The sequence below is a fragment of the Lissotriton helveticus genome, chromosome 4_1 (assembly GCF_964261635.1).
Source record: "Lissotriton helveticus chromosome 4_1, aLisHel1.1, whole genome shotgun sequence".
In the NCBI taxonomy this organism is placed as follows: domain Eukaryota; kingdom Metazoa; phylum Chordata; class Amphibia; order Caudata; family Salamandridae; genus Lissotriton; species Lissotriton helveticus.
Window position 1 is genome coordinate 61,965,200 of NC_136063.1, and position 288,358 is coordinate 62,253,557.

At 45.0% G+C, this 288,358-nt stretch overlaps 1 protein-coding gene across 1 annotated transcript; it reads right to left on the bottom strand.

Annotated features, from left to right (window-relative positions):
• Positions 1–12,763: 12,763 nt before the first annotated feature.
• LOC144826944 (uncharacterized) lies at positions 12,764–216,433 on the bottom strand. Its single transcript, XM_078685406.1, has 8 exons — positions 215,236–216,433; positions 139,189–139,290; positions 119,909–120,126; positions 57,463–57,620; positions 51,586–51,828; positions 34,949–35,108; positions 25,977–26,045; positions 12,764–13,202 (listed from the first exon to the last, which is right to left on the bottom strand). The coding sequence occupies exons 1-7, from the start codon at positions 216,350–216,352 to the stop codon at positions 26,007–26,009; spliced, it is 2,037 nt and encodes a 678-aa protein (XP_078541532.1). The 5' UTR covers positions 216,353–216,433; the 3' UTR covers positions 12,764–13,202; positions 25,977–26,006.
• Positions 216,434–288,358: the final 71,925 nt, after the last annotated feature.

The window sequence follows — 288,358 nt, forward strand, 5'->3', positions numbered from 1 at the left end:
AAAGTAATTGAATTTCATTTCATCCATATAAATTCTGGCTTTCCAACTTAGGCATGCATAATATCCAAAAACAGAACTCTGTTATCTTTGCTGATGCCATTCCTATGGGCAATTTAGCTGCAGCATTCCCTACTTAAAATCAGTGATAGTGATTTAAAATGAAGTTGAACAGTAGTTTCTGCCTTGAATTCACAATTTATTACAATCCTATGTGGGTTGCCATTTCTTCTCGACTATTCATTCCCTTTGGGTATTTAGTTTTGGGGTCAATGGTGTATCTTGATTCAAGAATGCGAAGACTTTGCTCTCTGTCTCCACCCCTTGGATGTGGCATTATTCTATCAATTCCACAGAATTGTACCAATTTGTTGTTGCCATCATGTTTCTCTGCAAAGTGTCTGGCTGTGGGATAATTATAATCATTATTAGATATGGCACGTAGGTGCTGTAGGATACGAAGTTTCAATTGTAACTTCGTGCTACCTAGGTACTTGTAGCCACATGGGCATTCCTAGATGTAGATAGCAATATCACGTGTACAAGGGATAAACTTGGTGATTGTTTTGATAATTCCTAAATCTGTGTTGTAAGGCCTGTGACTCCTACTGTTTTTGCAGGCCTTGCAATTTTTAGGTGCCGCTATTTGTTGGTAGTTTGGTCTGCCCTGTTCCCATGATGCACTGGGCCAGGGACAGACTAATTTGCATATAGCCAGGTTCTGAGCTGGGATGGGGCAGTGAGCTAAATAACGGTGATGGATCAAGCCCTGATCTTTGGACTGGGTAAGAGTGGTCTGCTTAATTCAGACACTCTGTTCATCACCACCCCCTTTTCTGAATCGCTATTTGTTGGTAACTATGAACCAAACAGTCCTTTATGGATTTGGATTTTCTGTATGTCATTTTTGGTGCTGGACCCAACAATTTCCCAATTATAGGATCTGTTTCTAACAGGCTTCAGTGTGCTTTCATCACTCACCGTAATTTGTGTGCACCACTGCTAAAGGTGGTGACCATTTTTGGTACATCACCGGTTTTACCATCATTACTGGCGCTATTCTTAAAAAATAATTTGTTTTGAGTCTTGCCTCCAATCTTTTTCTTTGCTTCTGCTAGTACTTTATTGCTTTGGCCCCTTTGATGAAATCTATTCTCCATTCGTGTTTGTTCTTCAATATACCTATCCCTTGTACTACAATTATGGCGAGCTCGTAGGAACTCACTGTAAGGTATACTGCTAATGAGATGTGTGGGATGATTACTTGCAGCATGTAGAATTGTATTCACAGCCGTTTCCTTTCTGAATAGCTTAGTGCTGATTTTATTATCAATGACCTGTCACATACATCCAAGAATTTGCAATAATTATTTCTAATGTTATATGTGAAGCTTAAGTTGAGATCATTGATTTCCAGCCTCTGAATAAATTCTAAGGCCATCTCCGTTGGCTCATCCCAAATCAGGAACAGGTTGTATCTGATCCAGATTGGGATGTGCTCAGTATAGCTGTCATTATTAGGAACCCACACCACCTGTTCCTCCCACCAGCCCAGAAAAAGATTCGCTAGGCTGGGGGTGAAACAGGTGCCCGCTGTTCCGGATTTTTAACGGTATAATGTTTTTTCGAATAGGAAGATATTTTGCTCCAGGCAGTACATCATCATTGTTTTTAACATTTCATTATGATCACTCAATGAAATACGGTTACTTTGTAAGTAATACATACAGGTCTCTACACCTTTCTTTTGAATAATGCATGTGTACAGAGAACATACATTCAAAGCTATCATATGATAGCTTGGTTCCCATATGATGTTATGTATTCGTCTTAGAAAATCTCAACTGTCCTTACAGTATGACCTTAGATTAGCCGCAAAGAGTGCCAAAAATAAATCCCAAAAAATAGAAGTGTTTTCCAATAGTCCCCCATTCGAGGAAACTATTGGCCTCCCTGGTGGATACGTAGGATCTTTATGTATCTTTGATAAGATATATATACATGGTACTCGCGGACATTCTGTTTTTAGGAAACTGTATTCGTTATCATCCAATAATTCTACATTGTGCCAACCCTTTAGTAGGCCATGATACTCTTTGATACCTGCTCTGTAAGCCTCCCATCCAATTTCTTCATAATAGGTATTATCTCCTAACTGACATAGTACCTCAGTCCTATTTTGTACCTTATTCAGAATACAATATTGCTCCCCCCCCCCGTAAGAGTGCTTGATTATTATACTGGGATCAGTTTGTAAATTTCTGAGGGCCACTCGTTGTTCTTTAGATAAATTGTCCAATTTATTCCTGGGGTTCTCTTGTCTCATTCTCATTAGTTCCTGTGTCACAGCTGAGCCATAGGCCTCGATGTTGTCATAAGGTACATTAGGATTATAGCGGGACTTAGGTTTCAAACCACTATGACTTGCTTGATTAAATGCGATACCCATTTGTTCCAAGTTGAAATCACTGTTTGGTAATTGTTCATTGTTTGCTTCTAAGTCATGCATATTCATCAGGAGCTCAATATCCCCAACCTGCAAATCAGAGAATCTGGTTATGCCACTTTTAAATATTGGCATATTTTTGTTTCCAATTGTCATTTTATAGAGTTTCATTAATTTCAGCTTCCTGATATATAAGAAGAGATCGATCCTTACATCAGTGTAACACATACTGTTGGAAGGGCAGAAAGATAGACCAAGCTTGGGTACAGTTATTTCAGCTGGTGTTAGTACCCTAGAGACAAGTTTACAATTGATTTTTCCTCTTTAATTTAATCTGTTTGTTCTGAGATACTTTGTTCTTCCTCCTCCTTTTTTGGTCAATCTGAGTCTTTCTTTGTTTCTTTTCCTCATCCTCTTTTTCAACCTCTTCCTCAGCCCCTCACTGGTGGTTTGTCTTGTGGGCCCTGTTCCTTCTGTTTGAGCAACGGAAATTCGTGCAAGAATGTTAATAGGGGCATTCCTAAACGGACAGCTGAATTAAGGCCTTCAGCATCAGAGCTCAGATCGGAGCTAGATCCTGTTGACAGAGGCTCTGCTTGTTGCTGTCTAAGAGGGAACTGTAGACCAAAGAATGTATTTCTATAGGAATTTGCAGGAAATCATGACTCAAAAAAGGCTTACGCCGAAACGCGTCGTGGTGCACAATAAATTATTGTGTAAACTCTTGTGTTGTGCCGCTTTGTTATTTCTTCGGGAGTGCATGCCGTGGGCTCCCAGTATTACAAAAAGCTGTGATTTTTATTTTAGTTTGGCAACTACTTAGTTGCCAAACTAAAATAAAAATCACCACTTTTTGCAATACTGGGAGTCCACGACATGCTGTTGTTTTGCAAAAGAAAGCAGCATTTTATTTGATTGATTGGGACTCGCCATCCAGCCATGGAACGCCACCACTGGAGGCTCAAGTAAGATGTTTTTGCTGTGGGAATAGATATGTATATGTGGCAACAGTGTCTTCCGCATTTTTGGAAAGAAGACGAGCCGCTCACAGTACATCTTGCTGCTCACACATTTTTATTGAGTCGATATAGGGCAGTGGCCGACGCGTTTCGTTCAGCACTCTGAACTTCTTCAAAGGCACCCCAGGCGAGCAGTAGCAAAACTCGAGACACAGGTGAGACCGGTGATTTTATGTTGTTGCCGGCCCTCTAGTGGACACTCAGGTGGTGAACGCCAGGCATGTTGGTCTCCGTAGTCCCGAGTTCTGTAACTTTGATTTTTCAGCCCTTCCGGCGGGTGATGCCCCCTTAGTCTTTTCGTCCCACTGGTATAATATCCAGAGGTGTACTTCCTATGACAAACCCATATTTGTAGAGGCTGTTAGGAACCATTCCAGACTCTGGTGTCTGGAGGCAGCCGCTTTACCCTGCAATTCGTATTACCGAGTCAACAGTTGTTTGGTCCCAGGTCAGGTAAGCTTTGGCGCTCTGGCTGGTGGTGCATTCCTCTGCGACCGGACCAAGTCGTTTCAAATGGCAACAGTGTCTTCCGCATTTTTGGAAAGAAGGCGAGCCGCACACAGTACATCTTGCTGCTCACGCATTTTTATTGAGTCGATATGGGGCAGTGGCCGACGCGTTTCGTTCAGCACTCTGCATATATATATATATATATATATATATATATTACCTACTGGCGATAGCCAGTAGGTATATATAGTTAGGACCTAGCTACCATAGGAAATCCGCAACATTCTATTGGGAATAACTTTGGCGCCGATTGAGGAATTTGCGTGTAATTTTCTAACATTTTGGCCAGCTCCGCTGCCCTCCTTCCCTGAAAGTTTCAGGGAGATTCGTGAAGTGGGGGCTGAGAAAAAAGGGGGGTCTCAAAACGTGTTTTCCCCTTGGTAATTTCCATAGGACGTTCTGACAAGGCTACAGCCTGAACCGCGGAACGGAATTACACCAAACTTGGCAAAATTGTAGGGACTGGTACGCAGAAGTGCCTTTGCTATATTTGGTGAAAATTGCTCCAGTTGTTTTTTATGAAAAGTAACTTCAAAAACACATATATATCTGGCAGAGCCTAACCACACATCTCATCGTGAGATCTGATTGGCTGTCAGCACTTCATCCAAGAAGTGTTGGCAGCCATCTTGGGACCAATATACATGATAGCACCTCATTAAAAAGCATTGTAGTTAATAGAGGGTTTTAGGACTTTAGTTACATTATAAATCATTTGTTGATGGGACAATACTCATTTCAGGAATTGTGGTGTGTTCTAAGGTGATTTTACCATTTGAAAAAGCCTTCTGCTGGGATATCATGAATCATGTTTAAAAGAAAACTATTATCTCATGCTTTTCCCACAGTGGTTTGGAAGGGGATCTATAAGCTAAACTGAAAGCATATTTTCTGTAAAGTCACATTATCTTTCTCAGTCATGTGAAAATGAAGTCTGACATTCTCAGTAAAACATGTACATCCAACAAGGACAGAGACTGTCAGTTGATTCCTTTGTGTTCTACTGCAGCCTCCAAGAGTGTTCTAAAGAACAACTAGAGCGCTAACAGTCCAACTTATTACAAAGGTATGGCACACCTGAAGCCATCTTGATTGGAATAAAGTGGTAACTCTTAAAACATTTAATTTAAAAAAGGAACAAAATAAGGGAGTATATTTTGCCATAGAAAGTATGATTAGTATTGCAGAAAGAAAAATTAGGGTACATTTTGAGTGACTTCCCAAATCCTCGTCTATTTCTTTAAAAAATTCTGACATGCAGACTGAAACATGCACTTTCAATACCAGCAGCAGACTTCCCTGGTGAGCAGTAGCTTTACTACAGCGATCTAATATGCAACTAGCGTGCTAACATTCTGAATTTATGGCAAATGTGTGTCACATCTGAATGCCTTCTTGATGGAATCAAAGTAGAAGTATTTCCTACTGAGGAGACTGTAGTAAATGAGGAAATTAGGAAACTTCATAACAAATAAGTCTCCCAAGATGGCCACCAGAGACAAAAGAGCCCAAATGTAGCACAAATATCCTTCAGATGTAGCCCAAGTATAGCCCAATGACAGAATGTCCCAGAGTGTTCTAAAGAACAACTTGAGCGCTAACAGTCTTACTTATGACAAAAGTATGGCACACCTGAAGTCATCTTGATTGTAATGAAGTGGTAACACTTAAAACATTTAATTTGCAAAGGAACAAAATGAGGGGGTTCATTTTGGGCAGATCGCTAGCGGGTAGACTACAGACCAGAGCCGCTCAACTCCCGGTTGACCGGATTGTGGATGTTGCTGGGCAGACACACGATTCCCCTACTGACATAGTAGAGCAATTTCGACAGTTTTGTGCAGGGCTCTACACCTCCGGTGGGGGAACTGATGAGCAGGCTCTAAATTCCTACCTAGACGACATTGCCTGTGCGAGGTTATCAGACGTACACAGAAAATACCTTAGCCTCCCACTAGATATTAAGGATGTGGTAGAAGCTATAAAATCACTTCCAAACGGAAAAGCTCCCGGCCCAGACGGTCTGACCGCGGAATTCTATAAAGCACACGCTGTTCTCCTCGCTCCACATCTTCTGTCTATGTATGCAGAAGGGTACGAAACGGGCAGGCTACCCCCTTCTTTGCGGCAGGCTATGATTATAACTCTATTGCAGAAAGATAAGCCCCCCGAGTGCTGTGAATCTTACCGTCCCCTGTCTCCTATTAATCTAGATGCTAAGATACTATCAAAAATGTTGGCTATAAAGTTACAGCCGCTAATGCCACTGCTGGCACTTCCGGACCAGGCTGGGTTAATTCCCAAAAGATCCACATCCCTCCATTTACGCACCATTTTTCCCATGTTGCATGTTCTTAATCCAGATTTGCCAGCGGTTGCTGTCCTGTTGGACGCCGCAAAGGCATTTGATTCCATAGAATGACAATACATGTTGCACGTACTGGGCAAGATAGGATTCCCCCCATGTTTATGCATTGGATTCAGCTCTTATACACTGACCCATCAGCGGGAGTCAGAGTGGGAGGGGACACCTCCCAGCCGTTTGTAATCAAGCGGGGTACACGACAGGGTTGCCCCCTGTCCACACTCTTATTCGCCATTGTCATAGAACCTCTGGCATGCAAGATCCGTCAGATACACAGGACGGCAGCCCTCAATTCAACAATAGGCCGGTGGTAATCTCCATGTATGCGGATGACATGGTCCTATATGTCCGCGAGCCAAACCAGTATCTATCACCTGTTCTCCGCGAATAAGTCAAATTTAGCTTATATATTCTGGCCTCCACATAAATTGGGACAAGTCCGCAATCATTCCCCTGACTACTGTAACCACACCTCCGGTGGTTGAGTATCCGCTGATCTGGTCTGCTGACCCTGTAAAATACTTAGGGGTGTGGGTACACAGAGACGCGGGAATAGTTGTCTCCGAAAATTATGGCACGGCATACACAGCTATAGTTGTGCATAGAGACAGATGGATAAGTTTACCTTTGTCGCTGGCGGACCGGATCTCCATAATAAAGATGGTGATCTTGCCTAAACTGTTGTACCTATTCTGTAATGTCCCAGTTCCACTAACAAAACGCTTTTTCCAAACCGTCCAAACTCAGCTCTTGCGGCTTGTATGGGGCGCCAAGCAACCGAGAATAAGCTGGCGCACTCTGGTGTTGCCTTATGATAGAGGGGGGTTCAAAGCACCGGACATTTATCTATACTATCTCTGTTGTCAAGCCCAAAACGCTTACTATTCGTACAAGCTGCATGAATTTCTACCGCATGTTGCCGTGGAGGAAGGTGATGCACACCCTACACCGTTGAGTGGCCTCATAACACACACACGCAGACACACTCCGCGGGTAGAGATAAACACGATTGACATTACCATTTCGGCCTGGCAGGTGATTGGCAGGCGTGCGCAAAAACTCCCCCTGTACGCCCCTGCCCTTCCCATCGAAGGCCATGCTGCACTGTCGGTAGCTCAAGATAGGGGTTCTGTGCAGGCTCTTTGGGAGGCGAGTATCACGTATCTGAGTGACTTGTTCCCTGAGGGCACATACATTACAGGGGAGGATCTATCTTATATCTGCAATCCCACGCCTCTATTCCAGTTAATCTGCTATAGGCTGCAACGAGCAGTTAAGGTACATTACGCTAGCTTTCCGGCTGAACCGGAGGCCTTGTCGGCACTACAGTTGATTATTACGGCCCCAACGAAGAAGAAACTAGTCACCAAACTATATAAGGCAATCCAGAAAGACACACCGCACAGCACTGATATCAGCTTAGCTCAGTGGAACAGTGAGCTAGACACCCCCATCACGGAGGAGAAGTGGACGCAAATATGCTCTGTGACAGGGCGTTTAAACTCTAACAGTAACCTTAGAATAATACACCTCAAATTTGTGCATCAAACATACCACACTCCCCATAGGTTATGGCGGATAGGTCTCAGAGCAAAGGGTGGAGGTAAGCGCTGTGGGGCTGAGCCGGCGGGGTTCATACACTTGGCGTGGCACTGTAGACTGGTTTTCTGTTACTGGGCAAAGGTGTTATCTACTCTCAAGGACATAACTGGTCTGGAGTTGCAAAACGCCCCTGAGCTGTGCCTCCTAGGACACGCCCCTCAACTTAAAGGTGTGCTGGGGCACTTTGTACAGCTCGCCTTGCTTATGGCGAAGAGACACACGCTATTCACATGGGATAGCTGTAGGTGTCCAAAAGCGGACTGCTGGCTGAAAGACATGGTGTACTGCAGAGACCAATTTGAGACATATGCAGAAGAGCTCACGACTGCCTCCAAGCCCAGGGACATTTGGGCCCCTTTACGGGAGTATTTATTAACATGCAGTGAGGTTGACACTGAGGATGAATTGTAAACATGGAGTGTGTGGATGGGGATTAAGATAATGCCTGATCATTGCTATTATAACATGACCTGTTTGAGCTGGACGATATTTTATACTGACTGTGGTACTCTACTCCATACAGGAATCACTGTACTCTTTGGCTTTTTTTGTTAAAGTTCATTGAATGACACTATTTTGGTATATGCAGAATTGCTATGAACATGCTATGTATATGTTGTATGATCAATGAAAAGTTGATAAAAGTACAAAAAAAAATAATGTCTGGAGCCATGGCAGTGGTTGAAAGGGAGTGTTGTACACTCCTAAGGTTTCTTTTGAAATTGCCTCTACATCGAAGACATTGGAATATAAGTACATGGGCTCCGACCCCATAATTTTATACACTGCATGGACTTGTAACCTGATTCTGCTGGCTCTACATACTGCACCAGATGACAGTTGTGCTGCCAGGAAAAACCGCCTTTCAGATGAACTGCTTTGCTTCTTCTATACTTCTTTCAGTTTGCTGAGCGGAAGTAGGGACTGACACTTTGCCTGTCACCTTTACCTGCGCCCACTGACAGTACTCTCCATGGCATGGCTTTGTCCCACCCTTCCCTTCTCTAGTTTTACTAGAACCACTCTTTACTCCAAGAGGAGTGCACAGGGAGCAGGGCATCTTGTTTGGTGAGCCTCAGAGAGCTAAGCTTCTAGCACGAGTACTGCAGGAGGTTCTGTCCGATGCATCTTGATCAGGCGCGTTACCCAGACATTCAAGATTTCTTTGGGCCTACACCAGAACTCTGCATTGTTAAGCCCCACTCCCCAAGAACGCTGGGTTGTTAAACTATGCAGACCCTGCTCCCAAGGTCTGTTGTTGTGTGTGCAGTCCAACTTGAAGGGATCCAGTGTCCACCTCCAACCTTCAGATACTGGGGCCTAAAAACTGGATGTGGAATGAGGCTTCCCATCTCTTTCTTGAAATAACTGAGGAATTTTCACAGTCACAGAAGAGAGCCCACCCTCCTGTGCTCCCTCGCAGGCGGACTAGGCTTATCACAAAAGGAGTTATGCAGTCTGTGTTGAGCAGTTGCTCCACGCGGTTAAGGGCAGCAGCACTTGCCTCTCCCCTGTGGGCCCCTCCATTGGGCCATACCTTGAGGGGGCACTGAAACCACTGTGGTTCTCCAGGGTGAGTCCTTGACAGAGGCCCCCATTTTGTTGACCAAGGAAAATGACTGCATCACTTGTCGTAGGCTGGCAGGTGCTTCTGCGGCCTACTTTTATGCCAGTAAATCATCTTTCTCACTAGTGCTTATAAAGATTACCCTAACCCCGCTAATAGGGGCACAGGGTTTCACTTGCCTAATTGGGAATAATATTGCTGATGTGTTTATGGTGAGATTTTATGATTTCTGTACCACTGGTGATTCTAGCGTTTGCTCATTTTGATCAACCTGCTACATTTTATGCCTGGTGAACAATGCATACTATTTTGATCCTTGCACTGTTCAGGATAACTATTAATACTTCAGGATTTCTATACTGTACACAGATGTTATGAGTTATGTTGTTTTCATCTATGATTTATATATAATATATACTATGTTATTATATAATCCCATGTAGTGGCTCTTTTGTGGTGTGTCTATGTGAGTGTGTTGCACAAACGCTTTACACATTGCCTCTGATGATAAGCCTGCCTGCCCCGTGCCAAGCTACCAGAGGGTAAGCACAGGTACCTTTGGTGTGTGACTTACTTGCCCTGACTAGAGTGGTGGGTTCTGTCTGACTAAGGTGCAAACCCTACCCAACCAGAAACCCCATTTCTAACACAGACGTAGACATTCATCATGCACAAGTATTGTTTCTTTACTAACTCTGAAAACAGCCAATGAGTAAAGTGGACTTAGCTTAGCCCAATGTGCATGCTGTGATTGATAAAAGCAAAATGTGAATGACAGTTGAATCTCGTCTTTACACTCTTGAAATGTTTTTAAAGAAACTAATGCAACTGGTAACTGATGTAATTTTGTGGAAACCTTTGTAAAGCGCTCTGATACCTCCGGGTCTAGCCAGCGCTATATAAAACTCAAAAAATAAAATAATAAATAAGACCAATTTATTAACAGTACTGACTGAAAGGCCTGTATATTTGTATATAATTATGCATTTTTATTAAAGAAATCAAACGTTTTTTGGTTTACAACATATGTTTAAAAAATTACTTCCATTCTGGATTCCTCAATAACTCTAGTATAAACATGCTAAGCTGTAAACAGGTCTTAAGTATAATGCATCCTAAATAATGAAGACAGTTCATAACAGGATCTGATAAAGCCAATATGTGTGACCTTTACAAAGTGCATTCATACAAACACAGCTTACATGCGCACACAGACACAAGGGACACATACTGGGTAATATGCAGACGGAAAATATATCTACAACCACCAAGGCAGTTAGAGCAGCCAATAAAAACACAAAATCATACAGACACTTACAAAATACAGTTAAATGTCACCCTACCATACATTTGAATACCCTTCTACAAAACCAGCCAAAATATTAAGAAATGGATTCTCATGGGGGTAAACATGCATAACCTATACATACTCTAGATTAAGTTTTTAAAGGTACATACATCTGGAGTTACTATCTACAGAATTTGGTGATCCCAAGATGTAGTTTCAAACTCCAAATCCTTGAATGACCATAGACATAAGGAACAGTTTTCTGTTGCCCATGGCTGGAGAGAGACGTCAATGATGCCATTCCCTGTCTAGTCTGTTTTGATGTCACTATATTGATTTTCCTCTGCCTCATTCACAGACTTGTGTGCACTATCTTCATACATCTACTTCAATACCAACATCGGTTCTCACATTTCTCCTGTTGCAGGTGGTTGTAACTGATCTTCATACATTTAGTTCCATTCCTCAATGTGCAAACAGGTGTTGATTATCTTTATAAGTTTAGTTCAATAACAACATCATTGGTCTTTACTCCCTCGATTTGCAGATGTGTATAGACTACCTGATTATATCTTGTTCATTACCAACATCATTGGTCTCTCTGTGCTCGATTGTCAGGTGTAGACTATTGTCATACATTTACTTTATTGTGTCTCTCCTTCCTTCATTCACATATGTGTAGATTATCTGTTATCTGATTGTCTTCATATGTCTAGTTCAGTAGCCAAATCATTGGGTTTAACCTTTCTTTCTCAGACTCATGTAGGCTATCAAAAAACAAGTGGAGGTAAGAGGTAAACTCGAAGAAAAGGCCTGTCCTCCTACTGATTAAATTCTAACAAACAAAAGAAGGCCTGTCAGCTATGTCATAGATTATATCTCCACAAGATGATGGTAAAAACCCCTTCTGCTGAAGAACAGGGCGTGCTGTGACCTAGGAAGTTTGCGGGAGCACTGAATAGTATAATAAGATGATGGAAGTGAATAGGAGCAGGAGGGGTCAATTTGAGCACTACCTTAGTGGAGATAATTTCCTTCGTCCTGATGAAAAGCCTTGTGGATAGGCTTAAACCATCTAGACCTATAGGAAGGCAGGTGCATTATCACCTAGCTATCCCAATTTCTCCCAAGTTTTTTAACCATACGGTCTAGCTGATAGCTTAAAAGATTCACCAACCTATGAGGCAGGTATTTTGAACCTTCTACACAAGACCCCTCCCACTCCTAGTCACGTTCATCATCTTATTATACTATTCAGTGCTCCTGTGTGCTTCGTAGGTCGTGGGTCGGCAGTGGAAAGGCAAGAACCCGATGATGAAGCATGCTACCATGGGCAACCCTGGTGGGTGGGGGTTATCTAAAAAAAACAATAGGGTTTTCCCAATCATCCTGTGGAGTGTTCATCTACGCCAGAATGCACAGGCCCCTTTTTCTGTTTATTAGAACTTAATCATGTAGGATCTTCATAGATCTATTTCTGTATCTACATCATTGGTCTCATCTTCCTCGATGCACAGACATTGAGTTCATCATCGGTTCTCATGTTTCTTCCTGCGAAGTCAGGTGTAGACTTCAATAGAGTTCAATAACCATTTCACTGATTCTCAACGCCCTCCATTCCCAGGCAGGTGTAGATTATCTTTCAACCTACCTTGTGTGAGAAACACTGAGCCTTTGTGAAAGAGGAGTTTTGCCAAACGCCCTGTCCACCAGCTCAATTTCGAGTCGGGGCAGACTACCGTGTTCATGCTAACAGTTTTTTCCTATCCAAAGCTGCCTTGTAAAGGCTGGTGGTGAGGGACAGGGATAAAAAATAATGAACCACAGAAGAAATGTCCCATGGTGTGTAGTCCATTAGTTCCCCCCCCCCAAAAAAACAAACTCCTGCTTTGGGAGTCTATTTTTAAAAGTTTAAAAATTAAAAGTATTTCAAAAGTTTGTTTGCAGCCTGTCATGTTTGACTGGGCTGTCCGTCAAACCTTTGAAACATGGACAGGAACCACTCTGATGGTGGCCCTTGCCAATTTACAGTGAGGTCAGTGGGGCTGATGGACATCTCTGGTGAGGTAAAGTGAAATAGGTGGGCGTAAAGTGCTCCTCCACTATCTGCCTTTACTCTTTCCTTCCAAAAATAAATGTGTCCCTACGCGCGTTAATACTTATAATCTAATCCTAAACCTTGTAGAAAAGAAATGACCATAAAGGAGATTCCCATACACATCATCCTGGGAAGAAGACAAACATTGGAATCAAGCTGCAAAACAAAACCCATCAGTTTGCATAATGATAACTGTAGATGTCAGTAGCAGGTCCATGTCCGGCTTTGGGTGTGGTTAGTCCTCCTCACATCAACCAGAGACGCGGCATCACCAGCAGGAGGCTTCCTACCAAAGCGGAAAAGGAGATATCTGGAAGCAAAAAAGATAATGCTCGTGTGATGTGTAGTAACACAAGAAAACAGATGTTTGCCAGAACACGCCTGCCACATCGCTGTAACATTCCCTTTGATGTCTATAGCTCCAACCCTTTTTTCACTTCACCTGAGTATGGTTTTCCTTTAAATTAAACAGGGCCCAGCATCCCTTGTAGAGAAAGCTTCAGAGTACAGAATGAGCTGAGGAAACCATTGAGCTCAACCCACGCCTGGAAAATGCCCAGCAGTCTATACCAAGACTTGTTGAAAACCAGGCACTCCCCCTGGTGCATAAATTTGATTGATGGCGACTAGCGCCTCATGGATTAGCAAGAAGAAAGCCTTCACTCAAGGACCAAAAGCACACACAGACTAAAATATGCTTTTTATTTTTATAGTAAAGCAGGATCAAAAAACATATTCACTAAGCCTATATCATCAGAATCAGGTGAACGAGCGAGGAGATTAATCTTCCAAATTTCTGATTTTATATGGATTAACTGTAACCCCAGGAGAATGATAACAGAGAAAGGGAGCCAACCACAATGGTTACTTGTGTGTGATCCATAGTTTGTATCCATGAATACTGAAAAGGAACAAAAATAAGGACAACATTATTTTTCCTTTCTTTACCTCTGGTCAAAACTGTAAATCCTCACTGTAGTAGACCTTCCTGTAGTCACAGTAATCTAATAATACAATAAAAATACTGTGGCACTGGGCTATAATCATCCTGCACGACTAGCTCCTGGGAGAGATGTTGCCTGTAGTGCAGCATTTGTCTTGCTCCAGCAGTGCTAAAGTTATACTCAAGCAACAATGCAATAGTGATGCTGCACACACAGTGACACTGCCTGAACAGTGATGCTGCACCAGTAGTGCTATGGAAAGATTTTTAAACAGTGCTACAGTGCATCCGCACTGTCACAGCAATGGTAACTGGCATTGCCTCGCAGGCTCTTCATGGGAGAGGGATCTGTCATATTCAACTATAGAGTCTCATAGTAAATGTGACAAAAAGTTCTCTCATGACTCATCTTCAGAGTGCAAAAAGGGTCTTTCAGAAAAGAACCAACTGTATTTGAGCCTCCAACACCACTTCCAGAGCTCAAAATGACACTCAAAGACCCTTCTTCAGAAAGATACTTGATGAGCTCTCTGCTGATGAAAAATAGTTTTTCAGCACAGTTGACAAAGAAAGGCTAAACTTCTCAAACATAGACGTTGACTACCTTCTTGACTGCTCCCAGTATCGAGAACATCTCTCTCGTCATCGAGTCAGACCCCGATCTTGTCCACCATTCCATTGTCATTGTCAAGAAAGCCGGTAGACTCTTCGCCGTGGACAAATTACAGTCCATGTCATCTACAAAAAATTAGTCGAAGAATTGCCATTGACGGAGGAGCCATGATTGGCAAGCATATTATCATCAATGAATACGCCATTTTTGTTGGAAAAGCCATCGTCGATGAAGACACGATCGTCAACTAAGATAGCATCATCAACAAAGACACAACATCAACGAAGATGTCTGTATCACCAGAGGCAATGACGTTGTTGTGGAGTTCACTTCTATCACCAATGACACAACCATCAGCAGAAGCCCATCCGTAGACAAAGGCTCAGTTGCCACCAAAATCACTGTCAACGGCCAAATCACTGACAACGAAAAATAATGCACCTACTGAAAAACAAGACAAACAATACAAAACTATTGTGACTGCCCCAGAACATACTTCCCCCAGGAAAATCACGCCTCTTCTGCCCACTCATCTCCTAGAAGCAGAAGATCCCAAAAGGGAAGGTACTTTTGGAGATGCCTATAGTCCGTCTTACTTGCACATTAAGGGTCAACCTAATGATGATGATTAGGATGAGCAGGAATACTATGGCCGGACTTATTATGCCCAGCCTGTAATCAGCAATATCAACAAGAGGTGGTGATGATGCCATCTGCCTTACTCTCGGCTCTCCAATTCTTGTTAGAGGATTACTGCTGATGCTTACCACCTTCATTGCCTGCGGCCAAACTTCCATCTCCACCAGTTGGATCTCCAGTGCAGACAACTACTCCAACGATGCTTTCAGTGCTGAATACTCACAGTTAATTCCACTTCAGACGAAGAGAGAGGGGAAGGGGAGCTTCGTGACACTGCCACAGAATGGAACAAATATATGATGTCTCCTCCTGCATAATCAACACTGCCTCCGGTAGATTTCCCTCCAGAGCGTATAGGAGGATTCCATAATCTGTTGGGACGTGCAGCAAACAAAAAGATTCCCTTTACCAATGCCTTCTATACAGTCTGACTGTTTTCTTTATGATTTTAAGGAACCGTCCCATAAATCTGTCAGTGCCATACCCATAATAGACTACATCTGCGAAGAAGGCATTAAGATCATGAAGACCTCAATTTCTATACCAGCTGTACCTCCATGCCTTGAAAAGAAATTCAAAACTACAGATAATGCACCAGTGTGTCTCACAGGGCTCCCTAAGCCAGACTCAGTGGTCATGCAAGTAGCTCAACGCTGCTCAAAAAATCCTCGGCACCACTGCTCCTCCGAAAAAGGATGGCAGGCACCTAGATTCCATTGGCAAGCCATTTTGTGCCATGTTGGAGCTAACAGTGAGGGTATGACTGCCATATATAGTCAGACATTGCCTCTTACATCAACCAGCTTCCTGAGGATGCTAAAGAGAAGGATAAAAAGATCTTAATTGAAGGAGAAATAGCATCTAGTGAGATTATAGATTCAGACATAGATGTTGCCATCACAGGGTACAGACACTTGACAGGGGCGGCGGGTTCGTAGGCGACAAGTGTGGCTCAAAGCCAACTCATTCCGTCAGGTAGTTCAAAAAAAGATCTTGTACCTACCTTATGCTGAGAGGCCTTCTTTGGAAATCATGTAGAGGAGGCCTTCAAAACAATCAGGGCAGACTCCGATACTGCCAAGACATTGGGGACGTTGCAATTCTGGAAACTCCTTTTTGCAAATCCAGAGGAAAGGGACAACCTTTCTACAGAGGGGGTATCAACAGTACTGTTACACTTCCTATTCGTCGAATACGTAGTCTTGCCGTCCCTAGTTCCAGCAAAGTCAACTGCCTCAATCATCTTATGTCAGATCGAGCAAAACGCCGCATGCTAGCAAGGATACTGTAGAAAAGTAGGAACTGCTTTCATGCTTATCCCCACTTTTTTCTGGTGTTTTACTGCTTTTTGACGAGTCTGACTTGGAGCCTCCTAATCATGACCCCAGTCAGTGTGCTTTGTCCCTACATGTGACTATGGTAAGTACTTTGGTACCTTCCTAATTGGCTACTGGTGTACCCTTCTAAGTCCCTAGTATATGGTACTAAGGTACCCAGGAGATAGGTACACCAGAGGTCCCCCATGGGCTGCGGCATGTATTATGCCACCTAGGAGAGACCACTCAAATTGTGACGATATGCCTGCCATTGCAGCCTGTGTAACCTGGTACTAGCACCTCCTGAAACAGATATAAGTGTCCTAAAGTCTGAGGTCACTGCACCTAAAACCTATAGGTCACTCCTAAGGCATGCCATTCAATCCTGAAGGCAGGGTGCTTGGTTAGAAGTGTGAGGGTGTCCTGCATGAGCAGGACACCCCCTACACACCCCCGGAGTCGATTTTCCAAGGCAGCTATTTAATACATATATTGCCAGATGTACGAACACATTTTCCCATAGACACAGAAAGGGTGAAATTGCTTGATACATCTGGCCAATAGTGGGCATCAAGTAAATTACAATTCGGTGCAATTGGTTTCAGTGCAGCCAATATATTGGCTACACCGAAACCAGTCATGTTTTGTATCAAACATGTTAGAATCCTGCCCCAACACCACTTTTAGTATTGAATGCAGGATCCCATGTGCCGGGGGCCTCCCCTAGTGAGCCCCCTTGCATTGCTGGTACTAGCCTTTTAGGGTCTAACACCAAGCTAGAGCTGCTACTAACCACAGACACATTTCTGCCCTCCTGCTGCTAAGCTGAGTCGAGCAGGGGAAGGTAGAACAATAGATTTCCTGCCACCGGGAAGTGTGATCACCTCCCAGACATGACTTATTGTATTGGGCTGGGGTGGGGTCCCTTGCCAGCACCAACTGACTGCTTTGAAGGGCACATTTGGTGCCTTGCTTGCATATTCCAGTTGGAACTTGTTCAGGGAGCCGTTTGCCTGGCTCTGGTGTGAAACTGGACAAAGGGCATGGGAGTATCCTCCCTTCTGTCCAGACCATCCCCTGGGAGGGATCCCTGAATTGACCCAACCCTTTTCCTTGGGGACTTAAAGGCTTACCTGTGGGTGGCTCTTCAGATTTTTCATGGGACAAGATTCAGACCCAAAACCACTTTTACTTCTACCATCTGGGCACTTTGGAACTTTTTGAACTTCACCTGGGAACCAAGACTGCATCAAGAAAGACTCCTGCTGCTCCTGGTCTTGCTGCCCTGCCAGTCTTCTGCATCATCTGTGCATGTGCTTCATCCAGGTTCTTCTCCAGGCCTGTGGGTATGAAAGACACCCGAAGGAATGTCCCTTTCGAGAGACGGAGTCACTCCCCTGCATCTCCTGGCACTGCAACCCAGCTGACTGGTCTGCTGCTCCTGATGGCCCATGGAATTTGAAAGGCCCAGCAACACAAGTGGTGGTTCTGTAACCTCCTCCCGGCCTGCACTGTCTTCTCAGCAAAAATTAGGCCAGTGTCCCTCGTCAGAACTGCTGGAACAGCACCCCTTGTGCACCGTGTCAACTTGCCGTTGCCAAGGCTTGTTGACTTTGTCCTCCGGATATCTTCAGGCTCCAGCATCTCTTCCTGTCAAGATCTTTGTCCTCACCACATCATCTGAACCGTGGTCCTGCATCCTTGGTGAGCTGCTCGAGGTCCTCTTGAGACTCCTGTGCCTTTGGGTCCTCTGGAGGGTCTTCTTAGGCTTTAGTGAGCGTCCAGCTTGCTCAGGGTCTGCACTGACTCTCCAGCACTTGGTGAGTCCCTTGAACATGGCTAGTCCCAACGCTGCACCTTGTTTGTCTGCCATGTCTGTTGCTGCTGCCAAGACTTGTTGGTGCTCCTGCCAGACACCGACCCCTTGGTTCTTGACTTCCAACGTGGGACAGCTTGTGAACGTCTCCAGGTGTTCCACAGCATTGCCTGGCCATCACAGCTGCACTGTCAACTCTCCTGCATATTGCATCATCAGTGGTCATTGGTCTTCCATGCCTCCTGGTCACTCCTGAGTGGTATAGATTATGTCCCATCTGCTTGCAAGTAGTCCTCTTCAAGAATCTATCTTTGGATTCCACTGGCCAATCTCACTTTCTTCGCCAGCGACAACTTTTCTGAAGTCCTCCATTGTGGTATGTGGCAGTTTCCGACATCACTTTGCACCTATGCACCCTGATTCTGAGGTGTAGGTATCCTGGGCTATCCACAAGTGGGTTGAATCTCCAAACTTCTGTCTTCCACTGGGTTTCTTCAGGGTCCTTCTTCTTGAAACTTCAACCGCAACGTTCCCCTTGACTCGCATTGAGTACGCGGCTGTGTTTCCACTTTGCACACAAACTCTGTGAGGTTCCTGGTTACTTACCTCAAGTGGTTCTTTGTGTATCCAGCTCTTCTGTGTCTTCTGGTCTAGTCTCAACTTCGGTTGCCGTTCCCACTCTACTTCTTTAGTATATGGTTTGGTCTCCCCCTGTATAGTTGTGGCCATCATGGCTCATGGGTGGCGAGGCGGTTCGTGAGTGGGGGTAGCATGGTGGATGTGGGGGGGTCAAGCACATTTTTTTCTTTTAAATTGAAAAAATAAACATACTTTTGCGCCGGGTCCAGCGTATCTGCTCCTGTTCTCCTCGTGGAACTCGAGGAACAGGAAGCAGGCTCCACTGACCAATCACATTGTTGTGATTGGTAAGCACCCATGCTCCTCCGATTAATCACAACACTGCAGTGCAGAGTTGTGATTGATTTTGAGCCTCCTGGTTCGATGCTCAATCAGGGAATGGGGGCCTGGGCTTTTTCTACAAGCAGGCTTGAATGTAGCCTGCATGGAGAACAGGACAAGTGCGCATGACTCCTTTGGGTGGCCTGAGAGGGCTGACCAAACAGTCAATGCAAACCACTCTTCCACTGCTCTGCTCCAAGAGCAGAACAGCCTGTCCCCAGCCTCATCTACTACTACATCTACCTGAAAAAGCAATAGTTTTGGATGGTCTTATTTCAGTAAGTTCTAAAGCACCTCAACCAGCAAGACTTTATGACCACCCTAGACCTCCAAGATGCCTATTTCCACATACCTATTTATGCAAAGCACAGGAAATATCTAAGGTTTATGGTTGTTGGATGCCACTACCAGTTCAGGGTGCTCCCTTTTGGTGTCAAGTCCACACCCAGGATTTTTACAAAGTGCCTTGCACAGGTTGCAGCATTTCTCAGCTAACACCAGCATCAATTCTTTCCACAGCTGGACGAGTGGCTAATCAAGGCACGGTCCAAGGCAGCAGTGCTAGCATCCACAAATGCATGCACAGTTCAGTTTCGGTGACTGGGTCTTTCTCTTAACCTACAAAAATCCAAACAAAACCCATCGCTAACGATTGTCTTTCTAGGAGCCAAGTTAGACACTATATTTTCAAAGGTGTATTCCACAGAAGAACGACAATAACGGCTTGAAATGCTAACAAATCCCATCCAAAGAAAAAAGTCTCTTTCGGTCCGACTGTGCATGTCATTCTTGGGAATGATGTCATCATGCATACCCCTCATCCCATTCCGTCACCTCAAAATGTGACCGGTTCAGGAGGAACTGGGAAAGCTGTGGATACAGTCTGACGGTTCCTTCAATGCCATTATCAAAGTTACTCCACAAATAATCAAAGCCTTAGAGCGGTGGCAGACAAGAAGCATCTGTCAATTGAGCTATCCCTACAGCAGATAGCAGCCCCTTTGGTGATCACTACAGATAAATCCCTGGAAGGTGTAACCAAACTCAAAGTCAATCAGACATAAATGTACTGGAATTGAGGGCAGTACATCTGGCCCTGCAGGCTTTTCTTCCAAGAATACATCATTCAACAGTGCTTGTCCATACGGACAATACGACACCCATGCATTACAACAACAAGCAGGGCAGCACAAGTTCTCACCCACTTTCCAGAGAAGTGTAAAAGATCTGCCTCCTTGAAGAGCATGTTCTGGGACAAAATACTATGGCAGATACACTCAACAGATTAACATCTTCCTGCCATGAGTGGGAAGTGCACCAGCAGACTTTAGACAGGATCTTCTTTCTCTGGAGTAGATCAGACTTGGATCTGTTCCCAAATCTCCAGATCTGCAAATGCTGGTTCTATGTGAGTTGGCATCACTAGTGAGGTTCATGGGGAAGTGCCTTTTCAGTTGCATGGTCCAGCATCTTTGCCTCCGCTATTCCGCCAAATCCTCTCCTTCCAAGAGTCATCAGGAAGATGAAGGCAGAACCCTGCAAACAGATTTTCATTGCTCCAGCCTGGCCATGTCAACACTGGTACACACAATTACTTCTCCTGTGCCAGAATCAACACATCTTATAATTCTCCCCAATCATCTGACAATGAACCAAGGATAATTTCCACACCCGGATCCGAGGCACCTCCACTTTAAGGCATGGCTCCTGAGTTCCATGAGTTTCGACATTTGAACATGCCAAGGGAGTGTAGAAAAATCCTAGCCACAGTCCGGCTGACAGTACAAACAACACACTGCCTCAAGTAGAATATGTTTTGCCTCTGCTGCCAACAAGCTGTTATACCATATTTTTTACATTTGGCACAGGCAGTTTTAGCGTATATTCCAGAAAAGTTCATTGGGCAGCTATTTCCCATTTTAGCAGATATCTTTCATCTCCACCATTATGGTTTTCTAGAATAATCAAAGAGTTCCTGAAAGGAAACTTCTGTACTTCTCCTTCAGTAATGCCTCCACCTCCTTTGTGGCTGTTGAACATTGTTCTCTTACAGTTAATGAAATATCACTTTGAAACAATACACAAAGTGGACATCAAATTCCCGTCATGGAACCTGGCTCTGTTCCTCGCTTTAACTTCAGTTGGAAGAGTTAGTGAGATTCAGGCTTTCGTTATACAGGAACAGTTTGTGCAGTTCTGGACTGATGGTGTTCTTCTCCGCACAAATACAAAATTCATACCCAAAGTCTCTTCTGACTTTCATCTTAATGACCCTGTAGCACTTAAAACTTTCTTCCCAAATTCTGCGACAACAGTAAAAAAAGGTTTTTCACTCAATTGATTCACTCGCTGAATGTCAGGCGATGCCTAAAGTTTTATCTGCAAAAAATGCAAGCTGTTCGCTAGACTTCTCAACTTTTTGTAACTTACAGCACTCCAAGAAAATGTTTCCCGCTCTCCAAGCAGAGCATTTCTAAATGGATTTCAAATGCCATACAATTTGATAACAGAAAGCAGGCAGATCATTGTCTTCACAAGTCCAAACTCAATCCACAAGATCTATACCTTCTTCTGCAGCTATATTTGGGGGAGTGTTGCTTCCTGAAATTTGCCTTACAGCAATATGGAAGAACAGACACATATTTACTCATATTTACTCAACATTCCTGCTTGGATTCAGTAAATTTCAAGGATATACCGGAAGGCCAAGCAGTGCTCCATCATATTTTCAAATAAGATGAACCATGCCTGTCTACCCTCCTTCCATTATTTCAGTATGCACATATCCATAATTATCAATTGTTTACTATTTTAATGCACAGATGGATATATGTATCATTAATGTCCTTATGATTAATATTGTTTTTTAATTACAGATTGCTGGATGTTATGATTCAGTTATATCTATATCCGTGTATGAGCGCATTGATTCTTTTGAGAAGTCTATGCTAATGTATATGTACTTCTGCTTGCTATCCTGATTCGAACATGTGAATATGTGAAAGTTTCAATACTGGAGTAAGAAATGAGTTACTTACCTATAACTGTCTTTAAAGGGTGGCGAGTGTGTTTACAAAAAAATCTTCTTTTCATCAGGCTGAATCCTTACTCATGTAAATTGAGTCAAAAAGTCCATTTTTTTATAGAAAGGAGATCTTTATTGATTCAGGTAAAAGCATGAACAGCCGACACGTGTTTCGCCCCCTTTGGCGATTCGCGCCAGGGCTTTTTCAAGGCTATTTAAATCTGAGCCTGCTCATTGCAGTTCTTCCTCATTATTACGCTGGTTTAAAAAAACATCCGATTTTTCAACAGTATAGATTTGTGAAGGGAAATCCCTAAGTTCCGAAGTTAGGAGCCTGCAGGTCGTTCCTTCCGCTTTCGCGTGTGCCTTACCTGTAACTGTAGATGTTCAATTTTGGAAGCTTTGTTAGATTCACATTTGACTGTCCCTCCTCCCCTGGGGAAGGTCACCTTTCCTATCTCAGTATATTTATGTTAGCACTAGTTCTCGAAAGTCTGAGGTACTGGGCTTCTCACAGGAGTGTTGTAGAGGGTGAATAATGCTGATTGGTTGAGACATAACTTTGGTCTCTTTTTTAATAATGACTGTGATAGGTTTCTAAACTAAGAGGTATAGGTCTTTGCTAGTCTATACCTATTATGGTACTACCATGTTTAAGGTACCTGGGACTCCCATCATGACGACAGGGAAGGATTCGGACAAGTGAGAGCCTCCTACTACTGCAAACTGCCGGCTAAAACACCTCGGTACCCGAGCCACCCAGCCCAGGTTCATAGAATTCAACTGTGTCCCTGTGCTCCAGAGCCCTGCAAGAGCCGAACCCCCCTTTGGGTTTTGCTAGACTTGTCTCCAAGTTCCCACTTGCAGCCTTTCTTTTGCAGGTATCTTTGCCATTCACTCTACAGTATAGTGCTAAATGATACCAACACAACCAGACCTGTGCTCCCAGACTCTTCAGGGCGGGTAAACCTGAACTGCTGATGGTTTCTTGAACCTTGGTCCCTAAGCACCTAAAGTGCCTAAAGGTATCCCTCAAAACTTTTCATAAGTGTATTTATGCAGTGAATGATTATCCCATACCATAACATTACCGTGTTTGAGGCTCACACCTCAGAACTATCCCCGAAAGTACTTACCTGATATTGATGATCTTGGTGTCTAAATTTATATACAAATCTGTGTTATTTTCTAAATTGGTCTCTAATTTTCTTCTTGAGTATGTTTCTCATTTTTTGACTCTATACAACAAATGCTTAGCTCTACCCTCTGATAAGCCCGAGCTGCTCGACCACACTTCAAAAAATAGAGAACTTGGGGTTATTACCTTAAGCCCTGTAAACCAATAAGGGTGTTCTGGACTTTTTCCATAGTTTGTCCTTACAATGGCACTACCACATAAAAAATGGCTTCCTACTCCCTCTGTGTCGCAAAGTGCTGGGCAAGGGATCCTACATGTTCAAGGAGGCATCCCCTGCCTGTCTAGGTTCAGAAGCTCTGTCAAACCTTGAGTCAGAGCTCCAGCTGGCTAAAGGGTGTAAGCATCCAGACTTGAGCTCCATTCTTTAGACCACTATGTCCCAAAGTCCCCAGGATAAGATCTTGCAAGTCTGTGGATGTCTCCCCTATGTGTCCAGGTAAAGAAGCTCTGACCGGGCCCTGTTCAGAGCTCCTGCTGGCCCACTGGCTATGGGTTCCTTATCCCGGCCCTCTGTGTCACTTAGGGCCAGATGCAGGTAAATATCATTTACCGATTCTAAAATACAGAATTTTACCGATTCGGTATTTTAGAATCGGTAAATAATATGTAGCTAATGATTTGGTCAATTTTACCGAATCGGTAAAATTCGGTAAATACCGATTCGGTATTCACCAATTCGTATTCCCCATTCATTCCTATGGCCCTGGAGGCCCATAGGAATGAATGAGAATTACCGATTCGGTAACTACCAAACTGGTAAAAGGGGGTAGACTTACAAGGGTGGCAGGCTGTCACATTGACACACTGTTGTACCCCTGTATAGTGCATGGGTGCACATGTGGCACACATACATGCCCTATATGTCTGACACATGGCACAGTTGAAAAAAGCACAACATTGCTTTTTTAGGGTTTTCGATATTTACCACCAACTTGTAGTTGGTGGTAAATACCGAATCCTTACAAGTGAGTGCTTCCTACATTAAGGATTCGGTAATTTACTGAATCGGTATTTAAGAATTCGGTAATTTACCGATTCCTTAAATTACTGATTCGGTAAATTACAGAATCCTTAAATTAGGCCCCTACATCTGAAAAACCTAATACCGGTCGGTAACGGCCGCAATTCGGTAATTTCGGCCGTTACTAACCGGTATTAGGCTTCCTACATCTGGCCCTTAGTGCCCAAACAGGATCAAGTTGCCCAGGCAAAGCTTCCCTGCTTGGCTGGGAGACAAATCTATGACCAGGCCTTGATTCAGTGCTCTGTGAGATACCTATGCCTAAGACCAAGACTGGGTGCAGTGCACCCAGACAAGGAGTCCCTGGCACCCAATGGCAAGTGGAAACTGATCCTTAAGATATGGTGCGACCAGATGACCCTCCTCCAAGCTGTGTAATCTGAGGACTCCTAGCTTGGCTGTCTTGTCACACTTGCCATAGGAATGAATAGGTGCCCAAATGGCCAACCTGTCTTGAAAGTCAAGATGTGGGCTAATTTGACTCTTTGAGCACAGCCAGAGTTCGAGGAGGTTGGTTTTGAATGTTGCTCTCTTGTTATTCGGGATACAAGGATTACAAGTTAGGCAGTTAACTTTTCTCAGGATTATTACGGACAATGCTACTTTGTCATCTATTTGTTTGCCCTACTTTCCACAAGGGCCCTGAACTGCCTGCCCTAGTCCCAGGTCTGCTGCTGCTTTCTAGCCCTATTCAATGGGCCTTTCCTCAGAGCCTGCTTTAATTGAGAACAAGGAGGAATGTGAAGCTGACATCCACGTAGAGGACGGACTGGTCACAGTTGGTTTAGCAGCACTGTACTCTGTTGGAAATTAGCAAACATGGTCGACTTATGGATTGACTGCTTGCCCAGCATTGACTGTTGTTTCAAGCAAAGAGCTTCCACTCTGCCAGGGCTGTCAGACATAAGAGTCTGCCTTTTGTGGAACCCACCCAGAAGAGCAAAGGCCAAGCAGCCTTGAAGCCTGCGCCCCTCTCCCTATGATCTGACCAGATGGGTGGGGTTGGGTGGCACTAATCCCGGATGCCACCTGGCAGTCCAGAGCCCGTGCTCCTGCCTGTTACACATCTCCATTCAGCAAATTTCTACAGCAGTTCAGAACAACAGTTCCATGGGGTGTCCAGGCCGCCTGGACCAGCACCTCAGTGTCTTACTCAGGGTGAGACTTTGCCTGCGTCTTCTTTCTATTGTAAAAGAGCAGGCTGGTCCCGCCAGTGCCCTTGTCTCCCCAGATCATGCAGGTAAGCAAAGACTCTCACAGCAGACTCCAGAAGGGTTTGCTGATTGGTATGGGATAGTCATGTGGCTCCCCATCCTATCCAGCAGGTGCCTCCACCTGTTTCTTCCTGCCAGTAGCATAACACATAATTAAATAATGTATTTAATGGAGCATACAGAGGAAGTTTGGGTGCATATCTTGATAAGTAGGTATTACTACAGCGGTGAGTCAATTTCAGAGCAGGGTATTCTAGGATGGACTTCTTATATAGCTGTTACTGATTACCCAAAACAATGCTCCACAGCAGTGCAAGTGAGACAACATGTAAAACAAACCTGAAATCCTAATCGAAGCCGTTTCACGAGTTAGGGGCCCGTACTTGCAGAATCAGATGAAGATGAACACTAAAAGGGAATAAGAAAGGCAGAGAGTATTTACGTTTTTTCTCACAAACGGAGCCTCCATCACATCTGGAATTCTCATTCATCCAGAACACCAAACATCCCACTCACCCCAGGCACCCCTGTTAACTACCAACAGATCATAATATGCACTTCCATCACACTATACACCTCCCACATAGTGACTCAGCAAACCCCTAACATCTGGCATTCCATTCAACACCAACCTTAACATCTGGAACAAAAACTAGTCGAATGCTCCTACTGCGCCCAGCAAGAAAAGTACCGCTGGAACCCTTGTATCCACCAGGCTCACACACTCAGCACCTGCTCACAAACAAGCCCTCTTCACAAAGGGCATAAGATGATATCCAGATACTACTTCTCACTCAAAAGCTGCTCATCTGTCACACAGACATTCAACACCTTCTCATGCCACTCCCTACTTTCTATCTGGCAAATCGTCACCGTACAAAATGTCACAATCGCTCATATCCACTACTTGCAAGATCATATAACTGACATCGCCTTAACTCCATGCTGCCTAATACACAAGGTTATCTTTGTTGTTTTAATCTCGGTGTGCGCAGAACACATGGTTATTTTCATTACCTAAACATCAGGCTTCATAGTCTACAAGAGCATTCACATTGCCATAACCCCATTCTGTACAGTATATGATTACCTATATTAGCAACAAACCAAGCTAAGTGGGCTGTAGATACCTAGAGCAACAGTGGATGTTATAAAGGCCTAAATAAAGGCCCAAAGTGGAGGGAAAAGGAGTTGTAAATTCTCGGGCACAACTTTAAGACTGTTCTGTAAGTCTGTTCCCAGAATATTCATTGGAAGTTTTGTTTCAGAGCCAGATAGCCGGAAGCATCTGACTAGTGCCTCTGGAATTACAATTGACAGCAAAAGACAGCTACTTTTTACAGGGATCCAGGATACAGAAGCAAACTTGCACAGCCTATCTTTCCAACACCGATGAGTGGGTTGTCAATGCTAATGTGCTACATAGTATCTATCAAATAGACTTGTTCACAGAAGCAGGTAACACAAATGCTCAGACTGTGCTTCAGGATACTATTAACTTGGGTCGAATGAGAATGCCATTTTGATGGACAGGTCAGGGAGAATTCTGTATGTGTTTTCTTGCAATTTGGTGGATCCTGAATGTGCTGCTCAAGTGCACCGTTGCAAAGCCAGAATGTTTTGATTGCACCTGAGTAGCCACGTCATTGGAGGATCAGGGGCCTTCTTTATCTATTTGAGTGACCAAATAGGAGGTTGCCATGCAGACTGGATCTCCTGTACACATTTGGGGCAGATCCTTCCATTGCTGAACTTTTTGGCCTGCTTTCTGAATTCCTAAATTCTTACAGTATGGATATTTGAACCTGCCTCAAGACGGCATTGGAGCATTAAAAGAAGCAACATAAAAAACACAAAAAACCTAATATGTTTTTAAATGGAAGAGGTACTGAATCTGGAGTATCCAAAACAACTGTGAACTATCAAGAGTTCAGGAAGAAGTAGAGATTTCTTACCTGCTACACTTGGCAAGGCCTTGCTTCAATTTTCATCATTTGAGGTACATTCAGCAGTATCCCTGCCTACAGGAAATCTGGAAAAACTTCTTACTTTGGAATTTCTTTTGTGAAAGCTTTCCTATAAGGAATTAGGATTTCATCCTGCTAGTTCTCGTCCTCGCTATGTGTGCTAAATATAGTTAATGGTCTACCTTTTGATCCTATAACCAAGCCAAAATCTACTTGGAAAGCTGTCTCCTGGCATCAATTCACCTCTGCCTACAAAGTAAGCAAACTTTAGGCATTGGGCTCCCAGGAACTTTACACTGTGTCCTTTAAGAACACATGGTGATGGGAACTCTCCCAGGTTTTCAACAGAAAGTAATTTCAGACTTCAAATATCAATTGGGCAGTAGACTTACCAGCTTCCTTTCCTAACCCTTCAGCACCAGAAGAGGGAGTTCTCTAGATGTGGGATGCGAATTGAGTTTTAAAATGCTGTTTGGACAGAACAATAGAAATGAAGCAGCGGAGGTGATTGTTTTTGCGATGTTACCAGTTAACAAACACTTTTGTATCTGGTACACCCAAAGTTCACTTCACCATGGAAAAGTAGCTTTGTGGCTCTAATAAGGAATGTCTCTATTTCAGAGATTTATAAGGCTGCAACATGGACGTGCGTCCATACTTTCATGAGACATTATGGGCCTCATTAAGATGTTGGTCGGAAAGGCTCCAAATGGCATTCGAAATTTCATAACCCCTATTGGAACCCATGTTTCCGACAGACACAGAAACATTTCTGACCAACTATGTTGCAATAGATGGTAAATGTTCAGTCTTTCCAACTCAGTCCGACTGGCATTCGGACACTCCGAGTTGATCAGAGCCAGAAGGTACAGGTCTATGGACTGTATATCCGACCGACGTATTACAATGTCGGATTCTACAGCTTTTCTGAATCGGTCTGTACGACACAAAATGGCTGTTGGAAACTCACTTTAGGGGCCTGTAGCAGACCTCCTTCACTCAGACACCTCAGGTTGGGGCCTGTAGGAGTATCCATGGGACTGCTCTATACAACCATGTACAGTGTGACAGGCACTATTGGTTGCCCGCCACAGGGTGCAAGGTTTTATGGAAATACCCCTTTTCTCAATGTGAGCCTATGTTGTCGCTCAGAATGCGGCTCCCATTGAAATAAATGGAAGTCCAACCAAATGGTGTTCGGAAAGATCATAATCGGTCAGTTGGACTCACCGAACCAGAGTCGGTTGGAAACCATTCCGACAAGGAGTCGGTTGGAATGCTTTCCAACCGACATCGTAATTAGGCCCTATGTCTTTATCTGGACTCCTCAGCTGCTGCCCAACTAGGACAGGCTTCCATTCAAAATTGATTTGGGTGACAGTGGATGCTGTTTCTGCTCTCTAGTCAGTCTTTTTCTAGTGAGATGGACTTGCTGTACTATGCAGTGCTCTTTACTCTTCCACCTAGGATCCTCCTGGGTTCATAAAACTGAAAGACCTAACGATCACCGTGGGGGACGCTGGGACAGAGGTGGAAGGGTGAGGCCCTTCCAGGCATAGCACCAGTTTTACTTCCATTTCTATGTCAGTCTATCTGCTACCATTGCACACCATCTCCTTCCTTCTTCCTATTATAAAAGGTCTGTGACAGATGTTTCTGGTCACAAATAGGGAGTATTTTGTTTTTAATCACTGCCTTTTGATAGTGAAAAGCATTTTGGCCAATTGTAACCTTCTTACATGCTATGTAGACAGTTTTTCTTCTGTGTAAAGTGCACTTTTCGCATGAAGACCTTTGTTCATCTGTATACAGGTATATTTATTAAGGGCTTATGTGGTTTTTATGAAGCCCTTGGAGAACTAGAATTGCAGGTAAGTAACTTTCCTGTCTTTTTGACACTATTTAACCATACATTTCTCAATTTCTTACTTCTTCACCGTTCTTCAGAGGAAACTTTTAGGAATCTCTAAAGGTCACATAATTAAGTAAGCGATTAGGTGTGGCACCAATAAATGGCTCTGTGTTGTTACTTACGGAAGGGATGTAAAGGGAGCTCCTTGATTCTACCTGTTGGCACGCAAGAGCAATCACTAGAAAGAGTTCCTGGTCTAGTCTTAGGGAATTTGAAAGGTAAGGAATCTGCAGTTAAGACCCTCACCCCCGCAAAAGAGAGCTATTTAGAGTAGGGATAGAGGATGGAAGGATGCAAGAATAAGGATAGATAAGAGATCTATTATGGCATCAGCAAATAAAGTGTCTGGGTGATCAGTAGGAAAGTTAAACAGAAAAAATAAAACGGAAAAAGATTTTTGTTAAAGAGTGATGCATTAAAAAGTAATGAAACGTCCCAGCTGGTCATACAACATGACATTTCAGATCTCCGTCCGTCCGGCATGTCTTATTATGTACACCGTTGGCTGGCTACCTAGTTAGCCATGGCCAAACTTTGAAAAAAATAGCCCCGATGAAGTCGCAGGATATTTACCTGTGAGAGCCGAAACACGTGTTGGCTTATGGGGCTAAAAGATTTCAAATACTAAACAAGAGAATTCCAAAATAAAGATCAAATAAAGAATACAACTGTTACATTTTTGAGTTTTATTATTAATATTATTTATTAGTGTGTGCTCGAGGGTGTTTAGTTTATTACTATGCTATGTTTGACTACATTTCAAGGAATGAGGTGGTTCTCCCTGCCCCAATAGCACCGCATTTCCTCACATGTATGAACAAACACATTCATTGTGTTTTTCACTGAGGCACCACCTCCCTATGACTCACCACCCGACTTCTTGGGATTCCAGCTCATAATAAAACAATGAGAGTAAAACACAAGAAAATGCTGTTACAGGGGCAGATGAACAACCCATTGCAGTACCCTTAACTTGCAAAAAATCATTGCCGAGCAAGAAAAGGTTTTTTCAAGTAATTCTGGATAAAGACAGGACTGAATTGGGCTGGTACCTGATATGGTTGTGCCCTGTCTTTTAAATAAAGTTAATTCACTTCCAATTATTTTCCCTGTTATATACTGGTATAGAGGGAGACAATGTCAAGTGTTGCTAACCATTGTGTTTGTTTGTCAAAAGGTATTCCTCCAATTTCCTTGATGAAATCTGAGGTATCTTAAATATATGAATTTTCTTTTATATGGCCTCTCGAAGAGACTGCCGCCCAGTAATGAATGGTCCTGCAGGTTTGGTTTTCAATCTCAAATTGAATTATGTTCTAGAAATTAGAATTACTTTGAACTAATATAACCTTTGTCAAAACATTGCCAAAGTATTTTGAAAAGGTCTTACTTGATTTCCACAGTAGGGCCTTACAAATGTTTTGGTAGTAGAGTTGATAATAAACCTGAAGGTACCCCTCCTCCAGTTACTTTTCTTTGTCCCTAAAGCCATATTTGTCTGCCCGCTCTATAACCACATTCTTCAAAGGGTGACATCAATTTCACTTGAGAGTATGGCACAGTATGTTTGAAATATATTTTTTTCTTCCTGAGTTAGTTAATTGCAGAGATGACCATTTTATCAAAGGTGATAACTTCACTTGGTAATTAACTTGGAGGGGGCAGAATGTGGACTCATTGTGGAGACTAGATTCATGGAGAAAATTTTTCAATTTGGGCCATGATATGATACTATTCTTGAAATGGGTTTCTTTTTATTTACCCTTCTCTAGGCATCGAGATAGCAGTTCAAATGCATTCTTGAGCTAATGATATTGAAGTAAGGAATATTTGTGCGGGCAAATGGCGACACTCCTTTTATTCCTTGCACAAAAATGAATCTGGACGAATGTAGCCCTAAATCGTCATCATAAATTGATGAGACATTCATTTCGGTCCTATGGAGTATTCATGAGAGGTTATCTTAGTAGTTCAACCCTTGACATCTGGAATAAAGGTTTGCGTTTGCACTCTAGGATCCAAGACATTTTGAGTATAAATACCTCCTGCTTGAATTGATGAGTACTTTAGAAGCCTAGTTATTCTAAGGCATTTAGTGTTACCAAGAGGGACTTCAGGTTTTTCAACTAGTGATCAGGTATTTTTAAACTGGCTCATATCAGTGATGAAAAAAGGAAAAACCTTCTTACAATTTATGGTTTTATGGTATGTGTTTCAATATTCATGCAGGAGAGTTTTTTAACAAATGTTTCTGAAGGGGGCCTAGCTGGGTGTCCCGGGGTCAAGGCATGAATATAGGGGGTGTGAGATTCCCAGTGCTGGTATAAACCATATACAAGTATGTACCTGAAGGCTAAGAAGGAACAGAGCACAGAGGCTGAGGCCTAAAGTAGGCAGGGACAGGCTTTGACTAGGAAACTGAAAGTCTGAAAAGGGAAAATATAGTATAACAAGTTCTACCACAAAGGGAATCAAGGGAAACAATATTCAAACTAGCATGAATGATAGTTTGTATACTCCCTGGATAATGATCTATCTGTGAGGGGGGGATGATCTTATACAAAAGCAAGGAGCTGATTAATCTCACAGAGTTCATTTAGACTCCCAGCAGCTCCTATGGAGAAGGAGCGCTAGTGGTTCTCTGTGTCAAAGGCACAAGCCTTGGAGTCTAAGTGGCACCTGTGGAAGGTCGGACAATCAAAAGTACAATATAACCACTAGACAGATAAACAGGGAACATAACAAGGAAAACCAAAACAGAAACCGGGCTCAGGAAAAGCAGGACTGAAATTAGGGTCAAAACTTGGACTCAAATACACCAAGCTGAAATACTGAAAACAAGGCTAGGAAAGATGTGCAGTCAAAAAAGACACACCAGAAATATGCAGACAAACAGGAACATAAAACACAAGGCAGGGAGTCTGCATGTAACAGAGCAATTCAAGAAAAGTGCAGGCAGGAGACTACGATCAATGGCTAACACAGGAAAAAGATGAAAGAAAACAAGAGACAGAAAATAGATACTACAAATAGCTAAATAATGGAAATGGGTACAGCAGAAAGGGAACAGAATCAAAGAACAGACCTGTACTAACACCAGCAGGAACACAACAGAACACAAGGACATGCTAAAATCAATTGCAAGTCACACAAATCTGCGCTCACAGGGATGAAAAAGATGGAGGTTCCGGGGAGGAGCACAGGTGTAGGGAGAAAGGCATGTGCAGGTAGAAAGCCAGGTGCAAGGACTTAACCAGGTGTAGGGAATCAAGGAACCACCAATGAAGGGAAAGCTGAACAGGGGCCTGGAAAAGGAAAGACCACAGGAACCAGGAGACACAAGACAAGGAATATGAAAACCTGGAATAGAGTATGGATTGGAACAGATGCAGAGAAGTGTCCAGAATGCATATATAAAGGGGTTAGGAACCAAGCTAATGAATAGGGAACAACCACCAGGCCATGATCTATGATGGGTCTGACAGAGGGAACTACAAGAACAATAATGCATTAGGGAAGTGGAACAAAAACCTGGACTGGGAGGTGGAGGGAAATGAAGTATACTAAGTGGAGATGGGAATGCTTTCCTATATTGATGCAAGGCCCGAATCGCAAAGGGCCCTTGTGAGTTAATCAACCAGTATTTGTATACCACACCACTGTCATCCTTAGGGTATCTGGACATTGAGGGTGCTTCTCTCCATCGATAGGCCATGTCTTGAGTGACATCTAGTGGCAGGAGGGCAGAATCCTGACTTGTATCGTCAGTTGGTAAGATTAAGCAACCTTAAGCCTTTATTGGTCTGTAGACAGCTCTTGTTTTTTCTAAGGTTTTACCTACTTGAGGACAAAGGTTTACGTCTTTCCCCTTCCTTGAATGTACTATGGCCGTTTTCTCTTTTTAAAGTTACCTTCTTTACGAGACTCAGCAGAATTCCCATCTACAAGGAGTTTCTTCTTGGTAGCATACTCAACATCAAGGAGTATGGATAATGAAAACATCTCTAGCTCCCATCTATAGTTAAGATTGTATAAGGGTAGATTTGTTTTTGTTTGTGGATTATAAATATTATTATGGTGTTATTTGAACTGTTACTAGAAACTAAGGTACTTTCAAACCTTTCTGAATGGCAGTATCTCTTCAGAGTCAAGGTCTAAGATTCATACTCTTGAGGTTAAATGAATATTTTCTGTTGAGGAATGGAAGAGATCTAAATATTATGTTTTAATCAACTAAGAGATCAACTAAGAGAGGCGGTATCCCTTTTGTATCTACTTGGAAGTACTCACCTTTTTTGATTTCTTACTATTTGAACAAAGGACCTATATGTTCAATATAGATGTGTTATAGAGGTGATTTAGTCATGTCATGTTTGTGGACATCCTTAGGATTTCTCTTGGGCTGTTCTCTGGTTTATCACATGAAACTCAGTGAATTTAATTATGTTTTGCAATTATGGTTTCCTTGTAATGCAGGCATTTATTTTAAGGTTGATATTGAACTTTCCATACAGTGTCTTTGTTTTAATACAGTGTAGTAATGATAAAATAGTTTTTTCTGCACCCAAGGATGGTTTTGTCTTGGTAGAATGTCTTGTGGGTGACTGTGATTATGACATACTGCTTGGGCATATCCTCAATATGTAAAGAATGGGAAGAGGAAAGAGATGTCGAGGTAATATTTAGATTACTTAACTGTAAGTTTCCTTCCTCATCTCAGTAGTCAGAAGCCTCCCTGCATCCCTTACTATCTGCAAACCTCCCTCAACAATCTGATAGAGGGCTTTTGGAAACAGGTTGGGTGGGAGCGAGCAACAGGAATAAAGGTGGGAAGGAAAAGGGGTGGGAGGAATATAAGAGGAATCAACCTGAAAAAGACTCTCCAAAAATGAGATGTGGAAGGACACAAGTAATGCATCGATGCTCCAAGGAAGAGACATACACATGAAAAGGAATGAAGACTACTGCAAGATACCAATATAAAGTAAGCAAATGAGAGTGAAAATGAAGCCAAGTGGTAAGCCCACTGTTAGAAAGCTAAAGGTCTTGAAGAGACAGTAAATGATCTGTCTAGCTGAGACACAAAATTGTCACAAGAAAGAGGCATTGGGGGTTTATAGGAGGATAGCTGGCGTCATCCATGAAAATGAAAAAGAGCTTGGAAAGTGTGACCATTGGCGGCTGGAGGATAATTCTTCAATAAGTACTGGGATGAAGAAAGAGGAATCGTAGTCATGAAGTTTAGTGGTATATAATCTAGATGAGGATTCCATCTGCATGTTCAAGTGTCTCGTTGCACATGCGCCTGCCCTTCACTGTTCATGACAGTAACTGACTGTGACTGTGCTCAAACCTGCTTCTAGCAGGGCTCATACATCTCATGTTTAAAAAGTTCTTTACATTCTTTTTCTGCATCAATCCTCATGACTCACCTGGCAGGTAGTTGATGGATCCTTCAGGCAAAGGGACACATCACACCACATATAGACATCAGGCTGCCCATTAAAGATGAATGCCTCGATCTCAAACATGACTTGCAGTGACTGGCCATTTTCTACTACCTGTACATTCATGGTTTGTGTCATTGCACAGCTGCAAAGAGAAAAGCATTGTGAAGCTAGATTTCAATATCAGCATATAAAGGCACAGTGCCTCCTAAAGGCAACCGACTTGCAGGGCCTGATTCGCAAGGGCAAACTAAAACTTAAGTCTAAGTCTACTACTTTTTGGTATTCATAAAGGAAAGTTACTACTACTAACTTTTCTACTAGTAAATCTTGTAACATTATTAGTAGTTCTAAACCTACAAGTAGTGAAGTTACTGGTTGTAAATTACCTTTGTGAATACCAAAAAGTAGTAAACTTAGACTTACATTTACTTGTTTTTGGTATTCACAATGCTAAGCTTCTAATAGTAACTTTATTGCAAGTAAAGGTACTAGTAATAAAGTTGGCAGTAGTAAAGTTACTATTAGTCATTTACATTTGTGGATTCCAAAAAGTATTAAACTTAAATCCAAGTTTTTACCTCTGTGGATTGGGCCCGCAATGTGTCCATCAGTGCCTTACAATGGTATTGGGTAAGATTTCTTTATTTTACAAATGTGTGAATTCAGTACTTTTTATAAAGACAAAGCTGAGGTTTGACAAAGTAATCAGTTCCCAGGATGTGTTTGTTGTTCCATCTTTTTGAAAATACTTGAATAAGAGCTTATTTGCTTTGGGATCATTTATAAAACAAAATGAACTTCCGACTTCTCTTGTTCCACTTTAATAGCACAAAAGAACCAGAAGTCAACATGTGTTTAGAAACTTAATTTTTTACTTCTTCAGGACTTGAAAATAACATACATGGTATTGTGTAGTCAGTCATTGATAGAGGTACTGATGTACAGTTTCACATTATACCACACTTTACAGTGAGCATGATAGCTTTATTCTATCACTGCTGGTTGAGTCCTGTAGTTGTAAAGCACTCAACCTGTTGAAACCAATTGCCTTGAGTTAGCATGCTCACAGCTACATATTGTATATGCACTATCACAATCCATATGTAAATGTAAATGTAAATGTAAATGTAGTTGAGCTTATATAGCGCACAGCTACCCGCAGTGGGTTTCCCGGCGCTTGCTTAGGGAACCCTTCCTGGTATTCCCCTGTGAGATAGCAGGGTATCCACAAGGTGAAAGTCAGGCATCCCGCCGCGAGGGGCCATATCATGCCACAAACCCTCATCAATGCATCCCCACAATAGGAATAGCGAACAAGTTACTTGAAGTAAAACTTTATAAACATAATTGCAATTTAAATTGTATTTATATGGCGCTTACTACCCTTGATACAGTGTTGATGGACTTTTCAGCAAGCAGATTGCTACTCCGGAACCCAACATGGATTGGTGGTGGGTTGGTAAAGGGAAATGTACATTTTTTATTTTATCAGTGGACATGTGAGTTTGTTTGTTGTATTGACTGAGATAAAGGAGGGATAGAGGAAGGGAGAGTCTAGAAAGTGCGTTCTGGAAGATCATAGTAGTAAAATGAGGTTTGGGATGAGTCAATGGATGGATGGATAAGGGTCGAGTCTGCAAAGAGTTAGTTTCTAGGAGATCATAATAGTACAATGAGGTTTGGGATAAGACAGAGAGTGAAGCTATAGGATATATTGAAAGAGGTATTGGATGAGACATAGAGTAGTGAATTGGAAATAGTTAAAGTTTATTTTCCCTACAAACTTGTGACCCGCTCCGGTCCGCTCCTATCCTGAAAGTCTCAGGGTGATTCGTCAGGCGGGGGCTGAGAAAAAAGGGGGTCTCAAAACGTGTATTCACCATGCAATTTTCCATAGGAACCTTTAGTCGCAGCTACAGCCCGAACTGCTAAACAGAATTTCACCAAATTTGGCAAAGAGCTAGCTTAGGTTCAGACTTGTGCCTTTTGGTTAAATGGTGTAAATCTGTTCAGTAGTTCCTGAGAAAATCAAAGTAAAATCACATATATATCTATGGCCGCGGTGGATCCACGCACCCTATGCGCACCCTTCCGATCACGAGCTGCATGCTAATTGGCTGTCAACTGGCTGTCAACATTCCAAACCAGGTAGTGTTGGCAGCCATTTTGTGCCTCAGTAGAACAGAGGCTCAAGAAGTCAGTAGAACAAGTGTGCAACACGTATAAAGGGGGCAGGGTAGAAATACCTTGACCCTCTAGACCTGCTTAGGGGTTCACACAAGGACCCCCAGGGCCCAAAAAATGTTTTTTTTTTAAACTGCAAAATACACACAGGGTGCGCGGATCCTGCCATAAAAATAAAACTAAAATGAAGCGTGGGATAATAATTAATAATAAAAAAATAATTAGCCTCCGGGGGGGCCAAATTCTGGGGGCAAAAATATAAAATTTGATGGGGGCCCAGAGGGGCCCCCCAACTCAGGTGTCCCCCACCCACCGGGGCTACAAAGTAAATGAGTGGGGGGGCTCAAAGGACTCCCCCAGCAAAATACATGGGAGGGGGGCTCAAAGGCCTTGTGGCCACCCTCCTGGAGCCGTCAAGGGCCCTGAGGACCGCCACCCCCCAGGGCCAGCTCCTGCAGTGTCCGGGGGTGCCCATCCCCGGGACACTGCTGTTTGCAATGGCAGGGTGAAAGCCGAAGTCTCCGCCCTGTCATAGCAAAATTGGTTTTGATTTTGAAAGAGAGAGCAGGGAAACCTGCTCTCTCTTTCAAAATGCAAACCATATTGCTTTTCCACACGGGGAGTTGCATGTTAGCAGCTCCCCGTGTGGGAAAGCAATGCCGGCTCCCAAAGGATGCGAGGAGCTGGCTGGGACCTTGGGGGCATTGGGGCTCCCCCCATGGTCCCCAAAGTTGTATACTGGCCCCGGGGGATGGAGTAACCTGGGAAAATAGAAATTAGTGATATGTGCAAATTTATTTTTTACTGTCAAATTAGGAGTCTTGTACCCAGCGCGGCCCCCTGGTGTGCCCGAGCTGGGTGCACGACTCCTACGCGTTGGGTACATGACTCCTAACGCATTGGGTGCATGACTGCTAACTTGTTAGGTGCATGACTCCTAACGCATTGGGTGCACGACTCCAAGCAAAAAAAGTCATATTTTTCAGATATACATCAAGCTTATGTGTTTAGATCTTGGGTGGTTCTAAAAAGATCTGTTGTCTTTATTGAGAGATGTTGGTACCTATAAGTAAGTACCTATGCAGTGTCTAAAGTTGATGAGGAAGACTCTGTTACCCTCACCTGTAAAATATACACCATCTCTCCTGTAGATGCCATCCATATTGAAATGCAGATTGTTGTGGTAAATGGACCCCATCCTATAATCTCAGAGAAAAGCAGAAACAGCTTTATTGACATGTTTCCTAGCTTTCTTAATCTGTGGACACAATTGATTGGTCCAGTTCCTATTCTGTCTTTGGCATATGTTAGAATAGACTAAGGCAGTTTGGGGAAAAGTGACATCAATTCTCCAAGGGTATCCTTCATAAGCATTTCCAGACCTACCCAAGTCAAAGTGCCTAGGTCATTGCCACCAAAGTGCACAATTATGAGGTCAGGGTGTTGGAGATGCAAAAAGGATGTGTCCAATGGCATCAATTGGTACCACTTTAATCCTCTCTATCCAATCCATTTAATGTCTACATTTGGCAAAGCTAGGTTTTTGTCAATGTCTCTGTTTTCTGCATACATTTGGCTTCAGAAAATATAGCTGTGTCCCACAATCCACACTCTAAGCATATTGAAGGGAGGTCTGGATGCACTCAGAAGGTGTCTGTATGTGAAACGGCAGTTTGATAACTAAGATTTTTCTACAATGTTGGATAAGATGCAGTTTTGAAAAAAGAAAATAAATGATTGGTTGTTTGAGAACATTCTATACTGAAAAGTAGGGTGCATGTTTCTGTTTTTTAAAAGCATGATTCTTATCGGTTTACAAAAACTGTTTGAAACGAACATTACATAGGATAAGGTGATATTTTGAAAAGTCAAGCACACTTGCTGTTTGGATTAGCAACATTGTGTGCTGAATTTGTGACCTGTGTGCTCAGTTGAGTGTTTCATGAACTGTTACTATGGTAACAGGCAGTAAGCAGATTGGGGGTAGGGTTAAAACTTATGTCAATTGGAAAGAGTTGAAATGTGTAACCAATAGAAATGTGTGTTAGGTTTTGAATTAATGTGGGGAGCAATGTGATTTGATATTTACATGTATATGTGTGCAGATTGAGAAGAAAAGTCTGCCATTTGTTTGGTTTTGCTAAAAGCAGTGAAGTACAGAGATTCTGTATAATAAAATCTGGGGTGTGACTGACATACTTCTTAATCTATAAATCAATTTAAAAGGTGAGTTATTAATTCGTGAGGGGTTGTATGTGGTGACTTTGTTTTTAATAAGAGTAATGTGTTTCACCCGCTAAAATCCAGGGAGTAGTCTTGCTTGTCTAGAATCATATTGTGAGTCTGTCTGCATTTGGGAACCATTGTGAGAGCAGTATTTGGGTACTTCATTACTTTGCAGACAGATAACTGCTTTAAAACTGGTCACGTTGGCAAGTTTTAGTAGCATTAGAAGCCAGTCATTGCTTATGCATTCGCAAAATGAGTCAGGCGTTCACACTAGAGTGTAGTTCTGAAATATGTAGAATGTGCGCAGTCACCTTACTCCTTTCAGACTAGTGAATGTGTTTTGGTAAAGTCCAAGGGATACTATTGATTGTCTAGAATCATACTGTGAGTCTGTGTGCATTTGGAAACCATTGTGAGAGAAGCATTTGGGTACTTCTGTCTTTGCAGACACGTTACTGCTTACAAACCTATCCTGTTCTCATGTTTTGGTAGAATTAGAAGCCAGCCATCGCTTATGCATTCGCAAAATGAGTCAGGGTTCCACACTAAAGTGCATCAATGAAATATATGTAGAATGTGTGCAGTCACCTTACCCCTTCCAGACTAGTGAATGTGTTTTGGTAAAGTCCAAGGGATAGTTTTGCATGTCTAGAGTCACACTGTGAGTCTGTGTGCATTTGGGAACCATTGTGAGATAAGCATTTGGGTACTTCATATCTTTGCAAACAAATAACTGCCTAAAAAACTATCCTGTTCTCAAGCTTTGGTAGAATTAGAAGCCAGTCATTTCTTATGCATTCGCAGAATGAGCAAGGCATGCACAGTAGCAGTGCTGTAGGGAATTGTGTAGAATGTATGCAGCCACCTAACACCTTCCAGACTGGTGGGTCTCTTCTGCTAAAATCCAGGGAATAGTCTTGCTTTTCTAGAATCATACTGTGAGACTTTGTGCATTTAGGCAACCATTGTCAGAGAAGCATTCGGTAACTTCATGTCCCCTTGAACTACTCTAATCATTCAGTCAGTAACCAAGTACTCATGCAGTGATCAAGGGCCTTAGCACATGGACTGCTTCAAACTCCTATGCACTACGCATGTAGTCCTCTAACAATAATAAATAATAATCCACATTTGTAAAGCGCACAATCATCCATAAGGGTCTCTAGGCGCTAGGGGCCGTCGGGAAGATTAAGCAAGCTATTGCCCAGAGTCACATGGTGCTGGGCTAACCTGCCGCCGGTGCCAGGGATCAAACCGTGATCCCCAGATTCCGGAGTCAGTTGCCCTAGCCACGGCGCCACACCTCTTCCTAACCACCTACACACTTGTGTTTCAGGCCTATAATTCCCAGTCAGTATCCACACACTCCTGCAAACTCCCTGTTACTCCCCTTGCATTCCTCTAGTGACCCTTTCAGCACCATGTACTAATACATTCACTGCAGTAAAATACAACCAATTATAAATTCACCCACGGTCTCTACTTGTAGTACTCTAATCATTCAATCAGTACATAAGTACTCATGACGTGATCCAGGACTTTAGCACATCAACTGGTACAAACTCCTATGTACTATGCATGTAGTCCTCTAACCACCTACACACTTGTGTTTCAGGCCTACAATTCCCCAGTCAGTATGCATACACTCCTGCAAACACTCTGTTACTCTCCTTGCACTCCTCCATTGACCCTTTCAGCACCATGTACTGACCCATTCACTGAGGTAAAATACAACCAATCATACATTTACCCAGTGTCTCTCCTTATACTACTGTAATCATTCAGTCAGTATCCAAGTACTCATATAGCGAGCCAGGCCTTAGCATATGAACTGCTACAATCTCCTATGCACTTTGCATGTAGTCCTCTAACCACCTACACACTTGTGTGTCAGGCCTACAATTCCTCAGTCAGTAGCCATGCACTCCTGCAAACACCCTGTTACTCCCCTTGCGCTCCTCTAGTGACCCTATCAGCACTATGTACTAATCCATTCACTGCAGTAAAACACAACCAATTATAGATTTACCCAGTGTCTCTCCTTATATTACTCTAATCGTTCAATCAGTACATAAGTACTCATGCAGTGATCCCGGACTTTAACACATGAACTGGTACAAACTCCTAAGGACTATGGATGTATTCCTCTAACCACCTACACACTTGTGTTTCAGGCCTATTATTCCCCAGTCAGTATCCACTCATACTTAGTGTGTTATAAAATCATTATTACAAGTATTCTGTTTTCCATACAGTCACTCACACTATCACTGAGTCTTATGTGGAGAAGCGTGGCTCAGTGGTTAGAGGCGGCAGACCCGGAAGCTGAGATCGACCGTGGACCAGGGTTCGATTCCCCGCCTCGGCGGGTCTCGGGCTCAAAAATTCCACGGACTCGACAATTCTCGCTCCGGTGCCTACTCGAATCACAGGGTCACACTCTGCAACTCTGGGCAATAGCTTGCTTAATCTCCACTACGGCCCCTCATATACCTACTAAATCAACTATTTATACATCTTTGGACAGTCAAACACCTCCCACCCACCCACACACACATTCACTCTACCATACAAATACTCACGTAACTAATTAATAACTAATATAGACTTTCAAATAGCGAGTAACCAACTTATGCAGTAGTTTACACAACAAGAGACAGAGTGATAGATATTCACACAGTTTAATCACTATCCCATATATTTAGTGAGACACTTTAAATTAGTCACTTAGACAGTCAATCACAGTGCTACTAAATCCTTCATCCACACAATTATACATCCGCTAAGTCTTCAATGCAGATTGCTATATATATATAATATTTATTTATATAGCGGACCAAACCACATTCACTGGATGATGTCATCAGAGACGTCATCGGTGATGTCATTTGAGATGTCTTCAGTGATGTCACTGACCATGTCATGAATGACTGTAATATGTGACATCATCAGCAGTGGATTGTGGGCGCACCCATTATAGTTAGTACAACTAACTATATCTGAGGAATTTCAATGGCGGGTGGGACATGCGCGGCACCAGGTCCGGCGACCCTACATCACTCGGACTGGGATTTGGTGGTTGGGGGAAGGCAGCGGCGGACCCCCCATGCACCATCTGGCTGCAGGTGACTGCTGGCCCCCTGGAAGTTCGACACGGGAACTGAGGTGGGCAGAGACCAGCGAGAGGGCACGGTGAGCCATCACAATTGCTGCAGTCCTGGGCTCCTTGCGGAAGCAGAAGCTTAGACTCTGAAGGGTGGTGCACTGCATCGTTTTCAGCACCGGCACAGAGAAGGATGCCAGGACATAACGCAAACCCTACCCTGTAGCTGCACAGAGGTAACGAACAACCGATGGGAATACATCTTGCGGCCCTATAGAGGGGATGCTGAAAGTGAGGCCGAGCGATTCTTGCGTCACAACGAGACTGGTGCGAGGTGCCCCCCTTCACTACAACGAATGCACGAGGACCGCACTGGGAATATACAGCGGTGCGCGGACGGGCCCGACCAGGGTTGGACACTGGGAGCGAGTGCAGCGTGCTGGGACGGAACTACCGCAGCTAGATTAGGATTCAGCCCTGGTACTGCGCACTACGCTGCTCAACGGCGAAACCTGGCAGGTCTGAGTCTGTTGGTGCACCCAACTAGCTGGCTGGGAAGCGCAACTCTTTGACTGCTCAACGGCGAAACCTGGCAGGTCTGAGTCTGTTGGTGCACCCAACTAGCTGGCTGGGAAGCGCAACTCTTTGACTCTCCACGTGTCCTGCTGGGGATTGGACCCAAGAAAATGGTTCAAGGGGACAAAACCGAGAGCAAGCTTCTTTTCTCGCAGAGGCGCTCACAACTGCAGGGAGCCACGGGGGTGGACCAGGCGACTGCGCCATTGGAAGACGAGACTGCGGCTGGGTCGGACATTAAGTCTCTCCTGATGTCCATGGAGAAGGGGATACAGGGGAGTATATCTTCGTTGGGCTCTAAGATTGACGCCTTAACCTACAGGATGGATCGCATGGCAGAACGCATAGATAAGCATGCGGAAAGACTGGACATGTCGGAATGTAGGCTCACGGAAGTGGAGGAGGCCCAGATGGAACTTGATACGGGACACAAAAAACTGGATAAGCTCATGCAAACGCTCCAAGATAAAACGGAGGATTTGGAGGCCCGTTCCCGGCGCTGTAACCTCAGAATCACGGGTCTGCCGGAGACCACTTCAACAGGACCTATGGAAGCGTTTGTGGAGAAACTCCTCACGACTCTCTTGGGTGAGGGTGTTTTTTCGGCAATGTTTGAGGTGGAAAGGGCGCACCGCTCATTGGGACCGAGACCACGGCCGGGGACCCCCCCCCCCCGACCTATCATAGCGAAGTTGCTTAATTATCGGGACAGGGACACTGCTCTACGATTGGCCAGATCCAAACCTACCCTGCAATATGACGGTTCGTCCATTTCCTCGTACGCGGACTTCACCGCCAGGGTGCAGGAGGCACGCAAGCCATTCATTCCGTACAAGAAGCAGCTGAAAGACCTAGGCCTGGACTATGCGATGCTGTACCCGGCGAAACTCAGGGTCAATCGTCAGGGTCATTCACACATATTCACGGACACCGCCACACTCCAGCGCGCAATAAAAAGCTGGACCAAGGAACAATCTAATAATGTGGGTCGATCGAATGAGGAGGGAGAGGACAGCAGCCGGCTAGATGAACAGGAGTAGCTGAACTTCAGACTGGGCGGTAGCACTTGATTGAGATGCCCCCGTCTCACAAGTTGGTATTGCAATTGATGTTTGTTTTTGCATTGTGGGGGGGGGATAGACATTGCTGAGAACGGTGAGACACTTGGGGTTTTTTGCGCTTAGTAGTTATGCTGTGCATATTGCTCATCCAAAACTGGGACTCTGGGTGGGGGGGAGGAGGTGGGGGATTGATACATGCAGTGGTTGTTATATTGTTTTATTACTACGCTCATTTGGTGCTGGTTTACAGGGCACGACAGTAGCGGGGGTGCGGCTCTCGGAGCACATTGTGCATGTCTAAGATACTATGGGTTCTAGGTGAACTTGGCCCCAGCTTGCAACGCACCATAGGGTTGTTCTTTCTACGGTTGGGTCTAAAATGGGAGGGGGAGGGGGCGGGAAGGGGGTCGGCCAGGCCAGGTTGGGGGAGGTCTGCTGTGGGAGGGGGAAGGAGTTATTTTTTTAACTTTGGATGCATTCAATCTGGGGGGAAGAAACTTTAGATGCCTTTCACACATACTGTCATTGTCTAGAGCACGCCTGATCTTGCCTCAAACATATTGTTTCTTATATAAGAATGTCTGCAAATAGCGTACCGAGTGGTCATGATCCAGCACCCTCTCTGCGAGTCCTCACTTGGAACGTCGGAGGCTTAAACCACCATCGTAAACTTAGGAGAGTGTTGAGCTATCTTCAGCGTCATAGGGTGGATCTGGCTCTTCTGCAGGAGACCCACTTGCCGGCAGCTGGATTTACGACACACTCAAGGGGAGTCCTGACCTGGGTTAACCCGAGAACCACACTGACTCAGACCCTTTTGAAAGCTTATTCGGAGGGGAGATATGTCAATCCCAGGTGTAGCACAGGGGGGGTGGGACTTTGTGGTAGTCAATTTATATGGCCCCAACTTTGACTCTCCGGTTTTTTATAACACATTGGCATCTGCAGTTCGCTCTCATGCTTCATCCCGAATGCTATGGGGGTGGGGGGGAGACTTTAACTTGGTACTTGACCCGGCGTTGGATAGGTCTGCAGGCCCCCTGCGTAAGCCATCGGCAGCTGCACAGGCGCTAAGCAGGGAGCTCCTCACATTAGATCTAGAGGATGTGTGGCGCAATAGACATGCTGAGAGGGGAGGGTTCACACACTACTCCGCATTTCATGATATACACACTAGGATTGACTACTGGATGGCGACGCCAGCATTGCTGGGTAGTATCAAGTCTTGTATAGTGTTGCCGCGCACCCTCTCGGACCACTCCCCAGTGCTTTTGGAGCTATATTCGCCTACCAAAATCATACCACCGTACACATGGCGTATCCCTCCCTATTCACTGCTTGACGAGAAGTTTCGAGGGGAGCTCGCGGAGGACATTGATGTCTTCTTCGACACAAATGTGGGTTTGGTGGATAGCTACCAGACGCTATGGGAGGCTTTTAAAGTATATATTAGAGGCATGGCGATGTCCAAACACTCCAGTGTCCTCAAATCAATTAGGGGACGGTTGTCGCTCCTAGAGCAGCAGTTATCCGCCCTTGAGGAAAGGCAGCGCGTTAGCCCAAACACAGAGGTCCTCGAGGAAATTAAGAGCCTGCTTACTGAATACCACGAGGAAGCGGACAGGGAGGTCCATATGGGGAAATACGCAGTGGCCAGGACGTATGGAGAGGGGGAGCGTCCGAGTTCTCTGCTAGCGAAAATTCTGAAAGGCCCTAGAGGGAAGACACAGATTACGGAGTTGAGGACGGCGGATGGTGGAGTGGTTACCGAGACTGTTGAGATAGCTGATCGGTTCAGAGACTTTTACTCAAACCTGTATTCGGCTAAAGGCAGGAACGTGGATGATGACATCACTGAATACCTAGAACACATTGCACTACCCATGCTCTCAAATACACAGCGGGAATTCCTAATGATGCCTATTGGCAAGGACGAGATGGTGGAAGCTTTGGCGAGCATGCATTCTGGCGGCGCTCCGGGCGCCGATGGGCTCACTGTGGGCTTCTATAAAGCGTTCCAGGAAAACCTGATCCTGCATCTTTTCGCACTGTTTGATGACATTTGTGTGGAGGGCAGCATGCCACCATCGATGAGGGAGGGATTGCTGGTGACTATCCTTAAGCCTCCCGATGAATGCAGCTCGAACAGACCGCTCTCGCTCATGAATGTTGATGCCAAATTGTATGCCAAGGTATTGGCTACGCAACAGGCTCTTCTAGCACCCGAGTTAGTTGCCCTGGAACAAGCGGGTTTTATCCCCAATAGCAACCTCACGTATAACGTTAGGACGGTCCTAGGGGTGGTTCAACATGTAAAACAAGAGGCGAAAGCTATAGCAGTCTTCCTAGACATGGAAAAGGCCTTTGACTCTGTTGAGTGGACTTTTATGATTAAAGTGCTGCGGCGTATGGGACTGGGTGAGCCCTTTATCCAAATGATCGGAGCCTTATATCATGGCCCGTCTGCGAGGCTGCCAGTGGGGGACCTGGTAATGGACCGCTTTCCTATCGGCAGGGGGACCAGACAGGGGTGCCCTCTTTCGCCATTGCTCTGTGCGCTGGTGGCGGAGCCACTGGCTTGCGCACTGCGCGAATACCATTGGCATGAGGGTGTTAGTTTTCCAGCTCACAAAATCATAGTTTCTACATATGCAGACGACACCCTGCTCTATAGGGGTATTCTAAATGACTTCCGGTGGCGTTGCGACGACTGGCGGATATGGGCATGTTGATGGGCAGGCGAGTAGTGGCATTCGCTGGATATGGGGACCACCCCCGACCACCAAGAGATGGGCACACGACATGATTTATTGCTGCACACAAACAGAACATTATAGCGAACTGCTTCCTCCAACTTCCCGACCTAAGAAGTTCTGGGGGTTGTATTGGACACACCTGAACACAATGAGCGCAGAGGAAGAGTCGCGGGAGGTGGGTGATGGCACACTGGTAGCTGCAGAGACTACATCACGACAGGGAGCAGACTTGACGCATTTCCTGAGACTGAGGCTGTAGCGGGGCTTCCAGGTGCTTGGGGGTTGCTATCTACTTCCTCTTGCGGAGGTGACGGGCGACTTTGAACGGACTGAGGCAGTGCAAAACTATGACCGTAGCAGTTGAGGCGTCAGGGGTGTGTAATGGACACACAACTTGCAGGAATGCTAAAGGCAGTTTTGGCGGGTTTGAGGGCGGGAGGGGAGGGGGTTGAGTTCTTTAATTGTTTCTGAGCCAGTGTTTCTGTATGAACAAGGGCGATGATCATCTTGGCTATCGCTTATTTTAGTTCCGGGGTGGGACTGCTGATGGGGGAGGGAGACCTCTCTTCCATATTAGGGAGGATTGTCGCCCACTTAGGGGTACTATTTGGAGTCAGCCTTTATCAGAATGTTGCATTGCCGCCGGACCTCAGGGTTGTCGGCCACATGGCTGTTTTTCAGTAGTCTGTCATTATTATCTGACCCCGATTTTACCTGCGGCCGGCCTCCGGGTTGTAGGCCTGAAGCTGTGTATCACTGCCTTGGCGACAATAAAGTTTGTTAAAAAAAAAAAAAAAAAAAACTATAACACCTCTGAAACCTGTTTTTTTCAGTGATTTCTAAGGTTTTTTAAATGCTAATTCCTAACTATAACATGTCGGAAACCTATGTTTTTTTCAGTGAACATACATATACACATAAATATGTATATATACTTATGCACAAATACACACACAAATATATATATAAAAAATATCAAATAAAAAAAAGAAATGTAGGTAAACATTTAAAAAAAATCCCAAAAAATTAAGAAAAGAATGGTAAAGATACAGAAATGAATTATCTTTATGTATAGCACCATGTGAAAGTCGGTGTTTCAAACTATTGCTCTATACATATATATATATATATATGGACTTCATATAGTACAACGTTAAATCTTTCTTTTTCTCTCTAGTTGCCAGTAGTTATTTATAGTTAGGGCCATATTTACTTCCCTATATCGTTGATGTTGGTTGACGAATCTTCATAAAAGTATACCATGATTCTTGTTGTCCATGGAGAGTTTCAAGGCGATCCATCAAGCAGGGGCCAAGAAAAGGGGGGTCAAAAAGTATTTTTCCCAGGTTAATTCGCATAGAGATATTAGTCTCGACTACAGCCGAACAGCTGGACAGAATGACACCAAATTGGCAGAAAGGTAGCTTTTGGTCCAAAAACAATCTTTTTTGTTATTTGGTGTAAATCCATTCAGTAGAGTTTGAGATATTAAAAGAAATGAGAATTTGTAAATATAGGGACATGGATCCTCCAAGGACCCAACAGTGCCATTGCTAAAATGTGATTGGCTTCCAACACTTGAAGCAGAAAGTTTTGGGAGCCATCTTGGGACTCAAAATAAACAGTTAAAAAAAGAGAAGGGGGTAGGGTAGCAATACCCTGGCCACGCTAGGCATCTTGGTTACCCTGCATAGAGCAAAAAAAAAAATAATTTTATATTTATTTTTCTGTGGAAATCATGTGGCTCCACGGCTTCTGCTGAAAAACCATTTAAAAAAGAAGCGCAGCCTCCCCTGCTACTAAACGATTTAGCCCCCAAGTGGGCCAGGTCCCGGGGGCATGAGGAATTCTAAAAAAGAGGGTAGCACATGATGACCTCCTACTAAAGCTTATGTAAGCCATGGTGAGTGGAGAGGGGTTGGACAGGGACTGAGTAACCTTCAGCTTTTGGGATCTATTGTGTAGAAAAGAAGAAAACCAGTTAAGCACCATCCCTGATAACCCCATCATGTGATCCAGTAGACAGATGAGAGTATCATGTTTGTCTGTGTCAAACACTGACGAAAGGTCAAGTAGGATCAAAAGGCATGATTTCTTTGTGTCTAGCGTACATAGTGGATCACCCACAATATGAATAAGAGCAGATTCTGTGATATGACCTTGCCTGAAGCTTGGTTGGAATTTGTCAAGGAGTTTAAATTGTTCAATAAATCTACAAAGTTGGATGTGAACACATTTCTCCAGGAGTTTTGCCAGTGTAGGAATGGTTGAGATTGGATGGAAATTGTGAAGATTGGTCTGATCAGCCATTTTGGTTTTTTGTATGCGGGTGACCTGCTGACATAGCACCACCATGACATATACCATCTCATAAGTATTCCCCTGTACACTGTGGGGAGTCCTACCCCACACCACAATCATCTGCAAGGGGTTTAACTTAACCCGTATACCGCAGCAGCAATTCCGCCACGGTGCGGGCGAACGATTGTGAGGGCAGGGCCGCATCGGGCAACGGACGTGGGCAGCACTACCGAGGTAATGCTCGTGACTGCCGTTGGCGTACTGGCGCATTTAAAGGGTTAAGGAGAGGCCCTATGATGAAGCCTACACAAGAATAAATGAGAGTGTTTGTCCTTGATAATTCTCTTTTCAAGTACAGATACCATGTGTTCTTCATAATGTAAGGACATATATGGGACCTGAAATTATCCAGCTGTTTCCTATTATAAAAAGAAGCCCTTTACTATTTAAAATTATGTGTGAACAGAAATAATTGTAACACCTGTCAATAGTGCAATAGGGTGCAATAACATATACCCTGAGAGGTGTTGAGACAAGGGTTATCTTGATTAATGTGAACTACGAACTGTATATTTTCTGTTCTTCTAAGTTTGTTTCGCAGCAATACCAGTATTAGGGTCCCAAGGATTCTGTTTTGTCTTCAGATATATAAATGTATTGTTTGTATGTATATTTTTTTTATGTCTTTGTAAAAAAATCTGTATTGTACAAGTGATGAAAAAACATATAGATATATAAAAACTGATGTATAATGACTTACATCAGATCTACAACCCAGTTTGAGTGTGTTCTTGAATTAAGATAATCGGTTGGTTTGAGAATGACTTCTCATTGATGGACTAACTTAGGTTTCCATCATTTATTGAAATAATTATTGCTGTATCCATTCCGCTGCATTGTTTTTGATTTTGCTTGGTTTCCCATTACTGGGCATTAAATAAAGAGTCAGAGTTTCTGTCAAAATAAGTTTATTGAGATTTAAGGCAAAAAAAGTCACTCCACCTCAAGTAGCTCACAGGCGCATAATGAACTAAAAGTTATAGAACATTACTGAGGAGAGCACAACAGGTTTCTGACTTAGAGTATACAGGAGGGAATAAGACAATATTATTTGCAAATTTACTCCAGTCCTGCCCATGATCTAGTAATAAAACATGTTTTACACTTTTTTATTCGTTGCACTTCTTTAAGATTCTGTACCTTAGTTCACATTAAGCTCAGGCCATTGAACTTTAACGACATACCCTACTCTTCAATTGAGCATTCCTACACTTTACAATTTACCATGCTTACTTTTATCTTTCTGTTGCCTTTTTTTTATGTCGTCCTTATCTACGTGCACTTACCAATTATTATTAACCCGATGATGGTGCAGATTAGTACTAGATTCCCTTCCTCTAAGGCATACAAAAGGGTATATAACAGTCACAGGATGGGGGAAATGTGGAATCCTATACCATATTTAGCAAATCATCCCATTCACTGTAAGCATTGACTCAGACCATTTATAGATACTCTTTAATCATACAGTTAACAAGATCATCTAATTAATTGAACCTAGGACAATATGGTGCTATTTTATGATGCTTCATTTTCAAACTCTGTAAAATAAATTTCATTTCATCAGACATTGACTGGGACCCATGGTCCGTATGTGAGGAATTCCTTTTAGATGAAGGTCTCATAAAACTCAATTAGTTTCTTCATAGAAGAACAGTTCACAGCCTTGTTTACAATCCCCCATCACTAGTATAAATATACCATCCAATCCCTTAGCAGATACTTGACCAGGAGCATAGCTTCAGGTAGGGAGGAGGTGTTTGGGGTGATACACCCCCTAAAACATGTAGGCTGTACTAAACAGTTGGGTACAAGTGTTTTCAGTTAGGTATGGTGAAGTGTCTGTCAGATTTTACCATGGACCTCTATGTGCTGACATAGACAGAAGCACTCACATACACACACTCTACTGTGAAGTCATGTATTGTGTTTCCTAAATGAATTGAAATTAAATAAGATTGCAAACATATACTCCATTGTTTCCCATGAAGAATGGATTCACCACTATCATTTAAGAAGAGGGCGCTGTGTCATGCGAGTCGCCATCATGCACATAATACAATATTAACATACTCATGTCTATTCACATTCCAAGCAAAACACGCATAGGTTCTTGATGAATATTTGCATAAATGTATTTACCTTCATTTTACTGTCATTTGATTTCTATTTTTATTTAACATTTCCCTCTCTTTTTTATTTATCAATACCATTTGCTGCTGATATTCAGGGTCTTCTATTAATTGCATTGTAATCATGCTAAAGTGCTCACATTTCACTGGGCACAGGGACCGACTAGGTTATTGTAGGAGGAGACAGGTAGGTGAGTATTGAGAAATGGTCACTTACCCGCCTGATATGAGTTCAATGCTGGGATCACCCAGGTTGATGCTGGGGGCAGCAACACACCGCTCTGCCCTTAGGGTAAATGTGTCTCCATCAGGGAATGTAGTTGAAATACCAATGTAGACTGGTGTGCCCACCTTCAGGGTGTCGTTTTCTAAGACTGGATCATTGAAGGAATTGGACTTGAAGGCGGCCATGGTGGCAGTAATTGATCCAGAGCCATCCTCTGATGGTCCAGTAATGTTGCTGCATATACAAATAAGAAGTTTTAGGTTACATAGAAGAGAGGGGGTTAAAATGTATTGATTAATAAACTTAGAATGTTATTTGGTTTAGTGGACAGGAAAGAGGCTTGAGAACATCTTACGCGACTCCAGATGAAGTACCTGATGCAGAGGGTGTTACAGACCCTGATTAGGGTGATTTTGGTGCTGATCTAACAGAAGGGAATGTGAAGTCATACATCTGAGGAATGAAAGAACTGTGTCATGATCAAAGGCATTCATGACACATTGGCTGGATCACAGGACAGTTTTGACTGGCTCTCTCATATGTCCTTGGTGGCAAGAGATTGTTTGGTGCGAAAAGGACTTGCCATCATATTATACAAGTAGTTCTTCACCACGAGATGTCTTCTGATATTCATAAAAGTCAGGATATCTCTGAGCATGTGCAAAATCCAGGAAAACACATAATTTTTCATATTTCCTAGTCCATTCCATAAAAATAAACAGCAAGATTTGCTGATTTCATTTTAAACAAATTACATAAAATGAAAAAATAGCAGTCTATTTGGCTAGAAAAGTCAACTTTACATAAAAAACATGAAGTGGTGTTGCAGTATAAATAGTACAACAAGCTTAAAACACCTCTATACCTTTAAGAACCCTAGAACCCTGCATTATCCTATCATTAAAATATATTTTTCTGCGACTGATAAAGTCTCAATTTGAGCGCTTACACAGCAGAAATTTGCAGCTTATGATTCAGAAAACTGGATGGCTGTCACATTAACGTAGTGTGTCATTATGCTTCATTACGCCTGTTACTTGTAGTCACTGGGACAAGATGATCTTCAGCACTTAAAGTGGATACTGAATTTTGGGCAGTCTATCACACTTTTCACATTTTTCATTCACCTCATCCCACAAAAAGGAGGAAAGGATACACCAGCTGGTCTTTGTAGGGTGGTCAGTTTTTAAAATGGACAGGATGAAGCCCCAGAGCTACAAGATGATACACAGAGACCGCACCAACAAGCACGGATGAGGCATCTCCATCATCGACAAGGACAGTATCCAATACACAACCACCGAAGATGACATCACACCAATCATGGAACACCTTAACTTCCAAATCCGAACCAACCCACAAACAACCATCAGAGAAACTTTCTACTACAAACAATCGGGCCCCCGCCCTGGCTTCTGCAGAGCCATCTCTGAATTAATCTTCCCTGTAGCAATCAAATCCAAACACAACATATTCCTTGGGGACCTCAACTTCCATCTGGACAACCCAACAGACACCAATTCTATCAACCTCCTGGAGAGCATAAGAAATATCGCAGGATACACATTTGACCCCATCTTCACAGCCAGCTACAGAGTCAAGTTCAGCCATGTCTCCGAGCTAAAGTGGACCGACTACAGCATAGTGCCGGGGGCACCATTGCAGGTGCCCCCGGCTCCTCCACCATGCCTCCCGACCACCCCCACCACAGATGGAACAAAGTCACAGAGATCCTGTAGACTATTGCTCTCAGCATCACCAGGGCCATGATCATTAGCAACCTAGAGCTGGACATCCTAACCTTTCCCAGCTGGATCTCCAACTGCGCAAACACAGTTGCCTCCACAAAACCAGTCACCACCAGCAGTTCCAGCAGACATGTCAGCTGGTTCACCCCTGAACTCTGTGGGTCCAAACAGGTAATGCAAGCAATTAGAACAAGTATTAGTATAGCCAATAGGTCTCACCTTTGGGGATTTGTAACTGTTTAGGCAGAGCTATTGGCTTTGTCAGTGTCTTTAAGCTATGTTGTAGAGCAGCGTGGGTGCTGTGCGACATGTTGAAAAGTTATAAAAAAAGTATTTTAGGCACTCTGTATCTGTTGTGCTGGGTTATGGAAGTAGTGTTTCCTGTCCTGTGCATAGCAAGGTGTGGTGTTCTGATGTGTGGTTCCTTCTATATATTGGGGAGCGTTATGCATGTAGTGCTTCCCGTCCCATGCATGGCAAGGTATGGTGCTCTGCTATGCGGTGTGCAGACGCATCGAAGAAGCAGTCCTTGTGCCCACAGAGGTACGCTGCGTCCCCTGTGCAGGCTGTGTACCCTCTCTGCTCGGTGGTGACTGCTGGGCGCATACAGTGAATGAATGAAGCGCTCTGCACTCAGTGTGTACAATGCGCGTCACTGGGCAGGCTCAGAAATGGAGTGAGCTTAAAAGTAGCAGCACTGACCTGATATAGAGAGCCGTGAGGAGAAGAGCAGGAGGAACAGAGCGAGCAGCAAAGCCCAGCAGGCTTCCATCGATCAAAGCCCGGGCACAGACTGCAGGGGGCAGAGGAGGTGACCGGGGGTGAGGCAGAGAGGGGCATCACAGGACTTGTAGGGCAGTCCACAACAAGCAACAGGCACTTATGAGATGTGCCTTGTCCACTAGTCCTGGGAGGTGCTGTAAAGGCGCGATCTGAGAGTGGGAGGCAGACACGGAGAGGGAGGCGGCACGGGAGAAAGAGAGAATGAGAAGGACAACCAGGGAGTGAGATAAAACTGTGGGAGTCAGCACTAGTGATGGAGAAACAAAAACATCCCAATTTCGAGGGGAGAGAGAACAAGCACACGAGTGGTGCGCGCACCATAGCGAGACATCTGTTTTGACATATTGCGCACGCGTCAGGGTACGATAATTCAAAACAGATGGTGCCTGTGTGGGTAACCGCAAGCAACAGGCCATGGGCGGAGCAAAGGAGGGACATGACACACACAAAGGCCAATAGGCTGTTAGCCAAAAAGAAAACACACGCATGCATGTGTGAAAAGTTGTGTTGAGCTCCAAAAGGTCGTTTTCCTATTGCAGCACATGTGTGCTGCTATAGGCTTGACCTAAAAATGATGTTGATCCACCAGGAACCTCACTGACCTGTCACTTTCAGAGCAACCCTCAGGAAATACCATTATCACCTCAAAGAAACCAAGACAGATGCCCTATCAATTCGAATCAAAGAAAGCACCAACCACACCAAGGAACTCTTCAGCATCCTAAGAGAGTTCTAATTACCTTAAGCCACCGAGAGCAGGATCTTCTCATCCCAAGCTCTCTGTAGTACCCTGGCTGACCACTTCCGCAACAAAATAATCAACATCTACGGTAACTTAAAAGCCACAACTCACAGACATTGACCACTCCCTGACACCAACCGGCACCTCAGACCTCCACCTACTCAATGCATGGAAGTCACTTGTGCAAATCAACGCCTCAGCCATCATGACCTCCACTCACTCCAGAGATCCCGCAGACCCCTGCCCCCGCCAGCCATTTCAACCTGTGGCACAAAGAAATCAGCAGCACAGTCACAGACATCCTCAATGCATCCATCTCCAAATCCAAGTTCCCAATGCACTAAGATCAACCCCCTCCTGGAGAAGTCCTCTGCCGACTCCAGAAACCTAAAGAACTACCGCCCAATCTTGCTGCTACCTTATTCTGCCAAGGTTTTCAAGAAGCCTATCAACCGGTGGCTCACCCAATTCATGGAAAGAAACAACCTCCCAATTCAGTTTCCACACCAACCACAGCACTGAACCCGCCCTTATCACTGCAACCGATGACAGTAGAACCCTCTTCAGCCGAGGAGAAACAGCTTCCCTGATCCTCCTCGACCTATCAGTGACTTTTAACACTGTCTTCCAACACATCCTCATGAGAAGACTCCACCACATCAGAGTCGAGGGAAACACCCTCAAATGGATTGCATCCTTTCTCACCGGACACACTCAGAGAATCCGCCTATAGCCCTACACCTCCAAAACCAAGAGTATCATCTGTGGTGTCCTCCAGGGCTCCACCCTCAGCCTACTTCACAAAATATACTTGACCCCGCTGGCCAATGTAGTACACACCCTCAAACTCAACAGCATCTCCAACGTGGAGGACACCCGACTCATTCTCTCACTCATTAAGCACACGGCCACCACCAGAACTAACTTCAGCAAGGCCATGACAAATGTCGCAGACTAGATGAAGGCCAACTGACTAAAGCTGAACTCGGACAAGATGGGGGTGCTTATCTTGGGGAGAAACACCTCACAATGGGATAACACCAAACTCTGACCCACACCCACCTCATCCAACCTAGCCTGCAATCTCTGGATCATCCTGAATGGCAAGCTCTCAATGCAGCACCAGGTCAACTCAGTAACCTCCTCCTGCTTCCACACCCCACAAATGCTCCCTAATATCTTCAGATGGACCCCCATGAACACCAGGAAAACAGCCATGCAAGGCCTCATCACCAGCCAACTCGACTACGAAAATACAGCTACATTAGGACCTCCACACAGCTCCTCAAATTACTCCACACCATACAGAACACTGCAGCCAAACTCATCCTCAACCTTCCCAAATAGACCAGCATCACCCCAACCTCAGAAGCCTCCACTGGCTCCCTCTCCAGAAGAGATGCCTGTTCAAAAGGTTAACCCATTCCTTCAAAGCCCACTACAACCACGAACCTGAATATTTCAACCATATACTGACCTTCTACCAACCATCCAGACAACTGACTTCCTACCTTGACAATGAGTCCTGGAATGACCCTCCCTACACCTCTGAACTGCACCTTCACTATCAGACTTGAGTAACGCACTTTAGACCTGGCTCTCCGACTAAGACCGGCAACATCTCAATACCCGCCGGGTGATTAACAGCGCTTTACAAATACTGTTTGATTTTAATTGATTTGAAGATCAGCCCTTTGTTGGTTATGTGGGCAACAAGAAGAGCAAGGCTTTCTAAAAGAGGAGTCTATCTCTATGGATTGACCTCTGCATTGCTATAAAATAATCCACCAGAAGGAATTCAGGCTCATCAACAGAGCAAAGACTTCTACCCTTGCGCTGCCCACAGGAGTGCCCATAGCAGATATATGTTGCAAGGTGACCAGATCTCCCATTCATATGCACATTCACAAAGCATTATTGCTTGGATCGGATAGTGAGAAAGGATGGGCATTTTGCTTGTTCAATACATCAGGATTTCCTGGCCTTACTACTCTTTCAGACCTACCGCCTAGGAGGGGGTGCTACTAAAGTATCTATTGAGCAGGTGAGCAATCTGTGGGTAGTAGTATCCACATGAAAAAAAAGTAACTTCCCTACGGTACCGATCTTCCAGGTGGATACTCTACCTGTAGATTTTCTACCATTGCACCTACCTCCACAATCTAAAGCATTCTCATAGGCATCTGTTGAATAAAAATGTTCTTTTTGCATTGCATATTCACTTTTGAGTCATGCTGACCATGTCTTGTCGCTGTCTCCTTTAAGAGTGATCAATCACAGTAATTTTCCTTTGTATTTTATTATTGAGTAGTAGAAATATCGGCTACCAGTCTTGGAAAACTACTGTCAGTAGACTTCAGGAAAGACCCTCCTTTTCATTCCGCATACTGCAAAGTGCCCACATTGCCATAGAATATTGCCTCATATAAACATAATGTAAAGAAACAAAACAGAACAGAGCAGAAAGAGAAAGTAAGGGCATAAAGGATACCCAGAGTAAAAATATTTAACAAAAAACAAGAGATCAACAATATTCATTAATGCATTAGAGGAAGTTGTTCCTTTCTGCCTTCAGCATTTTCTATGAATACTTACTCCATAGTGGGATGTAGTGCCGTGAGCAGGCTGGTCTGCATTGTCCGGTTATATGTACATGAGAAGTTGAACCTCAGGCTACTACTTATTATAATGCCACTTGTATCGTCAGGGGGAATATAGAGGATATTTGAATAAGTCACTGTCTTGTCATAGATCTAAAACAGAAAAAATAGAAAAAATATAAGACAAACTTATACATATGTTCTTATTTTCTTTTCTTAGCAAAATAAAACACCCATCATTGCGTAAAAATAAAATTTTAATTATGAAAACAAATTATTAAAAACTTTTAATAAAATATGAAGCAGCTATCAAAAGAAGTTGGGACGAAAGGAAAAGAAATGGGTGGGCAGATTGAGCAAGCATCCTTTAGGATTATTAGAATAGATGACATATACAACCATGACAAATAAACTCACTGATCTAATTTTTGAAAAGACCAACTTCTGAAAAGGCATTTTACCCCCAAGTCTGAAAGATAGGATGTTTGTATATATATATTATATATATATATATATATATATATATATATATATATATATATATATATATATATATATATATATATATATATATATATATAAAACCAATCCTGTATTGCAACCGTTTCAGAAAGCAGGCACCGACTCCGTGGGATTCGTAATCAAGGGTCTTTAATGTCAAGAAAGACGACCAGACGTGTTTCGTCGGACAAGTCGCCTTGCTCACTACATCTGGTTTCACCAACAATGTGCGCCGTATTTATAGTGATACATGATAACCCATTGGTTGTGACAAAAACGACAAAACTGACATGTGATGCATTTACTAGACATAAAAGTTTAAACCATAATTTTTGCAAGTCATGCACAATAAATGTTCAAAAAAATAATGCGAATACTTTTTCATTTTGTATTTATAATCCCTTCTTAGTCTAGATGCTTCTTAGTGCCCCAAATTAGTGTTATTGCCTCTGGGATTCTATGCTGTGCGCTCTTTTGGCTCCGTTTGTTTTCTTTCACAATACCTGTTACTATAGACATGGAAGAACACATCTGTTCGGTATATATTCTTACTGCGCATGAGCATTCTGTAAGGTTCGGACATATGTGTGTGCTTTTCCACGTGTGTATTCGGCTCTAAGCAAGGTGAGTGTGTCCTGATTAAGACCAAGGCTATCACTAATCTCGCTATTGATTTACGTATTATGATGTTGTTATCCCTCCCATTTACTGTGAATACGAACTTCATTGGTGTATTTGGCAAGGTTCAGGCGGTGTGTTCGGGTGCGGGCCTTTAAGTTTGTCTCTGTGTGATGTTTAGATATATGATGTGGCTGTTTGTGCTTTTTCTACCTCTTGGGTGGGTCCCGGTTTGACTAATATATTTGTCTATGTGTTTTTAGCCATCAGTAGATAATGTTGTCGCCATATCTATCTGTGTGTATCCTACTTGGATTTTATGTAACCAGAACGGTATTGGGTGTTTGTATCAGACCTTGACACAAATTGTACTCCTGGTGCATGGTACGGAGAGTCATCTTTGCCAGACCGGCGCTAGATTCGTGTTTCAAAAAATGTGGCCCATGTGGGCAGGGTTTTCTACCGGGACATTGTTGTGCGAACACCCTGTAATTGTCGTGGGTCAGCCATGAGCCTTTGGTTTTACCCGCCCAGTGATTGGTCTGGGTCTGTTGTCCCACTTTACCTTTGCCATGAATTGCAAGATAGAGGGGCGGTGGGGGGGGGGAGGTTTGGGGACTCCCTATTTTGCTCTTGTTAGGTAATTTAGGCAACATTTCTGGTGCTTTCGTAGCCTTATGCTGTGAACTGTCCTAATGTCATGAGGTGAGGTGGTGGCAGATATTTACAGGTGCTTTTGTTTTGTTTGTGGGTTAAAATCAAATGGGATGGTGAAGCTAGATGTTTATACAGCTGCATGGGTATTTGTATGAGGCGCGAGGGGTTTAAATTCAGGTATTATGGCTTTTGTTGAGGGCAGAATTACAGATGGACACTAAGTGCTTCGTCTGCGTTATGGCCATACGGTATTTTACTGTTTAACTGGATAATGTATTTGGATTCTAGCATCCTCAACGTTTGTAATCTGTTGCCCCCTCTTGGGTTTGGAGCTACACTATCGATTACATACTATGTCAGGTGCTCCTTGTTTCCACTCTGGTGTGCATTTATGCGTCTGGCAAAAGGGTAGGTTGGATCATCATTGCTGATTGCTCGCAAATGTTGCAGTATTCTAACGTGTACCGGGTGGATGGTACTGCCCACATACAGTTTTTTGCAGGTACTACTGAGGACATAAACTGCGTAATCAGTCTTACATGAGTAGTGTTCCCTGATTGTGTAGGGTGTTTTCCTAAATGGGAAGTTTACCGTTTTAGTGTTGGCTCCGTGTTGACAGGCCTTACACTTCGAGCATTTATAGAAGCCATTTTTTGCCATTAAGCACAATGGGTTTTTGTTCTGGGTTGGTGCGTAATTGACTAATTCTTGCCGCATGGATGTCGCTCTGCGGAAAGTTAGCTGTGGCAGTTTTGCGCAACCAGGTCCAATTGTGGGGTCAGATCTGATAAGGGGCCTGTGTCTGTACATGATTTTGCGTAAGTCTTTGTGGTGTTTGTTAAATCCTGTGATCAGTCTGGGAACGAAAGGTTTAGTTTTACTCATATCACAGACAGCGTTTTGTTTGCCTTTAAGTAGATCTTGTCTATTGCGTTCTCTGCTCTTTTCTCTTGCTCTGTCTAGTGTTGTTTCTTGGTATCCTCTCTCCCTCAGTCTTGAAAAGAGGCTCTCTGTATTGACATGAAGATCACTACAGTTCCATTTATAAACAAACAAGCTCCTCTCAACTTCCAGCAAGCAATCATGCAACGCCGGCGACGAAGGAGACGGACCACCAGGTACAGGAACGATCTTATTTATTTTCCCACCACAAACAACAGCTTTGTGTTTCGGGCTTAGTCGCCCTTGTTCACACTGTAATGGTCAATAAAATTAGTTGCTTTTTTATGTATGCTAAAGTGAAACACACCCCTATCCATGACATCATCAATCACATGATCATGGAAAGTGAAGACATACATGTTCATTATGTTTGTTTTTTGGTTTGTTTTTGTTTTCTTTCAGAATAATTCATGATATGTAACATGTCATAATTACATAGCAAGTGAATCTTGAGTAGCTAAGAGTATTAAATAGATATAATTTGCCATTATTCATTATTTATTTATTATTATATATTTTTTTAGTATTTGCAGCCTGCAAACAATATATCAAAATATATATAATTATATAAGAGGGAAAGCAGTCCGTTTAAATTCTGTTTGTATAATACATGAACTGCGATACCATCCAAAATACATCTATTGTTTCTTTTTATTACTGTAGATGTAATATAAATATAATGGCAATACTCTTTACAAGATTCACTTGAATTATATCTAAATATAATAGTGCAAAATTGGCAAAGCAGCAATTAATTCAAAGTGAAAAGAAGAACTGTGCAAAATACGTGCAAAAAGAAGCAAAAGTGCATACTGCATGATTTAAGAAGTGTATCAATATTACTAACAATAATATCTCAGGTCCCTGAGATAAAATTTGTTAAAAGCATTAAAATCACTGTCTTCTAAAATTCATAACAGTATAAAATTTAAATAGGACAAAGAAATCATCAACAATTATTATAAATGGATATAAATATGTACAAAAATAGTCTAAAACTGGATATAAATTACAATATCAAAAGATGGTATCAAAAAGTAAGCACGATCAGATTGTCTTATGAAAAATATATAAACAGATATATTGGACTTAATAATAGGGAACCTAACTATTAAGTTGTTTATATTAGATATGTAGATTGTGGCAGCATAACTAATAAAAGACAGAAATGAATTTTTTCACAGAAAGTTGTGCATCTCTTCTGTTTTATTAAGACCGTTAGGCCACTTGCTGTCAAATTCCAGAATCATTTTAGTTTCTAGTTGCCTTAACAAACGTTCCCCATTGCCACCCCTTCTTAATTCTGGAATTACCGCCACTACAAAATATTTTAAGCAAGCCACATCATTGTTATGTGTGCTTTTGAAGTGGCGGGCCACCGGATAAGCAAGGTCACTATGTAAGATGGCCCTAAGATGTTGTAATATTCTGACATGCACCTGTAGCTTGGTACTTCCAACGTAATTCAAGCCACAGGTGCAAGTCAAAACATATACAGCAAATTCGGTTTTACAACTGAAATGTCCGGTAATAGGTATTTCTTGTGTACTGAATGGAGTGAAATAATGAGTTGCATTTAGTCCAAACTTGCAAGCTCTGCAACTAGAACATCTCCGAAAACCATTGATCGGTTGGAGCCAGGATGTATCATGTTTCATTTCTGAGGATGCCTTATCCAAGGCAGTACCCATGTTACTGGCTTGTCTAAATGTAATAGTAGGAATCTGAGGAAGTCTGGAATTAAGCACATTGTCGGTCAGTATAATAGGCCAATTTTTCTTTATAATAGCTTTTAATTTTCTATCTTCGCTGCTAAAGGTAGTTATCAACTGTGGACACTCTTTAGTGCAGATAGGACCGATTATTTCACCTGGTACTTCTGCCACAATATCTACTGGATTGCTAATTGTAAAAAGACTTTCTCTGGATCTCAGTTTAGCTTTGTCAATAGCCTGTTTTACGTTCTTTATCAGTATATCCTCGTGCTTTAAATCGAGAGACCATTTCTAAAGGCAAGAGTCAAAATCATCAGTAGAACTGCATATTCTTTTTAATCTTAAGATTTCACCATACGGAATGCTGGATATTAAATGCTTCGGATGCATGCTAGTCGCATGAAGCGTGGCATTACCGGCGGTGGATTTCCTATGTAATGTAGATTCAATAGTGGAGTTTTTGAGATAAACCTCTACATCTAAGAATTGCATACGTGTTTATGTATATGAGCAGTAAAATGCAAGTTCAAAGAATGTGTATTGATATCTTGTACAAACTTGAGTGCTTGATCCTCATTTCTCTGCCATAGGATAAAGATGTCATCTATATATCTCAGATAACAACTTATATTTTCATCCACCCACGTTTTGAGTTGGGTAGCGAGGACCTGTTCCTCCCACCAGCCGACGTGTAAACACGCATAGCTGGGGGAGAAACAGGCCCCATCGCTACTCCTCTCAGCTGTTTGAACAAGTCCTTGCCAAACAAGAAGAAATTGTTATTGAGGCACCATTCAATAAGGCAGACAATGATTTTGTTATGTTCGTAATATTCAATCGGTCTATTGGCCAAAAAATGTTTTACTGCTGCCAATCCTTGTGAATTATCAATGCTCGTGTAGAGCGACTCTACATCTAATGTCATTAAAAGCATGTTGGAATTCCATTTTAGATTTTTGATTTTATCTAAAAAATCGCTGGTGTCCCTTACAAAACTGGGTAAACTTTTCACTATATCTTGCAGAAAATAATCTACATATTCACCAGCTTTTTCACCCATACTGATATAATGGGCCTGCCTGGTATGGGGCTCACCCCCTTATGTATTTTGGGAATTAAATATAGGATAGGGAGAACAGGAAATTTGACATTCATAAATTTAAATTCTTAAAAAGAAATTAAACTTCCCTGCGCCATTGTCCCAACATCTTATACAGAGTCTCCTTAGCCTAAACATATTCTTTTTGGGTCGTTTTTTGATAGCAGCTGTTATCATTCAGTTGTCTGTTAGCCTATTGTATATAATCCTTTTTAGGCCAAATAACCAAGTTGCCCCCTTTGTCAGAGTTTTTAATTACAATTTTACATGATTATCTCCTAGTTTCTTCATTAGCTTTGCATATTCACGTTTTGTGTTTTGAATCTTCTTTCTTTTTTTGCCTCTGGTAAATTGATATAGCTTCTTGATATCACTAATTGCACAGTCATGAAATATGTCGATGGAGTCTTTAGGCACGAGCGGCATAAAGCTCGATTTACTTTTGAACGGACTTAGTCCCGCACCTTTTTGATGCATGTCAATTTTATTTAGTCTTGTTTGAGTAGCTAGATCATGATCATCTCCTAATAATTGTGCTCCGGTAGCATTGTTTAGATCATGTATAGTTAAAAGGGTGTGAGCATCTGAAGCAGATAAGACACTTGTATTTCCTGTTTTCTGTCTATCTGAATTTGTGTTCTTGCTTAGTTCAGATTCCATTGTGTCTTTAGCAGTTTTGAGAGCGCAGTGCTTTTTCAGTTTTAATTTTCGAATTAAACAGATCAAGTCTATCCATGTCATAGCATAGTTGAAACTTTGAATGGGGCAATAATTTAATCCCAAAGATAGTAATTGTTCCTCAGCTTTACTCAAAACAACTGTCGATAAATTGAAGATTGTTTTATCTATTGGCATGTGTTCACCGAAGTGCTTTTTTTCTTCTTTTTTGGTTGAGTTTTGTTTGCACTTGCGTCTCCTTTCTTTTCACCGTTGGTTTCTTGTCTGTCTATTTGTTGCCTCGGTCGTAGGGTTTGAAGTCTCTCCTCCATGATAAAATCCATCTCCTGTTCTAAATTTAATCTTGTTAGCCTTTGCTGATCGGAATTTATTGATTCAGTACTGGATTCACTGGTTAGAGAAACTGAATCTAGGCTGGACTGATCTTCATTTTCATTTCCATCAGATCTAGTATTGTTATTGGCATTGGCGCTTGTAGAAGCACATGATGTTAAAAAAAGTACTTATGCTTTTTTGCTGTATTCTTGTCTTTTTATAGCATTATACTATATATATATATATATATATATTACCTACTGGCGGTCGCCAGTAGGTATATATAGTTAGGATTTTTTCTCTATGGGATTTTTGAAAATTCTATGTCTAATAACTTTGGCGTTTGTGGACGGAATTGGCTGAAATTTTCAGGAAAATGGCACATTTTGTTTCTGAGCAGCCCCTGAAAATTGGGGGGGGGGTTGGTCCAGGGGGGGTCGAGAAAAAAGGGGGGTCCTAAAACGTGTTTTTAACATTGAGTTTTCCATAGGGCGGTTGGCCTCACTTTTAGCCCGAACGGCTGAATGGATTTGCACGAAACTTGGCAAAATTGTAGGGACTGGTAGCCTGATGTGCCTTTTGTAGGTCTCAATATATGTGCTACAGTGGATTTTGAGAAATTAACGTTTAAAAAAAGATATATATCTGTAACAGCGGACCGGGCAGCGCTCCAGTACGCGTACTTTTCGCGCAACGGAGCTTTGTGAAGCGAAGCTGATTGGTTCTCCGGCGTCTGTAAACATTCCAAACAGTCCGTAGCGGCCGCCATCTTGTCTCTCGGTAGGATCGAGAGACAAGAGGAGGCCAAAGCGAAGGGGCAAATGACCATAAGGGAGCATAGTAGATCCTCGCTGACCCCCTAGGTTTGATGTGGAGGTTTTAAAAGGGCCCCGCGGGGCAAAAAAAAATAATAATAATAATAATCGAACGGCTGAATGGATTTGCACGAAACTTGGTAAAATATTAGGGACTGGTAGCCCGATGTGCCTTTGCTAGGTCTCAATATATGTGCTCCAGTGGATTTTGAGAAATTAACGTTCAAAAAAAGATATATATCTGTAACAGCGCTCCGCTTCGCGTAACGGAGGTTTGCGAAGCTGATTGGTCATTCTGTCACTGGGCTATAGTTGGGCTACATCTGGCTGATATTTGGGCTACATTTGTTTCTTTTGTCTCTGGCGGCCATCTTTGGGCTACATTGGGCTACATTGGGCTTCATTGGGCTTCATTGGGCTACATTGGGCTACATTTGGGCTCCAACATATATATAGGCCAATGTAGCCCAATATATATTTTTCAAAGTAAATTTTCGTAAAAACCACTGGAGCATATATCTTGAGACATAGCAAAGGCACATCGGGCTACCAGTCCCTACAATTTTGCCAAGTTTCGTGGAAATCCATTCAGCCGTTCGAGCTAAAAGTGAGTCCAACCGCCCTATGGAAATGAAGGAAATGAATGGGTAATTTGTAATTAGCAAATAGCTCATCGCAAACTAGGAATGGTAAAGAATCGCTATTTATTCCTTAAAGTTCGCTATTTAGGAAATGCAAAAAACTTTGATGATACATATGGCGGTTCATCTCTAACAAGATAAGAAGCATAGGGATAGATTTATGATGACTGGCGCATCACCAGGGATGTGTTAGTCATTCTGTGCCGCTGTTCCGTCACCTATGGTGTGCTGCATTTACAATGCGGCGCATCATGGGGCAAAAACAGCACAGATGCGTGATGTATCTGTGCCGTAAAGGTGGCGCATTGCTGGAGTTGTATCGCAGGTGTGATGAAGCTCCAGCAAGGGTCGGGGGTGCCCCTGTCGCAGGGTTTCTGTTCTCACACAGAACTGTGGACAGAGGATTGGAACCTCGGCGAATTAGGGTGTCCCAAAACTCACCTTAGTAATCAAAAACCCCTTAGCAAGCTAGGTACAGTGTCACATTGGATATAACAAACTCTCAATGTTTAGACAATCCAGAATATGAACTTATAGTACCTCAGGATACGTGGAACTCATGAACAGTCGGTCGTTATATATTTCTTAGAAACCAGAACATGGAGTTAAGAGGAACACATGTGTATTTGAAATGTTTATTTACTAATGCCGTTTTCTCAGGCGTAGTATCTTAGATAATACAAGTACACATATTATCAGTAGCAAAATTACCAGCATAGTTACTAGTACATAAAAAGCGAATGGTGACAGTATGTTAACATGCTGTAAATGAATAAGAGTTAGCAACACTTATAAGCAGCCACGGGCCGTGGAGGGAGTTACGGTGGGGCAGGGAGGCGGGGAGGGGGAGGGGCAGGGTGGAGAGGGCTCCACCCTGCCCCTCCCCCTCCCCGCCTCCCTGCCCCACCGTAACTCCCTCCACGGCCCGCGGCTGCTTATATCTCACCCTCCCTAATACACATATTATATTATTTGCTAAGAAGGTCTGTTTGTGTTGGTTTAGGGCGTGCCCATACTTTAGTGTCTTAGATTTGAAGGAATCACATCAGCATACACCAGCTCTCTCTTCATGTGAACCGCATCAACTGTTGTGTATGTGTGTTCGGCAAAGCAATATAAAACCCGCCTCATGCCCAGAATTGGCAGAAGCTGCACTTATGTTATGAGTATGAAGTCGTGGAGATCAGACCTCATAACAATTCTGTATCGTGTTGTTCTTGAAACTTCAGCACTCACTGTACAGATATAGTTTAACAAGCAAAGCAGATAGTAGAGCAATAACATATTATTCTCATGTAAACCACGATGAACTACTAGGTTGAAAGCTAAAGCAACAACTAAGTGTCGTGTGCAGAAGTTGCAAAAAAGGAAAAATGGCGTTTAAACCGGTAATGAGCCCATGCTAACTTAACACGGTGTAAAGATATCCAGGACCTAGATGACACCTCTCCATGATCCGGAAACGAACTGAATAAGATAATAGAAGTGCCATCTCATGAGAGCAGATTGCAACTTTATATGTGGACGGTCCGCAAGGTAAAACATTAAAAACTAGGAAAATTTAATGCTAAAGAAAAATAAAACAGCCAAGTACTTTATCGAGTCTTAAGCCAATAGGCAAGCTAAATAATAAAAACTTGACAAATAAGTCAATGAATTGTCAATGAAATGCTAGTACTCAGCATATCAAACATGAAAAAGGTCTATGACATAACTGTGTATGCAAAATAAGCTGCAACAGCCTCCAATAGGAAGTCACCGTCTTCATCCGAAAAGAGTTCAGCCATCCAATTTAAAAGCGGAAAAGAACATACGTGCTCTCCCAGCACCGGATCCTCTATCACCATCAGAGGACAGCTCGGTGGGTTTTCAAGAAAGCTCTGTTCCAAGAAAGACTGTGTTGCCGCCAGTAAATTCCAGGGACCAATTAGTCCATGCATCAATGCCACAGCCATAATCCTTTCGCCAGGACAAACCAACTCGTGAGTAATGATAGGAGTCATCAGCTGATTAAAGTCGACGTCAGGAGAAACTGGTCCGCAGAGACACAAATCAATGGCCCAATCGAAATCACAGGTCAGGCAGTGAAATACAGGCTGGACACAGGTGAAGTAGGAGAATCGAAAAGATAATCCATATGCCGTGCTTAATATCGCCAACGGCATTGTGCCATAATATTCTAGCATGCGATTGCGGAACAGTGTCAGCAGCTGCAGGGCGGGAGCTTGCACAGGAGGGACATCCATATTTAAAAATGTAAAAAAGCACAAGAGCGTCCGCTGGTAATGCAAGTAAAAATGGGAATCCACGAAGCAGAGTGGAAAAAATAGAATGAAAGAAAGCAGGGATGACTCCAAAGATTTTCTCAAATGAAGTCACGAGACCACTGGTAACAACTTTAAAAAAGTGCGCCAGGGCCTTTGTGGAGGACGCGTCAAAGATAGTCCGAACCATGACGCTGAAATGCAAAGGCGAATCAGTATTTAAAAGGGTCTGCACCTCTGTACGGGTGTTCGCTATGTGAAGCACGAAAGTTTCACGGGCCGAACTCAAGGCCACCTCTCTCTGAGACAAAAGAGCTCTTATTCTTGCCATGCCGTTGAAATGTGCTCCCAAGGTTGGTATTTGTGGCCAGATTGAAAACTCCCTATGTTCATGTGTGGGAGGAAATAGAACATTTCTGCAGCAAATAACCCGTTCACTTACTGTTACGATAAAAGGAATACTTTTAATTAACCCAGAACAATCTTCATTATTGAGCATCAAATAACTACCATTTTCCAACAACTTGAACGTGGGGATGATAGCAGGAACTGGCGTGCCTTGCAACACGCAAGCCATATTTGGTCGGTGTTTGTTGCATGAACCGTGTAACTGTATGTGCCTACACATTAGTGAATGATCTGGCGTCTCAGTGCATTCCTCTCCATTCAGATAAACTTCTTGATCATCTTTGAAACATCTGTATGTGTATGGAAGCGACCAGACCTCATGAAGAAAAGCACTACCTAAAGGTTCATAACGACCTATTGGTATATATTTCATACAATTTGAAAACTTATATAAAGCAAAAGGCAGCGTTATTAAACCGTGGATAAGGCACGTTGCCAAAAAACCCGCAATCCTCTGCTGATGATGTCACTGAGCATGTCATGAATGATGTAATATGTGACATCATCAGCAGTGGATTACGGGTAATAGTATCTCTAGTTTACTCCCCTATAGCTGTCTTTCTTTTAACATAAGTGTCTGTTTCCTTCCCTTATACTTACTGTTTTTTTTTTTTTTTTTTAATTTTTGGTTCACTTCCGGTTCGCGTACCGGCGAGCGAACTGGGAAGCAAACTACGAGAAATAGAGGTTGGCACAGTTCCAAATATTGTACCAATTTTTTAATAACGGGGAGGTAGTTCTGAAAAGAACTTTTTTTTTTATTGTTTTTGTTGTTTTATATTTTTTTTATTATTTTTCTGAACATTTTTTTACTTTTTTTGAATTTTTCTGAACAGTTTTATATTTTTTTGGGTTTTTCTTGCAGGGGGCAATGAAAACGATTCATTGTAAAGGGCTCAACAGGAGCAACAAAACAAAAAAAAAGTATTTATTATTTGGGGCGTTTCGTACAAACTTGCATATGATAGTCAATAGCTCTGTTGATCAGAGTGATGCTTCTTTCTCCGTAGCAAATGAATCCATTGCAATGTACGCAGACGTGTTTTACTTCATGAAATCTCGTTTGAATATTTGGCACCATCTCCCTGCCCTCTGGTCCCGTTACTTCCGGTACAACAGATCTTCTGGCCATAATAGGGAGATTATCTAGGTCGTTACGAAACTGTGCAGCACTGTAGTTGTTAGGATGCCACCTAGTCATATGGCGATGCATTGTGTAGTTTCCGAAACTGTATTTTTTGTCGGTCCCTCTGGACAGTCTATCTTGACATATAAGGCAAGTTACGTATCTTGCATTTACTTTTTTCTGACCTTTGGGAATTTAAAAAAATTGCCAAATGAAGTTTTCTTTCCGGTGAGACGTCCTGGGCTCCTCAGGCAAAAAGTGCCTCTCTTCGTGCTCGTCGTCCTGTTCTTCTTCTTCCTCTTCTTGCTGAATTATAACTTGAGCAGGTGGTCCACTCTTCCTTGGATGTGGTGGAGGTGGTGGGGAAGCACCAGCTGAAGCTACTAAAGAAGCCATTGCTCACTGGTAACAAAGGGTCTTTCTCTCACAAAGATGAAAGTCAGAGTGAGGAAAGAAGGAGGGGTTTTCATCATTTGGGAAAAACAATAGTTCTCAACCAATGAAAAGTGTTCATTTTAGATTATATGACCTAGTCTTACATCATTAGGAAACCAAAAGCGAAATGAACCAATGAAAAGTGTTATTACCAAGTCACATGACCTGCTGTGTTTACGTTAAGCGCTTTGCAGGGCCTCCAGGTTTGCTTCCAGAAACCATGCTTTGCGACTCGGTAAGCGTACCAGTTCGCTAACGTAGCACGTCATATGACGTATCACGCGACAACGCGAAACGTCATGCGGACGGGATGCGTCACGATGTTGTTTTCTAACGCGGCAGTTGCGGTAAAGAAACGTTTACCGGCTCGCGGTCTATTTCGCGGCATCAAGGTCAGCTAACGGGAAGCTTCCCGATTCGCGAAGCGGGAACGAAGAAAAAAAAATATTTAAAAAAAAAATTATTAATAAACATATAAAATATATTTTTGGATTTAAAGAAGAATACATTTTACAGCTACAGATATTAGCTGTTAAAAAACCAATGAAATTCACTGAAAAAACCATAGGTTATAGACCATATATAGTTAGGAATTAGCATTTACAAAACCTTGAAAATTCACTGAAAAAACCATAGGTTATAGACCATATATAGTTAGGAATTAGCATTTAGAAAACCTTATTTTACTCACACAAAACCATTGAAATTCCATATATAGTTAGTTGCACTAACTATATATCGCGCACCCGCAATCCACTGCTGATGATGTCACATATTACATCATTCATGACATGGTCAGTATCCGTATTCAATTTTTTTATGGGAAGGGGGCCGCATAGCCCCCCTCCCCTGCTCAATTCCGGGCACCGAGGTCCCCACCCCCGGGACATGGCTAATTATATATTATTATTTTATGGAGGAGGATTGCATAGCCCCCCTACTGAAGCCACTTCAAGACCCCGGGTATCCCATTCTCCGGTGACGGCCTTTTAAAAACAATTTAATATTCCCCCACTGTCCCGCCGGCTCCCTGCCTCCTGCGGGAGCCGGTGTTCTATCGACATCTGAAGTCCATCTGTGTATGTACCACCTAGGAGTTGCCTTCACTTTGCGCATGCACGTTTGTGGTAGCACATGCGTATTAATATTACATTATACGCACAATACGTCCCACCATCTGGCTATGTACTCCTAACGTATTTCATTTTATTTGCGTATGCTCAATTACAACATGCCCAATCACAGCTCTCACACCCAGTGAAATCATGCTCAACCAATCATCCTTCTGCAAAGCATTTATAACCTGCCAACCTTCTCTAACTTTTCCTATTCCGCAGTCACAGCCATTGATAGTGTTCATATCCACTTTTTCGTAGGTAAACACTTTTCTTTAAGAATAATTAAATTCATTAGTGTGAATGATCTTTAAATACCGCGTAAATACAAATTTTAGTTTGATTTGACAATGTTTTTGAGCGCGCTTTCCTACTTTTTTATATTGTTAACGTTGACTTCATAACTTTTGTTTCTGAACAAATCACTTAATCCTGCCGCCTTCATTTTGTAAGTAGTGTGCCACATGCTGCTTCCTCCCCATACAGTGCACATGCAATCGATTGGCCAATGTTGTATTTTAGCACGCTCTCCATGTTTTTTAATAACGTTAAACTTGATTTCTTATCCTTTGTTCTGTGCAAATCACTTAATCCTGCCACGTTTCTTTAATTTGCCAAGCACCACGTGGCCCTTCCCGCATCAGTGTGCTACGTACTGTTCAAGTTAATGCAATGTAGTTGTTCTCACGTTAAGTAGTGCGTTACGCGCCTCATGCATTGCAAAAGTAATGTTTTCGGCAATGCTATATTTTAGCACGGTTTCCAACTCTTATACCTCCAATATCTTACCTTGGCAGGCGATGTTTCTAGGCAAATCACTTAATCCTGTGCCTTTAATTTTGTAAGTAGTGCGCCACATGCTGCTTCCTCCTCATGCAATGCACATGTAATAAATTGATCAATATTGAATTTTAGCACGCTCTCTATGCTTTTGAATAATGTTAAACTTGATTTGCTATCCTTTGTTCTGTGCAAATCACTTAATCCTGCCACGTTTCTTTAATTTGCCAAGCACCACGTGACCTTTCTCGCAACAGTGTGCTATGTGCTGTTCAACTTAATGTGATGTAGTTTTTCTCGTGTATGTAGTGCGTCATGTGCCCCATGCATTGCAAAAGTAATGTTTTCGGCAAGGCTGTATTTTAGCATGTTTTCCAGCTCTTATACCTCCAATATCTGACCTTGGTAGGCGATGTTTCTAGGCAAATCACTTAATCCTGCCGTCTTCAATTTTTGAAAGTAGTGCTCCACGTGCTACTTCCTCCCCATGCATTGCACATATAATCGATTAGCCAATGTTGTATTTTACCACCCTCTCCAATTTTTTTAATAACCTTAAACTTGATTTGGCCCCTGTTCTATCTCATTATACAGATATCTCAACCATGGAACGTAGTGGTCGTCACAAGCTGTTTATTCCTGCCCATGCACTATACCAGATGGTAGTCAACCACTCGACAAACCAGATTCACTGACTGCTCTCCATATGCTATCAGCCGAAAATTGCAATGGACCTAATGGAGTATCAGGTTTGACTTTAACATTTCATGAATGAAAAGCATTCTGACATAACCATTTGTGTATTTTATGTGTTTGCAGACATAACTGTGCTTTTCTCAGGTTTTGGTAGAATTAGTGGGCATTCTCGTAGTAAGAAGATGAATAAAAGCATGTCTTCGTGATTTTATTCGCCAAATATGTGATTTGATATTGAACAATGTGTGTCATAATTTTTCTTGCATCTATAAATATTTTTTATAAAATGTAAATCTCCATTGTGATAGTCTTATAGACGTTTGTTTCTGAAACCCATGTTTCTCATTTAAATGCTTGTTACAAGTTTTCAGCCTGCACTTGAGACACAAAGTGAAAATGTCGTTTTGAATGTTTTTATTTGAAGACGTGTCTTTCAATTTTTCTTGATGTTTATTTCTCAATTTCTAGGTCATGGAAGATAAGTATGGGCCAAATTAGCAAATTCGCGGTCTGCAAATTTGCGCGAAATCGAATTTGCGATCCGCATAATCCGCAAATTTGTGCGAATTTGCAGATTTTTTTGCGTGTTCGCGGGGTTTTTTGCGCGGTCGTACTTGTACGTGTTGCGTATTTCCGTTTCCGGGCGCTATTGGCAAGCTCGCTTTGTGTGCGACACACTATTACGAGTTCGCGTGTGTTTTTGCGTGCTCGCGGGGGAAATATCGCGCAAACTTACCCACGCGGTCCTCAATGGCCGCGGCCATCTTGTTTTTCATTCATTGCTATGGTTCTGGGCATGGTTTTCCTATCCTCTTTCAATCTTTGCAAGCCTTTGTTTCTTTGAACTTTGTTTTGCTCTTTTTTGCTCATTATCTATCTCTATTTGTCTAGATCTATATTTTGTGTTTTTTTCAACTTTTTGTTACTTTAATAACTACTTTTTTTGTTTAGCTCTCTTTTATTTTATTTACTTTTTCCCCCTATTCTTTTCTTCTTTTGCCCAGGACCATGGCAAAGGGAGCCGGGAAAAGCAAGGGGGAAGGGTCCCGCACCCCGTACCCGGCTCCCATGCGGGCAACTGAGGGGGGAGGATGTAGTGGCAAGGGAGGTTTTTACCGTGGTGGAGGTGGTCGCTCTTATATTTTTTGTTCTGCGCCACCTCCCTAAGACCGTGGCAGCCGGGGGCAGGCCCGGTCAAGGGTATGGCCTCCGGGAGCGTCGCCAGCGGTGGGATAAGGTGTGCCGGGCCATGCAGAGGGAGTCGGGGGTCCGGCGCACTGATGACCAAGCGACGCACCGGTGGGCCGACGTCCTCGACTGGGAGCAGGACCTGCTCCACCTGCTAGGCGTGGAGATCCCTGGCCTTGGTGAGTAGCTATTTAATAACTACTTTGTATTCTTCTGCTCTGTCTTATATTGCTAATATATGTTTTTCCCGAAGAGCAAGAATGCTGCCTATTCGATTACATTGCAGGTAAAATAGTGTTTAAATAGCTTCTGTGATTACAGGTGCTCGCCTCCTCAGTGGCATTGCTACTATGCTTACATGTTTGCAACTTTGTGCTCATTTGGCCTGAATATGTATGAGTGTAGTACTTTACAGAACTGCGTAATGCTAGAGAGACTAGAGGCTCAAGTCTAGACCTTCCTTTGTACTCCTGCTGCCACTAAGAAGAAGAGATAGTGATGGATTGATTGGGTGAGTATATTATGACTTGTTATTAGTAGTAGGACATTTTTTAGTGCTCTGCAATCATGATGATGGACTGTGTCTGTCACGTCGCGTACTGCTGAGTGCTGGCAGTCATAGTAGAACGTTTTGGTTGTTGGTTTAGTTAGTGATTTACATAACTTTCCAAGTAGACGGTCTGCGAATCCAGCAATACTGTACTAGTATCCTCCTAGTTGACCAGATCAGATAGGTCAATACATGAAGGGCAATTGTTGCTAATTTGTTTCCCCGAGATAATTTTAGATTGTGGTCAAAGAAATCAAATATTTCCAAAAAACAATCATCCATGTTTGTGTTTATTCCATGATCATCAGCACCTCCCTGGGGCAAGGCAGCAACATCCCAGACTCCGGCAGAACAGAGTGGGCAGGAACGGTCCTCTGCAGGCTCTTCTGCTGGCCCCAGTAAGTTGTTCTGTTGTTAATATAATTATACTTCCCTAACTTTTACAGCTCCTATTCATTCCAAACTGTTTCCTAATTCTATTTTTTACAAAATAGTCTTTGATCTTCTTGTAGACTGTTTCTAGTTTCTTATCCTGCCTTTCTACCATCACTCTCTGTGCTACTTCTATTTACCATTATTTATGAGTCGGTCTGTGTAGGTAGCTAAGCTTGCCCAGTCGGTAAACGGAGTTAAACAAAACTCTGATCCAGCAATAGCTCTAGAGGCACTCAGTGCAGTCCTCTGCGTTGCCCTTGCAATGTTAGTGCTTTGACAATTTCCAACAACAAAATGTCAATGTCCACCAAGAATAAGCTAGTAGTTGGCTTTTTGATTTCATAGTAGCACATACCATACCGCTAGTGTTTCAGGGACTATTCTGCACATACAGAAGTATGGACAAGAGAAATAGGACATTGTTGGTGATAGGTGCAGTTCGACTTTCCACATACCTCAGTAAGAAGTAACTGTGCGGGACTCGGGAGCCCTCACCTTGTTGGAACTTCAAGTCCTCCAGATGGTGATGAGGAGTAGTTGGTTCTGTCTGTAATTATAAAAATGTTGCACGTTAAAGAGCAAGCATTCATCAGTTGTGCCAAAAAGAGTTGTATGTTATGGCTAAGCATATAAGTTAACACCCTCCCCATAACCGTGACTTCTTTTCAGTCCCAATAACTAAAAATTGTTTAACACTTTCTCTTCCATTACGAGACGAAGTAGGGGGTGGTGTATGGTATCTAAAAATATGACATGTTTTTTCTAGGCGTCACAGCATCGGATGCAGCACTTGCCACCACCAGTGCTGGGGCCAGCAGCGTGGAGGGGTCCACTCAAGTGGCGGATGTGGCGGCGCCACCAGGAGGAGCTGAGGGGGATGGCTCAGCAGCGGTGGACGGTGGTAAGTTATTATTATACTCCTTACTTATTGACATTTTAGAGTAGGCTCGCAAAGGAGTGTATGATGTACTGTACAGTAGACAGTACACTACTACAAGTACACTGCGCTGTTAAGAACAGTTACTGATTTAGAACTACATTTTTTTTGCCAATCACGGAGAAGACAGTCACCCTTGACTTAGCAATAGCATTAGCGGCGGTAGTTATCGAGTAAGCAATGGCACACTCTATTTGACTTCAAATCAGCTGGGAAACTTTTATCGTGAAGCCAAGTCATATCAGATGAACTTGAGGGATGTGATGAACGAAAAGGGAAAAAACTTAGGGTCAATGGAAGGACGAGCGAGTCGTAATATTTACGACTAAAGAATGATACGTGTTTTTAAATGCAGGCAGAGTTGGCTGATAGGAAGGAATCAGATGCGTGGCTGCTTGAAGCAAGGATGGTTGGAGGAGAAAGAAAAAATGACTGCCTGTGTGGGTCAATCTGAAAATTCATGTGTGGTGTACATTGCAATATTTTATTTTGGTGAAACTCAAATGCAAGTCAAGACGGTGGTTTACCAAATAAAATGAAAAGGGTGTTATTTGGTTGTTGAGAAAAAGTAAAGTTGTTACAGTTGAGACATTAAGAAGAATGATGGACGTTTACTTTGGAAGCCTGAATGGTATCTTCTTCCTCATACATAGCAGAGGTGTATGTAGAGCAGACGCTCAGTGCATGAAGAGTGTTACTTTGTTCGAACAGCATGTCCGTGCCAGAGTAGCAAAGCAGAAGAAATCCAAATACTACAAGTTGTGATTGTTCAGAAACTCTACCTTGCCTAAAGTAACAGTACAGTAGTTTACTTTACAAGCAGAGCATATAGTGTGTATGTATTGTATAGTTGACAATTATATCAAGTCAAGTCCCTTCCTCCGGCAATTATGGTTACCACACTCACTCCCTACGTTCATAATTTTCTTTCTGCTGTGTTAATCATGGGTGGACTATCGCTGTTGTTCACTCAATCTATCACAACAAAGCACCTAAAGTCATCCATCATATAAGCAAAGAGATCATGTGATCAGCTGGATACATGATCAGAAATGAATAATCTTCATTTTCCTTTTGTAGTACTGAAGGCCCAGGGGGGTCAGTGCGAAATATAAATTACATTGAGCAGTAGCCCTTGTAACCGAGTATGGCCAGTGCCACCACTATACAAAAGTAAGAGCTTCCCTATCCCCACCAGCATGTACTGCTTAAAGTAATGCATGCAAGTCTGCATCATCATGGCTTGAGTCTCTTTTTCTTGGGTGCAAGCTGACTGAGCTGGCATTATGCCGGCTAACACAAGTTCACGTACAAGTACTTTCTTTCGCAAAACTAGAGAAAAAAAGAAGAATACTGGTGTACTCTCCGACAATGTATTGAGTCCATAGTGCTGCCTGGTAGTAGAATTCCTGAATCTCCCACTGTTACAGGCCTACTAAGACGGCGGAAAGATGCATGCCAAAATGTTATACTGTGCTTGTAAATTGCTAGTGTTACTGTGAGAACTTTCGGTTGAATTATTTTGTGTTATTTTTAAAGAGTATTGGTTACATTATTTTTCTTTCTTTCTTCATGTAAATGCTCCCAAAAAGCTCACCAGAAGGGAGATGGTTATACGGGCCAGGACCCGGAAGCTGGAGGCCATTCGGGTGGAATATTGCAGGCTGTGGGCTCGGGACCAGGAGGAGAGGGCGTCAACAACCTCCTCCAGCACTGACCCCGTGTCCACCAGCCAGCAGCCTCCAGCACGGCACCGTGCTCAGACAGCCCCCCGCCGCCGCTCAGCTGCAAAAGCACCAGCAGCTGCCCCTCCCCCCAAAGCCTGGAAGGCACGCATGCGCCGCCTAAGCCTAAGAGTGGACTACCTGGAGCAGAAGGTGGACGACCTTGAAAAACAGCTCCGGGACCTCTGCGGTGTCTGGACAGGCGGTCCCGCCGGAAGTGACTGTGTCCCTTGCCCCTTTTTTAAAGACTGTTGGGGGGGGTGGGAATCGGGAGTTGGGGATTATTTGAGACTAGTGGACTATTTGAAAAGGACAATTGTTTGGGTTAGGGAGAGGTGGGACTAGTTTATTTTTGTTAGGGGAAATATATCATTATTCATTTTACATACTTCAACATAGTGTACGCGTTGATCTTATTTTGTGAGGTGGTGAGTGGGGGTTACTGCACGTTTGATTTCCTCAAACTTACCAGCATGAATTATCTAAAACGTCAAAAAAATTTCAAAAGTGCCACTAACAGAGTTAGTGAATTCAATTGGCCTACTAGTACTTTACTAGTACTACTGTCAGTCTCTCCTCCGAGTCCTAGCCCATTATTCTACCTCCCCAAAATGCTTATCTTATCTGTGATTCGTGTTTGAGAATAGAGTTAGACACAGCGCTGGCTGCATGGCAAATGGCGATTACGCCATCCCGGACCGAAATTCCGTTGTTGTGGTGTTAGTAGGAGTGGTACCACACTAGCAGTAGCAGCATATGAAAAAAAAAAGTACAAAAATGAGACATTGAGTGGCCTGAGAGGAGTATTAGAAGGAACAGTAGCCTAAGCAATGCTGAAGATAAGTATGGGGAAAAAAGAATTGCATGGATGATTATGGCTACAACAAGAACAGCGACACAGCAGCGTAACAACAAGTCTTCCTGACATGTAGGAGGATGATGTTGACGATGGATCCAATCGATGGTGGGCCTGAAATTCAGAATTTATTTTAAAATAATCATTGTTGTTTTTTTAACCAGAATTACAATATCCTAGGATTCATCTAGCTGCCTTAAAATTGATTTGAGGAGGTTGCTTGCACCTTATCCTCCCCAGCAAGTGTGTGGAATTATTGTTGTAATTTACTCACACCTCGATGAAAACCACACAGCCCGGGGAAAGAGGGTTAGGGTTTGAAACTTGGATGGGAATGGGGTTTGTGGGGAATGTTTTGTGGAGAGAGGAAAAAACACAACAAATGAAGATAAACAAATCTTTGGATACAAAGATATCCATAAATCTTTTAAGGGACATAAAGGAAGTGCATGCACTACTGCATGCATGAAGTTGTTTGCTAAATTGATAGGTTACTGAAAAGTAAGTAGTACTTTCTACAATGTACTAACTATGAAGAAACATTGTGACAGTACAGGGCTGCAGTAATTACGCAATTTCACTTGCAAATAGCAAAGAAAAAAGTATACAATGGCTGGAGGGATGAATTGAAGCAGAGAGCAAACAAATGCACAGAGTCACACTCATAGAAGTTCACAGCAATAACATTACTTAAAAGATAAGTAGAAATAAAGATGGATACTGTAAATGTATGTTGTTGTAGTTGTCCTCTTGAATTTGGGAAGTTGCATGCATCCAGCCATTCCTCTTTTTCGCGGTACTCCTCCATTCCATCTGACACTCTGTCGATCAATGTTGGGGACCATAAGACACCTTGTCCACTGCCTGCCTGGCGAATGCTGAATTGCGGCTTACTAATGGTAAGCCTGAGTTAAAAAAAATTCCCATTGCACAGGGTAAGATCCGGCCTGTAATTGTTGATGGAAAAGCAGGAAGAGATATTAAAACACCACGGAGAAAAAAATATAAGGTACAAAAATAACACTTTCAGTTTCAGAGTCGATAGTATTACAATACATACAAGCAAATTTTGAAAGTGCGTACTCTGAGTTTCCTTTTCAAGGATAAATAAGTGTGGGTGAAATTTGCGGATCTTTCCACTCAAGCTAGGTGTAAAGTGTAAACTGCGATTTTAGAACAAAATTAGACCTTCCCAGTAGTGCCCCCAGACTCCTCAACCCACCCCTTAAAAAGTAGAACACCCCCAAACAGGCCAAAAGCAAAAACAAAAAATGCCTTACCAGCAGTCCTCCCAGACCCCCCAAACCCACCCCCAAAAACCTAGAACCCCCCAAAACACCCCCCCAAAAACACGCAAGTGAGCTATAAAGAAAAAACTTTTTCACCATGGATTTTCTCCAAACCACTTGCATCCAATATTAGACCTTCCCAGCATTGCCCCCAGACCCTTCAACCCACCCGCAAAAAAGTAGAACACCCCCAAACAGGGCAAAAGCAAAAATGGAAAATGCCACACTTAGAAAATTTGAGGCCTACCTCAAAATCACTCCAAACGCGCTCTGCAGCTAGGCCCTAACTCCCCTTTTCCACCATGGATTTTCTTCAAACCACTTGCAATCAAAATTAGACCTTCCAAGCAGTGCTCCCAGACCCCTCGACCCAGCCCCAAAAATGTAGAACCCCGCCAAACTGCCCCCCAAAAACATGCCAAACTGCTAGGCCTCAGTTTAAATTGTGCCAAAACGCTGTCTGCAACTAGGCCCAAACCCCCCTTTTCCACCATGGATTTTCTTCAACCCACTTGCAATCAAAATTGGACCTTCCCAGCAGTGCTACCAGACCCCCCAGCCCACCCCCAAAAACCTAGAACCCCTCCAAACAGCCCCCCAAATCACGCAAGTGAGCTAAAAAAGAAAATCTTTTTCACCATGGATTTTCTCCAAACCACTTGCATCCAATATTAGACCTTCCCAGCAGAGCCCCCAGACCCCTCAGCCCAACCCTCAAAAAGTAGAACACCCCCAAACAGGCCAAAAGCAAAAATGGAAAATGCCACACTTACAAAATCTACAGAGGCCTACCAGAAAATCGCTCCAAACGCGCTCTGCAGCCTGGCCCTAACCCCCCTTTTCCACCATGGATTTTCTTCAAACCACTTGCAATCAAAATTAGACCTTCCAAGCAGTGCTCCCAGACCCCTCGACCCAGCCCCAAAAATGTAGAACCCCGCCAAACTGCCCCCCAAAAACATGCAAAACTGCTAGGCCTCAGTTTAAATTGTGCCAAAACGCTGTCTGCAACTAGGCCCAAACCCCCCTTTTCCACCATGGATTTTCTTCAACCCACTTGCAATCAAAATTAGACCTTCCCAGCAGTGCTACCAGACCCCCCAGCCCACCCCCAAAAACCTAGAACCCCTCCAAACAGCCCCCCAAAACACGCAAGTGAGCTAAAAAATAAAATCTTTTTCACCATGGATTTTCTCCAAACCACTTGCATCCAATATTAGACCTTCCCAGCAGAGCCCCCAGACCCCTCAACCCAACCCTCAAAAAGTAGAACACCCCCAAACAGGCCAAAAGCAAAAATGGAAAATGCCACACTTACAAAATCTACAGAGGCCTACCTGAAAATCGCTCCAAACGCGCTCTGCAGCCTGGCCCTAACCCCCCTTTTCCACCATGGATTTTCTTCAAACCACTTGCAGTCAAAATTAGACCTTCCCAGCAGTGCTCCCAGAGCCCCCGACCTACCCCCACAAATCTAGAACACCCCCAAACAGCCCCCCAAAAACATGCAATACTGGTATATCCAAAACATGGCAAATCGCGCTGTTCACCAAAAATTGCTGTTTTCGGCACTGCCACTACTTCAATCCTCTTGAAACGTACCTGGACACTTGTTCCAGCAATTCCCTAGAATCTCAGCAAGGCAGGACAAAATCGAACCACTGCGCCCTTTGCAGAAGAAGAAGAAGAAGGTCTACGACTAGTTTTCATGTTTCCTCCAAACACACGCGCCCGTAAAACACCAAAAAAGGCCAAAATTCTACCAATTCTGGACCAAAGAACGCCAAACCCCCCTAAAACCTTGCCAACATCATTATGAACTAGCCTGCATCGGGCCCTGAGCCCTAGACTCAGCGGGAACCCTACCAACTTAAACCCAAAAACCCTAGTAAATCGCACTGAACCCTAAACCCTATATATGCTTTGTCTGTCTATGTCAAAGAGCCTAGGTATGCTACATCAGGATGCTTCACTCAGTGGTGCCTGCCTTGACCGTCTGCATGGCCCTGCCGCAAGCATGGGCCAAAAATCCATTCCGCTCAAGAATTTGCGAATTTTCAGTAATTTTGCGAGATTCGCGAAAAACTGAAAAACAGCATTGCAAACATAACGGATGTTTGGCACTAGCTTGAGGCAGGGCCATGCAGACTGTCAAGGCAGGCACCACTGAGTGAAGCAACCTGATGTAGCATACCTAGGCTCTTTGTCAGACAGACAAAGCATATCTAATTGTATGCAGCAAGCCACATAGCCCCAATATTACATCAACTGCTGTCTGGAGTGGAGTGGACTCTGCCTGGCATAACAACAACAGTACACTGCCTCGCCCTCGACCACTACATACCACGAATAGACAGACATGTAGTTCTGCTGTAGTAGTTGTTGTAGACAGGTTTACCTGTTTGCCACTCACAAATTGGCCATAGTTCTTCCGTAAACCGACGCCGATGATCCATCCATCCCAGTGAGTGACTGTAAAGAAAAAAGATATATTATTTAATCAATCATCATGGTATATTTGCAAGTGAGTCCACTCCAAGGACATTTTGCATATTAGAAAATGCAACATAGTGGCCCCTGAAGTTGAAGTACAATTTGAATTAAACAAGGTAACAAAAAAACAGAGTAGTAGACATGAGTTACAATTATTGTGTTAAAGAATAAATAATCACTAAGACAAGACATATGATTCATTTCATGCACAAAAAACAAACAGCAATTGGTTTCATCAGAGCCAGACAGCCATTGCTGTCCACTGCATGCCATCTTCTCATTGTTCATTACCTGTTCTACTTTTTGTCCGCATCTTCTTCGGAAAGTGAGGGCCCACAGGGCAGCCTCTCCTGTCAATTTCAGAAGTAACTCTGTCAGCAATCAGCAAGTATGTAGTCAGTCAGTAATTTCAGTCCCACTTGAGGGCATTCGTCTAGGAAGACAAAGATTCTTTATTCTTCGTAATCCATCCATCTGCCTTGAGGGAAATGGATAGGGGGAGTCTGGAGGAGGAGGATAGAGGAGCATGATTGAGTTGTGAACTTGTGAACCTCAGGAATGCAGGCTGTGGCACCTTCAAATCAATAAGGAAAATAAGATGAAGACAGTGCTGCTGATGGACTTGTTGTGATTAGGTGATTAGAGTTTTGTTGTGGGAAAAGTTGCAAAACAAAGAAAGACATACAGAAATAAAAGTGAATAAGGACGAAAAAAAAGGAAGTCATTTTCAGGCCTCGGTGTCATGGAAGTAGAGCTCATCCTCAAACTCTATGAATTGAGACGGGAGTAGGTCAGCTAACAGAAAAGAACTTCCGTCACCTAAGTCGGTGTCCTCTTCTTCCTGCGTGCATTCACGTATTTTGTAATCTGGTGGTATGAAGTGCTGATTCATCTTGATCAGTGTTAACCTCTCCACATTTTTGGGTGAGAGGCAGGTCCTTTTTGACGTTATAATGGCACCAGCAGCACTGAAAACACGTTCAGAAGACACACTTGCGAGTGGGCAAGACAAATAATTTAGAGCCAGGTTGGTGATCAGTGGCCATAGAGGCCTTTTCCTCTACCAGTACAGCAATGCGTTCTGATTAACAAAGACCTCTGTTGGGTCATCCAGATAGGCCTGCACCATCGAATCAAGGTTCTCCAGGGTTGCTCCACTTTGCGTACCATCTGTGGCCTTTGCAGCACTGGAACGAGCAAACCCTTGATGAGTTAGCCAATCCGCTTCCGACAATATTATGGCTGGGCCTGGTACAGGTGAGGATGATGATACGGTTTCTGATGTCGTTAACGGCTGTGAGGGAAAGTGACTCCCTTCGGCCACAGATTCAGAAGTGGATCTTGATGCCGGATGGTCTGCTGGTTCAGTTGTACTTCTGCCGGCTCCTTGAATCTACTGCCGCTCTTTTTCACACCGAGTGGCTGACCCAGCTAGCCAATATTTGTACTTTGAAACATCTGCTTCATCAAAAGGAATTAGTGCTTTGCTGGCCACTGCCTTTTTGTACCGTGGATCCAGAATAGTTGCACAAATGTAATGTTGTTCTGTATGTATGTTTTTAAGCCTTTCATTGTCAACTAGGCGGCTTAATAACCTCTCCGCCAACTGATATGCGTCTTGCTTTTCAGCATCATCTCGGAACTTTGAAGACACCGCCTTCAGTTGGTGCTCTAGCATGACCAACAATGGGATAGCTTTGCCCAAAGAACAGTCCTCCCTGCTGACTTCACGCGTGAAGACTTCAAAAGGACAAAGCATGTCTGTCAGGCTTGCAACTAGCTTCCATTCCTCCAACTCTAGCCTCATGTCTTTCATAGTAGAACCCAGTTTATAGACATAATCATCTTTTACCCCCCCCACTGCTCAGACAGACGCTCAAGCATGTAAAAGGTTGAGTTCCAACGTGGTACCACCACCTGGATGAGTCCTTTGACTGGCAGTCTACGTTCATGTTTAATGCTCCTCAGCTGCTTCCGGGCCTTAAAAGAATGGCTGAAATGTGTGCAGATTCTTCGGCAGGTGGTCAGTAACTTGCTGACTGTGTTTTCTTTTTTCAAGAAATCTTGCACCACGATGTTAATACTGTGCACCAAACACGGCACTCTGAAGTACTCACCATTCTGCATGGCCTTAACTATATTACTGCAATTATCCGTGGAAACATAACCAACTATGCGATTTCTCGGATACAGCCATTCATAGACTTTCCTATGAAACTCCTCCAAAAGGTTAGGTGCAGTATGAGTTTTCTCCATGGCAAACATGGCTATTGTTGCATGTTTCCGAGTAGCTTGAATAACTGTGTCCGTGTCAACACCTTCTTTTAACTGGTCTTTAACTACTGCAAAAAAGACCCAGTGTGCAGTGATGCACATGTAATCAAGGGATTGGCAACTGGTCCACATGTCTGTTGTCAGGTGGATAGTGTGAACAGCACTCTTCAGAATAGCTGAGCCAATCACCTCCAGCACATCTTGATGTAGTGCTGGAACAGCAACCCTGGCAAAATAGGACCGGCTAGGAACCTTCCATGTAGGGCAGACTGTTGCCACGAATTCTAGAAAACCCACCCCTTCCACAAAAGAAAAAGGGAGAAGGTCCAGCGCTAGCATTTTAGCCAGCTTTACGTTATACAGACGTGCTGTTGGGTGGTTGCGGTCAAATGGCGCATCTGACTAAAACATTCTGCTAATGGTGGTCTGGACCGTTTTACGTGATGATGATGATGCAGACTTCTTCAAACCAGTTAGGCTGATTGATGTACTTTTTCGCATTGGTGTCTCTCCCAGACTCTTAGTGTGCCTCATACATGTTGCAGGGGTAGAGGGTGTGGGCGCTACCACTGCAGTGCTGCTACCAGGGGTACTGGATGTACCAGAACAAAATGTTGGTCGGTTCTTGACTTCCCCCCTGCACAATCAGCCCCTCGTCAGCATCAGATGCAATGTGAATGGATACATTTGGATCAGTTCTACTTTTGGCTTCCCGGATGTTCCTTAGGTGCGCCTCCCACTGGATAGTGTGGTGTTTTTTGAGATGGCCTCTCTGGCCTCCGGTACCATAGTTGGTACGAAGCTTACCCGACTAACTAATATTTTACAAATCGAACAAACAACCATGTTTTCCGCCTTTTGGCTAACAGTAAAGAAGTCCCCAAACTGGGGACTGGAGATGTCTGCTGGTGGTGGAGGTGCTGCTTTGAGTTTCAATGCCGGATGAAGTGGAGGATGGGCGTGGCTGAATTCCTTTCTGTTGTTCACTTACAGCACCACTACTTGAGGTAATGGAGGTCGAGCTGGATGGAGGTCCCTGCCGGCCCTTCTGACAAAAAAATATGGAAGCTGTAGGCCGTGTTAGTGTTGTAGTTAACTGCGTTAGTGGTGATACCAGTGCCACGCCGCCCACATCCCGCTCAGCAGCCAATCGGGATAGGGTGAAAATGTCTGTCTGCTGCATGCCCTCTGGGGCTGGAGTGACGACTGTGATGACTGGGTCGTCAGCCGCAGAAGACACCACTTCTTGTTCGTCCTCATCACCCATAAGTGGAAGCCTTGTGGGAACCTTCCTTTTAGGCTTAGCAACCTTTGTCGGCTCATGGCGTGCCTCACTCTTAGACTGCATTGGTGGGTTCCAATCAAGATCAAGGTCATCAGAATGAAGGGGGATTGAAGAAGAACTTGTAGTAGTAGTAGCCCTACTTGACCTTTTTCTTGCTGGGGATCTGAAAGACAATGGATCATCATCAGGAGGAGTGGCTTCCTCGGATGATACCTCCGCTTGAATATCAATTTCCTGATGTGCCCCTACTTCAGGAGGAGCAAGCGTTGTAGGCAGTTGTGCCGCTCCATGAACCTCTAGTTGCACCTCTCCATGCGCCTCTCCATGCGCCTCTACTTGCGCCTCTACTTGCCCATGTACTTGCGCTTGTACTAGTTGCACCTGTGGTTGTCGGTGTGGCTGTGGTTGTTGAACACTCGTCTGCTGAGTTACACCCAGCGTTGATTGGATGGTACTTTCTTGTGATGAGCCAGCATCACTGGTCGATGGTGATTGAGAAACTAAAGTGGCAGCCTCAGTAGCACTCATGGTCTTGGACCTAACTTGGCGTGGTGGCACTGAGCCCAATGAAGTGGAGGTGCTGCTGCAAACGTAGTTTTTTTTCCCAAAAAAGGTGTCGGTGGGCGCACCAGTCTCCATGGTAGGTGTTGCCACTTGCTTCTTCTGCTCCTTCTTACTGGAAATGGCACGGGCAACTTTTTTCGCTGAGGCGCTACGGCCACCTTTCTTTGGGCCTATCTTCTTCAGATGTCAGAACAGCAGGCCGCAGTTAGACGAGTTGCAGAGATGTCTTGCCTGTGGCCACACGTGACATCACGTGACGTTGTGCTGCACACACCGCTGCAGGACGTCTTCCTGGCACTGGTGGTTCTCTTGTGCACCTAAAAGCAATGGAAGCCAGAGGAACATCAGTTAAACACCCCAAAAAGTAAAAAAACACAGAAATAACCACAATCCAATGCCATCCATGCCCTCAATGATGTTTAAATTCAAGACACCCAACAAAAAGACTTGGTCCATGCACCACTCACTACCCCTGGGCCTAATGAAATAAAGCAAGGCAAACTGGGTGCAGGCCTGAGCACACTGCCTGGCTTCAAAATGACCCCTGCCTTGACCCCCAGCTACATGGCCAAACCATGCCTGGACCAGGCCTCAAAATGGCCCCCACCCACATGGCCAGGCCCCATCACCACCCCAAAAAGTCGAACAACACACAAAAATCACCGCAATCCAATGCCATCCATGCCCTCAATGATGTTTAAATTCAAGACACCCCACAGAAAGACTTGGCCCATGCAGCACCACTTACTACCCCTGGGCATAATGGATGAAAGCAGGGCCAACTGGGTGCAGGCCTGAGCACACTGCCTGGCTTCTAAATGACCCCTGCCTTGACCCCCACCACATGGCCATGGCCTGCCTGGACCAGGCCTCAAAATGGCCCCCACCCACATGGCCAGGCCCCAACAACACCCCAAAAAGTCGAAAAACACACAAAAATCACCACAATCCAATGCCATCCATGCCCTCAATGATGTTTAAATTCAAAACACCCCACAGAGAGACTTGGTCCATGCACCACTGAGTACCCCTGGGCCTAATGGATGAAAGCAAGGCAAACTGGGTACAGGACTGAGCACACTGCCTGGCTTCAAAATGGCCCCTTGACCCCCAGCCACATGGCCAGGCCCAGCCTGGACCAGGCCTCAAAATGGCCCCCTCCCACATGGCCAGGCCCCAACAACACCCCACAAAGTCGAAAAACACAAAAAAATCACCACAATCCAATGCCATCCATGCCCTCAATGATGTTTAAATTCAAGACACCCCACAAAAATACTTGGTCCATGCACCACTCACTACCCCTGGGCCTAATGGAAGAAAGCAAGGCAAACTGGGTGCAGGCCTGAGCACACTGCCTGGCTTCAAAATGGGCCCTTGACCCCCAGCTACATGGCCAGGCCCTGCCTGGACCAGGCCTCAAAATGGCCCCCACCCACATGGCCAGGCCCCAACAACATCCCAAAAAGTCGAAAACACACAAAAATCACCACAATCCAATGCCATCCATGCCCTCAATGATGTTTAAATTCAAGACACCCCACAGAAAGACTTGGTCAATGCACCACTCACTACCCCTGACCCTAATGGAAGAAAGCAAAGCAAACTGGGTGCAGGCCTGAGCGCACTGCCTGGCTTCAAAATGGGCCCTTGACCCCCAGCTACATGGCCAGGGTCTGCCTGGACCAGGCCTCAAAATGGCCCCCACCCACATGGCCAGGTCCCATCACCACCCCAAAAAGTCGAACAACACACAAAAATCACCACAATCCAATGCCATCCATGCCCTCAATGATGTTTAAATTCAAGACACCCCACAGAAAGACGTGGCCCATGCAGCAACACTTACTACCCCTGGGCATAATGGATAAAAGCAAGGCAAACTGGGTGCAGGCCTGAGCACACTGCCTGGCTTCAAAATTACCCCTGCCTTGACCCCCACCACATGGCCATGGCCTGCCTGGACCAGGCCTCAAAATGGCCCCCACCCACATGGCCAGGCCCCAACAACACCCCAAAAAGTCGAAAAACACAGACAAATCACCAGAATCCAATGCCATCCATGCCCTCAATGATGTTTAAATTCAAGACACCCCACAGAAAGACTTGGTCATGCACCACTCACTACCCCTGGGCCTAATGGAAGAAAGCAAGGCAAACTGGGTGCAGGCCTGAGCACACTGCCTGGCTTTAAAATGGGCCCTTGACCCCCAGCTACATGGCCAGGCCCTGCCTGGACCAGACCTCAAAATGGCCCCCACCCACATGGCCAGACCCCAACAACATCCCAAAAAGTCGAAAAACACACAAAAATCACCACAATCCAATGCCATCCATGCCCTCAATGATGTTTAAATTCAAGACAGCCCACAGAAAGACTTGGTCCATGCACCACTCACTAACCCTGAGCCTAATGGAAGAAAGCAAGGCAAACTGGGTGCAGGCCTGAGCACACTGCCTGGCTACAAAATGGGCCCTTGACCCCCAGCTACATGGCCAGGCCCTGCCTGGACCAGGCCTCAAAATGGCCCCCACCCAATTGGACAGGCCCCAACAACACCCCAAAAAGTAAAAAAAAAACACACAAAAATCACGACAATCCAATGCCATCCATGCCCTAAATGATGTTTAAATTCAAGACACCCCACGGAAAGACTTGGTCCATGCACCACTGACTACCCCGGGCCTACTGGATAGTGTGGCTTTACACGCACCCCAAAATTAAAAAAAAATTCCACATATAACAGTGAGCTATTCAATTCCATGACATAAATGATATTTAAGTTCAACAAAACTCACAGAAACAGTTGTATCATGCACCCATGACTAACCCTGGGCCTACTGCATACTGTGGCTACCCACAATATATTAACAAGTGTAGTTGCAGCAACTGCAATGCCCCAAGCAAACAACACCAACTTACTTGTAAAATCTCAAATCCAAAAGTAATCCAAAAGTGATCCAAACAAAAAGTCCTCGAATACAAATATCCAGCAGCAGCCACAAAAAGTAATCCTTCCAGCTCCAGATCCAAATTAAAAGTGACCAGGACATGGACAAAGCACTGGGAGGAGCCTGCTGGACAGGAACAGGAAGTTGGAGACTCTGGGGCACTTCCTTCCTCCCACCCCCCCTAAAAATTGACTCCTTGCACAAAAAAGTGCAGCCAAATGTCAATCTGAGGAGTTATTCTGATCAAAATCATGATTTTCAGAAGGTTTATGCTGCCTGCGGTGGATTTCTTGTGCAGAATTGCAATTTTTGCAAGTTCGGGAAAGCGAGCTGTTCAAATCTCCCGCCAGAAGTCAGCTGCGCGCCGCATCTACGTGTTCGGCATTGTTTACTCCCACGATGCGTGATCGCGGGCCCTTATGTCGTACTTGCATTGTCAAACTCTCGCTGTGGCGGGCCGCGATGACGTAATTGCGGTCGAAAAACTCTTGCGCGATCACGCAGCAAGATCCAGAATGGCACAGCACACGCAAACTGGGAGAAAAACAACTCGGCGGACTCAGAATCACGGTAAGTCAGCGCCACGACCGCGATATTGTATTTTTCAAGAGTGACCAAGCAAAAAAATCCGCAAGCTTGCGAATTTACAGATTTTTGGGCACATTTGCGGGATTTGCAGATTGCGAAATTGCCAGAAATCCGCAAATGCCGCGAACTAAATGGATGTTACATCCACGCTTAATGGAAGACCAAAAAGGGTTCTTTCAGATCAAGGCCAGGACTTTGTAAATAAAGTGAGTGACCAATCTCGGCCTAACATTTGTATAATGCAATGCTATCTCCTATTTTGCTTGCCAAATATAACCTCTGATAATTGCTTTTCATCCCTAATCCTATTGAGAACATATGTTTTTATGTACATTTATATTAATATTGGACATATGTACAACATATACGTTTTTAACTCTTTTTTCAATTTGCAAAATGTTTGTTGCCGAGGTTGAAGAAAACGATATCCTCCTGTTCCAGCTGATTAAACCGATGTCTCAAATTTGGCATTTACTAGTTGTCCGAAGCCATGCAGATTCACACATTTTTAACAGACAACGTTAAGGTAAATACTCTCAATATGAGTAGTCGACGAAGTTAAAAAGTAACAGAGTATTTGAGGGGTTTTTGGTGTCAGATAATGTCCAAATCACACTTCTACGAATGTACAGGGTGGATCTCTGTGTAACTAATGGATGATTAGGTATTGTGATGACATAAAAAGCGAGTCTCTCTCAATATCTTTAATTCTTCCCTTCCAAAGTTGACCGGATTCTTAGTCTGCAAGTCCTTCCGCATACTTGCAGTTCCACACTAGTACTCTTTATTGAGGTCTCCTCTTGAAAGCAGTCTTGCATATCCGGCAAGAAATCAACCAAAGCGGAGTTCAAGTTGTGAACTCTGTTGGCCATAGTGTTTACACAAGGTAAGCAGAGCGGCCTAGATATACAGTACCTCCAATTAAATGCATTAGAAATGAAAGAGTTTATTTACAAACCCCTTGCGCCACTTTTGCGTCACTTTCAACATGAGAAAAGGGACACAAAAGTGGCACAAGAGTTTTGTGAATAAGCCCTAAAAAATATTGTCCTGCATAATGACTTCATCTCTCACCTAATTCTGTCTCATCTGTGAATCATTTTAAAGGTCTGTTCATCTGTAATATAAATATGACACAGTAGGCACTTCTATACTGACACCGTTTGAATTCAAGCTCATAAGATAAGTGAAATACATCAGGTACACTGCACACATTAAAAAAATTGAAAACATCGTCAAGTGTTACTTTGACTTGTAATATGTGACCTCATTTAGTCACATCGATCTAATTTTAACACTAATTTTCTTTTTTGTTTTGCTGATTAACTACAGTACTTCTATTGAACTCCATATTATATGTTGTTTGTTATATTGTTTTGTTAAAGTTATAGTTCTAGTTATTTATTGTATTGTTATTATTTAGTTTTATTTTCAGTTATTTATTGTTTTAATAAACGTTGATACAAAAATACTTACTTCTTTTTTTTGTGGAGGTAGCAGTCCACAATAGAAATTATATTTGAAGTATAATTCTGAGGATAGCTCTTCACCAGATCTTTACCAGAGTGTATAGCTACAACTTACGGTTCCAATTCAGAAGAATAAATAGTACAACGCCATTAGCAACATAGTGTGGTGAACTTATAACCTCTGTGCTCCGTAAGTGTTCCATGAACTGTTACTATAGTAACAGGCAGAAAGCCATTTTGGGGTAGGGTTAAAAGTTACTGGCTGTACAGAAACCATTATATTTACCCTGGATCCTCTACATGACAGAAAGGAAAGCAAAGTAAAACAAAACACTGTGTACCAGATTTACAACCTCCTTGCACCACTTTCGCATCCAACCCCCTCTACAAAATTACAAGTATGTGGGCCTCAACGACTCCCCTCAAGCTCCGGGAATCACCAACCCCGGCAATTTGTGTATTACGGGAGGCAGACTGCGTAGCCCTCTTCCTGGTGCCCTCGAGAGCCCTGAAAACTACTACGACCGGCTCCTGCAGTGTCCCGGGTTGCCTACCCTGGTATACTGCTGTTTGCTTTGATAGAGCGGGAATTTCACGACTCCGGCCCTCCCATTGCAAACATAGTTTGCATTTTGAAAGACAGAGCAGTGAAATCTATTCTCACTTTCAAACTCCAAAGCATATTGCATTTCCATATACAAATTAGCATCTACCCATGCAAAAAAGCAATACTGGCTCCCAAAGAACGCAAAAGTTCATCACACAATGTTGCTAAAAGAAACAGCAAGTGTGCTCCACTTCTCAATAAACTACTTTAATGTTATTTTCAATCACGTTCTGATAACCAATAAGAATCATGCTTTTAACCACTTGGATGCTAAGGCTATTTTGGATCTTCAATGTAATTTCCATTGAAATCAATGGAAACTCCATGACGAGCTGGGCTCGTCATGAGCGTCGAAGGAGTTAAAAAACCGAAACACCCTAGTTTTCTGTGTAGAATGTTGTCAAGCAACCAATCATTTTGACTTCACTTTTCCCCAAACTCCCTTTGTCTATTCTAACATATGCCAAAGGCAGAAAAGGAAATACTCCAATCAATTTTGTCCACAGATTGAGAAAACTAGGAAAAAATGTGAATAAACCTGTTTTTACTTTTCTCCAAGACTATAGAATGGTGTCCATATACCACATAAATCTGCGTTACAATATGCATGGCATCTATAGGACAGATGCTGTACATTTTACAGATGAAGGGAACATAGTCTTTCTCATGAACGTTAGACTCTACATCGGTACTTACTTGTAAGTACTAAAATCTCTCAATAAACACAAGTGCTCTTTTTAGAGCCACCCAAAATCTATACACATAAGCTTGATGTATATCTCAAAAATACATGATTCTTTTTTTTGGCCGCAAAATTCGCTGATTCTACGCGGATCCCACGACTTTTTAAAAAAAAGAAAAATACTATCTTACTTTTTTGTTCCTACTGGTCCTTATGTGATCCCCTAAGCAAGCCTAGGGAGTCAGAATGTGTCTGCCCTGCCCCCTTTTCACACGTTGCACACATATTTCAATGACTTCCTCAGCCTCGCTTCTACCGAGGCACAAACTGGCTGCCAACAGTTCCCTTATTTAGAATGTTTACAACCGCTTGACAGCCAATTAGGATTGAGCGCAGAAAGGGTTCATAGGTCGCACACTACTCCACCAATCCAGCGGGTATACCCCAAGAACATCACGGTAAATGCAGGTGCGCTTTTAAAAAGTTCCGAAGTGTAATGCAAGGTTGTAGGCCAAGTCTGGACACCGGTGTTTCAGGATTATTGTTCTTCATCAGCAGAGTGTAGGTGGATTTTCAGGGGTTTGCTGTGCAGGCTGCCAAAGTGTTATCAGGTCTGGTACCTCTCCGGGGGTGTAGGTGCGTAACCTGAGCTCGTCAGCTCGATGGCTCGAGGGAGCCATATTTACGTAAAGGGTTCATAGGTCGCACACTACTCCACCAATCCAGCGGTTATACCCCACAAGCATCACGGTAAATGCAGTTTTCTAAAAGCGGGTGCGCTTTTCAAAAGTTCCGAAGTGTAATGCAAGGTTGCAGGCCAACTCTGGACACCGGTGTTTCAGGATTATTGTCCTTCATCAGCAGAGTATAGGTAGATTTTCAGGGGTTTGCTGTGCAGGCTGCCAAAGTGTTATCAGGTCTGGTACCTCTCCGGGCGCGTAGGTGCGTAACCTGAGCTCGTCAGCTCGATGGCTCGAGGGAGCCATATTTACGTAAAGGGTTCATAGGTCGCACACTACTCCACCAATCCAGCGGGTATACCCTAAGAGCATCACGGTAAATGCAGTTTTCTAAAAGCAGTGTGCGACCTCATTTGGACTTACTATTTATACAGACTCCCTTGAGCCAGTGGAGGTGACGACCTCGAGACAACGCACCTGCGCGCCTTAAGAGGTATCTGGACCTACGGATATTTTCGGCAGCCCACGCAGCAAGCCCGTGCACAGCCTAATCCCTGCTGATGAGCGTTAATGAACGCGAAACACGTGTCCAGGGATGGCAAGCACACCAGTGAACACCCTCAAGACTTTAAACTCGGGTAAAAGCGCACCCGCTGATACTGACCACATCGACCATCATGCTCCGGGGTCACATGCTAATGGGACGAGCAGTGTGCGACCTCATTCGGACTTACTATTTATACAGGCTCCCTTGAGCCGGTGGAGGTGCCGACCTCGAGACAACTCACCTGCACGCCTTAAGAAGTATCTGGACCTACGAATATTTTTGGCAGCCCACGCAGCAACCCCGTGCACACGCCTAATCCCTGCTGATGAGCGTTAATGAACGCAAAACACGTGTCCAGGGATGGCAAGCACACCAGTGAACACCCTCAAGACTTTAAACTCGGGTAGAAGCGCACCCGCTGATACCGACCACATCGACCATCATGCTCCAGGGTCACACGCTAATGGGACGAGCAGTGTGCGACCTCATTCGGACTTACTATTTATACAGGCTCCCTTGAGCCGGTGGAGGTGACGACCTCGAGACAATGCACCTGCGTGCATTAAGAGGTATCTGGACCTATGAGTATTTTCGGCAGCCCACGCAGCAACCCCGTGCACACGCCTAATCCCTGCTGATGAGCATGAATGAACGCAAAACACGTGTCCAGGGATGGCAAGCACACCAGTGAACACCCTCAAGACTTTAAACTCGGGTAGAAGCGCACCCGCTGATACCGACCACATCGACCATCATGCTCCGGGGTCACATCCTGATGGGACGAGCAGTGTGTGACCTCATTCAGACTTAGGATTGAGTGCATGATTGGGACGGTGCGCTTATCCTACGAGGCCAATCCTCGCACGATCCGTGGATCCTCCGGACTCGTAGATATATAAATGACTTTAACCATAATTTTCAAAGGCACAATTCGGAACTGAGGACTACCTCTCTGCCAAATTTGCTGTAATTCCGTTCGGCTGTTCAAGCTGTAGCCGTGGCTAAAGGTCCTATGTGAAATTGCATAGGGAAAACATGTTTTAGGATGCCCTATTTTCTCAGCCCCTGCTTCACTAATCACCCCCAAACTTTCAGGGAAGGAGCGGAACTGCGCTGGCCAAAAGTTTGGAAAATTTCAAGAAGATTCATCAATTGACGCTAAAGTTGTTGCCAATAGAATGTTGCGGTTTTCCTATGGATAATAGGTCCTAACTATAACTAAGAACAGAACAGTCTTTCTCATGAACTTTAGACTCTGCATCAGTACTTACTTCTAAGTACTAAAATCTCTCAATAAACACAAGAGCACTTTTTAGAGCCACCCAACATCTATACACATAAGCTTGATGTATATCTCAAAATACATGATTCTTTTTTTTCGGCGGTGAAATGCGCGGATCCTACGCGCATCCCGTGACCTTTTTTAAAAAGAGAAATACTATCTTACTTTTTTGCCCCTACGGGTCCTTATGTGACCCCCTGAGCAGGCCTAGGGAGTCAGGGTGTGTCTACCCTGCCCCCTTTTCACACATTGCACGCATATTTCAATTACTTCCTCAGCCTCGCTTCTACCCAGGCACAAAATGGCTGCCAACAGTTCCTGATTTCGAATGTTTACAACCGCTTGGCAGCCAATTAGAATTGAGCGGACAAAAGTTTGGAAAATTTCAAGAAGATTCACCAATTGAAGCCAAAGTTATTGCCAGTAGAATGATGCAGTTTTCCTATGGATAATAGTTCCTAATGATAACTACCTACTGGAGACCTCCAGTAGGTAATATATCTCACTTTCTCTCCTTTCCCGTCATTCCCACTCCGGTAGACATAACGATACAGACACAATTGTTTCATGCGAAATTCTTTACTTTGTTCTTTCAGTCTGTCATGACACGTTTTGGCCCAGCCTGGCCTTGTTCACAGTATATATACACACGTACATATATAAACACAAACATTCATTCATACAAAAAGCAAAGGTTAAAGTGATGTAATATTTAGTTGCAGTGCTTCATTTTTAAAAAACAGTGTGTGCCGGGGTTCTCCTCAGGAGGCCACTGCACCTTACACCATACACTGTCCCAGCCATGCTATCAATGTTAGGAAGAACACAATAATAATCATCACACTCCTACACATGTAAAAATGGGGACAATGGCAGGCCCTCAAAGCTATACGAATGGCTTGGACAGCAGGTAATATTCGTTTTTAATATATACTGAATAAATAAATATCTGTTGTCGTCATTTCTAAATTAGCCAGACAGCACTACCTTGTGGTAGACTGTCACTAGCGCTGGTAGTGACAATTAGGCATCAGTGTCAAGCATCAGAAACCCCTGGCTCAAATTGAGCTCTGGTTAGATGAAAATGGCGGTGACAATGTAATGTTTTAAACTTTACCAGTTATAATTACTGCTTAACTATAACTTGCGCACTAATGTAACTATAACGTGCACCCTTGCCATGCACAGCTAAGGACCCCACATATTACATGACTCATGATGTACTATAACATCACTGATAACATGACCGCAAAATATGACACAGCATCATTGCTGACAAGACTGTGCATGGTGGGGGCCCAGGTTATGGTTACCTTAGGGTACAAGGTATAGTTACTTGAGATAACTATAATTTGTAAATGTCAGTGTTTTTGTGTTTAAAATGCTATGTTGTCACTGAATTTGTGACCTAACTACAATGTGAGTTTAAGCTTTGCTTTTTCCAGTGATTTCTAAAGTATTTTTTAATGTAAAGTTAGATATAACCACAATTCCTAACTATAAAGTCACTTTGAGCTTTAGTTTTTTCAGTGAATATCTATGGAATTTTTTCAACCTGAAATCCAAAGTAAAGCCAAGCTTATGCCTTCGGCTGTGCATGGTGTGGGTTTGGTCAAAGGGCCGGGCCCTGCACCGAACCCCCCACGGACAGCCAACACCATACCACATGCAACCTTTGACCACTCGCTCCCCATCTACTTATTTAAAAAATCAGACACAAGAGATGGGGTTCCAGGGCCTTTTGAGGCTCAGGGAGTTGAGCTCCACAAACCCCTTACCTAAATAATTTTGCATATTGACCCTGGGGGGGTCATAATAAAAAAAATACAATGGCGGATACCTTCGCTGGTAGGCAGAGTATCCCTACCCTGTCCCCTTATATATTTTTGTAACCTTTTCGGGACAGGGCTCTAAGTCCACCGCAAAAATGTGTTCAATTGGCCGTGAGGTATTGTGTGCTTGCTCATGTGGCGCCCTTACTCCTGGAGCGAAGGATAACAAAAGGGGAAAAAAATGATTATAGCATGCATTCAAGACCAAGATCTAGCTCGCTCCCAAACTTGATGTAATTTTGTTCAGCATTTTTAGCTGTATTGCATTCCAAATACATCCATGGAAAATGCATGGACATTTTGTGTTTTAAGACCCATCCTTTTCTTGGGTGTCTGCTGGACAGATCGCCCTGAAACATTTGAGAAAGGAGCTAACCAAAAAAGAACACACAGAGGCATATATGAAATTAGTGAGCAGTCTAGAACTCGCTCCCCTGCAATGTACTGCTTATGACCTCACATATTACATTACCCATGACATGGTCAGTGACATCACTGATGGCATCTCAAATGACATCACTGATAACATCAGCCAGTGACTGTGAGTGTTGGGTACATGAGATACTTTCTGGGTTAGTGATTGAGTACTTCTATGGGTTTCTGAGTGTCTCTCTGGATGGGTGAGAGTGTTTATGACTTGCTGTATGGATGAGTCACTGGCTGAATTAGTGACTGCATGGGTTAGTTAGTGCATGTATGAGGGGCTGTGTGGGTAAGTGAGTGTGTGTATGGTATGTGTCGGTGAGAGAATGCAAGCATCAGTGGCATATGGTTGAGTAACTGGGTTTGTGCAAGGCAGTATATGTGAGTGATGGGGTATGTGGGTGACTGTATGGGGGTGGGTGAGGGAATGTGGGAGTGTCTGTATTGGTGTGTGTGTGTGCTTCTGTCAGTGACTGTATAGGCGGGTGAGTATGTGTTGGTGTCTGTATGAGTATGTGAGTGAATGTATGTGATACTGTATTGGTGAGTAAGTGGCTGTGTGATTGACTGTATGGGTTAGTGAGTAGGTGTGTGAGTAGCTCTATGGGTGACTGGCTCTGTGTGTGAGTTGGTGTATGGGTGGATAGATCAGTGGATGTATTTGTGAGTGAGCGGGTGCATGAGTGGCTGTATGGGTAAATGAGTTGATGTGTGTGTTGATGTAGGAATCAGTGACAGGCTGTGTAAGTAGTGGTATGGGTGTGTGAATGGGTTTGAGAATGGAAGTCTGGAAGTTGGAATGGGCTTATGAAAGGCTATTTGGGGTGTGAGTGGGTGTGTCAGAGTTTTTGTGGATGATGCCATCAGTGATGTCATCTGTGATGTCATTTGAAATGTCAACAGGGATGTCACCGACCATGTCAAGAGTGTAGTAATTTGTGAGGTCATAAGCAGTGCATTGCAGAGGCACAAGTTATAGTTAGCTCACTAACTAACGCTTTATTTCTCTGGTTTTCTACGAGTAAACATCAGCCTAACTATGATGTCCCTGTAACCTTTGTTTTTTTCAGTGAATTTCCCATGTTATTTACCATAGGAGAATTTTCTCTCTGAAGAAATGGAGGATCAGAATTTGACAAAAAGTAACTTACTAAGTAATTGTTGTTTCAAATTTTGTGTACATTAATTCAGCCTTTTCAAGAAATGTGTGTTTATAAAGTGCTTGGGTGGGCTTGAAGGGGTTAAAAATTGTTAGGCATATCTGAACAGTTAGTCCTGTGAGAATACTACTGCCAAAGGTGTGCCAAACACAAGCCTGTCTGCGGCCAGACAGCGCAAAGCGCCACCAGGACCACTGATCTTATTAACAACCAAGTTTATACGACACAGCAACTGATGGGTAATGGGGGTAAGTGAATTAACTGTAAATGTTGTATTGTGAGGATATTCCCAACAACTACTGATGCAAACAATCTCATTGTGTATTTAACTTACAGCCTAAAGGTGACCACAGTAAAGTAGAGAATACATCCTCAGTAGGCAATGATATGATTTCAGGGCGTTCAGCCGAGTCACTCAGCTCCACTACTCAACATTAGATCACTAGTTAAACATAGATGTGAATTTTCTGATTTTATTGAGCTGTATGGCCCTGACCTAGTGTTCCTAACAGAAACTTGAACAGATGTTACATCGGAAACAGATTTGAGCATTGCTATTCCAGACAAATATGTGATATTCAGAGTTGACAGACTAGGAAAATGGGGGGGAGCAGTAGCCACAGTATATAGTATATTATAACCAACAATACTATGCTTTTTAATGGTGCATTGGTATATCATCCCAGTGGTGGTGAATTATATTTGAAAGTGATGAGGCATAAAACATTGTTGTGCAACACTGTAGCGTGCGAGCGTATCGAGTGCGCCCGAACCACCTACCTAGGGGTTTGGGGGGGTTCTACTCCCAAGAATTTTTTTTAAAACAGGTGGGCAAATAATGCATTTTCAAGCAAATTTAAGAAAGCAGGAAGGTTAATAAAGCAATTGTAAAGTTGTTCTAACAAAGACAGTGACTGGCAAAACTGTCAGTACAATTGGATGCATATCAGATACCGGCCTACCACATGCTCTGTCCATCTGTGCCACTTTGTGCTATTCTTACACAAGAGATGGTTTGCACTAAACTAAGCTGGTAGTACTTGAATTCCACAAATGGCCCTAGTATTCTAAACAAAATGTAAACTCATCCATCAAAATAGTGCGAGACAACTAAGATAGACACTAGAGCCATCCAGTCATGTACAAGGGGCTGACTTAGGCCCACTTTAAGTTCATGTCATGTATGGAGACGAGAAGTTTATCCCCTATCCATACAAGTACGTAAAGCTAAATGTATAAATATTCCTATGGGCAGTGTCCACCTTTTTGTCTGAAAGGTTGCATTTGGTAGCAGCGCTCCCACCGTTTCTTTTGCGACATATTTTTTGCTTTTACAGAAAAATAAAGGATCAGGGAGTGGGAAGGGTGAAACCTTTGACCTCTCACAAGACCCTGTTTCAAACCACCAGCTTAGTCCATATCTGTGTAACAAATTCCCTGTGACTCTTAAGGTCTCCAGGGAAGGGCCACTTGACAAACGAGCTGCCCATCTCGTCTTCCTATTTTTCTCCTCTCATCCATATCACTTGGAGATAATTAGCGCTCCACAACCTCTGAAGCAGCAGGCTGCCTGCTGCACAAACACATGTCATCACTCAAGCAGAACGCAGAGGGCACCATCTTTTATTCTTAAAGCCAAGTAGGGCAGAGTGAAGGAGAACCTTTTTGTGAGGTTGCCTTTGCACATGTTCAAAGAAAAGGCACTTTGATAAATACTATCATATACAGAGATATAAAGACGAACTCTCTGACAAGTGAGTAATGCGGTCTAACCTGCAGGCAGCACTTTAGTTTTGGCTGAGCATGATGTTCTGCCAAGGAAAGAAATGAATCTCAAGAGTATGTGGGTCTTGTCCCAAACCCATTGTAATTTTTCGTAAGCCAAGTCAACTTATAGTAAGTGCAAGAACAACCTTACAGCAAGCAAGCAATTTAAAAAAAAATATTTGTTGATATTTGTTGTGGCGCATGCTACATATCTTCCAAACAGTATCAGACGACAGAAGGTATCCCGTAACCCACAGTGTCTCAAACATGGGTATCATTTAGAGAACAAATGAACAAGTTACTTACCTTCGGTAACGCTTTTTCTGGTAGATACTATATCTGCCTGTGGATTCCTCACCTTGTGAATATCCCCCTTGCGCCAGCAACGTTCGGAAATTTTCTTCGTAGTACGCCGACGTGGGCGACGTCACAGGAGCACGGCATCGCGCGCGACTCCGTCTGACGTCACCGACCCCATATCAGGCCCACGCCGGCGTGATGACGTCAGTTCCGCCCTTTTTTCCGTGCCTTCGAGGCACACGGACGGACCAACGATAGCAAATATGCAAATATACAATGTACACAGTACATATAGAACAAAATCAATACAATAGTATAAACCATATATACAGAAAGACCAGGTATAGCAGAGTGGACAACGGGGAGGCGGGTGGGTCAGTGAGGAATCCACAGGCAGATATAGTATCTACCAGAAAAAGCGTTACCGAAGGTAAGTAACTTGTTCTTCTGATAGATACATCTGCCGTGTGGATTCCTCACCTTGTGAATAGATTCCCACAGCAGTCCCCACTCCCGGAGGAGGGTGTCCACTCTGCTACACCAGGAAATCTTGGAGGACAGAGCGCGCGAAGTGGCCATCCCTCCTCACCTCGGTATCCAAGCAGTAATGCTTCGCGAAAGTGTGGAGGGAGGCCCAAGTCGCGGCCCTGCAAATATCCTCAACAGGTACACCCCTAGACAAAGCAGATGTTGCAGACTTTGCCCTAGTTGAATGTGCTCTAATACCCTCAGGAGGGTCCTTACCCTCAAGGGAGTAGCATATCTTGATGCACAGGATTATCCACCTGGAAAGAGTGCGCTTGTGCACCGCTCTGCCCTTCTTGCAGCCAGCAAAACCAACAAACAGCTGGTCGTCCATCCGGAAGTCTTTAGTCCTGTCCAGATAGAAAGACACCGCCCTCTTAGGGTCCAGGCGATGCAGTCTCTCCTCCTCCTTGGAAGGATGTGGAGGAGGATAGAAGGTAGGAAGGGTAATGGACTGCCCAAGATGAAAAGGAGTCACCACCTTAGGCAGAAAAGCAGCCCTGGTCCTAAGAACCATCCTTTCAGCATGAATGGTCAGGAATGGGGGTTTAGAACTTAGAGCTTGAAGCTCACTTACCCTCGAAGGGAGAACCCATTAAAAAGGTCAGCACAAGATTCAAATCCCAGTGAGGAACAATAAAAGGGGTAGGAGGGAACATATTTATGAGACCCCTCAAGAATCTTAAAACCACCGGAGATTTAAAGAGAGAGGGCTGATCCGGCAAACAGAGAAACGCCGATAAGGCCGAAAGATACCCCTTGACTGTAGCCACAGTCAAACCTTGCTGCGCCAGACAAAGAGCAAATTGTAAAATATTAGATAAATGAGCCTTCAAAGGGTCAATATCTCTCTCCCTGCACCAAGAAACAAATTTCGACCACCTATAGGAGTAGATGGACTTAGTGGTGTCACGCCTGGCAGAGAGAATGACATCCACCACATCGTGAGGGAGAGAAAAAGAACTCAAGTTGCCCCGTTCAATCTCCAGGCATGAAGGTGTAATGTCTGGAGGTGGGGGTGTAGAACCTGCCCCGTGAGGGAGACGGAGCGGCGGGTGAGAGGAGAGGTGGAGTAGGTCCGAATACCACACCCTTCTTGGCCAATCCGGGGCGACCAATATGACTTGGGCCCGGTCTTGACGAATCTTCCTCAGAACCCGAGGAATCAAGGGTATGGGAGGAAACGCGTAAAGGAGTTGATTTCCCCAACTCAACTGAAACGCGTCCCCCAAGGCTCCTTGCATCGGATACTGGAGACTGCAGAATGACAGGCAGTGCGCATTCTCGCGAGTGGCGAATAGATCCACCCGAGGAGTCCCCCACATCTGAAAGATGTCGTGAACAACCTCCGGGTGAAGCCTCCACTCGTGGTCGGCAGAGAACTGCCGACTGAGACTGTCCGCACGAACGTTCAGAACTCCGGCCAGATGATTTGCCACCAGACAAATCTGATGGTCCTGAACCTCTCTGCAGAGACACTGCGACCCTACTCCTCCCTGCTTGTTAATGTACCACATCGCAGTCGTGTTATCCGTCAGGACTTGAACCGAACGACCGCGAAGGGAAGGGAGGAAGGCCTTGAGCGCCAAACGTATCGCCCTCAATTCCAGAAGGTTGATGTGAAACAACCTCTCTTCCGGAGACCAAAAACCCTTGACCTCCAGGTCTCCCGAATGAGCACCCCACCCGAGAGTGGATGCATCCGTTATCACTGTGGCCACTGATGGAGGCAGTTGAAAGGGCTTTCCTTGCGACAGATTGCCTTCCACGCCCCACCAAGACAGATCCGCTGCAGCTTCTCTGGAGATCTTCACTGACTCCCTGAGATCTCCGTTGTGCTGATACCACTGCCTGCGGAGGCACCACTGGAGTGCCCTCATATGCCAGCGTGCATGACTGACCAACAGAATGCAAGAAGCCATCAGACCGAGCAGACGAAGGACCTTCAGGACCGGAACAACCGCTCCATTGTAGAATAAAGGAATCATCTCCTGAATGTCGTGAATCCTTTGAGGTGGAGGGAATGCACGACATACAGTAGTGTCCAGTACCGCACCTATGAACAGGTTGCGCTGGGAGGGCACCAGGTGAGATTTGGGTACGTTTATCGAAAAACCCACCCTGTGTAACAACTGAGTTGTCTCTTGCAGATGATGGAGCACCTTCTCCGGCGACTCTGCTTTGATCAGCCAGTCGTCTAGATAAGGGAATACAGGAATCCCTGACCTTCTGAGATGCGCAGCCACCACTGCCATCACCTTGGTGAAAACTCGAGGCGCAGTAGTAAGTCCAAAGGGAAGGACCGCAAACTGGTAGTGCTGCGATCCCACCGTAAAACGGAGATACTTCCTGTGCGACTTCAGGATTGGGATGTGAAAATACGCATCCTGCAAGTCGATTGACACCATCCAGTCTTCTTCCATCAGCGCAAGAAGAACCTGAGCATGGGTGAGCATTTTGAACTTCTCCTGCTTGAGATAGAGGTTCAAAACCCTGAGATCCAGGATCGGCCGAAGCCTGCCATCCTTCTTGGGAATCAAGAAATACCGGGAGTAGCACCCTTGACCCCTCTCCTACTCTGGAACCACCTCTATTGCACCCTTTCGAAACAGTGCCAGGACTTCCTCCAGCAGGAGAAGCAGGTGGTCCTCCGAACAAAAACCTTGGCAAGGAGGGTAATTGGGAGGGAACTCCTGAAAAGGAAGAGCATACCCATTCTCTACGAGATTGAGAACCCAAAGATCTGATGTAACCGATTCCCAATCTCGTAGAAAATGAGTAAGCCGACCCCCTACTGGCCCTACATGATCCAGAATGGTGGATCTAGGGCTGCTTTGCTGATGCGGGTGGGGGCTGGGCATTATTGGAGGAAGTGGAGGAAGAGGAGACTTGACGTCCACATCCACGACCCTTTTGTCTACCTCTATAGGACTTATATAGAGGGTTCTGCTGCTGCTGCTGCTGCTGTTGTTGACCCTGCTTGAAGGGACGAAAAGAAGATCTACCAAATCCTCTGAATTTTCTAGTCGTCGACCCTCTCATCTGTAGACCCAAAGATCTTGCAGTGGCACGGCTGTCCTTAAACCTTTCCAAGGCTACATCAGCCTTTTTACCAAAAAGGCCAGTTCCTTCAAAAGGCACGTCCAGCAATGTAGACTGCACATCCGCAGAGAAATCCGAGGACTTCAACCATGCGGCCCTCCTGGTCGCAATAGAGGAACCCATAATTCTAGCAACAGAATCCACAGTGTCCATGCCGCTCTGAATGACCATGCGCGCAGCAGCTTGAGTGTCAGAGATCACTTCATTAAAGTTTTTCCTATCTTCCTCAGGAAGTTTAGGTGACAATTGCTTCACTGAGTCCATCAGAGCATGTACATACCTTCCTAAAAGGCAAGTAGCATTTGTTGACTTAAGAGCCATGCTCCCAGAAGAGAAAGTCTTCTTCGCAGACTGATCTAACTTCTTTGATTCTTTGTCAGCTGGCACTTGAGGGAAAGAGCCTGCAACCCTATTAGAGCAAGCCGCCTGTACCACAAGACTTTCCGGAGATGGATGTGAAGAAAGGAATGCAGGGTCATCAGGAGCCACCCTATAGCGTCTTGCAATAGCTCTCGAAACTGCAGGAGCAGATAATGGTCTCTTCCAAACCTCTTTAATTGGATCAGTCAAGGCATCAGTAAATGGCAGTGTAGGTTCCACAATTGAAGAGGGAGAGTGCAAGACTTCAGTAAGGATGTTGGGCTTGTACTCAACTGTGGGCAGCTTCAAGTTGAGAAGATCAGCAGCCTTCTTAATAACCACGTGATAGGGAGCCACATCCCTAGATGGAGCATCCGAAGCCGAAGGTAGACCCCACTCGGGAGAGAGTTCCAGACCACTAGCATCCCGAAGTTCATCGAAATCATCATCATGATCAGGAAGTTCGCCTTCCTCCACATCAGAACTTTCATCATCCCTTTGTTCGAGAAGACGCTGAGCTCTTCGTCTCGACCACTCCAATCGAATCGAAGTCGACGGATTCGGTAACGACTCCGACGGAGCCGGTTCCGACGTCGATCGAGGAGCCGGAGCAGTAGGATGAGAATCATGGACAGGTGTGGTACCTCGATCTCGACTACGAGGTCGATCCGGAGTCGGCAAAGCCGTATGCGGAGTCGAAGACCTCGGTGGAGCCGTACCGAGCCAAGGTGGAAGAGGCGCCGGCATAAAAGGCATAAATGGAGCTGGGGCGTACGACTGAGGAATACCCAGATTGTACGATAATGGACCCATGGGACCAACAGGCGCTCCAGCGGGGTACATCGCCCTGGAATATACTCCAAACATCGCATTGAGAAAATGCGAGGGATCCTGACCAGGACCAGGAAATGGAGGGTACGGACCTACCAGATGTTCCAACGGAGGCCGTTCCGACACATTCTCACTCTGACCTTCTGGGTCTGCAGGAGTCTCCATTGGAGCAGGAGTCTGAGGAATCATCTCCTCTTCCTCTTCATGTTCCGAAGGATGTGAGGATACCGGATTCGGTTCAGGTTCCGGAGTCGGAGAACCTTCGATTGACAAGACAGGTGAAGGAGAGACAAAGTCCTTACGGTGTATGTGAGACTTTTTCTTCGAGTCAGAGGATTCCTTCCCTGAATGATGTCTTGAACTGTGCTTCCTCCTCTTATGTTTTCTCCTCGAGGAGCTCGAAGCATGACCTGAAGTCGACTTAGATCTAGATCTAGATCTTTCTCTGGATCTTGACTTCTCTTTAGATCTCGACTCCTCCCCAGATCTCGAACCCGCTCTGGATCTCGACGCCGATCTCGACTTCGATCGAGACCTTTGCTTCGACTTCGATCGTCTCGACGTCGATCTCGAATATCTTCCAGTATCCTGTTTTACCTTCGCTAAAAGTAGTTTAGCTTCACGCTCCCGAAGCGCCTTTGGGTTCATTTTAAAACAGGAACTGCAGTTTTTAACGTCGTGTTCCGAACCAAGACACCACAAACAATCCTTATGTGGGTCAGTGATAGACATCATGCGGGCACAAGACCTACATTGCTTAAAGCCTGTTTTCCTCGACGACATCTTCGGTGAAGAATTAAGTCGTAAAAGAGAAACAGTGACAATTAAATAATAGCTAGATACTAAGTATCTCAGAAGATCCCGAAAACCGTTAGCGTCGAAGACGCGGAAAAAAGGGAACTGACGTCATCACGCCGGCGTGGGCCTGATATGGGGTCGGTGACGTCAGACGGAGTCGCGCGCGATGCCGTGCTCCTGTGACGTCGCCCACGTCGGCGTACTACGAAGAAAATTTCCGAACAATGCTGGCGCAAGGGGAATATTCACAAGGTGAGGAATCCACACGGCAGATGTATCTATCAGAAAGAGGTAGCTTAATCAATTGCAATGGATACAATCCGAACGGGGAGAAACACAGGGAGACATATGCATGTAAAGGTTGCTTGTATTGGAATCAATTAAAACAGGTTGGACATATTAAAAATCATATGTAGAAGCACATGGTAAGATAGCACTGCTTTACATTAATAGACATGTAACCAACAGGATACTGTGCACGAGTGCTCATGAAGTTTGTGACAGCACAAGTGGGAAGTGATGTGGTATATACAGCGATGGTGATGGGCGCGACGAAGAAAAAGTAAAACACTCAGTAGTTTACATATTCAGGACATCCAAGCAATGAATGATTTACAAATTAAAGAAGCAAAAGGGTATGGTGTCCGTAAAGAGGGGCGCCAGAAGTTATGCTGTTGAAGTCGACGGCGTTTCAGCCTGCCGAAGTCTGGGTCATTATTAGGACTGGTTAGAAAGGCAGTTCTAAGGGTAAATGGAAAATAATCTCAGGGTGGTGTGGACCACGGAGGGACAGAAAGGAGTGATGAAAAGAGCAAAAGGCGCTTATGCCTAAAGCCATTTGTGGTTGGAGTTACCATAAGGGTGGTAAATGCTGCGTTGCTGGTTGTAGAGGAAGCTTGTGGTGACTAAGGGTGTGGCGTCAGGCAAGCGCATCAGTGACCAAAGTCGAGACGATGGGTATAAGAATAGCTAGCGTGTGATTAAGGGACAGAATACAGAGGTACCGGGGATGAAAGATGCCTATTGCCGTGGGCAATATATTTTATCTTTTAACGTGATACCGTTTTTTAAAGAAATATCCATATTTTATGCGAAAGCTGTATCACAGGGTACTATTTACTTGCTACTGAAAACGGTACTAAATTTCTGAACCTGCAAGGTTGTCCTCCCATTTTATGATGCTTATAAACAATGAATAATGAAAATAAATTCATAACCAATAAACCTTGAATAGCTAAACTTTATTTCCTTAGAAAAGTGCCTTTTCTTTTTTTTTTTTTCATTTCAACATGTTTTATTAAGTTTTAGACAAGAAAACATTAGCAATTAAGTAAAAAAAAGGAACGAAGAAGCAGGCATTACAGGTATTATTATTTTAAGTAGCAATTTTGTAAAAAGCTCCTTCGATCTAAACCGTGATTGTAATTTTGTTTGAAATCAAGGTAGCGGGTCTAGAAGACAAGAATGCACGTTTTCAAAAGAATGGTGAGCTAATGATATCCAACATCAAATTTTCACTCTCCTGATTTTCAGTTGCAGCCGGCCAGATGGGCCGGTGGTGGAGGGTTTCACGCGGGGGTTGGGAGGGAGTGAGGCAAAGCGGGACGGTAATCAAAATAAAATTAAAAACATACCTTACTCCTCACACACTGCCGCCTCAGCTCCCGCTGTTCCGGGCAGGGCCTGCGTTTAACCTAGGCAGACTCCGTTCCGCTCCCCTAAGGCAATCACAATGCTGCAATGGCAGCATTGTGATTGGTGCAGTGTAGCAGACAGTGCCCCAGTCGGGCTCTGATAGGGAGGCCATTTTCTGTATTTAGGCTACATAGAGAAAATGTAGAGTGTGCATGAATGGTTTGGTTGTCCCGGGCCGAACAAAAAGTAAGGGCCCACAACAGTGGGCAAGCCACTCCCCTCCTACCCTCAAGCAGAACTGCACACCCGCCCACCACCAACCAGGCACTTCTGCTTTCTCGCCGTGCGAGAAGCAGAAACATGAAATGGTAGTTTTTCCATTTTATGTTTCTGCTTCTCGCACTGCACAAAAGCAGTGAGGCGATGCCCCCATGCTCCAATGGAGAGCTGGCACTGTATCATCCACCTAGCCCCAAAGACATCTTCTTAGCATCCATTTTGTTGAGTTTTGCATAGAATTTCCAAACTTTACTTTGCTAGGAGATTTCAATTTTCATTTAGAAAGTAGAGATAACAGTGAGTCCATCCTTAGTACAGCCTTGTCTTCATTTGTACCCTTCCATGGCGACTGGCCCTTTTTCTTAGGTTGTTACACGGTATGTGTTCTTAAGTCTGTAAGCACTATTTTCTTTATTGAGTTTCTCTTACTGTAGGCGCAACCTGTTTTGCTTACATTCAGTGCACCATGTGTGCTTTCTCTTTTCAAGCAGCCGGGGCAATGGCGGACACTTCTTTCCATGCCATAGGTCTCGCATTTAATGTTTTGCAATTTTTTTTTTGTTTTCAGCACACCAAGCACATTTTCACTTTCACACAATGGTAGGCGGAAATGCATCCTCATTCCTACTCCCACAGTCTCAGCCGTCCCCTGCTGTACTGAAGGCAGGGCACTTTGCAGCTTTTGCACACAACACTGCATGTATCTGTTATTATAAGTTAGATTGCTTGGCTTTGCTTCACAGGAGAAAACCTTGTTTTTGACATCTCTAGACTTACACCACAATCTCTGTCTGTGAAGTGTGTGCAGACGCCTCCATGGTTAACAGAACAATGTAAGCTGTTATTCGGGCGGATCGGCTCACGCTCTAGACACAACATGCACACAGCTGCGGCTGACTGAAATTCTAGTGCCTTTAATATTGCACTGCATGCATGAACACTTGGAGAAAATCTGTTTCCCGAGAGAGAGAGTTTTTGCAGATCCTGATGTGATTCATCTCTACTGATCTTGGAGATATGGGGTTCCCCATTGAACCCTGAGAGACCTCCTGATATTATATAAAACCTAGTTCCTAGCTAAGGAGGTTGCATACAAGGCACTATAGGACCTGTTTCCACTATCATTATAATATGGTTTCTCCCTTTGTGTGTTATGGAATTTTAACAATGCTGATTGTATTATTTTTAATCATATGCCTGCTTTTGTTATCAAAATACTGCATCTTAGAGCACACCGTTAAAATAAACATTTTAAACTTTATTGTGTCTTTTTTTATCCATGTTGTGGACTGGCATGAGAATAAAACTAAAGAGTGTTCTCGATTTCCACCATTCATGAGAGTTACCTAAGTCGCATATTCTGGGTTGTCTAATCATTGGTACCTTTACTATAGGACAAAGAGCTGATGAGACACTGATGCTAGTTGGTTAGGCTTTCTAGGTACTGAGGTGAGTTTTTGGTCCACCACAATTCACTGAGGTCCTGCGTCTCTGGGCACAGTTCTGTGTATGAGCAGAATCCCTGCAACACTGCGAGAGCCAGGTGAGCAGCAGCCTGGCTTGAATGCGCAGCGTGCAAACCATATCTTTGATGCCCTTTCTTCATCTCACAACAGCCTCAGTTTTACCTGCACTGCCCTGCATCCCCTCTTAAACACAACAAAACCTTGGTTACTTCATCTGCGTTTTACTTTTTTTTCCACAGTGCCCTTAAAATAGGGTGACCAGATTTTCTGAATGAAAAAACGGTACGGGCACAGACATAGAAATAGCACTAAGGGCCAGATGTAGGTGTCAAAATACCGGTCGGAATCGGCCGAAAATCCCGATTTTCGGCCGTTTCCGACCGGTATTTAGACATTGGTATGTAGGGGCACTGAAAACATGCAGATTTGGTAATTTTACCGAATCGGTAATTTTACCAAATCGGTAAAATTACCGATCGGTAAAATTACCGAATCTGTATTTTCCTATGTAGGTAGCACTTCTAACAGTGCTACAGGGCCTTAAGAATTCGTTATTTACCATGTAATACAATTGCATGGTAAATAACGAATTCTTGTGTACATGCACATCTGTGCATGTACACCTGTGCCATGTGGCACACAGACATGCCCTAAGGGCATGTCTGTGTGCCACATGGCACAGGTGTACATGCACAGATGTGCATGTACACAAGAATTCGTTATTTACCATGCAATTGTATTACATGGTAAATAACGAATTCTTAAGGCCCTGTAGCACCTAAGGGCATGTCTGTGTGCCACATGGCGCACAAGCCAGTTACAGGGGTGCAACAGGGTGTCAAAGTGACACCCTGTCCCCCTTGTAAATTCGGTATTTTTACCGATTCTGTAATTACCGAATCGGTAACTGCCATTGAATCCTATGGGCTTCAAGGCCCATAGGAATCAATGGCAAATACCGATTCTGTAATTACAGAATCGGTAAATACCGAATCTTACCGATTCAGTATTTGTTACCGATTTTCTACCTACATTTGAATTACCGATTCATGAATACCGAATCGGTAAAATTCGGTATTTATGAATCGGTAATTCACATTTACCTACATCTAGGCCTAAATGTCCTATTAGGTCTGAGGTCTCAGGGCTTCTTATATACAAATATATATATATATATATATATATATATATATATATATATATATATTTAGATGTGTGTTCTTTTAAAAAATATTTTCACTTTCCTTCATTACTTTACCCACTGTTCTGGGAAGAGCTCCAGGGTCCGACTGCTGGTGGACCTGGCCTTACCCTATGGCCTCTGCCGCCCCAATTCACCCATCACAGCAGGAGAGTTTAAAGAATTGCACGCTCTCCCGTTTCTAAGAGAGCAGGTCAAAATGTGAGCCTGCACAACACAGCGATTAACACGCAGGTTCACTACTGGCGGGATTTACACCATTTAAGCAAAAGCGTGATCTGCGAATCAGACTCTACCATTTTGCCAAATTTGGTTTAATTCCGTTCAGCAGCTCGAGCTGTAGCCACGGCTAAATGTCCCTATGGAAAATTGCAAGGGAAATACATCTTTTGGGACCCCCATTTTTACTCGGCCCCCGCTTGATGAATCACCCCAAACTTTCAGGATAGGATCGGAGCGGGCCATCTTCTTGGAGAATTTCACGAAGTTTCGTCCACCGGCGCCAAAGTTATTCCAAATAGAATGTTGCGGATTTCCTATGGAAACTAGGTCCTAACTTTAACTACCTACTGGTGACCACTTTCCTTCATTACTTTAGCCCTCCTATTCTGGGAAGAGCTCCAGGGTCCGGCTGCTGGTGGACCTGGCTTACCCTATGGTCTCTGCCGCCCGATTCACCCCTCGTTAAATCCTGCTGTGCTGCTAAAAAGAGGCGAAACATCTCAGCAGGAGAGTTTAAAGAATTGAACGCTGTCCCCGTTTCAAAGAGAGCCGGTCGAAATGTGAGCCTGCACAACACTGTGATTAACACGCAGGTTCACCTGATCCTCCCTTAAAAACCAGGACATAACCCTGGCACTACCCAATAACCGGGACATTTGTACAATTTGGAGAAAAATGTTGGGACACTTCTCCAAAAACGGGGACCCTCTGGCGAAATCCGGGACATCTGGTCACCCTACCTTAAAACTGAGGCTGTTGTGAGAGGAAGAAAAGTCATACAAGAGAAAAAAAAACAACGCGTCTGAAACAAGGAAAGGGAAAGAGAGAGAGGCAGACAGAAAAAAAAGAATCCTTACTCAAGTCTTTCCAAACTCCTCCGGGTCAAACGATTAGGCTACAGTTAGCTCAGCCCTAGCATTCGCTTCATGTGATATTCCCCCCATGGCGTTTTCGACTAAGCATACAGTTTCACTTTCTAAATAAGTAACATTTGGCACGTTTCTCGAATAGCTAACCACTCTTTCAAAGCAGCACTCCTAATCTTGTCGATCGAGGGAGGGGAAAGATGGCGGCCGGCGGCTGAGTCCGGTCGGGAGCTCCGTGCCTGAGTGCTGGACTATGAGACTATGAGACTGTGATAGCAACAAAGACGCGGTCTGCTGTTTTATTTATTTTTTGCCGTTTTTTTTTTTTGATCTCCATGCGGTAGTGACTGTAGTCCCGAGAGGGTACGACTCTCCTGGATGTCTGGATGTTTGGAGGGTTAAAAAACAGAGGCATCCGTTTTTCACCCTCCCGTGCGCAGGAAAGTATCAGGGATACTAACGGGCGGTAATACGAAAGAAAAAAAAAAAAGGTGCGCACTTTCTCTCTCAGCGTGCCTTCCACTCACTGTATAGATTTTTGCGCCGTTTCCTTCGTGCACCAGACGCCCAGACACCTGTCGGGACCCCCGCCTGTGCGGTTGATGCGAGGCGGAAGGCAGGAACGAGGACGCCGGACTCTAACACACCGGGGCGTTCTTTGCTTTGATCGATGACTCGGTGCTCTCCATGGGGGCGGGAGCAGGAGCAGCGACAGATACCGGCAAGTGGAAAGCAGCAGCACAAGCACTGCAGCAAGGAAGGAGACGGGTAAGCCGTGTATCGAGCTTTGTCAGAGGCAAGGCGAGGGGCATTGAACAGATTAACAATAGGGTTTGTCCCCCGGGGGATTACAACAGCTTTAAAATCCGGGGGGGGAACAAGCTAAAAGTATATTTGCTGAGCTCAGAGGTCTTAACTGAACTGTACAGGTTTAGTTTAAATAAGTTAACATTTCAGACGGAAAACATAGAATCAAGAAATTTGGGCGGCTTAATTGGCCCTGATAAGCTGATTTATTTGAACTCCAAAACAGGTTTCCGGAGAGAGACAGTACCAGTCTTATATCTCATTCAACATATTACCCAACATACTGTTATAGTGAGACTTGAAAGTCTAAAGGTGGAGGGGGAAGAAGTAAGTTCAGATAGTATTTTATCCTCGCCTGATCCCGTACCTGTACCTGTACCTCTAGCACAGGCCTGCGCTCTGTTGAGCCCTCAGAGTTTTTATTGTACAGAAAAAATTGATCCTAGAAGGGGTAAAGAACTCACAGTAGACCCTAAAACTAACTATCAATCTGTACCGGAACCTAAAAGTGAATCACAGGGTAAATCTTCCTATTGCCTTAGGAACAGGCAATTCCTAAAGAAAACGACTCCTTTAGCTCTTAAACCACCCGTAACCCCACGTGTTACAAAAAGAGTCTCACGGAAGGTTTTAAAAATACAAAAGGGGAAACCTCTAAATAAAAGGGGTCTGTTTGAAGGGAAGCTGGATCTAGAAGATAAAAACTCTAAAGTAAAAATAACACCATCTTTGAGGTCCTTCTTTAAAGTACAGGACAAAGCAAAATCTAACCCTGAGATGGAAGGTGCCCCCTTATCAGCACTAACAAATGCCTTAGTGAGTGACTCGAATAATCCAGACGACGGAAATAACCCCCCGGTCGAACTCCAAAGCAGAATACAAGAACATCAAGGTTGCGAAAGAACTTCGGATCCAGCCTTGGCACAGAACTTAACATCAGAAATATCTCCTGCCCAGAGCATGAATTTAGTAGCAACAAATCCATTTGTGAATTCTTCCGTGTCAGTGTCTGTTCCCAGCTGTCCACTCTTGTGCTCCTCTTCAGTCTCAGACAACACAGTAGATAACTCTACTCTCTTCTCTGAGCCCAGTACTAGCTCTAATTCCACAGATCACCGGTCTGAACCAAAAAATAATATGGAGGTCTTATTAGTAAAGATGTTTGAGGAGATGACATTCAGATTTAAAATATCGGAAGAAAACCAAATCAAACTACACGATAAATTTGAATCTCTAGACTCAAAACTTCTAGATCTAAATGAGAGAGTCACCACAGTGGAGGCAGAGGTTGTAGGCTTAACTAAGAGAGTTGAAGCAGCAGAACAAGGAGTCAGAAACTTAAAGACAAAAGACAAAAGCATAGAGGAAAAACTGGAATCATTAGAAAACCAATCCAGAAGGTCAAACTTGAGATTTCTGAATGTCCCGGAAGGACGGGAAGGGTCAGATATAAAAAAAATTGTACTCTCACGAATAGAAGAACACTTCCCATGGAGTAAATTGTTAGACCTGGAAAACGACATCCAGCGGGTGCATCGTGATCCATTCGGGAGATCTAAAGAAAGAAAGAATCCAAGAAAGATTCTAGTAAACTTCAGATCATACAATATTAAAGAGAGGTTTTTGACTGAAGCTCTAAAAGGTGGGACCTATTCAAGGGATGACTGGTCTTTTAGGGTCAGGTCCGACATCTCAAAAGTAACTCAAGATAGACAGTGGGAACTTGGTCAGAAAATGCCGGAACTAAAATCTCTTGGGGCAACAGTACAAATGAAATTTCCTGCCGCACTCAGGATTATGTGGAGGAACAAAATGTACAATATTAAAGACGCTCTAGAAGTCGACTCTTTGCTAGGGCTAATGCGTGACCAAATCCAAATACAATCCCACTCATAGATTGTAAGCATCCTCACACATGTCACATATATCAAATCTTAAACTTTGGAAACTAAGCAGCAGATCATGGTAACAATGAATTTACCTGCTTTTTCAGAATAGTCCTTTTTGTTTTCTCTCTTTAAAGAGGCACGGGGCTCAAAGTGGCCTAATATTAAGTCCTAAGGAAAGGGAGGCTTTCCCAGGGAGGGAGTGCGCCCCCTCGCCTTTTCTTTTTTCTTTTACCTTTTTTTGGTTTATTCACAAATACAACTGGTTTTTCACAATTTGGAAGGGGGAGGAGGGGGGGAGCACATGAGGGATGGGAGCAAAGTAGGGGAAAAAAAACAAAAAAAAACCTCATTTTACAAGAAAGGAGATACTCAGGACCCTAAGGAAGATAAATGAAATCCAATTGCTCATTAGACAAAGATGGGAAGGAACATAAAGATTATAAAAATAACTTCTTGGAATGTTAATGGGTTAAGAACCAAGAGCAGGAGACGAAAATTTTTCGAATATCTAAAATCTATCAAAAGCGAAATTATAATTCTACAAGAGACACACCTACTTAAAAAGAATGGGAGGAAATAATCAAAACACTCCAATGGGTCGATGACTATGCTTGTACCGTCCAACAGTGCGTTACTAAAGGTGTTGTAATCCTCATAAAAAAATCTTTGAATGCTAGAATCCTAACATCCGAGACAGATGTGAAGGGGAGATGGGCTCTGGCTAAGATCAGTATATTCAACAACACTTTTATAGTAGCAGGGTACTACGGACCAAATATAGACGATCCGACTCCACTTCAATCGTTATACACCCAATTAATCTCAGTAAATTTCCCGGTTATTTTGGGCGGCGATTTTAATATTATCCAAGACCCTAAAACTGACCGAAACCCTAGAGGAAAACAGCATAGCTTACCAAAAATGAGAGAATGGTTGGGTATATATAGAAGAGACTTAAGTCTCACGGATGTTTGGAAAGAAAAGGGCACTAAACAGGATAATTACACCTTTAATAATAAAAAGCTTGGCATCCAATCGAGAATCGATTATTTCTTAGTGGACCAGGGATTACTAGAAAAAATTGATAATGTGACTCACCTTCCTGCGCATCTTTCAGATCACTCAGCGGTCCAAATGATATTAAAAATATCTACAGACCACTCGATTCCAAGATGGACATTAGATCGCTCAGTTCTTCTCGACTCCAAAATAATTGATCAACTTACTCAGGAGTCTGATTTATATTTTCAGATCAATAACGAGAGTGCCCAACCCCAAATAGTCTGGGAAGCATACAAGGCAGTAATAAGGGGCAAGTTTTGTAGCCTCACTATACATAAATCAAGGGAAGCTAAAAAAGAGATTCAGAGAATAGAGGAGAACATAAATATACTATAAAAGAATTCTTACTCAAGTCTTTCCAAACTCCTCCGGGTCAAACGATTAGGCTACAGTTAGCTCAGCCCTAGCATTCGCTTCATGTGATATTCCCCCCATGGCGTTTTCGACTAAGCATACAGTTTCACTTTCTAAATAAGTAACATTTGGCACGTTTCTCGAATAGCTAACCACTCTTTCAAAGCAGCACTCCTAATCTTGTTGATAAAATGGATTAAAGTTAAAAACAATGGGTGGGCGTCCAGTATTTTTTTTTCTGGGGGTGGGTAGAATTTGCCCTTAAATATGTTTTTTTTATCGCCTCCCTGCACTTTTATTTTGCTGATATCTGGCACTGAAAACGGCAATTTTGTTTTCTCTCTCTCCCCCTGGGCCATCAAACCAAAAGCCCTCGACTGGCCCGACTCTGCAAAAAAGGCCTTTTCAATGATAACAGAGGGCTTAGATGGAGCTGTCAGTCGTGAAGAGTTCCCATGCAGACAGACAGCTCCCCGGGGACACTGCGGGGTGATCCTCCCCCTACTCTGGCCTCTCTTGGATTGTATTTCTTTGTAATAAAAGGAAAAATACAGAGGCATAGTGAAAAAAGAAAACAATTCTCAAAGAGTTAAGATTAAATGATGAGCTAAACTTCTTCTGTCTTCTTCACAAGGGTCTGGGCGCTACACAGACACTAGTAGCCCGCATTCTGGCCATTAAATGTTACAAAATGTTCTAAATGTTTGCATTTTCAAAGATTTATTTTCAGTTAGCATATCAGTCTTCTTTAAGTTGGGTCAGTGGGTTAAAACTGTTGTTTCAGTATGTAAAATGGCAAAAACTATTTGCACCACCTCCTTCTGTTTCTTTACTGTGGGTGCTTGCTGTCACTTGTGTGCTGTTATCTTGCCCACAGAGGCGTGCCGTGTGCGCATGTGCAGGTGACAGTGGTGCAGCATGACGGATGCATGCAACGGAAATGATGTAAGAAGTCGCAGGGTGAGGCATCCTTAGCGTTGAAGTGCAGCAGTGTTGACTATTGTATCTCTCCAGTGCACGTTTTGGAGATCGGCTGTTCAAAGTTTCTGTGAGTCCCGGGTCAAAACCCCAATGTGGGACCCCATTATAAGCGTCTTACATTTTGCCAGATGCCATGAGTGCAAACAAGCCTTGGTAAAGTCAACAGGCCTGACGTTAAGGTGCCGATAAATGCAATCTGCATTTCTGTATGCCTATATTTTGATGCGTTCTCACATTAAAACCATTTGCATTGCCAATGTGTGTTTTGTTGTAAAGCAGGTTGGTTGTGTGCTTTCAAGGCTGTTTGTCGAAAACATATATGTCTATTTGTCTGTGATACATTTCCAGACTAAAAGATTTGGAAAACTCTGCTGTTGTTAAAAACAAAAAAAACAGGATTGATTTTAGTATTCAACATATGTTATCCTTTTTAGATGTGAAATAATGCCTTGTGCCTACATAGGGGGCATAAAATACCTTAGGCTGATAATACAGCATGAGGTGAAAACAAAAATAGTCATCTGGGCAGAGCCAAAGTCCTTATCAGGTATTTTAAGACATTGACAACAATAGATCTGCAATATTTACATGTAGAGCAGTGCACTTGAACAAAAAGAGCTTATTCAGTCTTTTTATATTTCTTTCAATTCTTTATTTTCAAATTTACACAAGGTTTCACAAACAGGCAGCCAACGTGTTTCGTTCAGTTCAGCAAATAGCCTAGAGAACTTTTTCGGGGCTCTTTAAATCACACAAACAGGCATATTAGTCTTCAGCAAAAGTCAGTTCACAAGCTGGGCCAAGAACAATCGTTCGCCTGAAATCTATCATCAAAACAGCATCAAGTCACCTCAATAAATGACAGTAGAATGACAAAATTCAGAAGGATAAGTGCCCTCAATCCCCAGTGGGATGAACTCCGCCTTGATACGCGGCGTCTATGCCTTTCAGCGAGCACCATCCGCGGGTAGAGAGAAGAATAGATCTGCAGTCAGCTAGGATGTCAGACCAGACTTGAAAAACACACCTCCTGCAGGGAAAGAGAAAACACAGCAGCGCTGGCATATGGAGCCATCAGGCAGTATTGTCATGTATGCAGACTCATTCTTAGGTCGATCCTGGGCAGCGCATACACTGCTCTGCGAGGCATGCTGTATTCGAGAATGGATTTGAAGCCCGCCCACTCTCCATCCATATTTTCCATTGGCTTGTGTCATTGTCCTTTGTAAATGCTAGCTTCTGATTCGTTAAGAGGATTGTTATTCCCGCCGTGTCTTCATTTGTAACGCCCCCAAGAGAACTGGCCCTTTTACTTCTGTTGTTACACTGTAGGTTTTATTTATTCTGTAAGCATCATTTTCTTTAATGTGTTTCTCCGTCTGCAGGCATGGCATGCTTTCCTGCAACATTCAGCACGCCATAAACGCTTTCACTTTCCAAGCAGCCCAAGACTATGTCGGTCGCTTCTTTGAAGTGAAATAGGTCTCGCATGTGCAAGAGTTTGAGCTATTGGCATCATAAATGGCAATGCCTTTTATTTATGTGTTAATTATCAAAACAGATTAATAAAAAAGATTGCTATTTACAATACCAATAGCTTAAACTCTCCCAAAAGCGAGACCTAAAGCATTGTAAATGATTGCTCATAAAGTCTTACCACTAATGTGAACAGATCACAGAGCAATTTTTTTCAATGTAGTGGTACCAGAAAACAACTGCCACCCCTCCAAACTTGCCCAAGCTCTAAAGTACCGCCCACAGCAGAAAATAGACAGAGGTGAGCTTGAGGTTCTGTTGAAGAGCACGCCCATGAATCAAATAATGAGGTGGGTATGGCGGTGAGCAATTTTACGGATGGGATAAACAAAGCAGCAACAAACCACGCTCTTCAGGGTAGTATGAATTCAATAAGGAGCCATGTGGCACCATCTAGTGGCTCACAGGTGCATTTCTGAAAAAAGTCTTGCCCTTGGAGATATTTTAAAGGTGAGGAAACAGCAGTTAGAATTAGTATCTACCAAAAAGCGTGTTACCGAAAGCAAGCGACTTCTAAATTAAGACCCAAGGGATGAGGGAAAGCCTTTGGATCAGGCCTTTCATGCTGGAACAGGCATTTAATGGCTTGTATTGTCCTCTACAGTGGGCTATATTGCTATAATAGTGAACATTTAGCAGCTATTAGACCGCAGGTGCAGCAACCGTGCATCTGCTGAGTGTCTACCAGCTATTTGAGCCCACATGAAGTAGCTGTGAGTCTGATGTGTATTTAACAGCTGCCAGATCTCCCATTTAGCAGATGCGCATCTGCTGAGTGTCTAGTACCACTTTGATTGTACATAAAGTAAATCTGACTCTAATGAGTATCTAACAACTGTTAGATCTCACCTGCACAAGCCTTGAATCTGCTTAGTGTCTACCAGCTGTTAGATCCCACATGAGCTTGATGGGCTAGAAACCACAAAAATGCACCATTATGCTCTATTTTAAAGTTTCCTTTTATTCAGACAACCAGAGCCTCAAACATTGCCTGCACATCATCCAGACGTGGATGTACAGCACTTACCGGAAGCTCTACCCAACCATGACAGAATTTGCATTATTTGTCAAGAACAAAAAACAAGAAAACCTACAAACTTGGTATGACATGACATTATAATAACATGAACTTTATCATTTTGATTCCGAGCTTAACCGATTGCCAAGTCACTTGAATTCACCCTGGACATCAATGTCACCCTCAAGGAGCACATTATCAAAAAAAAAAGATGGACTGGAAGCAGCTCTCTCAGAAAGTGACATCAGAATTGTTGTTTGAATCGTAGTGCTCTTGCATCTGGATAATGTTTACTCTCTGCTCCATGGCTTATCAGAATCTGCACTGGCACCGCTTAAAGGCATTCTACACACCGCAGCAAGTCTCATGCAGAGCCTGAAAAAACATGATCACACCACCCTCATCCTAATGGAACACCATTGACTCTCATTGCCAACCACAACATCTTCTGAACCAGATTGCATTACTCACACAGCCATCACAACCATCACCCTCACTTATCTTGTAGACAGGCTCACCATAATTGGGTATTTGTGGTAAACTTGCAGCCAGGAAACCATCAGGCTGCAGACTTAGAAGTGTAAAAAAGAAAAAACAAGCGAGAAGGCCATTTATGTCATGCACCCAGGATCTGGAGCAGCAGCCCTGTCTACTTCAGGACCACCCCAGCGCTGCTCCAATTTAGGAAAGAGTTGAAGAACACCACTACACAATGCATTACTTCTCATTTACTTTCTGCACTGAAGTAAATATGTTATAGGACAAGAACCACCTTTACTAACTGAAAGGCCTGAAATGCACAGAGTGTGTCCTTTCTTACCACCATCTCATTTCCACACCATCCTGCCCGTGGAATGGCTTTAACTTGGATCACCCGTTCATTTCCCTCCAGCTGCAGAGAAGTTATGGCTGTGCAGTTTGTATCCTCAAAATGCATCTGTGTGAAGCTGTAATTGAACCTCTCCAGGAGGCACTTGTTGAGAGACACTGTCATTGCTGAAGCTTCGCACTGCACAGTGGGAACGATGTCATTGCGACCTGCAACAAAACACGACTGGTGAGAAATAATCACATGCATGGACTCCTGTAGTTTACAGTTCTGTAAGACACACCCTTTCTAATCGGTATGCTCACAATCAAACACGATAACCACCAACTGCACACCGGGTTTTTCTGCCTCAATGCTACAGCATATTTACACTGAGCACAGCCTTTCTCTTAAAGTAAGGTGCTCATGTGTAAGTACATCACAGACACCACCGGAGGTCAGTGGTCGAGATGAGGGGGAAGACATGGAAACCTAGTTAGACTACTTGTATTTTTGTAACTGTTTCACTGCCTCCCTTTAGATCTCGTTATAATTCCTATAATTCCTATTACTCACACTCAAACTCCACACAGTAAACAACACACAGCATAGGTATTCACATGCGTATACATAGGCATACAGAAAAGGGCTTTTAGACTCATCCAGTCAGCCATTCGCCTGACTTGAGAAGTGCATTTTAGGAATTAATTCCAAGGGCAAGCCTTCACAATGTAGGTCAGTGCATGAGATTTAGAAGATCAATATGTGAGGTAAGAAATACCTCCCTTCCACAACTCCTTTACAAAAGCTGAACGAGATGATAGCCATGACAGTAAAACGTATAAAGTTTCAAATTCCAGCGGTTTGTCGAATTTTATTTTCGTCATATGTGGCAGCCATTTCTCTAGAAACAAAATGCAGGAACCAACCTCATCTTCACTTCCTTCAGGGATTCCAAAAATGCGGAGATTCCCCCTTCTATTTCTATCCTTCAATTCTACAATCTATTTGTTAAAAGCTTGAGTGTTTAGATCTAGGTTTGTGACTGATTTTTTCATTGTGACCATTTCTTGTTTCATTGTGACCGTTTCATTTTCCAGCTGACTGACTCTGTTCTCCGCTTCAGCAATTTTGCGGTTTGCTTCCCTTATGTATTTTCGAATGGTGGAAATCTCGACTTGCATGGTGTCTGTGTTTTCTTTAGTGGATTTAGCTATCTCATGCACTACGGCAAGTTTCATTAAGATTGTCTCCATGGTTGCGTTCATATCTTGCTTGCTCATATCTTTCTAGGATTTGAATGGAGAGTCCGGTGATGGTGGGTCAGATTTCAATCTTTTTAGACTCCCTTTTGGATCTTTCTCTGCCATAATGGAATGCCACCTGTCCTTTGTTTTTGATGTCTTATTTTGGTTCATATGTTGTTTGAGCCGTTATAATAATAAACATAAGGGTACAAGGTTAGTGTATCTCTTTGACCGGAAAACTTGCGGTGCACTGGACACTGGACCACTAGTTTGACGATTGCGCTCTATGAACAGCTAGCAGTAATGATAGTACTAATAGAACTGGTCATGGGATGTCTTTCCCTTGAGTTATGCATTGCAGGTTGCCTCCATCTTAGGGTCAGGCAGTAGGATACATGTATTAAATGTGGATGTTAGAGGTGCTCTGACTCTCGCTCTCAGAGGTCGCTCCCACTCGCTCCTCCTCGAGCCCTACCCCACAGAGAGTATACTGCTGCACAGCGCCTGCCTTCTCCCCTGCATAGCGCTCCTGCATAGCGCTTGGTATCGTTTTTCGTTTTTCTGTCTGTTAAGAATTGTAATTAACTTTTAACTAATAGTGTACTGCTGCACAGCGCCTGCCTTCTCCCCTGCATAGCGCTCCTGTATAGCGCTTGGTATCGTTTTTCGTTTTTCTTCCTGTTAAGAATTGTAATTAACTTTTAACTAATAGCGTTTTTCCTGCGCTATAATTTATGTTGTTGTTCTGATCAGTGCTCCTGATATCTGGCAACTTTAGCGCGGGGACTGCTGAAATCGCGCTACCCCACCGCCATTTTGCTGTTGTTGTTTGTTTACCTGCCCCAGTGTCTCCTCCCCGCTCCCGCCTCCCAAGCTGACCCTCCCACACACTAGTATCGACCTGCAGACCCCGTCCCCCTCTGCCCTGTGACCGTCTGACTCTCGCTCTCAGAGGTCGCTCCCACTCGCTCCTCCTCGAGCCCTACCCCACAGAGAGTATACTGCTGCACAGCGCCTGCCTTCTCCCCTGCATAGCGCTCCTGCATAGCGCTTGGTATCGTTTTTCGTTTTTCTGTCTGTTAAGAATTGTAATTAACTTTTAACTAATAGTGTACTGCTGCACAGCGCCTGCCTTCTCCCCTGCATAGCGCTCCTGTATAGCGCTTGGTATCGTTTTTCGTTTTTCTTCCTGTTAAGAATTGTAATTAACTTTTAACTAATAGCGTTTTTCCTGCGCTATAATTTATATTGTTGTTCTGATCAGTGCTCCTGATATCTGGCAACTTTAGCGCGGGGACTGCTGAAATCGCGCTACCCCACCGCCATTTTGCTGTTGTTGTTTGTTTACCTGCCCCAGTGTCTCCTCCCCGCTCCCGCCTCCCAAGCTGACCCTCCCACGCTCCGCCCCCCCACTATCCATTTATGGACAGATGCACCCACGCGCAGCGTCCACGCGCTACGGACACGCCGAAGGTGCGCCAAAGGTAAGCCCGTCTACGCCCGTCCGCGCCTGGACCGCGCCCAGCGCCAGACCCCCTGGCCCCCGCATTGCCCAGCCCTCCCACATTACCTACGATGCCACCACCCTCCTAGCCCTTAACCCCGGCCGCTCTCCCAACTGCGTCCAAGCCGCTCCTGGACACACCCATGGACCTTTCTCATGCTACTCCTGCAAATTCATCGGCACCGACAACAACTCCGCTACGACCACACCACAGATTCCCGACCCCAACCACCTACAATGCATCTTGCTCAACACCCGATCGGTCCACAGGCACGCCATTGACCTATGGAATCTACTAGACACCATCTCTCCGGACGTCGCCTTCCTAACAGAAACATGGATGAACGCCTCCTCCGCCCCAGACATCACCATTGCCATCCCAGAAGATTATAAGATCATACGCAAGGACCGTACCGGCCACACAGGAGGAGGAATCGCTATCGTCCATAAGAAATCCATCCACATCTCAACCAGCTCAGACGTCAATCTCGCCAACTCTGAACACCTTCACTTCCAGATCCACATCGACCCCAAGACCACACTCAGAGGCACCCTCCTTTACAGGCCACCAGGACCCCGCGCACAATTTAGTGAAGACATCACGGACTTCATCACTCCACACACGCTCCCCTCCGAGGACTACATCCTTCTGGGAGACCTCAATTTTCACCTTGAAAAGAACAACGACTGCAACTCCACCACCCTTTTGGACAACCTCGCCAACCTCGGACTTAAACAACTGGTCACTTCCCCCACCCATATCGCAGGTCACACCCTCGACCCTATCTTCACCTCCAGCAATCATGTCTCCTTCAGCCACACTACGGCTCTCCTCTGGACTGACCACAGCTGCGTTCACTTTACCTACAACAAGCCCAAACCCAACAACCACCCCCTACCAACTCTGCAAAGAAACTGGAACAAAATCACCATCGACCAGATCTCCTCATCGCTTCTTCTAAACCCCCCAGCTCACTCCTCAAACCCCGACCAAGCCGCCACCAACCTCACCCTATGGTTATCCAACAGCGCCGACATCCTAGCACCACTGAAAAAACGACAAAGCAAACTTGGCAGCAAGAAGGCCTCATGGTTCAACGATGATCTTAAGAAATCCAAGAAACTCTGCCGCTCCCTTGAGAAGGCCTGGAAAAAAGACCCAACCACCAGCACCAAGGACGCCTTCAAAAACGCCACCCGCATACACCACCAACTGATCCGAAAGGCCAAGAAAACCGCCTTCAAGGACCGACTAGATAACAACGCCCACAACAGCAAGGAACTTTTCAACATCGTCAAGGAATTTACCAATCCCTCGGCCAACTCTAACGACATCACCCCCTCTCAAGCCCTCTGCGACTCCCTAGCTTCATTCTTCCACAACAAAATTGCAGACATCCACAACAGCTTCGACAACCAACCCGGAGACCAACCCACCCAACCATCTGCTGGACCTTCACCCCCCTCGAACATCCTTAATGACTGGAACCCAATCTCCACTGAGGACACCATACGCCTGATGAACTCCATCCACTCAGGATCCCCCACAGACCCTTGCCCTCACCACATCTTCAACAAAGCAGACTCCATCATAGCACCGCACCTCCGAGACGTCATCAACTGCTCCTTCAACTCCGCCACCTTCCCGGAAAGCTGGAAACACGCTGAACTCAGCGCCCTTCTGAAAAAACCCACAGCGGACCCCACTGAACTCAAAAATTACCGCCCCATCTCGCTCCTTCCATTCCCGGCCAAAGTCATCGAAAAAGCTGTCAACAACCAGCTCGCCGCCTTCCTCGAAGCCAACAAATCCCTCGACTCCTCACAGTCCGGTTTCCGAGCAAAACACAGCACTGAGACCGCCCTCATCGCAGCAACAGACGACATTCGAACTCTACTGGACAATGGAGACACAGTCGCCCTCATCCTCCTCGACCTCTCCGCAGCCTTCGACACAGTCTGCCATAGCACCCTTCTACAGCGCCTCAGAAACATCGGAATCCAAGGAAAAGCACTAGAATGGATCACCTCGTTCCTCACCGGAAGAACCCAGAGAGTCCGCCTTCCACCATTCAAGTCAGAGGCCACTGAAGTCATCTGCGGCGTACCACAAGGATCTTCACTCAGCCCCACCCTCTTCAACGTGTACATGAGCCCCCTCGCGGTCATCGCACGCCAACACAACCTCAACATCATCTCCTACGCGGATGACACTCAACTGATCCTATCACTCACCAATGACCCTAGCACCGCCAAAACTAACCTACACGAAGGAATGAAAGAAGTAGCCGAATGGATGAAACACAGCCGTCTGAAACTGAACTCAGATAAAACAGAAGTCCTCATCTTAGGTACCTCCCCCTCCGCATGGGACGACTCTTGGTGGCCAGAAGCCCTTGGAAAAGCACCCATCCCGACAGACCACGCACGGAACCTGGGCGTCATCCTGGATTCCTCACTTTCAATGAACAGACAAGTCAACGCCGTCTCCTCATCCTGCTTCAACATTCTTCGCATGCTCAAAAAAACATTTCGTTGGATCCCCACCGAAACTAGGAAAACGGTCACCCACGCTCTGGTCACGAGCCGACTGGACTATGGAAACACCCTCTACGCCGGGACTACCGCTAAACTCCAGAAAAAACTCCAACGAATCCAAAACGCCTCAGCCAGGCTCATATTAGACATCCCGCGTAAAGAACATATCTCTGGTCACCTGAAAAACCTCCACTGGCTTCCCGTCAATAAGAGGATCACTTTCCGGCTCCTAACCCACGCACACAAAGCACTCTACGAAATCGGACCAGAATGCCTCAACACACGACTGTCCTTCTACACCCCCTCCCGCCAGCTACGATCATCCAACCAAGCCCTTGCCACTGTACCTCGCATCAACAAAACCACCATGGGAGGTAGATCCTTCTCCTACCTGGCAGCTAAAACCTGGAACTCACTTCCCACTTACCTTCGCCTTACCCAGAACCACCTAGCATTCAGAAAGCAACTTAAAACGTGGATATTCGACAAGTAATTCCCCACCCCCCCTCAAGCGCCTTGAGACCCTCTGGGTATGTAGTGCGCTATACAAATTCTCTGACTTGACTTGACTTGACTAGAAACTGTAGAGTCATGCACACTGTGTAGATATCATCACATCACCTTACAGAACATTACAGCACCTCTGTTCGCTATTGGGATGCATTGCATTTCAATACAGCAGGTATTATCAGGGTGCCTCCATCTTAAGGTCAGGCAAAAGAGAGCGAATAATATATTAATATCTGCATTTGCCAGTCAGCCAGAGCGACCAGAACTGATTTGTTAGTTGTTAGCTTTTTTAATACTGAGATCAGTCAGACACTCAGGGGATTGCCCACATGTATGAGATAATCCCTTCAAAGCTCGTCACAAACTGCTATCTAGCTGTTCGTGAAATGGCCGCCGCTCCATTCCCTTTTAAGAACAATTATTGCACCCAACTGTTATCTACCTAACTGTTATCCAACTGCTCCTGGCTGCCAAAGTTGTCACTGCCAAAGTTTTCACTGTGTGTATTCCGTAATGTACATCACGCGGTCTGCAATTAAGCAGTGGGAACATTTCACGCAGAAAATAGTTAAATCGTATGATGCCTCTTCTTGTGAACAGAAAAAACAAATGACTCAATTGGAAAAAAGGGATACTAATATCAAACTCCCGCATGCTATCAAAAAAGTTAGTCAGACACGTAAAAGGCTTAGGAAACAGTTAACTAAGCGCCCAAAAAATGAAGAAATAAAAAAATACTAAAAATTGTCAATAACAATTTGAGGAAATTAATTTGGAACAAAAAAATAAAATCAGGCAAGAATTGTGGACAAAAATCTTTTATGCTTGTAATCAAGCAAACTCAAGGGAGTTTTGGAAAACTATTAATGGATTAAGCAGGCCCAATAAATCTGTGGTAGCATCTGCATTAACTGAAGATGAATTGTTTACATTCCTTAAAAAAAAACTAAACTTTGTATCTAGACTAAATGTTCAGAGAGACGGGCAGACAATGATGGTTAAAACAGACCTAGAATATGATCTGGAAATTGTTATTACAGAAAGTCAAGTGAGCAATTTAATAAAGAAACAAAAAGATGGAGCACCAGGACCAAATGGCATCCCGTTTGCTCTCTACAAAGAAGATCCAGACTTATGGACTGCATATTTGACATAGGTTTTTAATGAAGTTGTACAATCTGGGCAAATACCGAAATCGTGGAGAGGATCATTAATATCTCCTATCTATAAGAAAGGAAACTGGCAATTACCGGAGAATTATCGTCTGATTACTCTCCAAGATACTGATTTAAAATTGTTTGCCGGGCTATTACTATCAAGTTTAACAGACTGGGATAAGGAGAAGCTGGTATTACCCCCAAATCAAACTGGGTTTATTAAAGGTCTAGGAACTTCCACAAACATAATACTCCTATCAGTTTTAATGGATAAGGCGCTTTTAGCTAAGCAACCCCTCTATTTTTGCTTTGTCGATTTCAAATCGGCATTCGACTGCGTGAACAGGCACCTACTCTGGATGAAACTCAAGGATCAAGGAATACCAGAATTACTACTAATAATGATACAATTATTGTACTCTGACAATTGGGCCTGGGTAAGAATTGGTGATGGTCGAACACTGACTAACGAAATACATACGAAGGAAGGATTAAAGCAAGGGTGCGTCCTTGCTCCACTGCTTTTTAATCTATTTCTAGCAGATCTCACTATTATTCTGAATGAAGTTAATGCACATTCACCGAGGCTAGCTGGAAAGCAAATATCTAATCTGTTGTACTCAGATGATGTTGTACTATTAAGTCAAACTAAAGTGAGCCTGCAAAGATTCATTGATCGTATATCAATGTACGCAAAAGAAAATTAAATGGTAATAAACAAAACTAAGACCAAGGTAATGGTAGTTACAAAAAATACAACATTTAAAAATAAATGCAAATTGACATTAGAACAAACTCAATTAGAACAGGTTGATTCCTACCGGTACCTTGGAGTTGTATTTAATGACGATGGAAACTTTCTCCAGGAGAAAAAAGATATTATCAGGAAAGCTAATAGTTTGTTTGCAGCATTTAGGATTATACAAAAAACCCTACCTGCATTGTCCTATTGTCCTTTACTAAAGATCATATCAGCCAAATTACTACCTACCCTGACATACAGCTGTGAGGTATTAAACGGGAAAGATGCGGAGATATTTAATAACGCAGTTGCTAAAATGTATAAGATCTTATTTCGCCTACCGAACAATGCCTCGCAAGCGCAGGTGAGTTTGGAATTTCGGATAAATACCCAGCTGATTGCAAGAAAAGGTCAAGCCCTTAAAGTGTGGAACCGAATAAAAAATGATCATGAAAACCAAATGTCCCAGATATTATGGGAAGAAGTCAAAGACAATCGGAAACTTCAAGCCTGAGCCTATGTAAATAAGGCAAAGGAAGAATTTGGTGTAGTACCAATTTGGGAGAAAAGAATTACCCAGGAAAGTTTTAAAAGAACAATTAACTAACTGACTAATTAATCAACTGTCGCTGATAAAAGATAAAGATATATTTGTAAAAAGAAGAAACGCATGGCCAATTATAAATGGATTTTTTTGAAAAAAGAAGTCCAGGAATACCTTGAAACATCATGGTAGCAGCAAAGTAAACAAATCTTTATCAGAGCACGCTTTGGATTATTGCCGGGTTTATATCATTTATCTCCATGGAAGAGCAATGAGGAGAACAATATATGTAGGTTATGTAAATGTGGGCAAGAAGATATTATACATCTATTATGTCTTTGTCCTGAATTAGAAATTGAAAGGAAAATCACCCACAGAGACCATTCAATGTTCGTGGAGTAAGGACATGTAGACAAGCATTGATGGCATGCCTAAACTCTAAATATATATTTATGAACTCTGCATTTGTAAAATTCTTATGTGTTGTTGGTACAAAACTTGAAGATATTAAGTCTTGAATTTTAGTAACTATGCGATATTAGAAAAATCGTGTATATAGTGTTTTAAATTCTTTTATACTTGATGATATTTTAAGCATTTTTGTAAGATTTTAATTAATCAAACAAATAAGTTTGAACTTGAACATATTGTACATTGCGCTGGAGCTCAACCTGCATCAGACGTTTCAATCGCTCATTGTCATTTTCACCTCGGGGGCCTCACGTTCACCGTAGCTCGATTAGGTTCAAACAATCTCGCCGTTCAGCCGGTCTCAAGCTTTGCTGCATTTGTAACCACCGCATCTTGCAGCGACCTCACAGGCACCGAAGCTCAGATTCTTCAAACTATGCAAAGTGCGAAATGCTTTAAACCCTTTTGCCTCTATCGCAGCGGTAACCTTCTTGCGCACCCCGTATCTCGGACCTCATGCGCACCGGAGCTCAGATTCTTCAAATTCTGCACATAATTATTTCCGCTCATCCAGAGTGAAATGCTTAAGTCCGTTTGCCACTATAGCAGCGGTAACCTTCAGTGTAACTTGGAGTTCTCGCACATCCCGGAGCTTCAGCCTGCATCACACTCTATAGCCGCCGATGTCATTCAGGGCCAACAGAACCGCACTCACCTACTTGGCGTCAACTCCGATCACAGACCCAGATCTGGCAGGTGAGACCGGGTCGGAAAATGCTCAGGGTAGTGCGGCTCAGGGTTGGATCGGGGTCACAGCGCCATGTGCTCAGGAAGCGCTCCGTACTCTCTGTGTGTGTCACCTGAGAAAATCCTACATTATCTGCAGCGCTACCATAAACAAGGATTGTCAGGCAATTCAGGAGCACAGCCCTAGCAAATTATAGATCTAGCACTTCTTCTGAAGAGGGTTATTGCTTTCAATTCTATTCCGTGAAAACGGAGCTGAAAGCTCACGCCGCCATCTTCTCTGCTCTCCAAGCCACGCCAGAGTCCCTGGCGAGGAGAAACCCCACTCAAGCTCAACCTACAATCATTGTTTGCAAACCCCTACGGTACCAGCATGTGGAGCTAATACTAGCTTTAATGAGGAAACAAAATCACCTGCTTTGGAACTTCCAAAAAATCTTCATATGACAAGACTATTCAAAAGAGACAGTGGAAACAAGGAAAAACGTCTTAGCGCTCCACCCAAGAATGAAAAGCCTGGGCATTCAGTACTCCTTTGCTGGCCCTGTGAGATACCGTATTATTGCTCACGGAATGACCCACCTCTTCAGTGATGGTGCATCTCTAAAAAAGTTTCTAGACAGTTTCAATAAACTTTCAATGGACACATCTAAGTTTCAGGAATCTGCCTCGAAGAACATACAGTTGAGTCCTGATGCTTGACCTCTGATGTTTTTGTTGTGTCAAAAATTCAGCTTCATGCTGGATCATGCTCAGAAGTGTGATAGTAAGGCCTGAGGCCTCCCTGATATATTCCCTGGTTCTATATATCTCCATGTTTCCTGGAATATTCCCATGTTCGGATATTAACTGGTACAATTGTAAATAAATTGTCGTTTATCGCTTTGATCTATACATCTTCATTTTATGATGATGTTTTGCTGTACTGTAAATATTGGGTCACTAAAATGATTACATTGTAGTGATAACACTGCTTGTTATAGGATTTACACGTACTACAAAGCTACAGGTAAGATATGCACATAAAACTAACATATGTCTCAGACTAACACGAGACTACTTTATCTCTTAAGAAATTCCTCCAAGGTTATCCTAACTACACCTACTGACAGGATGCTAGTATATCTCAGGCTAGCAGAAGCCTATTATATCTCACACGACATCCTAATTAAATCAAAGTTAACTTACCGCCACAATCAACATTACTGCATCCTGTAGTAACCACTAGCTGCCACGTACTAACTACCACACTTTTTACTTACTGTTTTGATGAACTACCTTAGGCACTAGTTGATGCTTAACCTAAAATACGACGTACTATGTTATTCAGTTGCACAGCAGTTTTCTAAGGTTTTCTCTAATGGTATTGCTTATTTGAAGAGAATTTACAAGATGTAGCACAAAATGTTTAAAGGGTTTTAACATTTTTAAGCATAGTTTCCATCGGTTCCGGGAATGAGCTGACGTTTTCCTGCATCGTCACATCTTACACATCTCATTTGGGGGGTGGGGTGGGATGGGAGGTAGGGGTTGGGGTGAGGGGGAGAGGTGGGGATGGGTATTCCTGTTGAAGGGCTTAGGTGCGTCTACAGGACTGGTCCCTCCTGATGTTATCTTTAATTGTTTCTCCTCTCTTTCTTCTTCCTCTTCTTCCTCTTTTTTCACTTTTTTGTTTCTTTCCCTCTCTCTCCTTCGCTAAGTGGTCAAAGGGCTACTAGGCTGCACAGCCTCAAAAGATGTTTCCCTGGGATAGGCCTTCACGAACCTCTATACAAGCACAACAGACACAAATATGAATAATCCACTTAAGCAGATTAAAATTGTTTCTCTAAATGTTAAGGGCCTGAATCATCCAGTAAAAAGAAGGAAACTCATTGACAAGCAGAGAGCTGACATCATTCTCCTACAAGAGACAAAATTAGACAATAAATTAGCGGACTCTCTGTAGGGCAACCAATATGCTGAAGTTCTTTGTTCAGGATCAGTCGGGAAGCGAAATGGAGTAATAACTATGATAACAGAGATCTAGGCTAGAATTAATTTCACATTCAACAGACAATCAAGGGAGATGTATCACCGCTAAAATACAGAGCGAAAACTCTGTTCTCTTTGTAACTAATATCTACGCCCCGACAAATGACAACAGCTTGTTCTGGGAGGACCTAGAACAGAACATTCACATGATCCCAGACTCTGCCCCCTCCGTAATTGCAGGAGATTTTAACTTACCGCTAGACCCTTGCCTTGACAGGAACTCATCATGTAAGTCAGGTAAATTCAAAGTGAACAAATCACACAAGACACTTACACACTTATGCAAAAGATTCAATATGCTACATGCATGGAGGTTGCAAAACCCCACTGAGAGAGACTACACATTTTACTCGTTTCCCCATAATTCATACTCTCGTATAGACTACTTCCTGGTTTCAGGGAAATGATATAAGCAGGGTTAATCAATCAACCATTGAACCAAAAGTTGTCTCCGACCATTCCTGTATTACACTGGCACTCACAGACACATCTGCACAAACCAAAGAATGTCTCTGGAGATTCAATGATGAAGTCTTATCCTCACTCGAGCACAAAAAAACTATTGAAGAGGTCATCATAAACTTCCTAGTAGACAACAAAGTGAATGACACCTCTCATCTTACAAGGTGGATAGCCCTAAAATCGACCTTGAGAGGAGTCATTATACAAATTAAGTCTAAAATGAATAAAGAGGCAAACTTGGAACTGCAGAAGTTAGAGGAAGTTATCTCAGAACTGGAAAAAACTCACATCAGTACTAACGATCCAAGGACGCTGACAGAAATTCAGAATAAAAAATACGAATACAATAAAATTATTAGTACGAGAGCGGGTATCCGGATAATTAAACAAAAAATTCTTTGATTGTGGGAAGCAAACAAAGCTGGGAAATTACTGGCTTCTTATCTAAAATTCAAAGCCCAGAGATACGCGATCAGGGGAATTAGAGATGACAAAAGAACTGTTCACACAAACCCTAAAAAAAATTCAGACACATTTAAAGAATTTTATTAAAAGTTATATAGTGCCAATACCGAAGTGAAACCACATAAAACACAAGAATATCTAAATAAAGCAGCACTGAACTTGCTAAATGACTAGGAGAGGGACTCCATTAATGAATTAATCACAATGGAGGAACTGAAAATGGGCATTAAAAAAATGAAAACCGGTAAGGTTCCGGGGCATGGCGGGTATAATGCATCCTTTTATAAATCATTCGAAGACCACCTACGAGACCTTTATTACTCCTATATCACCAGTTCGCAGCCACAGGCCAAATAACTGGCACACCATCGGAAGCCATAATCACAGTTATACCAAAAGAGGGAAAGGACCATTCGCTACCAAAAAACTATAGTCCAATTTCATTAATAAACCAAGACTGCAAGCTATATGCTATGATTTCATCTACCAGAATACAAAAATATATAGATAAACTCATCCACACATCTCAAACAGGTTTTCTAAAAAACAGGTTGTCCAGTGATAATACCAGAATATTTTATCACGCAATAGAAAAAGCAAAACTAATACACTCTCTGACAGTCGAAATAACGATTAACGCAGAAAAAGCGTTTGATAAAGTGGACTGGTCATTTCTAGAGGCATCACTTAGGAAATATAATCTAGGAGAGAACTTGATCAGGATGATCATGGCACTATATCACAAACCTAGGGCTCGGGTGAGAGCCGGAGGAACTCTCTTAGAATTTTTTCAGTTAAAACAGGGCACCAGGCAAGGCTGCCCATTATCCCACTCACTATTCTTACTGGCCATTGAACCTATCCTCCAACATTTATGAGCGAACCAGGACATAAAAGGCATAGACTTCGAGTAGAATACATTCAAAGTGACAGCATACACAGACGACATACTAGTCGTGTCCAAGGATGTAGCCATACCGGCCCTCATGAACTCGATCCAATCATATGCAGAAGTATCAGGTTAAACTTAATAGGGACAAGACCGAAGTTAAACTACTTAATTTATGTGGCTCCAGGGAGATTCTAGGTGAGTCTGGACTGGCATGGCAACCCGGTGCAATAAAATATCTAGGTCTAGTATTCGCAAACAACCTCATTGCCACTCTAGAGATAGATGAAACCATAATTTAAAGAAAAATCACTGACCTTCTAGAAGGGTGGTCCCCAAAATTGTTATCGTGGTGGGGGAGAGGCGAAACAATTAAAATGATGATCACACCTATTATAAACTATCTCATTAGTATGTTACCCATATTGCTCTCGGATAGCTTTATAAATAAGGTAGATAAAGTTATTAGTAACTTCCTGTGGCAAGGAAAAAAAGTGAGGATCTCCTCAAGTAAACTGAGGTTGGGGAAAAACATGGGAGGAGTAGGCCTTCCTAATTTCAGAAATTATCAAATAGCTTATATTTGCAAGCAAGGAGCTGCTTGGTTCATTGATAACCCTAATTACACACCACAATGGGTGGAATTACACCTCACTAAAGGAATTCCACTCAAAGCAAATATGACAATGCAGACCAATAAACTGGAATACTCTAAATACATCATAATAAATACAAAAAACGCCCTTAAACGACTGGATACTCTCTCTACAACAAAAATGGGTGCCTCAAATATACAGCCAATCTAGAACAACCCTACGATAAAAATAAATAAAGAAACAATATTTTGGAGAGACTGGTCGCACAACGGAATCATCTTCCTCAAAGACCTATATAATAAGACTTCTATGATCCCATTCTCCTCACTTATAATAGAAAAGGGTTTATCTGAATTAGACTTTTACAATTTTCTGAAAGTAAAAGTCCAGATCTCGAAACTTAGCTCTATGCTTAACTCTCCCTCGCTACCCTCAGAACTCACCAAACTAATAAGCGCGGGGCACACAGTCTCAAGGATTTACAAACTACTACTCCCTGAACTCTGCAAACAACATTTGAATAATGGAGCAAAATGGGAGGCAGAACCAAACAGCAAAACAATTACACTGGGCTGGAAGCAAATACATACAATGCCTTTAAACACAAAATCTCCCCTACTCTATCACAAACTAAATTTATGATCATAAGCAGGTCATATTGGACCCCAGCCAGATTGTTTAAATTAAATGTAATCTAGTCCCCACTATGCTAGAATTGCAAATCACACATGGGTGATCTATCTCACATGCTCCTGCTATGCCCGATGCTATAAAATATTTGGTATCAAATTTTCAAATACATTGCACAGACACTCAAAATCTCCCCAGCTAAAGAACCATCTTATATATTGGCAGGCTTTTTGGACCCTGACGGAGGAGGGTGACTGCTTTCTGCTTGATTTAATGTTAACACTAGCGTGTAAAATAATCCTGTGTAACTGGAAGAGCTTTGGGAAAATCACATTAAAAAAATGGCAAGAATGGTTAATGTTTTTTTAAGAGGAGCAGACAATATTGTCTTAAACACCTCACCTTGGAAACACAAGCACAGGAAACTATGGAAGGCGCTCAACTCTAGTCCTAGTGTTTTTAAACCCCCGTGAGTTCTACGCCGAGATGTTCTTATACCATATCACCTCACGCCCCTCCATGATGATTTAGACATCCCATTGGGATTAAGTTAAGGTTCTCTTTTGAATTTAAGTGTATACCGCTTCTAGTCTTAGCCCTTTGACACACCGAGCCCTAGCGTTTCTTTTCTTTCCCTTCCATCTATACCTATTTCAGTCTCTGCTTTCCTATCCTCATCTCTTTTTTTACGGGCATTGTGCTATTCATAATTCGTCCCATGCTAGAATTAGGACTATCAGCAACTGCTAGAATAATATATTGTTCATAACTACAAGCTTCAATCTGATTGTTCATCATGGTTCTTTACAGAGGTCAGAATAACTCAAGTGCATTGACCTGACACGGATCTACCAAAGACAATTAGCGTGCATGCTGTCTCTTCGATGACTTGGTCTCTAAGACCTTCTGCAGTCCAAGGCCGTACACTCACTTACACATGCTCCTTTGCATTGATCCGAGTGTAATGTAGTGTCTGTTGCACCTCTTGTAGACTTCCAGTAATGGCAACATGATTGACTAGATGTATCTACAATACTTTGCCCTGTCATTTATGTATTTTGTGTTGTAAAGAAAACCAATAAACATTTCTTTGAACAAAAAAAACGTATAAAGTGTCCTCTCCATTCCTCTGAACTGCCACATTCCAGTTATTCATCACCCTTCAACCATTCTCACACCAGCTAATTGATTCCTGCCATGGTAGTTGGAAACTATGATGGTCAACATGGAGGCTGCAAGGAGTGCATCTGCGTTGCCTGGGTAACCCGCTCTTTGGCAAATGTAAGCATGGTGCAGTGTGGTATCGTCCATAGTGGTTCCACCCGTTGCCTATGCTGCGGCTGTTTCTTGGAACAATAGAACGTTCCAACATGATATTCCAACCTTCGAGTGAGTGTTCCCCTCAGTGAAGAGCTGTGCCTGTGCTGTGGCTGAGGTGTTACCAATAAACTTCTGTTCAAGCACACTGTCCTCCTGGTCATTCATTTAATATTTCTACAATGGCGGCAGAGGATGGGATCAAGATGATGAACACCACAACACGCCAGTATGAGCATGGGTTTGTCTGAACCTGGAAGATGATTGGGGAGAAACCAAGGGATCATTTGTGGCAACTTATCTGATGAGGACCTACATGTCTTAATGAGTGTGTGTTAATCTAAACTGTCCTTGTGGAGCCTTCAAGCCCCAGACGCAAGACGACTGATGAACAGTTCAATGTTTTCAGGAAGCAAACTTTGACTAATGTCTATATAAAGTGTGTGCGTACCCCATCACCTCTAGCGCTCTGTGTAACTCTTAGCACTTCCCAGCCTTAATCCAGCTCGGAAGTGCCCCCGAGTCACAGTGAGCAATTTTTGACAGTGCCTATAATACCTCGTCTCCACCAGCACCCCTCAATTGGGCACGGTACCATCTGTATACCCGCATGCCACCTCAAGCTCCCCATTTTTGGGGGGTTAGACGTATCTGGGCACGTGTGCGCGTTCCACGCGCCAGGCGTGCCGCTCGTTTTGCACATCCCGCCCCACGCGCGCTGCGCAGCCTCCCCGTCGCGTGCAGATGGTACCGTGCCCAATTAAGGGGTGCTGGTGGAGACGAGGTATCATCCAGGAGCAGCTTCTATGTAACAGCTACAACCACATAGTGGGGACACAGGTCTCCTGATCCGCCCTGGATGAGATAAGAGGGTTCTCATTTTAACTTTAACTGTATTTTACTCACGTGCACTTCACTTTGTTTTTGGTCCTGGCGAAGCGCCAATGACCTACGGGCGATAGAGGCGCGAAACATGTTGACCTTGACTAGTGACACCCAGGCATAGTGGGTCTTGTGGGGTCAGTCATTTTTAAGCAGTACTTTTAACTGCCAAGGGTTACCTAGACAATCTTGTCGCTGCTTCCATACCCTTGATTTTATCACACTATCATATTTGCACGTAATTGATTTACCCTCCCTTACCCTTCCCCACACACCTGCATGCAACATCCGGCTAATCCTCTAAAAGATCTCCGATAAAGTGACCCGTCGGGGACCCGTAGGGAATTGCAGCGCCGGCTCTACGAGGAGCAAAATTGCCCGATGATGAAGCATGACATCCTCCGGGGTGTGTGAGGGCAGCAGAGGATGTAGTATGTCTTTCCCTCTCCCATCAGGGTATTTTTTACCTAGGATTACGTTTCCCCATTCTTTCCTGTTTTTAATGTATGGGTGATTATTTGCACTCAGATACGTGGGTGACTTTTGCACCCTGGTATAGGAACGTTGTCCTCTTTTTGTGAACAGATATAAAATGAATGAAGAAAAAATGGAATTAATGATCTGGAATCAAACTGAAAGGGTAAATAAAGAGCGCTTCGGAAATAAGATACCTAGGGATAAATATAATCAGGGATATAGAGAAACTTTTTGAGAAAACCAGCCAAGAAGTGGGGAAATTGTTAAAAAGATAGCAGAGTCTCCCATTGTCTATCTACAGGTGGGTTAATCTGGTAAGAATATTCATTTTACCTAAAATCACATTCCTGATAATATCCCCTTAAAATGTGATAAAAAAATATTTTAGCATTACAGGGGAAAATTACATGCTTTATCTGGGCCAATAAGGGTGTGCGTCTTTCTTGGAAGAAGTTGAGGAGAAAGGTAGAAGCAGGGGGGACAGGGCTCCCAGACTTCCAGTTATATTGCTGGGCCTTCCAGCTGAAAAACAACAGAATGTTACTATTCAGCCCTGACGAAACCCTAGTGGGAGGAATGTAGAGAGTAATGCTTGGTGGATTACCTAAGGAAGGCTTTCGTTATACATTTGAGGCTCCCAAATACTTCAAGAAGGTCAGATTAAAATGCCTACAAGCAGCGGCCAGAGCTTGGTTTGAGGCTGGATCCCTTTTAGGTATTGCGTACCACAGTAAGCTGTCTCTCATATGTGTTCTTCCAGCCTACAACAGAGTAATCACTGAGATGGAATCAGAACCAGGATTCTCCAACAGGATGTGCACAGGCTGGCGATGCTTGGACTGGGTTTGCCAGGGCCAGGCATGAAACTTACCCTAGATCTGCAGCTCCACAAAAGTAGGAACAAAACTAAAAACATTTTTTTTAAAACAGCCTGGCTAAATGTAAAGTTGGGGGATCCAAACTCTATGCGCTACAGTGGTGGCTGTCCACAGTGGGTTGCGGAGGCGCCTGGCTGGAACCCAGTTATCTTGGCCGACCCTAGCTGCACATGGCCAAAAGCTGTGTGGAGCAGTTGTTGGCCGCCTGAAGCAAGCCTGTGGAAGCCGAGGCCCTGGGCTTGGTGGAAGCCAGGTGCAGAGCACACTTCCTACGGTGAGCAATCAAAGGCTGTACACAGTGATGGTGGCCGCTGAAGGTGTATTGTCCGTGCGCTGCAGGGGGTGTAGTGCCTGTTGTGACCCAGTCATGCACGTTTGGAGTTTGCCATCTGAATCTGCAACATATAGGGCTTGGTGGGAGACCAGGCGTTGCAGTCAACCCTCGCTGAGCACAGCTTTGGCTGGAGGTCATCTCCCTTTGTGCAATTCTTCTCACTCGCTTCCTCACTTATATGCACACTCACTGGGGTGGGACATCTGCTACAGATTGGGCGCAGTGCCAGACTGGAGGCCATACTCTATGGCGAACCCTATGCCGTAGGAATTGCCCAGTCCTTGTGGCATGGACGTAGGGCCTGGTCAGAGGCCCAGCCCTATGACCAGCCTCAGCTGTGCACAGTCTTTGGCCATGAGCAGAAGAGGTTCAAAATTGAGTGTCATAAAAACATGACCTTTAAATAAAATAAAACACATGGTTAGAACTCAGTTATGATTCTCAATCAAACCAAACAAAGCACTGAAATTTGCTATATGTAATAAGGGATGACATCAGTGATGTCACGTGTGATGTCATCAACAATGCCATGTGTGATGTCATACACAGAGCAATGTTATATTTGTAAGATGCACTCTCATTAATAAGGGAATCCTGGTGCTGATGGGGTGGCAGAAGTTATGTACTGCACCACAACCATACCTGGTTAATGTCATCGGTGCTTCTTGTTTTGTTTCTCCATCTGCACTCTGTCATTCTCTGGGTCAGCTATATCTATGTAAAAAAATGCTGCTTTCTGCTCAGGTTATGGAAATGCACGTGCGGATTGTATTTTAGGTCTGTGTCGAGTGAAACTGTTGTGCTGCCTTATTCAATTGTGCTTATGCATCACATGTGACTGTGGAGGTGGTATTATAATGCAGTTCTCACTATATGATTGCGCCAGAGTCTGTGTATGCATCAATACATAAGAACTTTCCATACTTACTTGCATTTAGGTATTTGCTTCTTTGACACTTGCACTCGGTGTACCCTGCACTATTAGTGCACAGCTCGTTATCAGCACACACAGGGTCACACTGTAGCACACCTGGAAAAACACAAAATAACACATTAAAAGCTATGAAGGTAGTCAGTGAATATTATGGCACATTAATGACAATGCAGACAAGCATACCAACACTGTGCCACTGTGCAGAGTGATTACTATGGCACTTTCACAGCACTGATGCTAAACACACCAACACTGTGCCTCAGTGCTGCCTGATTACTATAGTACCTTTACAACTGCTGCTAAACACACCGACAATGTGCCAATGTGCAGAGTGATTACTATGGCACCTTTACCACGGATGCTAAACACACCAACACTGTGCCTCAGTGCAGACTGTTTACTATGCCACCTTTAAACTGCTGATAAACACACCAACACTGTGCCTCAGTGCTGCCTGATTACTATGGCACCTTTGCCACTGCTGCTAAACACACCAACACTGTGCCTCAGTGCAGACTGTTTACTATAGCACCTTTGCCACTGCTGCTAAACACACCAACACTGTGCCTCAGTGCTGCCTGATTACTATGACACCTTTACAACTGCTGCTAAACACACCAACACTGTGCCAATCTGCAGAGTGATTACTATGGCACCTTTACCATTGCTGCTAAACACACCAACACTGTGCCTCAGTGCTGCCTGATTACTATGGCACCTTTAAACTGCTGCTAAACACACCAAGACTGTGCCTCAGTACTGTGTGATTACTATGGCACCTATACAACTGCTGCTAAACACACCAACACTGTGCCTCAGTGCTGCCTGATTACTATGGCACCTTTAAACTGCTGCTAAATGCACCAACACTGTGCCAATGTGCAGAGTGATTACTATGGCACCTTTTCCAATGCTGCTAAACACACCAACACTGTGCCGCTGTACCGCCTGATTACTATGGCGCCTTTACCACTGCTGCTAAACACACCAACACTGTGCCTCAGTACTGTGTGATTACTATGGGATCTTTACTGCTGCTAAAGACAACAATGCTGTGCCTCAGTGCTGCCTGATTACTACGACACCTTAATGACAACTCTGACAAGCCCACCAACACTGTGCCAATGTGTGGAGTGATTACAGTGGCACCTTAAGGCACTGCTAATAAACACACCAACACTGTGCCTCTGTGCAGCCTGATTACTATGACACCTTTACCACTGTTGCTAAAAACACCAACACTGTGCCTCGGTGCAGTCTGATTAACATGGCACCTTTACAGCACTGCTGCTAAACACACAAACACTGTGGCAATGCGCAGAGTGATTACAATGGCACCTTTACAACAGTGCTGTTAAACACACCAACACTGTTCCTCGGTGCAGCCGAATTACTATGGCACCTTTGCCACTGCTGCTAAACACACCAACACTGTGCCTCAGTGCAGACTGTTTACTATAGCACCTTTGCCACTGCTGCTAAACACACCAACACTGTGCCTCAGTGCTGCCTGATTACTATGACACCTTTACAACTGCTGCTAAACACACCAACACTGTGCCAATCTGCAGAGTGATTACTATGGCACCTTTACCACTGCTGCTAAACACACCAACACTGTGCCTCAGTGCTGCCTGATTACTATGGCACCTTTAAACTGCTGCTAAACACACCAAGACTGTGCCTCAGTACTGTGTGATTACTATGGCACCTATACAACTGCTGCTAAACACACCAACACTGTGCCTCAGTGCTGCCTGATTACTATGGCACCTTTAAACTGCTGCTAAATGCACCAACACTGTGCCAATGTGCAGAGTGATTACTATGGCACCTTTTCCAATGCTGCTAAACACACCAACACTGTGCCGCTGTACCGCCTGATTACTATGGCGCCTTTACCACTGCTGCTAAACACACCAACACTGTGCCTCAGTACTGTGTGATTACTATGGGATCTTTACTGCTGCTAAAGACAACAATGCTGTGCCTCAGTGCTGCCTGATTACTACGACACCTTAATGACAACTCTGACAAGCCCACCAACACTGTGCCAATGTGTGGAGTGATTACAGTGGCACCTTAAGGCACTGCTAATAAACACACCAACACTGTGCCTCTGTGCAGCCTGATTACTATGACACCTTTACCACTGTTGCTAAAAACACCAACACTGTGCCTCGGTGCAGTCTGATTAACATGGCACCTTTACAGCACTGCTGCTAAACACACAAACACTGTGCCAATGCGCAGAGTGATTACAATGGCACCTTTACAACAGTGCTGTTAAACACACCAACACTGTTCCTCGGTGCAGCCGAATTACTATGGCACCTTTGCCACTGCTGCTAAACACACCAACACTGTGCCTCCGTGGAGACTGATTACTATGGGACCTTTCTGGCACAGCTGCTAAGCACAGCAACACTATGCCTTGTTCTGCCTGATTACTATATCACCTTTACAGCTGCTGCCAAACACACCAACACGGTGCAACTGTGCAGGCTGATTAAGCTTGGCACCTTTACTGCTGCTAAACACACCAACACTGCGCCTTGGCGCAGCCTGATTACTAGGGCAACTTCATGGCACTGCTGCTAAACACACCAACACTGTGCCTCAGTGCCGCCTGATTACTATGTCACCTTTACCGCTGGTGCCAAAAACACCAACACTGTGCCTCAATGCAGCCTGATTACTGTGGCACCTTTACCACTGCTGCTAAACACACCAGCACTGTGCATCGGTGCAACCTGATTACTATGACACCTTGACCACTGCTGCTAAACACACCAACACTGTACTTCGGTGCAGCCTGATTACTATGGCACCTTTACCACTGCACCTCAATGCAGCCTGATTACAATGACACCTTTACCACTGCTGCTAAACTCACCAACACTGTGCCTCCTTGCAGCCTGATTACTATGGCACCTTTATCACTGATGCTAAACACACCAGGTTTGCACCTTGGCACAGCCTGATTACTATGGCACCTTTGCAAAAACAACAATTGATGGACAGAATGCAGAACAATGTCATGCATTCACCCCAGTACAGAGATCTGGGCCTAAATCCATCGTTTTTTTGCACTCCACACCACCCCAGGTCAGACATGGCCATATACAAATCAACCTTGACCCTGTGCCTCATGGGCACAGTCCAGCCCGAACTGCCAAGCCATGTCTTTCCTGGACCGGAATCAAGCATCCAAGGACCGGTTTCTGGCTATCAGCGTTCATCAGCCTGGATAGCTTGACTCCAGTGGTGTGGAGAGCACGTGACTCACGTCTGAGCATACCCATCCCACTAGGGGTGACAAATGCAAAAACAACAATTGATGGACAGAATGCAGAACAATGTCATACATTCACCCCAGGACAGAGATCTGGGCCTAAATCCTCCGTTTTTTTGCACTCCACACCACCCCAGGTCAGACATGGCCATATGCAAATCAGCCTTTACCCTGTGCCTCATGGGAACAGTCCAGCCCAAACTGCCAAGCCATGTCTTTCCTGGACCGGAATCAAGCATCCAAGGACCGGTTTCTGGCTATCAGCCTTCATCAGTCTGGATAGCTTGACTCCAGTGGTGTGGAGAGCATGGGACTCACGTCTGAGCATACCCATCCCACTCGGGGTGACAAATGCAAAAACAACAATTGATGGACAGAATGCAGAACAATGTCATACATTCACCCCAGTACAGAGATCTGGGCCTAAATCCATCGTTTTTTTGCACTCCACACCACCCCAGGTCAGACATGGCCATATGCAAATCAGCCTATGGCACCTTTACCACTGCTGCTAAATACACTAACACTGCACCTCAGTGCAGCCTGATTACTATGGCACCTTTACCACTGCTGCTAAACACACCAACACTGCGCCTCGGTGCAGCCTGAATACTATGGTACGTTTACCACTGCTGCTGAACACACCAGCACTGCGCCTCGGTGCAGCCTGATTATTTTGGCACCTTTATGGTGCTGATGCGAAACACGCCAACACTGTGCCTCGGTGCAGCCTGATTACTAGGGCACCTTTATGGCACTGCTGCTAAACACACCAACACTCTGCCTCGGTGCAGTCTGTTTACTATGGAACCTTTACAGCACTGCTGCCAAACACGTCAACACTGTGCCTCGGGGCAGCCTAATTACTAGGGCACCTTAATGGTACTGCTGCTAAGGACACCAGCACTGTGCCTCATTGCAGCCTGATTACTATGGCACCTTTAGCACTGCTGCTAAAGACACCAGCCCTATACCTCGGTGCAGCCTGATTACTATGGCACCTTTACCACTGCTGCTAAACACACCAACAATGCGCCTCGTTGCAGCCTGATTACTATGGCACCTTTACCACTGCTGCTAAACACACCAGCACTGCGCCTCGGTGCAGCCTGATTACTGTGGCACCTTTACAGCGCTGCTGCTAAACACACCAACACTACACCTTGGTGCAGCCTGATTACTATGGCATCTTTACTACTGCTGCTAAACACACCAACACTGCGCCTCGGAGCAGCCTGATTACTATGGCACCTTTACCACTGCTGCTAAACACACCATCACTACGCCTCGGTGCAGCCTGATTATTATGGCACCTTTATGGTGCTGATGCGAAACATGCCAACACTGTGCCTACTTGCAGCCTGATTACTATGCCACATTTACTACTGCTGCTAAACACACCAACACTGTGCATCGGTGCAGCCTGATTACTGTGGCACCTTTACCACTGCTGCTAAACACACAAGCACTGTGCATCGGTGCAACCTGATTACTATGACACCTTGACCACTGCTGCTAAACACACCAACACTGTACTTCGGTGCAGCCTGATTACTATGGCACCTTTACCACTGCTGCTAAGCACACCAGCACTGCACCTCAGTGCAGCCTGATTACAATGACACCTTTACCACTGCTGCTAAACTCACCAACACTGTGCCTCCTTGCAGCCTGATTACTATGGCACCTTTATCACTGATGCTAAACACACCAGGTTTGCACCTTGGCACAGCCTGATTACTATGGCACCTTTGCAAAAACAACAATTGATGGACAGAATGCAGAACAATGTCATGCATTCACCCCAGTACAGAGATCTGGGCCTAAATCCATCGTTTTTTTGCACTCCACACCACCCCAGGTCAGACATGGCCATATGCAAATCAGCCTTGACCCTGTGCCTCATGGGAACAGTCCAGCCCAAACTGCCAAGCCATGTCTTTCCTGAACCGGAATCAAGCATCCAAGGACCGGTTTCTGGCTATCAGCCTTCATCAGCCTGGATAGCTTGACTCCAGTGGTGTGGAGAGCATGGGACTCACGTCTGAGCATACCCATCCCACTCGGGGTGACTAATGCAAAAACAACAATTGATGGACAGAATGCAGAACAATGTCATACATTCACCTCAGTACAGAGATCTGGGCCTAAATCCATCGTTTTTTTGCACTCCACACCACCCCAGGTCAGACATGGCCATATGCAAATCAGCCTATGGCACCTTTACCACTGCTGCTAAACACACCAACACTGTGCCTCAGTGCAGCCTGATTACTATGACACCTTTACTGCACTGCTACTAAACACACCAACACTGTGCCTCAGTGCAGCCTGATTACTATGGCACCTTTACCACTGCTGCTAAACACACTAACACTGCACCTCATTGCAGCCTGATTACTATGGCACCTTTACCACTGCTGCGAAACACGCCAACACTGTGCCTCGGTGCAGCCTGATTACTAGGGCACCTTTATGGCAATGCTGCTAAACACACCAACACTCTGCCTCGGTGCAGTCTGTTTACTGTGGCTCCTTTACATCACTGCTGCTAAACACACCAATACTGTGCCTCGGTGCAGCCTGATTACTATGGAACCTTTACAGCACTGCTGCCAAACAAGCCAACACTGTGCCTCGGGGCAGCCTAATTACTAGGGCACCTTAATGGCACTGCTGCTAAAGACACCAGCACTGTGCCTCATTGCAGCCTGATTACTATGGCACCTTTACCACTGCTGCTAAAGACACCAGCACTATACCTCCGTGCAGCCTGATTACTATGGTACCTTTACCACTGCTGCTAAACACACCAACAATGCGCCTCGTTGCAGCCTGATTACTATGGCACCTTTACCACTGCTTCTAAACACATCAGCACTGCGCCTCGGTGCAGCCTGATTACTGTGGCACCTTTACAGCACTGCTGCTAAACACACCAACACTACACCTTGGTGCAGCCTGATTACTATGGCACCTTTACTACTGCTGCTAAACACACCAGCACTGCGCCTCGGCAGCCTGATTACTGTGGCACCTTTACAGCACTGCTGTTAAACACACCAACACTAATCCTCAGTGCAGCCTGATTACTATGGCACCTTTACCACTGCTGCTAAACACACCATTACTGCGCCTCGGTGCAGCCTGATTATTATGGCACCTTTATGGTGCTGATGCAAAACATGCCAACACTGTGCCTACTTGCAGCCTGATTACTATACCACATTTACTAATGCTGCTAAACACGCCAACACTGTGCCTCATGCAGCCTGATTACTAGGGCACCTTTATGGCACTGCTGCTAAACACACCAACACTGTGCCTCGGTGCAGTCTGTTTACTATGGCACCTTCACAGCACTGCTGCCAAACACGCCAACACTGTGCCTCGGTGCAGCCTGATTACTAGGGCGCCTTTATGGCACTGCTGCTAAACACACCACGACTGAGCCTTGGTGCAGCCTGATTACTATGGCACCTTTACCACTGCTGCTAAACACACCAACCCTGTGCCTAGGTGCAGCCTGATTACTAGGGCACATTTATGGCACTGCTTCTAAACACACCAACCCTGTGCCTTGTTGCAGCCTGATTACTAGGGCACCTTTACCACTACTGCTAAACAGACAAACACTGCACCTCGGTGCCGCCTGATTACTATGGCACCTTTACTAATGCTGCTAAACACACCAACACTGCACCTCGGTGCAGCCTGATTACTATGGCACCTTTACCACTGCTGCTAAACACACCATCACTACGCCTCGGTGCAGCCTGTTTATTATGGCATCTTTATCATGCTGATGCGCAACACACCAACACTGTGCCTAGGTGCATCCTGATTACTATGGCACATTTACTACTGCTGCTAAACACACAAACACTGTGCCTTAGTGCAGCCTGATTACTTTGTCACCTTTACGGCACTGCTGCCAAACTTGCCAACACTCTGCCTCGGTGCAGTCTGATTACTATGGCTCCTTTACAGCATTGCTTCTAAACACACCAACACTGTGCCTCGGTGCAGCCTGATTATTAGGGGGCCTTTATGGCACTGCTGCTAAACACAATAAACACTGAGCCTCGGTGCAGCCTGATTACTATGGCACATTTTACCACTGCTGCCAAACACACCAACCATGTGCCTAAGTGCAGCCTGATTACTAGGGCACCTTTATGGCACTAGTGCTAAACACACCAACACTGTGCCACGTTGTAGCCTGATTACTAGGGCACCTTTATGGCACTGCTGCTAAACACACCAGCACTGTGCCTCATTGCAGCCTGGTTACTGTGGCACCTTAACCACTGCTGCTTAACACGCCAACACTGCGCCTCCTTGCAGCCTGATTACTATGGGACCTTTACCACTGCTGCTAAACACACCAGCATTGCGCCTCGGTGCAGCCTGATTACTATGGCACCTTTACCACTGCTGCTAAACACACCAACACTGCGCCTCGGTGCAGCTTGATTACTATGGCATCTTTACCACTGCTGCTAAACACACCAGCATTGCGCCTCGGTGCAGCCTGATTACTATGGCACCTTTACCACTGCTGCTAAACACACCAACACTGCACCTCGGTGCAGCCTGATTACTATGGCACCTTTACCACTGCTGCTGAACACACCAGCACTGCGCCTTGGTGCAGCCTGATTATTATGGCACCTTTATGGTGCTGATGCGAAACACGCCAACAGTGTGCCTCGGTGCAGTCTGATTACTATGGCACATTTACCACTGCTGCTAAACACACCAACACTGTGCCTAGGTGCAGCCTGATTACTAGGGCACCTTCATGGCACTGCTGCTAAACACACCAACACTGTGCCTCGGTGCAGCCTGATTACTAGGGCACCTTTATGGCACTGCCGCTAAACACACCAACACTGCGCCTCGGTGCAGCCTGATTACTAGGGCATCTTTATGGCACTGCTGCTAAACACACCAACACTTTGCCTCTGTGCAGTCTGATTACTATGATTCCTTTACAGCACTGCTGCTAAATACACCAACATTCTGCCTCGGTACAGCCTGATTACTATGGCACCTTTACAGCACTGCTGCCAAACATACCAACACTGTGCCTCGGTGCAGCCTGATTACTATGGCACCTTTACCACTGCTGCTAAAAACACCAACACTGTGCTTGGAGTAGCCTGATTACTAAGGCACCTTTACCACTGCTGCTAAACACACCAACACTCCACCCAGACACAGCCTGATTACTATGGCACCTTTACCACTGCTGCTAAACACGCCAACACTGTCCCTAGGTGCAGCCTGATTACTATAGCACCTTTACGGCACTGCTGATAAACACACAAACACTATACCTTGGCGCAGCCTGATTATTATGGCACTTTTACCACTGCTGCTAAACACACCAACACTGTGCCTCGGTGCATCCCTCCACACTGCTTGTGCAATGACAGCTTTTAATTCTGGGGCCTTTCTCATCCCTTGCACTTGTGAGAAGTGGGTGGACACAGCTTAGAAGCACAAGAGCCTGTGGGCGTCATGTCTTGCAGGTCTATTGTGTCTATGTATTAAGATGGGATCATCCTATGCTCAGCACCCCCTGTGCTCAGATCTGTCAGGCCATCCGGAAGCACACCACACATCACTGACATGCGTACATGACATCAAACATGTTTACAGTTAGGCAGAGGGATATGAAGTGTGGACCCTTAGTCCCTGACACTGCAGTGAACTCCTGGTGTGTTCTGTACACCCCTGTAAGAGCAGTGCTGGTGAACTCCTGATGTGTCCTGCACACAACCTGTAAAAGCACTGCGGGTGAACTCCTGGTGTGTTCTGCGCACCCCCTGTAAGAGCATTGCTGGGGAACTCCTGGTGTGTTCTGCGCACCCCTGTAAGAGTACTACAGCAATCTCCTGGTGAGTTCTGTACACCCCTCGAAAGAGCACTGCAGCAAACTCCTGGTGTGTTCTGCGCACCCCTGTAAGAGTACTACAGCAATCTCCTGGTGAGTTCTGTACACCCCTCGAAAGAGCACTACAGCAAACTCCTGATGTGTTCTGCCCACCCCCTGCAAGACATAGCAGTGAACTCCTGGTGTGTTCTGCACACCCCCTGTAAGAGCACAGCAGGTGAATGCCTGTTGTGTTTCTGCACACCCCCTGTAAGAGCACAGCAGGTGAATGCCTGTTGTGTTTCGGCACACCTCCTGTAAGAGCACAGCAGTAAACTCCTGGTGCGCTCTGCACACCCCCTGTAAGAGCACTACAGCAAACTCTTTATGTGTTGTGCACACCCCCTGCAAGAACATAGCAGTGAACTCCTGGCGTGTTCTGCACACCCCCTGTAAAAGCAGTGCTTTTGCAATGTCTACTCATCTTACAAGGGAGAAAGCTGTCTTGGGCTGTTTATAGGATGTATGTATGTGGGGCTCTTGCAGCATCCTTTCTTTTTAAACATCTTAATTGTTCAACTGGTGATGAAGAAGACAGTTAGTGAGAGCTCTCTCGTGTGGTGTGTTGGTGGGAGCAGTCACGGGGTGTGCACCTGTGCCTACAGGTACTGGATTGACACAGTGCACACACACAGCCTACTGGAGAAATAAAGGTGCCTTTCACTCTATGACAAGGGTGAGTTAGTGAGATCTCTCTTGTGTGTTGTGTTGGTGGCAGCAGTCACGGGGTGTGCACGGGTGCCTACATGTACTGGATTGACACAGTGCACACACACAGAAGACTGGAGAAGTGAAGGCACCTTTCACTCTATGACAAGGGTGAGTTAGTGTGATCTCTCTCGTGTGGTGTGTTGGTGAGACCAGTCACAGGGGGTGAACCTGTGCCTACAGGTCCTGGATTGACACAGTGCACACACACAGCAGACTGGAGAAATGAAGGCGCCTTTCACTCTATGACAAGGGTGAGTTAGTGAGATCTCTATTGTGTGGTATGTTGGTGGGAGCAGTCACGGCCTGGGTACAGATGCCTACAGGTCCTGGATTGACACAGTGCACACACACAGCAGACTGGAGAAATGAAGGTGCCTTTCACTCAATGACAAGGGTGAGTTAGTGAGATCTCTCTCGTGTGGTGTGTTGGTGGGAGCAGTCACGGGCTGTGTACAGGTTTGCCCTGAGCTAAACCCTAGGAGCTTTGCTCCCACAGCCGTGTGGCCTGCTTGCTAGCAGCCACCAACCGGAAACCCCCTATCCTCCATAGGATAACATTGGGCCTCAAACACTCTGCACCCGGCCACCCCTGTGCCGCTGAGGGTGTAACAAGAGTGCATCACTTACCCTTGGGGACCCCTAAGTCTAACCCCAGAACCTTAACTCCCACAGTCGATAACTTACCTTTGAACCGATAACCTGTTTTTCCTTCATCAGATAACATTTGATAATATTCTCCCAAAAAGTTTCTGTGTGGAGTTTTGAAACCTAAAAATATTCCTTAAAATCGCACGAATAACCAAAACTTCTTTACTTACCTGTTTGCAGGAAATGTCCCAGTGCTGAATCTAGGTATCCAGCACAGAGTTAGGAAAGTACCGTAATAAGTAACTTACCTGTAATTTACCAAAAAGAATATACATTTCAATGTACTGTATTTGCTAAGTATTGCAACCTACTGCGTCCCATGTAAATCAAACAAAGTACAATTCCTATTGCATTTTCAAAGTGTTCTATATTCAGCAACCTATTACTGTAACATATTTAATGCTTAACGGTGCCAGGCTTGCTTGTATATTTTTTATACAAAAACAATTGGCCTAGATTTCAGTTCTTGAGTGTGTGAATTAGTTTGCTGACTGAGTGTGTACATCAAATCCTAACACTGTCCTCTGATACTGCCTTACTGCTCGACCACTCTACCACAAATATAGAGTAAGGTTCTATCTAACTTTAACCTCTGCCTACATCTGGGGTCACCTGGACTCTATACACACTATACCTCATTTTGGTGTAGTATATATAGAGCCAGTTTCCTACATTGGTGGATGAGTGGTGGGATATACAACTTTGCATTTGTTGGATTACTTTATTACCACATCTTAAATTGCCTTTAGAATTCTGATTATTTCAAATTGGCATTTTCGCAAAACTACTAAAAGTCTCGTTAGGGCCTTGCTTTAGTCCCTTTAGAATTTTAGAAAAGAAAAAGTAACTGTATTCAAAGGGAGTGGGGTTGGAACTTTTTTGCTAGAATGTCTCAAAATAAGAACTTAGCTACTAGTGAATATAACCATATTGACATACAGGACATGGTTGAGGAGCTTGACCTCACCCCTTACCTTCACTTGTCTTTCAAGGAAGTAATGACCTTATGTAATATTAAAAACATACCCATGGGTCCGGGTCCAACCAAACAAAAGCAGCAGGAGCTGTTGGCTGAGTATGCAAATGCCCACTCCTCTGAACATGGTGATGACCAGTCAGAGGGAGAAGGAGGTGAGGAGGATGGAGATAGGTGCCCACCTCCACCACTTCCAGGGGAAGAAAGGGACCCTGTACCCTTACTTCCAAGAATCAACCTCTGGGGACCTAGCGGCCACACAGGTGGCCCATGTTCTGCTGCTGACATTGAGGGCAGCCTCAATGAGGAGGACAGCCTTTTAGCAAGGCTGAACAAAAGGCTGGATCTAGAGACCAGACATGAAAGAAAGAAAGAAAGAAAGAAAGAAAGAAAGAAAGAAAGAAAGAAAGAAAGAAAGAAAGAAAGAAAGAAAGAAAGAAAGAAAGGCGATGGGTTTAGCACCCCTCAATGGTGGCAGCAATCAAAATAATAAGGATAAATAGCAATCTTATGATCCCAAAATCCCCAAAGGGATTGTCACCAAATTTGAGGAGGGTGATGACATCACTAAATGGTTCATAACTTTTGAGAGGGCTTGTGACATGAGAAAGGTGACGAAACCTCTCTGGGGGCACTCCTATGGGAACTGTTCTCTGGTAACTGCAGAGACAGACTCCTGACTAAGCATGGGCGGATTTTGCGGATCCACGATTCACGAATTTGCAAATTCACGGATCGTGGATCCGCAAAATCCGCGGATTTAGCGGATCGGCGGATTTGGGGGCGGGGCTTCCTCGAGTGTGTGGGCGGGGCCAAACGGACGGGGCTTCCATGCGAGCGCACATGCCTCTTGTGTGTATAAAAGGTCAGAGACCGATCAGAGCAGCAGATTAAGAGACAGAAGCCCCTGGTCACAGGAACAGCACGGGGATTGCGCTCGTGAAAGTCAAAGATGCAAATGCCTCTGGCCAGCATCACAGCGGATTTTCGATGGTATATTTGGGAAGAAGGCACATCTGCCCAGCCTCCCAACGCTCACGATTTTTTTTGGGCTGATGAATGAGTCACTGCATTTGCGCTTCAACTAGTTCCAGCGACCAAGTGTGTGTTACTATGCAATCGCGCCGAAGTGCGCAGGGGTCACTTGAGTGAAATGTCCATCATAGTGGGTAAATGGCGGGAAGACGGTGCACACCTCGAGTGTGTGGGCGGGGCCAAGCGGATTTTCGATGGTATATTTGGGAACAAGGCACACCTGCCCAGCCTCCACAACGCTCACGATTATTTTTTGGCTGATGAATGAGTCACTGAATTTAAGCTTCAACTAGGGCACATGCGTTATTGATATCTGCAAGTGTTTCCTGTTGAGGTTTATTTTTTGTGCCAGGACCGTCGTGCCAGAATGAACCCTGCCCTTCATATTTATTCAAGAAGACACCATGTAAATAATTTACGATGGCGCCGGCAAGCTGCCAGCGCCATCCTGCAAAAGTTACTTAATTAGCTTCAACAGGAAGCTCCAACTGATAAAATAAAGGAGGCGCTCGAGCCCCTGCTTTATCTTATCTGTTAGAGCTTCCTGTCGAAGCTAATTAAGTAACCATTTGAGGATGGCGCTGGCAGCTTGCCGGCGCCATCGTAAATTATGCAGGCTTGAACTTTTAACCGCAAAATCCGCTCCGATCGCGGATTGCGGATTCTCGGTAAATTCGCGAGAGTTCGCGGATCGCGGATTTACCGAAAATCCGCAAAATCCGCGATCGGAGCGGATTTTGCGCTCATGCTTACTCCTGACCCTTTCTGGGGGAGATGCTGGGTCTTATGACCTCATGAAGAGAACTCTGATTGAGGGATTTGGACTCACAATGGAAGAGTACAGAATTCGATTCAGAGGGGCTCACAAAACTCCAAACCAGTCGCGTATTGATTTTGTAGACTACTCAGTAAAGATACTCGATGTTTGGTTAACTGGACACAATGTGCATGACTTTACTGGAATTTACAACCTGTTTATGAAGGAACATTTTTTAAGTAATTGCACAAAAGAAAAGTTACATCAGCATTTGGTAGAACAAGGTATAATTTCTCCCCTAGAATTGGGAAGGAAGGCAGACCACGGGTCAAGACTAGAGTGACTAAGACAGCCACTGGGGGTGACCTAAAGATAGGGGTTAGAAAACAGCCCCAAAGGGAAAAGTGGTGAGAATCCCAAAGATAAAAAGTCTGAGTCTTCTAAAGGGCCCCAAAAACCTGCAAAGGGGGGTGGGTCCTAAAACTCTTTCCAATCTGGTCCTAGATACAGAGGGAAGAACTTTGATAATTCAAGAAGTTGGGACACTTAACTGGAGACAATTCTTGCACTAGCAAAAAGTCCCCTAGTCCTACAGCTATCCTGGTGTAGCGAGTCTCCAGATGGGATTAACAGTGCGCCACAAGCAAATCAGGTTGCACACTGAAGCAGTTCTAGTGTCAGAGGGAGAAGTTGAGTTAGCCACTGTAGCTGTGTGGCCACTCCACTTAAAAAAGTACTTATAATACCTTCGGATTAATGGAACCAGGATAGAGGCTCTGAGGGATAGCGATGCCAGTGTCACTATGGTGAGAGACACACTGGTTTCCCCAAAGCAATACTTGATTGGGCGTACGTACAAGTTACTTACCTGTAACTTTAGTTCTCCAGTATTGGAATCTTTCATAGATTCACATGCCTGAATCATTCCCCGTCGTCGAGACGGGAGTCTCCGGTATATAAAAAAGCAGTGCTTAGTAGTATAGCAAACTGAAAAGAGGCCTAGGCCCATTTCCCTTTTGCAAGCCATAGCCTTTGTTATGTAAAAAAGGCCCAAACTTTTCCCTGAACCAATCAGAGCTCCTCACCCTCTAGAACACTCCTGAGAGAACCTTCTGCCCCTCAGATTTTTTGCGCACTTGTGCATATAACACACTTCTTGTGCTAAATCCGAGGTGAGCCTCTCAGGGGAGGAGGGTGGGTGCATGTGAATCTATGAAAGATTCCAATACTGGAGAACTAAAGTTACAGGTAAGTAACTTGTTTTCTTACTCCAGTATTGGAACTTTCATAGATTCACATGCCTGAATCAGAATAGCGAGCAGTGTAAAAACAAAGCACATTTTCCTGATATATTACATAATCAGGCAATACCATTAGAAAATGAGGCATAATCTCATATACACATATACATACATATATAAAATGTGACTTTGTAAACAAGAGAAATTATGGATGGAGGGATGCAAGAAAGGCTCACCGTTACTGGATGATATTCCGCAGTACCGCCTCTCCCACCGCCGCATCCGATTCTGCGGCTGCCTCCAAGCAGTAGTGCCTGGTGAAGGTGTGAGTAGATGCCCAGGTTGCTGCTCTGCAGATATCCTGCATTGGCACTCCTCCAAACAGTGCAGTGGATGTGGCCACCGCCGTCGTGGAATGGGCACGGACTCGTGCATTCAAAGGCTTTCCAGCAGCTTGATGACAGTAGACAATCTCACTGGAAATCCATCTGGCAATTCCCCTATTTGATAGTGGGAACCCTTTCCTGGGTGCGCTGAAGGCGACGAATAACTGAGAAGACTTGCGAAACACCTTAGTTTCTTTCAAGTAAAATTTTATACCTCTCTAAACGTCCAGCGAGTGCAATACTCATTCTGCCGCTGTCGATGGATGCGGAAAGAAACGTTTCAACACAAATGGTTCGTTCAAATGAAAATCCGTTGGCACCTTCGGAATGAACTTCGGGTTTCTCCTGAGAATCATTCTATCCTCCTGAAACTGTAAGAAAGGCTCCTGAATCGTGAGCGCTTGTAGTTCACCTACTCTTCTCGCTGAAGTCAATGCAATGAGAAGAGCCACTTTCCAGGACAAGAACTTCAGGCCTGCCCTATGTATTGGTTCAAACGGTGGTTTCATCAATTGAGAAAGTACAATATTCAGATCCCATAATGGTGGTGGAGGCTTTACTGTAGGAAAGACTCTGAATATCCCCTCCATAAATTGTTTGATAATCCTTGAGGACCATAAAGATGGGCCTGACGATGACCTCCTGTAGCAGGATAACGCAGCTAAATGCCCCTTGATGGAGGCGTGTGCTAATCGTGACTTTGCTAACGGCAGAACGCAAGGTATAATTTGATGAGGTACAGCAGTAAGAGGGTGAACATCATGTCTCTTACACCACAGACAAAACCTCTTCCATGTCATCCTGTAGGTTTTGTTGGTAGTCTCCGCTCTGGCTTTGGACAGAATCTCCCTACATTTGTGTGAGATGTTCAGATGGCTAAACTCACAGTGTTCAGGAGAAATGCTGCTAATCACAAGGACTTCAGGTCCGGATGGAGCACCTGCCCCTTGGACATTGTCAGAAGAGATGGAATAAGGCGCAACCGACTTGGACGGTCCTCCGACAACAGCAGCAGCAGTTCCGTGAACCAGTGTTGTCTGGGCCACCACGGGGCTACTAGGATCAGCCTGCACGCCTCTTTCTTGATCTCCAACAGTACGCGGGGGGGGAGGAATTGGAGGAAAACCATAGGCAAAGATGCCGGACCATGCCATGGAAAACGCATTCCCTCAAGATCCCTTCTGGGGAAGCCAGCTTGCGAAGTACTGGCATTTTCTGTTTTCCCTTGTAGCGAAGAGGTCCACTATCGGTGTTCCCCATCTTCGAAAGACGCTGTCCAGGATCCCCTGGTCTAGCTCCCATTCGTGGCAGGACAATGTTAGCCTGCTGAGAGTATCCACCTTGACGTTTTGATCCCCCGGGAGGTGTTCTGCTGCCAATGATATTACTTGCTGAAGAGCCCATTCCCATATCTCCTGGGCTTCCTGAGACAGGGAGAGAGATCTCGGTCCCCCTTGTTTGTTCACATAATGCATCGCCGTAGTGTTGTATGTTCTTACCAACACTGGAGAACCTCTTATCCTTGGCAGAAAAGCCAGTAATGCCAAGCAGATCGCTCTGAGCTCCAGCAGATTTATGGGCAACTGCTGCTCCTGTGCCTTCCAACGACCGCTGACTTGAAGGTCCTGAAGGAAAGCTCCCCATCCTTCTAACGACGCATCCGTCGTTACCATTAGTGGAGCCGCTCTTGCCAGAAACGTCAGTCCTTGAGACACATTGGCTTTTTGTGTCCACCTCTTTGCTGCCTGTATCATCACTGGTGTCACTCTTATTGTATCGTCGAAGGATCCCTCCGCCTGATGCCATTGAAGATCGATCTGTTCCTGCCATGGTCTCATCCTTAGCCTGTAGCAAGGTACCAGGGGAATACAAGAGGACATCGTGCCCAGCAAGGATTTGTACCTGCGGACTGAAAGAGACTTTCTTTTTACCAACTCTTGGAAGAGGGACACAATCCTAAGTTGTCTTTTTCTCGGAGGGAAACGCTTTGTTGCATTCCGTGTCCAATATTGCCCCCAGAAATGTCGCCGGAGTCAGACACTATATAAAGATTAATGGTCCTCCGGCTACAGTCTAAAGGAAGGATGAAGGGGATGTGAAAATAAGCATCCTGGAAGTCTAGAGTGGTAATATGATCCCCTGGGTTTAAGAGTAGCCAAATGTCTAGGGACAGCATTTGGAAAACATTGCTTCTTACGGTAAGTATTCAGAACTCTCAGGCCTAGAATAGGGCGCTATTGCAGGGCATTCTTCCGAACTGGGAAGAAAAACAGGAGTAAAAAACCTTTTTGTTTTTGGAAGATCGACACCGGTTCTATTGCTCCCTTTCGAAGCATTGTTCGAATCTCCAAACGCATCTGAGATAGATATTTTTATTCTCTTGACTTGTCTGCAGTGTTGGAAGGAGGGAATCGAAGAAAACTGAAGAGTGTGTGAACTTTAGTATATTGAAGGCCCATCTGTCTGTTATTTTCCGTCAATAATATAGATGGGAAGCAACTCTCCCACCCATGGAACTCGTGGAGAGGAAAAGCAACATGCAGCCAGATCCCCGAGGTTGTCATTGTCTTTTACCAATGTTTTTTCCCTTGACGATCTCCTCGTCCTCTAGGAGCAGACTTTGTATAGTTCCTTTGTTGTACCTCCTATTGTTGACAATATGGTTATGATGATGAGGAATAAAATGGGTTATCTTCCCTTGTTGATAACTCCCTTAGTAGGATGACTGGCCTCTTCCCAGTCGCCACGGAAAGGCACCTAACGGTATCATAGTGTACCCAGGGTATTTGTAGTATCTGTACCTCCTTTGATACCTTGAAATGCCTCATCCACTTATTTCCCAATAAATCTTCTCCATCGAAGGGGAGATTCAGGATCCTAATTTTGGACTTCTGGTCTTAAGGCAGTCGACCTTATCCACTTCTGACTTGTTAGCACCGTCGCTCGCCTCATGTCGCATGTTCTCTGGGAAGAGGTCCATGTTAGGCGCCATATTGCACCATATATGCCTGTATTAACTGCCCAGAATAGCAAGGGCATTATCTGCTTTGCTTAAGAGAACAGACATGGATAAGATTTTCTGTCTTGCGTTGTCCAAGCATCTCCCCTCCCTGTTAGGAGGTGTTGATATAGGCGCAGAGGGATTCTTAGATTCCTGTTGCGCCACTTGCTAAAACACGAAATGAGATTTTGGATGGTTTTGAATGGCTACATGAAATCGTATAAGAAGTAATCCATTCGTATTGTCGACATAGGAACCGTGAATCTCTCGCAGCTGTTTCCATTATATTATGGAATCTGCGGAGAAGCCACCAGTTCTGGTGAGGGAGATGCCGGAGATGGATTCATCCCATTTTTTGTTGGGATCTGTTATTTTGTTGGGATCTGTTATTTCTCCCTCTTCCTGGTCATCATCATCTGTGGTGACCGGATTCTGGTGGTGTATTATTCGAGGAGTTGCCAGCCTAAGTTCTTGTTGTGGCTCCCTGTTTCTAACTGGAGTTGTAGGGATGAGATTTCCTGAGCAGCTGGTGCCGGCGGAAACCTCTTTCCATAGTCTGCCAGCATAAACTGCAGATCTATCATCATGAAGCATGGCATTCCAACCCTTCCTTCCTGGCACTCATGGCGATAGTGCTGTTGCTGAGGATATTGGTACTCCCCATATCACTCCTCATAGTCCTTCTCCCCATACTTCACATGTAATTGTGAGGGACTACTAGTGTATCCAAAAGGTTCTTTTCCTATGAATCCTGCTCTTGAAGCAGTTGCTGATGATTTCTAATCTTGGAATTTTCCTCAACGAGCCCGTTGAGGAGATTGTCATCGTCGACACCAGGTATAGAGAGCTATCCGTCGTCGATGACATAGTCAACGTTGATGGTGACCTCGTCACCGTCGTCGACCGACCATCGTAGATGACCATCGTCATCGATGACCACCGTCGTCGTCGACCACCGTCAACCACAGTCGTAGACGACCACCATCGTAAACGACCACCACCGTCGTCAACCCATCATCGTCGACCACCATCGTCGACCACCATCGTCGATGGTCATCGTAGACGACCACTGTTGTCGACGACCATCGTAGACGACCACCGTCGTCAACGACCACCATTGTCGACGACCATCGTAGACGACCACCATCGTAGACGACCACCATCGTAGACGACCACCGTCATCAACGGCCATCGTAGACAGCCATCGTAGACGACCACCATCGTCGACGACCATCGTAGACGACGACCATCGTCATAGACGATGCCGTCGTAGACGATGCCGCCAACGGAGAGGCTGCCTTAGTCTTTTTTTTCTTTTTTTTGATCCTCATCTGCCTTCCCCTTTAGGCGGACAATACCACCCACCGTGCACGGCATTGCTGACGTGATGCATTTTATTGGTGGGAGAGATATATCAACACCAAAAATATGGGGTGCTTTCTTTTGACTCCAACCAGGTATATTTCAACCTGCCGGACCTTGTTCGAATCTGTCCTGGGCCCTGGTCCAAAAGAGTTAACTGGCATAATCATCGGACCCGGGGGAAAAAAAAAACCCCGGATCATCTCCAGTTGGACAAAAGGTCCCAGAACGCTAGGTTTCTCTTACCGACAGATCTTTTTAAATCACTTTTGGATGTCTCGTATAAAGATGTTAGCCATGAACAATGTAAAGGAGGTGTCTTCTTTACCCATTGTATGCAGATCTGTCTTTTTGCTAATAGAATTGCGTAGAACAGAAATTATTTCTCCTTCCCAGTGATGTTGTCTTCCATCCCAAAGATGACCAATGGGAGAGTTATTGAAAGGGATGTCTTTAGTATGGAGTTTAGAGTGTTTTTCACGTCTATCCAGAATTGTGCTATATTCGGACATTCTAGGAACATGTGTATATCACATGCGTCTGCTAAGTTACATTTGTTACATTTCTTATCCGGTTGGTATTTGGAAAGTTTTCGTGGTGTTAAATATGCCCGATGTGCCGTGAAGATATGATTTCTTACTAGACAAGAGGGCTTTACAATTTTGCGTAGTAATTCAAAGGAGCTTATCCACCTCTCCTCTCATGGAAGCCCTATCTCTGCCCCCATAACTCGTCCGGGAGTTGAAACTCCCCTTCGCTTTCCTCCAGCAAGAGCCAATACCATTTGGCTACTTCTCTTCCCCCTGTTGGTCGTTCCACCATTTGTCGTTCTGTTTCACTTATCTTCCCAATATTACCATCTGTACGGGTTTCAGATCTTACCCAACTGTCCAGTTGAACGTATTGAAACCTAGAAAGCCCCGGGCCAACTAGATCATATAGCTCATCCCAACTTATCAATTTTTTTTCTTTAAATAATTGGCCCCATTTGATGATGCCTGCTTGTTGTAATCTAGTAGACAATTTGTCTCTTAGACATGGGGGTAAACCGGGAGAGTCCCAGTTTGGGGCATAGTTTGAATAGTAAGATAAGCCCAGTTTTTTCCTGATGTTAAGCCAGTTTTTGGCCCATGAGTATAATAATTTCAGGTTGATGTTTTTGAAAAATGTCTGACTTCCATATTTAAACATGAAGCCATCTGCTGCTAAATTCGTCCCTCTTAGCATGGCCCCGTACATGGATGTATTAGGAAGATTGGATGGCATTTTGAGGAGCATTCTAGAGTAGGACATCTGAAAGGCCCATGAATAGTACATTAGGTCCGGCAATGCAAGGCCCCCTTTTTCTCTCTTTCTTCTAAGCTTCTTCCATGCTATTCTTGTGGTCTTATAGTTCCGTATGAAAGAGTTGATTTCTCTTTGGAATTTTTCCATCGTTTTTGTTTCCATAGCAATTGGGATAGTATTGAATACAAAGGTGAATTTTGGGAGAATGCACATTTTAATTAGATTTACCCTTCCGGTTATCGAGAGAGGCAGCTGTGTCCAAGATTTCATAAGTCTTTTGCTTTCACTGAGTATTCTTTCCAAGTTAGTTTGTGCAAGGGTGCCCACATCTTGGGTTATTTTGATTCCCAGATACCGCATTGAGGATGAGATGTTTATCCCAAAATCTAAGTTGGGTAGATTCCATGCCATGATCTCGCTCTTGCTCGAATTTATGTCATAGCCCGAGACATGGCCGAATTCTTCAGCCCGCTGTATTACCACTGGGAATGCCCTGCCTGGATCGGATGTGAACACTAAAATATCATCTGCATATAATGCTATCCGTCTTTCCCACTCTCCGAAACAAAAAGATGGAATGTTTGCCTCTTCCCTTAACACCTGGGCAAAAGGCTCGATGTACAGATCAAATAAGACAGGGGAAAGCGGGCAGCCCTGCCTTGTTCCGCGTGTGATGTTAAATGCTTCAGTCAGGCACCCGTTGATCAGCAACCTAGCAGATGGTGCACTATATAGCTGTTTTATGGTTCTGCAGAACACTTCCCCACAATTAAATTTTTTTAAGACGTCATTTAAGTAGAGCCAATTGACTCTATCGAACGCCTTAGTGGCGTCTAGGGTCAAAGTGGCCAAGGGCAAAGAGAAAGCAGTGGCGATATCTTTAGCCCCAATTAGCTCCCGCGTTAGCTCAGCTAATTGTCGCCCCTTTATAAACCCTTTCTGATCATGATGGATTACAGTACCAATAACGCTAGCCAATCTTGTGGCAATTATAGTTGTAAAAATTTTATAATCGTTGTTAAGTAACGATATTGGCCTGTATGACCCGCACTCTAATGGGAATTTCCCTGGTTTTGGAATGAGAACTATTGTGGCCTCGCCCCAAGACTTAGCCATAGGCTGTACTTCCATTAAAATGCCGTTGAAGAGTTCAGTTAATACCGGTATAATGATGTTCTCCAAAGCTCTATAGATTTCTCCCGGCAATCCATCCGGACCTGCAGCCTTCCCCTTCTTGGTTTGACTGATGGCTTTTTTCACCTCCTCTTCTGTAATGTCTGACTAGGTAGTGTAATGGCATCTAGCCATCTGTCTCTTGCGTTTTGATCGTTGGGGAGATCCTCTTTGTAGATTTTCTGAAAAAACTCAAGAAACGCACTCCCTATCTCAAGACTGGTAGTTCTTGTATCTAACTCACCTTCTATCTTGATTTCCCTGATGTAATTTGATGCTTTGTCAGATTTAATTTTCCAGGCCAGAATTTTCCCTGCACTTTCTCCAAACTCAAATTGAGAAGTTTTACTTGCTTCCCACCTCTTATTTATTCTCTCCTGCAGAGTGTTCTCTAGTTCGCCTTTCAATTTAGCTAGTTTTTCCTGCTCTTCAGTTGTTATTGAAGGGGAGACCATTTTTAGCTCTAAAGTTTTCATGTCTTGTTCTAATCTATTTATCTTATCGAAGTATGTCTTCTTCCTGTAGGAGGCTCTATTAGTGATTTGTCCTCTCAAAAAAGCTTTATATGTCTCCCATACGACTGTTAGGTTTGCAGAGTTTTTGTTTATTTCAAAAAAAGTTATAGATTCTATTACTAGGAAGCTGACTTCGTCTTCCTCAAGCAGGAGTGTCCTATCAAAGGACCATGAAGGGTGTTTGGCTGTAGTGTCAGACTTAAGAGAGAATTCTAGTGCTGAATGGTCTGATAGATGTGAAGGTAAATAATCTATCGATTCGAGATTATCTTTTAGGCAGTAACTGAAGAAGGCGTAGTCTATTCTGGATTTATGTTTAAACCGGCTATTCCTGTATGACACCCCCAGTTTATTGCCCGCTCTTTCTCTCCAACAATCTACTAGACCCAGATTTGTCATTATTATTTTAAGTGTTTCTCTAGATTTGATAGATCCTGCGGTCTTAATCCTTGTTGATTTATCTAATTTGGGATTTAGGACTATATTAAAGTCTCCCATCCAGATTATTGGCTCCTGCACCGTTATTAGTTGGTTTCTTATTTCGTTTAAATGTGATGGATCGTCCGTGTTTGGGCCATAATAGCCCACCAAGGTTCTTAACTGGCCATCCAGCGAAGCTTTTACTATTAGCCATCTCCCTGTGTGGTCCTCCCTACAATCTAGTATTTCTGCTTTTGCCGATTTTTTAAAAAGGAACACTACCCCTCTTATGTTAGCGTTATGGTCTGTGGTGCAAATTTTGTCAATCCACCTATGTTTTTTTAGTATAGTGATTGCCTCTGTTCTAAGAAGGTGTGTTTCCTGCAACGCTATGACCTGCGCCCGTGAGTCGCTCAAGTATTGTAGTATGCGCTCACGTCTCCCTCTCACGCACAGACCATTCACGTTCCAGGACAAAAATGTAATACTTGTCATGTAGTAGCTTCTCTCCCAATCACCTTTTCTCTTTTGCAAATTATGTGGAAATTTCTTAACCCTAGCATTTGTAGAAGCTGTAAAAATTGAGTAGTTAAAACAACAAAACGGGAGCACAGATGAGGATTTTTTTTTGCTAATCTACCCCGACCCCCCCCTACCCTTACCCCGGGAAACCCCCCCTTATTTACTCTGGCTTGATCTTTAGCCAGGTTAACGCCTGTCCACAGCCCATCCATGAGCCGCAACTGCTACCTAGTTGAGCAAAAATTATGCTAATCTATGAGCAGGTAAGAAATGATCGGACAAAAATTACCCAATTTATCAAACTGTATTGAGTTGATTCTGGGCATTAGCTATATGTTATTTTTATGTTCCCTTTTTTTTTTTCCTTTTCCCTATCTTTGTTTTTTGTTTATTTTCCTGTTTTCCTGTTTTATTTATTTATTTATTTATGTATTTATTTATTTATTGAATATTTATTTTTTTCCTTTTGGGGATACTCTCTGTTATTTTATCTCCACTATATATATATATATATATTTTTTTTGTGGGTTGGGTTGGTCTCCCAGTATATTTCTGAAGTATGTCTATATACTAAGTGAATATATATTTTTTTTTTTTATGCTATCGCTTCCACCTATGTGATCATTCCCCCTTTTTTTTTTTCCCCCATTTATTTTATTTTATTTGTTTAACCCTTATTTTAGGTTCCCAATCTTTCTCGGGAAGATCGGGAAGATCCAACTATCTTATCTTCATCGATATCTAGTTTTATTTGGTTACTATTATATCTATTTCCTCCTAAGTCTTGTGAGAGTGAGCCTGGTCATGGGCATGAGCTTGAGCGTGATCTCGGATGGAATCTAACAGCTCATCTGCATCCTGTGTAGTACGAACGTTATGCATCTTATTATTATACATGATGCGAAGAAATGCAGGAAATCTCATCTGCACTGTGGCCCCGTATGACCTGAATCTTTCCATACGCTGACCCAATTCCCACTGCCTGTCCAGTGTGGTTTTTGAGAGGTCAGAGCGGATCTCAAAAGAAAAGTCAGGGCCTTTTATTGTGACAGCTTTCAGAGCTAAATTTAGTATTCTCTCTTTAAGAGCATACGTCAAGAAGTTAATTAAAACTTTTCTAGGTTTAGTCCTTGCAGGGTTCAAGCGAAAGGGATCTCTATGTATCCGCTGGATGTCTTTATTGAGATCTTCAACCGTTTCTTCCAGGTTAAGTGTTTCCTTTAATAGTTTTATTATAAATCCCTTAAGATCTCCGCTCTCTTTCCCCTCCGGAATTTTTAACAATCGAATGTTATTACGTCTGGAAAAGTTCTCCAAAATTTCTATTCGTTCTTTCATATTTTCGCCATCTCTTTGGAGGCTATGTATTTTTGACCTGGCACACTCCAAGTTAGTGGTTAGAGATCCTACAGAGCTCTCTAGAGTCTCCGTCCTTTCAAAAAGGCCATCGACCTTATGTCCTAGTTCCTCGCAAGTAGCTCTTATTTCATTTTGGTTTAATTTAGAGACTGCAAATTCTTGCCTGATCTCTTCTCGCATTGTTGCGATGGAGGTGACTATAGCCTCGAGCGATTTTCCGAAACCAAGAGCTACATTTTGTTCCACCCCCCTTCCAGCTGGTGCGGCTAAGGGCAGTTCCTCTAATGATACTGCACTGTGAGTGCCCTTCTCTGTTAGGCTTTCTGAGACTGCTGGTGTGAAAAGGGTGTCTGGAGCTTCAGGCCCATCCCCCACATTTGATGGCGCAGCGACTGAAATTGATAGTGAATCAGGCTTGCTCTGCGGTTGCATATTGCTGCCCATGGCAGTAGCTGCCATATCTTGCGTAATCTGCGTGATCTGCAACACTTGGGGTAGGGCTCTAAAATAAGAACGTAATGAAGGAGTTATATCCCCTGGGGCTTTTAAGCTTTTGGTCTTGGGTTTACTCTTATTCTTTTGCTGTTTTTTACTTGTATTTATCGCTAATTCAGATTTTTTTTAGCTCCTGTGCTTTCCTATGAACCTCCTCCCAGGTGCAACCTGGGCCCTGTAGTTCGTTTTCTAAGGTTCTTGCCTTACTCCTTGTTACTCTCCCTTGTAACCCCCTGTAAGAATCGTTGTTGCAAGCACTATTCACAGCCCCCTTAGCATCAATTGATTCCACCTTACTTGTTTGAGCGTCGATGTTACCTTGAACCTCCAGCTCGACCAGCTTTCTCTCAGCCCCCACTGTTCTCTCAATGTCCAGCGCCTTATGGACTGTCCTGTGTGTGCCCCTTCTCACAGTCGAGTTGCTCTGATACTTCCTGCTCCCCCCACCGCTCACCACCTCCGTGTACACTGTGTGCACCCTCCGTGCTGCGGCTGCACGACTGCGTCTGATTTACGCAGCAGCGCGCCCCCAACATAAACGGGAGGCAGGGAACGGCTGAACGAATTTTGCCGGTGGGCACATCCACAAGGAGACGAAACAAAACAAGCTTGTAAATACGGGAAGTCGCCAAAAAAAATGCTAAATCAGCACTTCAGCCCATCAATCTTGTGGCAGACAGGAAACAGCATGACACATCTAAATGCCGGGAAAATACCGGCAAACGGGAAAGGCTCTGCTCCGCTCCGTTTTTCGACCTCGACCTCGAGCAGGAAACCCTCAGTGCGAGCCCCGCTCCTCGCTGTCAGGTCACAGGCAGGTAAACGGGAAGGGCTCTGCCCCGCTCCTCGCCGGTTCTCTGAGGACGAAACACACCAGAGAGCTGCCAGAAAGCTGCCAAAAAGCGTTGGAAAAACCCCCCAAAAAGCTCCCGAAACGCTCCTGGGGAAGCCGACTCTCACTCTCCCCCGCTCAGATCAGTTTACAGAGGCAGCATTGCAGGCTCCGGATCGGCTGCTCACAAAGGCGTGCGCACCGCTCTAGCCTGCGGCCGCCATGTTTCCCAGCCCATACTCAAGGCTGCCTTAGTCTTTACCTCAGAGGTATAAAACACTGCTTCCTGAAGGGTTCTTTGACCAGAGGAAGGGCTTTTGACGGCTCAGAAGTCGTCTTTTTAACATGATCTTTCCCCAAAAGCATGTCCTTTCTTCTCTTTTTCCACAGAGTGAGGAGATTTTGAAGGACTGTGCCCAGAAGACCCATGAGTGGTCTATTTGAGGGCCTTCTCAGGACGTTCCCCTGAGGAATGAGTATTAGGAGATTTTTATCTCTTATGAGATCTCCTAGATGTTGAGGACGCCGCCTCATCACTGTCACTGGGGAAACCCTCCTTTCTGGCCTTAGCGTTTGACACCCTATTAAAAGACGCCCTCCACGACCTCTCAGAACTTACTTGAGAAAATGCGACGTACCTTGCGGTCTGTGGCCTGCGGGTATAAAAGATCTAGTCAGTGTGAGGTTCATCAGTGTAGTGCAATCTCTTGGAACAAGTTGTACAGGCTCTAAATGATCCTTTTTTCTCCTTTCCAGACATTCCTTAAAGAATGTATTTGAAGATAATCCATAGTAGAACAGAATCCAGAAGAAATCCTAAGAACAAAGTTATTTAAAGAAGTTAAAAAACACAAAGTTTGAGCAGAGGTCAAAGGAGACTCCCTAGCACAACGTGCGGTAGAAAAATCTGAGGGGCAGAAGGTTCTCTCAGGAGTGTTCTAGAGGGAGAGGAGCTCTGATTGGTTCAGGGAAAAGTTTGGGCCTTTTTTACATAACAAAGGCTATGGGTTACAAAAGGGAAATGGGCCTAGGTCTCTTTTCAGTTTGCTATACTACTAAGCACTGCTTTTTTAAATACCGGAGACTCCCGTCTCGACGACGGGGAATGATTCAGGCATGTGAATCTATGAAAGTTCCAATACTGGAGTAACTCCTCTTACCATGCCTGCTTTTCGTTTACTGAGAAGTGCCACAGAAGGGAGTAGGATTTTCCCCCTTTGAACTTCTGTTTGGCCATCCTGTGAGGGGACCACTCTATCTTATAAAAGAGGGTTGGGAGAAGCCTCTCCAAGTACCCAAACAAGATATTGTGGACTTTGTGCTTGGCCTGAGGTCCAGCATGGCTGAGTATATGGAAAAGCATCCAAAAATATTGAGGCCAGCCAGGTGCTTCAGAAGCACTGGCATGACCAAAAAGCTGCACTGGTTTAATTTCAACCTGGTCATAAGGTGTGGGTTTTGGTGCCAGTGGCACCAAGGGCCCTCCAGGACAGATGGTGAGGCCCTTACTCTATCCTAGAGAAAAGGAATGACGTCACCTACTTTATTGACCTCGGCCCAAAAGGGTTATCTATGTGAACCGCCAATAGCTCTGCAATGACAGGGCTGACATCACCAAGATGATGGTGACTAATGAGGAGCAGGAAGCAGAGAGTGAACCGCTCCCTGACCTCCTCTCATACAGCCCAAAAGATGGGTCAGTAGATGGAGTTGTCTTTTCAGACACCCTCTCTGCCCAACAGCGGACTGACTGCATGCAAGTCATGCAAGTAGTATGCTAAGCTCTTTTCCTTGACCCCTGGTTTGACAAACTCGTGACCCATGATGTGGACACTGGTGACAGTGCCTCTGTCAAAACCAAAATCTATTGACGGTCAGACCAAGTCAAGGAAAGCATCACAGCTGAAATCAGCAAGATGCTAGAGTTAAGGGTTATTGATCCCTCTGAGAGCCCCTGGGCTAGCCCAGTGGTTCTAGTCCGCAAACACCATCCACGGGGTGGGAAAAGAGAAATGAGGTTTTGTGTGGATTATAGAGGGCTCAACTCTATCACCAAGACATATGCTCACCCTATCCCAAGAGCAGATGAATTGATAGATAAATTGGGTGCAGCCAAATTCCTGAGTACCTTTGACATAACTAGAGGGTACTGGCAAATTGGCATGGCCCCAGGAGCAAAATAGAAAACAGCATTCTCCACACCTGATGGGCATATCAGTTCACTGTTATGCCCTTTGATTTAAAATATGCCCCTGTCACCTTCCAAAGGTTGGTGAATCAAGTCCTTGCTGGGTTGGAGTCCTTTAGTGTAGCTTTTCTTGATGATATTGCTGCCTTTAGTTCCACCTGGCAGGATCACATGATCCACCTTGGGAAGGTTTTAAATGCCCTGCAAACTGCAGGCCTAACTATCAAGGCATCCAAATGCCAGATAGAGCAGGGAACGGTGGTGTACTTGGGCCACCTTGTTGGTGGAGGCCAGGTACAGCCCTTACAGCCCAAAATCCAGGCCCTCCTGGACTGGGCAGCTCCAACCACCCAGACCCAAGTCAGGGCATTCCTTGGCTTGACTGGGTACTACAGGAGGTTTGTGAAGGGATATGGGCCCTTTGTGACTCCCCTCACCGAACTCACCTCCAAGAAAATGCCCAAGAAGGTAAACTGGACAGTTAGTTGCCAAAAGGCCTTTGACACCCTGGAAGAAGCAATGTGGTCAGCACCAATTCTGAAGGCTCCAGATTATGCCAAGCAGTTCATAGTGCAGACTGATGCCTATGAGCTAGGGATAGGAACGATCCTATCCCAGACCAATGATGAAGGCCAGGACCAACCTGTTGCTTTCATAAGCGGTAGGCTTCTGTCCAAGGAGCTGCTTTGGAGTGCCATTGGGATAGAGGCCTTTCCTGTGATTTGGTTCCTGAAGAAGCTGAGGACCTACCTGTTGCACTTCCTATTTCAAACCGACCACAGACCCCTCCGATGGCTAATGCAAATGAAAGGGGAAAATCTTAAACTGTTGAGGTGGTCCATCTCCGTACAAGGAATGGACTTTGAAGTGGAACACAGACCTGCGACTGCCCATGCCAATGCAGATGGACTTTCCAGGTTCTTCCACTTAGACAATGAAGACTCTCTAGGGAAAGGTTAGTCTCATCATCTTTCATTTGGGGGGTTGTGTGAGAAAGCTCCCTCTTTCTGCATGGTATGCCCCCACTTTTTGCTGAACTGCGGATGTTCTTCAACTGAGTGTGCCCTGGGCTCCTGCTAACCAGGTACCCAGGGCCTATGTTCCTTCCCTAAAATTGCATTGCAGCCTAACCCAATTAGCATCCCCGGCCACAGGTAGGCCCCTGGTAAATGTGACCAGGGAAGGCCCTTAAGTGTTGCAGCACTAATTGTGCCACCCTTAGAGGGGGCCCTGCACCTTTTCACCCACTCACTTCCTGTGCAGGCTGAGTGTCTTGGTGCAGAACACAAGTGAAGAGTCGACATGGCACACATCCCTGTGTGCCATGCCTACAACCCACTGCCCTGGCCTAAATCAGGCATCCCTCCAGCTGGGTGCACTATGCCAGTGGTGAGGGTACATGTGCATGAGCCCAGTACCCCTACAGTGCCCAGGTCCATTATTGGGCATTGTAACTGCAGTGCTGCCATTAAGAGTATATGGTGCAAGGAGTTTGTAATTACGAACTCCACAACACCATAATGGCTACACTGAAAACTGAAAAGTTTGGTATCGAACTTCTCAGCACATTAAACCCACACTCATGCCAGTGTTGGATTTAAGGTAAAATGAACACCAGATGGCATCTTGTAGATCCCCCCTGAAACTTGACCAACTTCTAGTGTCCCTACTGAGTAGCAGCTTAGGCTGCCATCAACAGACATGTTTCTGGACCCCTGGGTCGAGTATCTGCTGCTCTCGGGGGCCTGAAACAATGCACATCCTGGGACGAGGTGCCGAGCCTCCTCCACCAGGATGGGCAGGGTTCACGAAGGGGAAGCCTCAAAGACAAGCCGCCTTTGTGAGCTTCCCCAGAACCCTTGCTGCTTTCAGCAACAGGTCCCCGCTGGTTCTGCCCCCCACTTTGGGCAGGAGAACCGGCAGGAAAAGCAAGGGAGGGAAAGAGGTGTGCCCACCTCTGCCAACTCCATGCCTCAGGTGGGGGAGGGGAAGTGAAGCACTACTCCGAGACCCTGCCATCTTGAGGATGCGGGGACCCAACCAACCAGGGACAGGCTCAAGCCCCCCTCCCACTGGAGGGTGGCACAATAGGGTTTGTACCCACCCCAGGGAAAGGGAACCATTGGTCCTTGTCTCTACCTACCTGTGACACCCCTAAATCTAGTATTTAGGGGGCACCCTAAACCTGCATCCTCAGATCCAGAAACAACAAGAAAGAAGACAAGTCGAAGGACCAAAAAATCATACAGAGCAACGCGCACTGACTTGGCCCCAGCCCTACAGGCCTGGCTCCCCTCGAACTTGTTCCTGCGAAATCCCGGTGTGTCCTGCAGCCAGCAACATCAAAAACCCCAGAGGACCTACCTGCCTTCACTTCCAAAGACTGCTTCTCCCGTGAACAAGGATTTGTTCAACTGCAACTTCTGGCAGCAGCCGGAAACCGCAAATCCAGCCAACTCTTCACCCGCCGAACCCGGACCGAGCTCGAGTGGAAAAACACCACAAGGAGGTCACTACAGCGATACTGAACTGAGATCCGGAAACACCCTGACCTGCCTCAAACCTACATCCGACTCCTGCGGTCTAAATCCAGAAGGCTCCCCTAACTGGGACCAGCAGCTTGTAAGAAGACCTGACCCCAAAAGGCACCCCTGCACCCAACGCCCCATGGCCTTGTGTGCCAAAATCGACAGTGCCTAACCAACCACTAACTTCCCAAATTACCTCTCGAAGTGGTAGTCGCACCCAGAAGTCCTTTGTCTCCCTTCTTTTGTAAACCGGAGGTTCTCCATTGGAAACAACAGGGCATCCGACCTCGAAACTGAATCCTGCACTTGGTCGACCTAGTGCCGCCGATGATGCACCTTTGGTGCTAATTTGTTTCCCCATTTGCCCAGAGCTAAACCATAGGAGCTTTGCTCCCACAGTCATGTGGCCTGCTTGCTAGAAGCCACCAACAGGAGACCCCCTATCCTCCGCAGGATAATATTGGGCCTCGACACTCTGCACCCGGCCACCTTTGTGCTGCTGGGGGTGTAAAAAGAGTGCATCACTGACCCTGGGAGAACCCTGAGTCTAACCCCAGAACCTTAACTCCCACAGTTGATAACTTAACTTTGCACCGATAACCTGTTTTTACTCCATAGGATAACATGGACAATTTTCTCCCAAAAAGTTTCTAAGTGTGGAGTTTTGATACCTAAAAACATTCTTTAAAAATAGCACAAATAACCAAAACTTATTTACTTACCTGTTTGTAGGAAATGTCCCAGTGCTGAATCTAGGTATCCAGCACTGAGTTAGAAAAGTAACAGAAAAAGTAACTTACCTGTATTTACTGAAAAAGCCTATTCATTTTAATGTACTGTATTTGCTAAGTATTGCAATCTACTGCATCCCCTGTAAATCAGGGTCAGACTGATTTGCATATAGCCATGTCTGAACTGGGGTGGCAGAGTGGGCTAAAGAACGGTGATGGATTAAACCCAGATCTTTTGACTGGGTGTGAATGTTTGATTGGTTCAAATGCTCTGTCCATCACCACCCCCTTTTGTACCGCTTTGGCCGCCATAAGTGTGGCAGGGTATGCTCAGACCTGAGTCCCTTGCTCACTTTGCCACTGGATTCAAGCAAGCCGGGCTGAAGACGGCTGGAAAGCCAGAAACTGGTCCTCGGAAGCTTATTTCCGGTCCCGGGAAGGCATGGCTTGGCAGTTCGGGCTGGACTGTTCCCATGACGCACAGGGTCAGACTGATTTGCATATAGCCATGTCTGAACTGGGGTGGCAGAGTGGGCTAAAGAATGGTGATGGATCAAACCCAGATCTTTTGACTGAGTGTGAGTGTTTGATTGGTTCAGATGCTCCGTCCATCACCACCCCCTTTTGTACCGCTTTGCCCTTGGGGTCAGCTGGTCTCTATACACACTATACCTCATTTTGGTGTAGTATATATAGAGCCAGTTTCCTACATTTTTCACATTAGATTCTTGTTTGGCCATTCACTATTGGCTCTTGCCCCTCTTCGTCCTCAGCACTTGGGACTCATGCTTGCCTCTAGGTTGTTCCTTGAAGCACAGACTGTCAAGGTAGCCGGTTCCTGTTATTTTCAGTTGTGAACTCTAGAGCACAACATTTGATTGATAGAAAGGGTTATGTCTCTGTAATTGTTGCATTCGTTTAATCTCACTTAGATTTTCAGAAAGCCATTCATTTAACTTCCCAAAAAGAAGAGAGAGTTTTCGCCTCGTCTTTAGACAACTCATTTGTCCTTCCACCCATATTAAAATATTGTTCAAATCAATGGTTGTTGAACGTAAGGCCATTCTCAAAGGGTTTCTGGATTCCATTCCTTTTAGACTCAGGAGGTTGAAAAGCTCAGAACCTCTTCCCTTTGTGAATCCACCTTCTCAGCTGCAGCAGTAAAAGGATGAAAATCTATGTCTCTTTCTGTAGAATTGCTCCTTTGGTTTTTGGATGATGGTGAAAGCCTACCTGTTCACCAACAGAGTACCTGTGCATGTTCTGAACTTCAAGAAAATAGGAAATATAAATAACTGACGTAACGTAACAATACATGACATAACATAACCCGGAAGCAGCTGCTTCAGGGGCAGGATACAGGGAACAGCCGAGAATGTGTTGGAGCGCCCCCTGCAACCCTCACTGGACCGCTCATTGCTTTTCTTCTGATGGCATTCCATGTCCAGGGACAGACCATGGACACAATATGCCACTGTAAATGTAATAGGGAAAGTGATTGATGCCTCAAGCCCCCAGCCAAGAAACTCCTATATAACTGAAATTGGTTTCCTGTTTTCCTTACCAGGGTAACCTGATTCAGGTTTGGGTACACTCGCCCTTCATCACTGACCTCCTCCAGGTCACTTCCTGCGGTATTTTCTCCCTCACCTCCTCAGAGTGGAGTGCACCATGACTCTTCCACCCCTACATATTAGGATGAAGTCAGTAGGCTTCATTAGCCCTGTATACTGCCCCTCACTGTCAGTCTGTGCGTCCATTAGGTGATGAAACATATGACAATTTTCAAACATAGGCTAATACTGCAGAATCAAAGAGGGCTCCCCCACAAATTTAAGGGTACCTCAATTGTTATGATCTGCTTTGAGGCAGTTTCAAAATAGCAGTTTTTTTATGTATCTGTTTGGTCAATTATGGCTGTAGATTCTGCAGTCTACTGTTCTAGTTCTTCAATGTTTCCTACAACAATGATTCCCTGCGGGCACCATCTTGTGGTCCGCCCATGTAGGAGAGTAGGGTCTGCTATCCTATGGTCACCCCAAATTTTTGCTTTTTGCTTCACTGGTTTTCGACTACTGAGGCTGTGGGCCTGCTGATCAGACCCCCAGCCTGCTGTTCTCTCACTAAATTAATGACACATGTGCTATAGGCACATACCAATTGGAAATGGACTCCTTGTCAGCCCCTTTAGAATGCACTATAGGTGCACAGGGCACAGGAGCCACTAAGGCCTACCAGGGGCTGCAGCATATCTTTTGCCACCCCTGGCTGGTTCTTAAATTGACACAACTGGCTGATCACTCAGCTGGGGTAAGGTGGTGTACACACCCCTTGCTTAGATATAGTATACCTATGTCTAAACCTATATCTGGACACATGTAAACCTGTGAGCCACTCCTATAGACAGGCCTCACCAATCCTGGAGGCTGGGTGCATGGTTTTATGTGAGATGGAGCTCTAGCATGAGCTGAGCCTGTCTGCAGCCGTCGGGAACAAATCCCTAAGCTGTTTCAGGATAATGCCATACCATGTACTATTAAGTGCCTTATAATCCTCGCGGTTATTTAGCAACTTTGGTTTGGCTTTATCAAAACATGTCGTGTAAGGTGTCATACGCTTTGGAATACCATCCCCTCGCCAGTTCTGGCGACGGGGATGGCATTCCACCCCTCTAGAGGGGTAAGACATGTTACTTCACTTTAATGCGGTTGATTTCTCCAAAGGCCTTAAGATCCACAAAATGGATGCCTCTGCCACAGACAAATGTCTGGACCCCTGGAGCTGACCGAAACTCAGTCAAGGGGGTCCTGGACAAAGGGTTTCCTGTCACAGGAGGGTGTCACCGCCCTCCAGACAGGAGATAGTGTATTGTAGCAGGGAGGTTTGAAAGAAACCAGACACTGCCTGGGGCGCACAAGGCTGCCCCTTGCATAATCCGGCCAAACCGGTTCTGGGGCACTCCAGCCCTCGTGCCAGGGCGGCCTGGATCAAAGGAAGGGGGTGTATCCACCCACTTCCTGGGTCCCACCCATAGGAGGGGACCTAGCAGGTAATCACGCCCACCAGATTCGAATAAGAGTGGGAGCAGTGCCAATGCACATCAGATTTCCTGGAAGAAACATTTGAAACGATATTCTGGACCCTTCGCCCTCCATCTCAACGTGGAAGCCCGAAGAATCTCCCTTGTGGTCAAGGAGTGACCACCCTGCAGCAGCAGGCACCATCCAGCCCTCGACGTCTACTTAGTTGCAGTTCCCGCCGGAACTCGAGCGACTGAGATCGACGAGATCAAGCCTGCCCAGCTTCTAACAGCCCGATCCACAGTCCCTGCAAAGCTGAGACCCGTGGAGGCGACCGGAAGCGTGGGGCACGCCATCTTGAAGTGACCACGAGACGCTGACCGTGCAGCCCACGAGTGACCCTCGAAGCTGTGCACCGGGGTTTGAGAAGCCCCCACCCTGAGCTACTCCTGAGCCGAAGTTCAGCCCTCCACACTCGACGAGTGCTGCGTGGGGCCCTTTGGCACGATTTGGCTCAACGCATTGGCCCGGTCACTTGCCAGCTGGCTTGTGGTCCCTGTGCCGACGAACTACCTAAGAAGACTTGTGATTCTAGTTGCTCCAGATCCACACCAGCTCCCCTGAAAAGGAGCCCCGACTCTGACCTTCCTGGTCCGAGTGAGAAGCAATCTTCCGGTCCTGCGTGGATTGCTCTTACCAAGGCTTGTTTGCTCCAAACTTGAAGCCGACTGCACCGACGGTGAGAGCCTGCGTGGGACAGATCGTGACCTGCTCCTGGACGTCGCAGATGCCCCAGAGCCTACGTGACAGCGGAGAGAAGCTCCTCGACGACCACCTGATTGCGCCCGACATTGCCTGGTTCCGTCCTGGTTCCACCCTGGTCACTGCTGAGTGACCCAGACTCTGTCCCCTCTGCTTTCAGGTACTCTACAACTTGAGTCCACCCTTGGACTCCACCGGACACTTCATCTTTAACCAGCCTGCAGCCCTTTCAGCTCCAAGCACCAAGAGCCTGCGTGTCAAAACCCGACGCCACTTCGACCCTGTGCACCCACTTCCTGTGGGTGAGGTAACTTTGCTCCGCCGGTGTTCCCACACTGGTGCACACCTCTAGGGTCTGTGTGTTAAGTTTTGTTCCTCTAGGTTCAGCGGAAGTGTCCTTAAACTTTAACTCTTTGACTTTTACGCACCATTGGTTAACATTGGTGCATGCGTGCGCTTTCCGCACATCTCCCGAATCCCGAGGGCCATTCCCGACTTCAGCATTGCTTGTCCTGACTGCTCCCAGCGATTCCCTAGGCCCTAGGCCTAACCACTGCTCGAGTGGCATCTCTTATACCACTTGTTTAGTATATGGTTTGAGTGGCCACCCGCCCTCATCCATAATTGTGCAACTTGTATGTTTAAACAGTGCTTTTGATTTAACGCTTGTGCCCCTTTATTCATCAAGAATACTGGGGATTGTTTTTAGTAATAAACACATATATTTTTATAATATATACTTGTGTGGTGTCCTTTCATTTGGTATTACAGGATTGTATGTGGTAAAACAGCTCGCTTAACACGACCTCTTAAGTTAAGCCTTTAGGCTGCTTAGTCCATGCTACCCCTAGGATAGCTTGTCTAATAAGGTTGACTTACAACCAGACACCATAAGGGATTGTTTGGTCAGGTAGTAGGTGGTTCCAGAATTGGAAACATCCCCTACCAGGCCAACTTCTCACATTGGTGAGCAGCGGTGCGGATTTGAGCTTGCTGTTGTTTTACCATTGCAATCTTTATATCAAATTGAAAGATCACATCAAGTACCTCTAGGTACATATAAAATCAAAAGCTTAGCATATTAAGTTCTACTGAACTTAGTAGTTGTAGGTTGAAGGGAGTAGCACACCCCTGACTACAACTCACTAGCAAGGTCCAGTAGGAAAACACTTAGTGTAGGTAGGTGCACCACTTACACCTCACTAGTAACCATGTCTGACACAGGAAAAGCCTCAGGGTCTGCTCCTGTGACAGTTGACCCTACCCAGGCAACTTTTGGATATGACAAACTAACCCGCAGAGACTTGATTGCCTTGTGCAAAGCAAGAGGGTTAAAAAGGGGCAGAAGCCCCACCTGCCAAATCCTGGTAGAAATCCTAGAACAGGATGACTTAGAGAAGGCAAAGGAAGCTTCCCTAGAAACAGGAAATGGAGAGAACCCCCCTGTAGTTGATCCCCTTGAAGAGGAGGATGATGATGACTTGGATGAGGACTCAGAGGTTGAGGACTTAGGAGTACAGGATCAGGGTAGCCAGGTTCCAGTTGGTAGGCTTAGCCAGGCCAACTTGGACCTACTGGGGAATGGAGAGGGCCAGCACCTCCCCAGAACCCAACATATGATTCTCCCAGGCAACAGAAGAGTGAGATCTCCCTCAGGGGACTCTCATCTTTCTAGTGCCTCCAGGGAATCAGAGAGAGGCATGAGTGCTTCTCAAAAAGCTGAGCATAGGGCTAGAATGAGGGCTGTCAGACTCCAGATAGAGAGAGAGGAGGTAGCCCTGAGTCAAGCTAAGCTTACCTTAGCTCAAGCTAAACTTGCCTTGGCAAGAGAGCAGAAATTAAGTGGCTTAGATGTCACTGGTGGCAGCAATTTCCCAAGAGAAAAAGACAGGGCCTATGATAATAGAAACCTGACCAAAATTGTGCCCCCCTTTAAAGAAGGGGATGACATCCACAAATGGATGACTGCTCTTGAGAGAGCCTGCATGGTACAGCAGGTTCCTGAGAATCAGTGGGCTGCAATTTTGTGGTACTCCTTTTCTGAGAAAGGGAGGGACAGGCTCCTCACAGTTAGACCTGAGGATGCCAAAAACTACTCTGTTTTGAAGAGTGCTCTCATTGAAGGGTATGGCCTAACCACTGAGCAATACAGGTTGTTGTTCAGAGACACCCAGAAAGCACAGACTCAAGACTGGACTGATTTTGTGGAGTGTGCCACTAAGGCTTTGGAGGGTTGGTTACAGGGAAGTAAAGTTTCAGACTATACAGGATTGTACAATCTTATGATGAGAGAACAGATCCTTAATAACTGTACAAACCAGCTGTGGCATCAATACCTTATTGACTCTGATCTGACCTCTCCCCAAGAATTGGGAAAGAAGGCAGACAAATGGGTCAGAACAAGGATTAAGCAGAAACCCCAGAACCAAGGTGGTGACCAGAAGAAAACAGACCAGAAGGGTGGTAATCAGAATCAGAAAGATAAAGAAAAAGACCAGAAGTCTTCAGGCCCCCAAACTAATAGTAAGGAGGGTGGTTCCCAAAATGGTAACAAGAAAAAGAAGAACAAAGGTCCAAAGACACCTTGGTGTAATACCTGCAAATCAGTTTCACACTGGGGCAGTGAGTGCACCAAGGCAAATCCAGTTCCCACCACTACAGCTCCTAAAGCAACTGCAACCCCAAGTACAGTAAGCAGTGGTGGAACACAGTCCAAGGGTGTAGCTGGGTTGACCCTGGGTATTGAAGTAGGATCTGGCCTAGTCAGAGTCCCTACACAGGCAGTTCTCCTGTATGATGTGGACATTGAGTTGCCCACTGCAGTAAGCCCCACTAACCTGGGCAAATACAGGCAGACTCCCTTAATAAATGAGAAACTGGCTCAAGCTTACAGGGACACATGTGCTAGTGTCACCATGGTGACCCCTGGCTTTGTGGACCCTGGACAGATTGTACTAGGAGAGAGCTACCTAGTAACCAATGCAAGCAACTCCACTACCTCCCATAGTGTGGCAGTTGTGAACTTCTCCTGGGGAGGGGTTGATGGCCTAAAGAAAGTTGTGGTGAGTGCAGACCTACCAGTAGACTGTCTGTTAGGCAATGACCTTGAAAGCTCAGCATGGTCAGAAGTGGAGTACAGGACTCATGCAGAAATGCTAGGGATTTCAGAGCATGTCCTTGCCATGACAAGGGCTCAGGCTAAGAAGTGCCTTCCTGAACCAGTGGTGGATCTTGAGACAATAGACCAGCCACAACCCAAGAGAAGGAGCAAGAGAGGAAAGGCCTCGCCTTCCACCTTGCCCCAGGTTGAGGATCAGGTTTCAGAGGAAACTGATTCTGCAGTCCAAGAGGAGACTGTCTCTGAGGAGCTTGAACCTGACCAGGTTGAGTTTCTGGGGACAGGGGGACCCTCAAGGGCAGACCTGAGGCAGGCTCAGTTAGATTGCCCTTCCCTTGAACCCCTCAGACAGCAGGCTGCTGCTGAGGCTGCTGGGGATGCTAAAGGTACCCATACTGTGTATTGGGATGAGGGACTCCTTTACTCAGAGGCTAGAGACCCCAAGCCTGGCATGACCAGGAGGTTGGTCATACCTCTGCAGTTTAGGGGGTTCCTTCTTACCTTGGCCCATGATATTCCCCTTGCAGGACACTTAGGCCAGAACAAGACGTGGGACAGGCTTGTTCCACACTTTCACTGGCCTCACATGTCAGAGGATGTCAAGGAGTGTTGTCGCTCCTGTGTCACTTGCCAAGCCAGTGGTAAGTCAGGTGGCACAACAAAGGCCCCCCTAATACCACTACCTGTGGTGGGGGTCCCCTTTGAGAGAGTTGGAATTGATATTGTGGGTCCAATGGACCCCCAAACAGCATCTGGGAACAGATTCATACTGGTGGTAGTGGATCATGCCACCAGGTACCCAGAGGCTATTCCCCTAAGGACCACCACAGCACCTGTGGTGGCAAAAGCCCTCATTGCAGTTTTCTCAAGAGTGGGCTTTCCTAAGGAGGTACTATCAGATAGAGGGACGAATTTTATGTCCAGCTATCTAAAAGCAATGTGGAAGGAATGTGGAGTAAACTATAAGTTTACCACCCCATATCATCCACAATGCAATGGGCTTGTGGAGAGATTTAACAAGACCCTTAAAGGCATGATAAAAGGATTACCAGAGAAGCTCAGGCGGAAATGGGACATTCTTTTACCCTGCCTGCTCTTTGCTTACAGAGAGGTCCCACAGAAGGGGGTTGGCTACAGCCCTTTTGAACTTTTGTTTGGCCACCCTGTGAGAGGTCCATTGTGTTTGGTGAAGGAAGGATGGGAGTTACCTCTCAAAAAGCCCAAACTAGACATAGTGGACTATGTACTTGGTCTCCGCTCCAGGATGGCTGAGTACATGGAAAGAGCATCCAAAAACCTGGAGGCCAGCCAAGAATTGCAGAAAGCTTGGCATGACCAAAAGGCTGTACTGGTAGAGTTCCAACCAGGACAGAAGGTATGGGTACTGGAGCCAGTGGCTCCAGCAGCACTCCAAGACAAATGGAGTGGACCCTATCCTATTATTGAGAAGAAGGGGGAAGTCACCTACTTGGTAGACTTTGGAACCCCCAGGAGCCCTCACAGGGTAATCCATGTGAATCGCTTGAAAGCATTTGTGGACAGGGAGGACATGAGCTTGCTCATGGCCACAGATGGGGAACAGGAGGAAGAGAGTGACCCTCTCCCAGACCTGCTTTCTCAGAACCCTGATGATGGTTCAGTTGATGGAGTAGCCTTGGCAGGCAGCCTCACTGACCAGCAACAGAGGGACTGCAGACAAGTTTTGCAGGCTCACAGGCAAATGTTTTCACTCACACCCAGCCAAACTGACTGGTGTACCCATGTTGTGGACACTGGTGACAGTCTGCCTGTCAAGAATAAGATCTACAGGCAACCTGATCATGTCAGGGATTGCATCAAGGCTGAGGTGCAAAAGATGTTGGAGCTTGGAGTGATTGAGCCATCAGAGAGCCCATGGGCCAGCCCAGTAGTCCTGGTGCCAAAACCTCATACCCAAGATGGTAAGAGAGAAATGAGGTTTTGTGTGGATTACAGGGGTCTCAATGCTGTCACTAGGACAGATGCTCACCCCATTCCAAGAGCAGATGAGCTCATTGACAGATTGGCTTCTGCCAAGTTTCTGAGCACATTTGATCTGACAGCTGGCTACTGGCAAATCAGACTAGCTGAGGAGTCAAAGGCCAAGACAGCATTCTCTACCCCTAGTGGACATTATCAGTTTGTGGTAATGCCCTTTGGTTTGAAGAATGCACCTGCCACTTTCCAAAGGTTGGTGAACCAAGTCCTTACTGGGTTGGATGACTTTTGTGCAGCTTATCTGGATGATATTGCTGTCTTTAGCTCCACCTGGGAGGATCACCTGATCCACCTGAAGAAAGTTTTGGAGGCCCTGCAAAAGGCAGGCCTAACTATCAAGGCCACAAAGTGCCAGATAGGGCAGAGTAAGGTTGTATACCTGGGCCACCTAGTAGGTGGAGGCCAGGTTCAGCCACTGGAAAGCAAAATCCAGGCCATACAGGACTGGGCTCCTCCAGTTACCCAGACACAAGTCAGAGCCTTCTTGGGCCTGACTGGGTATTACAGAAAGTTTGTGAAAAACTATGGGTCTATAGTGACACCATTAAATGACTTGACATCCAAGAAGATGCCAAAAAAGGTTCAGTGGACAGTTAGCTGTCAGAAGGCATTTGAAGACCTGAAGAAGGCCATGTGCTCTGCACCTATCCTGAAGAGTCCTGACTACTCCAAACAGTTCATTGTTCAGACAGATGCTTCTGAGTTGGGGGTGGGAGCTGTACTCTCACAACTTAATCAAGATGGTCAAGACCAGCCAATTGCTTTCATTAGCAGGAGGCTAACCCCAAGAGAAAAACGTTGGTCAGCCATTGAGAGGGAGGCCTTTGCTGTGGTTTGGGCATTAAAGAAGTTGAGGTCCTACTTGTTTGGAACTCACTTCCTGGTGCAAACAGACCATAAGCCCCTCTTATGGCTTAATCAGATGAAGGGTGAAAATCCCAAACTGCTCAGGTGGTCCATTTCCCTACAGGGGATGGACTTTACAGTGGAGCACCGCCCAGGGACTGACCATGGTAATGCAGATGGTCTCTCCAGGTACTTCCACTTAGAACATGAAGACTTATCTGGTCAAGGTTAGTTTAATGTCCCTGCGTTTGGGGGGGGGTTGTGTAGGAGAGTAGGGTCTGCTATCCTATGGTCACCCCAAATTTTTGCTTTTTGCTTCACTGGTTTTCGACTACTGAGGCTGTGGGCCTGCTGATCAGACCCCCAGCCTGCTGTTCTCTCACTAAATTAATGACACATGTGCTATAGGCACATACCAATTGGAAATGGACTCCTTGTCAGCCCCTGTAGAATGCACTATAGGTGCACAGGGCACAGGAGCCACTAAGGCCTACCAGGGGCTGCAGCATATCTTTTGCCACCCCTGGCTGGTTCTTAAATTGACACAACTGGCTGATCACTCAGCTGGGGTAAGGTGGTGTACACACCCCTTGCTTAGATATAGTATACCTATGTCTAAACCTATATCTGGACACATGTAAACCTGTGAGCCACTCCTATAGACAGGCCTCACCAATCCTGGAGGCTGGGTGCATGGTTTTATGTGAGATGGAGCTCTAGCATGAGCTGAGCCTGTCTGCAGCCGTCGGGAACAAATCCCTAAGCTGTTTCAGGATAATGCCATACCATGTACTATTAAGTGCCTTATAATCCTCGCGGTTATTTAGCAACTTTGGTTTGGCTTTATCAAAACATGTCGTGTAAGGTGTCATACGCTTTGGAATACCATCCCCTCGCCAGTTCTGGCGACGGGGATGGCATTCCACCCCTCTAGAGGGGTAAGACATGTTACTTCACTTTAATGCGGTTGATTTCTCCAAAGGCCTTAAGATCCACAAAATGGATGCCTCTGCCACAGACAAATGTCTGGACCCCTGGAGCTGACCGAAACTCAGTCAAGGGGGTCCTGGACAAAGGGTTTCCTGTCACAGGAGGGTGTCACCGCCCTCCAGACAGGAGATAGTGTATTGTAGCAGGGAGGTTTGAAAGAAACCAGACACTGCCTGGGGCGCACAAGGCTGCCCCTTGCATAATCCGGCCAAACCGGTTCTGGGGCACTCCAGCCCTCGTGCCAGGGCGGCCTGGATCAAAGGAAGGGGGTGTATCCACCCACTTCCTGGGTCCCACCCATAGGAGGGGACCTAGCAGGTAATCACGCCCACCAGATTCGAATAAGAGTGGGAGCAGTGCCAATGCACATCAGATTTCCTGGAAGAAACATTTGAAACGATATTCTGGACCCTTCGCCCTCCATCTCAACGTGGAAGCCCGAAGAATCTCCCTTGTGGTCAAGGAGTGACCACCCTGCAGCAGCAGGCACCATCCAGCCCTCGACGTCTACTTAGTTGCAGTTCCCGCCGGAACTCGAGCGACTGAGATCGACGAGATCAAGCCTGCCCAGCTTCTAACAGCCCGATCCACAGTCCCTGCAAAGCTGAGACCCGTGGATGCGACCGGAAGCGTGGGGCACGCCATCTTGAAGTGACCACGAGACGCTGACCGTGCAGCCCACGAGTGACCCTCGAAGCTGTGCACCGGGGTTTGAGAAGCCCCCACCCTGAGCTACTCCTGAGCCGAAGTTCAGCCCTCCACACTTGACGAGTGCTGCGTGGGGCCCTTTGGCACGATTTGGCTCAACGCGTTGGCCCGGTCACTTGCCAGCTGGCTTGTGGTCCCTGTGCCAACGAACTACCTAAGAAGACTTGTGATTCTGGTTGCTCCAGATCCACACCAGCTCCCCTGAAAAGGAGCCCCGACTCTGACCTTCCTGGTCCGAGTGAGAAGCAATCTTCCGATCCTGCGTGGATTGCTCTTACCAAGGCTTGTTTGCTCCAAACTTGAAGTCGACTGCACCGACGGTGAGAGCCTGCGTGGGACAGATCGTGACCTGCTCCTGGATGTCGCAGATGCCCCAGAGCCCACGTGACAGCGGAGAGAAGCTCCTCGACGACCACCTGATTGCGCCCGACATTGCCTGGTTCCGTCCTGGTTCCACCCTGGTCACTGCTGAGTGACCCAGACTCTGTCCCCTCTGCTTTCAGGTACTCTACAACTTGAGTCCACCCTTGGACTCCACCGGACACTTCATCTTTAACCAGCCTGCAGCCCTTTCAGCTCCAAGCACCAAGAGCCTGCGTGTCAAAACCCGACGCCACTTCGACCCTGTGCACCCACTTCCTGTGGGTGAGGTAACTTTGCTCCGCCGGTGTTCCCACACTGGTGCACACCTCTAGGGTCTGTGTGTTAAGTTTTGTTCCTCTAGGTTCAGCGGAAGTGTCCTTAAACTTTAACTCTTTGACTTTTACGCACCATTGGTTAACATTGGTGCATGCGTGCGCTTTCCGCACATCTCCCGAATCCCGAGGGCCATTCCCGACTTCAGCATTGCTTGTCCTGACTGCTCCCAGCGATTCCCTAGGCCCTAGGCCTAACCACTGCTCGAGTGGCATCTCTTATACCACTTGTTTAGTATATGGTTTGAGTGGCCACCCGCCCTCATCCATAATTGTGCAACTTGTATGTTTAAACAGTGCTTTTGATTTAACGCTTGTGCCCCTTTATTCATCAAGAATACTGGGGATTGTTTTTAGTAATAAACACATATATTTTTATAATATATACTTGTGTGGTGTCCTTTCATTTGGTATTACAGGATTGTATGTGGTAAAACAGCTCGCTTAACACGACCTCTTAAGTTAAGCCTTTAGGCTGCTTAGTCCATGCTACCCCTAGGATAGCTTGTCTAATAAGGTTGACTTACAACCAGACACCATAAGGGATTGTTTGGTCAGGTAGTAGGTGGTTCCAGAATTGGAAACATCCCCTACCAGGCCAACTTCTCACAGCCCAGTTCTATATGCTCTGGTGGACTTTCAGAACCCGGAGTGGAGAGATAGGCAGGCTGGTTGAACCGTGCGCAGGAGAACCAAGACCAAGGAGCTATCTTGAACACTTAATGTAGCATCTTGAACAGCCAAGCAGCCATCTTCAACACTTAATGCAGCCATCTTGAACAGCACGAGCAGCTATCTTCTTCATGCAGCCATCTTGAACAGCCCAACCAGCTATCTTCAACACTTCATGCAGCCATGTTGAACAGCCCAAAAGCTTAAATAAGAAATGATGGACAGAATGCTGAACATTGCAAACATTTATCCACAGTCACAACGATCTGGGTTAAATCTATCGTTTTTTCCTCACCCCGCCACCCTAGATTGGACCCAGCTATATGCAAATCATTCTTGACCCTGCTCCTCAAGGGAACAGTCTGGCCTGAACTGCCAAGCAAGGTCCTCCCTGGACCGGAAATAAGCATCCTGGGTCAGCATTTCACCCCTAATCAGCCAGGCTATTTTGAATCCAGTGGTGCAGTGAGCATGGGACCCACGTCTGAGCGCACCCTTGCCACATAGGGTGACAAAAGCTAAAAGAGGAATGATGTATGGAATGCTGAACAATGAAAATATTCACCCCCAGTCACAAAGATCTAGGTTTAATCCATGTTTGTTTGCTCGTTGTACCATCCTAGTTTGGACCCATCCATATGCAAATCACTCTAGACCCAGCTCCTCATGGGAACAGTCGAGCCTGAACTGCCAAGACAGTTCCTCCCTGGACTGTAAACAAGCATTCTGGGACCGGTTTGGGGTATCATCCCATATCAGCCAGGTTAACTTGAATCCAGTGGCGCAGTGAGCAAGGGACCCGTGTCTGGGCATACCATTCCTACTTAGGGCAACAAAAGCTAAAAAAAAAACTGATATATGTAATGCCGAACAATGCACACATTCACCCCCAGTCACAAAGATCTGTGTATTTTGGCTCACCACGCCACTCAAGGGTGGACCCAGCCATATTCCAATCAGTCTAGACCCTCCTCCTCAGAATGTTTTTTTCTAGTCCAGGGAGGTCCTGGGCAGGCAGTTTGGGCTGGACTGTTTCCATAGGGAGCAGGGTCAAGACTGATTTGCATATGGCAGGGTCTAAACCGGATTGGCGTGGCATACAAAAAAATATGGATTTAACCCTGGGGGGAATGCTTGATTGTCCAGCATTCCATCCATCATATGTTCTTTTTGCATCTTGAACAGCCCAAGCAGCTATCTTGAATTGCCCGCACTGTTGGTGAAACATTTAGTCAGTCCTGTAAACTAACAGGATTGTGCATGCTGAGAATTGTAGACATACATTCGGAATGGTAAATCTGAAACTACAAATTCCAGAATGCAATGTATGCTTGGCTTGAATATAATGCTGTCTACTTCACACATAATATGATGTATTTTTTCCATGGGTGTCTTGCATTTGAGATACAAACCTCCTGAAATGTAACAACCAGGAAAGAGACAGACAGCTCATGCACCCAAAGACTGTTCAGAAAGAAGCAATTGTTACTTTCTTTCTCTCAAAAGCCACACAATTTATGCTCTCTCCTGACTCAGAGTGGAACATGACAAAGAAATGGCCAGTAGTGCTTTAAAGTCATAAAACAGTTTTCTGCAGAATAAGTTGTGTTTTAAACACTAAACTCTCTAGGATAGCACTAGGACAGACAGAAAATGTTACTTTGTTACCAAGAAATCACCATTCAGCTGAAATCAAAACACAAAGTGTACCTGTTGTTACAAGCTGTGTGCTGCTTGAGGTGGTCCCAGGTGTTGAGTCGCTTGTGTAGGTCAGTGTTGCAGAGACGCTTCCTTCTAAAATCACACATTTACAATGTCAGTCAGGAGAGGGCAGAGAGGCTTCAACACTAACTACCTCTGCTTGTAACATTAGAATTGCTGATATAAATAGTAACATCCATAATGTACACAAAGGTGTAACCTCCTCATACTATCTATGAAAAGGATAGCCTCCCACATGACAGGCACCTCTTAAGTAAAATGTCAGTAAAGGTTTAAATGTTAAATGTGCTAAGATGCTTTATTATTTATTTATTTTTAGTTTTTATATAGCGAAACTCTACCCAAAGGTCTCAGAGTCTTTATATGAGCACCAGTTTTGTTACAGACAGACATATTGATTTTGTTAGGCATGGGAAGATTAAGTAATTTGCCCAGAACCACGGGATATTGAGGGTCCCTGCCCAGACTTGAACCTGGTCCCGGGCTCCGAGGTTGACCGGTCCTCCTGTTAGGCCACATCCATTCCCCACATGTCTGTTCAAACGCTTGACTCCATTGATGACTCACGCTTCTGAGCACATACCTCCTCTCCTACTTACTGTCTGTCTTTTGTTTGTATGACCCCAGCTGGAGTTGGGCACATATCTGTGAGCCAGCCTCGCCTCACGTATCAGCAGGGACACTGGAATTATGGGCCAGATGTATGAAGGTCAAATGGGTTCGCAAACGCCGAACTCATTTGAACAAAATGGTATGTATGTAGCAAATTTCAGTGCAAAATAAGGAATCGTTATTTTGCGATTGCATGTAAGGAATCGCAAAATTTGCGATTCCTTAAATGCAATGTATGATGACAAAAAAATTGTTAATTGTCCCTAAGGAATCGCAAATTACCACCAACTTCAAGTTGGTGGTAATTTGAGCATTTTCAAAGTGCCATGTGATGCACAAACATGCCCTTAGGGCATGTATGTGCACCACATGTCCACCCATGCCTATTTCAGGGGTGCAACAGGGTGTCCTTTTGGACACCCTTGCACCCTTAAAATTATTCTCAATTTGCGATGATCAAAATGCGAATTGCAAATTGAGAATAGTTTCACATTCATTCCTATGGGCCTCCTGGCCCATAGAAATGAATGGTAAATTATTCCTTAATTGCGATTGGCAATTTGCTAATCGCAATTGAGGAATTTTAAGAAATCGCAAAAAAATAGCGAATTTTTTCTACATACATACCATTTTGCAATTCTCAAATAGCGATTCCTTAAAAATCGCTATTTGAGAATCGCAAAACTGTATCTTGATACATCTAGCTCTATGAGATTTTGCAGCCATTGCAATTTCCTCATGCATGTGGATTTGCCAGTTTTGCCACATAATCCATCATCTGCTGCATAATCTGCAGATTTTAAGGAAACAAATATTTCTAGCTTACATTTATCATATTACTAAAAGCAAAGCAAAATGTTGCAGCACAGTGGAAGGCACTTGGCAAAGATTTTTATTCCTATATTTGGATATAAAACTGGTGCTAATGAGGTGAAATCTTTGCATAGATAGCGTTAGGATGTAAAAATGAAAAAATAATAATGTAGTAGTAGAACAAATTTTGCCGCATTAGGCAGCATAATTTGCCTTCTCATGCCGCAGCATTTAGTCAACCCTGACACAAAACCTGGTCCACGCATGCTGCATAAACACAATAGCCCTTCGGCAAGGGCTGGGTCATATTCATATGAAGACAGACAGTAAAGGGACCTATGCTGGGCCAGCATTCCTCACCATCCATTAACAGGGCGCAGCAAGTGCTTTCAGTTGAGGACTGGGGGCCACCAAAGAGCACCCCTCCTTTCTCAGAGCCTTGTTCATTTTTCATAACGCAAACTTGGCCAAAGGTTATTAGATTCCTTTACACAAGCCTCTGACATTTTTACGTGAAAGCTAAACAATATAAAAAAACTCTATTCACTCACAAGGATACAAAATTATTTGCTCAAACCACAGGATGTTGAGATGAGGCCAGGATCCGGTCTTGGTCCCCAGTTGTAAAATCGTCAACTCTGACCTATGGGCCACATCTCTGCACTAATAAACATGTGTCTACTAAAAGGCTTCCTCCATCACAAAGAAATTCAACATTCTCCTACACATACACACATCAAACTGTAAGTAATTATGTGAATAAAAAGAAACCTTGGATTTGGCATTTCTCCCCCACATGTCACCCTGAGCAGACAGCTTCTATATGCAAACCAGTACTGACCCTGCTCCTCCTGGGAAGAGTAAACTCTGCCAGGAGAGTTCCCCTCCAGAAGAGAGCACAGCACAAACAAAATCTTTGCTTCCTGTCTGGGATCTCTTGTCGGTTTTATGAAGCCTACAACAGCATCTGTTTGAACCCTTGGAGTTATTGGCTTTTTATTTCCTCTCTGCCAATACATCATTTTTACTGACAGTAATTTTGGCTTTGTGTTTAGGAGAATTGGGATATTTAGCAACTGATGAATCAAACCTAATTATAATTTGATTCACTGACATTTTAACATCTGACTAGGGTTCCATCCAAAGATTTGTTCTCATTTTCACATGGATTAGGAGATAAATGTGGTTACTTTCCAAATGCTAAGAACTAGAAGGGGTGTGCCGTTCCTGTCAGGACGTGTGGGAAAGACAGGTCTTTCTTCATGATACCCTCACACTCCCCGAGAGGTGTCATGCTTCATCATCGGGCTCTTTGCTGGGGATCTTTTGAAGAGGAAGCTGCGAGGTGTGTGCGGGTGTGGGGGCTAGGTAGTGCACAAGGGGGTGAAATAGTTAAAATAGGTATGGAGCAGTCCTATTGAGTCAAATTTTAATAAACTAGGTAGCTCTAGCCTAATTAAAAACTGTGTGTGTGCCCTGTGTGGAAAATAATGTTTCTCAAGGGTCAATCTATGTGTGAATGATCAACATGTTTCGTGCCTGGCTTGCCCCTAACGGGTCAATTGGCACTTCGTCAGGACCGGTAAAGTGTGATAAAGTGCACTACCACCTGGTATTCTGTATAGTGACATAAATTACCAGGGTCGGTAGGAATGCCCTAGCAGATGTGTACAGGGGAGTTCTGTAGACCTGTGGCGAAAAGGGGGGACAAGAGGGGTGGGAACAACCAAAAGAGAGGCTTCAAAGCATTGGCCTGGGTGAGCGACATGTGTTGCCCGTGGTGGCAACACAGAATGATGCCACAACTTTTCATGAGTACATTATAGTAAATCAATTACATCTGGCAGGTTCGCCAAAGGGTGCGGCTGGTCGATAAATTAATTAAAAGCAATCTTCAACACATATGGCAGGTATATGGATACCACAAGAAGGAAAATGTGTTGCCCATGGTGGCAACACAGGATGATACCACAATTTTTCAAGGATACATTTTCGTAAATCAATTACATCTGGCAGGTTTGTCAATGGGTGCAGTTGGTCAGTGAATTAATTTAAAGCAATCTTCAACACGTATGGCAGGTTTATGGCAAGTGAGCCAATGGAAGCGGCTGATCAGTGAATAAGTTAAAACCATGATAGTAAACTTAAGTGCAAACGTGACAAAGAACCAACAGTCACATGTGAATATGGGCATTCATACTGTTAAGCGTGACGGGTTTGCGTAGCAAAGTGGTCCCAACATCGCTCTTAGACGAACGTACATGTGTTGTACCGAAAACAGTATCGTCAATGCTGATATGCGTGGCTACATGAGAGACCTATTAGCAAACCTCACGAGTGGCATTATCACAATGCGGGATGTTCCATTTGGGAAGGGGCTTATGCGTGAGTGGCCACCTGAATGATGAGTGGGTAATGACAACGGAGCACAGTGCTGAAGGTTCAATGACTTTAATGTCGGCAGTGAAGAAATGGTGTGCAGTCTTACTCGTCGGTGATGATAGCGTGATGGGAACTCTACGGGTGCTTACTAGCAAGTGACATAAGTATGCCTACTTCACAATCAGCAATGACATAAACTCACACACCCTCACAATGCTAGCATAAACTCACCCCTAGTCTCAGCGTCATAGGCTGACGGGGCTGGCCAAAGCATGTCGTTGTTCTGGTGATATGGAAAGGAACAAGCGGTGCATTCAAGCATGATTAAAAGGCGCTGATGGCTTACCGGTAGTGTGGGAGCTCCTGAATGAGAGGAATACTTACAGGCGTTGATAGGCAATTTGCCTTTGTCCTACCCTTGCTCCGGTACCCGTAGTGAAAACGTCCGGGTCTCCTGTTTTTATGGTACAGGCTAGAATGCTAGTGGTGTTGGCGGCCATCTTGGAAGAATGCAATCCTGAAACTTTATTGAGAGGGACACGGCTCGTGTAAAAACAGACGGGGTCACAGTTGGTGAGACAGGAAGTGGAGGGTCTGTTCTACTGGGTAAAATGCCATATGTGATGTGTATGTGAAGGGCTTCACTAGTATGTCCTATGCCATGGCAAAATCAAGACTCAGCACCAAATGTGAGACCTGTTGGCCTGTAGAGCGGTGCTGCATGATGTCGAGGGTGCCCTGTCCATGAAAAGGTGAGCAGTGAGACCTGGGTGCGCACGGGCGGGCAGACACCTCTGGGCGGCGGGAGTGCATGGGTTGCAGCAGCCTAGGTGCGCAGCGGCGGGCAGACACCTCTGGGCGGCGGGAGTGCATGGGTTGCAGCAGCCTAGGTGCGCAGCGGCGGGCAGACACCTCTGGGCGGCGGGAGTGCATGGGTTGCAGCAGCCTAGGTGCGCAGCGGCGGGCAGACACCTCTGGGCGGCGGGAGTGCATGGGTTGCAGCAGCCTAGGTGCGCAGCGGCGGGCAGACACCTCTGGGTGGCGGGTGTGGATGGGGTGCAGCAGCTTAGGTGCGCAGCGGCGGGCAGACACCTCTGGGTGGCGGGTGTGGATGGGGTGCAGCAGCCTGGATGCTCAAAAGGCGGGACATCGATTTAGGCATGCGCAGTTATATATACTCTGCCATTCCTGATTCTCTACTATGTTACAGATGTGGGAGCTTGAGGGCTCCACTAGGTCCCGGCAGTGGTTGGAGACACAGCGCTGCCATAATGGTGAGCTCTCAGAGTTTTATTCACAGTGTGGGCACCCACGGTCTCTCCTCATCTGTTCCTTTCTCTCCCTCATACTCTTTCTCTTTCTCTTCCTCTTTCACACAGTTTCTCTCTTTCTCACTCTCTTCCTCTGTCTCTCTCTTTCTCTCTCTCGTTCTCTCTCTCCCACTCCACTCTTCCTGTTACTTTCTTTCTCACCTTCTTTCTCTCTTTCTCTTCCTCTCTCCCACTGTTTCTCTCTCTCTTCATCTATCTCTCACTCTTTCTATCTGTCTTCCTCTCACTCTTTCTCTCTCTCTCTCTCCTTTGATGGATGCATGACGCATAATCTTATCTTCCTTTTTGTCCAGCAGGCTGTGATCTACAGATTGATGCCCCCCCGACATGGACCTCCCGCCAAGAGACGATGACTTCAGTTCTACTGAGTTACTGCCACCAGAGTGTGTGTGCAGCCTGTGATCTTGCGTGTCCATCCTGGCAATCAACATCTATTTCGAATTGTGAGCTCCGCTTAACCGTGTGTACACAATGCGTGAGGAGGTTGCTTCGGCATGTGTTGGACCCTGTTCTACACGCGCCGTTGGCGGAAGTTGAGCAGAAATGTTTGTTTGCGCAGCGACGGGTGTCACCTCCGGGCACTGGGAGTGGATGGGGTGCAGCAGCCTGGGTGCGCAGCGCGAGGCAGTCACATCCGGGCAGTGGGAGTGGATGGGGTACAGCAGCCTGGGTGCACAGACGCGGGCAGACACCTCTGGGCGGCAAGAGTCAATGGTGTGCAACAGCTTGAGTGCGCAGCGGCAAAACAGAGAATTACGCGTGTGCAGTTATATGTGCTCTGCCATTACTCTTTCTATACTATGTTTCAGATGACTAAACTTGAGGGCTGCATTATGTCCCCGCACGTGGTTGGAGACACACTGGTGGCAGAAAGGTGAGCTCTGAACATTTTCTCCACAGTGTCAATACTCACTCTCCCTCTCCATCTCTTCCTTTCTGTCACTCACACTCTACCTCTCTCTTATACTCTATCTCTTCCTTTCTCTCTGTCACACTTTCTCTCTTTCTCTGTCTCTTCTTCTCTCTCTCATTCTTTCTTTCTCTCTCTTCCTCTCTCTTTCTATCTCATACTGTTTCTCTCTTTCGCTCTTCCTTGCATCTCACTCTTTCTCTCTTTGACCCTTTTTCTTTCGCTGTCTTCCTCTCTCTCTCACTCTTTCTCTCTTTCCCTCTTTCTTCCTCTCTCTCTCTCTCTCTCTCTCTCCTTTGCTGGATGCATGATGCCCCATCTTATCTTTATTTTTGTCTTGCAAGCTGTGATTCACAAATTATGCAGTTGTATGTACTGTGCCCTTACTCTTTATATACTATGTTTCGGATGGCTAAACCTGAGGCCTACATTATGTCCCGGCACGTGGTTGGAGACACACCGATGGCAGAAAGGTGAGCTCTGAACATTTTCTCCACAATGTCAACACTCACTCTCCCTCTCCATCTCTTCCTTTCTGTCACTCACACTCTATCTCTCTCATATTCTCTATCTCTTCCTTTCTCTATCATACTTTCTCTCTTTCTCTGTCTCTTCCTCTCTCTAATTCTTTCTTTCTCTCTCTCACTCTTTCTCTCTCTTCTTCTCTCCAACATGGTTTCTCTCATTCTCTCTTCCTTGTATCTCACTCTTTCTCTCTTTCAATCTTCCACTTTCGCTGTCTGTCTTCCTCACTCTCTCTCTCTCTCACTCTTTCTTTCTTTCTTTCTCTCTCTCTTCCTCTCTCGCACTCTTTCTCTCTCTCGCTCTCCTTTGTTGGACGCATGACGCACCATCTTATCTTTCTTTTTGTCGTGTGATTCACAAATTGTGCAGTTGAATGTACTCTGCCCTTACTCTTTCTATACTATGTTTCAGATGACTAAACTTGAGGCCTACACTATGTCCCGGCACGTGGTTGGAGACACACCAGTGACAGAAAGGTGAGCTCTCAAGATTTTCTCCACAGTGTCAACACTCCCTCTCCCTCTCCATCTCTTCCTTTCTGTCACTCACACTCTATCTCTCTCTTATTCTCTATCTCTTCCTTTCTCTCTCTCACACTTTCTCTCTTTCTCTTTCTTAGTATCTTCCTCTCTCTCTCATTCTTTCTTTCTCTCTCTTCCTCTCTGTCTCACTGTCTCTCTCTTTCTCTCTCACGCTTCCTTGTATCTCACTCTTTCTCTCTCTCTTCCCCTCTCAATCACTTTTTCTCTCTTTCTCTATCGTCCTCTCTCTCTCAATCATTCTTTCTTCCTCTCTCTTTTCTTCTCTCAAAACTCTTACTCTCTTTCTCTCTCTCTCCTTTGATGGACGCATGATACACAATCTTATCTTGCTTTTTGTCTTGCAGGCTGTGATTCACAAATGGTCCAAGGATGACACGCCATGGCTGTACCTAGTTTTATTTATTGTTGTTTTGTTTAAATAAAATGTTTTATATGTAAATCCATGCATGACTGTGATTCTTATTTGTCCAACCTCACATGTAGGTTATTGGGGGCTCTGCTGGTTATGTGGGAAGAGGGTGTTTTACCTGCTGATGTGGGGAGAGGCAGCGTGAAATGGGTATCTCACACAGACGGAGCTCCGGTATGTTTTCAGAGTTGCCTCGTACAGATGCGAGTTGACGGACTGAATCACAAAATGGCTTTTCAATGCTCATATATTGTGACTTATCAACAGTTTGCACCCAGGCTCGCAGACGGACAGCTGCGGCCCGTGGGCTCGACTCGCAAAAGGGATAATTACAGGCCGTCCGCACCCAGGCTCGCAGAGGCACAGCTGCGGCTGGTGGGCTCGACTCACAGAGGGAGAACTACGGGCCGTCCGCTCCCAAAGGAACAGCAGCGTAGTAGCTCCCAGAGGTAGACCCAAAGCAGCGTACTAGCTCAAAAAGGTAGAGAGCTGTGAGCCAAAGGACTGGCTTCTAAAGGCATTGCTGTGAATTGGAAATGTGGGGAGAGGGAGCATGAATCGGGAATCTTGCACAGACAGAGCTCCAGTATATTTTCAGTATTGACTCGCAGAGGTAGCACTATGGAGAGATACGAGCTGACGGACTGAATCACAAAATGGCTGCCAACACTTCCTAGTGTCAACAGTTCGCAGCCAATGAAGTGCAAGCTTGTGCTCGTAACACCTCAACCAATCAGATGTCAGAAATCTCAAATATCGACATCTGTACAATATGATATTTCTCAAAAACTACTGAACCGATTTTACCCCAATTACACAAAAGTGTGCTTTCTGGACCACAACCTTTCTCCCTGTAAAAGGTGGCGCATCCGCACGCAAAGAGGCACAGCAGCGTACTAGCTCGCAAAGGTAGAGAGCTGCGAGCCGACGGACTGCCTTCTAAATGCATAGCTGCAAGCTGGTGATTTAGGCAGAGGGAGTGTGAAAGCGGTATGTCACATAGACAGAGCTCCGCTATATTAAATTGCCCACGGGACCTTTGCTTTATATTTTCACTCGATGCGAGGCACAAGATGGCTGCTAACACTTCCTGGTTTGAAGTGTTAGCAGCCAATCAAAGGACAATTCCTGGTTTGAAGTTTTAGCAACCAATCAGAGGCAAGCTTGTGCTCAGGAGTTAGGCTCCGCCCAGATATATATATATTTTTTTGCCTTTAATATCTGAAAAACTACTGAACGGATTTATACACTTTCAACAAAAGCTTGCTTTCTGAAACAAGACCTTTCGCCCTGCCTAATTTGGCATAATTCTATCCAGCAGTTTCACCTGTAGCCTTTTCTAAAGTTTCCTATGGAAATTGCATGGAGAAAACACGTTCTGAGACCCCCTTTTTTCTCCACCCCCCCAGACCAATCACCCCCAAACTATCAAGATAGGAGCTGATCAAAAAAGAGAAACTTTTAGGAAAATTTCGTACAGATTTGTCAAACGACGCCAAAGTTATAAGCTCATGTAGGGCTCCAGGAGGGTTGCCACGCAACCCCCCTCCCAACATAAGTGAAGCCCCAGGGCTGCTAGCCCCAGCGAGCCCCCCCCTTTTTATTTTTTAAGAAATGCCCCATGGTACCATGCCCACCCAGGGGCCTCATTCAAATAAAACGTGTGAACCCACGACCCCATCGCAAATTGCGCCGAATTTCTTTCTTTTTGTTATGCTTTTTTTTGCCCTGGGGGTCCTTCTGGGACCCTCTAAGCAGGCCTAGAGGGTCAGGGTGTTTCTACCCTGCCCCCTTCTCTTGTTTTATATCTTTGTTTCTCTGTTATCTGGTGACTCGCTTCTACCAAGTCACAAGATAGCTGCCAACACTTCCTGGTTCGGAGTGTTGGCAGCCAATCACAGTTAAGTTCGTGCTCAGGACTTAGGGTCCGCCCAGATATCAAAAATTTTATTTTTATAATTTCTCAGCAACTACTGAACGGATTTACACCATTTAAAAAAAGGTTGCTTTCTGATCCAAGCAGTACCTTTTTGCCAAATTTGAGGTAATTTCGTTCAGTAGTTCAGGCTGTAGCCCGTCGCAAAATATCCTATGTAAATTAACATAGGGAAAACATGTTTTGGGACCCCCCTTTTTTCTCAGCTCCTGCTTGACGAATCACCCCCAAACTTTCAGGATAGGAGCTGACCTGGATAGACTTTTGTTGGGAGAATTTCGCGAAGATTCGTCAAACGACACCAAAGTTATTAGCAAATCAAAAAATTATTTTCCTATGGAAGCTAGGTTCTAACTATAACTACTTACTGGCGACCGACAGTAGGTAATATATATATTATCAGTTACATTGGTAAAAAAAAACGCAATTTCTGTGCTGAGGTTTTCTGAAATTGCACAGTTCAAATATGGAACAAGCTTGAAGGGAATATGTAATCCATTTGTAACTAGAAAGATAACATGCCAAAAACACATGCTTTCTGCAGCAGCCTGCAAGGCCTGCTTTTAAAAGTATAACAAGAATAAAATACATGTATCACACCTTTTACGAATAAACCATAAGCTTCACATTTTCAAAGTGTAGGTCGTCTAGTATGAAAAAACCATTGAAATCAGTAGGATTATATTATTGATATTTACTATTTTGTCCATATTTGATATTTATAAAGCTATCCTACCCGAAACTTAGCAGCCATGAATATATTCACAATTCTACACAAACATGGTGATGGATGAAATTATTGAAATAGTCTCAACCACTGGCAATCGCTCGGGCCACATCCTAAAGCATTGTTTTTTGCTCACCATGCCACCTCAGTTTGAACACAGACATATCTAAATATGTATGGAGCCTGCTACTCATGTGGACAGTACAGCCTGAACTGCAAGGTACCCGGATCCGGAACGAAAGCTGTAAAAACCTTCTCTGATTCATGATTATCTCAAAAATATATAACTCCTACCTGTCAAAGGCATGACTTTCGGGGCCAGGATACAATGACCTTTACAATTACCCATTCATTTGCATTAGACCATGCCAAGATTTCCCAGTTTAGGGCATCACCATGGTAGCTCTGCTGCATCTCTCAAGAATGGGCATCACCATGGTATATCTGCTGCATTATGCAAGAATGGGCACAACTATGGCATCATGGCAGCTCTTGAGGGATGTTTCCCAGTGGGGAAACTCAACAGTCTAATTAAATTCTACGTCCAGGCTCAGAAGATGATACCTCATTGCACGACAACTAAACAGTGTACTTTCTCTATACAAAGAGTATTTGAACTTTGGATTACCCCCACGGGTGCGGGACCCACCACTTTATTGATTTTTCAAGTATGGGCATCATCCTGGTAGCTCTCCTGTATTTCTCACAAATGTGCATCGCCATAGTAGCTCTCTTGCGTTTCTCAAGAATGGGCATCACCATGGTAGCTCTGCTGCATTTTCCAGGAATGGGCATCATCACGGAAGCTCTTTATATTTCTGATAAATTGGCATCATCATAGTAGCTTTGCTGCATTTCTAAATTATGGGCATCACTATGGTAGCTCTGCTGCATTTCTTAAGAATGGGCACCACCATGTTTGCATTTATTAGGGATGGGCATTGCCATGGTAGCTCTGCTGCATTTTTCAAGTATGAACATCTTCGTGATAGCTCTGCTGCATTTCTCATGCATGGGCATCATCATGGTATCACTGCTGCATTTCTCAAGAATAGGCATCACCATGGTACTTCTGCTGCATTTCTCATGCATTGGCATCACCATAGTAGTTCTGCTGCATTACTCATGTATTTGTATCACCATGGTAGGTCTGCTACATTTCTCCAGTATGGGCATTATCACGTTAGCACTGCTGCATTTCTCAAGAATGGGCATCACAATAGTAGCCCTGCTGCATTTTTCAAGCATGGGCATCACCATGGTAGTTCTGCTACAATTCTTATGTATGGGCATCACCATGGCAGCTCTACTGCATTCCTCCAGTATGGGTATCATAAAGGTAGCACTGCTGCATTTCTCAAGCATGGACATCACCATGGTAGTTCAGCTGCATTTCTCATGCAGGGGCATCACCATAGTAGCTGTGCTGCATTTCGCAAGAATAGGCATTACCATTGCAGCTATGCTGCATTACCTATATATGGGCACTATCAGTGCCTACTTTTTAGAAATGTATGTGCCAGGGCACAAGGTATTCCTCTGGAGGACATTGTGGTTGGCACTAGACGGTGTCCCTGTCCACACAGTCACATACTGTGCATCACACATACAAGCGTGGTGTTTTGGATTATTCCGGCTGAAAGCATGGCTTGGATCTGCGTATTTTTTTTATGACCGTTCAATACTTAATAGTGAAGAATACTGCTAAAACATACAGCGCCACCATATGGTAGGGTGTCTTAAATAAGAGTTGGTGTTTAGCCATAAGTGCTAGTGCCAAGCACCAGCCAACACCGGCATAACTTAACCACTAGCGATCATACTGTAGCTCAGTTGTGAGTGGTCTACGTTTAGCATGGGGAAACCTCCTCCAGGCAATGTAGTGGCATCAAGTAGGTGTGCATCTTTCAACCTCTAACAAGGACACTGAACATGGGCACTAGGCGGAAAGAAAAAAACGAAAACCGTTCCCAATTGTTGGTATCTGTGGATAATTAGCCTTTAACATACAAAATGGAGGGGGGGCGGAGCTTGCCAAGTTGCGAGATGGCCGCGTCTTAGACGTGCTCCTCACAGATGCCCAAAATAAACATCAAAATCCTGCAAACATAGAAACCCAATCGCAATAACTTGGGTGAGGATTAACGCCACGGACCATCCGATGCCTGGTTATGTCACATTTAAGCAGATCAAGGCTTTGAAGCGGCTTGGAACGAGATTCGGACCCCAGTGGCCTAGCTGGCAGAAATCAAAACTGGAGCAGCGGCCTCTGGTGAGACATGAGGCGGTGACCCAAGGCACGCACGGCGGACCCTGTGAGGACCTGAAGCCCGATGCGACCGGAACCCTGCGTACTGGTGGAGGCACGGGAGAACCGGGAATAAATGCGGAGAGACGGAGAGGAGGTGAGCGCTACACCCACTGGGGGAAGGCTGCCTGAGCACGGTCGGGTTTGATCCTGAAGAGCCGTAGACATAGCGAAGAGCCGGCCGGAGAGTGAAGGTGGGACGGGTGCTGGGACGACACAGAATGAATGCGCCCCCCAGAGGAGCAGACGCGGCCATCTGTCTGGGAACTGGAGGCGGAGGACTAACGCGACCTGCATGGGGGTGGAGGCGCCAGCAGAGAGTTTTGTACCGGGCGCCCCCCGCGCAATAAGACGCCATAAATCTGCCGTAATACAGACCAGCAGCCTGGTCCAAAATAAAGGAAACAGGACGGAGGTCCTGAGGGGCATTACCCGCCGGAGGGTATTGAGATGTCGTTGCTACGGGCATTGACTACTGCGGTCAGTTTTCAAAGCATAGGGCCTGGGCACCATAAACCCTAGGAGTGGAAGGAACCTCTTTGCGGCTGTGACACACACCCACATAGCGCTCAACAAGGCCCGCAAAAAAAAGCAGAGGGTACACAAAAAAGGCACTGGACAGGAGCTGCTGCGGGACACTCTGAGGCACATTTGAGATTGCGAAAAGAGAGTGGGCACGTGGATCCCCCGGCAGCGTGATATACAGCAAAATCCGGCATCAGTCTTGAATGCGACCAGGCAGGCCCGTGCTAGGGCATCACCAGAACAATCACTAGGAGCTTTACCTACTGCAGCGGCCAGGCGGGGTGAATCAGCCAAGGTCCTGTTGTACATTGCACTACGCTGTGGCCATTGTGCTCTGAATCTAGGCACAGATTTAAAGATGGGTAAGCCGGACAGGAACCAACCAAAAATTACATTTGAGCATACCAAGAAGCTACCAGATCAGAGCACGGAGGACCGACCGCTATCGCAGATGTCGACGGCGGCAACAGGTGGAGTCACAAACGATGACGTGCAGGCAATGTTCACCACGATACAGGCGGCGCTGACCAACATCGACAGGAAAATTGACTCTCTTACGTACCGGGTAGACAGAATGTCAGAACGTACGGATTGACACACAGAGAGACTAGATATGGCCGAACGCCGCATATCAGAAGCAGATGGACACGAAACAGATGAAGATGGATCAACAGTTGGCTGACCTAGCAGTCAAGGCTGAGAACTTGGAAGCGTGTTCTCGCCCGGAATAACATCCGCCTGATGGGTATTGCCAAGACCACGAACACGGGACCCGTGGAGAAGTACGTCGAACAGCTGCTTATAGCATTGCTCGGACGGGAGATGTTCTCTGAAATATTCATAGTGGAAAGAGCGCATAGGTCCCTGGCATCGAAACCACCAGTTGGCTCAAGACCGCGACCGGTCGTAGCGAAAATACTAAACTACAGAGACAGGGACGCGGCTCTACGGAAAGCTCGAGAATTGGGGAAGTTGACGCATGAAGGCATTGACATATCCATATAACCGGACTTCACAGTTGCGGTACGAGAGGCCAGAAAAATATTTGTCACGGATGAACAAAAACTGAGAGATTTGAACATACAATATGCTATGGTATACCCGGCACGGCTCAAAATCACAGATGATGGACGATCAAAGATCTTTAGCGAACCCAATAATGTCATGAAATTTGTCCAACAAAAAGGAAACCGAGGTTCGAGAAGAAAGTCCCCCAGAGGAGACCAGGATGAACAAGCCATAACGTCGGACACCGAATAGTGGAAGATGGAGGAGCACTCGGTTGAATGCACTGGATTACTACCACACACACTACTGTACAGCTAGGTGCAGTGTAGTGTAGTTCCTATATTCCCAATAGGCTCTGCGCATTGGAATAACATAAAAGGTAGTTTAGACGTAGGACTGAGGTCATCTAGGTCTCAACTGAATATGTTAGACTTAATTATGAATGCCAGCTAGCTCAGAGGTCACTAGAAACTTTCTCGAATGAACAGGAAGGAGTTAACTTTCCTGAATAAACAAGAAGAGATTAGTTTCTGACAACCGCATAAACATGACAACTTTGCTCCCTCCAGAATAAGGAGTATATCTCCAGAGTTGTGTGAAAACAATAGACAGCTATTTCACTCAGTCAATCGTGCATGCTTAGTTTCACCAGGAGTGCAGAGAAATAGAGAGACGGGCGTTTTCAATAAAGGTGGTTATTTATTGAGCAGTCTTCTTTCTCATGCAAGAAAAATAAATTGCCACAATTGCAATACTTGTCATAAAGTAAAGTGCGTACAGTAAAAGGAGTTTTATGAAATAATACTGTAAAAGCATTGATACGGTTTCTGAGCCATAAGATACTTAAAATGGATAAAATATATACATACATAAAATCATTGACTAAACGTACTCAACTGGTGCTTCTAAGATACGCCTACCCCGGTGTACCTAACCTAAGCCTAGTACGTGGGAAGGAGTAAGTGAGCTGCAGTTTAAGTAAGTTAGTTTTTGCCAAGAATCTGAATCAAGAATTGTCTAAGGATCTAATCAGCTCCGTACCTTGGTTATAGAATGAAGGAGGTCTTGTATCTCTTTCTCAGGACTCGATCTCCCAGCAACCCGCAAGGGTGACTGGAAACACTGGAGCTGGATTTCTCGGCAGGAGAAAAGACAGCGTCTCTCTCAGTGCGTCAATGGGAGGGTCGGCTTCCTTCGGCACTCGCTACAGCTGGGCTTTGGGTAAGTAGATAGCCGATCTGCTCCAAACCACCGTGTGTTTGCTTAAGGCAGATGCTGGTATATTTATACCTGGAAGGTGCAGAGTTTGACGTAAGGTTGGACATAAGACGTCACTAAGAACTTGCAGTTCTTTCAGGACTCCAGGAGTTCTTGTACAAATCAAAACAAAAGCAGGGGGAATTCCCAGGCTGCTGGAGGCTTGGTTTGTTTAAGGAACGCGTTGTACTTTCTAGGAGTCTATGGGAGTAGCCTTGCCGTATTTGGACTGCATTGGCTATGACTAAATATGGACACGATTCTTATGCCTTTATAAGGATATGATTTGTTATAACCACATAAGGGCATGAATCGGGAATATTTAAATAGGGTCCCAAGATACGTTCACAACAGCAGCAGGCTGTGGTTTCTGCTGCTGAATACTTTGGACCCAGAATTGCTGTAATGCTTGAGGATTACTCGGATTTCAAGGCTCGCCCCACTTAGAACAATCTCGCCTCAGCCGCTTTTAGAGTGGCAGAACCGGAAGCATGACGCTGGCTGCAGATCGCAGCTGCTGATAATTTACTACAGCTAAATTGTATCATGTGTACATAACGGCCGCAGAGCTTTGGGAGGGACAAATACTGGAACATTTTATAATATAACTGTTATTATGTTTTATTACTAATCCTTACAAATCATCACCCGGACTTATAGAAATGTGTAACCGCACCATAGGTTTCTATAGACACTATGTTGGACTGGGCATCTGCCCATGTGGAGGAGATCCACAGGAAATGGGCTGGCAGTTACTGCCCCTCAGTGTGCACCACATAAGTTTATGTTTTTTGTTACAGAGGGGATTTTCTTGATCTTTACTGGGACTTGGAGGAGGGGGCATTCGGGAAGCATGACTTTGGGATTGCCTCCGCCAAAGGGTACAGGTCGAGTGGGTGTGGGTGTTGGGTGGGACAAATATTGGGGAAGGAAGAAAATGTCTGGTCAACAAGGGAAGATAATGTACAGGTTTCGTTTTACAATTGAAGCTCGCAGGGCAATGGACATCTATAGGGAGGAAAGATGAGCATAGCTAACACTAGCAAGACAACCCGAAAAATAACGTTTATCACATGGAATGTTTGTGGGCTTCAAAACGCACAGAAAATATGCAAGGTACTCGCATATTTTGATAGACACAGGATAGACGGGCATGCCTACAGGAAACGTACCTCACCTCTATTACATAAACAAGAGTGGGTACGTGCTGGGCGTCATACCGCATGGCCTCTTCCTATTCTACGTATGCTAGGGGTATTTTGCTACTCGTTAGACACAGTATTCCATTTCAGCTCATACTAGCGATACATGACAATCAAGGCCGCTACGTCATAGTGCAGGGAAATTTTGGTGGCACAGTTCTAACGATAGTAACATCATATGGACCTAATATAGACGACCCCAGCTTTTATAGGGGAATATGGACTTAGCTCATGAAATTCCACAGTGCACCAGTCTTATGGGGAGGGGATTTTAATACCTGTCTGGATCTGGCCCTTGATAGATCAACGGGCAACGAGCTGTACGGCAAGCAAGCGGCCAAGGCCCTAAAAGACGTGGGAATGACAGATATTTGGAGATGAGAAACATAGGCAGGAGAGAGGGCACGTGCACCTCGGCGACACATAATACCTAGTCACCGATAGACTACTTGTTGCTTATGGCGGAAGCCTGTACTTGGACAAAGACAATCAAACATCTACCCAAAACCTTATCAGATAATTCCCTGGTATACATTACACTAGAAATCCCCACACATATACCCAGACAATTCATGTGGAGGTTACAAGGGAGTGCTCTGTTGGATCAAGTGTTCAATACAGAGCTGCAACAGGCAATAGCGGACTATCTTGATCTAAAAGCTGGTTCAGTGACTGGTGCAGGGATGTTATGGGAAGCATTCAAGGTCACGTTTCATGGCCACTCTATTAGTAAACATACCGGAATCCTAAAGAACATCCAGCAGCAATTAAACATTATAGAAAGGATATTGGTGCAGTCGAAGCAGAACATACGCAAAAAGGGGACCCTACTCTACTGGGTAAAATAAGGGAACATATGGATGACTATTTATCATACGCTCAGGATGAGATAAAATATAAATCGAGAAGATGCACAGCACGGAATTATGGGGAGGGAGATAGGCCGGGACGCGCTTTGTCCAGCAAGATAAGACCCTCACCAACAACATCATACATAACACATTCAAAGATGAGGACGACCACACACTGTATGATACACTGTCCATCTTAAGCCGCTTCAAGGGGTACTACACACAACTGTACGACACACATCGCATGCCACCGAGGAAGACATTGATCATTATTTGCAGGATGTAGCATTGGTTTGGCTGTTGGACACCCACAGGAAATATTTAGACCACCACATCACTAAGGACAAATTTATAGACGCAATTAACTCCCTGCCAAACAACAAAGCCCCAGGTCTATATGGGCTCCCAGGAGAGTTCTACAAAACATACAAAGACCTGTTAATACAACACTTAGCAGCAATGTTTGAGGAGGCATATGAAGAGGGTAGACTTCCTACCTCACTTGGGGAAGCACTGTTAGTGGCAATCCCCAAACCTGGCAAGGATCAAACTAGCTGTGACTCTTATCGCCCCCTGTCCTTAATAAATATAGATGTAAAAATCCTAGCAAAGGTCATAGCTACTAGGATACAACTACTACAAGGGAAATTGGTGTTACCCGACCAAGCAGGATTTGTTCCAACACGCTCCACCATGCAAAACATAAGAGCCATTTTTGCCTTTTATCACTACCTGGACCCGGAGCAGCCAGCGGGGGCGGCATTGCTGGGCGCTGCAAAAGCTTTTGATTCAATGGAATGTCAGTACATGTTTGTAGTACTGACAGGATGGGCTTTCCGGAGCGGTTCGTGAGATGGATAGAACTCCTGTATCGTGACCCGACTGTTAGAATTAGACTAAACTGACAAACATCTGACCCCATCCATATAGGAAGAGGGATGAGACAGGGCTGCCCACTATCACTGATATTATTTACATTGATCTTAGAGTCCCTGGCCTGCATGATCCGTCAGCGACACCCGGAAGTTGCCCTACAGTTAGGCCTATGCCCCCTAAGTATTTCCTTGTACGCTGATGACATGGTGCTTTTCATTCGTCATCCCGAGGCCCACCTTAACGACCTTATCAGAGAATATATCCGCTTCGAGCAGTATGCAGGGTTGCGTATAAACTGAGAAAAATCTGTGCTAATCCCTCTAACATTAGCTCAACTCAGTCGACACTGAATTATCCCCTGAAATGGCAAACTGACCCAGTCAAGTACCTGGGCGTATGGATACAGAGGGACCCAGATCTAGTCATAAGGGAAAACTATGGGAAGGCACTGACTATTCTTGAAGAGCAGATAACCAGGTGGACACAGCTACCTCTATCATTAGCAGACATTACTGCGCTACAATAGATGATTGTCCTACCCAAATTTCTATACTTATGTATCAATATCCCTGTATGGCTGACGCAGGTGTTTTTCTCCAAACTAAGATCCACGTTGCAGAGACTTATATAGGTGGGTAAACAGGCCAGAGTAAGTTGGAAAGTCTTAACAAAACCATATCACCAGGGTGGTTTTGGAGCCCTAGACATGCAACTATATTACTATTGCGCACAGGCTCAGTATGCGCACTGTTGGACACAACATCACGCGTTCATCACACATATAGCGGTAGAACAGGATAGTGTGCACCCAACTCCATTGCTGGCTTATGTATCTAACCCCACATCTTATTCATATCCAGACACGATCCAACCAGTGCACTGCACCTCAAGGGCATGGCACATGCTGGCAGGCAGGGCGGACAAACTACCAGTTTATGCCCCTGCACTGCTCATAGCCAATCACCCGAGATTATCGGTGACACAGTAAAAGAAAATGACACAGCTGCTTGAGGACATGAAGATCTCCACAATGAAGGATGTCTTCCCACATGGTAGATTTATACAACGGGGCGATCCATCATTGAGCATACATAGTACACCTATGAAGATGTTCCACTTCATAGGTGACTTCTGCCCCTGCTTCAGGGCCGGTCGCTCTACGCACGTTGTTGTCTTGGTTTCTTCGCCCCCTCGCCTCTGTTTTTTCCCCGCTCTTTACCCCCCGCTCCCTGCTCCCCGCCGCTGCTCCCCTGCGGCCCGCCAACTTCTCTTCTGTATCCCCTCCCTCCCCTCCCATTTGTCTCCCCGCTCCCGACTCCCAGCTGCTCCTCCCTCCCACTTGGCCATTTATGGCGGAGTCCACGCAGTGCTGAGCTGTGACCTCTGACCCTTTTTCAGGGCCGGTCGCTCAAGAACTGTGCGACTCCCCGTGAGTGTGCCAGGCTTCACCGCTGCTGCCACGAGTTCGCCGCTGCCCTGCAGCTGAGCTTCTGGTTGTTTTCCTGTGCCTGTTTTCTGCCCGTGTCTCGTCGCTGCCCCTACAGCGGAGTATTGTGTGTTTTCTCTGTGCCTGTATTGCTGCCTGTTATTGTCTTGGTTTCTACGCCCCCTCACCTCCGTTTTTTCCCGCTCTTTACCCCCCCGCTCCCCGCCGCTGCTTCCCTGCGGCCATGCCCACTTCTCTTCTGTACCCCCTCCCTCCCCTCCCATTCGACTCCCCGCTCCCGCCTCCCAGCTGCTCCCCCCTTCCACTTGCCATTTATGGCTGAGTCCACGCAGTGTGGAGCTGTGACCTCTGACCCTGCTTCAGGGCCGGTCACTCTACGCACTGCGTGACTCCCCTTGAGTGTGCCAGGCTTCACCGCTGCTGCCACGAGTTCGCCGCTGCCCGGCAGCTGAGCTTCTGGTTGTGTTCCTGTGCCTGTTTTCTGCCTGTGTCTCATCGCTGCCCCTACAGCTGAGTATTGTGTGTTTTCTCTGTGCCTGTATTGCTGCCCGTTATTGTCTTGGTTTCTTCGCCCCATCGCCTCTGTTTTTTCCCGCTCTTTACCCGCCGCTCCCCGCCGCTGGTCCCCTGCGGCCCCACCCACTTCTCTTTTGTACCCCCTCACTCCCCTCCCATTTTCCTCCCCGCTCCCGCCTCCCAGCTGCTCCTCCCTCCCACTTGGCCATTTATGGTAGAGTCCACGCAGTGCTGAGCTGTGACCTCTGACCCTGCTTCAGGGCCGGTCGCTCGACACACTGCGCGACTCCCCGTGAGTGTGCCAGGCTTCACCGCTGCTGCCACGAGTTCACCGCTGCCCTGCAGCTGAGCTTCTGGTTGTGTTGCTGTGCCTGTTTTCTGCCCGTGTCTCGTCGCTGCCCCTACAGCTGAGGATTGTGTGTTTTCTCTGTGCCTGTATTGCTGCCCGTTATTGTCTTAGTTTCTTAGCCCCCACGCCTCAGTTTTTTCCCGCTCTTTACCCCGCCACTCCCCGCTCCCCGCCGCTGCTACCCTGCGGGCCCGCCCACTTCTCTGCTGTACCCCCTCCCTCCCCTCCCATTCGCCTCCCTGCTCCCACCTCCCAGCTGCTCCTCCCTCCCACTTGGCCATTTATGGCAGAGTCCACGCAGTGCTGAGCTGTGACCTCTGACCCTGCTTCAGGGCCGGTCGCTCGACACACTGTGCGACTCCCCGTGAGTGTGCCAGGCTTCACCGCTGCTGCCACGAGTTCGCCGCTGCCCTGCAGCTGAGTTTCTGGTTGTGTTGGCGTGCCTGTTTTCTGCCCGTGTCTTGTCGCTGCCCCTACAGCTGAGTATTGTGTGTTTTCTCTGTGCCTGTATTGCTGCCCGTTATTGTCTTGTTTTCTTAGCCCCCACGCCTCAGTTTTTTGCCGCTCTTTAACCCCCTGCTCCCCGCTCCCCGCCGCTGCTCCCCTGCGGGCCCGCCCACTTCTCTGCTGTACCCCCTCTGCTGTACCATTCGCCTCCCTGCTCCCACCTCCCAGCTGCTCCTACCTCCCACTTCGCCATTTATGGCAGAGTCCACGCGTACGCGCAGCGGCTACGTGCAGCGGGTGTGCCGATTGTGCGCCAAAGGCAAGCCCGTCTGCGCCCGTCCGCACCTGGACCACACCCAGCGCCAGGACCCCTGGACCTCAACGACACCAGCCCACCCTTCTGAACTACGACGCCGCCATCCTCCACGCACTCAACACTGGCCGGAACCCCGTCTGCCACCGAACCACCCCGAAACGCACCCACGGACCCTTCACCTGCGAAGCCTGCAAATTCACCTGCCTCCAGACCTACACCGCACCCGCAAGGCCAGGCACCAGCAACAATCACCTCAAGTACATCCTGCTCAACACCCGCTCCGTCCACAGACATGCCGTCGAACTGTGGAACCTCCTCGACACAACATCACCAGACGTCGCCTTCCTCACAGAAACTTGGATGAACGCCTCCTCAGCCCCCGACATTGCCATAGCCATCCCGGACGGCTACAAGATCACCCGGAGGGACCGCATCAACCAAACAGGTGGAGGCATCGCCATCGTCCACAGAAACACCATCCGCATCACGACCAACTCCGACGACACCCTCACCGCAGCCAAGCACCTTCACTTCTATGCCGTTCTCTCGAGAAAACCTGGAGAAAAAACCCAACCACTGAGAACTTGACCACCTTCAAGACAGCCACCCGCAAACACCAACTGATCCGATCCACAAAGAAGTCAGCATTCAAGGATCGACTCGACAACAACGCCCAAAACAGCAAGGAACTATTCAACATCGTCAAAGAATTTACAAACCCCACCACAGCCTCAAACGACATTACTCCCTCCCAAGAACTCTGCGACTCCTTATTCTCTTTCTTCTATAACAAAATAGCCGACATACATAACAGCTTTGAGTACATTTCCAAAAAACAGTCCACTCCACCCACCTCCGAACCTAAACCGCCCTCTAACATCCTTAACGCCTGGAACCCGATCACCACTGAAGACACCACCCGCCTAATGAACTCCATCCACTCAGGCTCGCCAACAGACCCCTGTCCCCACCACATCTTCAACAAAGCAGATTCCATCATCGCACCCCATCTCTGTGATGTCATCAACTGCTCCTTCAACTCCGCTACCTTCCCAGAAAGCTGGAAACACGCCGAACTCAACGCCCTCTTGAAGAAACCCACAGCGGACCCCTCTGAACTCAAGAACTACCGCCCCATCTCCCTCCTCCCATTCCCTGCTAAAGTCATTGAGAAAGCCGTCAATAGACAGCTCGCCGCCTTCCTTGAATCCAACAACTCCCTCAACCCCTCACAGTCCGGCTTTCGAGCCAAACACAGCACCGAAACCGCCCTAATTGCAGCAACAGACGACATCCGAACACTACTGGACAATGGAGAAACAGTTGCCCTCATTCTACTCGACCTCTCCGCCGCCTTCGACACGGTCTGTCATAGCACCCTCATACAACGTCTCCGTAACATCGGAATACAAGGAAAAGCCTTAGACTGGATCATCTCGTTCCTCGCCGGGAGAACCCAGAGGGTCCGACTCCCCCCATTAAAATCTGAGGCCACAAAAGTCATCTGCGGAGTACCACAAGGTTCATCACTCAGTCCCACCCTCTTCAACGTGCACATGAGCCCCCTCGCATCCATCGCGAGACAACACAACCTCAACATCATCTCTTACGCTGACGACACACAGCTGAACCTCTCCCTTACCAAAGACCCTAACACCGCCAAAACCAATCTTCACGAAGGCATGAAAGAAGTAGCCGAATGGATGAAAAACAGCCGCCTAAAACTCAACTCAGACAAAACGGAAGTCCTCATCCTAGGAACATCCCCCTCTGCCTGGGACGACTCATGGTGGCCATCAGCCCTGGGCATGACACCCATACCCACAGACCACGCACGTAACCTAGGCTTCATCTTAGACTCCTCCCTCTCGATGACCAGACAAGTCAACGCCGTCTCATCCTCTTGCTTTAACGTACTTCGTATGCTCAAAAAAATCTTTCGTTGGATCCCCACCGAAACAAGAAAAACTGTCACCCACGCTCTGGTCACTAGCCGACTGGACTATGGAAACACCCTCTACGCCGGAACCACTCCCAAACGACAGAAAAAACTCCAACGCATCCAAAACGCATCAGCCAGACTCATATTAGACATCCCGCGTCAAGCTCACATTACCGGTCATCTGAAAGACCTCCACTGGCCTTCTGTCAACAAGAGAATAACGTTCCGTCTCCTCACCCATGCACACAAGGCCCTCTACAAACTAGGACCCGAATGCCTCAACTCACGACTATCCGTCTACACACCGACCCGCCAACTAAGATCCTCCAATCAAGCCCTCGCTGCAGTTCCACGCATCCAAAGATCCACCATGGGAGGAAGATCCTTCTCCTACTTGGCTGCCAAAACCTGGAATTCTCTCTCCACTCAACTCTGCGTTACCCAGAACCACATTACCTTTAGGAAGGAACTTAAAACCTGGCTATTCGATAAATAATGCTCCCCCTTCCCCCAAGCGCCTTGAGACCCTCTGGGTGAGTAGCGCGCTATACAAATTCATGAACTTGAACTTCCAGATACACACTGACCCCAAGACCACCCTCAGAGACACTCATCTACAGACCCCTGGGCGCATGCACACAGTTCAGCGAAGCCATCGCAGACTTCATCAGCCCGCACACCCTCACCTCCTCAGACTACATCCTCCTGGGAGATCTCAACTTCCACCTGGAAAACAACAACGACAACAACACCACCACCCTGCTGGACAACCTCGGCAACCTCGGACTCAAACAACTGGTGAACACCCCCACCCACTACGCTGGCCACACGCTTGACCCAGTCTTCTCCTCCAGCAACCACATCGCCTTCAGCCACTCCACCGGACTACACTGGACGGACCATAGCTGCGTCCACTTCAATTTCAGGAAAACTACGACCCACACCACCCGCAACAGGATCCCCGAAGATGCTGGAGCAAGATCACCACCGACCAGCTCACCACCGCCCTGAGCCAAACCCCCCCCCCAACACTACGAACTCCAACGAAGCAGCCCGTAACCTCACACAGTGGCTCACCAACTGCGCCGATACCCTTGCACCGCTGAAGAATCCTCCCAGCAGACCCGTCACCAAGAAAACCTCGTGGTTCACCAACAACCTTAAAGACTCCAAAAAATCCTGCCGTACCCTCGAGAAAGCCTGGCGCCACGACCAGTCAACAGAAAACATGACAGCCCTCAAGAACGCCATCCGCAAACACCACCAGCAGATCCGCACCACCAAAAGGACTGCATTCAGAGACCGACTGGACAATAACACCCACAACAGCAAGAAACTCTTCAACATCGTTAAAGAGCTCTCCAACCTCAGCGCCAGCAACAACGACATCAAGCCCTCGCAAGACCTCTGCGACACACTCGCCTCGTTCTTCCACCACAAGATCGCCAACATACACAACAGCTTCAGCACCCCGACCACGCACCCTACCACCGAAACAACGCCCCCCCCACCATCCTCTACGCCTGGACCCCTGTCAGCACTGAGGACACCACCCTTATGATGAACACCATTCATGCTGGCTCCCCTGCCGACCCCTGTCCACACCACATCTTCAACAAAGCCGACACCATCATCGCACCCCAACTCCGGAACATCATTAACAACTCCTTCGCATCCGCCACCTTCCCGGAGAGCTGGAAACATGCAAAGATCAGCGCCCTCCTGAAGAAACCCACCGCAGACCCCGCGGACCCCAAGAACTTCCGCCCCATCTCGCTCCTCCCGTTCCCCGCTAAAGTCATCGAGAAGACCATCAACAAACAGCTAACCTCCTTCCTTGAGACTAACGGATCCCTCGACCCTTCGCAGTCCGGATTCCGAGCAAACCAGAGCACCGAGACTGCCCTCATCGCAGCCCCCGACGACATCAGGGCCCTGCTCGACAACGGGGAAACTGCTGCCCTCATCCTCCTCGACTTATCGGCCGCATTTGACACAGTCTGCCACCGCACCCTAACAAGCCGCCTCCACCACGCCGGGATCCAAGGAATGGCCCTGGAATGGATCACCTCTTTCCTCTCCGACAGAACTCAGAGAGCACGCCTCCCTCCCTTCCGCTCAGCGGCCACCAAGATCATCTGCGGCGTACCTCAAGGGTCCTCGCTCAGCCCCACCCTCTTCAACATCTACATGACCCCCCTTGCAGCCATCGCACGCCAACACAATCTAAACATCATCTCCTACGCCAACGACACCCAGCTGATCCTCTCCCTCACCAACAATCCCGCCACTGCCAGAGCCAGCCTTCAGGAAGGAATGAAAGCCGTCGCGGAATGGATGAAGCTTAGCCGGCTAAAACTGAACTCAGACAAGACGGAAGTCCTCATCCTGGGACCATCCCCCACTGCCTGGGATGACTTCTGGTGGCCCCCTGCACTGGGCACCGCCCCCAAACCCACGGACCATGCATGCAACCTAGGCTTCATCCTGGACTCCTCCCTCATGATGCCCAAGCAAGTCAACGCCGTCTCATCGTCATGTTTCAACACCATGCGCATGCTCCGAAAGATCTTCCGGTGGATCCCCACCAACACCAGAAAGATGGTCACCCAGGCCCTTGTCACCAGCCGACTGGACTACGGGAACGCCCTCTACGCCGGAACCACAGCCAAACTACAGCAAAGACTCCAACGCATAAAGAACGCTTCTGCACAACTCATCCTGGACATACCCCGACACAGCCACATCGCTGCCCACCTGAGAGACCTGCACTGGCTCCCCGTCAGCAAAAGGATCATGTTCAGGCTCCTCACCCACGCTCACAAAGCTCTCCACAACACTGGCCCTGAATACCTCAACAACCGCCTCACGTTCTACACACCCACCCGACAACTCCGCTCCGCCAGCCTCGCCTTCGCCACCATCCCACGGATTCGCAGGACCACCACCGGAGTAAGATCCTTCTCCCACCTGGCTGCCAAGACTTGGAACTCCCTCCCGGCACACCTACGACTGACCCAAGACCATCTCTCCTTCAGGAAGCAACTCAAGACCTGGCTCTTCGAGCAGTAGCAGTAGCAGCACCCCCTCCTCCCCGCCCCCAGTACCTTGAGACCCCTACGGGTGAGTTGCGCGCTTTATAAATGTCCTGATTGATTGATTGACTTACGCCTGCAGATGGCAATTAGGGATCTGTAAACAACCTATCCGGAGGAACCACCAACGCTATTTGCACTACAGGCCCTGTTGCAAGTGCCAACACGCCAGAAATCAATTACCTGCATATACACTGCATCACAATCAGAGCAAAGAGAGTTTAGCGACAAATCACTTATTAGGTGGAGAACACTGCTAGGAGAAACCATTGCTGTACAAGATTGGGACTAGAGCTGCACGTAATTGCAGTTATTGACATCGAATTGTATTTTGCGTATCATACATTTTAAATTTCTGCATCAATTTTATTACACCCCAATCCAACTACATAGATACAGTCTCAGAACTCATGACAAATGTCAAAGATGTGTTACTGTGCATGCCAATTTCCTGCACCTAGCGTGGACATGCCCGCAGATACACAAGTATTGGCAAAATATAATGAAGGCAATAACAGGAATGCTGGCTGAACCAGTGCCGAACACTCCTCTGGTGTGTCTGCTAGGGATATATAAATTAAGGCCCACAAAGAGCCGGAAATAACTAGCAGTGTCACTGCTGTTGGCGAAAAGAAGGGTGGTCATTAGATGGGGCAGTAATCGCCCCCCACCCCCAAGGTTTAAGGACTGGCTCGTAGACATGTCATACTGCAGGGAAACTATGGAAGTTTATGCGGAAGAACTGTAGCCGGCATCAAGGCCCAGGGATTTTTGGGAACTGCTAAAACAATATCTTCTGAATACACAGAGTGATGATCAAGATATGCCAGGGGAGGTACATGAAACTGCATGAGGTAGAAGGTGATCTCTGATCTATTGTGGGGAGGAAAGTATGAATATGCGTCTATTAACTGTCTACATAGTTGCGTAAGTGCAAAGGAGAATGATGTCATAGGATACTTATAAAATATGGTAGGCCCTACTGTTTACTAGTGAATTGGTAATGTATTTCTGATTGATCTTATGTATCCATTGTTAACTACCTGCTGTAGCGTGAACACATTTATGTCAAACTACTGTACACTGTGAACTAACAGATTACTATCCCGTTGTGAACCACTTTGACCAGACGAAATAAACAAATAAAAAAAACATACAAAATGGAATAGGGCAACAGTTCACTGTATGAAATCAAACCACCCATGTCAATATTTAAGCAGTGATTTACTGAAAGATTTTGGCAAATTTAAGTAAGGACTCTATATAGAGAATAAACAAGCTTGGAGTAATAAGCAGAGTATGTTTATGCTGCTGCCCTTAACCAAGTTGAATGTGAAGGGACTGCAGTGTATTAGGAAGTAAAATGGCGCTGTAGCAATCACACTTTTGGAAATGGGGAAGATCCACCTACTAGCTAAATTAATTAAAGCATTTCAGCAGATGATTTGGGGCCAAATCAGGAATTAAAACTAGCTTTTATAGGAGCTTTTTGAAGAAGACAAAATTAGTTAATCGTGTTGACGATTAGACTATTTGTTTCCAGTCCATCTAATTGTTTTCTCTTTCACAATAAAGTTGGATTTAATTCCTCTGGAAATCAATCTTCACACGACAAACCCAGCTCATAGGAAAGGCTAGCAGTGATTCCTTTCTTGGAAGTCACACATTATGCAAGTTATGGTTTTATTAGCTCACCCTTCGAGGTCGCTGTTCTAGAATTCTCTGTCCCAGTGGTTATTCTCTATCCTGCAAAACTTCTCAATTTAATGCTATTCAACCTTTTTTTTAAATTTACATTTTAGGCACAGAAATAAACAACTTCAAAAACTTTTTTTTAAAAAGTGTATACATCAGGGTGCAACATGTTGAAGCTATTAGGGCATGCAACACATGTCAGCACGTCTCATCCAGGGCCAGAAGAAATATGATCATATCTACCCCATCATGAGGGAACTTCCTTCGATACCCATGCCAGGCAACAATATCTTCAAAACCAGCTGCATCATTTACAGTCTTCAAAACCAGCATCCTGCTTATCTGGCAGATAAGCTCGCCATCTTTGGCGGTTCGGAGCACACCCACAGCCAGGAACCAATCAAACTGTAGACTAAGCAGTGTAAAATAAAACAAGGAAGGAGGCCTTTAACATCCTTGCACCCAGGATCTGGAACAACATTCTAATATTCATCAGGACCACCCTGTCCCATCTCCAGTTTAGGGAAAAGTTTATGACAAATGTCTTAAAAGAGCAATAAATCACAATGCATTAGCTGTCCTCAACAAAGCTTCGACTCCTATTACTTGTTGACTTTATGCTGGTTTTGACCATGTGCATCATGCCTTTGTCTTTTCACTAGGTTTTAGATGTATAAATAGCATATACATACATACATATAGCTGTGAAACTAATACGTTTGATGTGCCCTTTTCAAGGGTGTAGCCGATTGTTCTCAATTGGTTGGATCTAACTGGAATAGTCTTACAAGCAACTTTACTATTGGACTTCAGGTTCTCCCATAGTACATTTGTGGGAACACAGGATATTTCAGAAAAGAATGGTCAGTAATACTCAATAATACTGGATATCATGTAAAGAAAGTTTTTTAGGGCATCTTAGATAATATAACAGAAGGAATTTTCAGGGCATTTTAAAGCACCTTGGACTGGCGTCTTAGTTGAAAACTGTATCAAAAGGTAGAATTGAATTCGCACTGAATCAGAAACACGGATCTCAGCAAGGTAGAAGCTAAAGACTTTCTCATGGTGTTTTTTAAGGTCCCCCCCCAAAGAAAGTTTCCCTGGGTGCATGAGTGTTACGATACTTTTTATTCATCTGGAATGACTGGGCTGTCTCTCTCTGTGTTACTAACTTTGTAATCCAGGTACTGATTCCCGCCAGGAGTTCATTGTCATATCTGCTTGCTGACTTCTGAATCTCCAATCTAAGGTCCATTTCCAACACTCACTTAGGATCTAAGGTTACAATTATGTGGCAAGATATTTGGCACTTATCAGTTACTGCATGATCTGATGGGACCTTCTTATCCCAGAGTACTCCGATTGATTAAAAGTATTTGGAAATGTTGTCTATTTGCTGTCACCGTGTCCACCAAGGCAAACATCTCCCGACTGAGCAGCTGCCGCAGAAGACATTTGATTTATCAAAAGGTTCCAAGGAATCCAGTATGCACTAAAAGCATATATCTGGTATGTGACTTTTTCTGGCAGCTGAGGTAAGTAAAAAAAGTGCTTTCAACTGTGTATATGCTGTGTGTAGGCTTGCAGTTTTGAGTGTGTTTATGTAAGAGTATGTTTGTGTGTGTGTGTGTGTGTGTGTGTGTGCGTGTGTGTGTGTGTGTGTGCGTGTGTGTGCGTGGGTGGGTGTGTGTGTGTGTGTGTGAATGTGTGTGCATGTGTAGGCAAAGTGTGTGTGTATAAGTGAACGTGTGTGTATGTATAAACATATGTGTGAGTGAAAGTGAAGGTCAAGGGGCATTTGAAGCCACTTCCGCTACCCAGGCCTTTTGGTGAATTGTTGTCCATGACCTCCCTCTACATTCTGCTTCTTGTAAAAGATCCTGAATCATATTGTGGGCTCTGACCTACATTCTGCACTCTTTTCCTTTCTAGATAGCTCTCTAGATATCTTTGTGCTTTACAAATGCACATAAATACGACATGCATACAGACTCAATATTTTTACAGATCAAACTTCATAAGAAATAAAAAAAATGGCAAATATAAAAATATAATTGTTCAATACCTGAAAATGACTCCGCTTGGCCAAGCGAATATCCGTAAGATATACAATATTCGACTCCATATACATAAATTCCAAATGTCTCCGACTGATGGGAAATTTCATGTTGCCCACCGATTTTTCCTAAATTCACTTCCCAACCTGTGAAGTCTTCCAGGTGCCGCACAGTCGGTACATAATCACTTAGTGGTCTATAGTCGAGAAGAAAGTCGGATGACGAGGAGGATGAGCGAGACACAATAAATAGGTAGTTGTAAAAAAAGTCTTTGGTAACAAACTTGTAGTATCTCCAAGGAAAGTTGCTGGGTAGAACGGTTGCTATGAAAGGATCGAATATGAATGGTAATGAACTGGTGCCCCCCTGGAAGAGATATCCGACCATGATTGGCTCGGTCGCATCCACAAGCATCCCTGTTTGTAAGTCCATGCTGACGTGAGAACCAGGCTGAAGGCTGTACTGTAGGGTGGTGCTTTCATTACGAAGAGTGACGGTGGTGTTTGGTCTTGCAGCGATGAAAATAATACGGTCTCTCACTTCTTTAATCATCAGTGGGAATACAACAAATTGTTGACCCCATCTTTGCACAGGATATAGCTGTTTGATTACAATGTCACAGTAGCTATACGGTGAATTGTAACATTTACTGCCACTGAAAACAGCCACGGGTGTTGAAGAAGCAACTCTGGTGCCAGTCAGGTCATTAGCGTCACTGAGCAGAATGACCTCCTTTGGAGCCAGGGTGATGGTGACCATCTGTTTGTCTTCATATCTGGTTCCATCAACGAGTAAGGAGCCTGACACTGTGATATTGACTTGAGTCTCAACATCTTCGCCATTGCCAACAGCAAAATAGTTTCCATGCCAACTTACGGATGTGAAAACGAAGTACTCCGTGCCCAAGTCTTGTTTGGAGAGGCAGGCGAAGGCATCAGCAGAGTAGACACCTGTGTTAAATGCAATGACTGAAATATCTGCATCTGAGCTCACCGTCACCAGCTTCCTTGATCTTTCACCCTCAATGAGAATGTAGTCTGAAGGTAAGACCACCTCTGTTGTGCTGTTCTTCGCCAAGAGCACAGTCTTATTGTAGGGTGGAGAGGGGACTGTGACCTGCACCATGCATGGCTCATCATAACTGCTCAGCTCTAGTGTGAGGTTGGCTGGAGTTCCCAAATTGTCAGTGAAGGCTACAATAAAACTTCTTCCTAAATAGCCAGAAAGAATGGACGGAAACAAAAAACACATTTTTTTAATGTGGGACCTTTCAATATGTAATAAGTGTTTCTTGACAAAAAGGTGCATAATGATAACAAAAACATAAATGTAAGTAGATAAAAAGTTTTAGGCACCGTTAGTCTTCCACTTTTCGTGTGTCCTGAGATCTATTAGCCCTACTTTTGATCTATTTACTAAATGCTCAGGCAACTCATCTCAGCAACTAAACATGTTGCATGAAAGGGAGAGAGCAGAATGGCAAAATAACTAAAGAGATATGGTAGTATCCTTCTCTCTCCCTAACGCTGGCGCATACACCTTTTCATCATAGTACATAGTGACTGCCATAGGTTTTGTACTGAAAGAGAACCTTTCCTGTATGTATTTATTTATTTATTTGTTATTTAATTTGTTTAGCAAGTAACCATTTGCAGAAAACATATACATAGACCATGAATGCAGAGAATAATAACAAAAAAAAGGAAAAGACATTGAGCATTATACAATTTGCAGCTTACATATAGCATACAACCTTCCTCTCCACATTTCAGAGGTGGGGGGGTTCTTTCTGCCGCCACAGTGATGCTATACATAGTCTAGCCACTACAACAGCAATATATATTAAATATCTAAATGTATACCATCCCTGTGCTAGCACACCATCTTCTAATGCCTCAGTAACATAACTGTAGGGGTTATCACAATCTGTGTACCCCATCTATTCATAATACCATCCGAAAAAATAGAGGGAAGTAGAGCTGGAGTATCCGTTGGGGTGTAATAATTAATCCTACCAATCTGCAGATATCTCCGAATCTGAAGCCAAGCCTTATAGGCGGCCTGGACCACTTTGAAACGCGTTTGTTTGTAATAGATGGGCTCAAGAATCCTAAAAAAACTTCTCTCTGCTGTAGAATCCAATATTATCTGGAAAATATGCGGTATTTCATCTACATTTTCCTCAATGTCCCCAACTGATAAGGTTCCCATATGAGGTAGTAAACATGCCCAAAAGTAATACTGAAAATTGGTAACTGCCCAGCCTCCTCGTACTCGCGGAAGGGTCATAAATTTCATAGCTCTGCGGGGTTTACCCTGGGCCCACAAGAAGCTACTACAAATAGGTTGTAATTTCTGAATCTGTTTCCCTGCAATTTCTAATGGGACCAACCTGAAAAAATAAAGGACCTTTGGGAGAATATTAAGTTTCCAGACATTATATCTTCCCAGCATTGGCAAGTGTAGGCCTTCCATCCTATCTAATTCCTTTTTAATCTTGCATACCATAGGATGCCAATTGGACAGAACCATTGTATCAAGGCACGCATTCAAATGCACCCCCAGATACGTTGCCTCCTTCAACACCCTTGGACCATTAAAGTGTTCTTAGTCTGTACATATAACCTGTGTCTTGGCCAAATTTGACTTATAGCCTAAATTCATCCCATATATTGATGCTAGTTGTTCTGTCTCTACCAATGTGGTGGCAGGGGCCGGCGAAACTATTGCTATATCGTCTGCGTATGCTAATATATTAACCCGCTCCTGCCTAAGTCTTTTTAGTTGTGAATGTAGCCTATATTCCAGTAAGTTTAGGAGCAGGTTAATATATGAAGCAAATAACAGAGGAGAGCAGGGGCAGCCCTGTCGGGTAACCTTTGATATTACTATGGGATTTGATTCAACTCCCAGCGCACAGGCCTGTGCATTTGGGGATCTGTACATAGTTTTAGCAGCCTGGATAAATCCAGATCCGAACCCCTGCCACCTCATAGTTGCCCATTAAATTTCCCAGGAGACATGGTCAAACGCTTCTCTGGTGTTTCTTCTATATTCCCCGTTGAATCCTCAATTGCTGTAATGGTATTTTAGCCTCCTTACATCTAATTTTCTTGGCCAAGCATCTACCAGTTGCCTTGCCAAACACATAACACTCTCTCCTGAAAAGATGATATTTCTTTGCTATGTCTTTGACCCACTCCTCATTTATCCTGGCTTTACAGCATGCAACCTCAGTTTGTACCTGTGTAGTGTCAAGTTTCCCCTCAACTACCTCTATCAACGCATATTCAGCACATTGTAACTTATCGTATAGCCCCAGTAAATGCTGCCTAAGTTGGTTTTGTACATGTAACCCAAAGCTCAATATCTCTCCCCTGAGCCCTGCTTTCATAGCATCCCAGACTATGTCACATTTGGTGGAGTTTCGATTTATGGCAAAAAAATCGGTTAACCATTGTCGTATATGACAAATAAATTCTTAATTTAATAATAACGTCCTATCAAAGGAAAATGTTCCTCTGGAGCATTCCAGACAATACATTTTAAGTTTTAAAAGAACAGGGTTATGATCCGAGGTAATTCGGGGAAAAATCTGTTTATGTGCATCTATTAAATACGTTTTGGTTTCAAAAAGATAATCTAACCTGACTAACTTTTGATGTGGACAGGAGTACTGTGTGTATCCTGGATCTGGATGTTTCAACCTAGGCCATACATCAACTAAGCCATGTTCATAAATAAGCTGTTGTAAGGCTTTAAAGATCCTAGGTTTCCTGACATAATATTTATCTCCATAATATTTATCTCCCCCCGGCCCATGGGTCACTTCTCCCAATTGAATATTAATGTCCCATGTCAATATCAAGGGAGTTGCCCAGGCAGCCAATTCTATATTCAAAACGTCAATAACATGAGTTCATCATTATTAGAGCCATATACAGAACATATTGTAAATTTCTCATTAGCCACTACATACTGAATCATAGCCCAGCGGTCATACTTGTCTGCTAGACTTTTAGTTACTTTTAATAAATTATTCTTAGTGAGGATAGCGACGCCTCTGGTGGTAGTACCTTGAGAAGGACAAACTAGAAGCTCACACCCTTTCTCCTTTAGTATATTATGTTTACTCCATGGAACGTATGTCTCTTGGAGACAGACCACATCTCAGGACATATTCCTAATTTCTCGTACTACTCTTTGCTGTTTGGCCCTTTCATTAAGGCCTCGCACATTAAATGTACATACAAATAAAGGTGACATTTTTAGCCTGGTTCGGAACTACAGAAAACTTCCTTTCTCTCTTCTTTTTATAAGTTCTGCACTAGCTACCACCTTTTTTATAATTTTTACCCTTCCTCCCCCACCCCTGTGGTAGTCACCCCTCTCCCCATACCGACAGCCCACCCCTCCTCCCCTCAACTGCCTCCACTACCAGCGAAGGCCCCCCCTCCTACCCTCCCCAACTTAGAGGCTGGTAGACCCAACAGTCTACAGTGATGGAGAGCCTTCTAAAGAACACCTATCCCCCTTTATCCCCCCAGTTCACCAATACCCCCAAACCGTGTTTATTAAACAAAATAACTTGGAAAAAAATTGACTATAGGGGAATAGCCATAAAAAAAAATCTAGACTACGGTTTAGCATGAACCTAGAAGACTACAAACATTCCGTCCTCTAGTGCTTAATTTCTTGTACATACTCTTTGGCTTTTAGCTCAGATGTAAAAAAAATCTAGTCTTATCTTTATATATAATTTTCAGTTTAGCTGGATTTAAAAGAAATGCTTGTGCGCCTTTGTCCTGAAAGGGACTAAATAACTGCCGTAGCTGCCACCTTTTCCCACCATAGCATGGCAAAAATCTAGACGAACAAAAAACTCGATTCCTGCCGCTCTTCCCTGTCCATCGGGCCTGGCCAGGTCATATAAAACCTGTCTGGACAGAAGGTTGGATAAACATATCAGAATAGCTCTAGGTCTCGTATTAGATTAATTTGATCCCGCCTAATTCTTCAGCCGGAAGGGGAACCGATGGGCACGTTGAATCTCCATGTCCCATATCCACTGTGTCAGTTCCGGGGAGGTTTTGATAAAAAGTTTCACCACATACTTCCTGGGGTCTGAGCCTTGACCCCTTCAGATACACCATGAATTCTTAAATTATTGTGCCGGAGGCGGTTTTCCATGTCTTCAAGCTTCCAGGATATATTATTCCTCTGTGTCATCAACGCATCCATGGCTGCTTTCTGTACAATAATTTTGCCTTCAAGAGTGGACATTTGATTCTCAGCTTCAGAAATCCTTTCTGCGATCTCTGAAAAGGATTTAGCCACCCGCCGAATCGAGTTCTGTAGTTTTGTACAAGCGCCTTGGGTTTTTTGCCCGACTTTCTTCTCTGTGCGACATCATTGTTTCATATATTACTGCTTGCGAAATTTCGCCTAGGCATTCTGATGGAATATCCTGATCATGTCTGAGACCCCTCCTCCTAGTATACTCCCATAGTTGGCATCCTCACACTGCTTTTCCCCTGGGAGTTGTCCGGAGATGGCAGGTCGTTGTGTTATAGATAAAATGGCAGGTAATGTTTTTTTATGTATTGTCCTAGAACTAGATATCCTATTATGCTTTCCAGGGGTCTCTTCTTCCTGACTTATACTACTAGTCCCACTCCACCGCCTATTTGATGTGTCAAGAGGGTCGTCAGATATCTGTAGTGATTCCTCCCCAGCCGAGTTGGAATGATCCGAGAGTAAAAAAAAGGGATCCTTGATATCCGTCTCCTATTTTAAACCATCATTGCCATCTATTACTGGCAGCCTGTCCTCAGAGGCACATAAGACCCCTACTTCTTGCCTCTTGCCTGCTGATGCTACAGACACCATATCTGGCAATGTCCCACTCATGATGTCATGAACCAAAGCCTGCCCTTCTAGTGCATTCGACCCATCGTTTGTTAAGGGGCTGCCTGGAGTAAGATAATGTATCTATATTTACTATTTCGTCCATATTTTATATTTATAAAGCTATCCTGCCCAAAACTTAGCAGCAATGATTATATGTACAATCCGAAACCAACAAGGTGATGGATGGAATGATTGGATTAATCTCAGTCACTGGCAATCGCTTGAGCCACATCCCAATCCATTGTTTTTTTCTCACCATGCCACTTCAGTTTGAACCCAGAAATATCTAAACATGTCTGGAGCCTGCTACTCAAGTGGACAGTACAGCCTGAACTGCCAGGCCCCCTGTTCCAGAAAGGGGAAAGGAAGCTGTAAAAACCTTCTCTGATTCAGGATTATCTCAAAAATATATTACTCATACCTGTCAAAGGCATGGCTTTGGGTGCCAGGATACAATCACCTTTACAATTACCCATTCATTTGAAATACACCTTGCCAGTATTTCCCAATTTAGGTTATCACCATGGTAGCTCTGTGCATTTCTCACAAATGGGCATCACAATGTTAACTCTTTGCATTTCTTGAGACTTGGCATCACCATGGTAGCTCTGCTACATCTCTCAAGAATGGGAATCACCATGATAGATCTGCTGCATCATGCAAGAATGGGCGCAACTATGGCAGCTTTTTGCATCTCGTATGTATTGTTATCACAATGCTAGCTCTGCTGCAGTTCTCAAGAATGGGCATCACCATAGTAGCTCTGTGCATTTCTTATGTATGGGCATAACCACATTAGTTCTGCTGCATTTATCAGGAATGAGCATCACCATGGTAGGTGTGCTACATTCCTTATGTATAGGCATCAGCATGGTAGCTCTGCTGCATTTCTCAAGTATGGGCATCACCATGGTAGCTCTGCTGGATTTCCCTTGAATGGGCATCACCATAGTAGCTCTTTGCTTTGCTTATGTTTGGGCATTACCGTGGTAGCTCTCTTGCATTTCTCAAAAATGGGCATCACCATGGTAGCTATGCTGTATTTCTCAAGTATGGGCATCACCATGGAAGCTCTGCTGCATTTCTCAAGTATTAACATCACCATGGTAGCTCTGTTGCATTTCTCAAGTATGGGCATCACCCTCTGCTGTATTTCTCAAGAATGGGCATCACCATGGTAGCTCTAGTGCATTTCTCAAGAATGGGCATCACCATCCAGTTCTGCTGAATTTCTCAAATATGGGCCTCATCCTTTGCTGCTGTCATGTAGTTCCTATATTACCCATACAGGACCTGCGAGTTTGGATAACATAACATGTAGGATTGGTGGCAGACTGACTCTGAACACACCCCACAGAGAATGTTAGCCTTTCTGTTTTAACTAGCTCACAGTGCCACTAGAATCTTCTCTTATCAGGGAGAGAATAGTTTCTGGCAACCTCAGAACAGGACAACCCTGATTCCCCAGGATCATGGAAACAATGTACTACCTTTCGCTCAGTCACTCGTGCTCACATATGCGGTCTCAGATAGTTACACAGAAGAAACAGTTGGGCGTCTTAAAATAAGAATTTATTGCACACTTTTTCTTCTAGTGTAAAATGGATGTGCTGCAATAACCGTTAAACAGTAGCAGATATATATGATTAGCAGTACAGTGAGAATAAAAGGATAGTACAGTTCTACCATCTTGCAATAATCATGAATACATACATGAAAATAAAATGCACGATAAAAGTGTGCCTACTCCTACGTTGCCTATCTAGATGTACCTAAGTGTACCTAGCATGTGAGTAGTTGTGAAGCCAAGTATTGTGGTAAATAAATAAATAATACCCTATTTTTGACTAGGCATATATCATAACAGATAGCTCAATAAATAAGAGTCAAGATTCGAGGTAGTAGGAGTTTTGCAGGTTTATTACAGCATAAGGACAGGATCAGGACAACCTGCATAGGAACAGAATGGCAGGGTTAGAGTGGCCCGGCAGCTGCCGGGCTGGGTCTGGGATGAGCGCGCTAACTTTTAATAACAATACACGGGCATATATACATAGCGCGAACACATAGCATTACATTGCAGTAGGCGTAGCAGTGGGTGGAGCAGAAGGTGTGACGCGTAGCAGTCGCGAAAGATAACAGTAAAAGTAGGTGTAACTGGGCGTATACATAGACATGTGGTGCAGACGTAACAGAATATGTCATGAATGGGGCGGAAACATTGGAGGGGGCTACCTAAGGAGCCGGGACCTCTAACCTGGTGGTGCGCGTAAACTGGCAATGACGTATCACTAGGAGAAGCTGGGGGCTATGAACTCTGTGCTAGGAGCAGAGACTAAAGTCTGGAGGGTCGGAGCGACATGTACCTAAACCCTATCTAGTATCTGATGTTTAGGGAACATGTTGATATAAACTAGAAGTCATGAGGGGAAAAGCTAACTTGACTCTAAGACTGGACCATGCATTATTCTACATGTAGTGCGTGATGAAGAATATTAAATGACCAGTAAATACAGTATTTCTCTAACATGGAGACGTGAAGGCTAGACAATGACGGAAACTATTGATGCAGTTCAGTAGCTTAGGAATGCAGAGAAGGAGGACTGAACTGATAACTGGACTTTTGGCAGACTCAGAGGCAGAGCCAAGCTGCACCGGGCACTGTGAGGCAGGAAGCAAGTGAAAGGTCGAGGATACAGGTGGGGGCTGTATCGCTCCTCAACGAGGCTTCAGGAGACAGGAGCTGAATCTGATGTCCGGGCCCTTTTGAGGCCTGGAAACGGGGACTTTATAATGAAATAACGTGCACACTGAGCAACGTGGCAACGTAGCTTTACATAGGCCTGATATTCGTAGTATTCACGAGAACTGGAAACTGGCATACTAGAGGTGGACACAACTATAATTGCGTCATTAATCGGACATGGGGAATAACATATGCATATTGGTCATGCACACATAACATATGAGGGATGACACGTGGTGACACAGAACATGGCAAAATTTACTTTTCCACATTCCCTCCTTGTCACTACGTTTCCATCAGGAAACATCAATATTCATGATACCATCTATCATTTCATATAGTATCATTTGTTCGTCTCGAATTGTCTTGGAACGGGATTTAGAACGGGGCTTGGGACTAGGAATACAAGAGGTAGCACAAATGCCGCAAATCGCAGGGCCACATTGTATACAGAGGCAGCAGCTGAATATGATCGCTACTGCAATACCTAGAAAGGACAGGACTTTCCATCCCCAGGCGGAAATTATATTCCAGAACCAACCGGACCATGTCCAGGTGCCTGGATCTTGGTGTAACAGATGGGCAATTTTATGAAGTCTGGTTATAGCTGAATAAACAGACGGCGCGTTATTAGGAATGAAAATGCAGCAACTAGATCCGAGAACTCTACAGGCCCCGCCCCTATCGGCCAGTATGACGTCAAGGACGAGACGATTCTGTAAAACGACAATTCTCATAAAGGATTGCTCTTCGGTTAAGTTACCTAGAGCGGAGGCAGTCTCATCTACTACTGCTTCAAGGGTTCTTGTTAACCTACGGATTAGCTTACTGTTTACAACTGTACCTAAATAAGGGAACACACCTTTATCTATATCAATGAATTGCTCTGCGGTAGTTTCAGTATAATCGACAATCGGGAGGTTTCTCTTGTGTCTAGTATGTACTAGATGTGTGTTTCTATGATAGTCAGGTGGGGCTAGAAAAACTGGTGGCAGTAGGAAGGCAATGTAACAGGTTCCCTCCCAATCGAGGGGCAGATGAACATATGCAGTTTGACCACAAACAAAATAAGAATGACGTGAAGCTTTAAAAATAGATTTCCCACTGTCACTATACTTGATAATAGTAGTACAATCACTATGTCCTACGTGTACAGAACCATGACTACGGACACATAATTCGCCTTTGACTGGTAGTACTGAAATAGCAGGTGAGTCTGGAGTAGTATCAGACTGGACATTCAGGACCATGAAATTCGACGAATAATTACCTAAATTATACACTTCATTTTCTAGATCTAAACCTGTTCTGTGGGGAAGACCTTGCTTGTCTGGAAAACATGTACTGTTAAGAAAAGACATATCTGTTGAGGATGACGTTAACGTGGACCATGCTCCACACGAACCATTATGTGAGAATGGATAAGGAAAAAGTGGCAGAACTCCCTTCGGGGTCTGGAAAGGGGGGAGTCGACCACACACCCAACAATTAGTGGCATTGCTGGTCTGGTGTGAGTAATGTAACATACGGATAAATGAATTGTTACGCATAGCGAGGCGGTAAGCATATTAGTGAGGAGGCAGATCACTAAACGTGTGCTCTCCTGTAACATTAGCAGACTTATTTACATGAGAAACTGAAAAATACAGGAAAAATGCATAGCTGATGCAAGAAATCATAATGCTGATGAATAATATGAAGCTTAGAAAAATGATACATTGAATTGAGTTTTTACTAACTCTCTCACTATGGGGGTCTATTTTATACATGTCAGAAACAGTCTAACCGTTTCACCTAGGGGAGGACTTATACAATCAAACTGACTGACTTATTTTACTAGACCGGAGCTTTAACTTATACTCCTGCTGCGGAGTTTTCTCTAACAGGGAAGGGGTTGTGTCAATGTCTTTTGCGGGACAGTCCTTAGGAACAATATTTCGGCAGTCCTTAAAATCCTGGGAATCCTTGGAAATGTTTTTAGAAACGGGTTTCAATCCATTGAAAAGTTTTACATAAGAAAGGTGTATCCATCCTTTTCGGCCTTCCAACTTCACGGCTGTACGGGTGGTCAGGAGGACCTGACGTGGCTCCTTCCAACGAGGTTCCAGCGGACTTGATCTGTCAAAATTTCGGATCATCACCAGCGAACCTGGAACGATTTCATGCGGTGCCACCTCGGTATTGTCTGGAAATGCGGCAGCAACCTGTGAACGACATGAGTTGAGGGCAGACATCAAGGAAGCTAGGTAATCTGTCAGCATATTACATGAAACATCGGTAATACTTCGGGGTCTAGGAGTACCCCACATGTTAGGGGGGCGGCCGAAAACGACCTCATACGGGGACAGACCTGATCTGGAATGTGCGACCATGCGCATATAAAATAAAGCGACTGGCAGAGCTACTAGCCAGTCCACACCTTTTTCTTTGCATACTTTGGCGATACGGATTTTCAGGGTCTGATTATGTCTCTCGACTAGACCGGCTGCTTCAGGATGGCGTACACAATGGAACTTCCACTGGTACCCTAACAAAAGGGAAACGTGCTTCATGAGTTCAGATGAGAATGGCTGACCGTTATCAGAATATACGACTCTAGGGAGTCCATATCGAGGGAAGAATTCACGAACCAACTGCTTGGCAGTGGTCGCGGCTGTGTAATCTGGGACTGGATATGCTTCTGTCCATCTGGACAAAGCGCATACAACTACAAGGACATACTTGAAACCTCGACATCGCTCCATCTGAATATAATCCATCTGGAGGACCTCAAAAGGGTGGTCAGGAGGCTGGAAACCACCTTGTTCCACCGGGACACTTTTACCTGGATTAAACTGGCAACATATCATACAGGTACGGACTTTCTGCTTGGCTGCAGCTCGTAAATGCTTGTTGAACCAAATGTTATGGATACTGTCTAACATAGCTTTTTCTCCTAAATGTGCTGGACTATGTGCGGTATTAATAATGACTTGAACCATAGAGTCGGGGAGAAACCATGTGGCTCTACCCTTCGTTAACCATCCTTGATCTGTCTGGACCCCTCCTTGTTCGGACCATTTCTTGATTTCATCAGAAGTAGCATGTAACTGGATATCTATGACATCTTGTGTAGGGTCCTTAACTGTCATGCATGTAGTCAGATCTGGAGTATGTGTCATGTTAACTGGAATGTCTGGAGTCTGTGCTGTAAGCTTGGCTGTGCGATCTGCTAGATCATTACCTTGAGAAATAATGTCAGTAACTTTCGTATGTGCTTTGCACTTCATGATAGCAATGGATGTCGGTAAATGTATGGCATCTAACAGAGCTTGAATAAGGAGACCATGCTGAATCTTGGTTCCATGAGAAGTCATGAAACCTCTCTCCTGCCAGAGCACTCCGAAGTCGTGTACAACTCCAAATGCGTAACGTGAATCTGTGTAAACATTAACTTTCTGGTTCTCGGCGTGTATACAGGCTTGTGTCAGAGCAACTAGCTCTGCTGCTTGAGCGGACAGAGTGTCAATACGGTGTGTTTCAATAACTTCAGTGTCAGTAGTCACTGCATACGCGGCGACTAGTTCTCCTGTACTAGTTCTCATACACGAACCATCCACATAAAGTGTCAGGTCGGGGTCTAATAACGGAATATCTGTCAGGTCTTGTCTTGGCTTTGTCGTAATGTTAACTACTTCCACGCAGTCATGTGGGTTAGGATTTGAATTAACTGATGGTAACAGTGTAGCAGGATTCAGGATATTGCAGCGTCTAATTTCTATGTGTGGCTGAAACAGTGTCAATTCATAACCTGTTAAACGTGCAATTGTCAAGTGCTGTGTTTGTGTTCGGTTTAAAAGAACTTCTACGGAGTGTGGAACTTGTACTGTCAGGGAGTGTCCTAAAACTATGGAATCACTTTGTCTAATGGCTAGTGCTGTGGCTGCAACTGACTTGAGGCACGCAGGCAACGCCTGGGCGACTGGATCTAATGTGCTCGAAAAATAAGCACAGGGCTTGTATTGACCTGCTTGATCTTGTGTGAGAACAGATAATGCTGTACCTTCACGTTCAGTAACGAAAAGTGTAAAAGGCTTACTGTAGTTCGGTGTAGCTAGAACTGGAGCTTGGCATAAAGCTGTCTTTAACTCCTTGAAACTAAGTGTATGTTCAGATGTCCAAGGGAGGACAGTCGATACGGCTGCCTCCTGTGTCGTTAACTGTATCAGTGGCTTGGCTAGAAATGCATACTGGGGAATCCATTGTCTGCAATAAGAAGTAAGGCCGATAAAGGCACGCACCTCCTTCTGGGTTCTGGGCTGGGGAAGACTCGCTATTAACTGGATACGGTCGGGTGTCAACTGCCTACCCCTCTTGGACAGTAAGTGTCCTAAGTATACCACTTGCTGGACACAGAATTGAAGCTTCGAAGGGGACACCTTGTGCCCCATCTCGGCTAGGAAATACAGAACTGTCAGTGATGCCCGCTCGCAATCACGTTCAGAACGGGCTGTGATCAGTAGATCATCGACATACTGGAGTAGGGCAGTGTCAGTTGGCATGTGAATATTGTCCAGTTGTCTCTTCAGTGCTTGACTGTAAATACTAGGGCTTTCTGTGAAACCTTGAGGAGCGCGTGTGAACATATAGCTCCTTCCATTTAAACAAAATCCGAAAAGAAACTGGCTGTCTGGATGAATGGGAACACTAAAAAATGCATTCTTGAGGTCTATGACAGTGAAGAACATGGCTTCGGGATCAATAGCAGTTAACAGGGAAGAGATATCTGGGACAACTGGGTACTGCGGAATAATACATTTATTAAGCTCTCGTAAATCAATCACTAATCGATATACTGGGGGTGCATTTGGATCAGTGCGTTTCATGACTGGAATGATCGGAGAATTACATACATTGGAGTCAGTTTCTACAACTACTCCTTGAGCCATGAGCTCGTCTATAATTTTGGATAAGGCTGCTACAGCCTCGGGTGGCAATCTATACTGTCTGATTCGTGGTAACACTACACCTGGTTTGAGAGTCACACGATGGGGTGTGATTTGCATGTAACCTACATCAGTTGGACCTTGCGCCCATAAATGCTGCGGAACTTTAGACAGTCTGGAATCAAAATCTCGTAATACATAGTGACCCTTAAAGTCACGTAGGAACAATCGTATTCCCTCTGGGGAACAGCAAATAACTGCACCTAACGCTTTCAGTGTCTTAATGCCTAACAGATTTTCTGGACATGACTTAGTAAGTAACAGATCAGTGGTACGGGACAATGGACCTACTTCTAGAGTGACTGGCTTTGAAATCTCATTAACGATAGGTTTTCCTGAAAATCCAAGGGAAACATTTCTTGAGCCTGAGAGCGGAGCCCCTGGAACTTCGGCATGACTAATTGTGGTCCTACTTGCCCCTGTATCAATCAGAAACTTTCTGTCTTTCCCTAATACTTGACTGTGAACATAGGGACCTTCTTGATCTACAGGTATCTCGATGAGAGGCAAGCCTACCTCCCTCTCTAGGCTGTTTCATGAATATGGCTGGTACTCTGGATACTCAGACTGTGCATACTGGTACATCTGTGATGTAACATGCTGTGTTGCAGCAATAGGCTGCGGTACTGTAACTGTCTGTTGTGCATTCTGTGGCTGAGGAATCTGTGAAACTTGTTCTTGTCTAGGCGGACGTGGTCTTTCTTTAGTCTTACCAGTAGCTATGTTGTGTTTCAGAACTGCACACTCATTTATAAAATGACCTGGCTGTTTACAATAATTGCAGTTCCCTTTAACGGGAGCTGCAGGATGACTGGCTTGATTCGGACCCCTCTTCTGACTGTCTTGAGGAACAGATTGTGCAACTAGCACTTTCATTTTCGTGTCTTTCATACGTTTTCTTTCGTGTTCTTGCTCTTCCCTGATTCTATTCTGGTGATACTGAAGCATCTGGAGCATCTGGGACGGAGTATTTGCTTGCCAGGTGCTTTCGACTTTCAAAACTCGATTTTTAATTTGTGGACTTGAATTCTCGACTAATTTAGTAACGAAAAGGTGAGGGTATGACTCACTACTTGTCTTGAGACCACTGTTAATACTAAAACATTTTTCAAATCTAGAATAAAAATCACTAATATCTTCATCTTGCTTCTGTTTACAGGCTGAGATTGCATCCCAGTCCTCTTTTCTCGTTGTTAATAATCTGGGTAAAACTTGAATTAATAATTCTGGTAATTCTTTACATTTATCTCCAAGACCGGTACCTGGTACTCGTGCCTTGTCTTCAGCTTCTAGAGCTGTCCAATCGATCTTTTTCTCTCCCACCTCCCATTCTTTTTCCTTTAGCTTTTCATACACCCCTGCGGGCAACAGGACCTTTAACATTTTAATGATATCTGGGTAAGTGTATTCTCCCATACGGAGCATGTCTTTTAATTCTCGATGGAACCCTGCTGGATCTTTGTCATGACAGGGAATTAATTTCTTCATTTCAAGGAGTTCCATCTTTGTGATTGGAGTGTATACAAACACTCGCTGCATTTCGCCACCCGTTCCTCTAACTGGGTGGACTACTCGTAACGGATTCTGTCTGTCTATGTAGAATGGTTTACTTTCTGGGGGTGAGACATGAACAAAATGCGGGTTCAAGAACGTTCTATATTTGTGACGTTGTTCTAGAATGACACTAATTAAATCGGTACCTAGACCTCTCCATTTGTACTGGAGTAACTCGTTCAGGATATCATGTAACGGGCCTGGATCAGAATGCTGACCCTCATACAGAGTAATGAGGTGCTGGATCATATACATACCCACCAGTCGCTGCTCGGCTGGGGGCAATTTCAGAAGCATTTGTGCCACTATTTCGTCTGGAAAAGTGGTAGAATCAGTAATCCATCGGACTGCTGATCGAACTAGTTCTTGTTCATGCATAGTACTTAATTCACTGTAACCGATTCGTGATCTCAGAATATGATCGGTAGCTTGAAATACTTGTTCTAGGGAACCTTGTTCTGGTACTGAATGATGGAAAATAGACTTGGGTTCTAGACGTAAATGGCGATCTGGAAATCTAGATTTTCCTACGTACGCTATTCTAGCAGAATTCTCGTCGTCTTCCTCTTCAGGATCAGAGGTACTTTCTTTCTCGCTTACTTGTGCTGCTTTACGCTGTTCGTGTATCTTTATTATTTCTTTACGGATTTTCTTGTACATACTTTCCATGGCACCGACGGTCTTGTGCTTACCCTCGGCTATATTATCACTCCACCTTGTCAGGATTCTCATTTCGGCAGAATCTTTAGACGGGTAATCTTGTTCTCTTATTAGACAATTAATCAGAAACTTTAATATCATGAGCTGGATCTCGGCTTTCCTTTGAGACATGGCTTCGTGAATACTTTCTGGATCATCCCCTGTACGGATGAAACGATATATTCTGTCTAGATCTTCTTTCATATTCGGTAAGGTGACTAGATACTCGGCCACCTTTCTTACGCGGAACGAATATAAAACCATATTATCCTCGCCTGGGACTGGATCATAGACACATTCGGCAAGGGATTTTCTTATTTCTGCTACAGTCTGATGTCTAGGCGTACGCTGTGACGCTTGTGCATGTAATTCGGCTAACGTTAAACGCTTGTGTGGCGGCGGGGTTTGAGGAGGACCTCCTCCTGCGGCCCCTAAACTAGAATCATCGACGGACATTCTTCGTGGCGGAGCGGGAAGTTGAAATGCTGGCTGGACCGGGGGTACCGTAGCAGGTACTCCGGTGTCTGGAAGAGCGGGAAGTGCCTGATTTACAGGGACTGGCGGAGCGCGAACAGGATTTGCATATTCTGGGACTGTGTCGTCCAAATAGGACGAAATAAAAATATCAGCTGCGGTCTGTTTGTGACGTAGCTTGGTCGGAACTAATGGTGGCGGGAAATTACTGGATGCCTCTGGGGTCGCTTTTGGCGAGCCCTCGGCAAGAAGAGGATACATACCCTTAATAAGGGCATGCCTCTGTCTGTCTGACTGTTCGGCTTTGACTTGTTCACCTATCTCGATTAATTCTCTTTCTTGGGCTCGTTCTTGGGATTCTCTACTTAACTCTGACTTTCTGACTTCCTTTTCGGTTCTTCTATGCGCTTCTTTACGCCATAACTCGATGGCATCTTTCTGTGACTGTCTGGCTTTCTTTTTCCATAATGCTTCTTCTACTCGCATGATACATTCGGCATCCCATGTACCCGATACAGGCCATCTATACTTTTCTTCTAACTGTTTGGTATACTCTACCCATAAATCTAGATACAATATGGCACTTATGCCATGTTTCTGATACATAAAATGACCTGGACTGTCCCTCGGCGGAACAGGAACTGCTTCTTCTAATAAACCCTTTCTAGTTTTTAACTGACGTAACTTGGAAAAGAGCGGCATTGTAAACTTGAATCGGAACACAATACAATACACAAAGAACAATAACAATTGGGAAAACAATTCAGGCATACCACGACATTGAAAATACATTAAACAATATCATAACATAACAGTTCGAACAGAATATTACCTGGAATACTGAGAACAGAAATACAAGAATTTTCTCGAGAACGGAACAGACTAGAGTTACTGGATGCACTGCTGTAACAGTACGGAACATACCGGTCCCATAAAGGGACGCATCAAGACCCGTATCCACCTAGGTGAACACTTCGTTTGTGAGTCTGGGTACCACCAACCCACGGACCAGGAGTCAATTTAGATTGGTCCTGTCTAGATACTACCCCAGCACTGGTACTCACCGGGCAGCACGGAACGGAAAGCCTCGGACTGGACTGGACTGATGGCGACGAACTTCGGACTTCGGACTTCAGTTACGGGTGGGCCTCCGGATACCTCGGACCTTGGACTCTCGGCTTGGGCTCTGGTCGGGACTCGCCGCGTTCCTCCACCGTCTCGTTTGGATGCTGGACCACCTCCTCCGTCTCCTCCGTGGGCCTGAGGGATACTTGAAGCAGAAATATCTGCACTTGGCCAGTATGGTTCCGTCACGACTGCAGAGGGTCAGGGGGTCGGCGTGGCTTCACCGACGCGTGGGGAAAGGGCAAGTCCCTGTTCGGGCGCCATTATGTGGTAAATAAATAAATAATACCCTATTTTTGACTAGGCATATATCATACCAGATAGCTCAATAAATAAGAGTCAAGATTCGAGGTAGTAGGAGTTTTGCAGGTTTATTACAGCATAAGGACAGGATCAGGACAACCTGCATAGGAACAGAATGGCAGGGTTAGAGTGGCCCGGCAGCTGCCGGGCTGGGTCTGGGATGAGCGCGCTAACTTTTAATAACAATACACGGGCATATATACATAGCGCGAACACATAGCATTACATTGCAGTAGGCGTAGCAGTGGGTGGAGCAGAAGGTGTGACGCGTAGCAGTCGCGAAAGATAACAGTAAAAGTAGGTGTAACTGGGCGTATACATAGACATGTGGTGCAGACGTAACAGAATATGTCATGAATGGGGCGGAAACATTGGAGGGGGCTACCTAAGGAGCCGGGACCTCTAACCTGGTGGTGCGCGTAAACTGGCAATGACGTATCACTAGGAGAAGCTGGGGGCTATGAACTCTGTGCTAGGAGCAGAGACTAAAGTCTGGAGGGTCGGAGCGACATGTACCTAAACCCTATCTAGTATCTGATGTTTAGGGAACATGTTGATATAAACTAGAAGTCATGAGGGGAAAAGCTAACTTGACTCTAAGACTGGACCATGCATTATTCTACATGTAGTGCGTGATGAAGAATATTAAATGACCAGTAAATACAGTATTTCTCTAACATGGAGACGTGAAGGCTAGACAATGACGGAAACTATTGATGCAGTTCAGTAGCTTAGGAATGCAGAGAAGGAGGACTGAACTGATAACTGGACTTTTGGCAGACTCAGAGGCAGAGCCAAGCTGCACCGGGCACTGTGAGGCAGGAAGCAAGTGAAAGGTCGAGGATACAGGTGGGGGCTGTATCGCTCCTCAACGAGGCTTCAGGAGACAGGAGCTGAATCTGATGTCCGGGCCCTTTTGAGGCCTGGAAACGGGGACTTTATAATGAAATAACGTGCACACTGAGAAACGTGGCAACGTAGCTTTACATAGGCCTGATATTCGTAGTATTCACGAGAACTGGAAACTGGCATACTAGAGGTGGACACAACTATAATTGCGTCATTAATCGGACATGGGGAATAACATATGCATATTGGTCATGCACACATAACATATGAGGGATGACACGTGGTGACACAGAACATGGCAAAATTTACTTTTCCACAGTATCCCTTTAGGATTAAAGTATAACCCCATTACCTGAAGTGAGAGAGTGTGGGAACCCATCCTGGTCTCGAGTCGGACACCCCGCAAGGGATGTGTTAGACCACTGTCAGCTGGAGCGTCTGCATGCAGGAGCCTCAGTGTCTCTGGTCAGTGTGTCGACTTGGAAGTCTCGGTTCCCTCTATTGAACCCTAGCAAGATGTGTGGTATGTATACAGAAAGTATCTTAGGTTTCTTTGTTGCCATTGTTGGATTTGAGGATGACGCATGGGATGAACCTTGTACGTAGATAATATGCAGGTGGTGTAGCCTCTGCCTGTTTTCCATGAACCCTTATGAATATTCATTCATACTGTATGAGTCTATTTATGAAGTTATAGAACGCTATTGTTAAGGGAAAACCCCTCCTTCTGTGCCCAGGACTAGGACTAGGTAAAGGTCCAATCCTAAAGGCTCGTTACTGTGTAGTATAAGGGAGATAATGTAGGTGAAGGTGTATGATATTACCTGGGCTTATATTAGGGTACCTATATGAAATATAACACACACTCCTCTTCCGAGCAGTCAACAATGATAAAAATGCAAGTGAACTACTCTTTTTACTAGGTAGCAGTGCATAAAAATATCAGTTAGCTTCCTAAAATATGTAAAACCATTTAAAAATAGTCTAATAGGGGGGAGAGAAAAAAAATATTCTGTAAAGTTACTATTGGAATCGTCACTTTAAGCCAAAGTCCTAGGCGAGTCCGTTTATATAAACAAACCACTTCAAGCATCAGAAGGCATGCTTTCCCAGTGAAAGTGTCAATAAAAGGAAATGTTCCAAATTTAGTTGAGTTTTGAAAAAGAAAAATTCTGAATTCTTTCCCAGCACACGATGAACCAAATATATATTAAGTGTCCTGGCAGGGAGACGTAACGTTGTTGCTCGATGTTGCAGAGGACGATCCTTGTAATATCTTACAGAGCACGTCAATGGAGCACAGATGATACTCAGAACTGCCAATAGCTGGTGCAAAGGCAGCTGGTGCTGTAGTCGATACCTGAGTGCGAGTGGAAGAGCTGATGCTCAACCCAGTTGTAGCAAAAGGCACCTGCGGTGTGAAAATGTACCTTTTAATGTGCACACCGGTGCAGAGTCACCCTGCTCTTGTACACAGGTCCGTAGACCAATAAATAGATATCGGCACTGATGTTGGAATCAAAATAACAAGTTTATTAATCACTCATGAGTTGGAATACATCAATACAACACCCTCAAGTGTTCCAGGAGGTAGTACATTGAATACACAGACCATGGACATTTATACACATTTGTTGCAAAGTAAGCATATAGACAGAAAAGGAAAGAACTAGTTTAGACACAGGAATAGCTATTGACAAACAAGGGAATATGGATGATCAATTAGTCAGCAAAGTGGGAGGAGAATAGAACTGTTTACAACAGCAATAAATGGTCGACGGTTTCATCTTTAACCAGGTGCCTTTTAGCAGCTACAAGCCTTTTCTTAGCACGTACATTACTTTGGCTTGAGACAGAAAGCGTTAACGAAAGTTGATGACACAAGCAAAATAGAAGGGCAAGCAACAGTGAAGACAGGAGGACTACAAAGCTAACAAAATGGATGCCACAACAAAGATGGCTTTAGCTTAGGCTAATGAAGATTATTTCAGATTTCCACAGCGGGTTCTCGAGGAATGTAGCTATCAAGATAGGAATACGGTGGGGACATTGCCGAGCATGGACCCTCACCGGTTCCAGCATGGCATTCACGTCCGGTGGCATTGCTGATGGAAGTGTCAGACAGAGATCTAGCACGCATTCTTCTCTGCAAAACAGGCATCAAGGGACAGGTAAGATGCAGTCCATCCAGACTGGTCTAAACAATAGGAACCATGAGGTGCTCAGTTCCCGCAGGCGAGGTGTGCCCAGATGTTGTACCATGCGTTCATGGTATTTATGCTCCAGGAGTGCTTTCGCCATCTCATTGGTGATTAGGCCATCCATGGCGAAGCAGAAAAATAACAATCAGGATACCTGCTATTGAGAGCAAGATCAGCTGAAGACCTCCAAAAATACTTCCCAATAACTCCGAGGACTGTCTGAAAGGTGTTTAGAAATACTGACCCTATGGTCTTAAATAGGTGTGCAATAGCACTTGTTTCAGACATATTAAAGAAACGTCCACCATTTCTGTGAATTGAGAAGGGCAGTTTATAAGTATGAGTGCCTGTATCTCAGCCGAGGTCCTTGCGATTTGAAGATCAAGGGTCTCCCGGGCAGAGGTTAAGGGCACAGTCTGCTGTAAAAGCATGCTTTCAGTTTGCTCAAAGTATCAAATTGTATAAAAGAAACATTTAGCGAAGGCCATAGCGCGCCTCCCTGACTGTACTTTTTGGCGGAAACAATAGTTGCAAACAGCAAGTCACCCTGGAGTTCACTGTGACCAGATAGGCAATCCCAAGAAGCATCCCCCAACAACCTTGATCATTCAGCATCAAGCAACTCCCATTCGAGAACAGCTTGAATACCGGTGTAATCATGGCTGCTGGAGTCACTTGCAGGTGGCAGGACAATTTTGCTACTTAACCAATACAAGCTCCGTGTAGTGAAATATCCTGGCACATGAGAGAACCACTCATTAGTCATTAGTCATATTTTACTGTATATGATTACCTAAAATCGTTACAATTTACGAAATATAAAAAATGTCATGACATACACGAACAAAAGAGGCGACAAATCAAGGTCGCAACCCGATAACAAAAGAACATACAATTATTAAAATATGAACAACAATGATGCACATAGGATGTTAACTAAAGTGCAAGTGCTGAGCCACAGGCATGTATTCTTTTAGTATAAATGATTGTGACATTACCTAGACAAACGCAAATGGATTACTGAGTGAAAAATGCCATTATGAGAATTCATAAACAGATGCCGTCTGCATTCACTGTTTGAGGAAGTCGCAGAGTTAATCAAATTATTTTAAGTGCACCACTCAAAGCGTTCTTGCAGTTTGTACCGCTTCAAAACACTTATCGATCCCCACTCCAGCATCGAAATCTGTAGGTTATTCCCAAGATTCCTTAATGTATTCCTTACCCATTTTTTCATATTTGCCTGCCGTTTCTCAAGGCAATATTGAAACTGAAAAGTGATCGGTAGAGTTATGTGGCCATGGATTAGCCATTCCGTGGATGGTGATTTGGCTTCTGTAAATAGTAATGTATCTAGTTAAGCAGCATTGTATATTTTGCTCCCCTTTGTGCCATTTCTACCTGCTTATCAGTTAGATTTTATTCAGAGACGTACTGTTGATAAAACAGCAAGGCACATAGCCTACATGCAAAGATTGCAGTGTCCAGCTTAACAACATAATAGAACGTAACTGAGATTGCCTGTGTTGTAATATGGCCAAATCGTGTTTCAGTATGCCTATTGCAGAAGATGGAAAGTTGCCTAAGGAATATATCCTCGTGCTGTTAATCCATTATCCGCTACCGCTAATGCCTTCTCTAAGTTAATATGTTCTATTTCCTGTGTTTTCTCTGCGGCCTCTTGTTGGGATATTTTCCAAATGTCATTGTAGGCAGCATAAATGCCAGCATATATGAAATGTTTCTGACGTGGTTTTCTGGGGCCTAAGATACATATTATGTGTGAGTAAGGATAAGTGTTGTGTCACTTCTGTGAGTGTTGAGGTTTCTAGCCAATCAAGGCACAACTTCCCAAAACAGAATCTTTGCTGACATTTGTTTGTGCCCATGGACAAACCAACCATCCTTTCCAATCAGGATCTGATCCATTGTACCAGAAAATGTCATCTACTTCTACCCCTTCTTGTGAAGTTGAATTTTGCCACCCGTCCATCTGTGATGGTGTTGGAAACTGAGGTGTGTTCTTGACTAGTCCAAGACAGGATTTCTGTTGCACAATGTCATTTAGAAATATCATCTGCTGTGGAATGAGGCATGCTCTAAATAGCGCTTCTGTTCCCTGGACTTTCCAGTCTCTAGAACCCCATACTGATTTTAAGTCTATTGTGGCCTTTCATAGATCAAAACCCTGAGTTGAGAAAATACCTGTGCACCTCCACAATAGTCACTTTGATCCTTTCGCTATTATAGCGTTTGACATTCAGTCCAAATCCTTAGTCAGAAGCCATTTCCACAAAATCAGACGATGTAGAGAGTTCAAGCTTTTATTTTGCAACCATTATGATCCACAGCCAACGCGCGTTTCGCCCTCTTCGGGCTTTCTCAAGGCTATTTGTAGTGTAATCATAGGTCCCAATTCCTTTATCTACTGAAAATCTGCGGAAATACTTTTACGTCCTTGTCTGGTTGATCTTTGACTCTTTAGTCGTTGTATTACTGCAGGATCCCTTGATTCTTATCAAAAAAGTAAAATGTCAATCCGGTCTTATCAGCGGTACTATTCGTGTGGTACCATATTAAGCCCCACCTCCTCAGCGTTTATCGAGGCTCTTCCTGAATACCGTCCCTGCAGTACGGCGGCATTGATCAAAACCCTGTTCAGACAATCGGGTGATGATGGAAGTGATAAAGGAAGCAGAGTAAATCTGTTTGGTGTTAGTCAACATAATTTTTTGTGCTGATGTGGATGCCACTATATAATACAATGAAATAAAATATACTTAAAAACATTTCTAGGTGTTATAGATTTGTGCAAGAAATGCTGACCATAATGTTGGTGACAGTACAAAATGTCATATTCTGAAGTACCTTTAGCATTTCAGTGTTTGGAAATGCGGCAGTTTTCTCTAAATCAGACAACATATTATTAACAATTTCAGAGTCCCAATTATCAGAAAATGTACTGGAGGTAATGATATCACTCAATGAAATTTTAAATACATGAGAAATGTTTAGAAGTTCGGTAGGACCGAATATAATGAAATCAACCTTGTCCCAAACTATACCATCCGGTATAGGAGCTTCTGTAATGCTCACTGATGACAAGTCTCTTCGTTCACGATGAGAAGATTGATGTGGCTTCAGAATCAAATTTACTTTTCCGGCTGCAGGTCTGTGTTGGACGTATCGTCCATTAATAAGCATGCTAAAAGGTATAACGAAGCCTAGCCAGAAAAGAAAGAACATTATCCCAGTAATTACCCAGAGTTCTACCCAAGGCAATACCAGGTAAGTCTTTTTGAGTAAGTTTAGAACGCCTTTAACTTGCTGCTTGCTTGACTTGTGGTCTGGCGTAGTTTCTGGTTCACTTGGATCCAAAGAAAACATATCAAAGTTTATGAAGTAGCTAGAAGCAGTTTGATCAATTGTTGGAATTGCATCAGGATTTGTTGAAATCTTAGTTTGATCTCGTCAAGGCATGTTGCATTAAACATCAGTATTTGGTCTTATTGCAACCTGTGTGTTATTTTGAGTGTGATTTTGAAGTTGAACTTCAAGGCATGAGAAACGAGTTTCATAGCATTGTTGCATAGTCCGACATTCCGTACAGGAGGCTCTTCGAACGGGATGAGTCTTTCAGTTTGAACTTCTTGAATTGTAGTGAGAGGAGGGCATCTGCTACTTTGGAGTCCACAAGGCCTATTACTTAGTGTTGGACACATAGTGTGGTTTGATTAGATCAATTGAGACAAATATATCCTCCTTTTTTTCAGCAAGAGGCGGTAGAAGTACAGTCCTTATTCCTTGAACTGCTACTTTGATGTGTCCTGGATTCATTTAGATCCTGTAAAACAGCCAAACGAACATGGATATCAAATGGTTTCTCATCCGCCACTGCGCCTTCACAATCAAGATCAGGTACCCTCATGTGTGTCCCAAATAGGACCTCGTAAGGAGTGATACCCCCTAGAGAGCTTCCTGGCTGGTTATTGAGAGCTCGGTGTACCCCATATAAATGATTGGCCCAATTATCGCCCCTGCCTAATACCCTAGCTGTTAAAATTTGCTTTAGGTCCCGGTTTTTCCTTTCCACACTGAATTTCCCTCAGGATGGTACGGGGAGGAGTATCGCAATGCTACACCCATACCTTCTATAGCCTTTTTGTAATTCCTTTTTGTAAGCCGGGCCACAGTCAGAATGTAACATCCCAACTGCATATGTCCCTATAAAGACTAGCAAATCTTTGATAACAGTTCGAGCGCCAGCCAAGCGCTGAAGCCATACACATAGGAATTCATCTGATTGTAAGGGGGACCAATGGTCCAGATACATACAAGCGAGAGGTTTGTCTGATTTTATTAACGGTGTCTGTGTCGGGCATGTTATGGTGGAGCCTTTCATCTGCTGGCTGATGTCACATTTCAAGACATAGGGGCAGATGTATCATCTGTTTTTTTTTAGTTAGCCGCAAACGCTGCGATTCACAAAAAAGCAGCGTTTGTGGCTAATAAAATAGAAAATGCGATGTATGAAGAAAATCGCATCGCAAAAGCAAGGAATCGCAAAATTTGCGATTCCTTGACTTTACACAAGCATTTAAGGAATCGCAAAAAGCGATTTCTTAAATGCTATGTAAGAAACACCTAACTTTTGCGATTTTACTTAAGAAATCGCTAATTACCACCAACGTCACGTTGGTGGTAATTTGTGATTTCTTTCACAAATGCACTTTTTGGCATTTGTGAAGGCGCCATGTGGTGCTCAGACATGTCCTTAGGGCATGTATGTGCGCCATGTGGCACTCAGACATGTCCTTAGGGCATGTATGTGCGCCATATGCACACACATGTAAATTTCAATGGTGCAGCAGGGTGTCCTCATGACACCCTTGCACCCTTGAAATTATTCGCAATTTGTGATTCTCAAATTTCGAATCGCAAATTGAGAATGACTTCCCAATCATTCCTATGGGCCTCCTTGCCCATATAAATGAATGGGAAATTATTCCTTAATTGCGATTTCGCAATTTGCAAATCGCAATTAAGGAATATTAAGAAATGGCTAAAAAAGTGCAATTTTCTACATACATCCCAAGTTGCAATTCTCAAATAGCGATTTCTAAAAAATCGCTATTTGAGAATCGCAAATGATGGCGTTGATACATCTGGTCTTTAGTTTGCTTTGTTATACCTGGCCACCGGTAGGGCTGTTTCAACAATAAAATAGTTGCTGTAATGCCTGTATGCGCAGAGCCCAAACCCTTGGGTGCTGCTATAATGTAACCTTGCCTAAGATCCATATCCAGTATTACTCTGTCCCCCATTCCAGGAATCCGAGCATCTGGAATGTTGTTTGTAGGAATACTTGAGTGGAAATTTCCTTGGTACTACTGAGCTGCCTTTGGTTGGAGCAATGACAGGAACCATAATCTCACCATCTATCCTCATTTTAGAAAGAGTGATTGCAGCTACGAAAGCCCTGTGCACAGCTCCCTTTGTGGCTTCATCAGTCAATGAATTCCCTTCAAGGTGAACGTCATCACGTTGATGACTCAGTATATGAATCACGTGAGCCTGTGGGAGTTCGTTTCTCAACTCAATTACCTGTTCCCATAGGTTTTTATGCTTAATTGTGCCACCTTTTGCATCTTTGAACACATTTTGTTCCCAATTATGTAAATATTAATTTTAAAAATGCACACAGTAAAAAGAATCACACACTATCAGAGTGGGGAATTTGTGATCCGTGTTTACCAGTGCCAGTCTTAACACTTTTAACTCTGCCAAATGTGCCGTGCAGTCTCTTGGAGATTGCTTTTTGGTGCAACTTGGATGGAACTTTCCATTCCTCATGAGACCTTTAACGATAGCATATGCTGCGCTGTATTGTTGCTTACTCCCTATTGGTGGTTGAGTAGATCTGTCAGTGTAAATAATATATTTATACTGATCTAGAGGCAAGATTTAATTTGGTAGAGAGCAATGCAGAAATGCTTGTGTTTTAGATTTGGATCAAAACTGTATTCAACATCCGTTGCAGTCAGAGAATTAGCCCATTGTATCCATATTGGATGTAAGGCTTTTGCATTTGGAATGCTAGCCTTTATAACAGCTTCTAAAGCTGGTACTGGTGTTACGACAATTATGCGTTTTTTTCTGAGCCAGTGCTCTTTCTCTTGCTACAGCGGTCTGAACATTTGAAACGCGTTTCTGCATTTGTGTACAGGTGTGATTTGTAAGCGATCAGTACTGTTTTGCCTTCATTGAAGGTTAAGTAAGTGTACCCACATTGACCCGCTATTACAAGAATCACTACGTTATGTACGTTTACTTCCGTCTGTAAGTGTTTTGAAGCTATCATGTCTTTTTGTAGCGAACGTAGGATGTTTGTGTGTTCCTGTGTCCAATGTCTAACTGAAAAGTAAGGTTTTATTAAGTCGTTGAAATGTTTTACTCCTTCTGCGTGTAATCCAAAATGTATGTTTTGCAAAAATGTACGAATCCCAGTATTGATTGTACATTTTTGTATGATTTTGGATGTTGGAGAAGCGCACACTTTTTTAAAAAGTTAGCTGCCAGACTTTTTCCTTCACTTGTAAGCTCATTGAGGTGGGCAATTTTAGATTTTTTTTAATTAAATTTGTAGCCCTCGGAGGCAAATACCATAATTATGGTACTCACCCTGGTCAAGTGTCTTTTTAAGTCACTGTCCATCAGATAAATATCATAAACATAGGACAATGCTTCCTCATCAAAATTTGGGAGTAACTCTGTTACTCTTGCTGAAAATAACACTGGGCTATACCCTTGGACAGATGACAAAATTGTCGCTGGGACCCCAATGCTGAGAATGCGGTCAAATACCTGCTTTCAGGCACTATATTTTGGCAGAAAAATTCATTTGAGATATCAAGTGTAGTTTAGTCTTTTTTTCTGCACAATGTTATTCATTAATGCGCCACTGTGTGCATTTTTGACAGTGAATGTCTTTGTGCATATGTTTAATTGTCTGTAATCTAAAACAAGACAATATGAGTTGTCCGGTTTCATTACGGGAAACAAAGGATTGTTCATTGATGAGGTGCAATTTTCAATCACCCCTTGGTATTCTAGTGGATCTAAGATCTCTCTGACCTGTTTTTTAGCTTCTTGCTGTATCGGATATTGTCTCTGTGCATTTGGCGAAACTTTTAACGGGATCATGTGGTGGGTTGAATTCTCATTCCATCCGCCATGATTTTTTAACAATGCTGGAGCTAGGGCAACTGCCCACTCCCATGCATATGTGTGTTTAAAATTAATGGGGACAAGGTCGGTGAAGGCTGAAAAAATTACTGTTTCTTCCCTATGGCACTCAATAACAAATGCTGGCAGCCAATCTTGTTCAGCTAATAGGATGTAATAACCATGACGACATATTCTCCCAAAAGAGACCATTAACTTTTCTGGGCTTGTTCTCTTCCATTTGGAGTGTTATTTCACATAACGTATGTGGGACTCTTACCCTCGTATCTGATGTTTCGACAGTGATGTAATCATTCAAGTCCGTTGTCACCAGAAATTCCATCAGGTTCTGGCGCGCTATTGTTACTTCTGCCGCACTGTCTAACTTCGTATGAGACCCATTCCCCATTCAGAAGTAGGGTCCTCAGAATTCTGGGCATGTCTGATCTTCAGGCCTGCAACTTTCTGCTTCTACTGAGGTTTTGATTATGACTTTTCTTCTTTTTTGGATGTATAGTCTTGAGCGTGCTGTTTGTCTCTGGACTTTGTATGCTCTTCTTGTCTTTCTGACCGCCCTTCCCTCTGGGAGTTTTTCAATGAACCCTGAAAGGAACGAGAGGAACATGTATCAGTATCCTGATACCTGTCAGGTTTCCAAATATTATCCCTATTCCTGAGATTATACCTCTTTTCAGAGGGCTCCTGTAGAGGAGATCTGCCTTGGAATTAAGATCTGTTTCCCTTAAAAGTTTGTTGTTTTTTATTATGTTACTTCTTTTTAGAAGAAGCAGGTGTCTGCTTGGAAGTGTCCTTTTCAGAAGGCCCATCAGTTGTGGTTTTAAAGCTTTCCCACGTAAACTATCTCTGCCTAATTCTGCATACACAGTTTCAATTATTCTGGGTAGTTCGTGTTGTTGATCTATAGGACTGAACTTCCTTAGGCTTTGGCGGATCGCCACCGAAGCTGCTTCCCCTTTAATATTAGCTAGTATTATGGCTTATACCTGGCTTATACCTAGTAACTTCATCCCTAAGTTTAGGGCAGGCTTTGCTCCGTACTCATTTTGTATTTGTCTTAATAAATCAGGTACTACTGCTAACAAAGGAACACAATGACAGCAAGACAGTACCCCAAGTGGTACAATCTTCTACTTGTGGTGTTATCCCCATGGGCAAGCAGATAGTTAGCATTCTGTGTTTTTCAAACGGGTAGTATTTGAGAATACCGCCTCAAGCTGAGTTATTTTCTGAGCTACCCAGAATGGCATTTGTTCACGTTTCGTGGGCATTTTGTCCATTACCGCCTGTAACTTTTGTGAAGGGATTTTTGTAGCAGTACCCTGATATTGAGTTCCATTTGTTGCAACTGTTGTTGGCTGGACTGTGAAAGTCCTTGTGACGAATTGTGTCACGTTTCTGTAGATTTTAAATAAATCTTTGTGTTGTATGAGTAAATCTGCCTGTGGCATTGTGTCAATGCCAGGATGTGGTGTGTTGGCAGCTACTATAGGCCATGTTGCCCTTTCTCCCCCGAGCAGCCTTAATCTTACTCTTCCTCTTATGTGGGGTAAGGCGCCTTTAAACCAGTATAAGTGAACCTGGTACGTGAGTGGAATCTCTATGTCCTTGAACGCACCACATTCCATTGGTCCATATCCCTCTGTGTAGGAATAAAATGTATGTGTTCTCACATATGCTGCTGGGACTGTAACCCACAAATAAAATAGAACTGTTTTGTTTGATTGGTGTGCCTCTAAGGCTGATAAACCATTTTCTAACAGTTTCAGGGTGATTGTATGTCTGAATTTTTCTGCAATTGGAATTGCGTCTGTAGCTTCTTCTCCATCTGAGATATGTAGATCTACAACTGGGTTATTTCCTGTCTCAGTCATTTTTGTTAAAGAATACGTTTGTTCAAGGGAACTAAGATAAGGTTTTATGTACAATTTTAGGAACACTGTGTCCTTCAAGCTTGATTAACCAGCAGCCAATAAATAGGATAATACCCCAGTCAGGTAATGTTCACCCACTTCAGACGTCTCTGGCGTTTTGTGAGTAGGGGTCTCTGAAAATTAGCATGATTGAACTACTCAGGTTGTACTGTTAAATAAGTACGCAACCTATATCACCCATACAGGACTTGTGCATTTGGATAACATAAACTGTAGGATTGGTGGCAGACCGACTCTGAACACCCCCACAGATAATGTTAGCCTTTCTGTTTTAGCTAGCTCACAGTGCCACTGGAATCTCCTCTTATTGGGGAGAGAATAGATTCTGGCAACCTCAAAACATGACAACCCTGATCCCCCTGGATCGTGGAAACAATGAACTACCTTTCGCTCAGTCACTCGTGATCACTTATTTGTTCTCAAAGAGTTACACAGAGGAAACAGTTGGGGTGTTACAATAAGAATTTATTGCACAGTTGTTCTTCTAGTGTAAAATAGATGTGCTGCAATAAGTGTTAGACAGTAGCAGATGAACAAGTTACTTACCTTCGGTAACGCTTTTCCTGGTAGATACAATATCTGCCTGTGGATTCCTCACCTTGTGAATATCCCCCTGCGTCAGCAACATTCGGAAATTCTTTTTGTAGCTTTGCGCCGATGTGGATCCGGACGTCACAGAGGCACGGCATCGCTCGCGACTCCGCTGACGTCACCGACGCCTATAACAGGCCCACGCCGGCGTGATGACATCAGTTCCGCCATTTTTTCCGTGCCTTCGAGGCACACGGACGGACCAATGACAGTAGACATATACACAGTATACGCAGTACCAATAGCAAGGTAACACACACAGTGTGAAGTAAATGCAATAAAACATTTGACAATAAGATAAATACATAATAGAAACACTGGCATAAAAGAGTGGACAACGGGGAGGCGGGTGGGTCAGTGAGGAATCCACAGGCAGATATTGTATCTACCAGAAAAAGCGTTACTGAAGCAGGGCTCGACAAATCCACTCGCCCGCTCGCATTTGCGAGGGAGAATGGATGAGGACGAGCTATTTTTAGTTCCTACTCGCCCTTTCTGGCGAGTAGGAAGTCAAACTAACTTTTGTCCTCTGTCTTTACAAACAGAGCAAAAGTGACAAGATAACATGATTTAAAGGCATTTTTATTGCTCACAAAGGGAATGAGCAATAAAGATGTCTTTAAATCTTGTTATCTTGTCACTTTTGCTCCATTTTCAGAGACGGAGGTCAAGTGGGTTGTAGTCAGGTCGAGGGGATTTTCCATGGTACTAGACCTGCAGGACTAGTACCATTTTTCGGATTTGTCGAGCCCTGCGAAGGTAAGTAACTTGTTCTTCTGATAGATACATCTGCCGTGTGGATTCCTCACCTTGTGAATAGAGTCCCACAGCAGTCCCCACTCCCGGAGGAGGGTGTCCACTCTTCTAAACCAGGAAATCGTGGAGGACAGAGCGCGAAAAATGGCCGTCCCTCCTCACCTCGGTATCCAAGCAGTAATGCTTCGCAAAAGTGTGGAGGGAAGACCAAGTTGCCGCTCTACAAATATCGTCTACAGGAACACCTCTAGCCAAAGCTGAGGATGAAGACTTAGCTCTTGTAGAATGAGCCCTTATACCCTCTGGTGGTTCCTTACCGGCCAAAGAGTAGCAGATCTTTATACAGAGGACGATCCATCTTGATAAAGTTCTTTTATGGACCGCTCTTCCTCTCTTGCAGCCAGCAAAGCCAATGAAGAGCTGGTCATCCAACCGACAGTCTTTAGATCTGTCCAGATAAAAAGACACCGCCCTCTTGGGGTCCAGACGGTGCAACCTCTCCTCCTCCTTGGAAGGGTGTGGGGGAGGATAAAAGGTAGGAAGGGTAATGGATTGACCAAGGTGGAAAGGAGTAACCACCTTAGGCAGAAAAGCAGCCCTGGTCCTAAGAACCATTCGATCAGCATGAATGGACAAGAAAGGGGGCTTGGAACTAAGAGCTTGAAGCTCACTTACCCTCCTTGCCGAGGTTATTGCAACAAGGAAAACTGTCTTAAGAGTCAAAATCCTCATAGGACATTTGTGAAGAGGCTCAAAAGGAGCACCCATCAGAAAAGTCAAAACAAGATTTAAGTCCAACTGGGGCACAATAAAAGGAGTAGGAGGGAACTTATTCGTGAGGCCCTTCAAAAATCTTAAAACCACAGGAGATTTAAAAAGAGATGACTGGTCAGGCAAACAGAGAAATGCCAACAGCGCTGAAAGATAGCTCTTCACTGTGGCAACGGCAAGCCCCTGTTGCGCCAGAGAAAGGGCAAACTGGAGAACATCAGACAAATGGGCTCTCAAAGGGTCGATAGATCTCTCCCTACACCAAGTGACAAATTTTGACCACCTATAAGAATAGATGGACTTAGTGGAGTCACGCCTGGCTGACAAGATGACATTCATCACGTCAGGCGGGAGAGAAAAAGAACTCAGGTTGCCCCGTTCAATCTCCAGGCATGAAGGTGTAAGGTCTGGAGGTGGGGGTGTAGAACCTGCCCCTCCATCTGGGAGAGGAGATCTGCCCTGTGAGGGAGACGGAGCGGCGGGTGAGAGGAGAGGTGGAGAAGGTCTGAGTACCACACCCTTCTTGGCCAATCCGGGGCGATCAATATAACTTGGGCCCGGTCTTGGCGAATTTTCCTCAGAACCCGAGGAATCAAAGGTATGGGAGGAAACGCGTAAAGGAGTTGTGAGTTCCAACTCAACTGAAACGCGTCCCCCAAGGCTCCTTGCATCGGATACTGGAGAATGACAGGCAGCGAGCATTCTCGCGAGTGGCAAACAGGTCCACCCGACGAGTCCCCCACATCTGAAAGATGTTGTGAACAACCTCCGGGTGAAGCCTCCACTCGTGGTCGGCAGAGAACTGCTGACTGAGACTGTCTGCACGAACGTTCTGAACTCCAGCCAGATGATTTGCCATCAGACAAATCTGATGGTCCTGAACCCAGGACCATAGACGCAGAGCCTCTCTGCAGAGACACTGCGACCCCACTCCTACCTGCTTGTTGATGTACCACATCGCGGTCGTGTTGTCCATCAGGACCTGAACCGACTGACCGCAAAGGGAAGGGAGGAAGGCCTTGAGCGCCAGACGAATTGCCCACAATTCCAGAAGGTTAATGTGAAGCAACCTTTCCTCTGGAGACCAAAGACCCTTGATCTCCTGGTCCCCCAGATGAGCACCCCACCCGAGAGTGGATGCATCCGTTATTACCGTGGTCACCGATGGAGGAAGTTGAAAAGGCTTTCCCTGCGACAGATTGCCTTCCACGCGCCACCAAGACAGATCCGCTGCAGCTTCTCTGGAGATCTTCACTGACTCCCTGAGATCTCCGTTGTGCTGATACCACTGTCTGCGGAGGCACCACTGGAGTGCCCTCATGTGCCAGCGTGCATGGTTGACCGATAGAATGCAAGAAGCCATCAGACCGAGCAGGCGAAGAACCTTCAGGACTGGAACGACCGCTCCATTGCAGAACAAAGGAATCATTTCCTGAATGTCGCGAATCCTTTGAGGTGGAGGGAATGCACGACAAACAGTAGTGTCCAGTACCGCACCTATGAACAGGTTGCGCTGGGAGGGCACTAGGTGAGATTTGGGTACATTTATCGAAAAACCCAACTTGTGTAACAACTGAGTTGTCTCTTGCAGATGATAGAGCACCTTCTCCGGCGACTCCGCTTTGATCAACCAGTCGTCCAGATACGGGAATACATGTATCCCCGACCTCCTGAGATATGCTGCCACCACTGCCATCACCTTGGTGAAGACTCGAGGCGCAGTAGTAAGACCAAACGGAAGGACCGCAAACTTGTAGTGTTGCGACCCAACCGTAAAACGAAAATACTTTCTGTGCGATTTCAAGATGGGAATATGAAAATGCGCATCCTGAAAGTCGATCGACACCATCCAGTCTTCTTCCAGCAGCGCTTGAAGAACCTGTGCAAGAGTGAGCATCTTGAACTTTTCCTGTTTCAGGTAAAGGTTCAAGATCCTGAGATCCAGAATTGGCCGAAGCCTGCCATCCTTTTTGGGGATTAGGAAATACCGGGAGTAGCATCCCTGACCCCTCTCCTGCTCTGGAACCACCTCTATCGCACCTTTTTGAAACAATGCCAGGAATTCTTCCTGCAGGAGAAGCAGGTGGTCCTCCGAACAATAACCCTGGCAAGGAGGATAATTTGGGGGAAACTCCCAAAAGGGAAGAGCATACCCATTCTCTACAAGATTGAGAACCCAAGGATCCGATGTTATCAATTCCCAATCTTGTAGAAAATGGGTAAGCCGGCCCCCCACTGGGCCCACATGATCCGGAATGGTGGATCTAGGGCTGCTTTGCTGTGGTGGCTGGGGGCTGGGAGGGGGAAGAGGAGGAAGAGGAGGAAGCGTTACGGCTCCGAGCTCGGGCCCTTTGTTTGCCTCTATAAGCTCTGTATAATGTGTTTTGCTGCTGCTGTGGCTGCTGCTGGGTTGACTTATACGTTCGAAAAGAAGATCTGCCAAATCCTCTTATACGTCTTCCAAAAGTGCCCCTGGTCTGAAGGCCCAACGACTTTGCTGTTGCTCTGCTATCTTTAAAGCGTTCCAAAGAAGTGTCTGCCTTTTTCCCAAACAATCCAGATCTGTCAAAAGGAAGATCCATTAATGCAGCCTGGACATCCGTGGAAAACTCACTAGACTTCAGCCATGCGGTTCTTCTTGTCGCTACTGAAGAACCCATGACCCTCGCCACAGAGTCAGCCGTGTCCAATCCGCTTTGAATAACCTGCCTTGCTGCAGCTTGAGTATCAGAAGTTACCTCCTGAAAGTCTTTCCTATCCTCCTTAGGTATTTTGGGCACCAACTGTTTCACAGTGTCCATAAGAGCGTGGATATAACGCCCCATCAAGCAGGTTGCGTTTGTGGACTATAAAGCCATACTGGCAGAGGAAAAGACCTTTTTAGCAGCCTGATCCTGCTTTCTCGACTCCTTTTCCGTTGGGACCTGCGGAAATGCACCTGTAGATCTTTTGGAACAGGCAGCCTGCACTACCAAACTCTCCGGCAGAGGATGAGAGGTTAAAAATTCTGGGTCTTCAGGAGCTGCTCTATACCTCCTAGCTACAGCTCTAGATACAGCAGGAGCTGATACAGGATTTTTCCAAATCTCTAAAATTGGATCCTTTAAGGCATCATTAAAAGGTAGCAAAGGTTCAGTCACTGAAGAAGGAGAGTGAAGGACCTCTGTGAGCAGATTAGATTTAAATTCTGCAGTTGGTAGAGCAATGTTCAATAAACTTGCGGCTTTCTTTATCACCACATGATAAGGTGTCACATCCTTTGAGGGTTCATTAGAAACTGAAACAAGGTCCCATTCAGGTGACAGTTCTAGGCCACTAGCTACAGACAGGTCCTCAAAAGGGTCCTCAGAATCCTGTAGTTCGCCCTTCTCCAGATTTTCCCCTCTATATCTTTCCTCTTCCAATAATCTTTGGGCTTCACGCCTAGATCTTAGCTTCACATTCGAAGCCGTCGGATCCGCAATCGACTCCGACGGAGCCGGAGCCGGCATCGAACTCGACGTCGGATGAGGGAGAGATTCACAACGTCGCTCAGGGTTCGGCATCAAAGTTGATGGAACTGGAGTCAAAGGAATCGGAGTCATCGATCTCGGCGTCGATGGCTTCAGAGTCGAAGGCCTCGCCGGAGTCGGATAATGCCAATGCGGCGTCGGAACCGGCATAAAGGGCATAGAGGGCGCAGGTGCATAGGATTGAGGAACACCCAGACCATATGCCATCGGACCCATGGGACCAGTAGGAGCCCCAGAGGGATAAATAGCCCTTGAATAGATTCCAAACATTGCATTCAGGAAATGCGTAGGGTCCTGACCTGGAGCCGGGAAGGCTGGGTATGAACCTCCAGGTTGCTCGTGAGGGCGTGGAGTCAAAACGACGACGACCTCTTCTTCGGGCTGGTGCACCGGAGTCGTACGACCTTTGGGCATCTGAGCTCCACCCTCACCAACCTCCTCCTCCTCACCTTCATCCTCCTGATCTAAAGGATGGGATGGGCCCGGAGATGGAACAGTCTTCTGCTTCGGTGAACTCGGTGAGTTCGCATGCGACGCCTCAACTTCGACATCCTGTTCCTCCGAAGCCGAAGAAACTACCTTCTCGACCAGTTTTAGACTTCGGCTTGGAACCCAACTCCTTCCTCGATCGCTGTAGGGATTCATGGGTTCTCTTTTTATGCTTCTTTCTAGAAGATCTTGAAGAATGGGCTGAGGACGAATCCGATCGCGACCTCGATCGAGACCTTGACTTCGAGCGTCGAGTTCGCGATCTTGATTTCTTCTTCTCGTTTCCTTCTTTAAACTTGGCAACTAGAAGTTTTGCTTCTCTTTCCCGGAGGGCCTTTGGTGTCATCTTCCTGCAGGATTGGCAGTCCTCGACGTCGTGGTCGGAGCTCAGACACCACAAACAGCATTCATGCGGATCTGTAATGGACATTATTTTGTTACATTCTCCGCAGGCTTTAAACCCGGTCTTCTTCGAGGTCATGTTGAAAATGAGAAGGCAAAGAGACTAGAAAATTAGCAAGTAACAAAGATACAGTAAAGGCTACAGACGATCCCAGAAAACCGTTAGCGTCGACGACGCGGAAAAAAGGGAACTGATGTCATCACGCCGGCGTGGGCCTGTTATAGGCGTCGGTGACGTCAGCGGAGTCGCAAGCGATGCCCTGCCTCTGTGACGTCCGGATCCACGTCACGCGAAGCTACAAAAAGAATTTCCGAATGTTGCTGATGCAGGGGGATATTCACAAGGTGAGGAATCCACACGGCAGATGTATCTATCAGAAATATATGATTCGCAGTACAGTGAGAATAAAAGGATAGTACGGTTCTACCATCGTGCAATAATCATGAATACATACATGAATATAAAATGCATGATAAAAGTGTGCGTACTCCTACGATGCCTATCTAAATGTGCCTAAGTGTACCTAGCATGTGAGTAGGTGTGAAGCCAAGAATCCCTCTAGGATTTAGTCTAACCCCATTACCTGAAGTGAGAGAGTGTGGGACCCCGTCCTGGTCTGGACACCCCGTGAAGGATGTGTTAGACCACTGTCAGCTGGAGCATCTGCATTCAGGAGCCTCAGTGTCTCTGGTCAGTGTGTCGGCCTGGAAGTCTTGGTTCCCTCATTTGAACCCTAACAAAATGTGCAGTATTTATAGAGAAAGTATCTAGGGTTTCTTTGTCCCTTGCTTCTTGCGTTAGCCATTGTTGGATTTGAGGATGACGCATGAGATGAACCTTGTACATAGATATTATGCAGGTGGTGTAGCCTCTGCCTGGTTTCCAAGAACCCTTATGAATATTCATTCATACTGTATGAGTCTATTGATGAAGTTATCAGACGCTATTGTTGAGGGAAAACCTCTCTTTCTTTCACCAGGATTAGAATTAGGTAAAGATTCAATCCTAAAGGCTCGTTACTATGTAGTATAAGGGAGATAATGTACGTGAAGATGTATGATATTACCAGGGCCTATTTAAGGATACCTATATGAAACATAACACGGCGTTTCGCAAGAATGGGAATCATAATGTTAGCTCTGCTGCATTTCTTAAGTATGGACATCACCATGGTAGCTCCGCTGCATTTCTCATTAATGGGCATCACAGTGGTAGCTCTGCTGCATTTCTCATGAATGGGCATCTCCACAGTAGCTCTGATGCAATCTCATGTATGGGCATCGCCATGGTAGCTCTGTTGCATTTCTCGATGATGGGTATCACCATGGTAGTTTAGTTACCTTTCACAAGTATGTGTAACACCATGATAGCTCTGTTGCATTTCCCGAGGATGGGAATCACCATGGTAGCGCTTTGCATTTCCCGAGGATGGGCATCCCCATGGTAGCTCAGTTTTATTTCTCATGAATGGGCATCCCCATAGTTGCACTTTGCATTTCTCAAGAATGGGCATCACCATGGTATCTCTGTTGCATTTCTCAAGAATTGGCATCATCAATGTAGCTCTACTGCATTTCTCCAGTATGGGCATCACCATGGTAGCTCTTTGCACTTCTCAAACGGGCATCACTCTGGTAGCTTTCCTGTGTTTCTCAAGAATGGGCATCACCATGGTAGCTCTGCTGCATTTCCCAAGAATGGGCATCATCATGGCAGCTCCTTGTATTTCTCACAAATTTGCATCACCATAGTAGCTCTGCTGTATTTCTAAATTATGGGCATCATCATGTCAACTCTGTTGTATTTCTCAATAATGGGGATCCCCGTGGTTGCTCTTTGCATTTCTCAAGTATGGGCATCACCATGTTAAGTCTTTTGCATTTCTCAAGAATGGGCATCAAATTGTAGTTCTGCTGCATTTCTCAAGCATGGACATAACCATGGTAGCTCTGCTGCATTTCTCAAAAATGGGCACCACCATGTTTTCTCTTAGCATTTCTCAATAATGAGTATCACCATGGCAACAGTGCTGCATTTCTCAGGGATGGGCATCACCATGGTAGCACTGCTGCATTTGTCAAGTATGGACATCTTTTTGATAGTTCTGCTGCATTTCTCATACATGGACATCATCATGGTAGTACTGCTGCATGTCTCATGCTTTGGCATCACCTTGATAGTTCTGCTTCATTCCTCATGTATTAAACTAACAACACAACTGCCAGTACTGGACTAACTTAAATTCTAATGACCAGAGATCTGTTATGAACAAAACATATCAGTCTGATGTAACATTTGTTACTAGTTTATTTAAATCATTTTTTTCTGATTATTTTCATTTTTTCAAAGACCTTTCTTGTGCATATGCAAAATATATACAAAATATGTACAAATAGATACAAATTTTACAAAACAGATCATACAACACTAAACAACACATGCACACTGAATCTTTCTCACTACAGACAAACCATTCACATTCACGGAAACAAAACAACATATACCTCTGAGGTATAGGCCCGAGTCAATATGAGCGTTTCATTAAGCCAAAAGATATAATACAGTCTACATTGTCATTTATAATTTTGAAAACACAAAATTCAGTCAGGACAGATCGTATTGTGTCTTAACTAAGTTATTTTGATTTTTGTGACTGACACTGGACCTACGGGGTCGACACGTTTCGAACCCCCTATTGCGGAGTTCTCCTCAGGACCAAAAGCGATTTCTACAAGACAAAAACACAATTGTGCCAGATTAAATACCTAGCCTATCTGGAAAATGTATTTGCATTTAAACACAGCCACCATCCGGCTTAGAACCGCCTACCTTAGTTCTCCTGTGTGAGGTGCCACAAAAAGACAGGTGTGGAGTTTATTCCAATTGGTCTACACAGTAAAAATAAAAATAAAAATGACACACATGACATACTATTCTTACTAATAAAACTCATTTGGTGTATACTGTATGAGTAAAAGGCTCACCTTCCCACTCTATGGTGTTGTCTTGGTGCGCCTAAACAAAAAAATAAGAATGGGAGATGTTTGGTTGGATTCTACTCATAATGTGCTTGGCTTGTAAAGGCGATCTGACTCTTAAATGCTTACCCAGTCTTAGCGTAGTTCTCGCTTAGCCGGGCATTATAGGTATGTGGAGAAGGGTGAGTCCTTGCTTCTGCTGTCTAATTAATCAAAAGCGCCCTCGGATGAGCTGCAGAAAGAATACAAAATTACTCGTACTGCATCTACACCGCTGACGTGCAGTTGCAAAGAAACATTCAGTCCACAGAAAGCATTCTTACTTTATCTTCCGAAAGTTTTCTTCCCAAGGCGAAGGTAGGCGGTTCTAAGCCGGATGGTGGCTGTGTTTAAACGCAAATACATTTTCCAGATCGGCTAGGTATTTAATCTGGCACAATTGTGTTTTTGTCTTGTAGAAATCGCTTTTGGTCCTGAGGAGAACCCCGCAATAGGGGGTTCAAAACGCGTCGACCCCGTAGGTCCAGTGTCAGTCACAAAAATCAAAATAACTTAGTTAAGACACAATACGATCTGTCCTGACTGAATTTTGTGTTTTCAAAATTATAAATGACAATGTAGACTGTATTATATCTTTTGGCTTAATGAAACGCTCATATTGACACGGGCCTATACCTCAGAGGTATATGTTGTTTTGTTTCCGTGAATGTGAATGGTTTGTCTGTAGTGAGAAAGATTCAGTGTGGATGTGTTGTTTAGTGGTTTATGATCTGTTTTGTAAAATTTGTATCTATTTGTACATATTGTGTATATATTTTGCATATGCACAAGAAAGGTCTTTGAAAAAATGAAAAATAATCAGAAAAAAATGATTTAAATAAAATAGTAACAAATGTTACATCACACTTCATTTTTAACTTTTACACCGAGCCGGACGGCTGTTTTATCTTTAATTGTGCTACAGATTTAATTGTTGCATTACCCTTTGTGTCCGACCCCACCCCCTGTTCCAACGCTAGAGCCAGCATAGCGCACCCATAATATTGGTGACAGACATACGATTGCTCACTTGAAATTTTGTGGCATCTTATACTTCTGTGGGGGACATACTCGATTACGGAGACTTCGGGCCGATTCTAGGGCCATTGACACGGGTCGGCCGAATTGACGGTGGCCATCTTAGGTCGGGCTACTCTCCCACGGCGCTCTAGTCGCCGCTATAAAAGCCAGAGTGAAGGGATATTCGCGAGAACACTACATTTTTAACTTTTACACCGAGCCGGACGGCTGTTTTATCTTTAATTGTGCTACAGATTTAATTGTTGCATTACCCTTTGTGTCCAACCCCCCCCCCTGTTCCTACGCTAGAGCCAGCATAGCGCACCCATAATATTGGTGACAGACATACGATTGCTCACTTGCCATTTTGTGGCATCTTATACTTCTGTGGGGGACATACTCGATTACGGAGATTTCTGGCCGATTCTAGGGCCATTGACACGGGTCGGCCGAATTGACGGTGGCCATCTTAGATCGGGCTACCCTCCCACGGCGCTCTAGTCGCCGCTATAAAAGCCAGAGTGAAGGGATATTCGCGAGAACACTTCATTTTTAACTTTTACACCGAGCCGGACGGCTGTTTTATCTTTAATTGTGCTACAGATTTAATTGTTGCATTACCCTTTGTGTCCGACCCCCCCCCCCGTTCCTACGCTAGAGCCAGCATAGCGCACCCATAATATTGGTGACAGACATACGATTGCTCACTTGACATTTTGTGGCATCTTATACTTCTGTGGGGGACATACTCGATTACGGAAACTTCTGGCCGATTCTAGGGCCATTGACACGGGTCGGCCGAATTGACGGTGGCCATCTTAGGTCGGGCTACCCTCCCACGGCGCTCTAGTCGCCGCTATAAAAACCAGAGTGAAGGGATATTCGCGAGAACACTTCATTTTTACCTTTTACACCGAGCCGGATGGCTGTTTTATCTTTAATTGTGCTACAGATTTAATTGTTGCATTACCCTTTGTGTCCGACCCCCCCCTGTTCCTACGCTAGAGCCAGCATAGCGCACCCATAATATTGGTGACAGACATACGATTGCTCACTTGACATTTTGTGGCATCTTATACTTCTGTGGGGGACATACTCGATTACGGAGACTTCGGGCCGATTCTAGGGCCATTGACACGGGTCGGCCAATTGACGGTGGCCATCTTAGGTCGGGCTACCCTCCCACGGCGCTCTAGTCGCCGCTATAAAAGCCAGAGTGAAGGGATATTCGCGAGAACACTTCATTTTTAACTTTTACACCGAGCCGGACGGCTGTTTTATCTTTAATTGTGCTACAGATTTAATTGTTGCATTACCCTTTGTGTCCAACCCCCCACCCCTGTTCCTACGCTAGAGCCAGCATAGCGCACCCATAATATTGGTGACAGACATACGATTGCTCACTTGACATTTTGTGGCATCTTATACTTCTGTGGGGACATACTCGATTACGGAGACTTCTGGCCGATTCTAGGGCCATTGACACGGGTCGGCCGAATTGACGGTGGCCATCTTAGGTCGGGCTACCCTCCCACGGCGCTCTAGTCGCCGCTATAAAAGCCAGAGTGAAGGGATATTCGCGAGAACACTTCATTTTTAACTTTTACACCGAGCCGGACGGCTGTTTTATCTTTAACTGTGCTACAGATTTAATTGTTGCATTACACTTTGTGTCCGACCCCCCCCCTGTTCCTACGCTAGAGCCAGCATAGCGCACCCATAATATTGGTGACAGACATACGATTGCTCACTTGACATTTTGTGGCATCTTATACTTCTGTGGGGGACATATTCGATTACGGAGACTTCTGGCCGATTCTAGGGCCATTGACACGGGTCGGCCGAATTGACGGTGGCCATCTTAGGTCGGGCTACCCTCCCACGGCGCTCTAGTCGCCGCTATAAAAGCCAGAGTGAAGGGATATTCGCGAGAACACTTCATTTTTACCTTTTACACCGAGCCGGATGGCTGTTTTATCTTTAATTGTGCTACAGATTTAATTGTTGCATTACCCTTTGTGTCCGACCCCCCCCCTGTCCCTACGCTAGAGCCAGCATAGCGCACCCATAATATTGGTGACAGACATACGATTGCTCACTTGACATTTTGTGGCATCTTATACTTCTGTGGGGGACATACTCGATTACGGAGACTTCTGGCCGATTCTAGGGCCATTGACACGAGTCGGCCGAATTGACGGTGGCCATCTTAGGTCGGGCTACCCTCCCACGGCGCTCTAGTCGCCGCTATAAAAACGTCTAGGCATGACTCCACGCAGCGGACGCGTTCAGCGGGCCGCCGTGCTCGCGCCGGAGTCAAGCCTGAGTCCTGCCCGCCTGCGCCCGTCCGCGGCCGGACGTGGCCCAGGGCCACCCCTCTTGATCCTAGCACCCTACAGCCATCAGGTAAAATTACCTATTCGAGCGCCAAACTACGCCATCTCTGCCCCATTATACCAACAGGGTGTAAACATTCTCTCAACCCTGAACAGCTTCCCCTCACATGCGCTGCATGTCTATTTAAAACCCCTCTTGTTAACTCCTTACAGAGTGACACCGACATTAAAATGCTTCTGCTAAACTGCCGCTCGCTGCGTAAACACACTACTCAAATTCATGATTTGATTATGGACTATCAACCTGAGGTTTTCTTTTTAACAGAAACATGGCTAGACGATACCTCCTCTCCAGAAACACTTGATGCTATCCCGATGGGATACTGCCTACGCAGATTAGATCGTGAGAAACAAAGAGGAGGGGGGATTGCGATTATTTATAGAGAGGAACTCACATCTACCCTGGAACCTGTAAATATTACAAAATGTGAGGCCGGTGCCTTTTCTATTATAATCTCCCCGAAATTCACCATAAATGGCTACCTGCTCTATAGACCTCCTGGTCCTGCTGCAACCTTTTGTGACAGCTTATTGGACGCAATTACTCAACCAGTAGTCAGATACAACCACTTTCTTCTGATGGGGGATTTAAATATTCATTTTGAGAATACAGAGTGCACAGAAGCACAAACTCTTCTAGGGGCACTCAAATCCATGATGTTAGAACCCCAATTTATTACACCTACACACCAATCAGGCCATCTACTCGACCCACTCTTTGCTAACTGGAATTCCATTCGGACTGCCCCTCCCTTCACAATCCCTTGGTCAGACCATAAACTTATTGCCTTCGAAATCTCTCACGTCCCTAACACTACGAAATCCCCTATATCCCTGTCCCATAGGCGCAGGAATTTGAAGAGATTTACGCAAGAAGCCTATAGGCTGGCCTTATTGGAAAATCCCCCTCCCTTGAGTGATAACCTGTCCAAAAGCTGGGCGGCTTATGAAGAATGGACGGAAAAGGGATTGGATAAAGTCGCACCCTGGACTACCAAAATCCCAGTAAGAAGTAATAAAACGGCTCCTTGGTTCACTGATGAATTAAAAAGGGCCAAAGCCACATGCAAAAGGTTGGAACGCCTCTGGAGAAGAGAATATAATACAGGGAGTAAACAACTCTACAAAACTGAACTAAGTAAATACTCACAAATGATCAGAGCAGCAAAGAGTAAATGTTTCAACGATAGAATTTCGAATGCGAACAATCCTGCCAAAGAACTCTTTGCCATATATAAAGAAATAACGGTCCCCAACAGATTATTGGCCCACGATACGCTGTCCAATGAACTATGCAACTCCATTGCAGACCACTTCATAAACAAAGTGGACACAATACACGCTTCATTTACTAAAATACCTGCGATTCCTATACAGGGGAATATGTTAGACAGTTGCCCGGGCAGAACTATGCGCTTAAACAGTTTTGTGATGCCAGACTGTCAGTCAATGCTCCGCATTGTTAAAAGTGTGAAATCAGGCTCACCTAATGATGCTGTTCCATCTAAATGCTTCACTGACATCACAGATGTTTTATTAAGTCACATACGTCATCTCATCTCCCTCTCCTTCCTTGAAAAGCAGGTACCTGAACCTTGGAAAAGAGCTCAGGTTATTCCTTTAAAAAAGAAAGCTAACTTGCACGTGTCTCAACTTCAGAACCTTCGCCCAATCTCTCTGTTGCCCTTCTGTATGAAAGTGGCAGAAAAAATTGTGAACATACAGCTCATGGAATATCTGGAGCAAGGGCAATTCCTTCACCCTACGCAATCAGGCTTCAGAGCTACTGAAACGGCAGTCCTTTATTCAACAGAACTGCTGAGGCAAACAGCTGACAAAGGCCAGACAGCAGCGCTTGTGTTACTCGACTTAAGCGCAGCTTTTGATACTGTGTCACACTCCACGCTGCTGTCATGTCTATCCGAGATCGGAGTTGAAGGAGATGCATATGAGTGGCTAAAGTCATTTTTGGAAAATAGAAATTTCCAAATTCACTGTCCGCCATTCAAGTCTACTCCCAGACAGCTGAAGCACGGGGTTCCACAGGGCTCAAGCTTGAGCCCTACTTTGTTCAATCTGTACATGGAACCCTTTGCACGTATAGTTGAGTCCTTCGGTGTTAATATTATAACTTACGCCTATGATACGCAATTGATGATCACACTCAGTCAAGATGGTGAAGAGACAGCTACCAACTTTTCAGCCTGTCTTTCAGCTGTAGCGAGCTGGATGAACGATAACTGTCTGCGTCTGAATGGAGACAAGACTGAGGTGTTACTCATTGGTAAGGCTCCTTCAGCGTGGTCATCAGACTGGTGGCCTGCAGAACTTGGCCAGACCCCTGTTCCTACGAATTCAGCTAAGAATCTAGGAATGATACTAGATACCAAACTTTCGTATGTGAAGCATATCGAAAAGGTTACTGGCAAATGTTACGCAGTCCTCAAAATCCTGCGTAAGGTCCTGGACCTAGTACCGATGAGTTCAAGGAAATCTCTTGTCCATGCCTTAGTCACTCCCCATCTTGACTATGGCAATGCCCTACTTATAGGGCTGAGCCAAAAAGGTGTGAGACAACTACAAAGAGTCCAGAATATGGCTGCCCGCCTAGTTCTCAACCTCCCACGCAGAGCTTCAGGGAAACATGCTTTATCTAAATTGCACTGGCTTCCTATAAAGGAACGTATACTCTTCAAGGCCATGTGCATTTCCCATCGAATTGCACAAGGGAAAGGACCTCCTTATCTGAACAAGCTCCTCAACATCCACCGCCCAAAACGTCACTTAAGGTCACTGGGCAGCATGCTGTTTTCAGTTCCTCGCATTTTTAAAGCCAAAATGGGCGGCCGTTCATTTTGTTACTTAGCGGCCTCCTATTGGAATAGATTGCCCCTTGAATTGCGGATGGAACCTTCCGAGAGGAGATTTCGTATGAAACTTAAGACGCATCTCTTCCCTATAGATTAGTGGTCTGTGTCGTGTTGGAGATTTTACTGCTTTGGCTGGTCTGATGGTTTAATGATGGGGTTCTATAGCGCGGGGACACACTGCTTAGTGTAACGAGGCGCTCAATAAATGGTTTTATTATTATTTTTATGTTTTGTTCATAACAGATCTCTGGTCATTAGAAATTAAGTTAGTCCAGTACTGGCAGTTGTGTCGTTAGTTTAGTTGTAGTTGGCTTAGCCTTGCTGGTTAAGAGTCAAGACCCAGTTTTGTTCTCGTCATTCCTCATGTATGGCATCACCATGGTAGGTCTGCTACATTTCTCAAGAATGGGCATCACTATGGTAGTTCTGCTGCATTTCTCATGTATGGCCATCACCATGGCAGCTCTCCTGCATTTTGCAAGAATAGGCATTACTATTGCAGCTATGCTACATTTCCTATATATGGGAATTATTTTAAATGTATGTGCCAGAGCACGAGATATTCCTCTGGAGGTCATCGTGGTTGGCACTACCTGCTGTCCCTGTCCACACAGTCACATAATGCGCATCACACAATACAAGCGTGGTGTTTTGGATTATTCCGGCTGAAAGCATGGTTGGACCCGCTTATTATTTTGTTTTTTTTATGACCGTTCAACACTTTAGGGAAGAGCACTGCTAAAACATACAGCGCCACCATTTGGTAGGCTGTTTTAAATAAGTGTTGGTGTTTAGCCATATGTGCTAGTGCCAAGCACCAGCAAACACCTGCAGAACTTAACCACTAGGGATCATACTGTAGCTCTGTTGTCAGTGATCTATTTTTAGCATAGAGAAGCTTCCTCCAGGCAGTGTAGTGGCATCAAGTAGATGTGCGTCTTCCAACATTTAATAAGGACACTGAACATGTGCACTAGGCAGAAAGGAAAAACGAACAGCCGGTCCCAATTGTTGGTATCAGTGGAAAATGAGCCTTTAACATACAAAATGGAATGGGTCAACAATACACTGTATGAAATCAAACCACCCATGTCAATATTCAAGCATTGATTTACTGAAAGATTTTTGCAAATTTAAGTAAGGACTCTTTATAGAGAATAAACAAGCTTGGAGTAATAAGCAGAGTATGCTTATGCTGCTGCCCTTAACCAAGTTGAATGTGAAGGGACTGCAGTGTATTAAGAAGTAAAATGGCGCTGTAGCAGTCACACTTTTGGAAATGGGGAAGAGCCACCAACTAGCGAAATTAACTAAAGCATTTCAGCGGATGATTGGGGGTCAAATCAGAAATGAAAACTAGGTTTTATAGGAGCTTTTTGAAGAAGACAAAATGAGTTAATCGTGTCGACAATTAGACAATTTGTTTTCAGTCCATCTAATTGTTTTCGCTTTCATAATAAAGTTGGATTTAATTCCTATTTAAATCAATCTCCACAGGACAAATCCATCTCATAGGAAGGCTAGCAGTGATTCCTTTCTTAGAAGTCACACATTATGCAAGTTATGGTTTTATCAGCTCACCCTTCGAGGTCGCTGTTCTAGAATTCTCTGTCATAGTGGTTATTCTGTATCCTGCAAAACAAAAGGAAACATTGACTTCTAAATGTAACGCTATTTAATTTTGTTTTTCAATTTACATTTTAGGCACAGGAATACACAACTTCAAAAACCTAAAAAAAAATTGTACACATCAGTGTACAACATGTTGAAGCTTTTAGGGCATCCTACACACCTCAGCACGTCTCATCCAGGGCCTGAAGTGATTTGATCACATCTACCCCATCATGAAAGAACTTCCTTGGATCCCCATGCGAGGCAACAATCTCTTCAAAACCAGCTGCATCATTTACAGTCTTCACACCCAGCATCCTACTTCTCTGGCAGATAAGCTCGCCATCTTTGGCGGGTTCTGAGCACACCCACAGCCAGGAACCAATCAAACTGTAGGCTAAGCAGTGTAAAACAAAACAAGGAAGGAGGCCTTTTACATCCTTGCACCTAGGATTTGGAACAACATCCTAATATTTATCAGGACCACCCTGGCCCATCTCCAGTTTAGGGAAAAGCTGATGACAAACGTCTTAAAAGAACAATACATCACAATGCATTAGCTGTCCACAACCCAGCTTCGTCTCCTATTACTTGTTGACTTTATGCTGGTTTTGCCCACGTGCATCACTCCTGTCTTTTCACTAGGTTTTAGATGTAGAAAAAGCATATACATACATACATATAGCTGTGAAACTAATACGTTTGATGTGCCCTTTTCAAGGGTGTAGCCGACACTTCTCAATTGGTTGGGCTCTAACTGGAATAGACTTACAAGCAACTTTACAATTGGACTTCAGGTTCTCCCATTGTACATTTGTGGGAACACAGGGAATTTCAGAAAAGAATGGTCAGTAATTCTCAATAAGACTGGATATCATGCAAAGAAAGTTTTGAAGGGAATCTTAGATAATATAACAGAAGGAATTTTCAGGGCATTTTAAAGCACCTTGGACTGGCGTCTTAGTTGAAAACTGTGTCAAAAGGTAAGATTGAATTCGCACTGAATCAGAAACACGGATCTCAGCAAGGCAGAAGGTAAATACTTAATCTTGGGGGTTTTTAAGGTCCCCCCAAAGAAAGTTTCCCTGGGTGCATGGATTCATTAATCTGGGGTGAAGGGCGGTCTCTCTCTGTGTTACTAACTTTGTAATCCAGGTACTGATTCCCGCCAGGGGTTCTTTGCTATTTCCGCTTTCTGACCTCTGACTCCCCAATTGAGGGTCCTTTACCAACATTCTCTTAGGCTCTATGGTTACAATTATGTGGCAAGATATTTGGTACTTATCAGTTACTGCATGATCTGATGGGGCCTTCTTATCCTGAGTACTCCCATTGGTTAAATGTATTTGGAGATTTTGTCTATTTGCTGTCACCGTGTCCAGCAAGACAAACATTTCCAGACTGAGCAGCCGCCGCAGAAGACATTTAAATTATCAAAAGGGTCCAAAGGAATCCAGTGTCCACTGAAAGCAGAGAAGTTTTAAGGCATGGGCAAAGAGGGCTCTGGCACAGGGCCCCATCCTTTCAATGGGCCCCTGATAGAGCTAGCTCTGTTCAGCAAAAAGACCTGCCTTGATGACCTTGAATAATTTTTAAACAGATTGTTTAAAAAAACGTTTCCCTTTAATTTACTTTTAAAGTGGGTGTAGTATGAGAGTCTTTTACAGACATTTTTCAGAAAAATGTTGCATTTATGTTTCATTCTTTTAGATCAAAACAGGACCTCACATATCCATATGTCACAGAGATTATTTGCAGTAATATTAGCGAGCTGCTGCTATGTTACAATATTAAAACCGCTGGTCACTATTGCTACATGTTAGATGTAAACACATTTAGAATTCGAGAAGTGTGCCTGTGCTCTGTCAGTGACCTGGCGAAAGAGGGCATGAAAGAGCTGAAACTGGATCATACATTCAAGGCTGTTCTAAACAGGGGCCCCCAAAATACGTTCGGCCTCGAGCCGCCACTATACGTTTGTCCCCGGGCCCCCAAAATTCTTAAGATGTCCCTGACTGAAAGTGGTGAATCCTAGTCGATTATTTTGAGGGGACACTGCATGCTTGTACATTCTGTGGAATTTTGTTGTGACAGTTATACTTTAAGGCACTGGGTGTCCTGAAAAGAGGAAAAGCACCAGCGCACCACTAGCCGTACAACTGGCATCACCATCCTCCAACAACACCACACACAAATTGAGCAACTCAAAATGCCAGTGTGACAATCATAGCAACACACCAGATGCACCAGCAGCACACAGCCATGCAACCAACACCCCCCAAGGATTATACACATGGCAAGCCTCACCCTTCAAAGACACCTCTCACAAACAGAGCTACTCAAAATGCCATTGTGAGAATATCAACATAACATGGACCACGCACCTATTCCAACTCCACCATGCACACAACACAGCACCAAGGCTGTATAGAAGGCAACTCTTGGGTCAACAGCACATTAATGCCCTCAAAATAGCTCAAAGTCAGCGCATGTTTTATTGACTGCAGAGCTTGGAAACAGATGAGGTAAATACTGCCCTGTGTTTCCTGGTCTGCTGTCTGCAGCCCATGCACTAACTTGGAGCAGGGTCGGATTTGGACCAAAAATAGGCCTGGGCAGCCATTAAAAAAGTAGCCCACATTTGAGGAGCGCGACCTTTCACAAAACATTGCTTGATTAGCATCAGGAGGCTAATTTTTGGAGACATTTGTGGTACATTAGGTATTTTTAAGCTTGAAGGGTTAGTAGCATTGGTGAAGACTGGAAACACTGTAGCTGTACAAACTAAATATTTAGTTCAGTCTCATCGCCTTGTACAAGGTTGCAAGAATCCTGCTCCCAATCAACTAGGTCCTCTACTCTTATTATAACATCGATCAGAAATGTAGTACAAATCCAAGGGGCAAAAATGCTAGGTCGGGATCCCTGGGTAAAGAACCGACAATGACAAGTGCAAGAGAAAAAGCGGCTCTGAAATTCCTCCTCTTGATTTACTACATACAGATTTCATATAATAAAACTTGTTATTTTCAGTAGTGCACACCCTTGTTTCAGCCCCCTTTTTTTCTAATACCTATAATTAATAAAAACCTATTATTCACAAGTATAGGGGGACGCTAGGTGGCGCACCTCCATGATTGCCGCACACCTGTGAGGCTCTAGAGACCTGGTGATAACATCCGCCATTTATCCTTCACTCTACCTAATTTTGTTACCAGCTAATGCCACTTGCCTGTTGTTGAATCCTCGCTGTGTCACTGGATAGAAAATTGGCGCTCCAGGCGCTCATCTGACCCCCACTCCTGCTTCGCTATCTGTGGCCGTGGTGACGAGCCTTTCCCGCTCACCCCTGACCCTGGTTGCAGGCCAGGTCGCTCCCCCACTGCCGCACAGATCCGCCTGTGTGTCAGCCCTGCTGCCGCTGCCCTCCCGAGCTTGTGTTCGCTCCTGCTGTCACGAGGTTCGTTCTTAGCATTCTCTGCATTCATAGCATTTTTATAGCTTCTGTGCTTTTCTCTCTGGATTATTGTTTTTCTTTTTCGCTGCCATGCTGACCCTTATCTCGCTCCCCCCCTTTCTCTTCTGCACCTGACATCGCCATAGCCATCCCGGACCGCTACAAGATCTCCCGCAGAGACCGCACCAACGGAATGGGAGGAGGAATAGCCATCGTCCACAAGTCCTCCCTCCACGTCCACACACTCGCAGATGACTCCCTCAACTCTGTTGAACACCTGTACTTCTGGATCCAGACCGACCCCAACACCACCCTCAGAGGAACACTCATCTACAGACCCCCCGGACCCGGAGCTCAATTCAGCGACTCCATCGCCAACCTCGCCAGCACCCACGCACTAGCCTCCACGGACTACATCCTCCTTGGGGACCTGAACTTCCACCTCAAGAACAACAACGACGCCAACTCTACCACTCTGATCGACTACCTCGCCAACCTCGGCCTCCGACAACTCGTCACCGAACCCACCCACGCCGCCAGCCACCCGCTCGACCCTGTCTTCTCCACTAGCTCTCACGTCACCTTCAACCACACAACGAAACTCCACTGGACCGACCAACGATGCATCCACTTTACCTTCAAGAAACCAACCCCACACCACCGCACCCAACAGCTGCCCCGCCGCTGCTGGAGCAAAATCACCGAAGACCAGCTGACCTCCACTCTCGCCCAGAACCCCCCGACCAACCCCACCGACCCAGGTGCCGCCACCCATAACCTCAGACAGTGGATCCACAACTGCGCCAACACTCTCGCCCCGCTCAAGAAACCCTCCATCAACCACTCCAGTAAGAAAGCCGCCTGGTTCACCAATTAACTCCAGACCTCCAAAATAATTGCCGGAAGCTGGAGAAGAAATGGCGCCATGACCGCACACTTGACAGACACGCAGCCCACAAGGACGCCATCCACAGACATCACCACCTCATCAGAACAGCCAAGAGATCTTCCGTTAAAGCCCGCCTGGACAGCAATGCACAAGACAGCAAAGAACTTTTCAACACAGTGAAGGAACTCTCCAACCCCAGCGCCAACACCAACGACATCCCGCCCTCGCAGGATCTTTGCGACTCACTGGCCACCTTTTTCCATCACAAGATCGCCGACATTCACGACAGCTTCAACACCTTGCCCACTCCGACCAGGACAGACCCCACCCCGAACGCCACCTGCACCAGCCAGCTGAGCTCCTGGTACCACATCAACGACGACGAGACACGCAAGGTCATGAACTCCATCCACTCAGGATCTCCATCAGACCCCTGCCCGCACCACGTTTTCAACAAAGCAGACGCAACCATCGCACCTCGACTATGGAAGGTCATCAACATCTCCTTCGACACAGTGACATTCCCAGAAAGCTGGAAACATGCCGAAATCAACGCCCTACTCAAGAAGCCCAAGGCAGGCCCCAAGGACCTCAAGAACTTCCGGCCCATCTCTCTGCTCTCTTCCCCAGTGAAGGTCATCGAAAAAATCGCCAACATGCAGCTGACCCGCCACCTCGAGGACAACAACATCCTAGACCCATCCCAGTTCGGATTCAGACGAAACAACAGCACCAAGACTGCCCTCATCGCCGCCACAGACGACATCTGGCACCAACTAGACAACTGCAAAACCTCAGCACTCATCCTCCTGGACCTGTCAGCTGCCTTCGAAACGGTTTGCCACTGCACACTAAGAACACGCCTCCAAAAGGCCGGAATCCAGGAGAAGGCCCTGGACTGGACCACGTCCTTCCTCTCCGGCAGAACCCAGAGAGTCCGCCTCCCACCCTTCCGATCCGAAGCCACTGACATCACCTGCAGCATACCCCAGGGCTCATCCATCAGCCCAACCCTGTTCAACCTCTACATGGCCCCCCTCGCACAAGTGGCCCGCCATCACGACCTGAACATCATCTCCTACGCCAACGACACACAGCTCATCTTCTCCCTCAACAAGGACCCGCACACCGCCAAAACCAACCTCCACGAGGGAATGAAGGCCGTCACCGAGTGGATGAGGAGCAGCCTCCTGAAACTGAACTCGGACAAGACAGAAGTCTTCATCCTTGGCCCCACACCCTCTGCCTGGGATGACTCCTGGTGGCCGACCACACTGGGAACAGCACCGACACACACGGACCACGCACGCAACTTAGGATTCTCCCTCGACTCCTCCCTCTCCATGTCGAAGCAGGTCAACGCCATCTCCTCCTCCTGCTTCAACACCCTCCGCATGCTTCGCAGGATCTACAAGTAGATCCCAACCGAAACCAGAAGAACGGTAACCCAAGCCCTCGTCAGCAGCAGGCTGGACTATGGCAACGCACTCTACGCAGGAATCCCGGCCAAACACCTACAACGGCTGCAACGCATCCAGAACGCCTCCGCCCGCCTGATCCTCAACATCCCTCGACGCAGCCGCATCAACTCCCACCTAAGAGACCTGCACTGGCTCCCCGTCAACAAGAGGATCACCTTAAAGCTCCTCACCCATGCACACAAAGCACTCCACAACACCTACCTACCTGAACACCAGACTCAACTTCTACACCCCCGCCCGCCAGCTCCTCTCCGCCAACCTTGCCCTCGCCGCCGTCCCACGCATCCAACGAACAACCTCCGGCAGCAGATCATTCTCCTTCCTCACCGCCAAGACCTGGAACACCCTCCACACCCATCTGCGACAGACACAAGACCTGCTCACTTTCAGGTAGCTCCTCAAGACCTGGCTCTTCGAGCAGTAGCAGCACCCCCTCCCTCCAGCGCCTTGAGACCCTCACGGGTAAATAGTGCGCTCTACAAGTTCTTTGATTGATTGATTGATTGACTCCTGCTGTGCGGCTTAATCTACGTGAGCACCCTGGCTCCCCACGTGGTCTGAGGCCGAGGCTGCTCCTGGCCGTGCTTCGCATTCCTGCCTCAGCGAGAATCCAATTTGGTAACCTGACTGCTGGCCGACTGGAGGGAGGCTCCAACATCGTAGGCATGGAGTGAGCCGCTGTGCGCTGTCTGCTCTTGTTTTCCCCAGTTGCCAACCGGGGTTACGTGCGGCCATTCCTGTATCCTCCCCCTCCTCTGGAATTCTCGGATCCTCTTTGTGCTGTCATTACCGCCTGTGTGTGGTGGCAGCGGCCTGCACTCGCCACCCCCGACCTGCGCATCACGGCACTTTGATGCTGTCCCAGGTGATTTCCTCACAGCGGAGCTCAGCTGAATAAGGGTAGGAAGGGGAGAGGAAACAGAAAAAAACACAGGTATTTGGGGTTACGCTAGTGAACTGGCTGAGAGGCGCCGTTTTGACTGCAAGTGGGGTATTTTCAGATAGACTGCTGCTGGCAAATACACGCTGTGGGGCTCCCTCTTTCACTGCATGGCATGTATGGAATAGCTGCCTTCATCATATTTCCCCTGAGACCTCTGGGCTACTAAAGGATATCACACTCAGCACAATGCATTGCGCAGTGACCGGTCATATTACCCAGTGCCAATCTGATAGTTGTCCGTACCAGGAAACATTCATTAAGCGCCAGAAATTAGTGCGCCACAAGACAGCATCAGCTATACAGGGATTTACCCTGGGGGCCCGAGGCTTTGATCACAAGGACATACCTTTGCTGTTGATTTTCTCCGAGGCTACAGGTGCTGGTCTTATCTGAGAGCTGCCACTCAGGCCAGCCATCCCACGGCATTCGAACATCCAGCCTCTCCTCCATATTATTGCTACGGTCCCCACCCGCCTCTAGCCACTCTGACCACTTTGCTCCCTCACTGTTGTCGGCCCCTCATCTACCGGCCAGCACCGGGCATTATTTTTTGCCCTTTTTTTTGTGACATTGCCAATACGGTGGGACCTTATACCGGAGGAGGGAACGTCTGTCGACCCTGGGCTGCTGCATCTGTTACACTAATCACTGCTGAGCGTCGTTGGGAAATCTATGGGAAATCTGATACCCGACAACCCAAGTTGACCTTTGAGGCCAAGAAGACTGTGACGTGTTCCACCTCAGTAGACTCTGAACCGTCGGACATGGATCCTAGCCAATCAACCTCGCAGACGCCTGGCGAGGACGTCAAAAAATTGCTTTTGGCTGTCCAGCACAGAATGACAGATTTGTCCAGGCAGATGGACACCATAAACAATCATCTTGACTTTCTGGTTCATAAAGTCAACAAGCATGAAGGTCAGATTAAGGAGGCTGAGCGTCGAATCTCTGAAACTGAGGATACCACATCTCAACTGCAGGACCAAGTCACAAGTATGGATAAGCTGCTGAAAATCATCTCCACCCAAAATGAGGACATTGAGGCTCGTAGCCGCCTCAATAACATCCGCTTGGTGGGCATCCCGGAAAACACCAACACAGGAAGGATGGAGGACTATCTGGAGCGTCTCCTGAAAACCACCTTTGGAGCAGAATCCTTTTCACCCCATCTTGTGGTGGAGCATGCCCATCGTTCCCTTGGGCCTCGTCCTCCACCCGGCACTCCCCCGAGACCCAATATTGCCAGGCTTCTTACCTTTAGAGATCGGGACACTGCCTTGCAAAGAGCCCGCAAGACCAAACCGTTGAAATTTGAGGGCATTGGCTTCTCTGTTTATCCGGATTTCACCCTCGCAGTTCAAGAGGCGCGTCGGAAATTTCTTCCCACAAAACAAAAACTACACAAGACCAACATAGAGTACGCCCTCTTGTACCCCGCTAAGCTCCGGATTTTACATGGCGGCAAGCAACTCATTTGTACAACTGTGCAGCAGGTGGACGACTTCCTGAAGAAGATAGCAAGAAACTTGCTGAGGGGGGATCGTGACTCCAGATCATCCTCCCCTTCTGGTAGCTGATCAGTAACAAGACTATGGTGCATTGCATTCAAGACTGTGCTGTGGCACACGTACATGGGGTCCCCTTGCAGTAATCTGGCTGCCATTTGCATTGATTGAACATCCTCTGTGTATATCACCTGGACTTGATCAGATAAGTGCCCTGTGGGCTTTGTAGTTATATCTTTCAATGATATGCCCTCTGCTATTTATTGCTTGTATTATTGGTATATGATTAGGGGCTAGATGTAGGTAAATATCATTTACTGATTCTAAAATGCAGAATTTTACCGATTCGGTATGTTCAAATCGGTAAATGATATGTAGCTAATGATTCGGTAAATTTTACAGAATCGGTAAAATTCGGTAAATACCGATTCGGTATTTACCGAATCGGTATTCCCCAGTCATTCCTGTGGGCCTGGAGGCCCATAGGAATGAATGAGAATTACCAATTCGGTAAATACCGAATCGGTAATAGGGGGTAGACCTACAAGGGTGGCAGGGTGTCACACTGACACCCTGTTGCACCCCTGTATAGTGCATGAGTGCATATGTGGCAGGGCATGTATGTCTGCCACATGAATAAACTGCAAAAAATTGCTTTTTGAAAGGTGTTCGGAATTTACCACCAACTAATAGTTGGTGGTAAATAACGAATCCTAAATGTAAAAAGCAGTCACTTGAGTGCTCTCTACATTAAGGATTCAGTAATTTACCGAATCCATAAGTTACTGATTCGGTAAATTACCGAATTCTACAATTTGGCCACCTACATCTAAAAAGCCTAATTCCGGTCGGTAATGGCTGAAATTCGGTAATTCCGGCAGTTACAGACCGGAATTAGGCTTCACAGGGTTCCCCTCCCCCCGCGTTGCTGACAACCCTCTCTTGGTGGTCCCGTTCCTCCTTTGCACTCCCTATTGGATTGCAGCACAGCGACAATGGGACATGGGAGAGGTTTTGTGCCCACCTGGTGCCCCCTCTTATGGGAGCTCCCCCTGGTGTATGTTTTTTGGGTTGGGAGCTATCTGCATTACATGGTCCTACCCCAGCCTCACTGGGTTTGTGGACGTTACTTGTCTTGCTGAATCTTTTGGGTGGGTGGTTGGTTACCGGCATGATTGGGGTGCCGTTGTGGGTGGGGGGAGGGCTATGTACTGCTGCTTGTTTGGACGCTATCTTTACTGAGATATCTGATGTGGTGGGGGGAGGGGGTTCCTTTTTCCGTTGTGGGTGGGGTTGGCATGAGAAATGATGCCTGGTTGTTTAGAGTTTTTACATCGACATTTCTTGTTGGGGGGTGGGAGGGTTTGGGGAGAATTGTTTTTGTTCCGTCAGGCACAATGTACAAAGCCTGTAATGTGTTTAGATGTGTGACCTTATTGATACTATGGGTGAGCAAAATAATCCAGGCCAGTTCTTTTCCCCTTGTATCTCATGTCAGGCCTTAGGCCCCATAGTTTCAAACTCCTTATATGGAATGTCAGAGGACTGCGGGATCCTCGTAAAATGAGACACATTTGGGCCTATTTAAACCGCAATCAAGTGCTGATTAATCTGCTTCAAGAGACACACATGGATCCCCGCAGGCCGTCTAATTTCAGTAGTAGGTGGGCATCCGCCCGCACATTCTCCTGTACTCGACTTAGTCTTGTGGTACACTCATATTGGTTAAAAGAAACACGCTATTTACTCTGGGGGGCACACACAATGATACCTCCGGTCATAGCTGTCTTATGTGGGGCACTTTGGGTACACAGTCTGTCACCTTAGCATGCAGCTATGGTCCTAACCAACACGATCCCAATCACTTTACTACTCCGTGGGGAAGTATATTAGGCATCGGCTCCACACATCTGTTTTGGGGTGGTGATTTCAAAACTGCATTGCACCCGGCATTGGACCGCTATAACTCCCTGCCACATCACTACGCTAATGCTCGCAAAGCCATTTTGGGGATAATGGAGAAACACTGCCTTGTGGATGCCTGGAGATACATGCATTCGGTTGAGAGGGAGGGTACCTTTTTCACACCTGGCCATGCCGCGTGGTCTCACCTTGACTACTGGCTCTGCTCACGCGGCACGACGCCTTGGATCCGTTCTGCCACTCACTTTGCCCGCACATATTCTGATCATGCCCCAGTGTGCTTGGAATTAAACCTTCCCAGCTCGGTTGCCATCCCCCGTTGTTGGAGACTGATTCCTGAGTCCCTTTTACACACTGTTTTTCATGCAGAGCTGGGCGAAGAAATTGAGGATTTTTTTGCTCGTAATAGGAGATCGGTAGACCAGATGAGCACACTCTGGGAGGCCTTTAAGGTCACTGTCTGTGGTATTGGTATTTCCAAGAGTAACGGGGTACTCCGTGACATCAGACGGAACTTACAGCAACTAGAGCTTGAGATCAAACCTTTAGAGACTAATATGTGGGCTGATTCTTCAGGTGCTCATAAGGCTCTACTTCGGTGAAAACTCACTGAATACACTAACACGGCGGACCGCGAGGTGAAATTTCGAGGCAAATACTTTACCACTCGTCGTTAAGGTGAGGGTGGGCGACCTGGCCGCGCCATGGCTACTGACATTAAACAACCCAGTTTTTCCAATTACGTGCTAGAAATTATAGACAAGAAGGGTGTGCGGCATAGAGACAGTGAAAAAATACTCCAAATCTAAACGTTTGCTATGTTCTACATAACTTTATATAAGTGTCAGCGCGCATCTCCAACAGACTTTGCTCCCTTTTTCATGGACATAACCCTGGGTTGACTGGGCGACATGCAGCGCGAGTTCTTAGCTACGCCTTTTGAGGACAACGAGCTGCGGGAAGCCATTATGCAGAAGAGGTCGGGTAAAGCACTGGGCTCTGACGGCCTACTTATCGATTTTAATAAAGCATATATTGACACTCTACTCCCGATACTAAAAGAGGTCTTCCTTGAGGCATATGAGTCACAAATTCTTCCACCCACTATGAGGGAAGCCCTCATCACATCCTTGTTAAAGCGGCCAAACCTGCTGACCGATGTGAATCTTACAGACCATTATCCCTGCTAAACACTGATACCAAGATCCTAGCTAAATTGTAGGCTAACCGTCTGTGCCTTCTCCTGGACAAATTCGTTCTCCCGGATCAGGCGGGCTTTATACCAGGCAGAGCGACATCCCATAATCCTAGGACCCTGTTCTCCATCCTGAAGACAGTGGATCCCAAATTGGCACTAGTGGCTGTTTTTTTAGATGCCTCTAAGACTTTTGACTCTGTGGAATGGGATTAACTGTTCAACGTTCTGCAGTGTATGGGGCTCCCTATAGGCTTCATCTCTTGGATTCGTTTGCTGTATACTTCCCCCACAGTTAGAGTATTGATTAATGGACACACCTCTACTACCATCTCCCTGTCCTGTGGTACACGACAGGGTTACTCCCTTTCCCCACTCCTCTTTGCTTTGGTAATGGAGCCTCTGGTGGTGAGAATCAGGCAACATTATAATTATGCAGGTCTACTTTGCCTCCTTCGACCTGTCCTCATATCCTTATATGCGGACAATGTCACTTTTTATGTAAAAAACCCAAGTCAAAATTTAAATCCTCTCATGCGCAAGTTTGTTGAATTCGGAGGCTATTCAGGGATTAACCCCTAACCAGTGCTGCTACTCCCTTTGATATTGATCACCCCATTGTATGGTGCGATGACGAGGTTAAGTACCTGGGGATACGTGTTACACAGGACAGGGATGAACTCATGCGCCTGAATTATGGCTGTGCAATAGAGCATGTTACTGGCTGTATTACCCTTTGGATAGCCTTGCCCCTGTCTATGGCCGATCGTGCATCTCTTATAAAAATGGTCATACTCCCTAAATTTCTTTATTTATTTATCAACATCCCATACGATCCCGGGAGACATTTCTTTCGCACACTGCGGTCTGAACTGATCAGGCTGGTCTGGGGTGGCAAGCACCCTCGTATTCAATGAGACACGCTGACAAGACCCTACGCACAAGGAAGCTTGGAAATTTCATAATTTCGAGCTGTACTATATTAGTGCACAGGCGCACTTTGCACATTACTGGTTCCTCTCCCCCCGATACACCCCCCACGTCGCCACAGAAGATTGGCTCTCAGACCCTGTCCCACTGGATGGCGCCCTCCTCTCCAGGGTTGGACTCAGGGGGTGTGATTTGACCTCTGTGGACTGTACTTTGCATGCTTGGGCGTGAATTTTAGAGCATACGGAATCCACTGTCCTTTACTCCCCTCTTTTCCCATTAGCCTGCCACCCTGACATGGCACTTCTGCAGGAAGGTATATTTAGGAACATGGCAGGTGCTCGTAATATCCGCACTTGGGGGGACCTCTATATTGCAGGCAGGTTTCGCTCCCTCGAACAGTTATGTCATGACCCCCCACCGTCTACCATGAATACCTTCCTGTATGCCCGTCTCCATCAAGGCATACAGGCGTGTAATTCCATGTTTCCTTCTGAACCACTCACCCTGACACCTCTCCATCAGATTCTCCAAGCAGAGACCGCTTCACACTTAGTATCTACACTTTATCATACCCTGTATGTTGACAGGGACTATTCTCCCTGCAACTCTCGAGCTGGATGGGAGGCTGAGCTAAGCCAGGAAGTTACCGATGAACAGTGAGCTTACTGCTGTAAACCGACTGAGCAGGTTTCCTCTAACAGCCAGTTGCATATCATTCATTATAGATTCCTTCACCGCAGCTACTATACTCCAGTTAGGCTTCACAGCTTTGGCCTACACGACTCAGACAGATGTGCCAGATGCCATGCGGACTTCCTGCATCTTGCGTCGTCATGTCCTGCAGTTTATGACCTTTGGCAACAGGTTCTTGCTGCTCTAGGCTCCATGACTTCTGTATCCATTCCCGAATCACCGCTTATCACACTTCTAGGCTACACCGAATCTATTCCTGTTACATACAGAAAGTTTGTCACTTTTTGTTTGGTCTTAGCTAAGCGCCGTGTGGCATGCAGATGGGGCCGCGGCTGCGCACCTTAATTTAAGGAGTGGCTAGGTGATATGATCTTCTAGCAAGAACAAATTTGTACATATGCTGAACTGCTACCCCACTCCTCACGCCCCCGTGATATATGGGGCCCCCTTCAGTCCTACTTGTCCTACATTGCGGACGTTTGACTAAGATTTTCATTCGAATCAGAACAAGTTACCTGAAGTTCCACATTGCGGACGTGTGACTAAGATTTTTATTTGCTTTATCACGCCTACATTTCTTTATATAAACTAATCATATTTGGACCCAGAGATCGGCTTTGTTTCTCTCCATTCTGTATACCGATGTATACAGTCACTTATTTGACGTGTCTGAATGACGTTAGACCACGACTTTCAAACTGAATGTGCTCGGCATTTGACCCGTATTGTTACTGAAACCGAACATAAAGTGGTGTGAGATATCCTCGACACAGGGACTAACCACATCCACTCTTTGGATTAGCGTTTCAACCAGAAAATTGTTCGTTTTCCAGCTTTTACATTAAGATTGCACTTTTTTAATATACAGCTCCTAACTGACATCAGTCCTGAAGATGGTCTCACAAAGTGCTTTCTAGGATACTGAAACGTCGACCTTCACCTCATCCTTACTTTATGTCATACATTTTGTTTTTGGATAGGTGTTTTTAGGTTCTGTTCAGTTACTGATTAACATATTGGGTGTATACCTGCAGACCTATTCTATTTTGAATGAATCATATCTGTATATGAAATTAACTGTTTTACCACTTGATAAATTATATTTTTTTCTGTACACCTTTTTTGCTTGTGTTTGTTATTTATGTAGTCTTTTCTGTAGTTTTTTAAAATTGTTGACTCATTTTGTGGAATTGAATTCGCATAAGGATTATTGATCCATCCTTCCAAGTTACACTTGAATTACTAATAGTTGCTTAAACGAATTCCCTTGAAGGCACCTATACCCCTCTATTCAATCACCCAAGCCCTTAAGGGTATTTTGGGTTGCTCACTGCTCTATTCTTTGTCAGCATATGACAGCACCTCTAGTCCGAAGGATCTCACTAACCTGGCAAGTGGGGCCACATAGATGTTAAAAAGTGTGGGACTCAGGGACGATCCCTGAGGGACCCCATACTGCACAGGTTTGGAGGGGGAGAGGAATTGCCCAGCTTCACCCTTTGTTCTCTTTGATTAAGAAAAGAGGCCAAAAGGCTTAAAGCTGAACTCTAATCTCCCTAAGACGTGTGACCAAAATGGAGGGAGACAGGGTATCGAAGGCTGCCGTAAGGTCGAGCAGGGCCAAACGAGTGGTATGGCCCATGTCGACCTTCGAGCGGATGTAAATAATGACCACCGTTAGGGCCGATTCGGTGCTGTGAACTCTTCGGAAGCCGTGTTGAGATGAGTCTAGCAAGCTAGAGTCATCCAAGAAGGAGCTTAAGTGATGGTTAAGATGTGCCTCCAATATTTTTGCGGCTGCAGGTAACAGAGATATGGGTCGGAAATTTTTCAAAACCCCAGGGTCCAATGTGACCTTTTTCAGGAGAGGTTTAACGACTGCCATTTTCCATGAAAGAGGGAAGCTTCCTTCCGTGATTGCTAGATTCATCACCTCTAAAAGGGGAGGAATAGCCACCTCCCTATAGGCCTTAAGGACCTTAAGTGGGCAGGGATCCAAAGGGGAACCGGATTTGGTTTCATCAAGAAGCAGATTAATCCATTCCAAGGTAAGAAGAGGAAATTAAGCAGGCTGGGGCAGAGTTCATTCGCCCGACATTCAGGTATGGGAGGGGGAAGGAAAGATGGAGAACCCAATTCAAGGTTGAGGGATTCAAGTGAATTATAAACATCTGTTATTTTAGTGTGAAAGAAAATAGAGATCTTATCACATAGCTCCTGAGAACCCACTGTAGGGTCCAGCATCTGGGGAGCAGAGAGGGAGTCTACGATTTTAAACAAGTCTCTGGGAAAATTGAGGGAGGCCATCAGGTTAACAAAATGGGCCCTCTTTTCCTCAATTATTGCCAGTTTGTATTCTTTAAGGAGACTTTTATGTATTTCTTTCTCCTGTTTTATGCAGCCCTGCCTTAGCAACCTGAGCGCATCGGAAAACCAGGGTGCCGAAGGTCTCTTTCTGGCAGAGTAGTGCTGCTTGGCAGGGGCCAGAATATCCACGGCTCCCGAAATGGTGTTAGAGAATTCGAGAGCAGCGGAATTATTGTCCCTCAAAATGAGAGGCCTCAATCTGGTTATAAACGGGGCAAGTGTCTCATTATTGATCTCCTTATAATTCCTTCTTAATTCCCACTTCCTGGAGTCGGAAAGGGAGGGGAGGGAGTGATGGACTTTAAACTCCAAGGGAACGGCCAGATGATCTGACCATGCAAGAGGGATAGGAGAACCTACCTTCAGTCTGGGGTCATTGGAAAAGACTCCGTCAAGTGTGTGACCTGCTAAATGGGTGGGGCTATCCACAAGTTGAGTCAGGCCACATGAGCCTAGAGTTTCCACCAAGGAGGAAGTGTCTCTGGAACTCATATTTTCCAGGTGAAAATTAAAATCGCCCAGCAGGGTAATGTTGGGTCTATCAATAAAAGATTCTAACATGATTGAGTTACTTCAGTATCTAGCGTTAAATTAGTGCCTTACCAAACTGTTGGGCGCCTTGTAGTGTAGTTCCTATATTGCTGATAGGCTCTACGCATTGGAATAATATACACTATAATTTTGACATAGGACTTAGGTCAGTATGTCTCTATTGAGTACATTAAACTTAATTACTTGTGTGTGCCAGCTAACTCAGCGGTCACTAGAAACTTCTCAAATAAACAAGAAGGGATTAGTCTCTGACATCTGCATACACATGACAAATTTGTTTCCCTTAGAATCGGAACAATATCTTCAGAGTCGTGGAAACAATAGATTACAGTTTCACTCAGTCAATCGTGCATGCTTCGTTTTTACAGAGTTGTAAAGAAATAGAGAGACGGGCGTTTCAATAAAAGGGTTCATTGAACAGTCTTATTTCTCATGCAAGAGATATGAACTGCTACAATCGTAAGACAGAATATGAAGTATGAAACGTACAGCATTAGCAGTAAGATAAAATAATACTGTAATAGCATGGTCTGTAGCTATGACAGATATTCTTAAGATACATACATAAATAACACAGGCTAAAATACTCATCTGATGCTTCTAAATAATCCTACCCCAGTGTACCTAACCTAAGTGTATTACGAGGGATGATGTAGGTGCTGTTTTAGCTATAGTCTAGTTTAGTTTTGTCAAGAGTTGCCAAACATTTCTCTAGGTTGTAATCAGCTCCATACCTTAGAATGGGAGAGGTTGGTATCTCTTTCCGGGACTCGATCTCTAACATCCCACAAGGGGAGTCAGAAACACTTGAGCTGGATTCTCGGCGAGGAGGATGACAGCGTCTGGTCAGCGCGTAAGTTGGGGACTTGACTTTGCTGTGGTGAGCCGCGTCGTCCAAGTAGGTAATCGAACCGCACCGTGGTTTGCCAGAGCAAGTGAAGGTATATTTATACCTTGAAACTGTTTAGGAATGTCAGTATTGATGTACAAGTCGGGCATAAGAACGTCATGAATGAACCCCTAAGGAATAAATGTTCATGCATAATAAATGAGTTCTTGGGGAAATCAATATCCAGGCAAGGGGAAGTCCTAAATGCTTAAGAGTTTAGTTTACCAAGAACTCGTTGTGACGGTGAGGATCGGATGTAGTTGACCATGCCTGTATTTGGTTATCATGAGCTATGCCTAAATAAGGGCAATGTGAATTATACCTATATAAGGGCATGAATCTGGAAATCTATATACGGTATTTAAATCGACATAAAACAGTGCCTGTTGAAGTAAAAGTATATATTCCCAAGGGTGTCATTAAGGATTTTATGAAGCATGAGGACATTGTTCAATGGTTTAAGGCCTATGAAGTAGAGATGAAGTCCCACCGGGTCCCTGAGAGAGATTGGGGAGCAGGGTTGTGGGGTCGCTTTCTAGGTGAAATAAGGGACACCTTACTTGCATTGCCCACTGAGGACCAGATGTCTTATGCACCCATGAAGGAAGCCTTAGTAGCCAGGTATGGGTTGACCCCACAGCTTTATAGGCAGAAATTTAAATATTTCAAGAAGCTGGAGTCCAGCACCTGGGTGGACAATGTGTCTTTTTTTTTCAGAGCATTGGATCGTTGTGTGAAGGGTAGCAAGGTAAATTATTTTCAGGCGCTCTATGATTTGATTGCAAGGGAGCTAGTCTAGTAGTTGTTTTCCAGAGCTACACCAGCACCTGATTGATAGCAAGCTGCTTGATCCCAGAAAGCTTGCTGTGGAGGCGGACCGCTGGGTCAGTACCAGGGCCCTCAAGGGTCTTGAGGGATACTCCACCATAGGTGGGCAGGGTCCCCAGCAGAAGAGTGGGGGGACAAGTGTAAACAAATGGAGTTCCAGAAAAGGCCCCAAAGTAATCGCCAAGTGATTCAAAGTAAGGGTTCCCAGCCTCCCGCTAACATGCCTGTTGACTGTCTGCTAGGCAATGATGTGGAGAGCTCCCCTTGGGAGAAGGTGGAGCGGAATTTTTTAAAAGATTTGAGGGAACACTACGCAAAGAACTTCTGAAATTAGTTAATAACTTACTCCAAGGTGGTCCCCTACCGGATTCCTTCCATATAGCGGTGGTGGTCAGTATTTTAAAAAAGGGAAAAGACAAGGAAAATATAAATTCATACCGCCCGATTAGCCTTCTGAATACAGATTATAAAATTTTTACAAAACTTTTAGCAAACCGATTAAATAAAATAATAGGATCCCTGGTAGCTCACGATCAGTGCGGTTTCATTGCAGGCAGACACCTTCATACCAACACTAAATTTTTATTGGAGGCACTAGATTATTTTAAAACTAATAAGGTGAAGGCTCAAATTTGGTTTTTAGATGCGGAGAAAGCCTTCGATCTAGTCTCTTGGGATTGCCTGTTTGCAATTTTACGCAGTTTTAATTTCCCGAATATTTTTATTTTTCTCCTACGACAATTGTATGTGAATTCTAGGGCACACATTATCATTAATAATACAAATATTGGGTCCTGTAAAGTCACTAGAGGTACGCGACAGGGATGTCCCCTGTCGCCAATTTTATTTGCATTATTTATCGAACCTCTCGCAATTGCCATCAGGAATATTAAAGCTGACACAGCCCCAATATTAGGAATGACAAATATAAAACTGTACGCAGATGATATTGCCCTTTTTATAGATTCTAAACCCTCTAGTCAACGGAGGATTTTAAAAATCTTCTCTGATTTTCAAAAGCTAGGGGGTTATAAAATTAATGTAAACAAAACGGAAATTATTCTGGTGAACTGCACTATAGACACTTTAGCTCCGGAATTCAGGCGGATATATAACACGAATCCAAAAAGATATCTTGGAATATTTGTTTCAGATAGCCTAGACGACCTTTTTGCACTAAATTTTTTATCTTTATTAAAAAAGGTGGGCTCACGTTTAGACCGTTGGAATTTGTTACCCCTGTCTATTATAGGGCGGGCATCGCTAATTCGTATGTCGGTATTACCCCTTTTTAATTTCCTTTTTTGTGCAATTCCCTGCGTAATTCAGGCCTCTTATTTTAAAAAAGTAGAAGCGCTGATTTATTCTTTCCTATGGGCAAAAAAATCTTCCAGACTTGCACTGAGCACTTTGTATTTTTCATCTACACAAGGAGGGTTGTCCCTCCCAAATATTAGAGAATATTATTTTGCGTCTTTTGCACATTATAGTCACAGGTTTTCTGTTTTAGATTTCCATGAGTCGGATGATTTTTTTATTAAAAGGATGCTGTTGGAATTGAAAATCTATGACCCAGTGAGAATCACTAAAGATCCCAAAAAAGTACGCTATAAATCCCTGCAGTGGATCTTTAAGGTGAAAACTCAGTTTTTTAAATTCTATGGATTACCTAATTTTAGCAGCAAGACAAATTTAATGAATTTTAGCTTGGGAGACGCTTGATGTATGGAGAAATATATATTAACTATTTGGAAGGAGAATGGCTTTGAGAAAATTGAAGACTTCCTCTTGGGCAACAGATGGAAATCCTGGGATGAAATCAATAGTCAGTTAATCCATTCACACTGCATGCTGAACTGGTCCTTCATCAGGATAAATCCAAAACTTAGAGAACTCACTATAGGAAATCTATTCATGAAAGAAAATATTTTCACTATCCTTAACAACAAAACACAAAAGAAAATGAGTATTTGGATTAAAACACTAAGAGAAGGTAAAGATCAGGACCTTTACAGCAAGATTACTGAAAGATGGAAAAAGAGTGAAGATATTACAATTAATCAACAGGTATGGGACAAAATAAATAAGTTTAATAAAACCATTTTTCGAGGAGCAAATTTTAAACGTATGCAATTCTTTAACAAATGGTTGATATATAGAACTCCGTCCTTTTTGCATAATATTTTCCCCCAAGTAGCTGACAAATGTTTCCGATGTGAAGGAAAAGGCACGTGGAAACACATTGTTTGGGAATGCCCCAAAATCCAGGTATTATGGAAGGAAATAGAAAAATATCTCTCAATTGTCCTTAAAACTAATATTGTCCTTGATGAATTGACTTCCGTCCTAGGTTGCTCTTCTATTCATACCCAACACGATGAGTCCCTTTTTATAGCTTCTTTAATAGCTAAATCCCTTATATTACAGTCCTGGAAAACAGACCTTGTCCCATCTTTCCAAGCATGGAAGATAAAATTACTCCAAATCCAGGATAGGGAAAGAAAATACGCTCTAAGATCAGGGGCTCTGAAAAAATATGATAAATTTTGGAGTGGGTTTGATCCTTAAATTTGCCTTGCTACTATTCAATCAGATTTAAAATTGGCTTATTACGTTTGTTATGTATATGCACGATGCACTTTACAAATCTAGCTATGAAAAATTAACTGAGAAATCTCACAGGGAATTTAAAGTCCTTATATTGTTTTAATTCTAACAAAATCTTTTGAATATTAGTGAAAGTCTATTGCCTGTTTGCTCTTACACAATTTTGCACTCTATAATTTAAATGTTATAACTAAAAACTGTATGGTTATTTTCAATATTCTTTGCTTCTAGACTGTATTAATTGGATTTCAAATATGTCATGTCTCTTGTACTGTATTGTTATATATGAACTCTCAATAAAAAAAAAAAAAAAAAGACCATGGGTCCTGCCAGGTAAGCCTGGGCAGAAGGGTTCCAAGACCTGTTTTAGCTGTGGACACGTGGGTCACTTCCTAGGAAATCCCAAGTGTCCCAACACATTGACCACTGCACCCAATGGTGCACCACCCCCATGAAATGGCTAGTGCTGCCTTGGGGGAGGAGATCGGTGCCCAAGGTGGGTGGGGTCCGACAGAGATGTTCCTGGCCTCTTTAGGAGACAGTAAGATGGTCCAAAGGACTCATCTGTGTGATAACACTAAAATGAATAGGAAGTGGGTGACCATCAATGGCCCTAGAGTGGAGGCTCTGAGAGACACTGGAGCCAGTGTGACTGCTGTCAGTTGTCGGCTTGTGTCTGAAGAGCAGGTGGTCCCCAACACATTCTACCCTGTAGTTACCGCAGACAACTCAGAGTGCCTCTGCAAAGTGGCACTCTTTAAGAAGGGGGTCTCAGGTACCTTGAGAGTAGCTGTGAGGCCAGCCATGCCTGTTGACTGTCTGCTAGGCAATGATGTGGAGAGCTCCCCTTGGGAGAAGGTGGAGCGGAGGCTTCATTTGGAGATGTTGGGTCTGCCTGAGTGGGCATGTGTGACCACTCGGTCAATGGCAGCCGGTAAGGGCATTCAAGAAGACCTGGAGCCTGAAAGAGTGGCCCAGGTGTCAGCCAGGAAGAGAAGCGGTAGGGCATTTGGGAACCCGGCCCCCGAAGTTCCCATGGTCCAGGAGAAGGTAGACCCTGAGGGGGATGCCCTGGAGCCTACAGGGGAACAAGTGGCTGAACTGTGGGACCTGCCTGAGCTGACCCATGAGCAGCAAGAAGGAGGCCTCAATCGGGGAAAAGTTCTGCCAGGAGCGACAGACGTGACCTTCTCTCATTGGTTTGCGGCAGCAGGTGAACTAAGGTTGCTGAGCCTGGGTCAGCCTGTATACTTTTGATACCCCAGCACTTCAGAGCCTTCCTACTGGGTCTGGCTCATAATGTGCCTTTAGCAGGACATTTGGGGCAAGACAAGACCTTCGAAAGGTTTGTCACCCACTTTTACTTGCCCCAAATGCGCACACATTCTGATGCTCACTGTAGGTCTTGCCAGACTGGCAAGGCAAGTGGTAAGAATGGGAGGAAGTGTAAGGCTCCTCTCCAACCTTTCCCTGTGGTCAGCACCCCCTTTGAGAGGGTATGCATTGATATTGTGGTGCTTCTGGATCCCAAGACAGTCATGGGCAACAGGTTCATCCTGGTCTTGGTGGACTATGCCACCCGGTACCCAGAAGCCATCCCTCTCCGGACTGTGACGGCCCCCATGGTGGGTCGTGCATTGATGAGGATTTTCTCCCGTGTGGGGTTGCCCAGAGAGGTGGTGTCCGACCGTGATACCACCTTCATATCGAAGTATATGAAGTCCCTGTGGCAGGAGTGCGGTGTAATCTATAAGTTCACCACTCCTTACCACCCCCAAGGTAATGGGCTGATTGAGAGATTCAACTGGACCCTGGAAGGCATGATTATGGGTCTTGGTGAACCAATGAGGCGTAAGTGGAACGTCCTCTTGCCATGCCTCCTGTTTGCTTACAGAGAGGTGCCCCAGAAGTCCTTAGGATTCAGTCCCTTTGAACTACTGTATGGCCATCCTGTAAGAAGATCTCGGAATCATGGTAAAAGAAGGCTGGGAGAAATCTCCCAGTAAACCTCCAAAGGATGTATATAGCTACATGCTGGCCTTCAGAAACCAGACTAAGCGCTTCAGACAACTTGCTCAGGCGAATCTGGAAGCCAGCCAGGAGGAAATGAAACATTGGTATGATCAGAATGCCACTCTGATTGAGTTTCAGCCTGGACAGAAAGTTAGGGTAATGGCCCCAGTGGAGCCTTGTGCACTGCAGGATAAGTGGACCGGACCATTTGAGGTGATGGAGCGCAAGATCAACGCCAACTACTTGGTGGACTTGCAGTTTCCCAGGAACCCTTTGCAGGTCCTGCATGTGAACCGCCTGAAGCCCCACTTGAAGAGGTCCGAAGTGGGCATGCTCCTAGCAACAGATGCTGGGATTGAAAAGGAGACTGAGCCTCTTCCTGACCTCCTGTCAGAGGAAGATGGGTCAGTGGATGGTGTGAACCTCTCTAATTTCCTGACCCCTGAGCAGCAAAGTGACCGTCACCAACTGTTGGGACAGTTCCCTGACCTGTACTCCCTGACCCCGGTGTCACTCAGTGGTGCATCCATGAGGTGGATACTGGGGAAAGTTCTCCAGTAAAACATAAAACGTGCAGAGTGACTGACAGGGGCAGAGCTTGCATCAAGGAAGAAGTCTCCAAGATGTTAGCGCTAGGGGTCCTTGCGTCCTCAGACAGCCCTTGGGCCAGCCCAGTGGTCTTGGTCCCGAAGGCTGCTGCACCCAGTGCCACACCAGACCTCTGGCTAAGTGTGGACTACCAAGGGCTCAATTCAGTCACCAGGACTGTCACACATCCCAACTCCAGAGCTGATAAGCTCATTGATCGGTTGGGGGCTGCCAGGTACCTCAGTACGTTTGAATTAACATCTGGGTACTGGCAGATCACCTTGATTGATGGGGCAAGAGAGAGGTCAGTATTCCCCACACTAGATGGGCACTACCAATTCTGGGTGATGCCCTTTGGGATGAAGAATGCCCCTGCCACCTTTCAGAGGTTGGTCAACCAGGTGTTGGCTAGACTGGTGGATTTCAGTGCTGCCTACCTGGATGATATTGCAGTGTCCAGTGGCACTAGGGAGGAACATCTGCACCACCTCTGGGAAGTGTTGAAGGCACTGCTGAGGGCCTCACAATCAAGGCGAATAAGTTTCAGATCGGGCAGGGTTCTGTGGTGTACTTGGGACACCAGGTAGGGAGCGGCCAGGTGGCACCCCTACAGCCAAAGATTAATACCATTCTGGCTTGGGAACCCCCAAAGACTCAGAAAGAGTTGAGGGTCTTCTTAGGACTAACTGGGTATTACTGGAGAGGGGTATGGCACCATTGTTGCTCCCTTGACAGAGCTGACTTCCAGGAAGTCCTAGACCAACCTGTAGCCTTCATTAGTAGGAGGTTATTTCCACAGGAACAGAGTTGGACTGCGATTGAGCGTGAGGCATTTGCTGTGGTCCGGGCACTGAAGAAGCTGAGACCATACATGTTCGGGACTCACTTCTAGTTCAGACAGACCACAGCCCCCTCAGATGGTTTATGTAAATGAGGGGTGAGAAATTGAGAATCCAAACTGTTGAGATGGTCCTTTTCCCTACAGGGGATGGACTTTACAGTGGAACACCGCACTGGTACAGAACACGCCAATGCTGATGGTTTGTCCAGATTTTTCCACCTGAGTGAAGAGAACTCCCAAGTGAGTGGGTAGTTCTCCCCACATTTCAGCTGGAGGGGGACATGTGTTAGACTTGGCACCATTGGTGTGGGTCTCCCTTCCATTTTTTCTGCTGTTGCCTTCTGTGTTTTTGCAGGTCTAGATGCTTTGGGCAATTTGCTATTGCTGTTCAGTGCCAAAATGCAAGTGCTCCCTTCGTAAAATGTTGTCATGGATTAGTGATTCCATGATTGGCCATTTTATTTACTAAAGTGAGCTAAAGAATGGTGATGGATTAAACCCAGATCAGTTGACTGGGGGTGAGTGTTTGATTTGCTCAAGTGCTCCGTCCATCATCCCCTTTTGTATCATTTTATTTACTAGTCAGACCCTAGTACAGTGCACTATGTGTGCCCAGGGCCTGTAAATCAAATGCTGCTCGTGGGCTTGCAGCACTGATTGAGCCACCTACATAAGCAGCTTATAAAACGTGGCTCAGGCCTGCCATTGCAGAGCCTGTGTGCAGTCAGGGACTGGCATGTCGACTTGGCAAGTGCACACACTTGCTAGTCCCACATACCACAACAAAAATTAATTACACAATTTTCATAATTAATTGTCAATTCATTAATTATTAATACTTAACGGGTAATTATTAATTAAATTCTAATAAATTACTTCCCCCCCTTTACCCCTAAAAACCACACAAGCCGCACCTAAACACAATTAACATTATAATATCTCAATTAAACGAATAATATTAAATAAAAAACATTCATTAATTTATTATAATGAAACTAGTTTCCACCCTATTCCTTTATAAACCCACAACCTGCCACTGAACTAAAAAATTAAAAATGTAATTAAAACTACTAAAAATGGAACACATATATTAAAAAACATAACCAATACTTATACAAAATAACACATCACATATATTTATAATTAGAGCTCCCAGTTTTTAGTTTTTACTGATTCATACAGATAAATAGAGCAAATATTTTTTTTGTTCGTATTTATTTTTAAATACAGAAAAATATGGAAAATATGTCTTCTTTGGATGTTTTTTTTCTACTGTCAATCATGAGTGCCAGGTCAGTAGGTGTACAGATTGAGAGGTAGGGGAGATGGAAAAAAACAATACATTTCCAAAATTGAGCTTAATTAAGTGCAGATATACAGTTATTTATGATATTCTGCAATGCAAGTGTTTTCAAATAACACTATTGCACTGTATGCTGCTGAAGCCTTTTGGGCATTCAAATGCGAACGTACATTTATCAGTTAAATAAATGTGGAAAAATACCCATTGCAGCTTCATTTATACAGAAAACACTAAATAGAAATGGATAACACAGACAAAATAAAAAATAAAAAATATGGATAAACACAGACGGAAATGTAGAAAACAAATACCATAAAACAGAGAGTCCTTTTTATATTATATGCTAAAATACATAGCACTAATTAAAAAATCTATATTTTAAACAACTATATTTTTGTAAACGATATGATTGACTTCAATATTTTTAAAATCGATATTTCTAACCTTAAAGTCAATATTCTTGTCCACAATAATCTTGCTATCATTATTTCTGTGTCACAATATTTAAAACTTGATGTTAGAGTAAGTCAACATTTCCAACTCGATATTTTGACTGAATATCAGCTGGGGGTATGTATCAGCTGTTTCATTGTCCATAGACCAGGGAGCTACTGTTTCAGGGGTGGCACTAGTGAGTGGCTGCTTCAGGGACCAGGAAGATGGTAT

Coding starts and splice junctions, on each gene's coding strand:
- LOC144826944 (XM_078685406.1), bottom strand. CDS start 216,352: ATGGTGCAGGTCACAGTCCCCTCTCCACCCTACAATAAGACTGTGCTC. Junction 51,829..57,462: donor GCACTACATCCCACTATGGA/GTAAGTATTCAT, acceptor TTGTATATGCAG/CAACATTACTGGACCATCAG. Junction 35,109..51,585: donor ATTGAACTCATATCAGGCGG/GTAAGTGACCAT, acceptor TTCTCTTTGCAG/CTGTGCAATGACACAAACCA.